At 40.6% G+C, this 242,364-nt stretch overlaps 3 protein-coding genes across 12 annotated transcripts; all 3 read left to right on the forward strand.

Annotated features, from left to right (window-relative positions):
- The first annotated feature begins 108,665 nt into the window (after positions 1-108,665).
- On the forward strand, positions 108,666-205,204 carry PHLDB2 (pleckstrin homology like domain family B member 2). Of its 8 annotated transcripts, XM_087818153.1 has the most exons (21): positions 119,145-119,297; positions 126,727-128,075; positions 145,337-145,720; positions 150,505-150,648; positions 151,886-152,023; positions 162,929-163,057; positions 168,319-168,474; positions 169,380-169,490; positions 172,189-172,278; positions 175,757-175,900; positions 176,521-176,703; positions 178,472-178,612; positions 179,775-179,874; positions 180,870-180,974; positions 183,651-183,671; positions 187,281-187,488; positions 195,959-196,049; positions 196,951-197,097; positions 198,876-199,095; positions 202,732-202,817; positions 203,396-205,204. In XM_087818153.1, exons 2-21 carry the CDS (start codon positions 126,741-126,743, stop codon positions 203,534-203,536), a joined length of 4,074 nt encoding a protein of 1,357 aa, XP_087674279.1. In that variant the 5' UTR covers positions 119,145-119,297; positions 126,727-126,740; the 3' UTR covers positions 203,537-205,204. The 8 variants fall into 8 exon arrangements, with proteins under 8 accessions (XP_087674275.1, XP_087674279.1, XP_016055681.1 ...); XM_087818149.1 differs by lacking the exons at positions 119,145-119,297; positions 180,870-180,974; positions 183,651-183,671 and adding an exon at positions 108,666-108,707; XM_016200195.2 differs by lacking the exons at positions 180,870-180,974; positions 183,651-183,671.
- Positions 205,205-208,630: 3,426 nt separating this feature from the next.
- ABHD10 (abhydrolase domain containing 10, depalmitoylase) lies at positions 208,631-222,329 on the forward strand. Of its 3 annotated transcripts, XM_087818155.1 has the most exons (6): positions 208,691-208,772; positions 210,679-210,794; positions 211,035-211,218; positions 216,323-216,434; positions 216,817-216,954; positions 220,274-222,329. In XM_087818155.1, exons 2-6 carry the CDS (start codon positions 210,713-210,715, stop codon positions 220,616-220,618), a joined length of 861 nt encoding a protein of 286 aa, XP_087674281.1. In that variant the 5' UTR covers positions 208,691-208,772; positions 210,679-210,712; the 3' UTR covers positions 220,619-222,329. The 3 variants fall into 3 exon arrangements, 2 of the variants coding, with proteins under 2 accessions (XP_087674280.1, XP_087674281.1); XM_087818154.1 differs by lacking the exon at positions 210,679-210,794 and having other exon boundaries at positions 208,631-208,772; XR_015714665.1 differs by lacking the exons at positions 208,691-208,772; positions 210,679-210,794; positions 211,035-211,218; positions 216,323-216,434 and having other exon boundaries at positions 216,446-216,954; positions 219,281-220,364.
- A 5,954-nt stretch (positions 222,330-228,283) lies between these two features.
- On the forward strand, positions 228,284-241,923 carry TAGLN3 (transgelin 3). Its single transcript, XM_016200205.2, has 4 exons — positions 228,284-228,686; positions 229,754-229,928; positions 239,383-239,485; positions 241,711-241,923. The coding sequence occupies exons 1-4, from the start codon at positions 228,477-228,479 to the stop codon at positions 241,850-241,852; spliced, it is 630 nt and encodes a 209-aa protein (XP_016055691.1). The 5' UTR covers positions 228,284-228,476; the 3' UTR covers positions 241,853-241,923.
- Positions 241,924-242,364: the final 441 nt, after the last annotated feature.

The raw sequence follows: 242,364 nt of genomic DNA on the forward strand, positions 1-242,364 counted from the left end.
CACATTTCATGTGTGTTTTTTCCCCCCTAGGAAATAATTGTTCAAATATCTCCCTCTCCTTCTTTCTTGTAACCTGGATTATACTGCTGAATTCAAACTAACACATTGTAAAGCCAGATTACCTCATTTTAACTGAAAAATTTCAATCGATATGCTGATATGATGTCTCTTCTTGTATTTGACTTGAACTACCTAAGTAAGCGTAAACCCAATAATAAATACAAAACTTGACAGGCCCTTCTCCTTTGTATGCACATTGTATTGTTGGCCGTATACATACTCAAGAGTAACTATTAGTCTTAGTAGTGGGGTTGGGGACTTTGCAGCCAACCCCTCCAAAAAGCACCCAGCACAAGCTCTTCGACATGGTTGATTGTGTTTCATTGGTGAATGATTTAGCAAAAATTAGTTACAGCAATATGAGATAAAGCAGATAAATTCAGATGGTGAAAGAGAAAATTGCGTAATCACTGGACCAAACATGCATTGCTCAGGGAGTGGGATTCATGCCACTGGTGGTCCACACAATGTCGTGGGGTAAAAGACGGACACATCCTTGTGTAGCATTAATAGCATTAGTCACCCATTCTGATTATCTGAAAGGCATGTCCTAGCTTAGTGATGAAACCCCTCTAGCCCTTGTTTATATGGCAAATACAAAAAAGACAATAGTATCCAGCTAACATTTATTATCATTTTGTTTGTATTGTGTTTATTTTGTGGTTATGTTCCCTTTGTAGAAGGGATCCTGGGTTTGTCAATGGTGATATAAAATTGCCTTTCAAAGTAAACTTAAGTTTTTTAAAGAGTCTACTCTGCAGAGGCAATGGAAGTGGCCTACGTGTATGATCCTTTCCAGACTGAAAAAAAAAATGGAGTTGATTCTACTGCACACTTTTGCCAAGAATTGGTTTTGTCTGTGCTCTTTTGGATATCCTTAACTAAATAAATGAACTGCTATTCAAGATAGAAAATCACCCACTTTTTCATAAGGGAACTTTCTTCATGTTTTCTGTAGAGGCCCACGCTCAGATCATCCTCTCTCCATGGTGTCCTGTGCTGCAGTTAAAACAGGGGAGTGGGGAAAAAGTGGAGTTGCTCAGTCTCACAGAATGTTTTCGGGATTCCTATGGAATGCAGAAAGCAAACCCTATTTCTTCAACTTGGAAAGTGATTCCTTTTCTGTGAATCCCTGAGGTGAAGATGCCTGAATATCCTGGATTTTTGTTTTTGTTTTTACCAAAGGAATTCTTCTTGCTCAGCAGTATGTCTCTTTGTTTACACCTCTGCAAATCTACTCACTATGACCAGAGGAGTGTTATTATTTTAAGACTTGAAACCTTCCCTTCTCAGAAAGGATGGGAGGTTGCAAGGGAGGGACAGTGGCCAAAGCCCATGTGCCTTACCCTCACCCAGGATGGCCTGGACAGGCGCCAGTAAAACAATCGTGCTGGTCAGACCAGGGTGTTTGCACAGCTGGGCAGTGTTTTGGGAGAGCATGAGTGGGGAGGGAGGACACAAGTGTCAGCCTCTGTCCAGTAGCATCATGCAATTGAGAGAAGCCTTAAGCAAACAGATGGCTTTAATCTAAGGTTCCTAGTATCTAAAGAATAGGGTTCATTCTGTGGAGAGAAGCTCTAAGAAGCAGAGCTCTTGTTGCGAAAAGAGGCCACTGAAAGCGGTTCTTTGTTTAACCTGAGAACTTCTCTGCTTTTTGACCTAAAAACTTTCCAGCCCTGATCCTCACTGGGTATTTGCCCAATTCAGGCTCAGGGAGTCTCATCTCTAGGCCTCCATGAATTATAAGGGTGTCTGGAAGAAGATGTTGGATTGCCTTTTGCAAAAGCTTCTCTCACCAACAAACTTGTGGGTGTAGAACTAATTTGCCCCAACATCAGAAGGGTTGGTGGTCCATATCAGGGGCGCCAGAATGCCCTGAAATGATATACAAAATTTTAGATATGTGTGGGCTTTTTTCTGGTAGAGGATCCATAACTTTCACCAGATTCTCAAATCTGTGATCTTAAGAAGCTGAAAACCACTGTCTTTCAAGTACTTGTGAGATGATCATTCAAACATTGGCCCATGAGCAATGGTGGCTAATTTAGACTAGCACTAGGAAGACATGGTCCTTCCTGTTAAAAACAAAAACTAAATTAAGACATGTATTTACTGACTATAGATGCTCTATTTTTAGAGGCAAGGTTGGATAGAATAAGATAAAAAGGAACTGACTAAGCCAAATCTAAAGGATCCTAAGAGATCATGAGAAGGGCTCTAGCAAGAGAAGGTGGTGACAGAGCCAGACACAGAGGGACGGCTGGACCCTACTCACAGATTGCAAAGGGAGCCTTCTCACAGAAGGGCAACTAGGAGAGTGAAGGGTCCAGAAGTTACATCACATGAGAAACTGGGGATGTTGAGTTTGCTAAAGATTGAGAGAAAAGTGACAGGAATATCTTCAGATATTTTCAAATTGTTACATGACTGAGATTTTAGAATCTTACAATTTCAGATGTGGAAGAGACCAAAGAACATTTGTCCGGGCACTAGTCAGAGAAAACTGAGAGCCAGACTGACTGGCCTAACACAGAGCTGGGACTAGAATCTGGACTCTGAGTCCCTTCCCGGTGTCTTCTCCCATCACTTCCAGCTGCCTCCCTGAGTGCCTGGTATGCAGGGAAGAGCTAGAACCCACGAGTTGCCATTACAAAAAGGGAGAGCGTGGCTTAATAAAGAGCATTCTTACATGGAATGGATGCCAAGTGAGAGAGTGAGCTCACCATCACAAAGAGTATTTCTGAAAGTGTGTGTACTAGTTTGTTGTTGCTGATATAACAAATTATCACCAATATTGTGGCTCACAATAACACAAATGTATTACCTTTCAAGTCTGGAGTCAGAAATCTAAACTAGGCTGGCAGAGCTGTTTCCTTCTGGAGGCTCTAGAGGAAAATCCATTTCCTTGCCCTTTCAGCTTCTAGAAGCCACCTTCTTTGGCTCGCGGTCCCTTCCTCCATTGTCAAAGCCAGCAGAGTAGCATCTTCAATCTCCCTCTGACTCTGCTTCTCTCATCACATCTTCTTTGATTCTGACCTCTGAAGAGGACTTTTAGGATACACTGGGCCCACCTGATAATCCAGGACAGTCTCCCATCTCAAAATCCTTAATTACATCTACAAAGTCCCTTTTACCACATTAGGTGACATATTCTTATGTTCTGGGGATTGGGACGTGGAGATCTTTGGGAACTTTTGCTCAGCCTACCACAGAGTGAATCATGGGAAGTGCTTTGACAGTGGCACTGATTTTCAAGCTGACTTGAGTTCAGATCCTGGCTCCAGCACCTATTCGTTTCATGACCATTATCCCTTTGAGCCTCTGTTCTTTCATCCATTAAATGGGAATAAAATCTCAAGGTTTTAATGAAGGTTTGGTAATCCATAGAAAATGCCTAACATATATAGTACACTCTCAATAAACAGCAGCCATATTTGTTCAAGGAACTTACAGATGATTCTCACCAGACAGAAATTCAACAAAAGAAAACTCCATTATTAAGTGTAAGATTTGATAAAGTGACCTCCAGATTCCCTTCTGAGATTGCTAAAATTAAAAGGAGTGAAATAAGAGGTATTTTCTTCCTGTATATATTCGTCTACCTCACAGATCCAATTGCAAGGAAACTGCTTTTCTGGATAGTCAGTAGCTAACAGACCCTGCTTTTTGCCTCCCACAGTTCTGCTGTCTATTTTTGTCACCAAGATCTCTGGTCAGGTTTGAGCAGGACTAAGAGCCTGGCCTGGTGTGTAATGATTGGCCAGACCAGGCAGCTGAGACCGGCGCAGGCTCCCTCCTTCACATCTGTCAACATACCTGGCTGCAAGCAAGTTACTGCCGGTGACCACTGTCTGCGGGAGCCAGAGAGAGCGGGAAAGGAAAGGGAAAATCTGGGGGAAAAGTAGAAGCCTGGTGCAGATGCCTTTCCCCATCCTCTGAAACTCATCAACAGGGATTGGAACAGTCACTGCTAAGTCAAGAAGGAAGCTGAGGAAAGATTCTACTTGAATTCAGCAATCAAGGTAGGTGATCTGTCTGGTCACGAACCCTCCTCTCAAGATCACAGAACAAGCATTTGGCCCAGCCTTGTAGCCAGAGCCTCTGAGGATGGTCTGCTGAGGGAGATCTGGCAGATGTGGGCATGTGTCTGGAGAATTCAATTGTCTGTCCAACCACATGTCCTGGAAGTGGGCTGTATTTTTCTTCCATCTTCTCTCTCCTTTGGAAATTGTTGTTGTTCCTCTACAAAATTGCTGTTCAAAAGTTTGGAGTTTTTTATCTTTCATTATAAAAAAGTCATATTTGTGATTTATTGAAATTCTATCATTCGGGTTCCGCAAACGTGGCCGTGTTCCAGAACTTTGCTCGTATGGATTCTTTCCAGTTTCGAGATACACCCGAGAGGACAGTTCACACATAATTCTGAGGAACACGCTGTTCCTGCACAGGGCTGTGAGCCTTAGACGATAGGATCTCCCAGGAAGGCATGTGCATGTTCTGCTTTGGAACCTAGTGAGTTAAAAGTCTTGAAACTGCTGGAGCAGAATCAAGCCTGTTTACCCAAGCTTATCAGCCCGGGCAGCCAGGTCAATCATTTACTGACGCAGGGCTGTTCCCTACCTTTGGTGGAGGGCCACTGAAGCCCTTGCCTGACTGAGTCTGTAGCAGAGACACCCTTCTCTGACGCTACAGCCCACATTCTCTTCTGACCAGAGTACGGTTTTATCTGAGGAGTAGTAAATGCCACAGGGTCCTTCCCATCTCTACAATAAACAAACGTGAGCAAGCCTCCTGCACAAACCAGATGCCTAATATCGCCTCGGGCATAAGCGTTCGTGGCTCTCGAGGTGCTTCCTCTACCACTGGAGGTCTATAGGGAGTAAATAGATTGTAGGATAAGTTATTAAGTGATTTTTGAAGACGAAAAGGATTATTAAGTAATCATCAAAAAACATGAACTTTCCCCTTCAAGTCTACACATTATGGAAAACATGTTATTTTTAATGAATGTGATCCCCTCTTCTTTAAGTCTGAATGTCACTCCTCTAGAAATGCCATCAGATTGTCACCATGCTCACTTGTCAGGTCTCTGCAATGGTTGCTGGCTCTCTTTATTTTTCTGAACTCCCTTTAGAGAAGGCGTTGGCCATCTATTAGGCGAGGTAATGTTTGACACTATTTGCCAATCATTTATGAAACTAAAGTGAACCCCCTCCGGCGAGGTTTGCGGCTGGAATGTTTATGGGGCGCAGGCAGTTAACTCGAGGCTGGCGCTGAGGCCACTGCAGAGTGTGGCACAGGCACGAACCCCGTGCGGGACCTGGAGCGAGCGTGTGGCTAACCCCCAGGAATGCGGTGGAGAATCATGGAAAACTGGTAGATTTCTGTGACGATATTAAGTCCTGTCTGGCCAGTTTCCGGAGAATGCTTGTAGATAACGTGAGTGATGGAGGTGGTTTTGCAGAGGGGGCAGGATGTCGGGGCATTCAGATAACTGGGCCAGAGTTTCCCACCACGTCGCAGGCTGCCTTAGGGACAGGCACGCAGGTCTTACCTGTTCTTTCTGCGCAGCATCTGGCTCAAGGCCAAAACTCCGGTGGGCCCTGAGAATATATCCAGTTTTCCTTCCCATTTTATGCAAATTAGGCATTAAGCGGGGGGAGATTATTTTTTGGTTTGGCTAGACTACATAGATATTATTATTCCTTTTACATGTTAGGAAGTTAGAAACTGGAAGTTAATTCATTTGCCCAGGTTTGCAGTCAGTCAGAGGCTGAGCCAGGGTTCTACTCAGCTCTGCCTCGCTCTCCACCCTCTGCTTCTCCCACGCGGTCACCGGGTTAAGCACATGCAGGGGCGTACATCGGGGTGGGGTTGGCTGAGGGGAGCAAGGCTGACTAACGAAGTCAGAGGCTCTCCACCGGTCCTTGGATGTGCGGTACCCAGGCCGGTTGGGTGCCACTGGAACCAAAAGGCCAGCACCGGACTGGACTTGACCTTCTTTGAGAGGAAGTAAGAGGAGGAACAGGTGGGGAACAAAGGGAAATATTCCTAGTGGTGGCAGTCACTGGAGTCTTCCTGAGTAATTAGGAATATTTTCTAAGTAAGCCCAGGCAGTTCTCAGGCTAGATCTCTGCCTCTTTATATCCCAGAGATGCAAATTCATGAGCCCAACTGAAGTACATCTGAACTAGTTCCAGGGAAAGAAATGACACCATCCCAATCTATCTGGGAACTCAAGAATGTAATTGCTATGTCCTTTCACCTCAGCTAATATCCACTCCGCTAAATCCAAGGGATTTGGGCAGAAGGAGACTTAAAGCAAGAGAAACCATCAACATTCTCTCATATCACAGCTTACAATACCTGAGACCCAAAGAGATCCATGTTAGCTTAGAGTCCAAAAGGCTTCTTAGCGTCATCTAGGAGGTGAATGGGTAATGTGCAGAAACAAGACTTCCTCTGCCCCCGACCCCGTTTCTCTTTTGCTCTGATGGATCCTAAAAATCCCATTAACTGTCTGGCAGAAATTTCAAAGCAACCAAATTCCTGAGCATTTACAAAACCAAGATAAAGAAATGCCATCGGGAAATGTGGTTGGCTATAAACATTTTTGAACAAAGGGTTTCTTTTCTTCCACCGACGTGCCTCATGCATACCTAACAGTGTGACAGCCACGGCATTATAAATAGGATTGCATCACCAAGGCCACCGAGCCCCCTTTTCTAATATCGCTGACCCTGCCTGAACTCGACCCACATGCTGTCCTTTCTGTTGACTAAAACATTAGGATAAAGAGGAAAAAAATGAAGCTGAAATACAAGGACTCATAACATTTTACCTTTATCCAGGTCTTATTATGACCAGGAAATGAACTACTGCCTTTTTACCTCCATTTTTTTCCATTTAATTCTTAGAACAGTTTATGCAACTTTCCCAAATCAGGAGCTAGTAAGACGAGGTAAAGTTTGACTTGGAGTCTGTTGGACTCCAAAGCCCACATCCTTTAGCAATCTGTTCTGGGAAAAATTACCAGCCAACAGTATCTATACTGTTTGTGTTCTAAATGTAAGAGTAACGAGTCCTTTCTAAACTATTTGCTTGGATCCTCAAAGTATACATTTATTGCCTCCTCTGAAGGTGTTCTTGATCCTGTACAGGCATAAAGCTCGACATCACAGTAATGTTTGTCTCGTCCAGGAAAGGAACCACAAAGCACACCTACACACATGCACACACATGCACACGCACGCACGCATGCACGTGCATGCACACACACATGCACACACACATGCACACACACTAACAGTTTCCCACAGGTCGGCACTTTGATCCCTTTCTGAGGCTGTGAGGGAAAATCGGTGTTCCTATCTCCTGGTTTACAAACACTGTTTTGTTTATTTGATTTTAATGTAACATAAAAACAAACATCTTATATATTATACTGGGATTTTTAAAAAGTTTATTTTTGCTGTCAAAGTTCTGTCTTTGAGAAAGCTAAATATGTCAAAACTTTCCCACATGGTTTCATTTAATCTTTATAACAGCCTTGTAAGGGGAGTGTGATTTTCAGACGGTGCCTTTTCAGATAAGAAACTTAAGACTCAATAAAGGTGAGTGCCCTTCTCAGCAACGCTCGGCTAACAAGTTCCTAGGTCTTGGGACTCCAAATTCTTGGCGCTTTTTTCTAACACACAAGCAGTTCTCTGGATTCCTGAGACTGGCAAATGGTGGGGATGGGGCACACAGCGATTTTCAGGAATTAAAAATGCCAAATGTCTACACAGTCTGTTCTCAGGCTACAGAGACCCACTCAAATATTTATTACTTTGCTTTGGGCTAAGATTCTTTAAGGTCAGTGTGGGTAATGTTGTTACTCTGTTTTCACTGAGTAATGAACATGAAGACACTAATTGCTACTTAAAATCTGCTTAAAAGGCAAAAATTACCCTAGCCGGTTTTGTTGGGTGGTTAGAGCATCAGCCCCCTGACTGAGGGGTCCTGGGTTTGATTCTGGCCAAGGGCACGCACCTCAGTTGCAAGCTTGTTCCCCAGCCCTGGTGGGGGCACATGCAGGAGACAATCCATCGATGTTTCTCTCTCCCTCACTCCCTTCTACTCTCTCTGAAAAGCAACGAAAAAATATCCTTGAGTGAGGTTTAAAAATATATACATATTTTTAAAAGGCAACAATCATGAAAACCATGTGCCCATGAGCTAAGTAAGATATCAAAGAATTCTTGCTGGGAGAAAGGTAAGACACCACTGTTCTCTAATATGCTGCATGCCTGTGGGGCCGGATACGTGGGTGGGAGTTCCCGAGACCCGTGGAGTCTCCTGATAGACCCAAACTCTCTCGGTTAACTCCAAATATAACTAGATAGATGCCTTGTGGGTCAAGCAGTTGCCAAGTGGTAGGGAAGGTAAGCAAATCCTCCTACAGTGTGGGAATCCATCAAGAGTGTATTCCCAATCCCTGTAGAAACCAACTAAAGTGACAGGAGGAAATCGTGTGCCCTGTGAATTCCATTTCCGTCCACAATGCTCTGAACAGTCACAGAGCCCTGCATCAGCTGTGCATCTAGAGGGCACTAGGTGTTGTCTTATTTCTGATGCTTCCCTGGGAACCTCTCCTGGCTGCCTGAATCTCCATCCTAGGTGACATGCCTGTGTCTGCCTCCTTATTTTGGGGTTAGTATACACCATCATCGCACATTTTGTCCCCATTTCTGTGACTCAGAGGCACTACCGATCTTGGTACAGGAGAACCTATAAGCTGTGGGCAATGAGAAACAGAGAGAAAGAAGCTTGTGCCCCTGTCCCACACCACAGTGAAAATTGTTCCCCTCCTCTCTACAGTTCCAAGGTCAAGTTTCCCTTGGGAGCAGTTAAGGAACTGAAGGACACAGAAAGCTGGCAATTCACCGTGCCTTGGAGGGGTTCCCAGAAGCAAAATGAAAATGAGATTGGTTTTACATAAGACCTCTCAATTTGGAGGACAGGGTTCAAAGAGTCTGAATTTGCAGTTTCACTGTGCACTTAGGTAACCCCCACAAAGCTTAGTAATTTTTTAAATAAAATCAAAACAATATCAAAAATACTTCCTGCAGAGGACTCTAGACAACTCTTTTTTTGTCATTGCCGGACTGACGTTTTCAAGGTTCATTTCTGTAAGAGAAGCCTTGTATAGTGCATGCTGCTAGAGCTCTCCTGTATTTCTGTGTGATGCTGGCTTTCATCCATGCAGCCTGCTTTGTGGTTATCTCATTTGATTTCACAAGGTAAGAGCCTAGAAACTTGTAGGTAGCACTTGAGCAGGTTGCAAGAGGAGAGCAAACCCAGAGGCCAACCAGCGATGTTGCAGTGAAGGAGCAGGTGGCAGGCTTCTCCATGACCTCAGGAAAACCAGTACCTTAAGCTGATTCTACCAATGCTGAGATGTACCTTGAAGTTCAAATATATGTACTTCACAAAACTTATCTCTGCTTCCCAGATAATAATCTTGAATAGAGGCAAGAACCAATGGTAGACTTCCCCAAACCTGACTATTCTCTACCAAAATTCATCTTATTTTGTTTCTCTTTAAAAATGGAAATGCGCCTGATAAGAAGTGTTGTTATAGAATGTAGTTGTGCTGGTAACTTGCAGCCAACGAATAGAACATAAAGCACAGCCCCAAGTAGCCATCCTAGTCCTGACTCCGCCATTGTCTTACTCTGTGAATTGGTGCAATTTTTAAAATTCTTGGTGGTGACTCAATTTCAAGAAAGAATGCATCCTCATTGTGAACGACCACAAACATTTAAACATTTATTGACGGCCATCCTCAGTTCTGCAGTAGTCACCTACTTTTTCCCAGAAACTCTTTAGACACCGTTTTTTGAAACAGGGTTAAATAATCTTGAAGGTTTTAAGCTTACCAAGTAAACTAAGCCACAGTCTCCTTAGAGTCCCCTGTGTGTGTGTGTGTGTGTGTACTTTTAATTATTTATGCAATATTCTGAAAATTAAGCGTTCTCAGTAAATAGTTCACTGGTGTAATAAATTGGTTTTTTACTGTAAATTTAGCGAGAAAGTGATTTTAAAAATTGTCAGGGATGACTAAAGAAAGAACTAGCAGCCTTAGCTTGTGGTGCAGAAGGAGTGGTGCGTGCGGGTCACTTGTTCTGCCATCGGGAACAGGGTGGCACAGCGCATGGGCCACAGCCTCGTTTGATTCTGCTACGGCTACATGCTGACCGCGTAACACTGAGCAAGTCCCTTCAGCTCTCTTGGCCTTGATTTTCTCATTTTCAAAATGTAGAGAAGGTGACTTCATTGTTTTTAAGTCCTACTCTGGTATTAATATTCTATCTACTGTGAAAAACTAGAAAAGTTAAGATCAGAAATTTCTTTTAAAAATTAAACACAGAAATGGTTTTTATCGTTGGAGCCATCACCCCTGTCTCTTAGGTGTATTACCTTGGGGGCATAGAAAACTGCTCAAGAGCTCCCAGGAACGGCGCCTGCGGTGGCTATAAACTGGAGATGCCGGGCATCAGGCTTTTCTGGAGAAGGAGCCGGCTCGGCGGGAAGCACGCAGGGGACCCAGCTTGCTCCTCTGCTGCAGCCCTGGCCCCACAGACACTCGGCTCTGCCACACCCGCGTTTCGCCCCGAGCGCCGGCGAGCAGGCCGTCGCGACTCCTCTCCTCCCTTGTTAACAAACAGAGTCCTTGGAGGTGACGTGACTCGCCCAAGGTTACAGAAACAGGGCAGTGAGTCAGGTGGAGCAGTGTGTTTGGAGGGGGGAGGAGAGGGCCGGTTAGGGGACATCAGCAGGAGATGGGAGCGCGAGGGACAGATCCGCACTTGCCTGAAGCTCGCGCAGCAGCGGGCGAGGGTGTAGAGGAGCCCTAATGTGCTGTGGATCCCCAGAGCCCCCGTGCTCCTGCTGCTCCCCAAGCCCCTCAGCTGCCCCGCCCGGGGTTACTCACCCAGGCTGTTGCTAACTGGGTGCCTGTGCTCATGTCCCTTCTTGTCAGCCTCATGAAAGGCTATTTGTAACGAAGAGAAGGCACAAGAAAGAATGCGTCAGGGATCTCCCCTGGGGCCCTAGGCTGAAAGACAGCTGCCCTTGACTCCCCTGGCTTCCCTCTTATGCTCTGCAGAAATGAATGGTCATTAGGATGACTGACAGAATTATGACGTTCCATTCCAAGCAGTGATTTTTTTTTCACCTCTGGGGTTATGTCACCCCTTTCTGCTCTACTTCTCCCATAAAAAGGAAAGAACAGTGCTCCCTCCCTGTGTGTGGAAGAAAGCAGCCCAGGGCAATCCTGTTCAAAGGAAACTGCTAATTGCACCAAGCACCAAGGCTTGGCTGGAAGTTCTAGTACGAAGTGTAGCATCATGGCCCACACTGGTTTCCTTTATCACCCAGCCACACTCCCACTCCCAGGAGCTCTAGGGCCCTGAGGAACGACTCTCGCAAGTAACTGCAAAGACCCTCTGGTCCAACAAGAAAAACACTGAAAGAGGCTGGGCAGGCACGGTCTTAGGTCTTAGGTCTCAGTACCATTCAGAGATGCATCAGCTTGCTGCCCATTTTTGTCCCTTTTTAAAGATGACAGAAAGACAATATTAATTTTATCACCAAGGGGTATCTGGTCATTTTCCGGGTAACAGGAATGTCATGCATTCTTTAAGAGGAGGGCAGTTTCCTGGCAGGGTCCTTATGTGACTTTCTGTTGTACTAAACAAAAATTTTGCTGAGATTTTGCACTTCTCGGTTTTGACTCTTCTTCATATCTAATCGATGTCTTATTAGGTAGTCTCTTGAGGAGAGGGATGGGCAACTCGATAAATAATGCTTAGTTGATACTGTCCGTAATTATATTGGCTACACTCACTTTCTAGAAGCCACAAAACAAACAGCCACCAAAAGTCCCCCTTGGGTTGCCCATCATATATATTTAATTAGGGTGGGATGGGAAGAGAAGATATTTATGTTTCAACCATGTAGTACCTTTGAATGAGGCCAGAGAACCAAAGTGTCCCATGATTCTGACAATCATTATCAATGTCAAACTGAACTCAAATACAGACCTCAATGTACTCCCACAAAGTTTGAAAAAATAAAAGTAAGGTGCTGAAATGTGGCACAATCACATACATATTCTAATGCTCATGACCAGATGACCAAGCACCAGTTGGCACCTTCAAGGCTTCTTTATGGGGTCAGTGAGCACACTATTGTTTCTTGAATTAAACTGAATTTCTAATATTAGACTGGATTCTCTAATTTGCCAGTTTTCTAGCAGGAAAAAGAGCATTTCAGAGCATGAGGCAATATGGAACTCTGTTTTTCTACTTCTGTAAAGCCATCTGGCCACATATACACCTACCCACAGTCCATTAATAGTCAATGGAGTTGGAGCCCATACATGCCCAAAGTCTGCCAGACAGTGTAGAGGCTCTTCAGAAGATGCAGGACCGTCCCTGACAATCTCATTTTTCACTGCCCACTAAGCCAAAGGCAGCATTTTGAACAGAGGCACTTTCATGACGTGAATCTTTAGGCATTTGGGGCATCAAGTGTTTTGCTGTAATTGCAGTGGAACTAAAATAATTTACGTGTGTGTGTGTGTGTGTGTGTGCAATGCATGGAAATAATTTTGTCTCAACTATTTCTGGGTGTGAGTTAGACAAAATCTGGACATTTGCTTGATTTCTGGAATTAGTTTAGCAAATATCTGTTTAATTATGGACCTTAAAGACTTCTATTGTTAGTATACCCCTTTCTCTAAAATTGCTACAACACATTTTGATCATTTTTAGAAAAGGCAAACTATAAGAACCTTTGGCATGTAAAAAATTCTTTTGATATATCTAAATAAATCACATTGTCAGTTAATTATACTGATTTTTCAGATGTCTTCAAGTAACTCTTGGCATGCTAAATTTTACATCCCATTACCATCTTATTTTACATAATCTTGTATGTAAGATTAACCAATGATATTCTAGTAAACTGCTCAATGGATACAGTGGCCTGGGCATTATGTGATTACATTGTGATTTTTATCTCACTCTGCAAACATACTTTTTTCTCCTATTCTGCAGACACCCCCTCTGACCATGTATGGTTATGCTTAATCTTTGGCTGTTCTCCTAGGGGGATTATCTGAGAGTCGCCACTTTCCTCTTTGAACCACTATCTGATATGCCTCCAACTGGGATAGTACTATTTTTCACAAGCATTCATATCAGAAGCTATTAATTCCCACTTGCTCCAAGCCAAGGTCACAACAGCATGTTGGAGTGAAATATTTTCCATTGTTCTAACAGAGAGCCAATAAAAAGACATTTATAGAGTGCTTAATATATGCTTGACACTGTGCTAAGTACTACAAAGAGGAGCAACTCACAGTTCTGCCCAGAGGAAGACCAACATCCCTTGGAGCAGATGGACCAGAAAGGGAGCCAAGGCAGCACTGCGTGAAGCTGTAAGGTCAACAGCGACGGACACAACACAGAGAAGTTTCAGATGGATGCTCAGGAAGACTTTCAGAGACCTTAAGGTCCAAGTGGTGTTTTAAAGAAAAGGAAATTATGATTTGCATCCTTCCTTTTTCAAGAAGTCAGACCATCCTAAGGAGGTGAAAGCACCAGAGTAGACACAGTAGTGGCGGGCATGGCTGAGGACAATCTGACTGTCTGAAGGCAGGTAACAGAAGGGGCCAGAGAGATCCTGCTAATTAAAAGGTAGAAACAGAAAGAATGAGGAATTTAGCCTGAATCAGAGCCTGTGCCTAATTCACAGCTCTTGAACCTGGAGCCTTAATTCAGAGCCATTCTCTGCAGTCCAGGCCTCACATGTTCTCCCAAACCCCGGTGACATTTGCCTGGTGGACAGTCTGATAAATAGAAATAAGTACAAATCTGATGGCTGGTCAGTTGTGAATTATATTTATCCTGGGAACAACTTTGAACAGATATGAAGAACAAAGAAGAAAACACTGGAGAAATGGCGCTAAGGTCTTCTGATGTCAGCAGCTGATACCAATAAGGAAGCTCAGGGTTAAAGAATGGAGCTGACCTACCCAGCACTCATCCAACAGCCTCCATTAACATCCAAATCCAATCCCATCTTTAATGCCACACATTTTAAGCGGGATACAAGCCAGAAGGGCAAGCTTAGTAGCTTTCAACCTAGCATGGTTGGAAATCCTTCTTAAATTGGCTTAGGTAAATGTTCAGTGCGTAAGTGTGAAACTTTCACCATCTTAAACAATTCCCTTGTTCCCTGAAGTTGGGCCAAAAGATTGTTGAAATCCTAACGGACCCAGCTTTCATATTGGGTTGATTTTTTCATTCACTGAAAGAAAAAAATATATGTGAAAGTGAACTGGGATAGATTTGACTACATAAACACTTAAAACTTATTTTACAAGTATTATAACAAAGGTAAAAATAGAAATAGTGACCTGGGAAAGTATATTTGCAACACAAATAGCATGCAAAATATTATTAGCCCTGAGGAGTATTAACAAATATATACTAGCAAAAGGCAAGCTCCTGGGAGAAAGCTGGGCAGAAAATGAACTGAAAATTCACAAAAGAAGAGAGTTAAATGACCTGCAATCAAATGAAGAGCTGATTTGCCACAGTAAAAATAAAAGCAGATTTAAACTGTGAGATAACACTTCATTTTTTAATTTTTCAATTAGTTTACATTCAATATTGTTTTGTACCAGTTTCAGGTGTATAGCATAGTGGTAAGACAATCATATACTTTACAAAGTGCTCCCCTGGTATTTCCAGTGCCCACTGAAATGTTAAGGTGGGTGGAGCATGGGCAGGACAAATGGCCATCTCAGAAGGTGAATAAAGAAAAATTGGATTTATTTAAGGAAAGGGGATAGGGGATGGGGAAATCCAAAGGGAAGGGCCACACAACACTGGGTCAAAGGGATTGGGTCCATGATGGCAGCAAAAAAATATACTTAGGATGATGAAACGAGGAAGGTGCATAGAAGAAGTAACAGGAGAGCATAGGCTGGGCTGCTTTGGCTCACTGAGGAGTCAGGGAGAAGGGGCCTTGGAGACAGGTTCAGGGGGTAAGACTGGGACCAGCTGCAACTGCCCATTGCCCCCCTGATTGCAAGTCTCCTGGGATCCCCTCAAAGAGAAGAAGGGGAAAGGAGATGATGCTGGCACTCTGTGCCCCTGGGTCCTTTGTCTTGAGCATATTTATCTCTTTCTTGCAGGTGGGAATCTTGGGAAAGGTCTCAGAGGAGGATCTCAATAGAATAGTCACCAGCTTTCCGGGTGTGCTCTTTCAGGGTGGTGGTTTCCACTAATTGGTCAGTGCCAGGGCAGGGGGTCATTAGTCAGTGTAGCTGGTCCTGAGGCAGCCACAGTGCCACTTGTCTGTTTTTGCTGCATTTCTGTGCCTGGAGCTGAAATACAACTGAGGCCTAGATGTTATCTTTAGGGAGGAAATGCTCAGGGGATCTAAACTGCATGACCAGTGATATGCTGGGGGAGGATATGCTGGGGACAAGTTTCTTATTTTCCCAGTTTTGCCCCTTACTAGGCATCCAGGACTTTCTGCCCTGGTGAGTTTCTGTACCTGAGTTTCTGTACCTAGGTTTCTATACCTGGCCCATGGTCCATGCTCTGCTCATGTCTGTCTAACACCCACCTGGGGCCATACATAGTTATTACAATTTTATTGATTATATTCCATATGTTGCACTCTACATCCCCATCACTATTTTGTAACTACCAATTTGCACTTTTTAATTACTTCACCTTTTTTTACCCAGCTCCTCAAACCCCCACCTCTCTGGCAACCATCAGTCTGATCTCTGTATCTATGACTTTGCTTCTATTTTGTGTGTTTGTTTGTTTTGCTCTTTAGATTCCATGAACTCATATGGTATTTGCCTTTCTCTGTCAGACTTATTTCACTTTATATAATACCCTCTAGGTCCAGCCATGCTGTCGCAGACAGTAAGATTTCACTCTTTTATACAGCCGCATAATATTATACTGTATATATCTACCACCTCTTCTTTATCCACATGTTGATGGGCACTTGGGTTGCTTCCATTTCTTGGCTGTTGTACATAATGCTGCAATGAATGAATGTAGGGGTACATATTTTCTTTTGAAATAGTGTTTTGGGTTTCTTCAAATATAGACCCAAAAATGGAGTCACTGAGTCATAAGGCAGTTCCATTTGTAATGTTTTGAGGAACCTCCATACAGTTTTCCATAGTGTCTGCACCAATCTGCATGCCCACCAACAGTGCATGAGCATTCCCTTTTCTCCACATCCTTGCCAACACTTGTAGTTTATTTATTTATTTATTGACAATAGTCATTTTGACTAGTAAATTAAAAAGAATAGCAACTAGGTATTCGTATGACATTTTAGAATGCTGAAGATTATAAGTTTCAGAGAGAAAAAAAGGGACCTAGAAAGAATACAAATTAAACTGGCTTCTGACTTCTCATAGACATCACTGTAGGATGTTAGAAGATATTGGGGAAATGCCTTCAAAGATCTGAGAAACGTGACTTCAATGTAGAATTCTATACCCAGCCAAACTGTAAAGCAAGGGTTAGAGCAAAACAGACATTTTCTGGTAGGTAAGAACGCCAAATTTTTAACTTCTATGTATAATTTTTTAAACAATAATATCTTAGTTTAGTTCATAAACTTTCTGCAGAATGTAAGATGATGATATATAATTATTTTAATACTATCAGTTTTATTTCCATAAGTATTAAAAGATATGTAGCATAGCAAGATTTTCACATATATTAGCAACATTCACATATATTATTTAGAACGAAGGCATTGGAGGTATTTAGGTATAAAAAAGAAATGTGACAGATGTGTGGGAATATAGCAAGATTGTGAAGATAGTACATGAATGACTGAAGTCTGGGAAACACTCTGCTGAAGTAAATGATTTAATGTATTTACATTTCAAAAGAGATTTTAAAGGATACTGCAGGTCCAAAAATGAAACTCCTCAACCTCAACAATGCCAGGACAGAGGAGCCCAGGGGCTGTTACTTGGTGACCCACCCCTGAAGATAGTGGAGTTTTCTTTGCTAAGACTCCATATTCATCACACCCACCCCCAGCAGAAGCCTCTGGCTGTTTTGGCTTCGCAGGAAAGAGAATGTGCGGACTCCTAGAGCTGAATATCCTCATTTGCCTGCAAGTTCCATTTCACATTATAAAGTAATACATTTAGCAATCTGACTCTACACCAATATCTTTATTTTTACTTCCTCCTATTTTCCTTTTTATTTTTTCATTTTGTTGGATTGTGTCTTCCCGTGTAATCTCAAATCTTATTCGGAGTGAAGAGGAGTTTACCTAAATAATTTTAGTGGCACTTAACTCAATTTCTTGTGAGATGCGCAGCCCCCAGAGCCTGATCACCTGTGGGCACATGGACACACTGGAGTTTCTGGGCCTAAAGATCTCAAATTAAACACTTGGTGGTGTACTCAGTCAGGGTTTATGGTTCCACAAACAAACACTACTAACTCAGTGAAGCTTTTAGCAAAAAGGGAATTTATTGGAAAGCTGAAAAGGCTGGAGAGAAACACTTCTAAATAAATTTGGACAAGGCCAAGGAGTCTCTCCTGTTACATTCTATTGGGACATAAGTTTCAGATTACCTTGAGCCCTTTTTATTTAAAAAAAAAATCCATTTTGAGGATAAGTTCAAAGAGACTGAATGTTCTAATGTAATTAACCACCAACAACATAAGATGCCTATTTCATGAATTCTAGATAGAGATTTTAAACTATGATAATGCAAAACCACTGAACTGCTTAACTCAAGAATCAAATAAATGTCTCTGGTTTTAAAAAATCTGTGGGAAAACAAAGACATCAGTATGAAAAATGATGTAGGTACATATTTTTAAAAATTAATCTTAACTGTTGGTTTATGTTCTTTGCACTAAATTATATTCATAAGCAAGATTATTGTTTGATTGGCTCTGACTTTACACTGCCCTATTATAATAACATTCCCATGTTTGTTTTAGTCTCCTTTACATTTACAGCGTCCTGGAGGGTGGTGGTGTTAAATTTAATTTGTCAACCTACGTTTAATTTTACAAGAATCCAGATCAAACTGCTGTGTAAACAAGAACTGCCTCGCAGAGGCTTTTTGGTGATTAGGCTGGAGAAGTCACAGCTGAATTAGAAAATATGCTGCCAGGGGTATTTTTTTTCTTTTTTCCTTCTATAATTTTAATGACTCAAATGAAAGAGCTGTTTTTCTTTAACAATAGTATCCTTGTTATAAGTACTTTAAAGAGCTGCTCCACTACATTGAAACAATCTAATTAAACCATGAATATAGTAAATATACCCACAGTTGCTAAATCCAAAGAATTCACTTCCATCTCATGGTAGAAATTAAAGGTGATTTTTTCAGTGTGTATCTTGATTTCCAGTTTTGGGAACTCTTGTGCATTAGACGTTTCTTTGCAGGGAAACATCATCAATCTGTGAGACTTATTCCAATGGGATAGTATTTTCCTCAACAAAGGCTGTTATTGAAACTGCATATTATCAAGGCAGCTGTTCGATTAAGTTTTTATAAAGGATTAGGGGGCTATTTGAGTACCTAACAGCTGCACCAGCTACGATAAAACTAAGGTTCCCAAATCGTGAGCCTCTTGGAATAGGGGATGAAATGATAGATTATCTGTCCAGGCAGAAAGATATTAATATTTAAAGGGAAAATTAAATTAGAAACAAAACCTCATTCATTTGAGTGAAAAGCATTGTGTGAACACAAATGAAGAATTTAAAAAACCTATAAAACTCTGCCCCTCCTCTCAAGGACTTCTACCATAGCCTCAGTAGGCATGATGAAAAATTTCAAAACATTAAATAAAATTAAAGATTTAAATAAAAGTCTGAGGCATTGAAGAAATGCTTCCGACTAGTGCATGAGTAACTGCTGAACAATGCAGACAGCTACTATGGAAGTCCAGGAGTCAGGAACACTTCAGGGCCAGAGGTTAAAGAGGAGAATTTATATAATTTATCAGTTCAGACCTCTGAGAAAAGTCATCAGGACTGTCTGAAGTGTACTGGAAGTGACCTGGGAGGTCATCTCCTATTCCAATGTTTCCTAAATTCATCTGTTGAAAAGAATCATAAAAGGGACCCCTAAAAAATAAAATTCCTGGTCCCTTCTCAGCTCTATTGAATCATACATGCCAGGGAATATATGGTCCCTCTTTGACTTATATTTAAATAACTTTCAACTGGCATAGAGGGCCCAAGAAATTACACATTTTTTAAAAATCCCAGGTGATTATTTTCAACCAGGAAGTTTAAGAAAACGTGTTGTAAGTCAACCTTATGATTTCAGAAAATAAAATATTAAACAAGTACCAAATGTTAAAAAAATAGAAGAAAACAATTGGAGACAAAGATGTGTGTGTGAGTGTGTGTGTGTGTGTATGAGAGAGAGAGAGAGACAGAGACAGAGACAGAGACAGAGACAGAGAGACAGAGACAGAGAGAGGAGAGAGGAGAGAGGAGAGAGAGAGGTAGAGAGATAAATAGCAATCACCTGAGGGCAAAGCAAGGAGAGATACTTGTGCAACGTCCTGGGCCAAAGAGCTATGGCCCAGTGCCCTTCACATAACAGACCCTCAAGAAATACCTCGGGCTGACTGAATTCGAAATGAAGCAAAGCACAAAATGAGCTGTAACCCTCAAGCATTTGATGACCTATTTATTACCATCTTATGTGCAATTCATTTTGTAAAGCCTCTAGTTAGAGACACAGACCATGAATCTTAAAGAGTCTCCTGTGGATTGTGTAGCAAGACTGAGTCAAAACACTCAGTGCCTGAGAAAAGGTTAAACACCAACGAGATGAAGAGATTTTGCTGCAATGAGGTAGGACGTTGAAATTTAAGAAAAGGGGACTCTAAGCTGCTTCTCAGAGATCATATCCAGATGCTTATTAGATTGCGGTAGATTTTGCTAAAGCATGTGATAAAATGAATAGTTCACAAAATAATTTTAAACTGACTTGGAGGACCTTGAAGAAAATTACTTAAAACTAGCCCAAGCCCTTGGCAAACCACAGAAACATCAACTGCCATATGGAGGGTACTCTCACTGAGGCAGGGCGGAGCCGCACCGGCCCCCACCACTCACGCTCAGGATCTCTGCATCCCTCCAGTCAGTGGGAGTTTCGAAATGTGTGTGTGTGTGTGTGTGTGCTTGTGTGTGCATTTTTTATGAAAGAGATGCTATACTCGTATCCTAATGCAATCTAAAATTCTACCACGCTCTTCTCTCACAAACAGACTCTCCACTTTTTTAATATTGAATTTGCGGAGCACTTTAATAATAAATTAATTTACAAAACAGGTAGAAATAATGTTTTAACATTAATAGTTTATTTCTTGACTTTTTGAGTCTATTTTAAATACGAGAATCAGAGTTTACTAGAAACATTGAAGCTGTCATTAAATTCTTTTCTAACAAAGTATTTTAAATGAATTTTTTCTGTGGGCATTGTTTGAAGAATCCATGCCTTGACATTTTTTGTAAGATTGAATCCATGGGAGAGGTGAGATAACAACCATAATGAAACCATGAAAGTGGTTTTATAATCTACTAGACATGGAACAGAAAGAGGCAACAAGCTGTATTTTGCTAATGAGTCCTATCGATGTGGAGTGCAGGCCATCTTTAGCCTGTGAGCATCACTCAGGATGCCAGAAATAAGTGTATTGTTCACTGTGAAATTTAAGGAAAGAAAGAAAAAAAGCACACGCTGCTTTCCAGAGCTGATTAAAGTAAAAATGTAATTTTACATATGTATCTTTCTCAATAAAATATATGTGCTACATATATTAGAGCTCTAATATAGGCAGTGGGGAATATTTGCTTTAGCATATAAATTAACTGTTTGCACCAACTGAGTTTAAGATAGCTCAAAAAACAAAGTAGTAACAACCACCGAATGCCAGCATTGGACATTATCCAGATCAGTCTTTATAGCAACCCTACGAGTTGATGATTTTTATCCCCAATTTGTAGGTGAGAAAACAGGTCTCAGAGAGTTTAAGTAACTTGTCCAAGGACACACAGCTAGTAAGAGATAAAATCAGATTTTGGACTCAGGTTTGTCTCCAAAATTTCTATGCAAATTTTATGTTGAGATAAAATATTTATTTATGGTTCAGAATAGCAACAATTTGTAAGGCAAGGGTCTTTGGGGCAGAGAACTTGGTGTGTCTGTCCAATAGGGAAGGCCGTGTGAAATCCCAGCTTCGTCATTCTTCCTTACAGGATTTAGGCTGTTCCTGCAAAGCATCTCAGGAAAGACATTGCTGAGCAGAGCCTCCCCTTGCACTAGGTCGGTGTTGAATCCCCGCAGCACATCTTGCCTCCATTTCCAGGCTGCTCACCCATGCTCGTGACTGATATTCTTTCAGTCTGTCTGCAGTGACTTAGAGTAAGACCAGATAGCAACATGAAGTGCTGAGCAAAACTCTCCTGAAACTCAAATACAGTTCCCAGCAACAGAAACCATGCTCACATTTTTAAAAATTCTTATTTTACTTTATTTGGAGATGTAAGATGCACTCCAGAGGCCCCTCGGACCAGAACTTAACGTTAATGAGTCTTTGTTGAGATCAAAGAAAACGTCCTTCTATCCCAAGGATGCTAAATGCGGCCCACATCAATAACCAGAGTTCCCATTTTCTGGCAAAGTTGAATAAAATTTCCTACTATTTTTTAATTAGGAAAAGCAGCATCTCAGAAGACAGGAAAGGCTTTTATAACAAACCAGCAAACCTGGAGTAAATTTTATTGAAAGTTATGTCTGCACGGTTATTAAAAGGCAGGTTTGTGTTGGACCGGGAGCCCACTGTGCACCAGTCTCTGGAGAAGGAACGAGAGGCTGGAAAGCGTTTCCATTTTCCCGCAGAGAGACACGTGGGACCAGTGAGCCTGAGAAGCAGACAGAGCTTGAGTTAGAGCTGACCTTAGAAACCTGGAGCAATGATCGCTCCCATTTTCAGCTTTAGTTGCTTGGCACCCTCTGTCATGGGTTTTAGGGGGTTGGGGAGGAAGGAGACAGGGTGCCCTTGGCTCATGCAGAACTCTGTTCAGAACCTTTGCATCTGAGCCCATTTGGAGAGCTAACCCCAATTCTGCAATTGTTCAATTCAACCTAGAACCACAGCTTTATTAAACCTTATTTTTCTCATCTGGCATGAAGAGTAACTTGAAGCTAGACATCCAGACTGGGAAATGAGCCTATGGTTCCAAAACCAGAAGTGGACTCTGCGCGCACACGGGAATGGGTAAAGCCCCAAGTCTCCTCGTGCAAGTTGGTTCAGGAAGGAGCGACACTGCTGGTGAAATTTATCACGCCCGATGGGTCCCGAGCAAATCCTTCATCCTAAAAAGGACAGAAACCCAGAAGGAACGACTGGGGGAAGTGAGTCACTAGCAGCTGTTTAGAATCATAGCCCTCAATTCCTGATTTAACTCTCTCCTAAATCTACCCCAGAGGCCCATGGTTCTCAAACTTGAGCCACATCAGAATCAGCTCCAGGGCTGCTTTAAAATAGGGATGACTGTACCCCCCCCCCCCCCAGAGTTTCTGATTCAGTAGATCTGAGTGAAGCCAGAGAATTTGCATCTCTCCCAAGTGCCCTGGTAATGCTGAGGCTGCTGGTCAGGGATACTGAACTATAGGAACCACTGCTCTACGTAATACCAGTTTCAGAATTGAGCCTGAGGGACCAAAACCAGTTTATTTGCCTTGCCCAACATTTCTTTAAAATAGATGCTTCTGTGCTAACTGGAAAGGGGCACTGCTAAAAGATAGAATGAAGGGCCAAAGAAACACATTGTCAAATAACTGATGTCCCCTATCCTGCCCATCAGATTCAGCCCAGGACCGGAGCAGTGTGAGCCAAGGATGGTTCATCTTGGGGAGGCAGGGTAAGGTATCAGTTCACGGGTGCCAGACCAGGCTTAAATATGAGACCAGAGCCTACCACTTAAGGTTATAAACTTGTGCCAGTCCTTTAGCTTTCCTAAACTGCAGTTTCACCACATACAAAATCAGAGAAAAAATACCACTGATCTCATCCAGTTGTTGTGAGGATTACATGAGGTAATGTTTAGAAAGCTTTAGGACAGTGCCTCGTAGATGGTAAGGCTTTAATAAATGCTAGCTATAAGTAGTGCTTAATAGCCACCTAGCATTAGCATACCATTTTACATAGTCATCTGTATAAGGTTTTTACTACTCTCAGCAAATGCTGAGGTGTTTGTGTCATCACCAGATATTGGAAACTGAGGCCCTAAGAAGTTAAGGTTCTTGCCCCAGGGCATCCGAGGAGCTCTCTGAAGTTCCGCCCTGAGATGCTGCTATTATCATCATAGTAATCCCAGACGTCTGAGTGATCCGATCCAGACCTCTGGACAACCCTCCCCGGGAACCTGGCTGCACTCCTCAGGATTAAAAGAGGAGGTATTAGTTCTCCAGGCCCTCCTGGAGTCTCTCGGCCTTTTTTGGCTCACAGACTGCTGTATGTATTTTGTGTCTGAAATGGAAAATTTCTGTAACGAAATACCCAGCTCTGATCCCCACAGGCTCTCAAGTCTCTCTCTCTTTTTTTCTTTTTTGGTTTGGGTTAAAATATGACTTCATGTGCAAAATGAAGCCTCATTTCCCAGTGCTCTCAGCAAATTTATAAACATTACAGATTCAAAACCCTTGGGTTCCCAAGAATTCCAAAGAATCAATTTCATTTTTCTGGAAAAGGAGAGCAATGACCAAGAAGTGAGAAGAGAAATGGAAAAATTAAAACGACCTGCCTGTTCGATGCAGGATGTACATCGACTTCTGAGCTCCTCCCGCAGCACCGTGTGCCTCCCAGTGCTCCCACAGGCACCCCTGAGGAAAGGCGGGAAAGCACAGTGCCCCAGCTTCATGACCCTGCCTGTGACTGGGTGTTTGGCCAGACAGGCAATGGACACCAAGGACTTAAAGGTTGGGCTCATCGACTCACCGGGATTCTTCCCTGCAGCGTGGACATTTCACAAGCTGTGTTAAATGTGGGCCTGGACCAGTCTGATCTGTACAATGGGTTTTCATTGAGTGACTTATCTCTCCAGCAGCCTACTTTAGTCTCGAGGTGCCCTGCACAAGCTCTGGAGCCCAATTGTCTAGCGTTGATTCCCAGTTCCACCCCTTCCTATCTAGCTGGGTGACTTAGGGCCAGTTTTCCAATCTAACCATGCCTTAGTCTCATCCAGAAATGGGGCTCGACTCTTTGGTGAGAGATTTTACAAGGAATAAATTATTGAATACATTAGAAAGTGTTTTGGACAGTTCTTGGCTATTTTCATTGTTATTACTTCTACCCTAGGGCAGGTAAAGGAGCAGATAAGGCTATATTTGCTCAAGAAAACATATTGCCACAATAGAAAGGAAGCAGTTTGGTGTTCTGGCCAAGTCACAACCTTGGAATCAGACAGATCTGAGTTTGACCCTTGACAATGCTACTTAAATCCTGTGACCCTGGGCCAGGTATGAGCCTCTTGAAATCCACTTTTCTGTTAATAGAGATAACACCTACCTCATAGGATTCCTGGGAGGACCCAATGAAGTCATGTTTGGGAAGCAGTTGGCCCTTGATGGCAGCCAAGGAATGATGGTTATTATATAGTAAAGTGATCACATGAACAAAAACGCCCGTTAACTCCTGAAAGCGCAAAACACACACACACACACACACACACACACACACACACACACACGCTCACGCTCACGTTTTCAAAGAGTGAAGGGTAAAGCGGCATAGTCTTCTGTACCTTTTTCAGTCTTGCATGGTTAACTTGGTTTGCTGCCTGGATTTATAAAGTACTCAACCCGCTATCCCCACCCGAGCCTCACTTCTTTATCAATCACATTTTCTGCCCCAGATGTGCATGCTGATATGGCGTGTTGCCAGGTTTCGCAAGGAAACTCTGGTGAAGGTCCTCCCTAGACCTTCAGATTTCAGCCTCCAGATGCTGCGATTCGGTGGGAGGAAGGGAAGGCGGCCGCGCCGCTCAGTTTCAGGGCGCCGTTTCTGCCCGATTGCTTCAACGCTGCTCCTCGGGGCCTTCAGCAGGCCGGTGCGGCTGCGAACAGTGGCTCCGATGCCAACGCGCGGGACGAGGCCACTCACTCAGGCTCGGACTCTAACCCCCTCCTTCTGCATGAGTCACACTGTCCTCCAAGCCTTAATTCGTGCTTGCTGAGTGAGAAAGTGCTAATTCCCCCATGATATGATCATGAAGAAAAATTTCAGAGTCACCAAGCCTGAGTGTTGGGAGGCCCGCACAGGTCACAGGGCGACTCTCTCCAGTGCCCTATGAGGAGCACGTCGGAGCAGTTCCAATGTGTCTTTTGTCAATAGAAAAAAACAGCCTTGGGCAAGGGCTTCCAAGGAGTGTGAGAGTTCACCAACCTGTCCTTCCAGAAGGAGGGCGAAGAGAGCAGGCAGGAGGGAGGCACCCTTTCCTCCCAGCTCACCCCAACAGCACCCATGTTCTAAGGGCCTTCGTGTGACTAATGGGTTTCCTGATGAGGTGGGAGAAGGGATGATGCTGGCACTCAAGGCGCAGTGACGAAAAATGGAAAAGCCCAAACCCCAGTGGAGGAAGATGATGGAAAGTAATGACTCCAGGAACCATAACCCGCTGGCTGTTCTTTGGCTTTTATATTTTCCCTTACCCCCACACCACTCTCCTTCCACAAGTCAAAGGGCACTTAGAGCTGAAAGCCATCCACAAAATTATGTCGTCCCAAGGCCCCCAGTTTTCGGGTGAGGAAATGGGTCCCAGATCTTTGGCAGTACCAAGCACCCAGGAAAGAGAATCGATCCAGAAATCACTTATGCTTTCAACTGCCTTTAAAAAGAGAGAGAAGTGTATTCGGATCAGAGTAAGTGGTATTTTTAACTCCGTTATGTAGATAAAGAAAGTAATGTTCAACGTAAATGGCAGTTCATCTTCCTCCTGGTTCTTACACTACTCTGCTGGGTTGGAAAATCTATGGAGGGGTCAGGGTTTGAGCTGAAGGCCAGAGCCAGCTTATATGAAGCAGCTCCCTGAGAACTGAAGCTAAAAGGAGGGCGAAAAGACATGGTCCCGCCCTGGCTGGTTGCTCAGTGGTTAGAGCGTCCGGATTTGATTCGGGCCAAGGGCACGTACCTCGGCTGCAGGCTGGATCCCCGGCCCCACGTGCAGGCGGCAACCAATTGATGTGAGCACATCAGTGTTTCTCTCTCTCTCCCTTCCACTCTCTCTGAAAAGCAAAGGGAAAAATATCCTCCCTTAAAAAAAAAAAGACTTGGTCATATTCTTTGAATCTTGAGGAAGATAAAAAGCCAATCACCAGTCAGTCACGTAAATCCTCTAACATTTCCTTGTTGGCATTTTTTTCTCTGCAAACACACGCACTTGAGAGCACACATACACACACATTGCAAATGGGGAGAACAAAACAGGCTTTTTAAACTTTTTTATTACTTTTCAATTAGCCGTTTGTATAACTTACAACGTGATCTCCCAATAAGCCTAGTACCCCCGACACCATATGTAGTTATTAGAATATTATTGACTGTGCTTCCTATGCTGTAGTTCACACCCCCGTGAGTATTTTGTAACTACCAATTTGTACTTCTTAATCCCTTCACTTTTCTCACCTAGTCCCCCAAACCCTCCCATCTGGCAACCATCAGTTTGTTCTCTGTATCTATGAGTTTGTTTTGTTAATTTTGTTTCTGAGATTTCACAAATAAGTGAAATCATATGGTATCTGTTTTCCTCTGACTGCCTTACTTCACTTAGCATAATCCCCTGTAGTGCCATCCATGTTGTTGCAAATGGTAAGATGTCATTCTTTTTTATGGCTGAGTAATATTCCATTGTATATATGTATTACCGCTTTTTTGTCCACTTGTCTGTTGATAGGCACTTGGGCTGTTTCCATATCTTGGCTATTGTAAATAACGTTGCAGTAAATGCAGTAGTGAGTATATCTTTTCAAATTAGTGTTTTGGACTTCTTTGGATTAATACCCAGAAGGGGGATTGCTGAGTCATGCGATAGTTCTATTTTTAATTTTTTGAGGAACCTCCATACTGTTTCCACAGAAACTGCACCAATTTGCAATCCCACAAAGTTACCTTTTCTCCACATCCTTACCAACACTTGTTTGTTGATTTTTTTTAATGCTAGCCATTCTGACAGGTGTGAGGTGATATCTCATTGTGGTTTTAATTTGCATTTTCTAATGAATAGTGACATTGAGCGTGTCTATTGGCCATCTGGATCTTTTTGAAGAAATGTTTATTCAGGTCCTCTGCTCATTTTTAAATCAGATTGTCTTTTTGGTGTTAAATTGCATCAGTTCCTTATATATTTTGAATGTTAACCCCATATTGGATGAATCATTGGTGAATATCTTCTATTCAGTAAGTGTATTTTCATTTTGTGGATGGTTTCCTTTACTGTGCAAATACTTTTTAGTTTGATGCAGACCCAATTTGTCTATTTTGTTTTGCTTGCCAAGGAGAAATATCCAAAAATATATTAGTAAGAGCAATGTCAGAGCCTTTACTGCCTGTTTTTTTCTAGGAATTTTATGGTTTCAGGCCTTACATTTAAGCCTTTGATCAATTTTGAGTTTATTCTTGTATATGATATAAGACATTGGTCTAGTGTTATTTTTTGCATATATCTGTCCAGTTTCCCAACACCATTTGTTGAATAGACTATCATGACCCCATTGTATGTTTTTGCCTCCTTTGTCATAGATTAATTGACTATGTAGGCATGGGCTGATTTCTGGTCGCTCTATTCTATGTGTCTGTATTTACGTCAGTACCCTGCTGTTTTGATTACTATAGCCTTGTAATATAGTTTGATATTAGGTAACTTGATATGTCCAACTTTGTTCTTTCTCAAGGTTACTTTGACTATTTAGGGTCTTTTATGGTTCCGTATAAATTTTTGAATTATTTCTCCTAGTTATTTGAAAAATGCCATTGGTATTTTGATAGGGGTTGCATGGACTCTATAGATTGCTTTGAGTAGTATGGGCATTTTAACATTTTAACAATGTTAATTCTTCCAACCCATGAGCAAAATATATGCTTCCATTTATTAGGATCTCTTCAATTTCTTTCTTCAATGTCTAATGATTTTCTAAGAACAGGTATTTTACCTCCTTGGTTAAATTTATTCCTAGGTAATTTTTGAGGGAATTGTGAATGGGATTGGTTTCTTTGTTTCCCTTTATGATATAGTTCATCATTGGTGTATAAAAATGCAAGCGATTTCTGAATATTAATTTTTTCATCCTGCTACTTTACTGAATTTATCACTTCTAATAGATTTTTGGCAGACTCTAGGGTTCTCTTTACATAGTATCCTGTCATCTGCAAATAATGACAGTTTTACTTCTTCCTTTCCAATTGGGATGTCTTTTCTTTCTTCTTCTTGTCAGATTGGTATTAGCTAGGTTATTGGAGACTCAGCTATGGTGCCAGCCTGCACCCGCTCTCTCGGAGAGGGTAAGGAGGGCCCAACAAAGAAATGAGATGACAGAGAGAGCTGCTCCTCCAGCCCTTGCCCTGGAGCCAGAAGCTTTGCTTCCTTTCTGTATGTCCCTAGCACCTCTTGAGCGGCCGCCTCAGCACTGGAGCTCAAAGCAAGGGCATCTCTCCGCAAGTAAGTCTGCTCTGGCCCTTTAAGAGGAAAATCTGGGACCCCAGCAGTCTTCCCTCTCACCTGGACAGAATCCCTGCTGATTTTCACAGCAGGGAGTTGTGGACTTTCCTCTTCCTGGCAGTGGTAGTGGGAGCCTGCCCCTCAGGGAGGACCTCCACAGCTGAGATATCCCTCCCAGTTCCTGCCCATCACAGGTGAGTGGGGGACTGGCCCATTTTGTGTCTCCACTCGCTCCTACCAGTCTCCATGTGGCTTCTTCTTTATATATGTGGTTATAAGAGTTCTGGTCAGCTAGTTTGCAAGTGATTCTCAAATGTGGTTGTTCTATAATTTAGTTGTAATTTTGATCACCAGGTTTTCTGTTTAATACCTGTGTCATCTTTCTCAATATCACATGTTCTTCTTCTGTAAATTAGGGATCATTATAATGTCTTTCACATAGTAGTGTTGTAGAGATCCAACAGAATAATGAAATATAATTGCTCTATAAACCACACAGAAGTGATTCTTCAATAATTTGGTTCAAGAACCTTCTTAACAATTTGGTGAATGCTAAGGCCCTCCTTGAATTCCCCACATGTAGATACAAAGTTTTCCACATCATTTCTGAGGGTTCAATACTTTCTGAAGACCTCAACTTAACACCTGCTCTAAAAGTACTTTCCAAATGTGGAATATTCCAGCCTGGACAAATGCAGAATTTTCCCAACTTGGCATAAACTAAGATGAGGCATTACTTTATTTAATAAACCCTTACTGGGCCCTTACTAGGTACTGGGAGCTACAGGGGCACAGATATCCTTACAGTTTTAAAGCAAAGGGTTCCTTCACATGGATTCTCTCGACTAAGAAGGTCACCTCACTATGGCATCTGGCCTCAAAGCTTCCTGTCTGGTTACTCTGATCAGATAGAGGGCAGTGTGGTCACTTCTGATTTGTGACAGGAAATGTGTACAAAAAGTGAAGGGACTTTTTTTCAGGTCTATAAAGGTATTCTTTCCCCCAGCGCTTGATACACTGAAGGATTTGGGTGCAGACAAAAGAGGGAAGCTGCACTCAGCTTTGGGTGAAGCACAGCCCCTCACAGGCCTGGGGGTCTCCCGGTAAGAACCCCTCCTGCCAGTGAAAGGGCATTTGTCATTCTTCCACATTCCACTAAGAAGATCCTGAAAATTTTTGCTACCAAACTAGGGAATCAAATATTTCCGGTAACATAAATCAGAATTGGGGGAAAAAACATTGTTACTATAAGCAGAGGTTTTTTGTGTATGTGTGTGTTTTAAATCCCTAACTCCACTATTTAAATCTCTATGCCACTTCCTAGTTTGAGAAAACATTAAAAAACACATATTTTCTTTATCTGAAAAGGAGGCTAATGATCATGACGTACGCATTTAGTTGCTGTGAGATTAAATAAAATATTATGTAAAAGTACTCAGAACTGTCCCTGCATTTAGTGAAAGCTCAACAAATGGCAACAACTACGATTATCATCGATCCCATTCTCAGTAGCTACATTCTTATTTTCTGTAAACAGCACGCTGAGGTCATGGTGCCTTGGTAGAGGAAGAAAATGTAAGAGGACAGTTGTTGAGAGCTGTGGTGCTAAAAACATGACCTAAAGGGAACCCTTTCCTCTCTTAGACCAAGCCCTAGCCCATGAATGAAAACAATGGAAGTGGTCGGCCACAAGAATTCAAGGACCGTTGGAGAGCTCTGGAGAGCTGTAGGTCCGCCCACCAGCCAGCCAGCCAGTCCCTCACCCACACCCTCTGATTTGGCCACAGATAAATGAATCACTGCCATGGCAATGTGAATAATGGGCCCGTGCTGAATAAAAGTCCATACAGCTGCCAGGGATTTAAATGTCTTTCTACATACTCTCATCACCCAAAACCATCTGCATTCCTAGAGTTTGCTCTGCCTTGCCAGCTTATTTTGCGTTGTCTAGCTGGGCCTACGTGCAGAGGTCTTCCGAGAAAATATTTAGATTCATGTGTGGAATGCTTTAACGTGCATACCATCACAAAAACTCCCACTCTCATTTTTTCCTAAGGAAGAGATTCGCAAATGCCCAAGGAGCCCTCTGGCCACAGATAAGAAATTTCTTGAATCTTCAAATGTGAGCCAATGAAAACAATACCTTCAGTGAACTTCTGCCTCCCTTTCACCTCTGACCCTTGGTCAGACACTTGACTGTGAGTATTGCCAGATGGAAATTGTTAGTGAATATCTACATTTAACAGGACTTTTATTTATGACCTAAGAGCAGCAATCATTAGTTATCCTGCTGGCTTAAGTTGTGTTTAATACATACATAAGTGACCTCAGTCTTGTGTATAAAACCCTATTTGGATGAGGCTTGGACTAGAGAAGAGAGAAAAATGTGTCCTTTTACCAGGAACCAGGTGCCCAGGCTGAAAGGAGGGTGGGGAAGCCAGTCCAGATTATTAGGGCCTAGTGGCCCAGGGGAAGCCCAATGCCCAGGTAAACATGTTCACTTAGGGCTACACCCTTGCTCAGCAACGCTATCAGACACCACCCTTTCCCCATATTTTGACATTCTGGAGATTATAAAGACAGGCTATTTTATTTCACACATCTCTGCCAACCAGCATTCATCATTTGCCTTTCCCCAGTGTAAACATTTTGTGGCTCTAGATCAAGTTTTTGTTGGAGCCTCATAACTATATTCACAAATAATGGAGAGTAAGACTCAGGTGCTGGGAGCATGCTTAAGAGTGTTCATTCGACCTCGAGGGAGAGGGATGTTAGAGAACTGGGTTTCCTCATCTCCAGGTTTTCCTGTGTTTCGTTCTATCCTTACACTGTAAGATCTTTAGCTTCTCTGTTCAGTAAGTGTTTGGGCAGATGGATACAAATTGATGAAATACATATGGTTTAGATAGAGATGAAGAACCCTGCTGGGTTGGGTATATTTGACTAGTGATTGCCACAAGTGTCTGAGCAGTTTAGAAGATAAAGATAATTTAACCCATAGAATCTGTTGTTGAATTTTAGTTACCGTATATTTTAGCTTTTTATATAATTTCACAAAATTTACTTTACTTTCCAGTATTTCTATAAAGTATTTTAGAGAAAGGAGCAGAATCCTCAATTCATAAATGGAAAACTGAGGTAATGAGAAAGACAGGCCAGAGCCACACAGCTGAAAACCATTGGCGGCATCCAGAGGCCTGTGTTTTCCTCAATAGAAGGTGCTTCCTCTGGGAAAAGTTCTCATTACATCATCAGTGTATTTTTCCAGATACCAGGCTCCCCTGGGGTATAGAAACTGTCTGGGAAACATTTATCATCCCTAAGCAAGTATTTAGATCTTTGTTTGCTCATTACTTTTTCTCCTTTGTGTGTGTGTGTGTGTGTGTGTATATATATACAGGATGGGGCAAATGTAGTTTTATAGTTGTTCATATGGAATACAATAAATAATAAATAATTATACAAGAATAAACTCTGTTCCCCATACTCACAACTGTAAACCTACTTTTGCCCCACCCTGTACGCCTGTGTACCCTTTTCCTGAGAGATTACCAATTCACAGAAGGCTTCGTAAATTTAGTCTGGCATTTAATTCCTTTGATACTATTTTTAATGCAAATGTTAAGTGGTGTCCTCTGAGGATCCATGACTTTTACAATATTTATTTATTCCAGAACAACAATTCTTTAGGCCCTGGCATGTGAGCACACACACACACATACGTGCACACACACTCACACACACACACACACACATACCAGGTTAGAAGAATACAGAAACACAGTTGAGAAAATTCTTGACAGTATATAAAACACTTTAATTTATGTTATTACAGGAATACTACGAGAGGGCTCATATTACTATACCCATTTCACAAATGGAAAAACGTATTCAGAGATATGAAGTGATTTCCCAATATTGCATGGTTCTTACATCACAAAAATGGAATGAGAAACTGAAAGTAAGAATCTGACTCTCAACCCAGGAACTTGCCAGTATATGCTCTACGGCTCCTCTTGGAAGGGAGCAAAGGGAGGCAATGATAAGAATCCTAGTCCTTTAAATAAAAGTCAGTTTTTCCCTATTAGGTTTTTATTAATTTCTGCATTTTGACAGAAAACCCTTTGAATTTAGTATAGAATCCCCCCACCCATCCTTCTATTAAAATAGAAGGCTAGCATCATTGTGAGAATTTATTACTTCTCTCTTACTGGAACGGTGAACCTCTACACATTCACGTTACCAAGAACAAGGAATGTAGTTAAAATGGCTCAAAACCTATTAGTATTATTATTATTGAAAAGGATACCCTGTGCAGAGAAAAATATTTTCCAAAATGATATCAAAAAAGTTGTTTTACAGACTGTATGTTCAAAAGGATTTAATTTCATATTTCTAGGGTTTTTAATAAATTATTTTTATACTTTTTATAGAAAGAGACAAATTTAAAAATATTTACAACAGGGAACAGGAAGGAGTGAGAAGGAAGGAAAGTAAACCCAGGAAAAGGCGAAGCACATAAGTGACTAAGGCGTCAGGTTTTTGTGACAGTGGGTTGACCCCCAAAGCTAGGGAGAGCTTTTAAAAGCTCTGTCCACTGTCTGATCTCTGGACTCAGAAATGCCTCAATCCACCCTGGGCTAGGTAGACACAGGGAATGACATGCTTCTTACAAAGCAGTTTGTGTCAGGGGCCTAGCGAAGTGTAAACTCTCTTTTTTATTTGCCTTAGAATTTTTGTTAGTTCAAATTCATAGGTATAAGTAACCACAAGAGGACATCCCCCAGAGCTCATCTGTTCGCTTTGCATGTCCCCATACCTCAAGGAAGGACAAGATTTTGTAAAGAAAACGCCTCCCACAGTGCCTCCCCGTGTGCCTTCTTCAGAATGAACAAAAAAACCAAACAGGAAGAAACTCAGAGATCCAAAGAACAAACTGATGGTTGCCAGGCGGTGGGAGGGGAGGGGGGGAGAGGAAATGGGTGAAAAAGGTGAAGGAGATTAAGAAGTACAACTTCCAGTTATAAATTAGTCATGAGGATGTAATGCAATAATACTGTAATAACTATGTGTGTGACAGATGGCTACATGGTCATCATTTCTTAAGGTATATAAATGTCAAGTCACTATGTTGAACACCTGAAATTAACATAATATTGCATGTCAACTATAAATAAAGAAAACCAAAAACAACAAAAAGCAATGAAGACTCTCAGGCCTGCACACCTGAGGAAGGATGGGACAACTTAGTCTGGATTTTCTGCACAGAGAGAGGAGAACTTGGTTGAGGCCAGAAGCCCTCCTCTGTGCACTCCCAGCACACCTTTCCTGGGTATAAGCATAGAAACAAACAACCCCAGTAAACAGCTAGCTAGCTACATTTTTGCTATCAGGATTGAATTTGTAAAGGTCTGAGAGGAGTCTTTGGTGAAGGAGACAAGCAGGAAATTCAATTTGAATGACAGCGTTACTCAAAGTGTAGTCTGAGAACCACTTTTAGCAGAACCACCTGAAAAAGCTTGTTAATAAAAATTAACGTGGTTTCACAGGCTCTGCTCCAAACCAACATCATCAGAAACTGGGGACTCGGGAATCTCATTTTCATCAAGTTTCCCAGATACCTTCAATGAGCATGAAGGTATGAGAGTCTCTGCGTGACCCAAATGTATGTAGGACAACCAAGGCTTATGTGAACATGGATCCCAACGTGTACTTGAGGGTTTCTTGAGGACAGATAAATTCAGCTTCCACACCTTTGTGATCTCTCCAGAACATCACATATCATCCATGCCACTGGATTATTGTGATCGACTGACCTGAATTTCTCTTGCGGGTAGAGACAATGGCTTATTATCTTTATGTCTTTGTTAATCCCTTGCCTGGCAGAGTGCCTGCTTAATAAACCTTTGCTGATTAAATAAATAAACATAGCTGCTTTACCATCAGGAACTTAACAAAGAGTTTATGCTTGTTCTCAGTTAACTCCTGAGACTTACTGTAACACAGGTCATAATTACGACACTGGCTGGAGCTTTACCTTTATTCTAGTATCCCCCAAACAGTAGAGTTTCGTCATGAATGCTGCTTCAACTTGTTGAAGCTCTCTCTTCTTACTCCTCATTGGAAAAGCTGTGCTGACTGCAGGGAGCAAGGAGGCAAACTGGCCTAATCAGAGAGAAGTTGTAAATGGTGTTTAATTGATAGTAAATTCAGTACTAAGGTGACCTCTCCATTTAGCCAAAGTCTAGGAACACTTATCAGTGGCGAGGGTTCAGCCCTTCACATATTTTTCCTCTGTGTGCACAGGATCTACAGGCTCCGCAGAGAAGAGAAAGCCAGGGCCTGGGAGAGAGCCGTCGTTGTTTTTTGATGTTGTTTTTGTTTTTCTTTATTTATAGTTGACATGCAATATTATGTTAATTTCAGGTGTTCAACATAGTGATTTGACATTTATATACCTTGCAAAATGATAACCATGTAACCATCTGTCATGCACATAGTTATTACAATACTATTGCATTACATCCTCATGACTAATTTATAACTGGAAGTTGTACTTCTTAATCCCCTTCATATTTTTCACCCATTTCCTCCCCCCCTCCCCCCCCCCCCACCGTCTGGCAACCATCAGTTTGTTTTTTTGGATCTATGAGTTTCTTCCTGTTTTGTTTTATTTGTTCATTTTTTTAGATACCACATATAAGCGAAATCACACAGTGTTTGTCTTTCTCTGCCTGACTTATTTCACTTAGCATAGTACCCATTAGGTCCATCTGTGTTGTCTCAAGTGGCAGGATTTCGTTTTTTATGGCTGAGTAATATTCCATTGTGTGTGTGTGTATGTATGAGATACGTATCACAGCTTCGTTATCCAGTCATCCATCAGGGGCTACCTGGGCTGCTTCCTTGGTGGCTGCCCTCCCTGCGGAGCCTCATGAGGCCCTCAGGTTAGGTCTGTGAGAGGCCATGAGAGGCCTCTGGGTGATGTACTGCAGGAATGCATTTCAGAGCCAGTGTTTCGCAGAACTTTCCCTTAGGCTGCAGTGTTACCCTTTGACCAGTGACCTTTCGGGTATGTTTTAGTGATTTAGAAATTAATAAGGTCAGAAGGAAACAAACAGATTTGGTCCTGAATCCTGGTACCTATGAACAATCCATCTCTAGGAAATCAATGGCGATTGGACAGGAAGATGCTAGGGATGAAAGTGCTGAGTGTCTTGGCCCATCTGGTTCAAGATGTGTGGACTGAGGAAGTGCTAGGGCCAGAAATGTGAGAAGAAATGCAGGGCCCTGGGAAAGGGCACTGCCATCAAAGCTTGGACTGCTTTTCACTTTTTTTTTTTTTCTGTTTTTGTCTTTTTAAAAAAAGCTGCAATAAAGCTGACTTGAAATCATTTCAGTCATGTGTATACCCTAACTCTGGCACATTCTTTGTCATGTTAATTTCTTTTTATTTCAAAGAACAATGTCAATTTACTAGGTCCAAACTTCATGGTGTTTTTAATTTAAACAGAGGGGTTTGCCAAACCTAGCCCAAAGAGAAATATTTTTATTATCCAGCTCTTTTATCAATTCCACAGCTTGGGTGTGGTTCACTCCTCAGTCCAATATCCCTCTGTGCTGCTGAGAAACCAAACACAGTGGCCATGAAATGTGAAAATACTCTGGATGCACTGGCATCCACCTGCATCTGAAGCGAGAGACGTGCCATAGGGAATGAGTTGCAACGGGAACCAAACTAAAATTTATATCACAACACTACTAACACTCCCCAAAACTATTATTATTATTATCATCATCATTTATAAATGAAACAGAAGAGCAGACAGATCAAAGGGAGATGACTTGGCCTATCATTTTGCCAGATGCATGGTGGGTCCACACCCTTAGAAAACAACCCTCAAGAATCCAGTTCTAATCTATTCAGTCGAGATCATTTCTCTCTATAGATTAAAAAGTTGAGTAACCAGGGAAGAAAATAACATGGAAGGGCATGTAGATGATAGTTTAGAAAGACTATTGAGTCAAGGAGTAGGAGTGAGAAGATGCAGAGTACAGGTGCTGAAAGTGTGATGTAAATTTGATATAGCCCAAAGCACTCTGGAAGCAGAAAAGGTGTTATAAAGGGGGCTTGGAAGCTCTTAAAATGATAGCTAATCAAGATTTTTTGCAGCGTCTCCCAGACCGTCTCCTAATTATACTTTTTTTTTTAATGTTATGCAATTTATGTTCATGGACTCCAATTTATTTTGAAAGCTAAATATAAAGAAAAGTAGAGTAGAATGACTAAAAATATATAATTATAGAACTGTATATAATAAAATTTTGGCTTGATATTTGACCCAGAGAATAATTATTTGATATATGTTTCCTCTAGTAAACAAATTAGCAAAACTCTCATATTTTTCTACAATTGCATATTTAGGAACCCATTTATATCTTATTGCTAAATTAATGAGATCCAAGAATTTTCATTGAGTTAATGGAAATGGGCCCTCATTTCTCAAATAAGGTGTTTAAGTATGCCTCATTGCTTTGTTATAAAATTAGCCCTGAAGATGTCTCAGAGGAGTAAGTACAAGCTTTGGAACATATTCAGCTCTTTTTCAGAGATATTAAGCTCCTGCACAGCAATGCCAAAGGCAGGAGACCCTTAAAAATAGTGTAAGAACACAGAGCAAGCTTCTGGGCAGATGCTTATGAATAACTAAAATGAAAAACACTGATAACTGCTATTTGAGGAGGCACTTTTGAAGACGAGGCCTTATTTAAATGTGGACTGGGTTATGACTTGTATAATTGGAGTATAAATGGATCTGGGCAAGAATCCCATTTATTATATGAACTTCCCTGTATTTTATTCTAAGCCTCTTTGTCATTTAAGTGGGACTAGCAAAACCTTTCTTTAGTATGGTACATAGGACAACATTTCAATTTATGGAAAGTCCTTTTCCATTCGTATTTCCAAAGAATTTATGATTTATGGACTTCGATATTTATTTTGTAAACCAAATATTAATTTACTATCTGAGCTCACATTCCTACAATTATGCCTCACCCTTCAAGTTAATCTTTTTGGGATGTCCCATCAGCATCCTGGAAAGTCCAGCTTCCTGAGGGTAAATCTTTCCTTGCCAAAATACTGAATCAACTGTACCCTGTCTTAGGAAACTGGAAAATGTGAAGGAAGGGAAAGGGGTTAGTAATGATTTATACACCTGGACATAGAGCTCAAGGACGTGGGCCAGCATAAGAGTACAAAGTAGTCACAGTTCACCCTTGATGTTGCATATAACCTTCCCCTTCTCTTAGTCGTGGGAAATTTAATAATATGCATGTCCTTGAGATTTGGCAATTGGCCCTGGAGCCAATCAATGGTAATTATTATGCTTGTTCCATTCTAATCTTTCTCAGGTAGAGAACACAGAAATGCATCCTCCCCAAAGTTCCTTAGGCTGAAGGCATTCACGTATATTGCTAAGAAAATAGAAGGTAGATTCTGGCCTTAAAGAGCTTATGGCCAACTTACAAAAATTTGGAAAGTGTGTAGAGTTTAGGAACCAAAAGAAAAACTGCCACTAAACAGCACAGAAAAGAGGAGACAGGAAGGTAAGCCAAGAGGCAGTCACATGCAGTGACACAGGAAGCCAAACAGAAGGGCTTTGAAGGGAAGGCAGGATCATTTGCCACAGGAAGTTCTGGGAAAATGCACTCTCTCCAAAGATAGTGGTTCTTGCCGGTGAACAGTGCCTGCCTCCACTATTCAGCGGCAATACGGCATTAATGATTACAGTCGAGCCGTTAACGTTTCCTAAATGAGGAGTTACGCTTTCTCTTCTTTCTCTTGCCTTCCCTTCTCCTTTCTTCCCCTCACTCTTTGTCTCTTCCTTTTTTCCTTCCTTCCTTCCTTCCTTCCTTCCTTCCTTCCTTCCTTCCTTCCTTCCTTCCTTCCTTCCTTCCTTCCTTCCTTCTTTCCCTCCCTCCCTTCCTTTCCTCTCTCCCTCCCTTCTTTTCTTCCTCCCTCCCTTCCTCCCTTCCTTTTCTCCCTTCCTCCCTTCCTCCTTTTCTCCCTCCCTTCCTCCTTTTCTCCCTCCCTCCCTTCCTTCCTTCCTTCCTTCCTTCCTTCCTTCCTTCCTTCCTTCCTTCCTTCCTTCCTTCCTTCCTTCCTTCCTTCCTTTTTAAAACAATCCAAAACATGCAAAATATAACCTGAAGCTGATTTCCAGCTCTAAAATTCAGGTTCAGAATTTATGGTATTTCTTTTCTCTGGTTTTCTGACAAGGGGACACTTAGTGTGGTATCATAAATCAGACCAGTCCCCTCTCAGATGTGGATACTTAGAAGAACAAAAAAGGCCAAAGGCACTTCGGTGCCAGATCACTAGAAGCAGCCCTTTCATTCTCTGTTCATCTTTATGTGATTTCCCTCAATTACGTGCCACATTTTTCTCTTCAAAAGGATGCTGGTTTGTCATAACCCTCATATGCATCATATTCTCAACGTGCTGTTTGATGCCATCTGTTTAACACCATGGAAAAGAATTAGCAGTTCTATCATATCAGCTGAATTCATCTGATCGCCCTCCAAAGACATATACGGCGCTATCGTACTGGGCAGAAATCATGGCTGCTAAATACTCCAACTAGTTTCAGACTTGAAACACGTGTTTTACACCAGTATCAATGTTGCATGTTCTTCTACCTCATCGCCCTCCTTTTTTCTGGTAAATGGACTGGCTTCTGGCAAATGCAGACCACTTGACAAGCCCTAGAAAAATGTTTTTTATAAGCAGAAGAGTCAGCAGAATCCTGGGGAGAGCTCTGGACTTGCATGCCCTTACACAGCCATTCGACTTCCTGAGGGAGTCATATAACCTCTCATTTTGAAAATAGGTATATTGTTATGGGTTGAATTATGCTCTCCCTCCCAAATTCATATGTTGAAGTCCCAACACACAATACCTCTGAACATGACCTTATTTTAAGGTAGGATCTTAACAAAGGTAACCAAGTTAAATGGGGTCAGCATGACTGACATCGTTACCGAGTGGGGAGATTTACACACAGACATGCATGCAGAGAAAACAACATGTGAGCATGAAGATAGCCATCTACAAGCCAAGGAGCTTGGATCAGATCCTTCCCTCACAGCCCTAAGAAAAAAAACAACTTTTCCAATACCTTGATTTTATACTTATAGCCTCCAGAACTGTGAGAGAATAAATTTCTGTTGTTTGAGCCACCCACTTTGTGCTACTTTGTTATGGGAGCTCTAGTGAGACAATAGATCTACTATGGACCCACCTCACTGGGATGTATTAAAGAATACATAAAATATGTTCTGTCCAACCCAGCTTTAGGGCTAAGACTGCCCTTCCTAGAACACTTCATGTGACTACAGTCTTAGTGAAATTGGAAGACAACTCATGCTCTCAGGTGAAATGTGATTCAACTCTCATAGTACTTATGGCCTTAGCGTACTTTGTACAAAACATCTCTACTTATTTGCTAGGGCTCAGGACAGGCCACTTTAGTCCTAAGAAATCCAAGATCGGTTCTGAATCTGTAAAGAAGACATGGCGGTGCGTGTAGACACACCTAGGCAGAACTGGAACTGAGGGGTCTATGAAGATCATGTTTTCTCTCTAGTTCTTTCTGTCTTCTGAGTCATTATCCTCTACCTACAACTTTCTTTTGCTCACACTGAGTTCCTTACTTTAGCTTTAAATTGTCCATTAGGCCACTCATGCAGTCGCTCTGGCTACTTTCACAAGACTGGATCTCAAACTTTAGCAGCATCAGAATCGCCTGAAGGGCCTGTAAAACTCAGACGGCTGATCCCTACTCCCAGAGTTTCTAACTCAGTAGGTCTAGGCGAGTAGTAACAAGTTTCCAGGTGATGCTGATGCTACTCACCTGGAGACCACACTTTGAGAACCACTGTTGTATAATATGACATTCCTGCTTCAGTTTTTGCTGATTACTGATCTACAGTCTTTCAGATTCCCAAAACCTATATTCTTAAAAGGGTTTTCTCTGACCCACAGCCTCTTTTTGCCTTAGCTATTAAGTCCCTGACAGCAGCCCAATTAGCTGTGGCTAATGAAGGATTGGGTTATTTAGCCCATATTTAGCCACTTATCACCTGATGCCTTCTGTAGATTTTATAGGTGGAGCCATGAGTCAAGGGCTCTAAGGTGTCTAGGTTACAAAATGTGGGCCAAAGGTTTATTTTTAAATCAGATATCTGTTGCAGCAAGTTCAGCTTTTATGATTCAAGTTGACATCCTTGTGGCCCAGTGAGAGAATAAGATCACAATTAAAGAAAAGTTTAATTGATAACAATTTTTTCAAAATACAGCTTCTTTACTTACTTCTGAAGGACTGGGAAAGGGGTTGACTGACCATGAAGATCAGGTCTTTAAAATTTCCTTCTCTTTCCACCTGATTTCCTCATGCCCAAACCGATTTTGACACTTGCAAAAAACTTCTTTTCCCACAGCTCTAGCCCACATGCCTCTCATCCTCTATTTTTCCCTCTTTTCTCCAAATTTTGTAACAGATTCTGTATCAATGGGCCCTCCTTAGGCAGGGTAACCAGAACAGTTTGGAATACTCATGTTGTACCTCAGTACTGAGCTTAATTTGGAGGGTTTGTCAGGATCTCCCCGATTACAATGGCCTCATCCCGAGAGCCCATTCTTCTGGGATTCTTTGCTTCTCTTTTGTAAGTATTTTATCAAATAACAACCAACTGTATCTTTTGTGTGCATTCACAAAAAAACTGGGTTCAGATGGATGGCAGAAATGATCATTAGTTATCCAAACATGGTTCAATTCTAACGCTAGAATTTTCTTCAGCCTTCTGCTATGCAGATGCATTCCTTTCCCCCCACACTCTCAACTCTCAAATTCTTAAGCACAAAAGTGGGTTTTTTTAATCTAGAAAAGAATCCAGAGAACTATGCAAATTGTTTTCAAGCAGTTTAAATACTCCCCTTAGTGCAAATGAAATATAGCCCTTGGTATTTGGAGTATGAAATAGCAGCTGTAGACGGAGGCAGCACTGCTTCTAGCACCAGCGTACCCCAGTCAACCCACCTATTTTGAATTTATCAAGCGAGGAAAGAATGACTTAGTCTTTCCCTCAGGCAAAGACTCTGTTTACTCATATAGTATCTCAGGAATGGGACAGGATCCAAAGATGAGAGGCAAGATATGGCGAGAGGATGTGAAGGAGAGAGAAAAACTGTAAAGCCAACTGTTACTATTTGCATACAAGTGACAATAATTATAGAATGTAAAAATAGGCAATGACTGCCCTTGCATTCATAGCAAGTGTCCAGATTTCTACTGAAAATGACTTTTGGTAAATATGGAACCTTCTATTCCAAGTTAAATGGTCAGTCTTGGAAAGGACATTAGGTTCCCAACAACTAGGTCAAACCCTGAGCTGGTCTCATAGCTCATGTTCCCCAGTTGAAACATGTAAAGTGAGAGTGGGGAAAAAGCAGAGGTTCTCCGTGCCTGACAAGCTCCCAGAAATGTTGACTGATCTTTGAGCTCAAGTTTAAGCTTTTATAGTTCATTGATTTTAAATTTTTGCCCCTGTTATTATTCTTCAATCTGGAATGCTCTCCACCCTCTTCTTCACTGTGGCAAATCCTCACTTATCTTTTTCATTCCAGTTTAGATGTCATTCATGCCAGGCAGCCTGCCCTGACCGTCCCTCCTCCTCTAAAGTAGGCGAACTCCTGCTAGAGCTCCTGTAGCACCAAGTACTGATCCCAGCAGACTATTTATGACTCTTCAGTTCTCGCTTAGTAATTGTCTGTCTTTCTGACCAATGACCCTGTAAAGACAATGACCCTCTCTACTTTCTGCACTATTTTGAGCAAGCCCTTAGCCCGTAGGAGGTGCTCTGGAGAACTTTATTTTTGTTCTCAGCCTATTCAGAAAGAGACATTTTGAATATTTCTACACAGAGTATCTCTTTTTTAGGGTTATCTATGTACATGTGCATTTCATCGTATAGTTTAAATCAGTCTTTACATACTAACCTTATGTCACATTATTTCGTCTTATTTCCAGTTTGGTTCTGTTTCTCTTCTTAGTCATCTGTTTGCCCTTCCTCTGTCCCCAGTGGCTATTCCAAAACAGCACTTTCTAAAATCCCAAAGCTCTCTGCGCTTCATAATTTGGAGACTCCTTACTTTACATGTTTATTTCTAGAAACTGTGCTTGCGGAAGTTCTGAGGTCCATGGCTTCAGCCTCAAGGTCATGAGAAAATCCTTGCTGCTCAGGAGGAGGTTCTAGAAGCTCTCTGATGAGTCTGCGCAAACCTTCTACTGGGTGATAGGAGAAGAGTCAGCTCTTGCTTACCTTTGCTTCGAATACTTCTCTCTGAAATGTCTGCCTCAACAGGCAGCTACATCTAAAAGATCTACTTTTCTTCGGGATTTATGACTGTTTTTCTTAGTAGTGACAAGTTCTCTAAACGAATAGACTAGAACAAGCATTGCTAAGAAAGGAACTAAAGCGGGAGCAAGGTTAGGAGATAACCAAGTATCTCCTTTAAGTGTATTCAAGTCTCCAGGCCCAGATTTTCCAGATCAATCTGGGAACCTCCAAAGAGGAACATGTTTGAGAAAAATATGAGTGGCTATAAATGTACCTGCACTCCAGAGACATAAAGGTGTCCTTCTGCTTTTGAGATTAATAAATTTGCTGTTGCTCCTTAGCAAGATTCTAGGATTAAACATTAGATAGCCAATTTGTGGGCAGTTGGGTCAGAATACCTTGCCTGCACCTCAAAGGAGCTTTGTTAAAATAAAGCTTGTCAAACTTAAAACATTATTATATCAGGTGAAAACCAAAAAGGAATTCAATTTTGATTTCAATGAGTTTCTTGACAAAGTCTGTTGTAATAGCATTAAGAACTAGGTGGTAAACAGGATGATATGAAGACAGTGGGGGTGGATTCTGAGTCATTTAAACAAACATGTTAAAGGGAATTGTTTAGTGGATTGATGTTCTTTGGAAGGACTAAGTCTCTGCATATCATAGTGGTCACCCTTCCTGCTATCATGTTGATGATGATTTAGGTGACATTTTTCAAAACTGCAAAAAGCACCAAACTGGGAGGAAGAATATATATGCTAATAAAATCAAGATCAAGATTGAGAAATACTTTAACAGGCAATAAATATAATAGCCAACATTCCACAAACTTATTAAGGACACATGTCTTAACAGTAATTTTTATTAATCAAGTATTCTATATGTTGATTTAGAAAAAGCAGAAAATACAAACAAACAAATAGGAGAAACAAACTGTCAATGAGGTAATCATTAGGACTGTCCACAGAAACAGCGATCTTCCTTCCACGCTCATTGCAAGACTGCACTTTCTTACTCCCTTTGGAGTGAGATATGGCCTTGTGATTTTTCTTTTAACAACAAAATAACAGAAGTGTCATACAGTCTGTGCAAGTTGTCCCATCCTTTATTAGTGCCTCAGTGATGATAGAAGCTTCTGGAGGCTCTATCTATCAGTGCCTCTGAGTGGACATGAGGAGCAGGCCCCCTTTCTCCTAACCTGCGCTGGCATGTAGCAGAAGCAAGACCTAATCCTTTGATGTATCGAGTCACTGAGATTTGTAGATTATTAGTTACTGCAGCTACTATGACTAATGAAACTAGTACTCCTGAACACAAGGATAAGAAGAAATGCGTTTGTGTGGCACTAATTCCCCGATCTTTAGTACGTATATATCATATGCATATAAATTATAAAAATGTCACCACTCTATTTTGTAACATATGGTTCACTTAACTATATTGTGAAGTAAATATATTATTACATCAATTTTATAAATTCATAATAATAATAGTTCATCATTAGTACATTGCATTTATTACTCAACCAGTCCCTTATTGTTGGGACTTTAATGTTCCTATTATAATTAATGCTATGATGACAATTTTTGCACACATCTTTAATAATTTACTTAGGATAAATTTAGAAAAGTGGTATTATAGAAAGAAGGATTATTGCTTTCTTGGGATTTTTTAATATATATTTCCAAATTATTCTAAAATAAGTAATAAAAAAATATATAATCCCATAAGCTGTATGTGAGAAATCCTATTTTGCAGGATGCTTTTTCACACAATATATTAGCTATATTCATTTTTACCAATCTAATTTTGCCACCAGCTTTGAAAATTTGTTTGTTTGAACATTTCATCACATATTTGTGGGCTATTTTACTTCTTTGTCACTCAAATATTCATGGCTCTTTTTCTTTTTTCTATTTTATTTCATTCACAAGGGCTCTTGAAATGTTGCGGCTATTAGCACATATTTTGCAAACATGTTTCTCAGTTTTCTATTTTTAAATATTATTATTTTTAATATTATGACTTTTTTCCCATACTGAAGTTTTAAATTTCAGTTAACAAAATGTATCAGTCTCTCCTATGTGACTTACATTTTTGGAAGTCATGCTTAGAACATCTTCTCAAATCTCCAAATAAAATATATTATTTTCCCCTAGTACTCAGTTTTTACATATATATTTTAATTCACCTGGAATTTATTTATGAATATGGAATGTAACAGGAATCTTTTCTTTCTCCTCAAAATAGACCTAGAGATTTTAACCGGCCTAAAATACAAGAAGCAGCTGTGATGCAGACAAACATATTAATGCAATTTTAAACTTCTTTAACAAAATCTAAGACACGTGAAAAAGGAAGTAAATTCTATTGCATTCTCTATTCATTAGGTCGCATCTAAAATATTTGGTTTTGTGCTTACATCTAAATTGGGATATTGGCAAACTGAAGGATAGTCAGAGAAGGGCAACCAGGATGGTGGTGGTTCTGACAACCCTACCTTTTGAAGAACAATTCTTGGCTTAGAGAAGAGATGAACTCTGCCATGATGAAGTACTAGATTAATTCTGTGTAGTTCTGGATGTCAGCATTTGGTGCATTAAAATGCACAGTAGTGCTTATTTCACTTAAATAAAGGGAAGAAGTTTGTGCCAACTAGAACTGTTTAGAAATTAGGTATTGACATTCCCACTACTGGAGTTCAAACAATGACTAAACGTCATTCTGTCAGGAAGTTTGTAGAGATCCTTGTCTGGGTTGGAATGTTGGACCAGTGACCTCTAAGGCCCCTTCCAAAGTCTAAGATTTTACTCTTCTGGACTAGGTTAAACCTGCCTGAAAAAAGTGGCCTAATAAGTAACTCCTGTTTCTTCCAAAAATTTAGGTCTGAGGTCTGAAAATGACTTCAATTAAGAGGATAAGACAGAGCACCAGGCAGGAGCACTGACTTAGGGCTTTGGTTCACTAGCCCAGGCCGTACTACCTAGTAATAAGCAGTAGACCCTTAGGTAAATCAGTTATCTTGCTTGGGCTATAGTTTGTCATTTGATAATGAGAGAAGTGAACTAAAATATCATTATTATAAATGATCTAAGGATCCCACCAAAGTCTAAGATACTATTGTTCTATGTTTAATAAATAGGTGGAATGAACTACATAAGCAGATTTCCAAATAAAAACCCCTTTCCTAATAAGGGGTTACATAATAGGTCATTTTCTTCAGGCAGATCAAACATAGTCTAGAATTGTAAAATCTTCTAAAACACCTCAATGCTTTATCTTATTGAAGCTTCTAGAAGCAAATCCAAAGGTAAAATCCAAGGTTTATACATTCATTATTCACCACCACCACCCCAAAAAAAGAAAAATTAAGAACCTATTTTGTACCAAGCACTATGCTTGGCACCAGAAGTTCTAAGATGATTAAAATAAAATCTGTGCTCTCAAAGATCTCACAGTTTAGTAGTGATGACAGCCTCGTAGACTAACAATTACAATATAACTTGATAATTGTGTTGAGTATCTGTACTTGCTGGAGGTTCGGAGATGTGCATCTTCTATCCAAGTCTCTAAACAGTAGGTCAGATGATATCTAAAGACTCTGCCAGCTCTTCATCTTGCACATGCTTCTAAACCGAGGAGACTAGCCCACCAAACCCACTTCACCAGGGTTAACCAGTACTTGTATAAAGACAAATGCCGAGCAGTGCCCTCAAGGCTTAAGTCAGAGACTCAATCACAGCTGCGTGTTTAAGATTAAAGACACCCCTGTAGTCCCAATCAAGCAAACCACAAATAACCTCCACAAATCCCTCCTGACAATTACCTTCTGTGGACATTTTCCATGGTGCTGACTCATCTAAGATTTCCTAGTATATGGTATAAATAAAACCAGGGGAGACAGCCTTCTCATACTTTAGTAGCCTGCTCAATAGAGGCACATTTTGTTTTAGGGAAGGGTCCAATGACACATCTGTACTACTGACAACTGACTGTGTTTTAGTGTGTGATTGTAATGGTGTACTGATTCAAGTGATGGCTGGAAAGTGATTTATCTAATATCTAAAGTTGGCCTTTGCAGTGTTAGTTGTATGATCTGCCTCTCTGAGCCTTTAAACTATTGGAGCAGACTTGTCACGTTATATTTTGTATAGCACTAAGCCCTCAGATTCTCACATTATGAAACTCCAGTTTTTGTTTCATTAGGAATAGCCTGGCAGTACCCGATCAAGGGTAGGGGGAAAGAAAATACATTAGCTGAAAGAACAGAACATTTCCACAGGACCCTGGCACATGTGATTGTTTCTCCTACACTAGATTTCAAATAAAAACACATCCCCAAGTATGCATCGACCCAAGGCAGGAAAACATGTCCTAGAATAATGGTCTCAGAATCACCTAGAGGTCCTGTTAAAATATGGAGTGCTGACCCACACCTCAAACTTTCTGATTCATGTAGCTCTGGGGTGGTACCCAAGAATTTTTTTTAGCAAGTTCCCAGGTGATGCTGTTGCTGCTGGTATTTGGGACCAATTTTTGAGAACCACTGCCCTGGAAGATAGTTGATACTTGACAAATGCCTTCCCATCTAAAAGAACTTGCCAAGCCAAGTCAGGCTTCTGTACCTACTGAGGGTCTCCCTAGAGAGTTCTCTCAGAAATGGAATAAAGAAAAAATTGGACACAAATATCATTAAGAATTCACCTGAGACCAGAAGCAATAGTATCAATAGAACAATGACATTCAATGTATGGTGTAACCAAACAGGACCCACAGTAGGCGGGACCGATGGCCTCATGGGAACCAGCATGGGAAGGATGATGGTATCATACTTCCGACTATGATTGTTTCTCCCATTCCTCAGGAATATCCTAGTTCTTCTGTTTTCTTGGTATTGATAACCTCTAGTGGAACTGAGCTCCTTGGCCTTTAGGTGCTCCATATAGACTCTGAGAAAATCCAGCTTACAATTCTTATCCTCATGACTTCAAGTGACTCAAGGTGAATGTGTTCTCTATTTACGCAGTTCAATAATTCACCATTTGGAAGTAGTCATTGTATTCTCTATAGTGTGCTATTCTATTAGAATTTCTTTAGAGAGTAGTTAATTTAAAATCAAATGGTCCTCGTAAGTGAAACATCCTTCTTCCTCTTTGGATACTTTTCCGCACTTGGGTTTCCAAGGCTGGAAATGAAGGCTCTTTCCATTGTGTCACCCACAGACTTTTTTTAACTGACTTTTCCTGATGTATAACTGTGGCTGAGCACCTGCTACAGATTAGAGCCCGTTCAAGCTGGAATTGTAGTGCTCGATTTGCTTCTATCCATTTCCAAAGCCATGGCTGGTGGCCCCCGCTGACGCTAAGCTTTCTCTCCCTTGTTCTCTGGGGCTCTGCTTCTGACCCTGCCATTTCCCTTCTGGTCCACCTCATGTCAAAGAAAACATAGGCCCCCATGGGAGAAGGGAGACATTCCACAGCCACAGCCAAAAAGAAAGGACCACCCCAGGGTAGAGCTGCTGGCAGCCCACCCAGGTTATTCTGGGATGGATCCAACCCTACTGCATATTTCTCTAAAATAAAATGGCAAGTTGAAGACACACCAAATACTTTTTTCTACAGTTTTTAAACAAACATAGACTTTGTAGCCACCACCCCCCGCCAAATAAACCTTTGAGAATAAAGCAGTAAATTTTTCAGTAAACATATTAGAAATAGGTGGTAAAGAATCTTTTAATCTGGCAAAGACTGGAATAAGAACATGAATGGGAAAGGGGCCAAGACTCCTGATCAAAAATAGGGTTCTCACTTTCGTCAGTAGGATCACCTTATGCACTCTGACCTGAAAAGGTCACAAGGTTCTAGGAAGAGAATTGATGGGATATTTTAGCCATAAATATGGTTAAAGAATAAGGGAAAGGGACCTAAGCAAAGGCACTAACAGATAAAAAGAATCATTATGCTTTTTTCTGTTTAAAGTCATTTCAAGGTTGTAATTCAGATAGGTGTTATTTTGTGTCATAAATTCCAGGGGAGCAGGGGTAGATAGGCATGTTCACCCTCCTCTGACAGAAAACTAACACTGACATAGTGAGAGACTCAGTACAGGTCAGAAGTACACCTGGAAGTCATGGGCATTGGTCCAGCTCTTTGTCAAGACCTTCATCCTTAAAGGTAGACAAGTCCAGGAAGAGAACAAATACGCCAATATTATGTTAAATGACATTAATCTGACATTCCCTAAAGGAAAAGGCCACTCTGAAACATTTCCTTAACTCTTCTTTTGTCTGCTTTTCCAATCTATCTACCTTTTATTCTTTCTCTCTGAAAAAAAGACTGAAGTGAGTGGGAAAATTGGAATGGATAAACCTACCACATAGGGATGCTTTAAAGATTAAAAGGCTAATTTATAGGAAAGCACCCAGAAGACACATAGAAGATGCTCAATAAAGGAATAACTCTTTCTTCCCTTCTTGGCAGAGGGAAAGCATTGTGGGACTGTGGGCAGAGACGTGTCATTTCGAGAGATACATTAGGTTCTTTCTCGTGTTGGAGTCAAACTGGTAAGAAAGGAACTCTAAGGTTCGCACATCAAATCCCTTTGTGACTCTTTCAGACTGAGCTTTATTCTTCTTAATCATCACTTCAGGTTTTGGAAGAAAGCACTGGACAAAGTGTTGTTCCTTACAACCAAAGAGGGTTCTGCTAAGCGACAAATTATGCATGTAGTTCAAGGTTCTATCAGATTCCTGGCATCAGATTAGGAGTTCCTTTGAAAAAAGATTGCTGTCTTCAACAGAACTTCTTAGAACTTTTCTTAGAAGGTGTAATAATGTACTTTCTATGGGAACTACGTAGTCATTTTGTAAACCAACAATTAAGGAAACACCATTCATATTTGGTGACACATTTAGCATATATCTTTCTGTCTGGATGATATTAGAGGCTATAAGAACAAAATAGTTTGCTACAAGCACATATAATTATATTCTCCATTTTTAAAAAAAGAGAAAGAATTAAATGTTCTGCCATATACATATGGGAAGCCAGGTACTATAGTGAATGAAACTATACTTTGGGCTCAGACGGTCCTGAGTTCTTTAAGAAGATTCTGGACTTGGGAAAGTTATTTAACTTTTCTGAGATGTAGTTTTTCTCATCTGCAAAATGGTAATTATAATAACTTATCTTGTAGGGTTGTTAATAAGTACATGAGATGTGTATTATGCACTTAGTCCCTACAGAGTCTGACCCTAGAGGGAATGGATCAGTAAATGGTGGATAATATAGTGGTAATGACTACTAACTGTGCCAAGGGTGGTCAACTACATTACTGGGGCTATGTGCCTTGAGCATCTTATTTTGTTTACCCTTATTTTCAACCAACTGAACAATGCAAGACTGAGTTCCTAAAAAATGCTGGAAGCAGTGACCATATTGTAAAGTCCATGATCTGGCCAATCAGAGTCTATCCAGACGAAGCCACCTCGGAACTTTGGAATGGAGTTCCATCACTGGAATAGCTGCTTAGAGTGTTTCCACGAGTCTGAGGAGCTTAATGGGGTGGGGGGTGGGGTAGCCGGTCAGGCGGCTTCAAACTGCCCTAGATCTTACCATCACCTCAGAGGTGTTTCAGCTCAATCAGCGACCAGGAGGTGGGAGCCTACCCTCCTAATGTTTGTTCCTACACAGAAATAGGCCAGACCCTCACTTTTCATGATTCTGAAGACCTCGCAGCATAGCCCTGAATATCCAGCTTCCCTTATCAGAAATAAAGGCCATTCTCCATTCAGAGACTGGCCGAGAGAGACTCCTGCTATTGTCGTAATATGGGGACTAGTTCTTTTGCCCTTTGACTCTGAGGCTCCAAATGCCTCCTTTTTGTCCACTAAAGCAAATTTACTCACACTATGTCTCTCCTCTGATAAGAAACCAAGCTCCAAAGTCCCCAACTTTAGTATTTATCTTCCAGAAGTTTCCAATCCGTATAATTACTAGTCTCTTCACACTCTCTTCACAGCACTTAAGGCATTAGGACCCTCTCAGTAGGTTGCTAAGTGATTGCAATTAAGAAGCCGGCCTATGGCAGTGAACTCACTTATGTTTGTGGCCACCTACGTAGTGTTTTGACAAGGGAGATAATCTTTCATGAATACAGTGGACATTTTGTTTGGTGAGTGGAGCATAGTGTAAGGAAAGCTGCTATCCAGGACACAATGAACATAAAATGACAACAATAACAGAACAGCTTCCAGCCCAAATGTATAGTCTCATTTGCATTTCATTGGGTTTGCTTCTTTTCACTTGTAAAAAAAATGCATAATTATTGTAGGGAAGCAAAATATAGGAAAGCAAATTAAAAATTAAATGTTTCCCATAAATCCACCATTATCTACTAATAATGCTGTAAAATGCATCCTCCTGGTCTCTTTTTAATGTGAATATTTATTTTTTAAAACAGTGTCATAATGAGCATACTGATTGGTAATCTGCTTTTCCCTCGATATATTATGAACATTTTCCATAAGGATTCCTCTGTAATAACATTTTAAATATCTGCCTAATGAGCCATTTTATGAATGTACCACCATCATGTAACGAAGCCTAAACTGTCAATACATATTTGGATAGTTCCTAGATTTGTAGTATTATAAAAATTCTTTGATGAATAACATGGTAGATAAATGTTTACTTAGCCAGTATCATTCCCATACAATAAATTCCTAGATGTTGACGTGAAGACAGTTGCTCTGAACATTCATATACAGGACTCCTGCTGAGTAGATGCAATGGTTTGTCTCCTGTGAGTGACTTTCTGGGTTTTGGATAAATGACCATATGACTTATTTTTCCCAAGTCAGTCCTGACCCAGGAACTCACCCTATTAGTGCACCACATATGTGTGTGTGTGTATATATAAGCAAAAATAAAAGTTTAGAAATACAAATGCTACAAAAATCTATATAAAATCGAAATCATGGGGTGATAAATATGAGAGCCTGGTTGCCTCAGATAGGAGGGGATCAAAGGATGAAATAACGACATTGTGGTTAGATGTCGGTTATCATTAAGATCTGAACATTTTTCTTAGGTGGTGCATTCTAAGGATTTATCACAAATGAATAAGCAAGCAAGCAAACAAACAAATAAAGAACACCATGTGTATGTAATGCACACATTAAGGTTATTTATAGATATCACCACATCTAACCTCAAGAAAGACCGAACAATTTATATGAGCACCTATTTCACTACATCCTGAATTATTCTGTAAAGTGACTGGATTGGATTTACCTGGGCCATGATATTCAAAACGAAACTGGAACCTCTGTCCCTGGTTCATGAATGGCAAGGCCATTCTCATCTTTGCAGAGGATCTGCCTGTTTGGGCCTGGTGCTGGAAGATGGGATGTGGTGCAGAGCTGCATGGCATTTGGCGGCGGGTGCAACCATGTGGAATTCCTCTATTACCATTGCTTTTCATGCCTCCCAGATGTGAAGAGAACCACATGCTCTCCAGCTGTTTCCATGTTTACGCCAGCCTCAGCCTTTTCAGTAACATTTTCTCAAAATTTATTTGCCAATGGTATTCTAAAAACCACCTGCTATCCACCACTAGTAACAACTAATATCTGCTTTTCGTTTAAGGTGCCATAAATATCAGGCAGGCATATAAATAAGAATAGCTCCTCGACCCTCCCACATCTTCAGGTCTTGGGAAATCCCACTCTTCCCCACCCACACTGCCTCCTCCACTCTTGAAGCCCCTCCCCATCTTGTCTGGATGATCCTTTAGCGTGCCTCAGTTTTCCCTGCTTTCATAAATAAAGACCTGTTTTCTTGAGGGGAAATGAAAAAAATACCTCTTCATCTTTCCAGAGTCTTCTAAAGCAGTAGACAAAGTAAACAAATATCTGTTTTAAATTCCAGAGGTGTTAAGACGTGGTTCTGGTGATTCTACCTTCAAAATATGTTAAAAATCTATCCACTTCTCTCCAGCTCCTTTGCTGCCACATAATTCAATCTACCGTCATCCTTATGTGGACTATTATCATATAGCAAATCTAAACAAATCTCCCCAAATCCACAGTTGCTCACTTCTATTGGATTCTCCACAGAGCAGTCAGCGGGAGATTTTAAATACACAAATCTGATTGGGTTACATCTCTAATCAGTGAGATATATGCCAGTAAGAAAAATCAGGCAATCAAATTAAAAATCCTTATCAAGGTCCACAAGGCCTACAAACCTCCCAGCCTTATTCTCTGCTGCTCTTCCCCACGCTGACACCACCAGTTTTGTTTGTTTGTTTGTTTTTAAACTCTCCCTAGCTTTTCGCTTCCTAAAGGCTTAGTTTATTCCTCTGCCTAAAATCTTTTCCCAGCTCCTCCTGCTCATGCCCCATGTCTTAGCTAGACGCTGCTTCCTCAGAGTTGTCTTTTACCGATTCCAGAATCTAAATGTGGCCCTGTTTTTGTTTCCCTTTATACCCTTTATTGCCCTTCTTGGCACTATCACAAGTGTATTATCTAAGTGTTGGTATGATTATTTCTTCAATATTTGTTTCCCCTATGGACCACACATCACCGGTGCCTAACAGATAGTAGACACTCAGAAATTAATGAATAAAAGAGAAAGATATGGAACCTTGAATGGCTTAAGTTTTATTGAGGCAGATACACACACACACACACACACACACACACACAGTAGTCATGTGGATTATTGAATAGCCCCTCTCTTTCCTAATTCTCTGCTCAGACACTGTTAAAGAGGCCCAGCCGTTGCCACAGCATTTCTGTTTCATATTATTGTTGACTGCCGTACTTGAAAACAATTCAATCCATGTGTAAGGATTCCGTGAGACAGTTTGTCTTGAGACAAAGGCAAACATGTCTTGGTTCTATATTTGCTACATCTCTGCTTTTTTATATCCATTTGATATGTAGCTTTTTTTTTTTATGCTTAAGAGACCTCTATAAATCCGGCAAATATATTCATAAACTAAAGTAATAGGAATATTCGTCAAGAATAAATATATACTGCGCTGGCTGGTTTGGCTCAGTGATTAGAGCCTCAGCCTGTGAATTAATGGGTCCTGGGTTCGATTCTAGCCAAGGGCACGTACCTCAGTTGCAGGTTCAATCCCCAGCCCTGATCAGGGCCTGTGTGGGAGGAAATCAATCACTGTGTCTCTCTCACATTGATGTTTCTCTCTCTCTTTCCCTTCCACTCTCTCTGAAAAGCAATGGAAAAAATATCCTTGGGTGCAGATTTTACAAAAAAGAAAGAGAAGATAAAATATATACTTACTTCCAAGAATAAACTGAAAAATATTTGTTCTTTTATTTCACGAATTTTAAAAAGAATCAACCTCCTGAGTCACATCTCATAATCTTTCCTCTTTCACCATGTCACCTGTAACACCTCTCTACTCTCACGGTGACCTTGAGTCATACCATTTTAGACCTGAAATGACATTCAAGGTCCTTTTAGCTTTATATACCACAGAACCAAGGCTCAGCAAGATGAAGTGACTTGCCCAAGGCCATTCGGCTGTGATTACACAATTATAGAGGAATGGAAAACAAAGTAACAAGGTGACCTTTTAAAAGCATGGTTCCAATAATTGGCTGCCAACTTTTCTATTCAGAAAAAAGAAGGAACAGTCTAAGTGTGAGAGCATTCTGATATTTTAAAGGATTTTTTTCTAAAGTTAATTGTTATCAAGATGAAGAAACCAAGAAAATGAGGTCTAAAAACATTTAAAAATCAAATCATTCTGTGCAGGAAAATCTTCTCATGCTCTAGGCTTATTGGCATTTACTTTTTGTATTGCTTTCTAAGTAAGAGCAGGTGAATATTACCTGGACCACAACTCTGCAAAAAATTATTAAAATATTTCTTTAAGATATTATATTCTCTTTAATCTGAATATATGACATTTTTGATGTCCCAATATAAATAATCAATTACAAAAAAAAAATTACTCAATTACTTTTTTGCAAAGGAGAGTTTCCTGGGCCCCATTAGACCAGGAAGGTGAGCTAGAGTGGAGTCAGGCCTGAAGGAACTCACAGTCTTTTAGGGTGGCAGATAGCTCACATACCAAAAACTTACCCCAACATCAATAATGGTGTCAGCACAATTTTAAAAAGAACTTGTGTAAATATGAGTAATAGTACTCTCTGATTTTAGCTCTGGAAAAAGGCACTAGAAAAGAAAATCCTACTTCAGTTCTCCACATTGGTGAAGCAGAAAGTTTTCATTGGTCTTTAAAAGTATAGACCAATTCCTTAGAAAACAGAATTTTGTGGAAGCTAGCAAATACTTTGAAAAATAATGTCATACCAATTGTAAATCTTTCTAAAAACAGCTGGGAACAAGAATAAACAAACACATCTAAAGGTGTCTCTGTCACTGAGCAATAAATTCATTTTTTCCTTTATACCAAATCGTAGAGACTTCACGCCTTTTCACAGGTAGGAATTTATCCTGTGGCTAGAGTCTTATGTGAAGATCTTTACTGTGATTTTATATAACTTTTAAAAATTGAAAACAACATAAATGTTCATCAAAAAAGGTTGATTTCATTAACAGTGTTCAACCTGTGTGGTAGAATATTATACAGTCCTGAAAAAGAATAAGAGGCATCTACAGGTGCCAATATGGGAGAAGGTCTAAGAAATATTACTAAATTAAAAGGTTAAAAAAAACTATGTGTAAATAGAATCCTATTTTTACAAAAAGAAGACTATAAATATACTATTCAGAAAGCATTTCCAGAAGGATACTCAAGAAACTCTTATTGGGGCATATCTTCGGGAAATGGTAGTGTGGCTTGGGGTGAAGAAAACTTTTACTTTTTAATTATATACCCTTCTGTACCTTTTGATTATTTTTCATTATGAGTAGGTATTGTTTTTTGTTTATTAGATTTCTATACTATTATACGCATATCATTTTAAAGCTATAGTGCTTTTAAGTTGAAGTTACTTGGGAAAATGTCCTAACTTCCTTTCTCATTGTATGTCTTCAGTTTCTATATCCCACTGACTCAGTTGTGTGCTATGCATTTGCCTTAGATTGTCCCATCTTTAACAACATCAAGCACTGACAAATCTGAATTTTCATTTCTGCTGCTGAACTTTAATCCTGCTTATTTGAAGAAACATTTTTTTCTCAGTTTCTTCACAGAAATCTGTTAAAATAGTGCACTTAAAAGTTCCTGCTAAATTAAACTAGCATTTTGTAAGATTCAAAGTAACTGATTTTAAGGAGCATAAAATGCAGTAGGAGAGACAGAAACTAGTTTTACTCTACATAACTCAGTTAAAAAAAAAAAAAAGCTTTTATGACACAAAGAGGACATGCTGGCACAGAAGAAAGGTTACTAAGTGAGGCTGGATCAAGAAAGGATGAAGGTTTCCGGGAAAACATAACAATTAAGATGCATCTTTAAAAAGAAGAAATAATTAGTACAACAATATTACCTTCACAAGAACATTTTACATGACCTAGAATTAGAGAATTTTAGACTTGCAAGTGACCTTAAAAAATACGAAGTCTAATCCTCCCATTTTTAATTGTTTTTTAGAGAGAGGAAGAAAGAGAGTGAGAGATAGAGAAACATCAGGGGGGGAGAGAAACATCCATCAGCTGCCTCCTGTATGAGGCCCTACCAGGGGTCCAACCTGCACAACCTGGGCATGTGCCCTGACTGGAAATCGAACCCACCACTCTTTGGTACATGGGACAGTGCTCCAACCAAATGAACCACATTGACCAGGGCTAATCCTCCCATTTTAAAAATAAAGAAATGTTATTTTTTAAAACAACAGGGGCTGTGAGGTCAAATTACGTGGCAGGTAAAGAGTAGACACTCAACAAATGTTTGTTCTCTGCAAGAACCAGCTACATAATTTGCAAGGCCCCTTGTTCACAAGTTATTAAGAATTTCAAGACAGCTACAGCAAAGCATTAAACCATGCAAGGGCTTCCTGAGCATGGGACCCTGTGCAACTACTACACAGTTCTCAGGCCCATGAAGCCGGCCTTCCTCCTGCCTCCTACCTAAGTTCTAGAGGTCCCTAGAGGCAAGATCTAAACAAGAACCCAGGTCTCCTCAGGCACTGTTTCATTCCTGCGCTATTCAGATTTAGAAGTAACAACCAACAATAACTGGCAATGCCAAAACCATGTATAGAAGCTAACCTTTATAAATTTTTTCTGCACACAATTGTACAATTGTGTTAAGAAACATGTACAAAATCGCATTGTGCCAGCTGCTCAAATAGCTAAATAACTCAGGCCTTTAGGCAAAGGGTGGGTCATGAATTCTGCCTTTCTGTTTTTCATTTTTGCATATTATGAAAAACAGATGAATTTATCATGCCATTTTTAAAAAATGATTACAATTTTAAAAGCTCTATAGACTACAGAAAAGCATGCTTCAAACAAAGCTGGTGGTATACACAACTCTTCTTTTATCTATGCAAAGACTTTGCAAAATTTAAAAAGTCATAAATAATCTATTAAGCTAATTTTTTAACTGAGGAATTTAGAAAGTCTCATAATTATTTGTATATATTAATTAATAATGTGTGCCTTCATTTATTCATGTAATAAATATTAATTAATGTGTCCCAAGAGCCAAGGAACATCATAATAGATGTTCACTGAAAAATGAGTGATGATGGATAGGTGAATGGATGGATGGATGGATGGATGGATGGATGGATGGATGGATGGATGGATGGATGACTAAATATAGAACCACAACTGAAATATTATTTGGCCATTAAAAGTAATGAAATTTTGCCCGGCCTGCATACCTTAGCTGTTAATCATTGACCTATGGTCCAGGAGATCTCGGTTCAATTCTGGGTCAGGGCACATGCCCGGGTTGTGGGCTCAATGCCCAGCAGGGGGCGTGCAGGAGGCAGTTGATCAATGACTCTCTCTCATCATTGCTGTTTCTATTTCTCTCTCCCTCTCCCTTCCTCTCTCTGAAATCAATAAAATATATGTAAAAAAAGTAATGAAATTTTGCTACATATTACAATATGGGTGACCTTGAAAACATTATGCTAAGTGATAGAAGCCAGAAACAAAAAACCACATGCTGTATGGTTCCATTGATATGAAGTGTCCAGAACAGGCAAGTCTGCAGAGGCAAAAATAAATTAGTGGTTGCCAAGGCTTGGGAGGGGGGAGGAATGGGGAGTGACTTCTAGTGGGTATGAGTGTTTTGGTTTTATTTGGATGATTAAAAGGTTCTGGAATTTGAAAGTGTTGATGGTTGTGCGACTTGTGAAACCATTGAATTGTATATTCTGAGAAGGGTGAATATTACAGTATGTGAATCACGCCTCAATTTAAAAACTTTTTAAAATAAATAAACCTAGTTTGAGAGCTTTAGGTAACTTGCAGAAGATCAAATGTCTAAGAAGTGGAATTTTGAGCCTAACACCAAGAGCTTTTTCCAACCTCTCAAACTACTGCCCAGAAATTTGCAGAGCACCACTAGCTCTCTCTAAGGCTCCACAGTGCTCTCTGCTTACACACAGGAAACCACCTGGGCTGAGATGTTAACCCAGCAGTTACAGCCTCTGACTCCTGAGACTCTGGCCTACAAGAAGTGTGGTATAAAACGGGAGAGACCGAGGGCAGAGCACCTCCCAAGAGGTTCCTCACTTTCCCTTTGTCCTACACACCACCCTTATACCTAAGGTCTTGCTTGAGAATCCAAAGTGACTAGCAATATCCCCATTGAGCCTCTGCTGTGATACATGGAACCTTAGAATATTTATTTCCTGTTTTCTCTGTCTAATTTATTCCCAGGCTAGCATAGAGCAAGATGACCCATAACCTCTTGTGAAATGCTTGGTAATTGTCCTTCAGGATAGATTTTAGACCTATTAATTTGGTTAAAAACAAAATAACAACAGTCATGACTTGTCCTTACTTATGGGTGATATGTGAGCATTTCCTAAGTTTTCTTTCCTTTTGCGCATGCGTTGATTTGCCACAGCAGAGTGAGGCAAGCGTCATGCATTACATCTCTTTGACAAAACAGAAAATGAACATGACCCTAAAACCTCCCTCTTCTAACTTCAAGTTTAGTGTCTTCTCTTCTTCCCTACCAAGGGGTGAGCAGCCTTTCTGGAACTTAATTTTAATTTTTATTTTTTGCCCAGAGATTGGGATGAAGTATAAGGGAGGTGGGTGATGGGGACATGTGTCTTTTGTCTTCCAAGGAGAAGTTAAAGGTTAAGGTCCTACTCCCAAAGGTAGATAACCAATCACAGTTAAAATGGCAACTGTCCCTGGCAAAGGAAAGGAAAGGCAGAACCAGAAAATAAAGCAGATACGCAATACTAGCTAGCACCAAAGAGATTGAAGATTTAACTCTAAATGTGTGTAAGAGATTGTACACAAAAAGTTTTACACCAATCTCTAGGGCCAAAGCCAAAAAGCAGAAATGTTGTCTACATGTTCTTTTTTGTCTTTAATTGTGAAGTCAGCAGTCAATCCTTGAAGCACGGGTTGCTTGGGAGTGAAATATGGGAGACCACAGGGAACAAAAGGTCCACCTTTTGCTGTGAAGCACAGTAAATAGGCAACTAGCCAAAACTGTGATTCTTCAACTTTTGGTCGGGATCAGGGTGCCTCTCCCTCACCGACCAATATGGAATGGAATGCAAGCTTGTGACTAATGGATCCTCTGCAAGCCTGAGATTGGTGTTCTTTTAGCTAAACCACTTACTTTGTTGTTAGCTCCAGCCTGTTGAGCCTCCCTGAGGACCTCCCCCACCCCACTGCACCCCCACCCCAACTCCTGGGATATCTCAGTGACAGCCCCACCCCCACTGGCTAGTGGTGCCTGGAATTTGAACTGTGAGAACACAGCAATTCCTGACTCAGGCGAATGAATCACTTTCCAGTGAACTCAGGATAACTGAATGGGACACCGGCCCACCAACCAAGAACCAGTGGCTATCACATGAGGTGGAGGAACTCGTGGGCTTTGAAATCAAACAAACCTGGACTCTTATCTCAGTTCTACCTCGTATTCTTTGTGGGCCTTGAAAGTGTTCATCCCATTGAGCCTGTTTCCTCATTCATAAAAATGGAGATGTCAATAACTTTCTTCGCAATGTTGTTTTAAAAGAAAATGAGATGAAGAATGAAAATTTTCAATTTACAAGTATTTCTTAACAAATTTTATTTTCTTCTTTCCTTTCCCAAAGCTAATGACTTTAGGCCCAGTAGTATCTTGAGAGCAAGGAGATTCTGAGGAGTCAAACCCAGACCAAATGCATGGAGTGATTAGAAGATATTTCACTTATTTAGTCACCAGAAAATACACATGACCTTTCTTGTCCTCTGTCTATTCCAGTATTTCAAAACCTTTTGCCCAGTATTACACCCCTAAAGAGCCATTGTAACATTTTTCTATGGCCCTCATCCCCAGGAAATTTGATGCCGCAGATATACTATTATACGTGATTATACTGTATGTGTATCTGTGCTTTATACATTAAAAAAACCCCACGATTTTGTTGCCCCCTCCCCCAAAAACCAACTTTCATTGCTTTGGGGCGATCTTGCCTCCATTGAGAATGCATGGCCTAGACTGTAGGTGTTAGAAGAATTTATGAGGAGTTATGTTTTAAAGACTGTAGAGGAAGACGTTATTGGCTTCTATTTCAGAACATTCTTTCCATCATCATCTCATTACTATTAGAGGTAGATGAGAGTTAGCCGAGTTTTAACTATTATTTTTTTCTAAGGTCCAAGTCAACATATCAGAAATAAAGGAAGAAGCTTGGAGTGCAAGAAATTAAATGACTCTAGGTCCCAACTATCTGATGTGTCTTTCCCAACTCAGGACATTATGATATATCATCGGAGGCAGCAATACACAAATAATGGGGCTAAACCTACAGAAAGTAGTCCCATGTCAATTGACTAATTGGTTTCTATAAAAATGTCCATATTTTGCTCAATTAAACTTAAAATTGTAGCTAGTGTCTCTTTTATCTTAGTGCATATAACTGAAATTCTTATGAGAGAATTTTGCTACTTTGCAGTATTTGTTTGAATTTTTCAATAACTCTGACGGCAATCAGTAGGACTTCACTTTCACAATGAGTTTCCAAAAAGTTAGCAATATTTCTTATTATTTTTGAGAAAAACCTCAAAATTTTATAGTAACAAATTTCATTTAGAAAAATATTTTGTCGATAGAAGTAATAAAACAGTCAACTTTGGATCAGATCAAAGGTAATAATATAAAAATAAAAATAGAATAATACTAAGTAATAATACTACATGTTGGGGAGGAAGTGGAGTGACCGAAACTCTCATGTACCGCTAATGGAAACTATGCATCCACGTTGGAAAAGTTTGGCATCTTCTTAGCAAGTTAAATATACACTTACCATGTTATCCAGCAAATCCACTCCTAAGTGTAGGTATTTGCCCAAGAGAAATCAAAACATAAGCGCACAGAGTATTTGTACACAAATGTATATAGCAGCTTTTTAAATTTATTTATAATAGCCAAGAACAAATTGTGATATATCTATACAATGTAATTCTACTCAGTAAAAAAAAGAACCAGTTACTGATAAATACAGCATAGATGAATCTCAGAAGTAATATGCTTGGTGAAAGAAGCCAGGCACAAAGAATACATGCTGCCTGATTCCATTTTTATGGAACTCGGGTAAAGAGAAATGTAATCTATGGTGACAGAAAGCAGGTCTGCAATGCCTGGGACCAGAGATGGGAGGCAGGGGGTTGACTGAGGAGGACACAGGGAAGTTTTGGGGTGGGGAAAATGTTCTATATCTTATTTGTAGTGATGGTTACATAGATATATACATTGTCAATAGTTACCAACTTAAAATGCATGCATAAAAAAGCAGGTCAAAATGTTGTTAAAGATGCAGCAATAAAAGTTACTTATTATGAAAATGCCACAGATAGCCTTTATAGAGTCAACATATGAGTCATCACGTAGTACAAGTCCCAGTGCCATTTCTTACAGCTTTATTGCTGTGTAGTTTACACATCATAAAATTCTCCCATTGTAAGTGTGCAGTTAGATGACTTTTAGAAACTATATAGTTATGTAGCCGTCACCACAATTTAATTAAGAACACTCCCATCACCCCCAAAAGTTCCCGCCTGCCTCTTGCCCAGTCAATCTCCTCTCCAAACCTCAGCCTTAGGCAACCACCAAACTACTCTCTGTCTCTATACCTTTGCCTTTTCTAGAAATTTTATATAAATGGAATTTTATGTAGTACAAAATGTTTTCTACAACTGCCTTTCTTTACATGTTCTTTCATGTTTTTTGTTTTTTGTGTTTGTTTGTTTTTTCTTAAAATGAAGAAATTCAAATGCAGTTGGGTGTGGGGCTTGTCTGAGATCACAGGTTAGTGGTAGATCCAGAACAAGTACACAAGAGCCAATGCTCAGTCCAGGACCTCCCCACACGCATGCTATTGTCAGGATGCAGTACACCAGGACAGGAAAATATGTGGTTCGGGGCATCACATCTGCTGTCATCTCCAGCTGTCATCTCTAGGTAACCACATCAACTTCCTTGAGGCTGAATTTCCCCTTATATAAAATGAGGATAACAGTATCTAATGCATAGCTCTGTTGTGAGGAATAAATGAAGTGTACAAAATGCATAAGACAGGGATAGGCAAACATTAGGAATTTAATAAATGGCAGTTATTATTGACTGGAAAATCACTTAATGCACATTCCCTCTGGAGACAAAGGACATAGGGAGGGAGAGCAATGCATGTTGGTAATTGAAGACTAGAGTTTAAACATTGACCTATTTAGATTTTTTAAAAATAAAAAAGACAGTGCCAGCAAAATTGGAAATCATTTGCTAAATGTAGTGACTGAAACATTGCTTTATTTCCTTGGTTGGAAGAACATTTAGACATAATTTTTTTTGCTTGATTTTATGCCTAACTCAGTAGTCCTCAGTCTCGGCTGCACACCTGAGGAGTGTTAAAAATTACCAATACCCGGGCCTCAACCCAGACACTGATTTCATTGGTCTGGGCATCGGGGATTGCAAAGTTTCCCCTGGTAATATTCATGTGTAGCCATTGTGAAAAACTTGTGGCCAAACTAAGAACCTGATTTATTTCCTGGGCTTTAGAGAATGGGTCCAAATTGTCTTGAGAGCATACTGCTTCTGACACCTTAGGAAGCGGCGCACTGCAGAGCCCACCTGTCTCCACCCCGATGTTTCATCCACAGATGATCTTTTCTCAGTTTTCTTAATAGTGTTGGGTGTCTATGCAATCAGGCGTGAGGGCTTTGTATGAATAATGTTACCTATTTTTGCTCAGAAAGAATAGGCTGCCCTCCACCTGCACGTCCTACGCGGCCACTTGTCACTCCTCAGTCACAACTGTGTGTCTAAACCATACTCTTAAGCAATGAGTCCATTTCACATGAGTAACAATTTCAAGGAGACAAATAGAATCTGCACGGACTGTTGCTCTAATTTAAAAGCTCTCAAAGACCCAGGAGGCCTGCAAGTATTCTCCCTCTCTGGTCTTCAAAGATTTAATTCATAAAATTAATGGAGTGCATTTTATGAAGTCTATGGTATTTTCCAGTTACAAGGATTCCATGATTGTAATTCTCATGACCAATATAATTATGAGAAAATTCTTTATTAAGGTCCCATTTACGACTCTATTACCAGTACTCAGCAACTCCAAAACTGAGGGTTTAGAACTCTGTTAAAACCATTGGCACATACACATAAGTGATATATTTGATCTTTGAGCAGTATATTTAAATTACATTTCCCAAGAAAGCCAATGGCTCAGTCGCTCAGTCTATAATTTCCAGAAGGAACTAACAGCTGTCAATGAGGAAAAACTGCATTAATAAATTATAATCCTTTACGGATAAGGCAATGACAGAATCCTAATTGATGTACTAACCGGTCGACTATGGTATCTGTAAGTTGTGGCATGACATTCCTGGTGAAATGGTCAGGAGCCTCTGTATGAGGCTGTGGCTTCCTGGGAAAATCACTAATAAATCCACAGAAACCAGAGGTGCCAGAAGAAAGCTCCTGCTATGGAATTGAAGGAGAGTTTGTTTAGAGAAAGGAAAACAACTCTAAATAGTAAAATAAATATTGTCCTCTGCCGTTGGGTGACCTTATGCTCAACCTCTTCCCTGTGAGAATGCCATCTCCCAGCCTGTGGTTTTGTGGCATGTCAGTAATTCCTGAGAGCCGATCCTTAGTCTGGCAGCGGGCCACTTGCTAGTCACACAAGCCTGATATCTTCCTCGTTTCCACAAAAACCTAAAGACTCACCGGCTCCCTCTTTTCTTAAGATAAATTCTCTTTTTCTTTGAAATGCCAATTTATAACTATATATCAGGCCTTTGTGGCTAATACATTGATTGTTAATAAAAAGTTCCCCTTTATTGTTTCTCAAGCACAGCCTGGCAGGTCTACCAGTTATACACAAGCTCTTCTTTCTGGTGATGCAAAGGTTGGAAGAAAGGCTTTTTGAGAGAGAATATAAAAGGTAGAACTCACAGCATCATGTCATTGCTGGCAGTCCCAAGGAAACCTCAGTGGAGTGTCACTGTCATGTGGAATTGTCTGAGACACTGGAGGCTAACAGGCCAAATGAAAGATTCCTCAAACAGAGGCCATGCACACCAACCAGAGTGACCGAGATGGGAAATATGTGTTCCAGGGAGGCATCTATCTGGGGCCAGACTGTGTGTTTTCATGTACATTTCTGAAACCAAGCTATCTCTTCCTGACTCCCTTAGTCTGCTGAGTCTGCCATAACAAAACACAACAGAAGTTCACTTCTCACAGTTCTGGACGCTGAGAAGTTTGATGTCAGAGTGTCATTATGATCAGTTTCTGGTAAGAGCCCTCTTCCTGTGCACATGGAGTGGGGGTGGGGTGGGGGAAGACAGGGCTGGGGCCTGTGCTAGTTTCCCTCCTCTTCTTATAAAACCACCAATCGGATTAGGACTCTACCAATATGACCTCATTTAACCCTAATTGCCTCTGAAAGCCCTGTCTCCCAATGCAGTTACACTGAAGGATACAGCTTCAGCGTATGGATTTGGGGGAACATAATTCAGTCCATAACAATGGCCCAGCAGCCCACACAAAAAATCCCCAAATGCAGAAGTCAGTTTTACTCTTTAAAACAACATTTTACAAATGCCTTGTTTTTTGGTATTTTTTTTTAATCCTTGCCCAATGATATGTTTTTTCATTGATTTTAGAGAGAGAGGAAGAGGGAGCGAGACACAATGTGAGAAACATGGATCAGCTGTCTCCCGTGAGCGCCCCAATGGGGTATGGAACCCTCAACCCAGGCATGTGCCCTGACTGGGAATCGAACCACAACCCCTTGGTTCAAGGGACAGTGCTCCAGCCAACTGAGCCACCCGGCCAGGACACAAATGCCTTGTTTTTGACAACAGGATCCTTTGTCCAAAATAAATTTTACAAAGATATCCAGTATATAGTATAAAAATAAATGAGAGACTGAATAAAGAAACTGCAAGGTGAGGTTGGAAAATGTGTTAGTCTGTGTATAGCTGTGGACTGTTGTTTCTAACCAGCTCTGTGAGCAAACAGCAGATTTCCAGGGGCTGCCATCCTGGGCAAACGGCTCAAGTACATGCTTCGTGAAATCTTCAGAGGAAAAATCTTTGCTATCACACAGGAGAATTTGTAAGAGCAGCTGTACCTTGTGGTTGCCATGGAACAGAGTGGAGCCAAACATGATCCTGGCTGCATGAAGAGACTCAACCGAAGGGTGTCTCATCCTGACGCATCAGGGTATTTCTCAGGGCAATTTAAGCAACTGGTCTTGCGAGTTAAAAACCGCTTGAAAGAATGTACACCCTTTAGAATATTACTGATAAAATCAAAGTATCTGGAAAACTGGAAGCTTTTCAAACAGGATTTAATCACCACATAGAAGAGCACATGTCTTTTCATTAAAGCACAAAGAAAATGTATTGGACTGGGGTCAGGGCAATTCTGGTTGCATCTATATTTTGCCACCAGTTTGCCTTGCCGGAAAAGTGGCCCAGTTTCCTCAACAGTGAATGAAAAGGTGAATTAGGCCAGTAAGTCTCAAAATTTTACCCTGTGTGAGAATTAGCTGGGCAGCTTATTTAATGTAGGTTCTCTGACCTGTAGCTCTCCCAGATTCTGATGAAGTTGTTCTGTGGCAAGACCCAGGAATTCTCTATAAATACTGACAACCTGCTGGTGTTTACAGGCAATAAAGAGAATACAGCCCCTTCCCCCCCCACACACACACACTTTAATAATCATTGATTATTTTTAAAGCCCTTCTGCCTTTAGGATTTTATGTCTATGTTTCTCAGGTTCATCCAAGTAAAGTGCAATATTAAGCTTATTCCTGACCTTCTACCTGCAACAGAATTATTAAAAACAAGCATCTTTTGCTCACTCTCAGCACACTGGGCCACGCCACCGATCAGGCCCCGGAGAGAGGAAATCAGGGCGCCTGCATAGCCTTCGTCTACGCAGCCTGATGATTTTCCAGTCCTGTTTGCATGTTCAAAATGGTGCCCCCAAATGAGAGACCTGAAACACTCCTTTAACACTGTCTTCTCTTCCTCCTCACACTGCCACCAACTATGTGTGACCCTGCAAGTTCCCTGACCCTGAATTCCAAGACTCAGATAAGAAACTAGGGCTCCCAGCCCTGGCCAGGTGGCTCAGCTGATGGGAGCATCACCCCGGACACCAAGAATGTTGTGGGCTTGCTCCCTGGTTAGGGTGCCTGCGGGAGGCAACCGATCAATGCCCCCTCCGCCATCTCTCTCCTTCTCTCTTCTAAAAATTAATAAAAGCATAGCTTTAGGTGAGAATTAAGAAAAAACACACACACAGAAAACCTAGGGCCTTCATGCTGTCCATTACATCCAGTTCCATTTCCAAGATCACTTACGTGTTTCAGGCCAGATAGATGCTGTTGCTTTTTAACACCGTATCCTCATGGAGGATGCCCCTGTCCTCATTTAGAACCTCATCTGTATGTTCAGGCCAATTTTTGGTGACCACTATTTGTTTTCACTTGATATGAATGGAACTTAAGACAGTCTAAGAAGGGGGGAGACGCTGTACATGGAATGTGTCTTTATGAAAAGTTACAGTGAACACAAAAGCTGGTACTTTGTAAGAACACGCTCTAGAAGGGGAACGCAGAAGCACAGCATACACACATGGTGTCTGAGTTGTTTAATGAAGTCCAGATTTATTTAGTGATCCAGTGGAAAGACCAGGGAACTGATTAAATTTTTATAATCCAAGGTATAGTGATGTAGCCGCTCAGCTTTGGAAGGAACCAATAAAAGAGGGAAGAATTGATGGCCTCATTAGGACAGTCTCAGTTGGCTGCTTCAACTCTCTGAGGTCATCTTCAGGCTTAGGGTAGGACTTCACTTACTATGTGGGTCATCCTAGGGCAGTCATTTGCTGCCTAGTTTCATCCCACTGTTCCAAGCAACTTCCTGGAGATAAGTCCCTGGGGGAAGGATTAGATTGGAGTGCCATCAAATACCACTTGCCTTTGAGTTTCTGGAGAGAAAGTTAATGAATGTATTTAAAGTTAGACACATTAATTTTTTACATAGTGTGTTTAGTTTTTAATTTTGTTCTAAAAGCTTAAAGAGAATGAGAACGGTTGGGCAACCTTCACAGCCATAGTACAGGGGGAAAGTAATGTGACCCTAAAAAGTATATGGGGGTGGGGAGAGACATTACAAAGACTGGCAGGATGCTTCTCCAATAGCCTTATCACATTGCTTTGTGAGGCTTATTTACATAACTATTACTCATGAGACTGTAAAAACTTCTCTAAAGGAGAGGCCTAGGCTTCAGTCATCTTAAATCTAGCAGAATGCTTTAGTTTATAATGGTAGTTTGTAGCAGATTTGAGTGCAAGAACGTGTGCTGAATGGAGACCTTACATTTAAGTATAAAAATAAGTGTACAGTACTTTCTCTGGTGTTTTGGTGTCTCAGAAATTTTTGAAAAGAGGGAAAGGAAGTGGCATATTCAATATATTTGGGTTTCCTGTCATTTTTGTCTTTAGTTTATCTTTCACAAATGTAAAATAATTAAGTGAGAGGGGAAAAATTATGGTTTAAGGCTCAAGCAAACTTATCAGGCTTTGTGTTTCTATGATTTTTCTTCTGCCAGAATATAAATGTTGTGATTGAAAGTCCAAAACACAGTATGGTAAACAAAACTGAAAATTCTGCAAAGATGTGGAAAGAACAGCTAAAGAAAAGAAAAGTGAAAGAGTCCCAGAAATTGCTAATAACGATAAACCAACTGGAAAAACTGTAAAGCATATTTGAGGCCCCAACCTGGTTTGGACTTTCTTTTTTTTACCATCAACTTCTCAACTGAAAAAAGAAGTAATGTATTCTGGAACCTATGATTCATTATGTGTGATATTTAAGCCACTTAATTAGCATGAATATATAATTTATATCCAAACTGGGGCACTGTTGGAAGTAAAAGGGGCACTAAACCAGGTCTTACTCAGACATCCCAATACATATGTCTGCTCCACTCTCCACCACTTAAGAGACTTCTTTTTATTCTGTGTATATATTTTTAAATGTTCCATTTTTTTTCAAAGGGAGATATTAATTAGACTTCCACAGTGTGCCAGCCTGAAGTGAACATAATTGCTTCAAACACACCCAGTCACCCAATTGCAGCCCAGCTATGGGGACATAGCCCAGACCAAGGCTGATATGGGGTCACAAAGGACAAAGGATGCTGCACAAAATAATATCTCATCACAGCAAGGAGAAAGTTGTATTTAGATGCTGAATTATCTTTATTACCTCTCTAACAGTTATTAATCTCTCATTGTAACACATAACAGACCCCAGCTCACAGTCAGGTTTAAATGTAACTGAAATTAATGGCATTGCTTTATTTTCATTGTATTTATTTTAGATAATCTATTTGTTGTAAGTGATACTAGTTTTTCATTTATAATAATGTTATTTTCTTGCCCTGACCAGTGTTGCTCAGTGGTTAGAGGGTCGGCCCTTACATCAAAGGGTCTTGGGTTCAATTTAGGGTCAAGGGCACGTTATGGGTTCAATCCCGGCTCAGGTCAGGACATGTGCTGGAGGCAACCAATCGATGTGTCTCTCTCACATTGATGTTTCTTTCTCCCTTTCTCTCTCTGCCTCTCTCCCTCTCTCACTCCCTTCCACTCTAAAAACAATGGAAAAAATATCCTTATAACAAAGAATCAATTAAAGATGTTATAGATGATACGTTAACATGAACAAAAGAAATCATTAAAAAAATCTTCAAGACAAAAACAATAGCCAAAATGATATAAGAATAGGGGGCTCTGACCCAACATATGTCTGTTCCTTACCCAAGAAATCTGGGAGGCCAGTGTGGTACAAGATGTCACCCATATATAAGGTGGTTTTGTTTTTGGTTTTTTTCCGAAAGCCAAAAACTTAAGTTAGGAAGGGATAGTTTCACAATTCCTAAATGAAAAAAGAAGAGCCTGGGGACTTGTTAAAGCAGGGAACACTGTCTGAATAAACTAAGAAAAGGAGACCAGGAGAAAATTTGGTAAAGAATAAGCAGAGGCCTGGCCAGCATGGCTCAGCGGTTGAGCATTGACCTAGGATCCAGGAGATGGTTTGATTCCCGGTCAGGGCACATTCCCAGGTTGTGGGCTCCATCCCCAGCAGCGGGTGTGCCGGAGGCAGCTGGTCAATGATTCTCATCATCGATGTTTCTATCTCTCCCTCTCCCTGAAATCAATAAAGATGTATTTAATAAATAAATAAATAAAAAATAAATAATATAAAACAACTTATTTAAAAAAAAAAAAAAAGAGTAAGCAGAGGTTTAAAACCAAGGGAGACTGACTGCCTTGTTTTAGGCATATATAGTTAGACCAAATAAGGAGAGAAAGGGAAAGAAAAAGCATAAATAGAAGTACTCCAAAGTTTACGATTAGAAATGAACCACCCCTCAGAAGGAGATGCTTAAGAGATGAGAATGGATGGCTTGGGAAATGAAATCTGCCATGGTGTACCCGCTATGAAATCCCATAGCATACCTGCTATGAAGGTTGACTGGGGGAAAGTGGGATCAAAGTCTTTCCCACTCACCTTTCTACCCAGATGTTCCCCACCCAACTCGCAACTACAGTTACCTAGTATCCTACCCTTATCAATAAACATTAACTCTTTTATTCCAAACATCAATCTAAACTATGTTTCCCATCAGATCTCAGCAGAATGTACCCTGAACATTTTTTGAGTTCTAAAAGCCTTACAGATTGGTATACATTGGTACACAAGTCCCTAGAGACACTTCTGTTTGGCCTTATTTCTTCTCACAGGAGTAGGAGAGCACTTTGGAAAGCTGCTTAAAAGGCAAGGCCATATTTGTGTAGGAGTCCACCTCTCAGTTCCTGTTCCTTTCTTCCCCTGAGGCAACCCCTTGTCCTACACTCAGAATACCAGCTCCACCTCCTCCATCTGACTCCCTCCTCCACCAAGTGCCAAATTGGAACTTACTTTTCCCTTCTCCTGGGTTTTTCAGCAGGTCATTCTTCTGCCTTTTACATCAGGATAATTAGATGCCTCTCTCTAGACTTCCAAATCAGACTCTGCGGGAGTGAAGCTGGGAATCCACATTTTCACCAGCTCCTTAAATGATTCTTAGGCACACAACGGCATGAGAATCCTGGCCTTAAACCAAGGGCAGCATTTACGTGAGCAGAGACAAGTGCCCGGGGCTTTTAGCGTAGGCCTTTTCTTTCACCACCTTTCAAGCCCCATTCAAGTGCATGTGCTTCTTTTCCCATTTCTATTTATTTTAGAGTAGTGATATGGGAAACATATTCTAACTGGATCAGCTTTAAGCCTGCTTTATACTTTGAAGAACCTAGTGTGGAAATTGGTATGTAGCCAAGTGTAACAGCAAAAATTTGTGATGAGTTTATAGCTTAAGTAACTAATATTCCAAGTTAATAGGTAATAAGCTCACATCAATGATTCCCAAAAGGTAAGGTACTCACTCTTGACAGTGGGAGAGGTGATTTTAAAAAGCACATCCATGTGGAATGAAATAATAATAAGTCACAAAATGAGGTTCTTTTCAATCCTCTTTCCATCTGTCTCATTACTTCAAGAAGTAAGAGTCACAGAATGGCGCTATGTGTCTTCTACCACCTCACTAACACTCCCAAATCTGCCTTTTTTTAGTGTTTTTTTTTTCCATTTTATTTTTCAATTACAGTTTACATTCAATACTATTCTGTATTAGTTTAAGGTGTACAGCATAGTGTTTAGACAAGCATATATTTTTCAAAGTGGTCACCAATATTTCAAGTGTCCACCTGGCACCACACGTAGTTACCACAATATTGCTGACTATATTCCCTGTGCTGCACTTCACGTCCCCATGACTACTGTGTAACTGCCAATCTGTACTTCTCAATCCCTTCACCTCTTTCACCCAGCCCCCCAAGCTCCCTCCCCTCTGACAGCTGTCAGTCTGTTCTCTGTATCTATGAGTCTGTTTTTATTTTGTTTGTTTTGCTCTATAGATTCCACATATAAGTGAAATCATATGGAATTTGTCTTTCTCTGACTTACTTATTTTACTTAGCATAACTCCCTCTAGGTTCATCCATTCTGTCACAAAGGGTAAGATTTCATGCCTTTTTAATGCCGAGTAATATTTCATTGTGTAAATGTACCACAGCCTTTTTGTTTTTTAAATAAAGAGAGAGTAAGTTTCAGGCTACGACTTTCTCAAGCAACAATATATAACTAGAATGGAATTAAATAGTGTGCTTTTCTGTGTATTTATTGTTATTGTTTCCTTCTATTTATTTTATAGTAGTGATATAAAATTTCTTTTATTAATTTATATTAATCAGTGAGATTATTTAAAGAAAAATAAATGGTCCAGGTAATAAAGGGTATGGAAAAAGTCATGAAGAGTGCAAATGAATGACTAAAGTTTGGAAAAAAATATCTAGTAGATTAAAAACTACAAGCCAGTCAAAACAGTCCTCAAAATAAGGTTAGAAAACAGATATTTGTATTGTACCCCATGCTGTTTAGTTTTACACATTGATATTGTGTGCTATTTTATGCATAAGAGGAACAGCTCATTTAACATTTCTTGGATGCGAGATATGAACAAGGTTCCATACCAGCCATCTTATGGGTATCAGGGGCGAGGAAGCAGAAAATCTCATCCTGTTTCTACAGATCATACGCAAAATTGCAAAACCCAAGCATGGATTATTTGTTGATGGCATGGCTAGTTTTATTGCTTATTAGTTTGGGTCAACTATGTATATAATACCTACTCACACAAGTATATATAAACTAAGTACAGTGCCCAAAACATAGAAAGCACTTAATACAGGCTTAGTATTCCATTGTTATTTAAAATTAGCACAGCTGCTGCTTTTATCATTTCTTAGTAATAAAGTGAATCACTACAAGTTTCCTCTCTGAGAATGCCACATTTAAACCTTTTACAATTCCCAGCTTTTAATTCTTTACTCTTTAAATTAAGCTGAAGAGCAATTTGAATCCCTACCAAAATTATTTTTCCACATTTTCTAGCATTTATATTGTATCTTCTCAAACTCTTATCTCATACTCAAGGATATTTAGGGCCATGGTTCTCTAGATGGATGGAGCCCACAATGTGAAAATGGGCTCAGAATGTCTGGACTGCTAGGGACTATGGCTTCTCAGATCTTACAGACACGCTAATAATAACACTGCTTAGCTGACTGAGTTTAAAAACTGATTCAGAATGAGTAGAAAGGATAGTGAATTTTGTCCACTTTATTAATAATGTATCCCTTGGGAAAGAAGATAGGTTGGTAATAAGTTATTTAAGTTAATAACTACAAGACAAACTAAATTTTATAGACTATTAGGCCTCTGTTTCTTCTTAGATGAGTTTTGGTGCCTTATTTTTATTCAGTAATGTTGGTCTCATTTTTTTATATACACTAATGCTCATTTCTAAGATTGATTTCTAATGTAAAAGCCTTTGACAGGAAGTTGTGGTATCTGTTAAATATAAGCTGACTCATAGTAATGGATTTTGGGAAGTCAGTCTCACTTGAAAAGAAATTTAAAAAACAACAACTATGTATGTGTGTTTGATTCAGTAAACTATCAGAGGGAAATGCAGTGGCCTTGCAAATGGAGATAAGGCGGCCCTTGTTTGAGACCAGGAGAGCGAAATCCTCTTGGAAGTGACATGTGGAATGAATGATACAACTGCTCCTTAAACTCAGTTCAAATACGTTCACAAAATATGGTCACATGGTCAGTTTTTTCCTTCTGTTACTCACTTTACCTTCTCCCCAACATGGACTATTAGTACTGAGCCCAGCTTCTCCCACTGGGATCTACTCTCAAGTCTCCTACTTGATGAATCCCATTATCCAAGAACTCGAGGAACTGACATTATCCCAGGTGGACTAGTCCTGCTTCCACTCTCTAAGAGTGTGATTGGATCATGACGGCCCTGTGTTCTCAACATCGCGTACTGTCACTGTGGAAGATGGGTCCTGCAAAGCCTGACATCTCTTTGCAGTAACTCATTTTCTAGCTCAGTCCTTGCTTGAGTGGTACAGCTACAGTGGTATCCAATATAAGGCTCCAAAGTTCTAGCTCTCTCGTGTCATTTTTCCACAAGACTGGCTGACTCCTGAGGAAATTCTGACGTCAGCTACATGCTGTGCCACAATCATCCGTATACATCTTGAACTCTGGTCACTATGCCTGATGTTTCTTTTGCTCAAAGCTAGTTTTATTTCACAGATCCTGTTGCTTTTCCCTTCTAATGTTCAGATCTATCCTAGTGGACATAAATTTTCTTAACTTTAGAAATGTAAGATTCTAACTAATTTTTCTGTATGAGAATCTGTAAAAAACCAAGGTAGATAATCCATCTGAATTCAATGCCAGTTGGTCTCTTTCACGTCTAATATCTGCAGTGGAAAGCCTGTCTGCATCTTTCATGCATGGCATAGCCAGAAGTACCCCATTGCAGTGACTGCTTCCCACCTGGGGGACGCTGGGTAGAAAAAAGTTTCATTTTAGATTCTAGTTTGTGTGTTCTCTTTTAGAGAATTTATATAACAGGGAATTTTGAAAAGCTGCCTAAAATGTCCAAAAAAACAAAGCAAGTGTCCTAGAAATATAATTAGTACATTCTCTATGGATATACTATACTTCCTCTCGTGAAACAAACCCACTATTTTCTCAACCCTGATGCTGTTTATTGTTTAGAGGATAGATACCATATCATGGCTCATTCTGATTTTTTTGTCTGTGTACCCCAAAGATAAACAAACCTCAATGAGTTCTGAAAATGCATTTTTCAAGATGCATCCACATTTATCAAATAAATTATTGAGCTGGAAACCCAGCAAAGTTGGTGAGGGCTGTCAGTTCTCATTTAACAACCGCATCTGGCATGGAATAAAATGTCTCTTAGGCATTAGTGGTCCTGAAAATTTGAAGGAAACTAGTGTCCAAGTAGAAATTCTAACCAAAAGGAAACTTGGACTAGGGTCAAACCATTCTTGCCCTAGTGGCTTGAGGTTGTTACTTTGTTTTTCTTGAGCTCTCTCGAGAGTCTGACCATATTCTGCCTGTAGCTACTACATGTGGAATCATAGAGTTGGCAGGGAACTCAGCAGTCAGTTAGTCTAAACCTTTACTCAAGTCACAAATTCCTTCAATGTTATAATTGACACAGATGGTCAAGAGTGAAAATGCCCTATTTCTAAATATTTAAAAATGAAAAACAAAGCTAAAAAAATGGTACGTAAAGATGTTCTGTCTTTCAACCTTGATAAAAATATCTAAAATATCTTTATAAATATCTGAAAAGCAAGGTTCGATTTAGAATTCTCAGACCCCTTAGATTTCCATTCTAGAACATAGCAATGCAGGGAAAGCTAGCCCTGGCCCAGTCTGAGGCCCTTCTCTTTTCAATCCCAGATCCACTTAACACTGTGTTGTGCCTCACACTAACCCACACCTATAAATTAATCCACATTATCCACAAACAGTTGCCCCATGGCCACCTCTCAGACTTGGATGTATGTGTCTCTAAGAGAACAGACCTTACAGGCCATGAACAAAGAATTTGGGCATGGAGTTCCAAGATCTGCAGTGTCCACTTTGTTGTCAAGAAGGGGAAGGCAGAAGAAGGCTAGTAAACCCAAAACGGAAAGGCTAGTAAATCCCAAAGGGGCATGACCAGAATGGGGCTCTTCAAAGTAATGGACCCAGGACAGGAGTCTTTTTGCTCAAGTACAAGAATGGCACTATAGTGTACCAGCACCATGAGTTGCTCAAAATATTAGCTCACTTTAGGATTAAGATAGTAACATAACATTAGAATAAATTCCAGAGTCAGGCAAGATTCTGTCTTCAGACCTCAGCAGCCAAAATGTGCTGGTTGGGAGAATACATTTCTGGAACCAAAGTTAGTTCCAAGATAGTCTCTGAAGTTTTCCTTCCCTAGAGATTTCAGGGAAAGTTTCCTTTTAGGTCTTACATGTTCCCTTTTTAGGGTCCAAATGATTCTGAGTTTCCAGTGTGAGTCTGAGCTGAGTGGGTCTGCCTTCAGCAAGTCGTTCATGATAAGATCCAAAGAAACAAATATCTTACCACCTTGATGGATTTCACATGCCTTTTCTGGGCCAGACTCAGTTCTTCTATAACCTAAGACACTAAGCCAGGGAGCCCAAGAACTTGGATTTTTCATGGCTCCAAGGGGAGAATGTAAAAGCTCTATATTAGAGGTCTCTAGAGAAATAGAACAGGCCCTCTCAGGAAACATGTACTATGAAGAGTCCCAGAGGGAGCAGTGTCACAGGCCCAGAAAGGGGCCCCTTGGACAAGAAGTAAAGTTGAGCACCTCTGTGACCAACGGCCACAACACCAGCTTTATGGGCACAAGACAACAAAGGAGCAGTCAATGGCTTTAGGGGAGCAGTGGCCAGGTCTCCAGCGTGGAGCCCGCTGGTGGGTTTTTGGGAAGGGGTTCAACCTAAATATATATGATTTATTAAACATGTATATATAATTTATTTCATCACTGCATAAATAAATATATGTGATTTACTTTAAAGAATTGGCTCACATGATTACAGAAGCTGGCAAGTTCAAAATCTGCAGGGTAGGCCAGCAAGCTGAAGACCTAGGGAAGAATTGATGTTGCAGCTCTAGTTCAAAGGCAGTCTGCTGGCAAAATTCCCTCTTCTTGGGGGGAGGCTTGCCTTTTTTCTCTTAAGGCCTCCAACTGATTGGAGGAGGCCCTTGCAAATTATGAAGGGTAAGCTGTTTTACTCAAAGTTTCTTTCTTTTAAACATTACTCTCTTCTAAAAAATACCTTCACATAGATATCCAGACTAATGTTTGACCAAATATTTGGATACTGTGGTTTAAAGTTGACACAAAATTAACCATCAGAGGCTCCATGACAGCGAATTCGTCCTTAAGTACAACAACAATAATGATACTAAAAATAAGACCTTGTTTGCCAAGTGTTTTCACATTTTTAAAAAATATGTGGGGGGGTTTTGTTGTTTTTTTGTTTGTTTGTTTGTTTGTTTGTTTAAATATATCTTTTATTGATTTCAGAGAGAGGAAGGAAGAGGGAGAGAGAGAGAGAGAAACATCAATGATGAGAGAGTCATTGATCGGCTGCCTCCTGCACCCCCAACTGGGGATCGAGCCCACAATCCAGTCATATGCCCTGACCCGGAATGGAACCGCGATCTCCTGGATCCTAGGTCAATGCTCAATCGCTGAGCCACACCTGGCTGGGCATATGTTTTTATTTATTTTAGAGAGAAAAGAAGGGAGAGAGAGGAGAGAGTAAGAGAGAGAGAGAAACATCGATGTGAGAGAGAAACATCAGTGGGCTGCCTCCTGCACGCCCCTCACTGGTGATCCAAGCCTGTGACCTCTTGGTGCATGGGACAACACTCAACCAACTGAGCCACACCAGCCAGGGCAATAAGGAACAAGTCCTCAGTCTGCAGCTTAGGAAACAGGCCTTCAGCACTGACTACCACATTTTTTAAAGTTGTATTTAAACATGTCCATCTTACTACTCTACCTAGGAAAACATCAGTAACCAGAGGGTAGAGGTGGGGCAATAAGCTGTCTAATGGTTAGAAACTCTAGATTTTATTTTTATTCCAGACTGCCGGCAGGCAAAAATGTCGGTATTGAGAAGACATTACTTAAATGGGATAACAGCTTTACTGAGCATGACCAGGTTTCCACAAGGAGAGTTTGAATTTCAGTTGTCAGGAAATCCTGTATGTGGCAATTTTTGATGATACATAAAATAAGAGCAGGCCAGGTTACTTATGACTGTACTGATTACCTTTCCAGTCTACTTCTTGAAGCCAGAACCTTAGGTAGTAAAGGTTAGGTATCAGTTTCTCTTATGGTGTTTTCCTCTATTTCTTTTTTACTTTGCATCAGAGAGAAGAGGAAAAAAATGGGGGGAGAGAGAAGGGAGTAGAGATTTTGTTCAATCCAGTAGCCTTACCTGTCTCTTTCTGTGGCTTGGATTATTCACAAAAATGCTCAGTCTTTCAGAGCCCCATTTCGTCCCCTATTAATCTTTAGGATGGCATCTGAGTGTAGATGTGTAATTGAGAGTAGGGATGGCTCTAGGATCTATACTGTGCTGCCTGGATCCTTGCTGGTCCCTTCTGTGGAGAGGCTGCTCCCCGCTGTTCCCTGGACTGATGATTCTGTTGACATCTGCTGCTGAAGGCCGCAGATGGTGTGATTTGAAATTTATGGTCTGTTCTCTCAGCTCATCTGGGCCCAGGAATTTCTCCTGATGACTCAATCCTTCCACAGTCCCCAGTGGTGCTGTGCATCCCACCTGAGGTCTGACTGTTCCACCCTAGTGATTACCAGGTCAGGTGTTTGGTTCTGCAACCCCCAGCTCCAGAGCCACTTGACCCTTACTCGGTGACCTTCAGCAAACTTTCACCACCCCTCCCGGGCAAGTGGGAATTTTTGAGTTTGTCTATGCCACTTGGAAACGAAAGCTAAATTCCAGATCTGTCTCTATCTAATCCACATGACTTTTACATTCATGTGACCACCTGCTAAGGGTTGAATTGTAGCCTTACAAAATACATTTGAATTCCTAACCCCCAGGACCTCAGAATGTGAACTTGTTTGGAAATAGGGGCATTGCAGATGTAATTAGTTAAATTAGGATGAGGTCATACAGGACTAGAGTAGGCCCTTAATACAATGTGACTGTTGTCCTTATAAGACAAAAAGAGACACACAGACACATGAAGGGAGAGTGTCATGTGATGACAGAAGCAGAGGTTGAAGTGCTGTAACTGCTAGACAAAGACCTCCAAGGACCAACAGCAAGCCCGCAGAAGCTGGACGTGACAAGAGAGGATTCCCATCTGCCTGCAGGTCTCAGAGGAGCATGGCCCTGCTGACACCTTGACTTTGAGTTTCTGGCCTCCAGATTGACACAATAAGCTTCTGTTGTTTTAAGACACCCAGTTTATAACACTTTGGTATAGGTGCCCCAGAAACTGATATACCAACCCAGGTCCTATGAGGGGACCTCTTTCCAGCATCCTAAACAGGAAGGAGGGCAGCCCCTGTGGGTTCTCCTCGGTCTACTTGCCCCAACCCTCCCTCCACCCCTTGCAGCCCACAGAGGTCAGGGCACAAGGCTGGCTGCCTACTTTCCATATATGTTTGTCTCCCTCTTCTCCCAGCAATCCAGCAAGACCTAAAGGGTCAAGCGTTCCTAGCTTCATTTTCCTATCTGGCTCAGACAACCCTTTTCTAAAACTATGATCAAATCCACCCAGACTTACCTCTTGGTGTATTAAAGAATCAAAAAAAAGGAAAGAAAGAAGAAAAAGAAAAGAAAAGAAAAGAAAAGAAAAGAAAAGAAAAGAAAAGAAAAGAAAAGAAAAGAAAAGAAAAGAAAAGAAAAGAAAAGAAAAGAAAAGAAAAGAAAAGAGAAGAAAAGAGAAGAAAAGAGAAGAAAAGAGAAGAAAAGAAGAAAAGAAAAAAGAAAAGAAAAGAAAAGAAAAGAAAAGAAAAGAAAAGAAAAGAAAAGAAAAGAAGGAAGGAAGGAAGGAAGGAAGGAAGGAAGGAAGGAAGGAAGGAAGGAAGGAAGGAAGGAAGGAAGGAAGGAAGGAAGGAAGGAAGGAAGGAAGGAAGGAAGGAAGGAAGGAAGAAAAAAAGAAAGAAAGAAAGAAAGAAAGAAAGAAAGAAAGAAAGAAAGAAAGAAAGAAAGAAAGAAAGAAAGAAAGAAAGAAAGAAAGAAAGAAGGAGGAAGGAGGAAGGGAGGGAGGGAGGGAGGGAGGGAGGAGGGAGGGAGGGAGGGAGGGGGAGGGAGGGGGAGAGAGAAGGAGAAAGAAAGAAAGAAAGAGAAAGAAAGAAAGAAAGAAAGAAAGAAAGAAAGAAAGAAAGAAAGAAAGAAAGAAAGGAAGGAAGGAAGGAAGGAAGGAAGGAAGGAAGGAAGGAAGGAAGGAAGGAAGGAAGGAAGGAAGGAAGGAAGAAAGAAAGAAAGAAAGAAAGAAAGAAAGAAAGAAAGAAAGAAAGAAAGAAAGAAAGAAAGAAAGAAAAAGAAACTTAAGAATACTTTTTTCCTTTAAACAATCTGGCTTTTGGGTCTCTTGCTTTGCTGCAGACTCAAGTATCTCATTTGGGAGGCCAGAAGCTGGCTATTGAGGGTCTCATCTTGACAATTCTAAGTCTCATGCACATAGAAGGAACATCATATGCAGCTGTGATGCAAAAAGCTTGGACACAAAGGATACTTGAGAGCAGAGTGGTCAGGCACAGAACCGTTGCTCTATTTCTTCCCCATTTGCAGACAACTTGTAACCATGCTCTCCCCTCTCCTTGAGAAGTAAAGAAATCCTTAGCTATACCCTCTCATTCTCCAACCCATTTACTGGTCTGCATGTTTCCCTCTGGCCCTTGGAATCAGCGTCAGTACTTTTCCTTATAAGTAGAACTTTTATCAGACTCATTTGGTAGCTTCCAGTGCACGATCTTGCTGTGTGTTGACGGTCATGAAGGTTTTTGTGCTTACAGCATAGCCATGTTCCCCCCAGGAACTCTGGAATGGACATTACTGTCCTTTCACTGTCCTTTCTTCCCTTCCAACAGATCTGCTAGATTGTTTAGGTATCCACCCTTTTCTGACACAGCCCATGTCCCTCAGTAGCCTGATAGTCAAAGGGTGATCCCATAACTTTTTCCCGTGATTGGTTCTGGAATGGGCATGGACCCAAATGAGACTGACAGGGCTCAAAGAGCTTCTGCTAGATATTTTCAGGGAAAAAGCTTTCTTGTTCTTAGGGGATGCAAGTCTCCTTTACCCTGGAAGTAGAAGAAAAAAGTAAGCAGCCCTGATTGCAGCTGGCAGCTATCTTGCAATTATGAGGAAAAGTGTCCTTAGGATGAAGTTTGTGTTCAGCAGAGCTCAGAGATGAAACGCATCTGGATCCATGAACTGAGGCCCAGTGAGTCCCTGACGTCCATTATTGACTCAGACACTTCAATGTAGTTTAAACTGATTTAATGGACTTGTAATTGAGAGTATCCTAACAGATACAAATTTTATTGGCCTAAGTATGTACAATGCTGAAAAAAAAGCTGCAGATCAGTTTAGCATTTTTAGTCACAGATGCATAAAAAATTCATTCTGCCTGAGTGTTCTTGAAACCATGTAAGATTTCTTCCTTGTATTTTCTGCTTCTAGACCTTTTATCTTTTTGTACTATCTCTTGATAGCCTATCTACTCGTACTAAGAACATTAGAAATTTAATGTAAATTCAAAGAATGGCTATTCCTTGATATACTTCCAAGAAGAAGTTTAAGAGAAGTTGGGACCCCAAGTTTCACCACATTGCATGTGGTATAGAAGCAATTGTAGGGGGTTTGGAAAATGCTAAGCAATCATCTGATTTTACTCAATCAGGCCACGTTACTTACGTTGACAGCAATTATGTCTCCATATATTACAACATTCGCATAATGTCTGCTCCCTTGAATTGTGTTTATAGCTGTCGGCATGACATAATCTGAAAAATGAATTTGTTCATTATTCTATCATCCTACACTTTTAAAAAAGCCCCAAATAGTTACTGAATGTTTTAAATCATCCTAGGAAAGAATTACCTGTAGATCCAGCATAAATATTTTGATTAATAGAATTTATCCATACATGAATTATCTTTGTTTTGACTTATCAGGGCCCAGACACTGAAATTATTCTGAACCAAGGTGTCCCATGAGCCAGACAGGGTCACCTGTCACCTGTGTGGCCTCCAGTCTTTCCAACCTTACCTTGCTCTGCTTTCAGGAATATGTGACTAACTTCTGGCCATAGGTTCTTTGACTTGGTCTTAGCTGCCCATAGACTGGGAGTCTGTCTCCAGTGTCCTCCAGATCGCCGGGGCCCTGACTCCAAGCCTGGAAATAATATCAAACACTTTTGCCATTTTTAGTTTTCCTTTGTCTAAGCACTAGGGAATCTTGGAAGCTAAAACAAGAATTGAACCCTACAATTACTCTCAAATAAGTAGAGTCAGGACATAAGAAGGCCTGAGAACAGTAGAACAAAGGGAAAATCCTTAAAGCTCAGCAGCCATGCCGTAATGTTGTTCCATAGCCTAGGAAGGAATGCAGGAACACTGCCATCGCACATTCCTTTGGCAGTTCTGCCCAGGGAGGTGTGGGCCTGTGGTGAGGGGGTGCGAGTGTGCAGGAAGTGGAGATCAGATGGACCAGAACCATCTGGGAGAGATGGCCTGTCCCTGAGAGTAAAGCAGGGGTACAGAGCTGTAATTTCTCATGTTAGCACTGATTCTAGCCAGGACATGCTGTGTGGTTTGGAATCACCCTTCATCATTAATTCCTTTACTTGAACAAGCCCTGTTCTATGCACTGAGAATGACAAGTTATTCATTATGGCACTTTGGGGTTTCTATTTGAAAGTGGAGGTTTGGAATGAGTAATGCTAATACAAATGTTGAAGCACTCCCAATCCTGGGTAAATGGAAATCTATCTTATTTATCTAAAATAATGCTCAGTCAATGTAAAACCACACAGTCACCCTTACTTTATTAATGTGGATGGGTAAGGGAATAATTAGAAAATTTACAAAGAATAAAACTAACAAATTTAAGGTAATACAATGATTTAAATTAATTAATTAAATTCAATGATGCCTGGGACTGTACAATGCACTTTCTTTGCTTCCTGTCACTGGCATTATTTGTTCTCACAGCCCATACCGAGGGCCCCTCTACGAGGGAACTGAGCTAAGCTCTTGGTGATACAGCAAACCTAAACAAGTTATCGGTCATCACCTTCCACAGTCTTAGAAGGAATGGTGCATGACACACACTGGTGCTTAGTCAGTGTTTGTGGAGTGTTGAATAAATATTCCACAGCAAAAGAAAACTACAAATCACTTCTCTTGTTATATTCCAATTATACTTTACATAATAGTTACCTAATTATTTAAAGTTTGCATTAAAATTCATTCCGTATGTATCTGTTCGATGGCAAGGTGAAGACATTAGACTATTAAAATTTGGACAGGAAGGCACTGAACTGATCATCTATACACAAATAATGAGCAATAACATTTTGGGATTTTAAAATGTGTCTCAAACTATTCTCATGAGCATCTGATTCTATTAAATGAGAGCAAGCAACTCTGTTTCAAATTAATTTAATGTTGACCTAAGGATCCTGTTAACACTCTAGTGAGAGACATTATGTAAGAAGGTGCTATGAAGCTTTTTACAAAGCACAGAGTTAGTTATCAGAATAGAAGCTGAAGTCAGACAGGCTGGAGCTTAAGGTCTAGGCCTGCTGCTTGCTGGCTCTATACCCTAGGCAAGTTGCCTGACCCCCACGAGCCTCGCCTTTCTCATACATGCAATGGAAAGGAACACTGCCACCTCCCTCGGGCACACAACCTTTTCAGCCCCGCGGCAGTTCAGAGGGAACTCTGTAAACGTTGTCCTCATCTTCTTTTTCCGTCTTTATTCTCATCGCCACAGTTGGTAATCTCTCCTTTACTGCATTCTACTAAATGTCAGGATTACCAGGAAGGAAAAAATAAGCAGAGAGGCTGCGAAAGCACATTTTTATAATCGGCCACCTAGAACTATTAGCAGAATGGCCTCCTCAGTCCTGTCCTCTCCAGCTTGATTCTCCAAGCTCTCAAAGTGACCGGGTAGGACAGAAAGCTGACCACACCTTTCCTCTAGTCGCTTACGAAGTTGCCTGCTGCCTACGAGGCCGAGCGTGGGCCTTCCGTCTGGCTTTTAGGCAGGGTCTTTCAGAACTGAGCCCCTGCGCCTCCAGCCTCAGCCCGATTAGGGACGCCGGCCTAGATCAGGTAGAGTAGGTGGGCCTGGCTACCTCCTGGCCAAATCCTACTAGGTCATACATAACTCAGTTAAGAAAACACCAAAAAACTCAACAACTCGGCTCAGACTCTGGTACCTCCTGGGAAGCTATGTGCTTACTAACTTGTCAAATTGCTTTATAAACACACTGCACTGTGAACTTTTTACGGGCAGGGCACCAGCACTTTCCATAGTGCTTGGCATATTTGGGGGGCTCAACAACTATTTCCAAATGAATTGCTAAACGAATGCTAAGATTATCAGATTTAATTACATAGAGATGCCGGAGCCCAGTTCTCTTACAGGGCTTGATGCAGACCAAAAAAATAACTTTCTTTTCCCAATCATGCTTGTAAACAATGAAAAGATTGCTATGGAAGTTTGTCAGGAGGAGGTAAAAATGCCATCCTCACTACTGATAAAGCTACTAAAGTACAACATGGCTTAGGTGATTGACAACAATGGACTTCCTAAACCTGAACTTCAGAATTAGGCAGACTTACCCAACAGTCACTGCACAGCTCCCCACAAGGGGACTTGCTTCTGCACAACCTAGAGTGTGAAGGAGCAGACCAAGTGTGTAGTTCCTGAGGTCAGCTGGCTCCCAGTTTATTCCCGAATGCACCAATGGGACAGATCTCCCTTCTCCTCTGGGGCAAAGTGACTCAAGTAACTTGCACAGGTAAGCATGGAGCCAGGGGAAGTTACTTTGCTCCCTTCCCCCAGTGTCCTCATGTGTGCTGACTGATTTAGATGCTGATATTTACCACAAGTGACAGGAAAAATGCATCACAAAGATACCCCCAAATTATATATCCATCAGCGGATTACCCTTTGACTTCCTCTCCTTAATTCCTCCTTTTCAGTTGATCCATGAACACAGATTAAATGACATACTTCAATAAACCTATCAAGACTTTAAAATTATTTTGGCTTCTAAAAGACTGTATCTCCCTTTCTATTCAATTGATTCAATGAACCTAGCCAATATTTTTTAGGACCCTGCCAAGTGCCCAACACCATGGTATATAGAGATGAATATATCCTAGTGATCCTCGGGAGCTTACAACCCAGTCAGCATCTCCTGGATTTTTTTTTTTTTTTTAGATAGAGAAATGGGAACAAGCTCACTTGCGAGATCAAAAAAAATAGAGACAAATATTTACAATGTTTTTCTAATTTTCAAATGTTTTTCTGAGTAGTTAAGTGACAGTTCACCCAAAATTTAAGACATTTCTTTTCTCCTATCATCAGCATTAATCAGAGCCAAGATGTTTATTAATGACAAATGTCATGGAAATCTCTAGAGAACCATTTATCTTTCTCATCTCACCCATATTGCCCCATCTCACAAAGGTCTGCAATTGGTAAAGAGAGGAACTGGGTGGAAGGACTTGGATGGATTGTTCAAATCTCTCACCACACTGAGAAGGAACTCAGACCAGCAGGTGGGTTATTTCACCTCGCTGTATGAAGGCATCATACTTACTCCTGTCCTATCCCGGATTCCTGGATAGTTCATCATTCTTTTGTAAAAAAGAAAGAAGAAAAAAGAAAAAAAAAATCATGGCATCTTATATTTCTAAGAATCCTATTTGATTATTTAGCTAGATTCTATAAGACTACCCACATTATTTCATTAGATCTTAAACTCACACTACTTTGTTTTATTTCTCCCTCATTTTGCCTTACATCTTCTCTTTATAAAACTGATAGAATTATTCTAAAGAAACAGATTAGGTAGAAATTCTAAATCCTAAGAGATTTAGATTCAGTGTCTACTCCCAACTTCAACTTTTTAACCAAATCATTATGAGAAAAATTTGTAATTTTGTTTCCCCTCCCCAGCAATGCTAAATCATGTACTAAATGATGTACCAGTTACTAAAATTCAGAGCAGGCCTCCCCGTTCTCAGCATTGTTCCTGATTGACAGAAAAGCAGCTTCTCTTCTTCCTCCCACTTCCATATTTCTAATAGACTAATAGCAAAAGCATGAAATAACTATTTTCACTTTGGAATAGTTTGGCAGCATGTACTACATGAAGACAAGCCGGGAAACTGAGGCTGGTATATCTATTGGGGGGGAAAAGGAGGCCGAGTGGAACCCATCTAAACTTCTTTACTGGAAATGCAAGATTTCTTTTATTAACTTATGAGATAGTATATGGATTCGTAGCAGTGATAAAAATGAATATATATAACTTCTTGTGTATGTATAAACAGTTTGTTTCTAAATATCATGAATAAGGAAAATGGCAAAAAGAGGCAACACAGAGTCTAAGAATATCATTGTGGATCTTAAGCAACTAACTATACTTCCACCCTTTTTCTTAGATTTGTAAAGAAAAGGGAAAAGAAAAATAAGGCATCATGACATGATTTTTTTGTTGTCCCTATGTGTTCAGATCTATAGGAGATAGGATAAATAAAAGGAAGCTAAAGACAGAATTACAAATACTGTGGGGGCCTCTGCAAACCACTTTTCATATGCATTTTTTAACATTTCAGATGTATTATTTAATATTTTTCCAATGCAATGTGCATTAAATATTAAACAGATTTTAAAAGAGACTTTTCATGGATTATAAAATTCATTACTGGGCTTGGAGATAATATTTACTTAATAAAATACACAGTGTTGCTTTTGCCCAAAGCATTTTGAAGCCAGGAAGGGAAAAGGGATCCTCCCAGGAGCGGTGATAAGTGCATTTCTAGGGTCAATAAGCTAGAAGGGTCCCTTTTGCAAAAATTTTCTTAGAGCCATCAATTTAAATACATCTGGAGGAGCAATCAGTAATCCCATAATAACACCCTGGCTCTATAACATGTCACTGTAATATGCCCCATGTGTTCATTTTTATAGCATGTTTACTCTGTGTTTAATATGTCCCAATAGTCAGTATTGTTCAAGGCTAAATATGAATAAATGATGACTGTTTCATAGGAGAGTATGCGAACAGGAATATCTATCTCTATTTGCCCATCTATCTAGATAGACATACAGATGACACAGATGAATATAGATATAAATATAGATGTAGATATAGATATAGCCCAGGTTAAAAATGTAAATAAGCTTGAGGCAAGGATAGATAAATTTATGAAGACTGGTTTCACCGATAATATGTTGCACTATTACCAACAGTTGCGTAGATTGGAAGGCCCAGAATTAATAAATAGGGAACCACATAGATGGCATGAACTGTTGTGTAAGGTAAACAGGCTGTGTCAGGGAGAGTTATTTCCTCCAATCCTGGGACCAGGCAGAAGTAGAAAAGATCTGTGGTGCTGCTTTGCAGGAGGTTGGCCCAGGAGTCTCGCCTTTGACCCTGCAGCGTTAGCTGCAGGCTTTATACCCAGATGGGCCATATCTCCTCTGAGCCTACCAAACCAGAACCTAGACCTTCCCAGACACATACTCTACCGCTGCCAACAGCTACCACAGTGCCAGCCACAACTCAGCGCTTTACACCAAATACACACTAATCTACATCGAAGCATCATGCTTTCCCTGAATCCCATGGTCTTTTCGGATTTTACTGTTTCTGTTAATGGTACTGTTTGCTTGTAATGGTATGAAATTTGAAATTTTAAAATGTTTTTATTAAGAAAAGAAACAAACACCAAAAGGTCAAGTTATACAAATTATTAAACATAAATATTTCAAGGCCATTCCATCTCCACATCCTCCCATTCCCAGTCATCAAAGGAAAACAGCATTAAATTTAGTATCTTTCCTTTCTGGCACTTAAGCTTTTCTTCTGCTTTTAACAAAAATAAGATGACATTATATATATTGGTTTACGACTTACTCTTTTCACTTAAAACTTATTCAGTTCAGTGTATCTACATTAATCTCATTCTTATATTACTCTACTGTACAGAACTACCATCGTTTACTTAACCATTACCTTACTGATGGTTATTTCGTGTTTTCAACATGGCCTTATCACAAACAAGGCTGCACATCTAACTTTTGGATCATTTCTTTATAAAACAGATTTTTTTTAGAAGTGAGATTGCTGGATTCTAGGGTATCCCAATATTTTGACAGCATTTATTAAACATCATTTACTCTGAACAATCTTTGGACTTCTCTTTTTATTTTTAATAACCTTCTCCTTTGTAGACTCCAACTGAAAAATCTATGAAAAATGTCTTCCTATCATTTCATCCTGACCTGGCATCCTCCTGACTACATTTTTTAGATACTATTTAGACCCTAATATGTTTGGACACTGACTTTAGCTTCCTAATGGTTTTTTAATATCTCGTCTCTCGTTCTACAAATCACCACTTTAGTCTTCTCAGCATTTACCTTGCACATATCACATCTGTAACCTTCCATGTATCCCCACTGCTTAGAAAATAAGCCATAGCCATGCATTCAAGACATGGTAGAGTCAGGGGTCAGTCCTTTTCATTTCATTCTTATTTCTCCTGTTCAAAAATCTGAGAGAGGGAGGGCTGGGAAAGATCTGTAATGAGCCACACACTCAGGTGTTTTCATAGGCCATAAATATTTTAATTCTCACATCAGTTTCAGAAGAGGAGACACTGATGAACTGGGGAGGCAATTTATTCCCTACCATAAAACTGTAGTATCTAGAGTTGTGGTTTGAAATTTACTATGTATGACAGCAAAATGTATGTACTTACTATCACACCACATGTCCATTCAATTAAATTTTATTCAACATATATTTCAAGCAAGATACTTTATTACATGCTATGGAGAGTTTGAAATTTTAAAAGAATGGCACATAATTGAGCTTTAATCATGGTGCCTGTCTTCCTGGCAGCAATTTCTTATAGGAAGCACGCTTTGTACCATGTGACCTTGCCCCTGGGTACAGCTGGTTAAAACAAAGGTAGGCACCTGCCTGGTTATCTATTGCTACCTAAGAAGCTAGGCCAACACTCAGTGGCTTAAAACAATGAAAACACGTTGCTCACAAATCTGTACTTTAGGTAAGGCTCAGAGGGAACACCTTGTCTCCGCTCCCCTCAGCATCAGTTAGTGTGGCTGAAGGCCAGGACTGGGAATCATCCGAAATCTTGCTCACTCACTAGTCTGGAGGTTGGTGCTGGCTGTCGGCTGAGTCCTCCGTGGAGACTGTCTCCAGGAATATCTCCCTGGAATACCACAAAAGGCCAGGTGAACTTGGCCTTGGAAAGCACATAGGATCACTTCCACTGTAGTCACAGGCCCACCCAGTCCAAGGAGAGGAAACATAGACTCCATCTCATGACAAAGGACCGCCCTTGTCACATTGCAAGGGGAGCGGGGGGGGGGGGGGGGGGGGCGCTGCCTTCCTTAGAGCGCAACCTGCCTACAGATGTGCCAGTGACCTGGCGTAGAAAGATACCCCAGGGCAGGCTCATTGCCTTTCAAGTGAATATAACTTAAAAACTTAGAGAATAAAATTGCTGCTGAGGATAATCTGAAGGACATGGTGGAGAAGGACCAGGAGGGCATGATGAAGCCCGTGCTCGCTGAAGTTATGAGGCTGTAGAAACCCACGTTCTGATCCTTTTCATCTATAACCTTAACGGAGAACAGTGTCAAGGACACAGTGGGTGCTCATACATGTCGTATAAGGAACTACATGAACATCTGGGATGTGAAAACACAAAATGAGAGGCAAGTCTCAAGAGGGAAAGGTGAGTATAGAACATACATTTTCTATCAGAAGTATGTTGTGTTTGAGGTTCCTGTGGTAGGTCTTCATTGATACGTCTAACAGGCAGCTGGTGAGTGGATCTGTAGCTCAGAAGAGAGGCCCAGAGTTAGGGAAAGGGCTTAGGGAGCCGGGCAAGGTGAAGCTTTGGCTGGGTAAGAATGCCGAGGGGGAGCACGTGGAAAAGACCAAAGAAGCCCAAGCAAGATGATGAATGTTAATGCTATAGGCCAGCGATTTTCAAACTTTTTCATCTCATGGCACACATAACTAATTAAAAATTCCATGGCATACCAAAAAATATATTTTTTGCTGATCTGACAAAATAGGTATAATTCTGATTGATTTACAAAAAAATAATAATAGTAATAACCTACCTTTTTTGCTCCAAAGTGACTTTTTAAATAATCAAGTGCCCATACTCGTACATAAGGATTTCTGGTAGCAAGAATTAACCAATCAGACGCAACCCTATTATGCCGGCATGACCAAGAAGAGACAACTGTATTATATATGACCTATATATTTATGGTTCGAGACAGGGACATTCACACAGGACAGCTAATGTTGTGTTAGATGTTGTTGTTTTTTTATTTGACAATCTAAGGGAAAAGAGGTTAGTACCCCTGACTAAACAGTAAGGTGTGGCATGTTTTAAAAATTCTTGCAGCACACCAGTTGAAAATCGCTGCTGTAGGCTCTGAGTCTGAATACCTGGATTTAATATCAGTAATAAGTGTGTGTTTTCTTAGACTTATCTGCTTGATCTCTGTTCCTCAGTGTCCCATTATAACATTGCTATAATAATAAAACCTATTTAGATGACTGTGGATTAAATGCCTTCAAAGTACTTAGAAGAGAGCCTGGCCCATAGTAAACAACCAGTGCACGCAAATTATCATATCTATTGTCAGATTTTTTTAACATCTAAAGTTTAGGAATAAGCAGAGGGAGAGGGAACAAATAATATTGGGCATGAAGGCCTTATGAAACCTTGTGCAATTGTCCTGATGAATAGCTGTGCTTACATTCATTACTGAGTTGCCAAACATCAAAGAGCTGCCGACTCTGTTAATGAAGAGGAGGTGACAGGCAAAGTCCTGTACTCTATACCAATGCTTCACAAAGTCTGTGCTTTTGGGTGCACAATAATAATGTGTGTTTTGTGGAAAAAAAAAAAAAATATGTTCTATACCCAAATAATTTTGAGAAATGCTGGATTAGACAGAATTAAGTAGATGTTTCCTTAAAAACTATGCTAATATAAACAACAGCTTGCAAAGAAGGGGACATAGAAAGCATCATTTCTCAAACTCTTTTAAGTTTCTTTTTAGGGATCATTCTGCTAAACACAATTTCTCAGTGTTAGTCAAGGAAGAATCTCTTTGGAAACTTCTTAAAAATATATGTTACTGGATCCACCTCTACAGATTCTGATTAAAAAGTCTGAAGTGAGGTTAAGGAATCTGTATTTTTAAAAAGCTCCCTCCTGTCCCTTATCTCCAGGTGACCCAGGAGCAGAGTTTGACCCTTCCCATCCTCCCTCTTTCTCTCTTTCCAACCTTCTTTGAGAAAAATGGCTCCACAAAGAAAGGGAGCAAAAAAAGGTGGCGGGGGAAGGCAAGATGATTATTCTGCCACCAAAGAAATGGCTAGAAAATAGAACATCAACATTCATAAACACTTTTCCACTGAGTCAGCTTCAAGAAACACAGATCCCTGCCACTCAAGATGATCTAGAATTTGCTGTTAAAAAACTGGGACGTCTCAATGTGATCATTTAAACTGGTTCAAGAAAGCTTTCTGGACTCTGGGAATAAGGAATTCCAGTAATGTATCAGAAAATATAATGAGGACAAATATTTCTCACCAAACAAGCACAGCACCAGTTATCTATGTGTGTACCTGTTATGATTTTAAAACCCTTAGGATCGTCGACGTGGATGAAAGCTAATGATCTGATTACCATAAAATATAGTGAAGGACAAGTAGTTGTAGACTCTACCTATAAAGAAATTTGAACTACTGCTCCATGGAATTAGTGGTACTCTTACAGATTGCCAAGAATTTCCAAAAGAACTTTGAGGCAGAGTCAAATGAGAGTTTTTATTTAACTTACTTAGAACTTACATCTACCACAATGGGAATAGCTGTGCTCTCTGTGTGCCCATTTAAAATGTAACTTAAGAACTGGCCTCTTAACCAGGAGCTACTTAGAAACAATCAGACCTGATAATACACTGTTCTAACAGATGTGCTGTTAAATCTAACATAAGAGAGTCTGTCTTAAAACCATCTTGGATATGAGGCCATTTTTTCTTGTGAACATTCTGTCTAGGAAGAATTCAGTAAAGAATGAATGGCTTAACATATTTCTATTTTTACTGGTTGCTTTAAAACTTTTATGGTAAAAATAAAATAAGATAAAAGCATGACATCACTTCCAAGTTTCTCTCTACACACTCACGCAAGTATTCATTGTAGATGCCTGACAGGATGGGTTTTGGTTGAGGCCAACCTCTGCCTTTTCCATCATCCCTGGTACAGAGCGGGTGGGAGTGAGGACAGATTAGTCTTTGAGGCACCACCCACACTGCACTCTCCCAGGCTGGAAAAAGACCAGAGAGACGTGACCGCTAACCGCAACGCATGGTCCTAGCTTAGATCCTATACAAAATGTTATGGGACAATTGATGAAACTTGAATGCAGATAGTGAATTCAATGTAGTAAGTGTCAGTGATAATTTCCTGATTTGGGTCCTTATATTTTGATTATCTAGAGATTGTTCTTGTTTGAAGGGTTATACACTAACCTCTTCAGGGATGCTGGGCACCATGTTCAAAACTTGCTCTCAAATGGTTCCAGAAAAAATGTCCTTTGTGCTGTTCATGCAGCTTTTCTGAAGTTTGAAATTATCTTAAAATTAACATTATCTTTAGCACTTAAAAGTGAATATTTATTTTATTGTTTGGTTTTTTTGGGGTTCTCTAGGTAAACTATCATGTCACCTAAAAATAGTTTTACTTCTTTGCCAATTTCCATGTCTCTTACTGTTTTCTCTTTTTAAATGGCACTGGCTAACGCCACTAGAACAAGGTTCAAAAGTAGCAGAGGGAGTGAGCCTTCTTGACTCTTTTTAATCTTAGTAGAAATGCCTCTAGCATTTGCCCATTAAGCACAATGCTGGTTTGGGGACTGAGGTATTCTATCCTGTTTAAGAAATATGCATCAATTCCTATTTTCTTGAGTGTTTTTATTAAGACACTTTAGTCAAAAGCTTTTTTTTTTTTTCATGTAGGGGATAATCATGCTATTATTACTCTTATATCTACAAATATGGTGTTTCTATTAATAAATTCTCTAATACTGAACCATCTTTGCATTCCAGAAATTAATCCCACTTGCTCATGGTACATTTTCTTAATATGGTGTTGGGTTCTAGTATTTTTGCATTGATATTGGATGATGGCTGATAATCTATTTACATGTTAGAATCACATTCCCCTATACCGTTTTTATTTTATTTTACTTTTTAAATTTATTTTATTGTTGAAAGTATCCTGTGTACTTGTTTTTAGAAAATCAACCTCCAAAAGGAACGTGGTGATAACAAAAAGGTCATGGGAAGCAGTGCAATGGGGAGATGGAGAGAACTGACTTTAGAATCACAGAGACCTTGTGGAGATTCTTGGCCCCTCCCTTACTGGCTGGGCTACCTCAGTGATGTTATTCTTCCTTTTTTTTTTTTTTTAATCCCCACTGAGGACATTTTTTTCATTGCTTTTTAGAGAGAGAGAGAAACATCAATGTGTTGGTTGCCTCCCACACTTGCCCCAACTGGGTTGGAGATTGAGCCTGCAACCGAGGTACGTGTCCTTGGCTGGAATCAAATCCAGAACCCTTCAGTCTGGAGGCTGATGCTCTAACCACTGAGCAAACCGGCTAGGGCTATTCTTCCTCTTCTATCCTCTATTTTTAGATCTTCCAGAGAAGAGAACCAACCACAATATGTTGTGTAAGGATTAAATGTTAACATTCCTATAAAGACTTCAGTACAATATCTGGCACAACATAAGCACAATGTACAATGTCTGGCACATAAACATTGGGATATTTTATTATAAAGAAGTATGTTTCTTCTGCTGCTTTCACTTTATTTTTTGTAAATGTAAACAGATATAGTTTCCTCAAGAGGCACTTAGTGTCTTGGCTTAAATGGTCCCACACAGGCCTGTTTAGTGAGCCAGGTTCGTATTTTGTCTCTCCTTTTATGGTTAATCCCATTCTAGACTAGAGGTTTCAACGCAAAGAGTAAGCTCTTGATGGGTGCCAAGTGGGGACAGGAGAGAGGACTTTGAAGAGAATGGAAGCGGAAGATACATTTTCTTGATCCTTACTAAGAGTCAGGGACTCATTGAAGTATATCTGCAGTTAATAGAACCATCTTGAAAGGGGGTCGATATGAGCATTGTTTTCTATTTAAAAGTTGAGATTAGCTATTGTTCTTTTATTCTCAGCCCCTAACATCTTCAAATAGAGGAGAATGGAAAGATGCATTGTCTCTGGTTGAGGTCTGGGCTACTTTATCTCTTAGTCAGTGTTCTGAACTTCGGGAAATCACTATGAACTCGACAGTAGTGCTGCTCGGACTCCTGAGTGTGGAGGAGGTAAGGAGAGTGCTCATTTATTGATGAGTTTATTCTACAATTCATTACTGTTGATGCATTTATTCTACAGATCTTAGTAGGACTGCAGAGGTGAAAATGCCATTTACCACTCCAAGATTCGTAGATACACTCCTGTTGCCGGAGTGCCAGGGGAAAAGAGTTGGCTTAAAGATGTTGGCATTTGTGCTGAACCTAGAAAGTTGGAGCTAAAAAGAAAAGCAAAATTCATGGAAGACAGTACAGTGCAGGAGTTAAGAAACAGGCTCCAGACTGACACAGATCTAGATCTATACTTTATCTGTTTCTTTCTTGTTGTTGAATTTGGACAAATTCTTTATGTTTTGCGAACTTTGGTTGCATTGTCTGTGAAATGAAGGAAGAGTATGTAATATATATGGGGTTTTGGTGAAGGTTGTAGGAGAAAAATACCTACTACACATGGGTTTGTGGTTTGAAGATTATACAACAAAATACACGTAAAACATTTAGCATGGTGCTTGGTATGTGGATCCTCAAAGATAATGGATATTATTATTATTATTATCTGGTCTTCAACAGTGTTCTTTAGTTCTTGCCTCTGTCAATGATCTTTACCTCAGTCCTCAAGCTTCTTTTTTTTAAAACAGCTTACTGAGATATAATTCCAATACCATACAATTCATCCACTTAAAACATAGAGCTCAATGGTTACTATAGTCACTGAATTCTCCACAATCTAATTTTAGAACATTTTTATCAACTCTAAAAAGAAACCCTATACCCATCAGCAGTCACTCCCTATTCCTCCTCCACCAGTGCCTCACAACAAGCTCTAAGCAGCTGCCAACCTACTTTCTGTTTCTATATACTTGCTTATTCTAGGTATTTCATATTTCATATAAATGGACTGATGCAATATGTGAGTATTTGTGATTGGCTTATTTCGCCTAGCACAATGTTTTCAAGGTTCATCTATGCGGAAGAATGTGTTAGTACTTCCTTTCTTTTTATGGCCTAATAATATTCCATTGTATAAATATACCACATTTTATTTATCCCTTTTAGAACATCTGAGCTGTTTTCACTTTAGGGCTATTCTGAATAGTGATAATAAGAACATCTGTATTAAAGTTATGTGTGAATATATGTTTTCACTATTTTGGATATACACCTACTAGTGGAATTGCTGCGTTTCATGGCAGCTCTATGTTTAACCTTTTGAGAAACATTCAGATTGTCTTCCAAAGTATCATTTTACATTTCCACAAGCACCATATGAGTACCTCTCTATTATTACCTTTCTTTTTCATTATAACAATCCCAGTGGGTATAAAGTGGTATCACGTTGTGATATTGATGTGCTTTTCCCTAATGGCTAATGGCATTTTCATCTGTTTCTTGACCATTTGTATATCTTTTCTGAGAAATGTCTATTCAGATCCTATGAGCATTGTGGTTTCTTTCATGTTTCAAAAGTTGCCTTTTTTAATTATATTTTTCAATTAGAGTATTTCAGGTATACAACATAGTAGCCAGACAATCATATACTTTACAAAGTGATTCCCCTGATACTTAAGGTTCCCACCTGGCACCATACATAGTTATTGCAATATTATTGACTGTATTCCCTATTCTGTGCTTTTCCATCCCCCTGACTATTTCATAACTGCCAATTTGTACTTCTTAATCCCTTCACCTTTTTCACCCAGCCTCCCAACATCCCTCCCCTCTGGAAACCATCAGTCTGATCTCTGTATTTATGAGGCCATCATGATCATGGTGTATGATCTTTTTAATGTGTTGCTGAATTCTGTTTGCTAATATTTGGTGAGGATTTTTGCATCTATACTCATCTGGAATATTGGTCTATAACTGCCTTTCTTTGTTGTGTCTTTATCTTGTTTTAGAATCAGGATAAGTTTGGCCTCGTAAAATGAGCTTGAGAGTGTTCTCTTGAATTTCTTGTAATAGTGTGAAGAGAATATGTGATAATTCTTCTTTGAATTCTTGGTAAAATTCACCTGTGAAGCCATCCACTCCAGGACTTTTATTGTGGGGAGGTTTTTTTATTACTGTTTCGATTTTGTTGGTTGTAACTGATCTGTTCAGATTTTCTGTATAATCTCTCCTACATTGTCCAGTTTGATGGCGTATAATTGTTTGTAGCATTTTATTATAATCCTTTGTATTTCTGTAGTGTCAGTTGTTGTTTCTCTTTCATTTCTAATTTTATTTACTTGGGTCCTCTCTTATTTTTTCTTGATGAGTCTGATTAAAAGTTTATCAGTCTTACTTACCTTTTCAAAGAACCAGCTCTTGTATGTCTTTAGACTCTATTTTATTTATTTCCTTTCTGTTCTTTTTTTCCTTCTTTCTGTTCACTTTGTGCTTTGCTTGTTGTTTTTATTCTAGTTCCTTTAGGTATAAGGTAAGATTGTTAATTTGAGGTTTTTCTTGCCTCTTCAAACAGGGCTGTATTGCTGTGAATTTCCCTCTTAGGACTGCTTTTGCTGTGTAAATATGAATAATAAAATGGCAATAACTATGTACCTATCAGTAATCACTTTAAATGTAAATGGGTTAAAAGTTCCAATCAAAAACATAGGAGGTAGCTGGATGGATAAGAAAACAAGACCCACATTTATGCTGTTGACAAGAAAGATAGATAAATTCCTATAAGCATACGGTCTTCCAAGACTGAATCAAGAATATTTATAGACCCCCTAACTGGTCTTTGTGTCTCTAGTTCTGCCACCATTAAAATCTATCTTCCTTAATACATCAAGAGCAATTTAAAAATTGAATAAGGAATGGGAGGTGTTACTTTACAAGGTAGTACACATCCTGGTTATGTGACTTTTGATAACTTGTTCTTTTCTCCTGGGTCTAAGGTTTATCTGTAAAACGGGAATGATAGTACTTATTCTTACAGTTAATGCATAGCAGGAACACAGCAAATAGGAGCCCTTAGAAGATAGTGAGGCCACATATACCTCCTTGGCATCCCTGAGTCTACAGAAAAAACAACAATGCTGGACATGGGAGAGCTGTGAGACGCCTGATTTAAAGTCAAGAGCTCCTTGGAGCACTCTCAAGAACAAAGATATTGGCTTCCTTTTCTAAAATATGAAATTTTGTAAAAATTGAAAGAAATAATAAACGCAAAGTACCTAATAGGATAGCTGGTAAATAACAAGCATGGGATGAAAAAATAGGAAATAAGCAACAACAAACCCTAAGTAGAAACAATTATGCTGAGAAACTGGGTCTTACTGCTTAAGCATTGCTCACTGCTTGTTTGCTGGCATGTTTTGTGTGTGTTTTTAATCTGTAATTATTCTCTCCAAAAGTGTGCTTTCACTGATGATGTGTTTTCACTGGTGGTGATGATGTTTAAGTTTTGTCCCTCTAAAGGCTAGTAAGCAGTGGGATTATAGGATGATCAAGAATGTCTGTTTTTCAAATTCAAATCAATTAGTGTTCCCCAGATGTTAACTCTATTGACTGTCTGTCAGTTTTTAGAAGTCACTGAGCTTTCGGCTTCCCAATCACGGTACTTTTCTTTTCTTGCTGTGCACAGGCTGGCATCCATCCAGTTTCTCCTTTGAGATTCAGCAGCAGATTCTGATGGAGGGTAATACCCAGAAAGAGGAACCCCAGGAGAACGGACCTAGTGATGCACAACACTTAGGTGAGGACTCTCTGGGTGTGCACGTCATGCTCAGAGATTTTCAGTAAATACTTCTGAGTGCCTATTCTCTACCGTACATGTGGAATGGCTGAGCATTGTTTAGCATCAACTCAGGAGTCCAGCCAGCAGCAGGAAGAGAGCCGAAGGCTGGCAACCCTTTCCTAGAACTTCGGTCATGGGCTTATCTACCTCACTGAAAACATGCTGAGCTTGGACCAGACGCTGAACGGCAGGCAGGCCAAAGCAGCTGGCATGGCGAGGTCTTTTCCAGTGACTTGACTCATCAGTCATTCAAAAATCAAAGCTCATACAAAAAGGGGGGTGTGGGACAAATAGGGAAAGTCATCACGGTTTTAGGCTCTCTAGAAGAGAAGCTGATCCTGCTGTCTCCTTTCAGGGGGGACAAGGCTGCACCCCAATCACTTCCAATTCACAGGGCTTTTGGTGCTGGTTGAGTCTTTCTAATATGTTTCCAGCATTCAAAACTGAATAAATAGGTTCATAAAATTTATATTTTCCTCATTATTTTTTATTATGCCTCAGATGATCAAGTAACCAGGGATAGGGGAGGAGGTGCTCCGGGATATGCAGGGAACCTGGTGTCAGGTAACCTCATTAGTATTTCCTTGAAACCAGCTCGTCTCTGCACTGCAAAGTCCTCTTTAATAAAGGATAGTGATTTCAAACTAGATTAAAATTTTCATTTAATTATTGTGCTAAGTCCTAGACACAGAAGTTAAAATAGAAATCTCCTGCATTAGTATTAATAAGGGTTCTCCAGAGAAACAGAATCAATAGAATATACCCCCCCCACACACACACACACAGGCTGGGGCAAACGTAGGTTTACAGTTGTTCTTATGGAAAACAATACAATAATTAATAAACAATAATACAAGAATAAACTTTGTTTCATGTACTCACAACTGTAAACCTACATTTGCCCCACCTTGGAGAGAGTGAGAGGGAGAGATTGATTGATTCTAAAGCATTGAACCATTGCCTCACCTGGTTGTAGGAGCTGGGAAGTCAGAAGTCTGTAGGGCAGGTCCACAGGCTGGAAACTCAGGTCAGAGTCAATGCTGGGGCCTTGAACATGGGTTCTCCCAGGAAGCAGCCTGGAAATTGAAGCAGCATTTCTCCACTGCAGTCTCAAGGGGAATTCCTTCTTTGTGAAGCCTCAGTCTTTGCTCTTAAAGCCAAACTATTGGATGAGGACCACTCACATGATAGAAGGTAATTTGCCTTTCTCAAAACCTACCAATTTAAAGGTTAATCACATCTAAAAAATATTTCACAGCAACATCTAGACTGGTGTTTGACCAAACAACTGGGCACCATAGCCTAGCCAAGTTGACACCAAATTAACCATCACAGCCCTCTTACCTTAGGGAGTTTATGTCTTGAACAGAGATGGAAGATAAAACAGAAAAAAATGCAATCCAATAACACAAAGTACACTGGTACCTAACCAAGACTGGGGATGGAGTTGGCAAAAGCTTTCTGGAGGGCATGATTCCTGGACTGTTGCTGGTTATGAGGGAAGAGGTGAACGAACATGATACGTGGGAATAACTGCAAGAAGTGTATCGTGATTGACACTTGCCCTTCTTGCAGGAAGAGGAAAGAGGGAACCGTAAGCCATTAGGTGGAAACATAACCTGGAGAAACCAAATGACTTATTTTTTTTGTTTTATTTGTTAATGCTAAACTGAGGATTCTGGATTTATCTTATCTTAAATGCATGGAGGAGTCACTGAAGAATTCTTAAGATTGACACGATAAGATTAAATTTTCAGTATTCAAGACCAATTCATGTATTGAACAAATATTTTATAATGTCTGTCATGTATGAAGTACTGTGGGAAGCTCTGGGGATATAATGGTCCCTGACCTCACAAAACGTAAAATTTAGTGTGGAAATGAGAAAAAAAAGGGGGGGGGGGAATATAATAATTACAAATTTTAATTAGTGCTATTGAGACATAGACTTAATTTAGAAGTTTTATAATTCCAGTGTCTGCTTACTGCTGTCCCACCAGCTATCACAACCCTGCCATAAGCGCAAGCTTCAAATACTGAGTAATCTCAGCAACTCCCCTCTGGGCCAAACACACAGTCTTGGATTTGGTACGCCCTGACTCTCTGTTTTGAAAATGTGAATCTTAGCTTTCCCTTAAGGCCCTTCCATCTTCCATTGCCTTGGGTGAGCCTTGCCTACCACACACCCAACATTCCTCTAGCCCCAGGCCTAGTGAAACTTTATCTCTCCCAACACCTGGACTTGTTCTTGGCCCTCCCTAGGACTAGGAGTTAAAAATACCACCAGGTGACAAATGAAGGTAAAGGGGATGGAGAGAAGAGTACTTTTGACAGTTATTTAAGAAGTAAAAATGATACGGTTTGGTGATGGATTAGTAGTAGAGGTTGAGAAAAAATAAGAGACTGAGTATATTTTCCAAATTGGAGAGGGGGTACAATTAAATATAAGGGAGTGACCTTTATTTTGTTATAGAATACAACAAAAAAGGAGAGGTAAAAGGTGCCATCGGGGGAAGGTGATGATGACTTGGGTGTGTTCGGTCTGCAGCGCCCAGGAGACACCCCTGTGAAGGTGCACAGTATGTAATTACCACCTTCTCCCTTCTGCTCCCCTCAGCCTTCTTTCCTTGTTATACTGAGGATGGTGGCAATCAGGATGAAAGACATAGGATTGATATTTTCCATAGGATCAAAACACTCAACTATTTACAAAGTCATAAGGAATTTAACACGAGATGCTAATAGCCCATGAGAGAGAAAACTTTCTTTGGAGGACAAATTACCAGCGAATTATCCATTAGGGGTAATGTTGCCCTCCACCCATTTGGATCCTTCAAAATTGCCTGTGTAAGAAATTTCCCACCTGCATGGTCACTTTGATAAACTTCAGAAGCCAGAAAGGATGAGGGACAAGGCTAGCTTGCTCAACAGGAAAATCAGCAGTCACATCAGCGCTTGTCCCCATTGCATTGTCTATCAGCGCTCAACGGGCGGGAGGAATGAAAGGCAGTGAGGTGACCCCCCCCAGCACTCCAGTTGTGGGGGGTCCTCAGAAGTCACTTGAGCATTTTGGAAAGGAAACAGAGGGAGAGCCACAGAAAGCTCTGCTAGTAAGCATGGGGGAGGGGGAGAGAAACACACCCTTTAACCACATCCATACTGTATTTGCCTTCTTGTCTAGCCAGTTCATTCAATGTATGTAATTTCCCCCTTGTGCGTTGTTGGGTTGCTAAGCCTTTTGTAACACTAACTTTAATATTAACATTAAAGGTATGGTATATCCACCTACCATGTTGAAGTTCTTATGAGAATCTTATAATTATAATACAAATACCTTGGGCAGCAACCTGTTGAAATGGACAACAGAAGGACCTTTTAAATAGATTTTTCTTTTCATTCCTGTTGGAGAAACACAGTAAATGAATTTCAGTCATCTTCTTTAGGCATATTCGTAACACACGGACACCTCCTGGTTTCTGAGAATAGCCAAAAATTCCAGTGAGTCTAAAAGAACTGTACTAGTTATAAACACCACCCTGTATCTCAGAAACAAGTGCTTCAAACAATCATTTAGAACTTGGTGAGCTCTGATAAATCTCTAGTCAGAGTTGGGTGCTATATAATAATGTTTTTATTAGCTCTCTTAACAACTCCCCTGAGAGAAACAATGCAGTTAATATCCCCATAATGTAAAGCATCAAAGGGGTCAAGCAAGTAGCTCCAAGCCTCTGGTAACACAGCTAGTACACTGGAATTTTAAGCCACTGAATTTCTAGAGCAACACTTGACCCAACAGCCAAAAGGTACCTGTTTCATGCTTATTCCTGTGAGAACCTTAAGATCTGTAACTACAGAGTCATCATAAAGTGAAAAAAAGAAAGGCAGTCAAGAGTGGGCAGAGAGATTAAGGATCTTAACTGGGCCCTTACGAATATTCAGTTGAGCACCTTGACTTGGATGGGTACCTATGTTTAACATATTAGAAAACAGAATCCTTGCTGGTTTTTTTTGAGTCCTTAAATTCTGTGGCTGAAGCTCAGCTTTTTCTTTCTAGCCCTGTATAATCAGTTTCCACTTCCTACACAGCCACTGGCTCTTCCTGTATTAGTCAGGCAAGGGGGAGCCAGTGCAAGTGTAGAGCAAGGAAATGACCTAATTAAAATGGTATTAGACATGAAATCTTAAATTCAAAGCCCCTCCCCCCAAATCTGGCCCCGCCTCCCTGGGCCTTATCTCCCATGCCTCCCCTCCCCCCCAAGCACTGTGGACTCAGGCAGTCTGCGTTAGTCACCACTTCCCTGACCTGCCTTGGCTTTACTGTGGCCCTGCCTTGTTCATGTTATCTCCTCCACCTAGAGGTCCTGTCTTTCAATATGAAAGTCACATACGTTTCCCTGATAAACTTATTGAGCAAAGATGACCCTTTTTAACAGTATTTTTATATTACATTTTATATCACATTACAGTTATATGCTAGGCAGTAAATTCCTTACTTGAGACACGTAACAAATGTCTTATTTTATCTCCATCTCCCACCCATCGAGGCACACTGTGTGGAACAGAGTAGATGCTTAGTAAATTTGCCTTTGTGTTGAACATTCCTCATGTTCTGAATCCTGCTCCCTGCTCTGAGTTGTCTGAAGTCTCTAGTGCAGTGAGGTCTGCTTATATCTGACACATCCAGTAGAACCCTTATCCCTGCCCAACGTGGCTCAAAAAATATACATATATTATATTAAAGGAGAATTTGAAATCAAGTATAAGATAACTGGAGGGATGGTGAAAGTCAGATGAAAGAAAAATAATGAAAAGCAGCAGAGAAGAGAGGCTGAGTTTCTTACAATATCAAGGAGTACTACTGATAGAGTACTGTTTCTGTGATGAGCAGATAAGCTACAAAGAAAACTCCTTGTTTTAGGTCTGCTATGCAAGAAAAGTAGACCAATTCAGGGTCCTCAAGTGATTAGAAAAGTGGGCCAGATAAACACAGCTGTGATAGGTTAATCTAAAGAACACACACACACACACACACACACACACACACACACACACACGAGAATCCTTTCCCTGCCTGATTCCAATACATACTAACAGAAAAGATTGGGGGCAGGGCAAAAAGGTACATTTTGATGCACAAATTAATCAGATGTTCCAAATGTATTTAGATTATTCTCATGATTAGAGAACCAATCTTTTAACATTTTTTAACATAAATCAGCATATAAGGATAAATTTTCACTTTAATTTTGGTTAATTTTCTGGTGTTAATTTGAAGAGTTATTAATACTTCATATGTATTTATATGTGTTATTTATACTTCATATTTTTTAAATACATATTTAAGAACACAGAGTAAAATCCAAATATCTAGTAAGGTTATTGGAATAAAAATGTATAGAAGACATAAACAAAAAAAGGAGTAGAAAGCAAAATCTTTATTACCATAGTACAATAATTTAACAGTTAATATGACGCCGAGCTTCCTGGCAACCAGGATACAATAGGAAACATTCATTTCCATAGTTCTCCTTAACAATGGTTGCAAATTTAGTGTAAATAGCTGAAGATACCTTTTCTAATTAATGAAAGTACACTGAGTTTGTAAGAGAGAAAATTTATCTTAACATTAAACTCTAAAAAGAGTTTATGATGAGGAACTCAACTTATATAGGGCAGTATAACACAATGGTTGATGTCATTGAGAAAAGTTCCACAGGAAAAGGGCAAGTGTGGTCGGAAACTACTCTTTTGGTGAGGACATAATGCCTAGTGAAATAAGCCAGATACAGAATAACAACAATAACAACTACATGATCTCACTTATATGTGGAATCTAAAAAAATCAAATACATGGGAGAAGAGTGTAGAAAGTTGGTTAGCAGATGCAGGGGGGTGGGGGAAATGGGGAGATGTTGGTCAAAAGCTAGAGTTGTAGTTAGGTACAATAAATAAGTCTAGATATCTAATGTACAGCATGGTGACTATAGTTAATAATACTGTATTGAATTTAGAAGTTGGATAAGAGAGTAGATTTCAGGAGTTCTCATCACACACACACAAAGGTAATAATGTGAGAAGATATATTAATTAGTTTGACTGTAGTAATCATTTCACTGTATGCATGTCCATCATCAAATCATCATGTTTTGCATCTTAAATATATGCCATCTTGCCCCAGCTGGGGTGGCTCAGTTGGTTGGGAGTTGTCCAGCGCACCAGGAGATTGCAGGTTTGATTCCAGGTCAGGGCACATGCTTGGGTTGTGGCTTGATCCCCAGTACGGGTCATGCCGGAGGCAGCTGATCAATGTTTCTCTCTCATTGATGTTTCCACCTCCTCTCCCTCTCCCTTCCTCTCTCTGAAATCAATAAAATATATATATACCACATTTATTTTTTTAATTAAAAAAAAAACTACACTTGGAGAGCTCCCAGTATGTTATCTTGCCCTTATACAAAGAGTGGTGCCTATATTATCAAAGTCATTCATAAAAATATGAGTTTGATGTTATTAGTCTCAATTGTCAGAATAGAACTTTATTCTCAGTGAAGGTAAGTAAAATTCAAATTACTTGGCTAGTAAAGGGGTTGAGTAAGGGTTTAAATTCAGGTCCCCTTGACTCCAATATTATGATCTTTTCACTGCACTCTGTAAATGAAAACATCTTGATTCTCTGCTAGGCTATCACTGCAAACACAGGAAAAAATGTACAGAGTTAGGAGTTAATCAAGTCCAACCAGTCTTTACTAATGAAAGGGTACAATAGCAAAATTAATTCTAAATGTAATAATTCATATATCACTGTGTGCAGCACTTCACCTTTCCCCAACTGAGAGGGTGAAAGACACAGAAAAGTAAGACCAGGTACTGCAAACATTACAGATCTTAGAGAAAGGAACAGGGAAGCACCTTCTGCTGTGTAGTTTACTACACAACATCCCTTAGTGGGCAAGAGGAAATGGCAGACAGAGAGAGGTGTGGCCCTGGTCTGTGATTAAATAAGGGACTTTGTTTTAAAGAACCCAGGAAATGGAGAATGTAGAAGGAAAGAGCTCATTTCTTTTTTCTTTCTATTTTTTAAAATGTCACAACTAAAACCTGGCTGGCGTGGCTCAGTTGGTTGGGCGCCGTGCATGCACCAAAAGGTTGCCGGTTGGATTCCAAGTCAGGTCACACGCCCAGGTTGAGGGCACTATGGTGGGGAGCATGCTGGAGGCAGCCGATAAATGTTGCACATAAATGTTGTGCTCTCACATCAGTGTTTCTCTCTCTCTAAAATTTAAAAAAAGTCACAACAAAAAGGAAGTCTGGTAATAATGATTTTTATAATAACAATAGGTGTTACATTTTTAAGTGCCTTCTATATATTTTAAGATGTTGGGGTCTGCACTTCACATTTAACTTTTTCATCTTGTTGATTTCATCTGTCTTCACATCACTGTGGCATTATGAAAGCTATTGAAGGCCATACTAACTCATCAGGAGTGAGATGGTTCACTGGATTTAGTCACTGTAAAGTGTTACATTAAATCAATACTTTCTGAGCCCTTTCCATAGATCTATCAAGTCTTGGAGTATGGTTTACACAAATATGAGAAAATGATCCGTCTAGCTTTCAAGGAGCTTGGCTATAGTAAAAGAGACAGAAATGTCAACAGATTTTTTTTTTTAAGGCAGTAAGAGGAGGCCCATGAAGATCATTTTTTGCCTAGTGATTAAGAATTATTTATTATACAGAAATGTCCCCTGGTATCATTCCTTCTTAAAGAAGAGGTGGAAGAGAGCATTTAAGAGCATGCATTCTGGAATCATGCTGCCTGTATTCAAATTCTGCCTCTACCACTTTATTAACTGAGTAATCATTGACTTTTCTGTGCCTCATTTTTACTTAGAAAATGGGAATAATAACAGTATTTTCCTCGGGTTGCTATAAGGATTAAACTAATTAATACAGGAATATATTTGGGAAAGTGCCTGGAGCTAAGTGGGTGAAGTGAGGGAAACCGGAGCTGAGGTCAGATAATGACAGATCATGTATTGTCCTTCTGAGCCATTCTATGGACTTTGGCTTTTGCTCTGATTGAGATGGGGACCATTGTAAGGTTTTGAGCAGGGGAGTAATGAGATGCCTTAAATGTTTTAAAAGGATCTATCTGGCTGCTGTATGGAGAACAGCCCACATGGGGGGCAAAAGTATGAACAGAGCAAGGGTAATGAAAGTCAAGATGTGGTGATAGATTAAACCTGGGTGGTAATAACAGTGGAGGTGGTAAGTAGTTGAATTTTGAATTTATAGTATTTTAAAAGTAGAGCCAAAAGGATTTTCTGATGGATTGGGTTTGAAATGTAAGAGAAATAAAAAAGTCAAGGATGACACCAAGGTTTTAGGCCTGATAAGAGAGAGGCTTCAGTTATGATGGGGTCTTTAGGGGATAGAAGGAGAACTTCCAGGGTATCAGTGTTGAAAAAGTTAAGTGCGAGAAGCCTAGTAGACATCCAAGACGGAAGCTGCCTGGAGCCTACAGGCCAGGGGAGATGACGAGGCTGGAGGTAAAATTGAGAGTCGTCATCACATAGATGGTATTTAGTGCCATGAGACAGGATGAGATCACTAAGGGAGTGAGTGTAGGTAGGAGACACAGAGGCACAAAGCCTGAACTTTGGGCATTCCCACTTCTCAGTCTGGGAGAAGAGAGGGGACCAGCAAAGGAGTCAGTAAGGTAGGACAAAAACCACAAAGATATGGTGTCATGGAGGTAAAACAAAATCGTTTTTAGGAGAAGAAAGTGTTAATTGCTACTCATGGTTCAAGCGAGATGAGTACTGAGAAGCCTTCAGATTGAGTAGTTTGATCTTCAGAAGATGAATTCTAGGGACACAGTAGAAGCACAAGCCTGACTGGAATAAATGGAAAGAGAGAGCTCAGAGAGAGCTTTTCTTAAATCTTTAAAGGAGTTTTGCTGTGGATGAGCAGGAAAAAGGGGGGTAGGGGTGGTGGACAAGTGCCTGCAGGGGGAAGTGGAATCGAGAGAGTTTTTTGTTTTTAAGATGGGGAAAATAACGATTTTATGATGATGGTGATGATTGATGATGTGAGTGAGAAGAGAGAACTGCTGGAGCACTTAAGTGCTGGAATAATCTTTGTACATTTCTGTGGGCCAGAGGAGGGGAGGAGTCCTTTAAAACACCAAGCTGTCTATAGGTGAACCTCTCCCCAAAATTAGAAGTCAGACTTTTCCTTGCACAAATGAAAAGTGCGTTAAATAAGCTATTTGTTGAGTGCCTAGGAGTGGCACTCAGGGTGTGAGGTTTATCCAGAAGCTCATTGACCACCTCGCAGCATCAGGATCATTATTACTGCATATAGATGAAGAAATTGTTGTGGGAACTAAAACAACCTGCCCAGAGCCCTGCTGATCTTAAACTAGTGTGAACTTCATTGTGTTTTTTTGTTTTTAAATCCTGACCCGAGGATGTGTTTATTGATTTTAGAGAGGAAGGGAAGGAGGGAAGGAGGGAGGGAGAGGGGAGGGGGGAGGGGGAGAGGGGTTGCCTCCCTCACCCGCCTCTACCTGGTGACCTAACCTGGAACCCAGGTATGTTCCCTGACCCGGATCCAACCAAACCTGCAACCTTTTGGTGACCAGGACATGCTCTAACTAACCGAGCCTCCCAGGGCATTGTGCTCCTTCTTGCTGTTGCGAGTTCCTCGAGGACCGACGGATGGCCTTTATCTTTGTAAACCTGGAGGCTGGCGCAGAGCTTGGCAGAGATTCACATGCCCGCGGACCACGGTCTGGGGGTCACCCTGGGTCCAGTCGGTTGCCTTCCTCAGAAGCACCCACTGAAGGGCATTCACATCAACGTTGTTTTTATTGGTTACAGCAACTCAGAAAAAGATGTTAGAAAAGACAGAAACTTTCAAGAGAAGTCACTGGAAGGACAGTCGCATAAGTTTTAAAATCCCCAGCCCTTAGCTAAGGCGGCTCCCCGGAGCTTTGGCCAAGGTGTTTCTCTGACGCACCAGGTGCCTGTCCGCGGGCGAGCTGTCGGGGGTGTGGCCGCCTGGAGTTTCCCAGTGGAAAGCTCACCGTGGGGCGAGGAAAGAATCACCCGGGGATGTGCGCCCTCCCGCCCGTCTTCCAGCTCGCTTAAAACAAGGAAAGAGGCCGGCCACCAAAGTCTCCACGCGCGGCTGTACGCGCGTCCGTGGAGCCTGTCGACGGGGCGCACAGCGGGCCCCGCCAGCAGCCGTGGAGCCGCAACTGCGAACCGCCCGGGAGCGTCCTTGCTCCAAGTCCCGCGGTGGGTGCCGCAGCGGTGGTTACCAAGAGGCCGGCGGCCAGGGACAAAAAGGCGCGGAGCCCACCACCGCGCCGGAGGGGGGCCGCGCCGAGCGGCCGGGGCACCGAGCGCGCCCTCGCGCCCCAGACGCCGGCGCCCCGCGGCGCTCACGCACCCGGTGAGCCGCGGGCGGCGGGCGGCCTCGGGGAAGGGGCAGCCCCGCCTCCGTGCGTCCCCGCCGCGGCCCCGGGGCTCTGCCTCCCCCGCCGCGGAATTGGTCGCCGCCGGTTGCGCGGCCACGGGCTGGGGGAGGAGAGGAGGCAGTGGCGGCCCGCGCCGGGGAGGGGCGCGCTGACTGCGATCCGCAAATTCGGAGTGGCGGGGCGGGAGCCCGGGCCGCGGGGCGCGGGGAGGGAGGCAGGCAGGGCGGGGGCTGCGGCCCGGCGAGCCGGTGGCGGGGCCGGTGGCGACAGGCGGCTCGGAGCAAAGATGAGGCGGTGAGTGGGCGCCGGGGACACAGTTTCTTTGCTTCTCTTGCAGGCTGTAGGGACAAAAGCCCAGGGTGGGGGTTAGCGGAGCCCGGGCTGCGTTGCTTTGGGGGGCCCCCGAACCCCGGGGGAAGAGTGGACCTCCGGTTGCGAGCGTCCTGGGAAGGGACTGTCGGGGTAGAGGAGACGCTCACGGAGCGATTGTAGGGAACGGGCAGGCTTGGGGGGGGACCCGAAGCAACTTTTGCCGAGAACTCGGGGATACCCAAGGAGAGGGGGATCGGGGTCTTCGGGATACAGTTGCTTTGTCGTCGTGGACCGAGGGGCAGGTCCGCGGCTGGGTGGCGGGGCGCGCGACTCGCTGAAGACGCCCCCTCCCCGATGTCTGGCTGGCGGCGCTCCTGGTTCCACTTAGTTCCAAGAGTGGGGCTCACGGGGTTGGACCGCCCAGCGCCTCAGATTCTGATTTGGCCTTGGATTCCCCCGAAAGTCTATGGGACGGCGGTCTCCGCACCCCTAAAGATAGAGGCCGGACGGGATGGGGGCCTTTTGAACCCGTTTCCCCCGCGCCCGGCGCGGCCGAGGCGCAGCCTCAGGGTTGGCTGGTGCGTTTAGTAACTTCGCGCAGCAGTCATCGCTTGTTAAAGCTCCCGGGACCTGGCTAACGCCCGCCACCGCCAGGAAATTAAAAGGCTGACAGGCTGTGCCTTCCTGGGTTGGGGTTTCCCGTTTGAAGGGGTTTCGGAAATCGAACCTAACTTCCCGCGCCTGCCCCCGCGTGTAAAGGGAGAACCGTGCCCGCAGCCTTTCGGCGGCTAGACGCCGGGGCTGCAGCCCCTCGGGGCTGGCCCTGCCCGCACCCCTAGGAGTCCTGCCCCCGCAGCTGGGAGCGAGCTCCCCGGAGCTCTGGAGTGCACAGCTCGGCACAGCCAGGCACAGCCGGGTGGCTCTCGCAGACGAGGCGGAAAAACGTGCAGTCCTTTTAATATAACTATTTGTCAACTCCATTTCCCTTCGTTGTGTGAGGGGGTGAGTTATAGATACTTGTTTTCAAGTATTGGGTTTGTGACTTTGAGCTTCCTAGTTTGGCTTAATTTAGGCGCTTGAGATATGTCTCTGAGATTCAAACATTATCTGAATTCAGCTGGGAGGGGTTTAAAGGAAGTTCACAGTTTCAGAGGGTTAGACTTTTGCCCCGAGAGCCCTTGAATTCTTGGTTCCCCGTAGGATAGCAACAGAGTGGTTGAATTTGGGATAAATAAACCTTTAGAGTTGCCCACTATTTTGACAGAATGGCTACCTCCCTGATACTATTGCCCTCAATTGTGTAAACATTTGTTTGAATAAAGAGCTAAGGTCCTTTGAAAAGTAACAGTTGTGTCTGTTCGTGATTCTCTTTTAATATCTTGGGCTTAGTTATTTAAAAAGTTTTTGGGTGCGTTTTTTTTTTTCCCTTACCTATTTAATGTGGAAATTTAAACATGTACTTAAACTGTAAAGTCCGCAAAATGTTTATAACTGGCATTTCCTTTAAAAGCAAGGGGGAGTTGAGTTTTTGCTCTTGGTTAACTAGTGTGGCCTTCACCTCCTGAGACCCAGAGGTTTGCAAATCCCAGCCTTTCTCACAAATGGAAAAATGAGATGTTTGGTTAAGAGTAGCCATCATTTCAGTCAGTTTGCAGGCTTCAATCTGTTTCATGCTCTTTTGGGCTGAGGACTGACTATAGGGGGTGTCTCTTGGATCCCTGTTTGAAGTGGGGGAGGAAAAGATACTCCCAGAAAGTGGGCTAAGAGCTTGCTAACTCCTGTCTTAAAGAACGTCTACCAAAGCTGGAACTCTTTGGCAATCTTTACAGATTTTATTTGCCGGCTTTTGCACAAGAGAGACGGAAAAAAGCCAAGTAATTAAACCAACCACTGGTTTCTCGTTATTTTCTTCAAAACCCTATTTTGAGGTCTGTAAGCAAGGGTTGATTCTAGAGTGCACTAGAGAAGTTACTGTGATTCCTTTGAAATACTTTTAAAGAGCAGTTGAGATTGTGACTTAATTCTCAATCCTTTGCAGAGAGGCTGTGCTCTGAGTGATTGGGGAAGACTGCGGTTTTGTATGTCTTCCAAGAGCAATGCATGATCTTTATAAATCTGATGACTCTCTGTTAGGGCTTGGTGTACTTATTAACTGTGTAAATGTTACCCATATGAAACAAACAAACAAACAAACATGCAAACTATTAAGTGATGTGGCTTATTTTAAAGCCCTGGTATACTTTACAGCAGTGGTCCTCAATGAGGAGGGGGAGGGATTTTGCCCCTCAGAGGATATTGGCTAATGTCTGGAGACATTCTTGGTTCTCCCCACTCAAAATAGAGAACAACCCCAACTGACAACTAGGGCTGGCATCTAGTGGGACAAGGCCTCAGATGCTGTGTAATATCCTACTAGGTATAGGACACACAAAGAATTATCCAGCCTCCAACTCTTCACCGGAGTATTGCCTCGTGGGAGTTTGTTAACAAGATTAGGGATCTTAATCTAATTTGGGTCCTCAAGAAACCAGTAGTGTTCATGCTCAACAAAGAGACCATGTCATAGAAGCCAGTTTGTCTGCAACAGGTTCTTTTGCCCTTGGCATTAAGAGGCTTAGCATGCATACCACAGATTTGAAGGAACTTCTTGTGTTCACTGAGGACTTTGAGTTTACTTAAAATCACAGAATTTCGGGATGTTAGCATGCAAGGTCCTATACAGGTGTAATAAATGAGTTGCTCAGAGTTTAATGACTCATAAATTCTCGAGTTAGTGGCAGATGGAGTTCTAGGTCTAGCCCAGGATTAGAGAATTTAGATTAGAGAACTTGCCTGATATTCAGGCAAATGCAGTTTTTTTAAAAAAGTGGACCTGGCCATTTGTGAGAGTTCAGAGGTATCATTCTCCGTAAGGAAATAAACTCTTTGATGGGGGAGAGTGGCATCAGTTGTTGTGATGGTGCAGCATATGCCTGGGTGTGTCGGCCCCAGGAAGGGGATAATTCCATTGTGTGACCTGTGACACTCCATGTCTGATGGCTGCACCATCCTTCCCATGGCAAAGGGGGCAACAGATGGCTCCACAGACATGGCAGATGCTGCTTTTGAATCCAGGTACAAAGCAGGACATTGGAGATTTTGTGCGCCTCCCTGCCTTGTGGGTTAAGAGCAGGATGCATGAATGGATCAGGTTGTCTTGGACTGAAGGGAAAATGAGGCAGGCCTCCTGAGTTCAGAGTTTAAAAAGACACCTGGCGTGGGTACTTGAAATATCGGGGTGGGGGAGCACTTTGTAAACTATATGATTGTCTAACCACTATGCTATACACCTGAAACTAGTACAAAATAATATTGAATGTAAATGATAAAAGAAAAATAAAATGAAATAAACATTTTCCTTTGGGGAAAAAGACACCTGGCATATAAGGAAATGAGTGTGCATTGGTAATTGTAGGGGAATTCATAAGTTGGTGAGTGGATATCTAAGATAAATGTGCTTGCATAGAACTTGGGTCAGGAATCTAAAGACAGTTCAAGCTTAGCTATTCTTTGAGCAAGTAGGACAAAATAATTCTGGGGTAAAAGGAACCTCGAAAATCCTCTTAAATGAGTTCTTTGCCTACAATCCACCAACTTGGATGTATAGTGCAGAACCTGCAAGCCTGCTCTTCTGACTCCTGTTCCACTGCATTTTTTCTTACACCCAACAATCTCCACTTTTCCATCTGTTTGCCTTATGGGGGAGAAATGATAGTAATACAAAGTTTTTGTTAATTTCCTAAGAGAGTTCAAAAAGTATGGTATCTGTGCATGGCTCTGTTTATAGAAAGGAGTTATCTCAATGAGTTTTTGATTACCAAAACAGTTGTGCACATATGGCTTGATCACTTATGAACATATGTACTCTCACATTTACATTAGTAGGATCAATCACTGGGCCTGTGATTATGGATTCTAGTTCTATGTGCTAAGTGGTCCTGCCACAGTAGTTAGAATCCTCAAATCTGGGAGACTCTGGCAATATAGAAGAATTTTTTAGTATGCCTTTCTTGGGAGAGAGGTCAGAGCTCTGAACTGTACTGAGGTGGGTTCTTATCATTTTGACAACTAGCCAATGGGTGCACCTCAAAGCCAAGTTCATAGTAGTATATTTAGAAATGATTATCACGTGATGACTCTTTAAAGGAGTCTGTTCCCTTTGGATGCTGCAATAAAAGGGGTAGCAGCCATTTCATAATCACCTTTCATCTAGTCTTGTCACCTTTTTTTTTTTTCTTCAATTGATAGAAGACATGAGTTGATTAAAAAAAACAACTGTTGGCTGAAAATGTTTATTGGCACTTGATTAATGGGACTCTTATCTTTCCAAAGTGAACAAAACCAAAAAGGGTAGCTCAGGTTTTCAAGTCTCTTCAAAATAAATAGTAAGGCAGAGCTTGTCTTTGTCACACAGGAATTCAAATCTTCTAAGGGGTTAATATGCACACAGTTGTTTTCATGATATTTAGGGATGTTTCTTAGATGTTGAAAAGCAGCTTTGGACTGTATCTGCTTTAAAGGCAAGATTGTTATATATGGCAGCTAGTGGTCAATAAGAGAAACCCAAGTATATAAGTCATTTTATTGAGGTGCAGTAGGAAAGCTAGGGGTTGGAGAAGCTTGCTATACAGAGAAACAGATAAATAACCTAGAGAGTAACAGGCTAAGTTATATGGGGAAGTTTTTACAAGAGATGGTGTTTTGTTTAGTGTGTGTAGGTTGATTTATCAGATGAACTACTTTTCCTTACTTTACAAATTAAGTGGAAGAAAAAGTTTGCTCATGCCAATATGTAATATTGTTAACCTCAACCAGCAGGGTCGGCCTTTTCTAAGACTTAAAATCTGGAGTTCACTAGAAATCGAAGTTTATCATCTTAGAATATTTTGGCGGCACATTGCATGTGGCTTCTCTAGATGGCAGTATGCTTATGGAATTAGCACCTGGACTAGCAAAAAAGCTAAAGGTTACAGATTTTCCCCAGATTTGTTTCTTGACCACTTTATTGCTAAAACAAGGGCATGTAACAGTGAAGGGCAGCCAGTTCCTGCATTTTTTATTTATTTATTGTTTTGACCAGTTCAGACCCAGCCTGAATAGTGCTTCACAGCAAGCAGTTATTCAGAGGGGACTAGAAACTGATGTCTGGCTGCCACACTGCTTACGTCATTGCAGAAGTAGGTTTCAAAACAGCTTAAGATTTATTAAGGAAATTGCAAGCCATGGGGATCCAGACAAAATATTTCTTATACATCCTGCTGAATGAAATACCCGTATTGTATTGCATTATCATGGCTCTGACCAGGCCCTTTCCCTCCTCTGATATGCTGAGGAATTCACCATGCCCTTGAAATGTCATGGGCAGCGGTGCTGGTGAAATCTTTTTCCCAATTAGGCAGCTGCCACCTTATCTCTAAAACATGTTTCTGTGCTGTGGTCATTTCCATTTCCCACATTGTACAACTGGCACTCCTTGTTATTTAACCAGTATCTATGGGAGTCTAGAAAGTTGGAGCAGAAAAAACATCTAGTTCTCTCTTTGTGGAAACCTTTGCTAAAACAAGATGAAGACAGGTGAAGCGACTCGCTCCAGCATTGACTTCTCTTGGTTATTTTGGCAGAACTAGGACCAGGACGGGTCTTCTGACTCATGTTCCCGGCAGCCTGTCCCGTGTTCTTTGTACTAAAATGTCCTTTACAATAAAAATAACATCCTAATGTAACCATTTCCTTTATTAGGTCTTTGGGCCAGATTTAAAAGACAGCATTGATTACATTTAATTTAATCAGTTTTTTATTGATCTCTGATGGTTCAAACCCTTTCCCTTTTTCTTCCAAGCAAAATAAATGGTTAAAAGGTAGGTTGTAGGAAAGAGAAAAATTAAGTGTCTTATAACACCCACCTTGTATAATCAACAATTAAGTAATGGAGCGATGGTATCATTATTGTTTTGTTCTGTTTATAGTGTTTTTGAAACCCATTCACTCAAGTTTTGAGTTAAAGGAAAAAACATGACCGTGGAGGATGCAGCCAAATTGTGTTTGTTTCATCTCTCCTGAGCCTACTCATGCCTTGACTATTTCCAGTTTACAAATATTGGGTAAGGGAATGGGGAAGTAGCGTGTTTGGGTTTGGGGAATGTTACTTTAATAGAAGATGACTCTTAAGAGAGTGTATATGATCAGTAGTGTGAAATGGGGACAGGATGGTGGAAAGATCAGAGTGTGCTCCTGAAGACTCAGCTTTCGATTCAAGCCAGTAGCCATGGTCTCAGGGTCAGGAGAGAGCATCTTTATCCTCATGATATCCCAGGATCAATGTTTTTCTTTCTTGAAGTTGACTTTGAGCTTGAAGGATGCTTTTTCCTGGAGTACCCCTCTGTTTTGGAAGTGCATCTGAAGAACAGGGCACACAGGTGTCAAGATCCCCACGGTAGTGATCCTGGAGCTCGACACTTCTCTGGCTTCATTGTCACTGTGGTGATCATTTAATAGAGGGGATTCTTCAAGGCCTATAGTCGGAGTCACCTTAACCCAGGGGTGAATCACACCAATGGTCAGGAATAAGAAATACCTAGAAATGTTTTGATTTATTTGGGAACATTTTAGAAATCTTTATCTTGAGCTGTAACTGTCTTAGGATTCTATAAGGAACCCAGAAAATAAAGGTTCTTTAATTTTCTGCCTAAAGAACTCTCCCACTTTGAGGGAAGCACTAACATAATTTAAGAATCTACAAAATATGTCAGTCTCTGTCTTAACATAAATATGTAAAAAGTAAGTGTATATTTTAACATTTTTGGAGGCCGAAATTCTTCATGATATGGTAGATTTGGCAGTTTTTGTGAATACTTTTACATGTTAAGTTTCTGAAGAGATGGTTTTTATTTGGGCACACATGAGTGGTGAAATTTAGTTACCCACCTAGCTTTTTCTTTCAAGTATCCTAAATATAATGGCCTGACACTTGTAATCTGGACAATGCATTTCCTTCCAAATTTCTCCCAGATCCTTTAAAAATATCAATTTTTTAGGAGCTTAATTCAATATAATAGAGGGTTAGTGTTTCACACTTAAAAAATAAATCAGCAAGGAGCCACTGATATGACTCTATCCTCTATAAAGTGAGCTATTATAATTTTTAAGTCAGTATCTTTTCGTATTTATTTTGATTTTCAGAATGCATACATCTTTTAAATGTTTTATTATGGGTGACTTTCATCATACACCAAAGTTAAAAGAATAATACAGTGAAATCCCATGTACCCATTATTCAGCTTCAACAATTATCTACATAGGCTAATCTTATTTCATCAGTATACCTTACTTCCCCCCCAAAACATAGATTGTTATAAAGAAAATTCTAAACATTGTAGTACTTCATTTATAAATAATTTACAGTGTAACTCTAAGAGATTTAGAAAAAATAAAACTATATCGTCACAACTAAAAATACAGTAATCATAGCATCATCTATTTTCTAGTCAGTGTTCAGATTCTGATTGTCTCATACTTTTAATAGTTGGATTGTTCAAAACAGAATCCAAACAAGGTCTGCACATTGCATTTAACTGGTACATCTTCAGAGTCTTTTTTAATCTAGAACAGTTCCCTCTTTTTCTTGCCATTTGCTGGTTGAAGACATTGTTGTTTGTTTGTTTTTCCTGTAGACTTTCTTATATCCCTGCTGTTGTTTGACACATTTCTCTGTCCCTTGTATTTTGTGCAATAGGAGACAGCATGCTTTTAATTTGAGAACATTCCTACCACGTCATTGTGTTGAATCTAATTTGTAACATATATGTGAACACTTGCTGAATTAATAGTGTCTCTTCTTTAAGTATTGCTAACCCTGCTTTAATGATGGTATAAACACCAATGTGACTCCAATCGATAAAAGTCTCATCTTGACTATTTAGGTAAAAGTCAGGAATTTTGCAAGTGGGAAGGGAATTTGAATGACCCAGATGTTTTCTGAGGTCGCTTCTGCTTTCTGTCTTCCCTGCCCTGCCTTCCTCACTGGCTGAAGAGAGTTATCGCAGGAAACATGCAGCCAAATTCCTTGGATAGTCTAAAGTTCACACAGACAATCTGTGTTCCAGGGACTAGCACACATTTCTTTTAAATCCCTATAATTGATGTTTTACCCTCTTCACTAAGAGTCCTCTATGAGTCTTAAGAATTCCTGATATAAAACAATCTAGACTAATTTACAAGTAGCCTCTGATCACTGGAGATAGCCATCCTCGTTCAATGCGCTGTACACCTGAAACTAATATAAAATAGTGTTGAATGTCAGCTGTCATTGAAAAGTAAAATTTTTTTTTAAAGGTAACAAAATATAAAAATTAAGTTTCAAGGAAGCTTAATTCATTTTTTAAAATAAATTATAAAACTGGAAAAAAAGATGCTCGTTCCTCGTTTGAAGCATTGCGGTCCATTGTGATTACTTTTAGGAACCTTTGACTACCATCTGGAGTGCTTTTTTTTTTGGTCTTTTACAAAGCTTAGACTTCAATACAGCTAGAGATGAAAGAAGGGAACGGTAGCGTGGGGTTAGGCTCCTTTATTGTGATAGGAACAAGCTGAAACTTTTCTTCTTACTCGCTGCTCCCATCTGCATTAAAAGTTCTCGTTACTCCCCATCCCTCCCCGCTCCCTTCTGTGCTCCTTTCCTTTCTGTAGCATCATCTGATACTTTTTTTTCTTTCCTTAAGGGTTTCCCTTACCTCTTCTTTTACATGTTTTCAGAATGTAATAAAGTAGAAGTTCAAAAGCAAAACCAAAAGGAAACAAAGAAACCTGTGTAATCAGTGTCCTGAGACGACATATCAAGGTGAGAGTGGCCCTCAGCTTTCTCCCGGCCCTGCTGTGCGTCACCTGCACACACCCGGCAGATTCTGAGGATGCCCCAAACTGCCTGGGTCCTGAAGAGCCGCCCCCCCCGGCAGCCACACAAAGCCTTTGTGCATCTTGGCCTGCTGTGGGCATGTGGGCATGTGGGCAGCGTGTGTCTGTCTCTCTGTGTCTGTCTGTGAGCATGTGTGTGGGTGTCTACACACTGTAAGATTTACAGCCCCCTGTTGTAATAGGCTCAATCTGCAAGAATAAAACAGCCATTATTTTGCTATTAAAAATACGTACATTTATTTCTGTGGAACTGCTTTTTGGGGAACTTTTTGAGAGACGAAAATATCTTTCTTGGAGATTGTCAACTTATCTATGAGTCTCTAGTGGATAATAATTATTTTATTCAAACAAGCAGATCTTTAAATGACAAAGAACATGGTACAAAGGAGGAGAGGTGGAACCCATTTGCTGCTATGTTTATTTGCAAAAAGAATGAGAAGAGTATTATGTCCACTAACAGAACTTTTTTTCCCTCTGCACTGGGATATAAAATCTTTTTTTTTTTTTAACTATTATTAACCCTTATTAGATCTTTCTACAATACTACTACAGTATTTTCATAATGAACTCAACTTTTAAAAAAAAAATTCTTCATTACATCTTTATTGTTGAAAGTATTACAGAGTCCTTTCTTCCCCCGTTGACCCCTCCACCCCGCATCCGCCCCACCCCGGGCCCTCCCCACACTGCGGACTGTGCCCCTGGGTTATGCATATGTGCGTGTAAGTTCTTCCATTAATCTCCAGGGTGGAGAACGCATTAAGGGAACAGAGTTTAGGAATCTGGAAGAGGGAGTGGAGGGGAAGCTCTGTGGAGATGGAGGCTGGGAAGGGAAGGCCCAGGCTTGGGGGTGCTTGCAGAAGCTGTGTGGGAGGTGAGATTTGGAGGAGAAGGGATCTGGAAATCCTCGCCCCCAGGAGGTGTTTGCCAGTGGGTGTGGGGCTCTGTGGAGCGGGGAGGCTTGTTTGCAGAGGTGCAGGATGCTGAGGAGGCTTTTGTGGAGAAAGGAAATATTTGTGAAAAAGGAAAGTATGTTTGCAAAGGGAGAGTTGAGCAGACTAGGGGTTTACTAAGATGGGCTGCTGTTTGGATAATGGAGGAGGGGGCGATAGGCTGCCTTCGGATTTCTGAAGCGAGAATCTCTCCAGGGAAGGAAGCGGTTGGTCCTGAGGCTTCTCATTGGCCCTGTTCTTCATCCTGTTTTCAGGTTGGGATTAATGGGAAAAGAGGGAGCTTTTTGTGTTCATTGTCCTCCATGCTTAAGCTTGAAGTTTGAGCCTGAAACAGGTTTCTCAGTGTTTCCCTTTTAGTCCTAGAAAAGCTTCCCCTCGGGCCCCATCTGCTGCCATTGGTCTCCACAGAAATGCCCGCCAGCGTTTATGTAAAGAACAGCGCTGCTTCGGAGGGACTGTTCTAAGCTGGTGTCTGAATTCAATTACATGTCATCAGTACATGCTTTATTTATAACAGAGCCTAGCGTAAACATCAGTGCTGAAAGAGACCAGCCTGTGGACCACCAGTGTTCTGGGAGAGCTGTGCACCCCAGGCAGCAGCCCCTGTGTGCGACACGCACACCCCCAGAGCCAGCACAGTCAGCTCTAAGGGCCGACCCGTAGGACACAGGTAGGAGGCAAGCTCTGCTATAAAGTGACATTTTTAACCTATCACTTCCTGATTTTTTTTTAGATTATTTTATCCCTGAATTTGCTTCTGTCATCTGCATATCCCTGCCTTTCCTCAGCAATATAAAATGATTTCCACCCTTCTACCGCTTGTTATTGCAGTCTTTCTTTCATTAATGCCTGCTGTATTAGGTGATCTAGGACGTGTGTGTACATTGCAACATACAATGACAAGCAATGTGTTGTATAATTCAAGACTCTCCAAACTCTCTTTGTATAAATTACCTGGAAAACTGCATAGGCCAGGCTTGAAGTCTCTCTCCTCCAACACAACACTACACAACACAACACAACACAACACAACACAACACAGCAAACACTTCATTTTAATTTTTTTTTTTTATCTTTGCCCCTGGGCGTGTTTTCATATCTTTTTTTATCTTTGCCCCTGGGCGTGTTTTCATATCTTTGAAACCTGGATCACCCAGGCCCCAGCATTCCCAGCGCTGTACCTGCACTGTTGGTGACTTGTAGTTTGAATGGGATCCGCTTCACTGCGTTGTTATTTGGTATAAACGGGGCTGAAAACTATATATTTTTAAAAGAATGCCAGGACTGCATCAAAGAGTAAAGAATCTAGCAAGATACTTTTAAATATGATCCTTGAGATTAGTTTATGAAGTGACTTTCTTCCCCAGGGAAAAAGTCCTGGGACTTTCTGTGGTATCTTCCTGAGGTCTCTTCCTGACTCCTGGCGCTTTCTAGCTGACCATGAGATGATGATAGATTTCAGGTGATAGAATAACAAGAACTCTGGGGGGATTAAATTTACGATTGGAAAGTAAGTCCAAAGGTTTCAACACTTCAACTTCTTTCCTGTTTAGACTTCCCAGTGTTGTCTTTTCTCTCACGTGGGCACCAGATGCCTTCTCTGGGCCATTCTGTGGCTATGCCTGCACTCTATGCAGCCATGAAAGCCCATGGGACTGTTTTGCTTCCACAGTAACATAATGCAGTGATTTTATAATTTCCCTGGGACTTTTTTGTTTACATTAAATGTACAGGGAATCCAAAATAAACACACCCGTATAGAAACTGTGGAGTCTTCCTCGCCTCCTCTCTTACACATGTTAACACAGACCTCTCCGGCACCAGCCCCTCCTGTTTGTTACTTGGGCAACACGTCTTGCAGCGTTCTTCTCACCCCCCTAACATCCCAGCTTCTCCTTTCTTCTCCTAAACTCAGCTGCAGCCTCCGATGCATTCTGTCTGCAGAGCTCCCTTTTTGCTGGGGTGGGAGTTAAACCCAGCCTCTTCCGTTTTGTATCATCTGCCCTCCTGCGGCCCCTCCCCTCCCCTCGCCCACACCTTCATCTTCATTCTAGGAAGGTTATGTGGTCGTCCACGTAAGACTGTCCAAACCTCTAAAGGACTTTTATAAAAATTTACTTGAGCCAAACAGAGGATTCACCTGGAAGCAAGGCCTCAACAGATGGGGGGTGGGGTGGGGGGGATGCTTCCTAGAATGGCAGTTTGCAGCTTCTTTTATGCATTTGGAGTAAGGGGGGGGCATAGGGAGCGTTATGTGAAGGTGGGAGAAAGCAAGATGGGGATTGGATTACAGAAGAGTTAGGATTATATGCTCTCTTGAGGGTAGATTTGCTGCTGAGGCTTGGAAAAGAGGCGTTTCGAAGGTTTATTAACCTAGATGCATAGAAACATTGGACAGGCCTTGCTTACGGCAAAGATAAACCTTTTACTAAAGAGGTTATTCGCCTGGAGCTTGACTACCCACCATGACCTGCCCATTAGGGAATTTATGATCAGATCACCCAGGGAGGTGACTGTCCATAAAACCCCTTTTTTGCCCACACTGTTCTACATTCTCCTATACTTTTCCCACTTCTAGATGCCCACTCAAGTGATCTCACCGGCAATGAAAAGAATACTCCAGAAGTAGGGAAGGAAAGAGGTAGCAACAGTCATTCTTGTCACTCCTGGAGTCAGAAATGCCACCTGTGTGGCAGATTCTCCACCTTTTGAGTTGAGTTGATTTGTGGGATTAAGAGATAGCAAGCTGAGAAAAGTATACATATGTACTCGGCTATGGCAGGTAGACTAAGTTTTAGGAAAATGAATGAATGCCAGATTTGTCTTTGATGATAAACCTTCAAATGGACAAGTTTTCACACATTCCTAACAGCCAATAAGGTTGAACTGAAACCTGGGATGTCAAACATGAATATCCCTTTAAATAGTCTCTGGAATGTCCTTCCATCCAAATCATCTGTAACTTTCTTCTACAAATATGTGTGGTGGAGAAATGGTGCATGGCTGTTTCTCAGATGTGGTTTATTATTTGCAAATGCTCTGCTTGTCTCTCCCTAGGTCTGTAAAGCAGACCTTCCAGCCAGTATTATTTCAGATATTTTGGTATTATGTTTTGTTTGCCCAACCAAACAACTTCAGTAATTAAGTAACTTTTAGTTTCTAAAAGTGTATGCGAGGTGGAGAGAGGAACCAGAGTTGCCACCCTGCAGGGTAGTAAGAAACCTGTAGTGGTTTCATACTCTACAATTTTATTGGCCCAAAATAAAGAGGAAACAGTTTGGTAGTATTTCATTTGGGTGATTAAGTAGCATTTGCAGCTGCAGACAGGTTGAAATATATTAATATGTTTTGTCATCTAAAATGACATCAAAGTTGGCCAGAATGGCCCATTGGTTGAGTGTTGTCCTGTGCATCAAAAGGTTGCTGGTTCAGTCACTGATTGGGGCACATACAGAAGGCAACCGATCAACGTTTCTCTCTCTCCCTCTCTTTCTCTCTCTATCTCTATTTCTATCTCTGTCTCTATATCTCTTTCTCTACCTCTGTCTCTATCCTTTCCTCTCTCTAAGCATGTCCCCAGGTGAGGGTTAAAAAAAAAATGACATCAACATTTTATGTTTCTGAGTCAAAAATAAAACTTAAGTATCCTTTTTGACATGAGGTGTTAAACCCTTCAACTCTACTGTTAGAGTAAATATTTAAAATGCAAAGTTTGGACTTCGTGCTTAGCTTTGAATTCTATTTAATAACATCTGCTCTGCCTTACTTTCTGGATTGCTGTTTCTGCACATTGTGGAAATACCTTTTCTATCTAACTTAGTTCTGTTTCCCATTTTACATACATTGTTGTAAAACCAAAGTCTTCCCCACTAACTGGCTTCAATTATTTTCTTGTTTATTCTAACACCTTACTTACGTATTTCATTTTGTATCATTGTCTAAAACATCCTAAATGGTTGGAGGATGTTGTCTAATTTAAATTCCTCTTAGGGCAGGCATGTGCCTTGGATCCTGGACAGTTTATCTTACACAGTGGTGGAGATGTGAAAGGATTAACTATCAGAGGTAGATACATGGTTATTAAATACTGTTTATCCCAAGAGTGTTACATCCTAGATTTTTAAAGACCATGATATAGAAGATAACTGTTGCTGTTTTCCTGCACAATTTTTGTCTGTCAGAGACGGTGTTTGCTGGATGTACCAGTAGTCTGCCTCAGATGGGCTTGGGATTTAGTTTATGCCCTTAAAATCACATTTTAGGCATGGATGTAGCTTTATGCTATTCATTGGATATAATAGCCTTTCCTTCAATAGACTCAACTTCTTTGTCATTTATTTCTACCGTAACTTCCCCAGACTACCACTGTCACTGGGTTAGCCTCCCTCCGTGCCCCTTTACCAATCTGTCAGTCGGTCCTTTATTGAGGTACGTGTCATCCTGTTACAGCATTTGTTCATATGTGTGTCTTTCCCTTTGGACTGTAAGCTCTGTAAGGCAGGAAAGGATGTCTTTGACCACACACTTGCCAGTTCCTAGCTCAAAGCCTGGTTTATGGTAGGCACTTAATTGAGATTAACGCCTTCCTGGTAACAACTCCCAAATCTCTGCGGCTTAAACTGCTCTAGGGTTGGCAAGGGCCCTGATCCATGGTGCCCTCATTGAAGGGTGTAGGCCAGCGGAGCCTTCACAGACTCATATCTGATGGCTCAGAGCAAGGGGCATTGTCCCGGGGATGATGCAGAGCAGCATTGCTATGTTTGTGGGAGGAGGAGAACGGGAATATTAGTGGGCAACGCTAAGGCCTGCTAAGCCAGTGTCTGGGATGTCGTAGGCACTTAATACCTACTTAATGAAGTACCTCAAAATGCCTATTGAGATTTAAATTTTTTTTCTATACAATAAGTAGAACTGCTTGAAACCCTGAAATATCCTAGTTACTACTTTAAAAAAATATATGAGACTCGGCCGGGCGTAGCTTAGCGGTTGAGCGTCAACCTAGGATCCAGGCGATCAGGGTTCGATTCCCCGTCAGGGCACATGCCCGGGTTGCGGGCTGCAGCCGATCAATGACTCTCTCATCATTGATGTTTCTATCTCTCTCTCTCCCTCTCCTTTCCTCTCTCTGAAATCAATAAAGATATATTTAAAATACATATATATATATATGAGGATACTAATATTATTGTCAACTACGATCAGCAAACATCTGGAGACTTTTTTTAATAACTACTCTGTTCGCTTTATTCATGTTACGGAAGGTGTTATATTTGATTTTGTAGGTTTTCAGATGCATAAATGGGTAAATTTACATAATTAACATTTTTACCTGAGTCATTTAGGAGAGTTCAGAAAAAATGTGGAAGTCTTCGAATATTTGCATATTAAGTTAGTCTAATCAAAAAGTTCTTTAAAATAAACTATTTTGGGGGAGAGCTAATATCTGGCTCAAAAATTGGTCAGGAACTTAGGAAAAATGAGTCTAATTAACTTGATGTGTCGCGCTCTAGATTGTATTATAGTATTTTACAATAAGTGGGAGTTTTTCTTATTGTTAATGTAACCCAGATACATTGTTTAAAATGTGGAAAAATACAAACTACTATGAGGAAAGTGAATTAAAAGTCACCCCCCAGATAAAACCACTGCTAACTTTTCAGCGCGATTCCAGCCCGTGGTTATTCTTGTTGCAGGAGAAGAGGCACAGAGACAAGGCAATGGAAGGTATTGGCTTGTATGTAAGAGGGAGATAGCAGTGGAAATGGTAAGAAGAGATCAGATGAGAATATGTTTTAAGGACAGTGTGGTAGGATTAGTTGATGGATAAAATGAGAAAGAAGATGATAGAAAAGTGATAGAGGAAAGGGAGATAGTGAAGGAGGGAGTCTGCTCGCCCCTTATAATAAATAATGCTGTACTATCCTCAGTATCCACCTATTTTGTTTCCTCCATTGAAAAATATTTAACTTGAGGGAACTGGCCGAGGTTTCCTGGAATTTCAGTATGGCAAGCCAAGCAGAGATGAAGCTAGTTGGTAACAGGAGGGACCAAGCCTGAAGGCCGTCTTGGTTTCAGTCCTCTAAGGGGGCATGGTGGGGTACGTCTCAGACCAGGCTGCTGTTGCTTTCAAGGCCAGAATGGTGGTAGTAGACAGTTGCTGAGAGGGACATTTGTCTTGGGGGCAGAGATAGCACTGTTCCTGAGAAATAACATACCTGGCAAGAGCCAAATGGCAGGGCCAGATTCCAATTGGGAGGCAATTCTACAGGAGAATTCCAATTTTTTAATTTTTTTTTTTTTTTGAGGACACTTCAAAAGATAATCATGCTTTTATCCATCAGGACAGGGCTTTGGGTTGGAAGATAAGGCAGAGCTTGTTGGGGGAAGCTGCAGCTTTATGGGGTCATGGGTACTAAGCCCCCCACTAGGATTTAAGCAGCCCGACTGTTTCTTGGCTCTACTCCGTGGACAAGAAGCAGTGCCTTATTAGGCTGCCTGAATTTGCCCAGGACGTCTGTGAGGCCGAGCAGGCAAGGCGAAGTTCCTTCAGTCTGTGGCTGGGAGGGAGGAGCCGGAAAGGCTAGGGTGAAATTTAAAACTTGGGTTCACTGAGTGTCTCACCTATGGGACAGTGGGAGAAGGAGAGGTCGGAGATAAGACAGAAATAAGAGACATAACCTTTCTTAATCCCTCTTCCTTAATCTTGTGGCCTAATTATGAAAACATACACACTATGAAATTGATTACTGACCATAAGCGACAGTGTTTAGATAGAGACCAGATATGTAATACCTAGCGTCTGAGGTGCCTGAGGACTTGGAGGACCATCTTGGTTGGCAGTGCACGAGTTCAGCGAGAATGTCTGTTTCCACTTTGACGATGATCTAAAGATAATCTTTTTATCAGTTAGATGTTTAAGCCTTCTCATTTGCAGTGATAATTTGCAATGAAAACATAGTTTCAGCCCGGCCAGACTTGGCTCAGTGGTTGAGTGTCAACCTAGGATCCAGGCGATTGGGGTTCGATTCCCGGTCAGGGCACATGCCTGGGTTGCGGGCTCAATCAATGACTCGCTCATCATTGATGTTTCTATCTCTCTCTCTCCCTCTCCTTTCCTCTTTCTGAAATCAATAAAGATATATTTTTTTTAAAAAAAAACAACATTGTTTCATAGACTAAAACTTTAGTTTCTTAAGTTAATATTATTCAAGCTAGATTCCAAAAATATCTGTATGGGTGCATACATTTTTTTTAAAAATTGTAATCATGGAAGATAGAATCCTAATCTGAGTCTTGAGGAATGAGTGGGCTCAAGTAGGTGCTAAAAAGGGAGAAAGGGTGTTTCTGAGAGAGGAGGGAGTTTGAGATCAAGGATGCACATGGTTCCTTTGGGGTACCCGGGAACTTGAAGGATATGTGTTTCAGGTTTTTAAATACTCTGTCCACCCTGTCCCTGATACCGGGGTAATTTGGGGAACACTCTTTTCTCTCTTTCCTCTATCGCTTCTCTTTTTCTGATGGGTACAGGAGCTGTATTAAGTCTTTTTGTTGAGCAGGTTTGTTGAAACCCCTCTTAAAGAACCGTCTTCTAACCTCGATGTTTTTGATCAGTGTCTAACATAAAATCTTCTTTCTCTGACACAGTGTGAATTATGTTTCCTCAGGACTTTACTTCTGAGCAGTTAATGATTCTAGCAGAAACATGTAAAGGAAGGCCCACCGCATCAGCCCTTGGGGTGTTTGCTAGGTGCTCAGGAAGCAGGTGGTCTGCCCAGGACTAGAACCCTAAAGGGAAATGGGCTTTTTTTATGTAACAGCCTAATCCTTCACCTGTACCTAGGGATTTGTTCTTCTCAAATATCACTGGTGGCCTCTTGAGTTACTTTTTTCTTTTGAACAAAAACCATCCCAGATCAGTGGTCTTTGTTAACCTTCACTTTGCAGTACATGTTTGTTAGGTTTATTACTAAAACAGAGATTGTGTCTGTTAATTACATTAGGTCAGGCTGCACGGCTCTTTGTTCAAATGTGGGCCGACAAGGGCTTGGTCTTTTTAAACTTTCTTCAAGTAAAACTTTCCCTTTCTTTTTCCTTTGCAGATTCCAGCAACATTATGGCCGAGCATAGCCACGTGCAGCAACAGCTGGATTTACAGAATGGCAGTCTAGAGGCAAGATTTGCGGCGAATCCCCTCGAGAACGATTCCAAAAACATGATGGAGAACCTGAGCCCAAAGAAATACGCTTCCAGCCTGAGATTTAAAGCCAACGGAGACTATTCTGGCTCCTACTTGACCCTCTCACAACCTGTGCCTGCGAAGAGAAGCCCTTCCCCTTTGGGAACCAGCGTCCGAAGTAGTCCCTCCTTGGCCAAAATCCAGGGAAGCAAGCCATTCTCTTGCGATGGAACCGACAAGAGCATTTCCATGAAGCCCCCCGCCCCCTTACGCAGCACTTCCCCCTCCCTCGGTGGGTATTCCCGTGGAAGGGCCGACTTTGATCATTTCACTGGCCGGGACGGTGAACGGTCCCTGAGGCTCTCGGAGAAGCCTCCCTATTCCAAACACAGCTCGAGGAATAAATCCCACGACAACTTCTACTTTCTTGGAGGGCTGGAGAGCCGAAAGACGTCTGGCTCCCTGCTGGCCATGTGGAACGGGAGCTCCCTGAGCGACACCGGCCCCTCTCCGGCCAGCAGATCAGGGGCGGCCAGCATGCCTTCGAGCCCAAAGCAAGCCAGAAAAATGAGCATCCAGGACAGCCTGATGCTGCAGCCCAGGCTGGCGAGACCCAAGGAGGCGGCGTCGGAAAACATCAGCTTAAGAACTAGGAAGTATTCGGGCAGCAGCCTGAGTCACATGGGAGCCTACAGCCGCTCGCTGCCCAGGTTGCACCGGGCCACGGAGAACCAGCTCACGCCCCTCAGCTTGCCTCCGAGAAACTCTCTGGGCAACTCCAAGCGAAGCAAACTGGGGGGAAAGGATCTACCTCATAGCATCATAGACAACGACAATTACCTGAATTTTTCCTCTTTGAGCTCAGGCGCTTTACCCTGTAAAACCTCTGTGTCCGAGGGCACCCCTTATGTCAGTTCCACCCTCAGTGTCCCCGGCAGTCCTCGCGTGGCTCGGAAGATGCTCCTGGCCTCCACCTCCTCCTGTACCTCCGATGACTTTGATAAGGCGTCCTACTCGGGGACCGGCTCGGCTCACTCCTTTCCTCCCCTGGAGCCAGACAGAGCGTTTGCGGCCAGGAGGAAGTTCTCGTGTGGATCTGTGGAGTTGGATGATGCCGATTTGGAGAGCCTCAGACAGGCCTCAGGGACCCCCCAGCCCGTCCACCGGGAGCGGAAAAGCAGCATCAGTTCCATCTCAGGACGCGACGACCTGATGGATTACCACCGGCGGCAGAGGGAGGAGCGGCTCAGGGAGCAGGAGATGGAGCGATTGGTAATCACCTGGCTTGACCTCACTGTCCCATTGAACAGCTTCTTGGAGACCAACTCCAAGGATTTCTCTGGGCGCGTAGAATTTCCATGGGCACCAGCCACTGATGCCCCTTCCTAGAATTTCTCCTGATCTCTCTCCTCTTCCCAGCTCACTGGTGCTAGTCACCTGTGGGTATTTAGAAGGCCCACATGTGCCGAATGTTACGTTAAGTTGCTCTGCAGAGTTCTCACAGGTATATATTCTTGAGAAACCTAACAAAGGTAGTTGTGAATTTTACTGAATTCCTTATGTCTTACCAACTTTTTCTTTAAGACTGTGAGGAAACGCCAATTTGTATTATGTGTGTCATCAAATTTGCATGTATCATAGAAATAATCAGTGAAACTATAATGTATCAGGGTTTAGGCAGGATTGTGGAAAATCGGAAGGTTGCCTAAATGGTGCTCGACCGTTGCTCCGCACTGTGCACCCACACGCAACCTCACAGTCCCTTCAGCCGTGTCTCTTAGCGCATGCCGTGACTCCCAGCTACGCATACGCAAAAATGTTTTGACTTGTCTTTCTCTATTTAAAATGGATTTATGCTTATTTTGGAAAATATTCCTTGAGAATTCCATAATGAATGAGAGCAAACTATTGCATTTTTCTATTCTCTCTTCTTTTAAGCATAAGGGTTTTTTTGTTTGTTTTGGTTTTGGTTATAGGCTGAATGGCTGTCACAGATTATGTTGATTCGTTAATGATGAATTACGTGTTTCTTTCATGGGGGAAACAGCAGGATGGTAAAGCTGGTTTACAAAAGTATAGGAGTATCAAAAGTATTTTAGTTACTAAAAGAAAGCATGCTGGAATAAGATTTATGAATCACACACCGAACTAGTTAATGCCCTATAGGACAATACTATTGTAACCTTTGTACTGATTATAATGGACAGAAATCATTGACATCTATACAGGACAAAATTTGTTGGACATTTTAGCAAAAAAATAACTTAATTACTCATCAATTTGATAAGTTAATGTCTATTCCTACAGAGTTTCCAAATATCCTACTATGGACTAGTAAGAACATAAATGTGTGTAGCGTTAAAGAGTTCGATGTTCCGTGGGTGGATCTGTTAGATGATGCTCCAGTATGACAGTTTCCTTTGTTATAATAATCTCCAGAGGTTTTTCATGGTCACAAAAGCATTGTATTTAGGCTTGATTCATTGGCATAAGTCAAGAAGAAGTTTTAAGTAACATATAAAAGCCTTATTGCATATGGATGGCAAACTTAGCACTATACTAGCTGAACAATCATTATTAATGGAGTAGGAGAATTAACGTCTATCTGATCATTTATTAAGGAATCTAGGAGAGCAGTTCAGTGGTTTCCATCCCTCCAAAGGTCTTCCTCAAATGCTCTTGTTTACTCTTTTTGTTCCACAGATAGGAAACCAAACTTAAAATTCATTTCCACTGGTTTTCCTCTTCAGCATTTACAAGTGTTGGTGAGTTTCTCTTTTCTCTAGTGTCCCCACATCTGCTAAGGCTCCTGGCAATTCCAGAAGTGACCTTCCTTTTGGCCTGTAAAGTTGATGCCTTGTAAGCTACCAATAGGTCCGAGTTCAACTTCTTGGAAGAGCTTTGTGGGTATTGGCTCCAAATGTTAAAATAACTCTTTTTCCTTAATAATGGATTTGTCATATCTGTTGAAATGAGGCTTATTTTTAAATCTGACACTCTAGGTTTGGGCTCTGTTGCATAGTTTATTTTTGATTACTTCCCAGTAAAACTGAGGACAGATTCTTATTGAGCTTCTGAAAGGAATGTTACTGCCATTAAAAAGTAAAGTGTCTTAGAAAAAATATTTCTTTCTGATTTCTGAGAGAACAAGCAGAACAAGCTACCATTAAAAGAATGTTTCATTTAATTTGCAAAATCATAGTCAACTAAATTGAAGGTTAGAGATACATCAAGTTAAAAGCTAAAGGGTTTTTCTATCAAAAAATAGAACATAATACCAATAATCTTCCAAAACATATTTACATTTAGAAATTAGATTTACTATACCAATTCCATCAGTTTTATGTAATCAATTCTTATTCCTCTCCATCTTGGGTTGTTAATTTAATTACACAAAGTCATCTATTTCTGGACTAAAAAAGTCCTGAAAATCTGATGTAGCTGCCTAGTACTGTCTCATACTTGTCTACATAATATCAGCTCAGAAGCCTCTACCCATAAGTCTATTTTTTGAACTCTCAAGGGTGAAGAGTATCTGGTAAAGTTCTTTCCATGAGGCTCTGAGACTCTTTGGTAAAAGCACATTCTAGTCTAGAACGTAAGCAGAGTCTTTAGGTAAGCGTGAGAGAAAAGCAGAGACTACTGGTGAGGTTAAGAGCAAGTGATCATGGTTAATCTATGGATAACTTAACAAACAGTATCAACTAGGAGAGTTAAAATTTTCTGTCAGGGTCTTACTTAGTCAGTGTTTCCTCTGAGGGCAAGAATGTATCACAGAGAATGAGGACTTTGACATATATCCAGGGTCTTTCTGTAAGTATGCATCTCTGAGCTTTATTTATATTATAATATTTTACCTGTTCAAAATTAGCCTGGGAAAGGCTGAGCTTCTCATTTGACTTGACAAATCTTCCTGTGCAATTCTTGATGGTGTTGACCTATTTATAATTAAGGGGCATAGCAAACAAACTTAATTATTTCTAGTATTTGGTTTTTTTTTTGTAAGATTAAGGAATGAATCTTGTGATTGTCCAGGAGTCTTCTGGGAAAATTTAAAAATAGTTCAGGTATAAAAGATATCTTGGAAAAAACGTTTTTCTAAATTTAGGGTCTGATCTTGGGAAGGCAAAATCAAATATTAACCAGAGATTTTATCACTTGAGTAATATAGGATTGTCTATGCCTGTGAACAATGACTGTTTGCAGTTTGGTTACCTAATAATTAAGTGACAATAGGTTATTTTATAATAAACAAGAAATCTTAAGTCACTTAGAAATGAGAAAGTTTTTTTTCATTTTAAATATGCAAGAATATATCCCAGTTAGCACAAGGCACACAAAGTTACTCCTGCGAGATACTGAAATTCTTCTTTCTGGGCAGATTACATAGAAAAATAAACTTAAACTGCCTTTTGTAAGCATAGGCTGATTTCTCCAAGATCAGTGTGTCATTTCAGTAGAGATAACTGCATTTTAGTTTTACATTAATAGGGCACTTGTCGTGCGTTACATTTTTTTAAAAAATTGCTTCATAAATAAACCTATCAAAGTTTTATAAACTTTGCCAAAATTTTAACATTTTATTATGTCATTATAGACTTAATTCTTTGCACATATTATAAACCAAGTCAAATAAAGCTCCATTTCTGCAAACCTAGAATTTTTAACTTTTCATCAACTTTTGTTCTTCACGGTTTTCTTTCACATTTTGGAACAACCAGACACTTTAAGACAAAGGTACTTAACTTAAAGATGTTGGAAATTATGTTTAAGCTGACACATCACAGAACATGATTGATATAAAAGGTTGGTTACCATTATAATTTTGTTCAGGTGAGCAAAAATTTTATACTTTCCATAATCGTAAGCATCATATGGAAGTAATCTTAGCTTATCTCTGAAGTAAACTAATATGACATTTAAGAAGTTCAGATAAACTAATCCCTTTATGATAAACCCAATCAACTTATTTTAAAATGAAATTACTTTTATTATACTATACACTGATAAAATAAGGCAAAGACATAGAGCTATTTTTAAAATAAGATTATCAAATCAGTCTGACTTGTATAAGCATTCACTTTAATCATGTAAACTTGTTTTCTAAGGGAAAAAATGCTTATGAAGTCAACAGTTTTGATGAGAAAGGCCTTTTTCTAAAAGAGGAACACATTAAAATTATTTGAATTTTATTTTCTAGAATTTGGGAAATGTTAGATTTCTTTAAGAGCTATTAGTCTCTATAAACTAATCAGAAGCAGAAATCCTTTATTTTAATTTATTATTATTCTTCTCAGGAGGTAGGAAAATATTTCACCCCCACACAGTGATTTTCACCCCATCAGGTATAGAGACACAGACATTAAAAACAGCAAAAGTTCAATGGCCTCAGCTACAGATCAAAAGTAAACACTGGAACAAGACTGGTGGCTTCTCCACTGGGCACAAAATTATCCTGATTTGAACTCACAGATAGGAAAACAACAAACAAATTAGAGCCAACAACAAACAAATGTCCAGTCATCCTTCACCTGAGCAAGACTAGATTCCAGTTCTGCCAGACAGATCACCAAGTGGTCAGACCATAAAACCAGAGCCCCAGTCATTGCTGCCACCAACGGGGATAATAACTGTCGGTTGTGTGCGAACCCAAACCCCGATCAGACTTGGCTGAGAATCAGAAACAAAAACAAAAGCACAGGATAGGAAAACAAAACCTTCAGAGAATATCGAGTCAGTGAAGGTCAAGTTCTACTGCCATTTGGGATTTGCTGCAGGAGCCAAGAAAAGCTGTGCCTGGGCTTCCAGCCCATGAGGTAAGCTTCGTGAGCGATGCAGTCCACTTGGACAGTTCACTGGGACCTCCAAATTGTCAAAGCATAATTTAAAAAAAAATAAACACAAATACAGAATGAGTAGATGCAAAGATTTATTGAACTCATTAATGAGGAAACCAAGCAGCATACAGCCGGTTCACGAAGCATGATTTCAGTATTTTTTGGCTTAACTTTGATTATAGCAGTGTTTCATCTGTTTTTCTTTTTTCTTTACTTGTCCAATCTTTATTTGAAAACTCAAAGTAATTATATTGAGTTTTAAAGATTGAACCCTAATTATGAACCTCCAAGGACCTATTAATGAAGCATAATAATTTTCTTGGAGCCTACATTAAATAGCTTCCAACTGCTGTGCTATGTGAAATGTTTAGTTTTTTACAATTTTTCTTCCTCCTTTCTTGCTCTCAGCTGCCAAACCTTGCTTTTATTGTGCCAGCCTTTTCTTTCTTTTTTATGATTTTAGAAATCAGATATCAAGCCTTGTTTTAAAATATTCCAAACTAAGAGTTACTAGGTGTAAGTGAGGTCTTGATTGGGCCCTGTGTGCATGAAGTTCTTAGGCCTCATGATGTCCTTTAGGAATGGTCAGTGGTCGTTCAAACTAACTAGTTCTGAGCTGCTTAACAAATAGGCGTAGTGGATGAAGGATCTCTAGTGGGCTGGGATGCTGATCCTTGGACAAACAGTTGTTCCAGAGGCTAGAGAAATTATTATAAAGTAGACAGGATATTCTTTTATTCATCTCATTTGATACAGAGGTAGTGATAGCCGTCTTGTACTTACGGTCTGGGGCGGTTGAAGTCATTTTTAAAAGAAGTAGAGAAAATAATCTTAAAGAAAACTCTACTGATTTTAAGAGTATTCAGTCGGTACCATTACCAAAAGCATCTGTGTGCTATTGTGGAGAACCGATGTACTCCCGCAAATTGCTTTGTAGCAATCCAATATTTTCTGTCCGGTTGACGACCGCCATCTGTGGTGCCCTGACAAACAGCATTGTCGCCACTTAGAACTAGGTAAGACCAAACTTGGCGTTCATGTCTCAGACATGCTGTAATATGATGCCAGCTCTCACCAGGCATCACGCAATAAGGCTGCCTAACTTTTTACATGCTCTGCCCTAATGAAGATAAAGGTTGGCCTTCTTTCAAAGCGCATGTTAATATCTCCATGGTGGTTCTTATTTGAACAGGTGAAAAGTCTGAGACAATGATTCCCCATTGTTTCGAAGGTGTTTTGCAATAGCTCCTTTGAAAGGAGTTTATAACTAAAGAATTTTAAGTTGCAAGAGGTTGGGACTGTGTCTGTCCTACTCACCACTGTACACCCACCCCCTGGCCAGATGACCAGAGTAAAGGGAAGCATTGCATAGGTGACTTTGAGAAGAGTAAATGAATGTTTTTCATACCCATTCATGACTTTCGCTGTGGCTTTCCTTTTTCTGTACTGTAGGCTCCCAAACATTTCAACCTTAAATTTATGCGCTTAGTTCCAGGTAACACTAAAGCTCTATACAGAAGTATGCAACTATCTCAGCATAAATGCATACATTTTGCTTCCAGAAACAAGAAATTCCCTTCCAATTTTCAATGAAAAATGAAAAGGTGAAAATGAGTTATTTTAATTTTATAGCGTTCTTTGTAAGAATTGGTGCTCTCCAGGATCATACAAAAACCAAGGCTGTGTACTGCTGAGTAGGTCATAGATCTCTAATGTTTCTAAAATTATATATAACTGAGCATATTTAAGGAGTTATGCAATTTAATAACATAAATGTATGTGTTGTCTTATCTTATGGTGATAAGACACAAATAGTGTTTTAAAGACCAGAGAGTAAACAGGTTATAAAATTCGGTTTTATAATTTGGAAAATTTGTTTAGAAACCCAAGAAGAGTGAGGATTGTCTGGTGAAAATTACTCTACCTATAGCTGTGTGTTGCTTCTCTCCCTGCTTCTCGCTGCGTCTATTTCAGTGGCTCCTGATCCCAAAAGAAAAAATTGGGGCATTCAGACCTTTATTGTAAATTTGACAGCATTTCTTGGTTGTGTGCAGAATGGACAATGTTAAGAGAATGACTATCGGTGCCTCAGCCATAGTATTAATCTTTTTTTTTTTTTTTTTTAAATATGTGTTTGGAATGTGAAGGCAAGCTCAAGTCTTGAAAACTCTTTTGTCTTCTAGTCTGACTTGAAAGGCATCTCCTTCCTGATGTCGCCTTCCTCTTGCTACATCCTGACTATAGTTTTAATTTTTAAAAAATATTTGCGCTAGTGGGAAGTGAGCCAGTTCAACTGCAAATGGGGTGAGAGGTTGGTTTTTCTAACCAAATAAACTTGATGGCTCGGACTTTTTAAAGGGATATTAAGAAATTATAAATGTCTTCCTATAGTCTGAGTCAGAATGACCATCATTACATTAATTGGCTTAATCTTCAGATTCAGCATAGCCTGCCTTGTTTCTGTGGAGCCTTGTTACTTAGCTCTGCTGTTTAAAGCAGCCAGTCAATTCTTTGCCATTATGGCTTATTTGGATGGCTTATAGAGTCTAGCTCTATACAATGTGAGCCATAAATGTGAACCACATATTTTAAAATTTTCTTATGTCAAGAAAAATGAAAAAAAGTGAAATTAGTTATAATATATTGGACAGCACGGGATTAAATTGGTGATGCTATTTACTGCCTAAATAAGTTATCCATTCTCTAAACCGACTTCTTCCATTTCTAACAAAATACAAGTAAATCTATAACTAGTGGGTAATATAAAAAAGACTGATATCTCTGGTCAGATCACCTTGAGTCACTGGAGAATAATAGGCTTTTTCTTTTAAATAGCAAATTGCTGGCATACATCTAGATATTCAGTAAATATTAAATAATTAATCATTAGCAAATTAGGATTGTCAGCTGTCCCCAGTTAACCTAGAATAAAAACAGTTACCACATTTTTTTTTTTTTTTTCAATTGGAGGGCTAAGAGGGGGATGGAAAAAGAAAAAGTAGTGTTTAGCAATAACCTAGTCACTCCACATTGGGGGAACACGGAGCTAAAGTCTCAGTGTACTCCAGTGTTAAAATAGTCGGTGACAGTTACTGTTAAAAGCAGGTTCTTCTCTGCTTGAAAGCAAATCCTAAATCCTGGTTACAGTGGCAGTGCAAGCTGTTGCCTCTTGATGGTGCCACACATTTAAAAATCTCTGCTCAGAACTGAGAGGCCTGCACTGTGCATCCTACTTAGCATAGTTTAGAGTTCTCAGGCTAAATGCTGAAATATAAAAGCTCATTTGGACTAAAAGGAGGCCCTGTATGCCACCATGTTGGTTATGGAAAAAGTCTCATTTTTTTAAAAATGATAAATCAATATACACGAGGACTTGTTATTAAATAAGAAATAAACCTCATAAATAAAATTCATAGAAAGCATACAAACTAGATGAAAATTCAAAATATAGTGTATCTATACCAACAGGTACATACATAGAGTGGGGTGATGAGGGAAGATTGTTGATACTTTATAGGAAAAGTGATCCTCATATTTGTTGTCAAATTACTTAGGATCTCAGTTAAAACCCATTTATGATCTACCTTTTAAAAATTTCTCATCAAAGAGTAAGTTTATGACTTGTGCTGGCTAATTATTACAAGAGGGTTTTTTTCCCCCCAATTCTAGAAATTTATGGGAAAATTTGCTATGAAGGGTATTTTTAAGGTTTGAGGTTTGTTTTTTGGTTTTTTTTTTAAGTCCAAAACAAGTATTATAATACAAACACCTTCATCACTTTTTCAACGGAAGAATTTTGATTCAGCCATCTCAAAGTGCAGATTAAGACCTACTAGAAGGCAGTTTTTAAAGAAAGTTAATTTTTTATTTTGAGGAACTTGTAGATTCATGTGCAATTATAAGAAATAATTTGGAGATCCTGTGCACCTCATTCCCAGTTTCCTCCAGTGGTAACATATTGAAAACAATATTACGGTATCACAGCCAGGGTATTGAACTTGATACAGTCAAGATACAGAACATTCTACCACCACAGGGGCCTGTCCTATTGCCCTTTGATAGCCATGCCCACTTTCCTCCTACCCTCTTCTCCTTAAACGATGGTAACCACTCATCTGTTCTTCATTTCAGGACTAGTACATACATAGATACAAGCTTACGCTGTGTAGCCTTTTGAGTTCTACTTTTTTCACTCTGCATAATTCTCTGCAGACTGAGCCAAGGTGTTACATGCCGTTGCCTCTCTTCAGCTCCAAATCTGAGATGTCCGGGGCATCAGCGCAACGGAAATCCCAGGGAACTCATTTCTGTGTTTTTCTTCGGGTCCTAGTGCCTAGCTGATCTGCTGCCTTTTCTCCATGTTTCAGAGTCTTCTTATATTTGTCTTACATACTATAAAACGTCCAGGGTTCTTTGTTGTACTGAGTGCTTCTTCCCAGAAGCAGAAGTCAGTGAGATGATTAGTGTTTCAAAGTTCAAAACATCCAAGAATTTTGTCAGGTGAAGCCTAAGTGATCGCATGGGGCAAACCTTTCCATCGAGGCATGTTCTGTTGAAGAATTTTGGTTTGGAAAAATGGATGTTTCTCACTCAAAATTGCTAAAACCATATCTGAGTTCTGGGATTGTAATTTAGATTTCAAGAAAAGACAGTTTTGAAAAAATGCTAAGTAGAATGAAAAGGAACCAGATTCTCAGACATTTAGTATTTTTCATTTTGATTATAGAATAACAGCTGGAATTTTGAAAGTCTGTCTTTCCATCACATCACAAAGTTGTCCCGGGAGAAAGGAAAATGTAGTTAACTTTCCTAACATCTCAAATATAGAAAGAAGACATGCCATTGCTTCTTCTGAGTTTCTGTACATAAAACTGTAGAATGCTTTTTAAATTTTAACACATAATATTACCGATGTGGTAATCTCTCTTAAATAGGTGCATCACAATACTTTCAGTAGACATGTGATAGTCCACACTCTTTGTTTTTACATATAGACTTTCCTACTTTTTTACTTTACCAACTTCTTTATCTGAGCTGAGGCAATGATGTTATGAAGTCATTCATAATGAGCATTTTCTTTCAAATAATATATTTTAAGAATAGTTCACCTAAACTCAAATATTTTATAACAGTAAAACTTTTCATAAACCTCAAGTCTACCAGTTGATTTTAAATAATTTTTATTTTTCAAATACAGTTGACACACAATATTATATTAGTTTCAAGTGTTCAACCCAGTGATTAGATACTTGTATATCTTACAGAGTGATCACCCTGATAAATCTAGTACCCATCTGACACCCTACATAGTTATTACAATATTATTGACTATATGACCTATGCTGAACCTTACATCCCATGACTGTTCTGTAACTACCATGCCAGTTGATCTTAAACAGCAAAATGATACAAACAGGCATCATGAAAAGGAATAAGAGATCCTAGGTGGAAAAAGCAAGTTCAGAACACATTCCTGAGTTAAAAAGTAATAGGATTAATTAAATCAAGTGATAATATTTTAGGAAACATTTGAAGGAAATGAAAATAAAAGTAAACATTACATCATGTGTATGTATTACATATAACCTATTTGATTATATGTTATAACATATTACATGTTAAAATATTAAAGCTATTAATAATTAAATGCATTTAGTAAATGTATTAATAATTAAATATATACTTATTTTATATTCGTATATGTTTTGAAGTACTGGGTCTTTCTGAAATAGAGACACAGCTAGAAATAGTGGGAAATAAAAGGGCTTAAGGGAGATGTTGACACACTGGTGAGTAATAATATATATTTTTTAAATGATCAGGAGTGTGAGGAATTGAGTTATGAAGTGAGATTGAAAGAACTGAATATCTTTGTCTGAGTCTGTGCAAAGACAGGATAGGATGAGGTCCTCAGGTATTTGAATGATACCCCCATAGGGCAGGGACACTGATGATCTCTGGTGTTTAAGGTGGAGCCAGGGGCAGTGTAAAGTAAAAACCCAGGTTTTATGTCAAGGGTGAAGTGTGTTGCATTGGATAAGAGAATGGATTTTTTGGAGGGTATTTATTTCTAGAAGCTACTCCGTAGGACTTAATGTGTTATAGGGAACATACAGGGTGAGGCCAAAGTAGGTTTACAGTTGCGAGTACACGAAACACAGAGTTTATTCTTGTGTTATTTAATTATTGTATCTTCCATACAAACAGCTGTAAACTTACTTTTGCCCCACCCTGATGTTGCTCTGTATTGGTGGGGATAGAGGGACCAAATGGCAGAGAGAGCCTGGAAAGATTCTGTCCCCTCTGGGCTGCTGTGGTGACAGAGCAGGGCTCCATTGCCAGGGGCTCAAGCATCTGATTCACCATGTAGGAGGAATTTGAGGCAGTGAAGGATTTTCCTCTCCTTCCAGAATGGCAGAGGAAGCCCATAGATGTATGCATTTTTTCAGGGAAACATTTTGCTGCATAATATTTTTCCTGCATCTCCTTGCCCTGAAAACAGTTGGGTTGGGTTTTTAGGCTTGCCTGTGAACCAATATTAGAGATGGTTCCCCAGGACCCATAAGACAATGGCCTGTTTCACTTCAAATTTTTGTTAGAAACCATCTCTAATTGTGGTTAACAAACACTGAGCACCTGCGATGTGACAGGCACTGGTCTTAGACTTTTTAGTCAAAAGTATATAAAACATTCTTATACATACTCCCTTATTGAATTCTCTCCAGAAGCCTAGGGTAGGTGCTGATCTTATCATCTCTGTTTTACAGACCAGATAATAGAGAGGTTGAACTTGATCAAAACTTCTGTGTTACAGGTCTTAAAAGTGCCAGAACTTCAAATCCAAATCCATGTCCTTTCCGTGTAATCAAACTTAGACAGTTAGAGATTCATCCCTGAATGTCCGGTGGTTCTGTCGGGGAGAGAGGTCAGTTTACTCCACAGTCATTAAAATTTAAGATTACAGAGAGAGGCAGGATGGCCTTGATCTCCTTAGGCAGTGTGTTTGTGTATTTGAATGCACTGAGTATATTTTAGAAGCCGGTACTGAAAAATCACTGAGTGGTAAATGTTGTCCTAGTTATTTGCATATGTCTTACTCTCTTCAATACACAGTTATCCATTACTATGGATGGAGACTAGGTGTATATGATGCAATATCCTAGTGGTAATTAACAAGTGCTTATCAATCAATTAGTAGCTGTCACATTATTAGTAATTCTCCAAATAATTTGCAGTCACACAAAGCTATTACTCTTTCATTTATCAATTGGGCCTCTTTCCAGCTCAACCTTTCTGATGAGGCACACATGCACATCTGTTTAAACTAAGGGTGCAGAATAAAGGGTTTTCCTAACCACAAGCCTGAATGTGGCCTTCTCAGACAGACTATAAAATAAAATATTTTTAGCTATATATTAAACTGACTTCCATGAAGATAATTTGTAAAATTAAACGATAAGAATTCCTTACTTATATATACACAATTTCTTAATCAGATCATTTGTTCTAAACTGATAAAAACAATCCTAAGGTAACATTTGGGTAAATGTGAAGGCCAGTTAAAGGGCACTGTCTCTACACATGACCACCTTCACTGGACACCAATTGCAAGTTCAGGGAGTTCCCAAAACACCTCCTTCAGGTTTAATAATTTGCTAGAAAGACTTACAGAATCCACTGAAAGCTGCTATAGTCACAATTATAGTTTATTACAGGGAAAGGCTACAGATAAAGATCAGCAAAGGAAAAAACCCATAAGGCAGAGTCAGGAGGTTCCAAATGTGAAGCTCCCACTTGCCCCTCCCTGTGGAGTGAGGGTGCATTACTCTGCCCACACTGGTGTGTGACGATACACCGGAGTATTGCCAGACAAGGAAGCTTACTTGAGCTTCAGTGTCCAGAGTTTTTATTGGCATTTCACCATGTAGGCATGATTGATGGATTGCCCAAGGGGTTAGTCTCTGTCTAAAGGCTGACTGATACCACTGGACCCAAACCCTCCACACTAGATCTCATGGTTGGTCTTTCTGGAACCCCCACTCTAACATTATCAGGTGCAGCTAACTTTGCCCTAAACAAAAACCCTCCTATTGGGTATGAATGACATAGATTACCTTCCAGAAGCCAACAGCAAAGGCCAGATCTCTCTTTGGGCAAATCCAGATACCTTATTACATAGTAAGTAACTGAGTTTCCTTTAGGAGAATCTCCAAGTCCCTCATCTCTAAGTTTTGGGGCCAGTTACCTGCCTGAAATTAAGCAAGGCTTATCAGGTATAATGGACTTCCGGGGGAGGAAGGGGCGCAGGGAGAAAAGAAAGCTTATCTCAGAGGCTTAAGACAAAGGAGGTATATTTCTCCTTCCCACTCCATGACCAGCATGGGTTGAATGAAGCCTCTGCTCTACATTTCCTCACTCAGAGTTCAGGCTGATGGAGCCAGCACCCTCTGTCACTCTGCCATGACAAGCAAGGCATGTAATAAATCATGCACTGACTGTTCAGGCAGAAGTGACACACATTGCTCCTCATATTTCATTGGCCAATGAAAGTTTGACAGTCATGCCTAACGTGCCAGTAGGGAAGAGAAAAACCGTTTTGCTGTGTTCAAAAAGAGAAATGATCTTAGGAGTCCCATTCACTGTCCCAAGGGATTTAGCTCTAAAAACAAGTAGACTCACATAAAAGACATATAGCCATTGCTACTGTTTTTCCTCCCGATTGTCCCACCTAATGAAGACATGAGAGTTTGTTCATGGAATCCTAGAAATAATGCTGTCAGCCTGGCTCTTCTCATTTTGCCATCCACTTTCAGATCAGGGTCTTTGGCTCTTGCTGGTGCACCTTATGAATTTATTCCAAAAGTTTGTGTGGGGCTATTGGGATCTCTTGAGTCCTTATACAAAGAGGAAGAAAGCTGGCCCATTTCTCGGTACATACCTCATCCCTCTTCCTATGAAGAGCCCCACCTCTCTAGCCACATAGTAGTTGCTGATCGCTGAGCGTGTTGTGATATTCCACGACTCTAAGCCTTTGATGATATGGTTGCTTTACAGAAATGCCCTGCCCACCCTACTGTTCACCAGGCCGCACAGACTCATTTATTCTTGAGGACTCAACTCAAATTTGTTTTTCTGTAATTTTTGTGTATTTCTTCTCTCTCTGTGAATCCATACATTTTCTACAAACCTCTGTTGTCACTTTTCTTCGATTACCCATTTGCGCTTTCTCTTAAAGTTTTGAAGGTAGAAATGCTGTCTTTTTCATATTTGTATTGCCAGCATATTACTGGACACTGAATGACTTAAAATATCTGTTGAATTGAAGATTAGGGAGATACTGAATCTCTAGGGTTAACAGTAGAGAGAAGTGAAGTCCTACTTATCAGTTGCAACAGGTCTTCAAGTAAAAACAATTTCCTTTCAACTAAATTATATCTTACCATTAGAGACTGACCCTCTGTTTTATGTAATAAATGACTCAATATATTTAATTATAACAGAAGGATCTTTAAGGAGATTTCACCTGTGCTTAAGTCTCGGCAATCAGTTTTCTGCATAATTTATTTCTGCATTATGTTTACAGTCCTGTGGCCTAGACTGGGTGCAGTTGATTACGGAGAAACTGGATGGTTTGAGGAGATGGGTGAGAGCTATGAACCAAGGGCTGTGAACTGTGGCGGGGCAGACACATCCCTCTGGAAAGGAAATAACACTGAGGTCATGAAACATACACTCAGTCTGCAACTTTTTTTTTTTTTTAAACCCGAGGGAAAGAATTGTACAGCACTTTCTTCAGGTACATTTTCTTAGGACCTTGTGTCCCCTTCCAGGCTTTCTTTGAGCTATATGGTACATGGAGGTAGTGGAAAGGGGAAATGGAGAGTGAGAAAAACTGAAAATCTACTTGAAATAATTTGATTCTAGGTAATTCCTAAGCCCCTAGCGGCAGCGTTTTGGCCCATGTGGATGTGTCGGCTCTGTAGCATGGGCCTTTCAGAATGCGCAGGAGAATGCCGGTTTGGGAAGGTGGTAGGAGGTACAGCTCTCAAAGAGGGCCTCCTTCCAACTCAGCATATCGCCCGGTGAAGCGCCTAAGAAAATCGAGTTTCAGGGAATTTGCCAACCCGTTTGCACCTGACGTTCCGGCATAATTGTGCCCTGTGTGATCCTCGGAGTGCCCTGGCCTGGAGCGGTTGCCCTGGTCTAGGTCACGCAGAGCAGAGAACCTCGGTGTGCTGAACGGGAGGAACGAAGCTCCGGGCGAAGAGAGCTCACGGGAGCAGTGTCTGAGGGCAGATTCTGTCCAGGGTTTTCCTTAAAAGGCTCCCGTAGTGCTTTCTGAAATGCCTGGCGGGCTTTCTTCCGACGGCTTTTCATCATCGGTTTATTTTTCTTCGGCGCTGCTTTTATGGGGCCAGTGTGTCTCAGCACGGCCTGGATTTCCTCTAGACCTGTGGGCAGCAGTGGTGTGTGTGTGTGCGTGTGTGTGTGTGTGTGTGTGCGTGTGTGTGTGTGTGTGTGTTTCAAGCCCGGACAGACTGGCTTGTGAATGGGGTGATAAGAATAGAGAGAAGCACATACCAGGAGACCAAACTTCCTGTGCACGAGCCTTTGAATGCTGGCTTTCACTCTCTGAAATAGCATTCATCTTCAGGCTGGGCTCATTTATTAAGCAACAGCGCTGGCAGCAGGAGAAACTATTTTGGGAAGGAGACGTGGGAGGAATTTTGCTGTGTATGACAGGCTGGGCAGAAGTACCTTTCATGCTTTTGAAGGCCGCGCTTCCTTAGAGCCCCGGTAAATGGAAATTGACAACTTTCAGAAAATCCCAAATGTTATGAATGCCCAGGCTAATGTGTACACACTGTGATCTAGAAAGACCAGTAAAGGCTAAGTTTAGATGCTTCAACTTAATGTACTTAAAGGGTAGAAAGAACACTTTTCTTTGGAGATTAGCCCCTAATGCAGATGCTGTTGAGAAGAGGTAAAATACAGCATCTTGTTCCTGTCCCCTTCCTCACACATGCGCTTACGGTTGTTTTTGCGCATTCCCATGTAAACTTTTCTGAGTTGTTGGAGAAGTTTAAAATAAGACAATGAATGCTGAGTTCACTCCCCTGCAGTCCCTCCCCGTAAAGCTGAGGTGGGTAGGGCTTGGCAGCTGGTGGCAGCTGTGGAGATAAATAAGCGCCAGGGCTCCTGGATGGACAGGGTGCAGAAGCTCCTGGATGAGGCTGGGTGGCTCCGAGTGCCTGCCTTGGGAAGAGGCCATGAGGACGGAGCTGCAGCTGGAGTCCAGAAGTTCAGACAGTGAAAGGGAGGTGGGGGCTTATAGCAGCCAGTTTAATAGTCCTTTCGATCAAGCTCTATTGCATTTGGGGGGGGGGAGTCTTTAGAGAACAGATAAAACTTGAATGACTTTTATCTCGTCATTTAATGAATGTATTTAATGGAACCCAGGGAATTATGTTGGTCTGTATTTTACACTCCCTTGACTGATAAAAGCAAATTCTGCCTTCAGAATTTTGTCTTTACAGATTTGCTGTAATTAGAAATTGAAAACAGCAGCCCAGTACTGTTTCAAAGTTTTCTGTTTTGTTACTGACATCCAGTTTGGAAAAATGCTTTTCTCTAGAAGGCTTTTGAATTCTCTTTTCAGTGTGGTAGATGTAATCAAAGCAGATATTTTTTGTTCTTTTATTTTTTTTCTTTCCACTTAAGCATTAGAATTAAGGTGAAGATGTTGAGTTTCCCCAGCCGAAACAGTGCTGTCTAGGCTTATGAGAAGCATTTTGTAAATTATACCCTGTTGTTCACAGATACATAGTAAATTTAAAGTCAAGCATCATATCTATCTACTTGCTTTGCATGGGGAGTAAGGGGAGTGTCAGTTAGTGGTACCATTATAGACATCAATGGCCTATATACTGATTTTTTTAAAAACAAATGAACTATCATCTTATTTTCCAGATAAATGAATCAAAGATTTAATGATCTCAAAATTTGAAATAGATTGATGTCTTCCTATCTGGACATGACGTAAAATATTCTCCATTTTCATGCAACATTCCTACTTTTTATTATTTAAGTTACTCATGTGAGAAATTGTTGGAAAATACCTTCACATGGTGATGAGACATGAAAAAGAGTTTTGAAAATTTTGAATCAAGAAAAAAAAATGAAGACCTAGTTATGGCTTTTAAATTTAAAAATTCTTAAAGTTGCATTTTTCTTTTTGTGTGTCTAACAGTATAGTAACATTTCTATTGGAAGTTAAGACTTGATTTTAAGGGCACATATTAAATTTATAGTGATGAAAGAGCTAGATATTGTTGAAGGTAGATAGGTACAGGGAGGAAAGGGGTGAAGATTTTTTAAAAGTAGAGATAAAAAAAAGCTTTTAAGTCTTTGGAGAATTGATAAATCAAGAAAAGGCTTACTGAGTGCTGCTATGAGCTAGGACCAGCCCTGGGATACACAGGTAAAGGGGACAGCCTGGAACAATGTTTGGGAGGAAAAGCAGACATCGTTAACCCTGGTGGCCATCAGAGATGATGGAAAGCCATCCGCAGCCAAGTGTCTGTGGTTCATGTGTGGGATGAAGTCACTGGCGGTCACGGCTTCTTTGATCTTTCTATCTGGAGCTTTCTCCTTTCTCATAGACTCACTGACCTTCCCCTCCCCTCTGTGTTTTAGGAGAGACAACGTCTGGAGACGATTCTCAGCCTTTGTGCTGAATACACAAAGCCTGACAGCCGCGTGTCCACTGGCACCACCGTGGCAGATGTGCAGAAAATCAACAAGGAGCTCGAGAAGCTGCAAGTCTCTGATGAGGAGTCTGTGTTTGAAGAAGCCCTGGTGAACCCCGATGTCAGATACAGGTGCCACCAGAAAGGCTCTGGCCATGATGTGGACTTGGCGGTCTTTGGGAGCCTCAGTCAGAACAGTGCCAGCTTCCTTTCCCCCAGGAGCGCCGTGAACGAGGACCTGCTCAGGGACCGCACCAGGACTCCCCCAACGGCCCCCTCTGCCTATCTGAAAGCTTCCAGCGAGTCCACTTACCTAAGTATCCTGCCAAAGGTAAAGAAACAGAGCACAGAGGCTGGGATGGAGGGCCTAGGGCTGGGCATCTGCGTTGGCCGAGACCAGAGGCTCTATCATGCTTGTTTTCTAAATGTTTTCAGTGAGGCTTCAATTTAAGAGGTAATTAGCAAGGTGTAACAAATTAGCGTTTATTATAAAGCAGCAGATTTGCCCTGAAAAAAATACAGCAGTTCAGAGGAGTAGAAAGGAAAGCTTCTCTTCATTCTCCAGTTGTACACCTGAATAACTTAAGATAAACACAAAGTGTTTTACATGTCTTCTTAAATATTTCTGTGCATACACGGCCATATATTATAGGTACAGGTACACACACATAGTGTTCTGCATTTTTCCCCTTTCCCAAATGTCTTGAGCATCTTTGCTTATTAGTATTCACAGCTTTCCCTCATTCATTTCAATGGCTGACTAGTGTGCTAGGTTTGGAAATACTATTTAAGTTGTTTCCAGTTTGGGGCTGATAAAATCTACATGCAGCAAATATTGTAAGATATGTACTTTGCAGAGTTGTTATCTGTAAGGTCACTTACTAAAAGTGGAATTGCTATGTCAATGAGTTTGTATATTATTCATGTTAATCAGTATATCCAAATGATACTCTCAAAAGAGTTACACTTTCATTAGCAGTTTATGACAACACCTTATTCTCCATACACTTGCTGAGGCTACGTATATCCACATTTCTCAATGTGCTAGGTTAATAAGTGCTTTAATTAACTTGTCCTTAATATGCATAAAAGTGGGCATCTTTTTATAATATTAGTTATCAATTTGTATTTCGAACCACTTATTTATGTTCCTCACCCATTTTTTTTAAATGTCTTGTTTTTACAGAGTAGGGACTATTTGTGGTAATGAAATTCGTCCTTTCTCATGAGTGGTAACTTTGACTTTTGACTTTCTTTGTGACATTTTTTGGGACGTATAAAAGTTTAAGATTTATTTTTCATTATAATTATTATTTAGTCTTCTGGTTGCTGATTTAAAAATGTCTTCCAAATTTGAGAATTTTTAAAATGGAGTTCAAGGAAAATCTTTTGGTGTTATTTTTTTTTACACAGGGTAAGAATATTTTTTTCTATAAAATTAAAAAAAAATTATCCTAACCCATTTTTCAGAAAGGATTTAAGAGCACTTAAAATAAAAGATATTAAAAGATAAATATTTTATTAAGATAAAATTAGAACACCAAGATAATAAATAACAGGGAAAAGCAGGTACTGGAAAAGCAAGCACCATAATCACAAGAATTTATTTAAGCACAAGCAGGACTAAGTAAGTAAATTTGACCATTAAGTTCAGCTCTGAGATTCTTGGTAGTCCTGGCCAAAGAATCAAACATAAAAAGATAAGTTAATTGTAGTTTTGTTATGAGAGGACACGTATTGATTCTTTAAGAGAAAGACATTATTTATCATGGCACTTAATTCTGGAGGTAATTTATCACATGCAGTACTATTCAGGGGAGTTTGGGTATTTGTTTTTATTTTTGTTTATTTAGCTGCAACAAGATTTTTCTTGTTAAAAAAGTTGAATGTTCCTAGCCAGAAGTCTTACCTACCTTGAGTTCTCCTGCTGAATACACCAAGACCATCAAGACTCTGGACTGTTCAATCCCTTCTTTCTTCTGATGTCCACATTTACCTTTCTAATTCTCAGTGGAGAGGAACTCTGAATAGGAGGCCTGTCTCTACTGCCAAAAAGATGCAACTGGTAGAAGCTAGGATCTGGGAGGAAAATCTAGAGTTGTTGGTGTTCAGGCAAAGTAAATGATCCGTCATTTGATAACCTGACCTGTTGTCACCAGACATTGTGTTTTCTCAGAAGTCCTTTGCTCCCTTTTCATCTTAAATCCTTTCACATTTCTTCCCTCCTGGAGATCTGCTAGATTTTGTTTTGATGGTAAGCTGTGGGCTCTCTCTAAGGACTGTCTCTTTTGGGATAGGTTTCCTCCTGAAGAGTGCTGTGACAAGCAAGCTGTTGGTATGGTCATGAGCACATCAGGACAGATGTTTTTCATTGCTCAAATGTGCTTTTGTGGAATAGGAGGCCCTGGAGCTTAGAGCAGCATCTCTGCATGAGAGAAAGAAGGCCGCTCCTCCCTGAGGGACAGGAAATGGCAGGGGCTGCTCTGGTTTTCACACAGCAGCTTAGACAGAGGGCCAGCGAGAGGGCAACGGGTTCCAGGGAATGCTCTGTTCATTTATTACTTTTTGAAGACAGATATGTGTGACCTCAAGATGGGAGATAGGAGATTCTTTTTAAAAAGTCCTGGCCATTTGTTTTGGGTGTGCTTCCTCTTAGAGTAATCTGCTCACTGAATTATTAACAAAATACAGCCTTTGTTATTAATCAATCTAAGAATCAGTGAAGAGAGGAATGTGAAAACCACTCTAAGCTGATTTAGTAAAACAAAGATTTTAATGATATTTAGGAAACTTGAGATGTATCATTCTGGAACTTGCTTTACTGAACATTTAAAGATACAGATGACCTTGGAAATATTCTAATTTTAGTTCGCTTTTGTCAGCCTATCTGCCAAAGTTAAGAGTAGCTCACTCTTCTCCTTTTTTCTTGCCATTTTATTGAGATATAATTGACATACCACACCATATAAGTTTAAGGCGTACAGTATAATGACTTGACTTACATGTATTTACAAAACGATTACCATGGTAAATTATGTTAACACTCATCACCTCATATAGTTACCAAAAAATGGTTTTTTTACTTTGCAATGAGAATTTTCACTCTTCTCTTTTCGAGCCACCATTGTGTCTGCGGCGGAAAGCCCTCACACTTCTCACACTTGCAGCCTCCTCTGGTTGCAAGAGGTTTCTAAGAAGAGATCTTCGAAAAACGGAGACAGATGCAAAGTGTCTGTTCCTGTTCTCTTCCCTTTCTCTGTGCCTATCAAGTTACCGAAAGGTGGCATATTTGAGGACACACATACATGTGTAATGGACATATTAAATCAGGTCACTCTCAGTGGAATCCTATCCATTACAAAAAAAAAAAAAAATCCCGGATAGATTAAAATTAGAGCTTTCTGTTTCACCATAAAACTAAAGATATTTAGTGGCTACCACACCCATGGCTCTCTATTGATTTTCTTTTTTGGGATATAAATGATATTATAACATCCTCACCCCACTCTATCGCAAACCATAGTTTTAGAATGCCTTTTGAAAATTTTGCTTTTTATAATAGTAAAAAAACAGTCATTTCTTAGATGGTATTTATTGCTATAAACAGTCTCTCCAGTTGTTTGTTATTAAATATACCTATTGTGATAAATTTTCTTGAAACTTTGAGTTATACAGATATTTATAATTGCCACTATCACCTATCTTTATAGTTTTGCAGATTGTTCAGTTTTGTTTTCGCTTAATGCTTTGCTTCCACCAGTGAGAGATATTTTTAAACCATGTTGGAAGTTGAAATCTGATACAAAATGTTGACCCAACAGGATACCAGCCTTCTTGAGGCTTTCCTGCTAGGATTACTCGTGAGTGATTTCGGAATGCCATGCACTGTTACAGGCATTCCTCAAGCCCTAAAACAGGCACCTAAGTATTAGGACAATGAGATTCATTGTCTGTCATAAAAAGGTCACCGTTGTTTTATTAGTCAATCAGATAGAGATTTCAGGTGGCCGTTGAAAAGCTAAATATCAAAGCTTGGAAGGGCTGCATACCCTTGTTCTGGTAAAGCCGAGATACTTGTGACTTCTCAATCATTTAGTCTCTTTAAGGAACAGCAAATTAGGGTAAAGAATAAAGAAAATAAAGGTTAAAGAACACAACACGATGCTTATCTTCTTAAAGTTATTTTCAGGATTGTTAAATAAATTAAATGAACTTAGTGAGGTACAGTAAGTTTTAATAGTTTCTTTGGTTAATTTGAATATTCCTTTTAATGATTAGTGGATAATCTTTAATAATTTACTTACCTGGGCTGTTGCTTTTAATTTCTGGTTGTGAAATTATAGAATCATTGACTTATTGATGCAAGAAATTACTTTGTTTTTAAAGAGTGATAAAACTTAAATATGCCAGCATTCTGTCACTAAAGGCTACTCACCCAGGTAGTATCTTAAACTTATATAGGAAGAAGGTCCTACAGGATGAAGGTTGTACTCACACAAAAAGCAAAACATGAATTAACTTAATATTAAGTGTCTAGTTTTAAATCATTTTGGGAGAGGGGGGTGGTCACAGAAGTCATTAAGCCTGTTTTGAAAGAAAATAAATAAACATAAAAGCCTATTTGCAGATAACCTTAGCAGTGGGACCCAATGGTATGGTAGAGATTCCAGAGTCTATTGTAGGTGTCCTCACTTGGAGGTGGGAGAGATAAGGAATTTGTAATGAAATACAGCAGGATGCCCAAGAGATCTCTGAAGAAGGGGTCACAGTCTTGTCTGGGTTCTAGGTCTCTGCTGTGCCCAACTGTTTATATAACCTTGGAGAAGTCACTACAATCTATATGGACCACAGTTTCCTTATCTGTATAACCTCTTAGTTGTTTCAGCTTTAAAAAGATACAAACTTAAAAATTTAAGTTGTGTTCTATGAGCTAACCCAAGAACCCAACTGCTGAGTATCTGTGGGAAAATGCAGAGTGCCTACTAAACTGTCACAAAGCTGCTGTTAGAATCCAAATAGGTACAGAGACAGAAACATTAGACCCGGGGCTTGTTTATAAATTGGGCAATTCTGGAATTAAAGTGTGAATATTTTTTCTGTGCTGATTAATTGCAGACCCCAGAGGGTATAAATGAGGAACAGAGGATTCAGGAGTTGGCTGCAATGGAAGAGACCCGGATAGCAATTCTGAACAACCTCGAGGAACTTGAACAAAAAATCAAAGATATAAATGACCAGATGGATGAATCTTCCAGAGAGGTATAAACTACGAGTTTATTTTTCACCCTGTCCATTTTCCTTTTTTTTTAACTTAAAATGATTGCTGCCCATTAGGGCACAGGCATTGGAAACAGAATATATAGAAGTCAACATGAACAAACATTTGTTCAACAGGTGTATATATATATAGGATAAAAATGCATTTTTTTTACATTTCTTTTTTCCTTTTTTTAATAAGAAGAGATAAACATTCAGCCATTTTTCATGTACTTGATGTATAACTGATTTTGTCTTAACTAGTAAAGCAGGTTCTCAAGTAAGGTTTTGTTCAACTTTATTTCATTCTAACATTGATGAGACACTATAGGAACTTAACTCTTGTTTCTGTCACTAGCCTATGGTAAAATTTACCATTATACATCATTTCACCACAATTCCAAGAACCTCTCAATGATGTTAAGTGAGGACTTACTGTATATGCTTTCTAACTTGCTATAAGATCTGTGAGCTGAGGTACCATGAATTTAGATGTTCAAATTCAAATCCAACAAATATTTTCTGAGCATGCTGACTGTGAGTTGGATATCATATTGTTACTACTGGGAGATTTACATGTCAATTGAACATAAACCCAGCTTTCTAGAGGTTTTCAAACCAAGGGGGAGACAGACACAGACAGACTATAATTCTGGGTTTAGAATTATAACCATTAACTGAAAAGAGGGCAGTTTTTATATTACCTTTATGGAGTGAGAAAGAGCAACTAATTCTGCCTAGGCAGAATCTGCGTGTCTGTACTCACAGATGATGCAGACAGCCCCATAAGTGGAAGGGGACTGCTCACCTGTCAGCTGTGCACAAACCCTGGAAGCCCCTCCTGCTGGCATTGCCAAGGAATGCAGTGCATGCATGCTGGCTGAGTGTAATTTTTGCTTCCATGCTCTAAGGACAAGCATCTTAGGGTTGCTCCCAAGATGGTTCATGGTTGAGCCTGAATCTAAGCAGATAAGCAAAGTATCCTTGAGAAATAAGCAGAAAAGGGTCATCATTGAAAAATTAAATAACTAGTTTTTGTATATTCTAGGCTCTCCAGCTTTCTTCTGCAGGACTCCTGAGACTCTCATGGGCTCTCTGAAATGTTCTGTAGTCCCCACAATCTGGCTGATACAGTAGTTACTTTTTGGAATTTCTAGCTGTTAAAAATGTGCCTCTAAAGTGGGCAGCTGAGAATTTCCCTGAAGGTGAAACACCTCTGGGCTTTGTTCTGTGTCCGCAGTTGGATATGGAATGTGCTCTTTTGGATGGAGAGCAGAAATCCGAAACAACTGAACTGCTTAAAGAGAAGGAGATTCTGGATCATATAAACCGGAAGATAGCAGAACTGGAAAAGAACATTGTTGGTGAAAAGACCAAGGTAAAAGAAAATTCTATTTGAACGCAATTTTCATGTGCAAAACAGTGGTCCCATTTGGTTGAATCTAAATGTTGTATGAATTACCATGGATTTCTGTGTCCTGTTCCTAGAGACAGTGGCACTAGAGAAAAGTCTTAAGATGAGGTAAGTTGTCACCAACTGAGAACTGTCAGGCATTGAGTAGGTAACTGGTGCTGAGAAAGTAGAGCCTGTATAATTTCAAGCTTATATTCATTGCAGCTTTTCCTGCTTGAGATGAGTGAATTGGTTTTTTCCATCAGCCTTTCTGCTCTTCTGATTCCACTGTGTTATTTTTGAAGAATTATTTTAGTATACTGAACTTCTTTACCACTGGTGCCCTAGAGAAATGGCTTAAGCATATTCAAATATGGTTGCCTCGCTTCTTTTCATTTTCTGTTCATTAAAAAGATGAGTGGGAGCCATTCATCTCCTTTGTCCTGCCTTGCCATGGTCTTCAATGCAAGCGCACTGCTCTCTGGAAAACACATTACAGTTTTCAGGAGATCCGCACACTCTGCCCAGGGAAACCGGCCTGTGAAACACAGTTGACACTTATCTTGGAGAAGGTCTTGCTTGTACATTTCAGGCCTCGACCTGAAAGTTAGCTGACATCTACTGGGGAAAGTATGAAAAGTTCCTTGTAGTTTTTAGAGTCAGGGTGGTAGTTGTATTTTCTCTTTGTCTGTTTATTGGTTTATTTTTACTGGGAAATATTTTACTTGCTCTTCTCTCACATTCTGAATTAGTTACAGCTGACCTAAGCCTAAACCAAAAATTAAAATTCCAGTTTGGGAAAGAAAAAGCAAAACGAGCTTTAACACATTGTTTCTTGCTCTCCATGTTCCCCACTAAGCTGAGAAAAAGAAAAAATGTTCAGTTTGACTAAGTTCTCCTGGTAATATGCAGAAAGGATTTTTGCTGAATGTGGCTTCCTTTTTATAGGTTCTTCTTCATTTGAGACCTATAAATAAGGGCATTTGATCTTGGTGCCAGAAAATGAGCTCCAAAAGATATTGTCAGAAATTGAAGTCAGATTAAAAGCTACACATCAATATCTTGGCTTCCTGCTTGTCAAGATTAAACTGCACAGCTTTTTCATATTAAATTTTATGTGGTGTTTCGTCTAGCCCCAGACTTTGAAATAATAAAGAACCCATTTGGGTAATAGGTATATTTTTCTTTCAAAGCTCAAAGCCAAGTCAAAGGGTTGATTGTCTAGTTGTGCAGTGTGGGAGGATCATGCTTTTCAAAGATTCTGCACCGAGACAATAAGAAACTTGCATTGGAGGCATCAGATGTCTTTGTTTTGGGACTTACTCGTATTTTATTGTTTGTATCATTTTGGAAAACTTGTGGGACATTAGAATGGGTATCATGAAGCCAGGGAACCTTTCTGCCTTCCCCTTCCACATATTTATCTTTGCGTAGCTGGCACGTGGCATGGCGCCTGCAAGTTCTATTTGTCTCTCTATCGTTAGCATCAGATTCTACACAAAAGTGAAATAAGTTGAGTCAATGGTGAATCTCACTTCCCAGGGGAAGCTGCGTTATGTTGTCCGGATCTAAGGTCACGTGGAGCTCCCGGAGCGTGGGCAGGGACAAGCAAGGGGGTCACCTCCATCCTTCCCATTATGGTTTTGCTGGCTTGAGAGAAGCTATGCATGGAAGAGGGGACAGCGGGGGCCTGAAGTATAGGATCAGCTCGTGCAGCTGTTTGGGGATTAGTCGGTCTTGGAAGGTGGCATTATTGTCTGTCATCACATGGTGTGAAAAATGGCAGAAACTGGCTCCAGAGGAGGTTGAGGGAAGGGAAAATCGACAGGGCTGGATGACGTTACTGCTCATTCTTGACAACCAAACTCAAATGCAGACTCAGTCTTGCTTGGCAGCGTTACTGTGTTTCTCAGATAAACTATTCTGCCATTTTATGGCATGACGATTTTATACCTTTGCTTTGTTCAAACCTTTGGTCCCCTTTCCTCCCACTGGCTGTGAGATGATCTCACTGCCCACTTCACTGAGAAATCAGAAGCATCCCATCTCTTCACAGCTAAGGAAGGTTTTTCCTTCCTCTCAAAGCCCTGAGCCTGTGGATGTGCTGTGGGCCTCACGCCAGTCACCATCTCAGCGTCTTCAGTCCTGTAGCCCTCTGCCCTCATTTCTTTCTCTTCACTGGACCTTTACTGTCAGCATGCCAACGTTATTATTTTTAAAAATTATTACTGAAAAACAAACATTCTACCAACTACTACCTTATTTCGCTTCTCTTCACCATAGCCAAACTTTTCAGTTTTCCTCACTCTCTGTGTGTCCTCAGTTCCCACTTAACCATTCCTCTCATTCCCGGTGGCCGAGGCTCCCACTGCCCCGTCAGATTTGCTCCTGTTAAGACTGTTGAAGACCTAGGCCCTGCCCAGTCCACTGGATGCTTTTCAGTCCTCTTGCGATTAGACTCCTGAGGAGCATTCAAGACAGGGGACACCTTTTTCTTGGCACTTCCACTCTCCCCCACCCTTGGCCTCCACATACCACATTCTTCTTGTTTTCCTTTCTTTCTCTTACTTATCTTTCTGGCTTTTCCATCTCAATTCTAGTTGCTTATTCCTCTGTCTCTATCCAACCAGTTACTAAGAGTATTTGTCTCTGATCTGAAATCTCTTTTCTTGTATCCTCACATTCTTTTATAGCCGTTGCTTCCAATAACCTGTATGCGCTGGTGACTGTCTCATGTTTGTCTTTAGCCTACCACCCTTTTCTGAACTTCTGACTCATATCCTGTGGCTGATCTGACATCTCCACTCAGATATTTCACAGGTATTGCCAACTGAACACCCCGTAACTGAACCCTTGACCTTCTCCTTCCCCTTGCCCTCCACATCCTCCTGCTTTCCAATCCGATTCTTCCTCCAGGTGTCCCAGTCCAGGAAATGGCATCTGTGCCCACCCGATGTTCATACTGAAACCCAGAAGTGGATCTTGACACTTCTCCATCACTCCCACATCCAATTAATTATGAAAACATCTCTCAGTTACTTCAGCTTCTCTGCATCTCCGCTGACAGTATTTTCTTCTGAATCTTCAAAATCTCTTCTTTAGTCCCATTTCCATGTGCTTTCCTTCAACCCATTCCTTTCACAGCAGCCAGAGCAATTTTTTAAAAATATATAAATTAGATCATATCACTCTGGTTTTAGTTCCACTGTATTTTATATAAATCAAAATTCCTTACTTGTCACGTGCCTTTCACTACTCTCCCCTTCTTCACACCACTTTCATGGTGGTCTCCTTTGTATTTGTTTAAAGATCTGTTCCCTTGCCGCACCCCCACAAAAGATCCCTTATGGATGGGTTTGCCCCGCCTGGAATGCCTTTCCTCAGATTCCATGCCTGTTGCTTCCATCTTTCAGGGCTTAGATCCAGTGTTAGTTTTTCCGAAAAGCCCTTCAAGACCTCTCCAGTTCAGATAATGTTCCCCCTGCTGTTCTCTTAGTCTTTTTATGAGCCACATAGGATCATTTACATTTGTTCTGGGCTTGTTAGATATGTATTTTCCTCTCTAGCCTGTGAAATAGAGAAAGGCAGTGTTTTCAACTGTTTACTGAGCTCATAGTAGGTGCCAGCATACCACCCTGTATTCTCTGAGAATTGTGCATGGATCTCCTAACAACGAGCCTAGGCTGGGCCTTCCCAGAAGCACTGAGCCAAACACCTGCCCAGTAGCAAAGCTGCCAAGTGTCGGGACAGCTGGGATGGTCCCCCCAACTGCACATGCCAGCGGGCTTGTAATCACGCTGCCAGTCGAGCCAGAGCGTAAGACAGAAGGAGGAAGTGGCCTTTGCTCTTTTGGATTCTCGTTTCCTTTTCCATCCACCTGTTGTGCGGTCAGATATAACCTGTGGAATGAGAAAACCAAAACCTGAAAAGATATCCCTGTTGGGCAAGCTCCGATTCAGGTGTCGATAGCACATCCTGTAAGCCTGGCTCTAGTTTTTTGGAGGCAGGTCCTGGAGACATAGGAAGATTTAATAACACCTCAGAGCTCCAGTCCTCGCGTGAAATTATTGATGTTGTTTCCTTGGCTCTCAAGGCCAGCGTTTAGTATTATTTCTTTTAACTGATTTGGGAACTATTATTCTATTTTATATATTTAGTATAAATTAATATAATAGATGATTATTGTTTAATGTTACCATATGAAATAAAAACTGTAGATGTAATTATATATATAAAACATAAAATATAGACAATGTATTCAATTATATATTCATTGACCATATTCGCAGGGGCTCCCTGGGCTGACCTTTCACTGCCCTTCTGGGTACCACTGTCAAGAGCACCAGTAATCTTGTTTCCACGTCACTCTGAGCTAATGCCACCTGCCTGTTGTCTTCTCAGACAGCAGTCCCATCACAGATAGCGTCTCTAAGAATATGGATAAAACTTGAACAGATGCAAGTATCTGACTCGAACATCAACCCAGAGGGGATGCTTATTAGATGAAGGCGTAAGCAAAGAGGCCAGCATGTTTTCTTGTGGCGAGTGAAAGGAGGGAGGATTGTTAAAGTGTGCTCTAGTAAACTGCTTTGGTTTGCCATGGAGCTCAGTTTGGGCAAAGGCCTGATGTGGAATCGGCTTCCCCTCCTTCCACTTCCTTTGTCCAAGACAAAGTCTGATTTTGGGTAGCTGCTGAGAAGGTTCAGATCCTCACTCAGGTAGATTATGATATTTTGCATCCATTCTGACCTGCACATTTTACAGCTAAATACTCTTCAAGGGGTGAACTGAAGCTTAAATGGCTCTATGCCACACAACATGTGCCTGAGTGAAATCTTAAATTATTGGACTAGTTTTCCTACAATAAGCATGTCTCATTGTATTTTAAATGGTTATATTTTATTCCCCGTTATTATTTTGCCAAAGTACCTGTTACTTCCTCCTCATCCTTCCTGCAAAGCCAGGGGAAAGCCGTGAGCCAGGCCCCGAATTCCTCGGGCAAGTGTTAATGCCTCTTGAGTGCAGAGCCTTCGCCAAGTCACAGTCCATGTTCAGAGGGACCCAGCCCTTCCCATGCCTCTTTCTTACATTTCAAAGTTAGCTCCCTGGTTAGAGGAAGTGGAAATATATCATAGGATTTGGGGATTAAATCAACAGGATTCCAGATTAGGGTATTTTTTTTCTGTGGTTGTTTGATTACATTAATTCTTAGTGTTTTGGTTTTCCAACTTTTTCTACACTAAACATCTATTAATTATGTAATTAAAATGTCAAAGCCAAAGGGAAAAAAAATCCTAAAGAGAAATGTAGGGATATGCCTCCTTAGAGGCAGACAGAGAATGGCTCTCGACAGTCACCACTTGTTGACACAGGTTTGTATCTTTTCTCTGCAATTCCAAAATCTGAAAAGTTTTGTGGAGAAAAAAAGCACCAAAATTTAGTTGGTTTCAAAACCTGACTTTGAAGTAGCTGTGGAAATAGCAACGTGTTTGAGTAAAGGGTATTACCCCAACCTCACTGGAAATGCCATATAATATATGCTATATGAACTGTGTAACCCCTCTAAAATTAAGACTATTCTGAAACCTGGGCCACATGTGGCCTTAAGAATTTCAGATAAGTGATTTCGGGCTTAAAACAGTTGCCTAATCCATGAACCAAGGAGGATGCCTGCCTGGTAGACAACCCCACAGCATTTAGGAACTAGAAAGAAAGGGATTCTCAGGGTGTATGGAAAGGATTTTGGATGAATCGCCCTTAAAAATGATAGCTTACGGACTATGAATTTTAACCCATTGTTGCATCAATTCAAAGCCTAACCCAGTGTTTCATGAAACATGGCCCAATCACCTAGAGTGTTCTGGATTCTATGCTAAACAGTTTGGAAGTTATGAAGATGGATCTTAATTTTCAGGAAAACCTTATCAGTTAAATTTGAATTTCTGATAAACAGAAAATATTTTTTTTCTTTTTGGCTAGAACCACCATCTTCTAGTAATTCGCCAAAATGACTAACACAAAGGGAAAGAGGGGAGACACCCACTATATGTTCTCTGGGCCTTTTAGAAAACATGGAGTTGCTCCTTTGGCCACATATATGCGAACCTATAAGAAAGGTGATGTTGTGGACATCAAGGGAAGGGCACTGCTCAAGAAGGAATGCCCCACAGATGTTCCCATGGCAAAACTGGAGGAGTGTGCAGTGTCCCCCAGCGTGCGGTGGGCATCCTTGTAAACAAACAGGTTAAGGGGAAGAGTCTTGCCAAGAGAATTAATGTACATATTGAGCATATGACTTGCTCTAAGGGCCGAGATGGCTTCCTGACACGTGTGAAGGACAATGGTGAGAAAAGGCAGGAGGCCAAAGAGAAAGGTACCTGGGTTCCGCTGAGGCGCCAGCCTGCGCCTCCCAGAGAAGCGCTGAGAGAACCAGCGGAGAGGAGCCTGAGCTGCGGGGGCCGTTCCCTGGGAATTCACGGCATGTTAAGTGTGAAAAAATAAAAGACCTCTGTATTGATAAAAAATAATAATAATACTTATTATTTTTGATATAATTATGTCTCATGCATTATTTGGGACATACAGTAAAAGGTAATTTGTTTTTCACCTGAAATTCAAATTTAACTGGGTGTCCTCTATTTTATCTAGCAGCCATGTGAGCTAATAACACAAGCATCTTTTCAGGGTAACCTTGAATCATCTGCTTAACAAGTATTGCACACTTAGATATGGTAAGATGATTTTCTTCACTGGTATTCAAGAATTTCTGTGTGGCATTGGAATTCAGACAGAACCAGCAAGTTAAATTTCAGTTCAAGAATATAACTTAAGCTCTAGTTGGTTTTGCTCAGTGGTTAGAGTGCCAGCCCAGGGTCCAGTTCGGGCCAAGAGCATGTACCTCAGTTGCATACTTGATCCCCAGCCGTGGTCTGGGCCCATGCAGGAGGCAACCAATTGATGTGTCTCTCTCATATCAATGTTTCTCTCTCTCTCTCTCCCTTCCACTTTCTCTGAAAAGCAATGGAAAAAATATCCTTGCATGAGGATTAAAAAAAAAAATACAACTTAAAAGAGAGAAAACTTACATTACTGTCTTTTAACCACAAACCTTGCAAAATAAGTGGCCCTGTGACAAGCCTTGGCTTTGTATGTTCATTCAAGATTATTGGCAGCTCTTATGTACAAATTCAGATTATTTAGGGTAAATTTATAACTACTCCTGACCATTTCCGTGCTAGAAGAGAATCATTTTGCATCTGAACTTGAAATGCATCGTTTCTCTCTGAATGTATATTGGGTATTGAAATCTCTCGCAGTTCAGTTTTCATTTAGTTTACTTGAGGTATTTAATCTGAATGTAAAAATTTGGGACAAAAACAACTGGGATGTTACTTGTGAAAGAGGCCTTTTATACTATGAAACAAAGGTGCTAAGGCCAAAAGTTTTAAGGACAGTTTCTGGTGGATCCTGTGGTAGAATCTGGTGTCTTCACTAAAAAAAAATCAAATTGTAATTAATTGCCTTTGCCTCTCACAATATCCTCAGTGACTAAATCAGTGCTTCTCAGCTTGGCTGCATATTAGACAAGCTGGAGAGGTTCTGTTGTTGTTGTGTTTGGTTTTATTTGCTTGTTTTTATCCACCCCGAGGACATGCTTAGAGAAAAGAAGGAAGAGAGAGCGAGGAGCATCGATGTGAGAGAGAAACATTGATTGGTTGCCTTCCTTGCATGCCCTGGCAGGGTGTCAAACCCACAGCCCAGGTATGTGCCCCGACTGGGGATTGAACGGGCGGCCTTTCGGAGCACAGGACTCAGCCAACCGAGCCACACTGGCAGGCTGGAGAGATTTTTTTAAATGCTCATTCCTTAGAGTTTCTGCCCGTGAATAATTTACTTTTGGCTGTATATACACCTTAGGAACATCCGTCTTAAGTATACGAAGCAGGCAGAATCTGGCAAGGAGTTTGTGCTGAGGACAAGTCAGTGCGAGAACAGTGCTGACCGAAGCGGCCGTGTCTCTAGGGAAGCCGTGTCCGCTTCTCTTTATAAATGTCTCCTTGCACACCTAGGTTCTCCCGGCATGTTCCCAATTCCTTGAAACCTTGTTTTGTCAACGAAGTTAAAGTTGTTAAAATATTAGAAATTTATCTTAATTCATTTATTTCCTGAAAATAGATTTATGAATCTTTAAAAAAAAAAAAAGTTAAACTCTTTCCCAACTTGGTGTTTGGAAAATATTGCTGTGCCCACAGTCGTTAGAATAGGTGAGTTTACCATTTTAAATCTGGGGGAAGAGAGTCACACCCAGTTTTCATATTTTACATGTAAAAAGTAGGAATCCCTGAACCCTGGAATGTCACCTCATTTGTCCGTCTATTTTACCTTCTCTGTAGAAGGTGATACTCAGCTCTAATTAACTACTTGCCTTGAGCTAATTTTCCTTTGAAAACTTCCTGGGCAGTAAATAGAAGAGAGGAATATTAATTTCTTTCTGGCTCAGAGTTGGTCTACTTCTGGCTCTGGCAGGAGTGATGTCACCTCTGCGGTCCTCAGTGATTTATGGCCAGGCCCACCTGCCACTAGACCTTCTTTCATCCTTCCACTTTACTTCCTTTGCCCTAGCGTTGGCCCCACTGGGCTTTTGCTCTGAGACCTAGGCAGTGGTCACAGCCTTACTGGAAAATCGCAGAGAAGCTGCAGAAGGTCCTGATGGTGCCTGCTTGCATAATTCTTCTAACCACCCCCTTGTATGGAATTGCTAAACGTTTTGAGCACCTCAGGAGGAAGGCACTATGTAAACATAAGGTATTTTTTATTGGTTGTTTATTTGTGATTATTTACAGTTTTAAAAAATGAGAGCGTCGGAACAATAGTTTATTTCTTCGGATTGAGACCTGTGTTTGAGTCCAGCGCCTTTTTATATTATATTATACAATAGTATCAGTGTTTTCTATTAAATATAACTTTAAATTTTAAGGCTTTGAAATATGAAATTTAATTGGAATGAATAGTTTTCTTATTTCTTTTACTTTCTGTTTGGAACTAGATTTGCTGCAAAATCCGGTGATACAGTATCTAGAAATAGAACTTGTTTTGGATAAAATTCTTTTGCTTTGTAAACATGGCCATCTTTGATTCACACACAGAAGAAATACATTCTCGTAGCCAAAAGAATATGGGTGTTCTGTATCGCTGGCTTTATTAAGGGAAAAAATAATTAATTCTAAAAGTGAAGACTAAATCTAACTGGTACTACTAGTATTTTCTGGTTTCCTATGAATTAACACTTGAGAATCCTTTTTCCTGTAAACAACGCCATTGCTTTCTCCAATTCCTGCACAATAGATGTGCCCAATGAGCAGACTTGCCATGAAAGACAAGGACACTGTCTTCACAGTCTGCTAAGGTTGAAGTTGTAGAATCATATTTAGGTTGATATATGAAGTAGAATTCTCAGTTTTATGACTTCCGGGTTTATTCATTTTGAGAAAAGAGTGCAGTTCTAAATCAAAATATACATTTCTAAAATGCCCTTGACATTTTAAAATTTAAGCCACAAATGGAGACTCGAATGAACTGGTATAAGTATTGATGTCAATATAGTTTTAGACTTAAACCATAACATCTTTTATAAAGAATCTAAATATATGTTTACACAGGAAATCATGGCCATTTGGATGAAGAAGTTCTAGTAAGTATAATTTTATAGGACTATTTCAGAGCTTCATCTTTAAAAAAGAAATCCTTCTGTAATATACTTAGAAGCCAGTTTTATTTGTAGCGATTCACATAGAATGAACAAAGGGAAATAAGGTCATGGTATTTTGCTTACTGAGGGTGAAACTGTGGTTATGCTTGAGAAAGTGCTTCTGTTTAGTCCAAGAGTGTTACACAAGGAGAGAATCAGGTCTACAATTTGCTTCAAGGGTTCAGAGTATCATAAAGGGAACGCAAGTTGGGAAGACCGGCGCTACAGAGATTGAAGCTTTGTCTGTTTACGAGGTGGCATCGTAAGGCCTCGTAATCACTGTGTTACAGGATTTGCCTTTTGGGGTCACTTTGGAGTGTGTGACTGAGCAGAGATTTAGTGTGATCTCCTTTCTCTTCTCTGGCTCCTGGGTATTGTCCTCTCCTCTTTTTTCACAGTCCAGGTTTCACTTATTTTTCTATGTCAGTCATTGTAGAGAAGTTCTTATCTCCACAGTGAATGTCGCATGTTCAGCATCTCTGAGCTGCCTGATAGACCTTCTTCTCGCTGCGTGGTCAGCCTTGCATTTTTACTGGCCCTCTCAGCCTCTGGATCACATGCTGTCCTTGGAGTCAGATTCTCTAATTGCTTAAGCTCTGGGGTTTACCAGATAGCTAGATACGTTTAAGATGACCTGGGTATCACCCAGAGGGTCTAATGTACCTCTGACATGGGAACAAAATTTTAACAGTTTCCAAAGTGTGCTTAAGAAATGCTTTGAGCAAACTGGACTACTACAGTGCTTGAAGGAAATGCCTGCTTTTCATTGTCTGGCTCTCTGCCAGGTGACTCTGCAAGGCTGTCTTATGAATTCGGTTGACATTGCTTTTGTTCTTTGTTGACCATTAACCAACATTACCATTGCTTCCTGGCCTTTGTAACATGGTGGCAGGAAGGAAGGAAGGATGGGGGTCATTGCCAGTACTCAAGGAGGTAGATTGTGTTTTGAGAATACAGAAATGGGGTCCCTTGTGTCTACTTCCACTTACACCCCCTTATCGTAGTCACTAACCTATGTTTCTATGTTCATAGGGTATCTAGAGTTTGTGTATACTTGTCGTGTTATCCTTGGAAAATGTTCACTAACGCCTTGGGTGTGAAGGTAATTGCTATTCTTCTATTTTCTGATTTCTGAACTTCAGGAGAAGGTAAAGCTTGATGCTGAAAGGGAAAAACTAGAGAGGCTTCAGGAGCTTTACTCCGAGCAGAAGACCCAGCTGGACACTTGTCCTGAGTCCATGCGGGAACAGTTACAGCAGCAACTGAAGAGGGTCAGTAGCAAACAGGAATGTGCCAGTTGTTTTTTGTTTTGGTTTGGTTTATTTTTTTGTTTGTTTTTATTTTTTTATAGAGGTTTGTTTTTCATTAAATTTCACTTACTGACTTCCTTCTCCACATACTATAAATTTGCATAAGTTCCGGTCATTCGATACTTTTTAAATAGAAATATGCATGCTGACAGTATATATTATTTCATGCTAATCAGTTAAAAAATTCCTTCTTAGACTCCTTCACCCAACTGAGAATGTAAATACATTTCTGGAGTCATTCTTTGTAACCAGAGAGCAATTCCTGACATGTAACCATCACCAAGATTTTGTAGCATTTAGATCAACTGACATCTTCTCCCCATTCTGTGCTGTATCATGAATACTGTTTGCCCTTGAATTTTTTTTATCTTTTTTAGCTTGATTCTATACTCTTGTCCAAAAATTATTCTATTCTCTGATTTGCCCCCCACCACCGCTTATCGTATTGTTTTTCTTTTTCTTTCTACTTCTTCGTGACATTGAACTCACAAGCACGATCACAGCAGTGAAATGCCCAGACCCAAGGTGCAGGGCAATACTAATGCCCTCAACAGCTTCTATATGCATTTCATGACTTTTAAAAACTTAGTGCAGCATAGACCTTGTAGTTGAACTTTACCAGATTATTCACTGATCCTTGATGGTGGCAGTGCTGAGCACGACCACGTTCTGAAAACAGGGTCTCCTATGGGGATGGTTTCACAGTCACTGGCATGGCCACTCCTTAGTTCATAGACAATAGGGCTGTTCCTCTAAACAGCCACCCAGATAAAGTGTGACCCATTCATTAGAGTCTTGGATTTTTAAAGGAATCATGTAATCGTAATTAGCCCTGCGTGGCTAACAATTTATGATCCCAAGTGAGTAGAAAAGAAGTTTCGTTTCATTCATATCATTATGTCTGTACCTTCTTGGGAATGGGCAAGTTGAAAAATAAGTTAAGCTATCCCACCCTTAAAAATGTTTAAGATGATCTTTAATACAAAAATATCTGATCTAGGTTTTGAAAAATTAGTTTAAACTTTTCAATATATTGCAGAGGTTGAAAGCATCTTAATAAAGATTACTGAATGCAGACAAGTTGAACTGCAGCATAACAGTTTTAATATTTGTTATTTCTTTCAATGTTGGACCAAAGAAAGTTCCAACATTGTTTCTTCCTCTTCATTTTATTGCGTACAGCTAAATTTTCTGTAAGAAGATAAAACTTCTTAATGTCACCGTTCTCTGGAAATCTTGTGCTAAAATGATTAGAAAAAGACAGTATTTCTAAAACTATTTTAGTTTGTCATTTGTGTCTATGCCAGTTCACTAAAGAGATCAGGAAACTGATTTTTATAGTTGTTTAATATTTTTTAACTCTACTTATGACTAAAGATTTTACACAGTCATAATGCAATTTCAGCAGCATAGTTGTATAGTTTGTTCTTTGCTTCCTCTAGTTATGCAGTTATTGTTTGTATTTTTTATAAACATCGCTTCAAATAAAAATTGGTAATTCTATTAATAACCTGAACTCAGGTTGATACAATTGCTGTTTGCTCCATCTAGCTTCTATAGAGGAGCTCATAAATTTGTACATGTTCTAAAGATTTTGACTTCAGAAGAGGAAAGGAAATGATGCAGACAGCCTATTTCACTAATTGAAGGCAAAGATTCCTTCCTCTCCCTCTCTGAGCAGAGTGTAATATTCCTATCATAAAACCCCTTTTTGTAGGAGAGAAACTGGCTTGTGGTAGCTTCGGTTCACTTGATAGTAAGAGGTCTACTAATTCTGATTTTCAGGAATAAAGACCAGAGTAACTCTTCACCAGTCCCTTGGCTCAATCAGTAAAAAGTTCACTTATTTCACAAGAAGTCCATTCATACTAGGAACTTCGCTGTGTTATCACAGTTCACGTCCCTTCGGACCTCAAACACTTCAGAATGCCACTTCACAAAGTTTCCCTGAGGCATTTTAACTAGATTCAATGAAGCTGACTTTATTACAACAAGATTCTTTAGGCAGCAAGTTATGCAAACTTTAAAAATAAAGGAATATTTAAAAATAAAGAAACATCGTTTTCTTGACCTGTTTGTTGTCTCAAATACTTAAGCTGAAACTGTAGAATGAGTTTGTGTATACAAGACTGCACTTACGACTGGGCTTTTTACCTCTAAATCATTGCTTGAAGAGTCAGATTAGTTTTCATCTGATGTTTCATGGCCTGCGGTAGTATGTAGTTGATACGGGCTCACCAATCGAATTGTTCCCTGGGGTAGGAGGAGTGTGGAAAAGAAAGCTGAAGTTAAATTTGCCAGGATACGTTCCACTATTAAATGCAAGCAACACCTGGCTAGGACATTTGTTGTGCTTTTGATGTTTACTCAGCTGCCTGGTTGATTTTAGTCCCTTGATTTAAAAAAAAAAAAAAAAATTTATTCAGTGATATCTTCAATTAGGAGACCCTTTTTTGTCAGTAACTCTACAATCAGTTTATAATCTAATCTTGCACAAGTCATTCCACCTCGATGGGCCTCCATATTCTCCTATATAAAATGAGGAGGTTGTGCTAGATGTACCATCCAAATTCCAAAAGCGTGCAGTGAAAGTGTTTGACCACAGCACATAAGATGCGAGAATGTGAACAAACCCTGGGCGCCATTTAAATTTGCTTTTGGACTTGGCTTTGAGCTGTCAGGAGATCATTACTTTAATCTCTCCTGGCATTACCACATCTGCTCTCTTCCTCCTCTGCAAGGCAAAGAAAACATAAAAATCTACGTGTAAACTATGCATCCAAATTCTCAAGAAAGTTATTGGAAAGAAAAGAAGGAATTGCATTGAATTTTCTTTAGTGAGCCTTCCCCACCTGGCCTTGAAGCGTGCCGGCCGGTAGAGCTTTGTAATGTTCTTTCAGCAGTGAGGTGGAGCTCGCATTCTAATTCAATTTATCACACGCTTGGCATTGAGCTTCCTGCGTATATTTTTCTGTGCTCAGTGCAACAACTCCTGCCTCCAAATTCCAGCCCCTGAATTCTTATTATCTAATAGCTTTTAAAGGTTTTTCCCCCTCCCAAGTTGTTTTTCTTTCACAGTCTAAGTTTATATACACGCATTTTAATAGTTTAGATAACTTGATCAGATGATTACACCCGTGGAATCTGAGTGCTGAGTTTAGCTCTGGTTTTCAAGTTTCCTTCCTAGTGTACTATTATTGTCATGCAGTGGTTTAAATATTTACTACAAATAAATTAGTGACTCTGTGACCTTCGTGCGGTTAAAATAACATGTTGCATGTTAACCAGATGTGGAGTGAGGGACCCACTAGCATACTGTATATATTGTAGCCATATATCTACTTTGAGTGTAGATTATTTATAAACTGAAAAAACAGTTTATTAAATTTTTATCTCAGTAACTTTTAGACACAAACCAAGCTTAATGGAAAGACCTTAAAAATGAGTGCGCATGCCTGTATGAATAAATATATCAGCTAATGTATTGCTGCAAGACTAAGTATTTTGTTTCAAGATGTAATACTTGAGTTCTCTCTTAATTCCTTCAGTAGTGACTAGATTTGGTCTGAATTCATTAATTTCTTTAGAAATTATAAGCATGAAATGTCTGAGAAACTTGAAATGTCAGCTAATAACTTGAAACCAAAACCACATTTTGTCCGGCCAATTAAAATGTAAAGAAGTTTTAAATGATAAATTTTTCAAATTGTTTTTCCTGCTCTTAAGCTTTGAGAATACGCTGTCTGTGTTGACATAATAACCTTGTTGCTCTAGTGTTGGTTTTAATTACATGGTTACATGGTAGTTAATATCTCTATGAATCATTCCCAGAATAAAATTCATTCCATAAAATAGAAATGTATTTCATTAAATTAAATTAAAGATTTCATTTATCATCATTTACATAAAAACCAGGAGGTGCATGGAGTTAAATACTGATAAAGACCTAATTTATCATATATTTATTTTTCCAACTCTTTTTGATGTTTTGATTGGGGGGAAAATGTCCTGGCTCTTTTGCCTTTGTAGAGCTGTGAGCCATCTAGTTCAGCTGCCTCTTCTTTTTGGCCATAGATTATTTATAAATTATATATTTTTAAAAATCTATATATACTACATTTATAGTTCTGTCACAGTCTCCAAAAGTAAAGGGGTGAGTATTTTTTTAAAAAGTAGATTGGAGAATAATTTATACAACACAAACCAATTTTTGCAGAGATACAAATTCATTCTTGTCCTCAGGCATCTCCTAAGTTGGAGAATGTCTGTTCTAGATCATCTGATTTTTATGATTTCTGATCTTTCTTAAATGTCCTTAAGATTTTCCAGAGTCCTAGAATGTAATCTTTGAGTCACTCTTTGTGTCTGATGAGAGCTGTAGTTCCATTCTTTCCACTACAAAGGTTTGTAAACAATTTTAAGGGATTCACAGAAACCCAGTTTAAGAACCCCAATCTCCAAATATGTTTGATGATATTCCCCTTCAATAAAATTGTGTGAGCATGCATGCCTGTATATATTATATAGATCATACATATACTTATGTGTCCTCAAAAATATATATTTATTTTAAATAATGTACATATACTATTCTACCAGTATGTACATTAAAGAACATTTATTGAGAAATTATAAAAGGAAAGGAAAAAGTAAGATTAAATATAAAGAAGCTCTAATATTTCCTCTTCACATCTTAGTGAATTGTGTTGTGTGTCTTCCTCTTAGAGACCTCTGGTCTGTTATATATGCTAACTTTTTTTTTATAGTCAACAACTTTGAAATCTTGAATTCAATCTCTATACTATACTTTCATTTAATTTGAAAACTTGTGGAAAAATAGGAATTTTCTCAAGAGACTATGTCACACCTTTGGTCCACAGATAATGTTTAAGTTATTTACTGAATTATTTGTATACTTTGTGATCCATTTTAAAACCACCTAGCAGATCTGAAGCAAGAATTTCTACACCCACAAAGCAGTCTAAAATCAGTGGTGAAGTAAAAGTGTCCCCCATCCCCTCCCCCAAGTCCCTTCCAATTCCAACAATAGTCTCTGCACTGGGGGCTCATTTCCAAAAGAGAGGATTGCCATATTCTAACCCCGTTCAGTGTTGTAATTGGAAAGATATTTTGGACTGTTTGCTTTTAATATTTTTTTCCTTCACATTTAAAAGGCTGCAGCCATTCTGGTATGTCTTGTTTTCATTCGCTTTTCTCCAAAGGATGCCGACCGGCTGGATGTGGAGAGCAAACACTTTGAAGACCTAGAATTCCAGCAGCTCGAGCACGAGAGCCGTCTAGATGAGGAGAAGGAGAACCTCACCCAGCAGCTCTTGCGCGAAGTGGCTGAATATCAACGCAACATTGTCACCAGAAAGGTACTTCCGTCAGGTGTCATTCAATGCAAAAATCATAATACACCCCTCACTGTGTTAGCTATAATCACTAACATAGCTATAGCGTATGTCCATCTACCTGTCTACGTATCACCTTTGGCAGATTATGGAGCCTGCCATCTATATGCCAAATGGTGCTTTCAACTAGCAAACGTACATGGTCCAGTCATTGTTACTTGATGCTTTGGATGCATTGATAAACAATATCTAATTTTTTCTCTATGTGAAAACCAAGGCAGAGAAAATCTGAAATTTAGATATTTGTTTGAAATTTCTTCCCTTTGCAATCATAGTAACTAGATTCAGAATAATTGTATGAACAAAGTCTGTTGGGAAACTCTCTGTCCATTGCTCGTCAGTTCCCAAAGCTGGCTGATGGCTTGTCACCATTAGAAATAGCCCGATAATGCCATGCTGATAATACCTCGCTGACTGCACCCATCCCTGAGCCCCCAGATGTCCAGCCCAGTATTCAGCTGTTTCAGAATTTGGAATCACACCCCAGTGCTCTGGACTAAACCCCAAAAAACTGAAGGAAGGGAAAATGGAGAAGGTGACTTCTTAAGCTCTCAGTTTAAATAAGAAACTCCATTGTTTTTCCACGAGGCGTCTCCCAAGATGATGCCAAAAATTCATTTATAGTCTAAAACAGGATTTCCTGTTGCCTTCTGGGTTCCTCAAATAGATCTTAAATCACTTGAACTTAGGTAAGGAAAAGCCACGAGCTTGGCATGTCAAAGAAACTGCCCCTGGGTGATCATCACTGCCAGCCGTCAATGAAAATGTTATTCCAGCTGTAAACACCTTTTCTCTCGTTTCCAGGACAGACTGGCAAACCTTTGCATGTCTAATGTGCATCTTTTTGTGATCATCTTTATTCCCTCTAGGAAAAAATTTCCGCGTTGAAAAAGCAAGCCTCTCACATTGTCCAGCAGGCCCAGAGAGAACAAGACCACTTTGTGAAAGAAAAGAATAACTTAATAATGATGCTGCAGAGAGTGAGTATTTCCCTTCCAGCACTGTCTGCAGTAAAACACAGGCTCCAATTTGGGGAAAGTCCTTTCCTTCGAACCAAGTGCCTTTTAATAGTGAGCAGTGGATTGTAATTTAAGGAAGACTTTTTAATACATAATTCTATTCAATCCTCCACATTAATAAGCTGATGTTTTGAGAATGACTGCAATTCAGAGTAAAGCAAGGATATTTTCTTCATGTTTCTTCCACAGTGTGAAAATCCCAACTATGGAAAATCTGTCTGTTTTCTGATTTTTTGTTTTTGTAAAAAAAAATCATATTTTTCTTCAAACAGGTTAAAACATGTTCTGCTTTTTATTTTTTTATTTTTTTAAGGCTGTCAAACATATTGGCTCTGCTGCTCTGGAGTTTCAAACTCCAATTCTTTCTGTGGGGGTGTTCCTGGCGAATGCCACCTTGCATTTAGCTGAGCTGAATTGGCTAGGGTAGACACCCCCATGTGGACGGCAAGATCACTCTCACCAAAGGGACCGCGTCCACATCCCAGCCCCTCAAGTGACTACACGGAAAGGGATTCCTCTGCCCAGACTTCAGCCTGACTTCCTGATATGGCCAGAGTCTAATTTCAGGAATAAGTCAACAGAAGTTAAAGCTGATGGCGCTAGTCTCCCTCCTGAGCCTGGCGTGCCGGCCAGTACCGAGGAATGTCACTCTTGGGATCATAAAAATATGAGAGGGACCGAGAATGGTGTGCAGGAGAACAGTCAAATCCAGCATCATGCATTAAAGTATGAGGCTGCACCATGGCCCCACCTAGAAGAAATGTAGCTGGGGTATCCCCATTTTAGCTATTTTCAGTTCGAGAAGAGACAGAAAAATTGGTCTCTTGTATAGAATCATGGGTTCACCCGAGGTGCCTCTGTGGCCCACGCCGACCCCCGGCAGCTCCTCTGCTCTCGCTTCCTCAGCACCCACCGACCCCTGAGCGGAGCTGCGTTTCCCACCCCTGTGCCCTGCTCTGGGGTGAACCCTACGTTCGCACCATGAGCGGCCCCGCCACCGTTTTACCCTTTCGCACAGTAGTCAAAAGGCACAGATTAAATCATATAGTTTAATATGTAGTATTTAAGTGGTTTCTGAAATTTTAGCACAAAAAAAAGGGAGAAGTTTTTTAAAATGGGTAAGCACCCTCGGAGAAATACCATTTTGTTATTAAAAATATATGAAATATAATTCTATTGTAAAAATTGAGGTCCACAAATATTAAGATTTTTATTTTCCCAAATTGGTCTATAGATACATCTCAATCCCAGTAAAAACCCCAACAGACATTTTGTAGAGATTGATAGGTTGATGCTAGAATTTAGTCAATCCTCATTATTTGTAGGTTCTGTATTTGTGAATTTGCCTCCTCGCAAAAATTGATTTGTAACCTCCAAATTAATAGTTGTTGTGTAGTCATTCGTGGACATGCACAGAGCAGTGAAAACTCTGAGTCACTGGACATGCACACTCCATGCTGAGGTTAAACAAGACGACCCTCCGCCTTCTTGCTCAGTTTTTATACTATAAGCGAGTGTCCTTTTTGTGGACTATTTAGTACCACATTTTCCCATTTTTGTGCTCTTTGTTGGTGATTTTGCCATGTGAAGTGGTTCACAAGCACAGTGCTAAAATACTATCCAATGATCCTAGTACAGAAGGCGGCGATGTGCCTCATGGCAGAAATGCTTGCATTAGATAAGTCTCATTCAGGCATCAATTGTAGTGCTGTTGGCTGTGAGTTCAATGTTATTGAATCATCATTATATATTAAATAAGGTCTTTTTATACAGAAACACACATAAAATAAAAGTTTTGTATTGATCAATACGTTGCTGAAAATATTGTGACCAGAGGCTCACAGGAACCCAGCCTGATCATTCCCCTAGGAATGAGAGTGTTCACTAATTCAGCGTTCACTAATTTACTGTTCATGACAACGTAATAGAACATCAGCTATGCAAAAATGAGAATTACCTGTAAATACAGATGCAAAGGGCGTAGTATAGCCAAAACAGCTTTGAGCAAGAACAAAGTTGGAGAATTTATACCATTTGACTTCAAGGTTTACTCTAAAGCTGTAATATTTAAGACTACTTGTGTGTGTGGTGCTGGCATACAAATAAGACATACACTGTATAGATCAGTGGAAACAAACAGAGTCCAGAATTAGACCTATATATATGATGTCTGTTCATTTTTGACGAAGGCTTGAAGACAATCTAGTAGAGAAAGGAAAGTCTTTCCAACAAATGGTGCTGGGTCAACTGGGTCAACAAGGAGAAAATGAACCTCTCCACCCACCCTCACACTACGCATATAAATCAATTTGAGACTGATCATAGACCTAAACTTAAAAATTGAAGTGATGAAGTTTCCAGAAGAAATTATAGGAGTACAAGTGCCCCTTCATAGCCTTGGGATAAAGAGGGAAAAAAAGACTTAAAGAGGAAATGACAAAGAACTTGTATCCAGAATATATTAAAAACTCCTATGACTCAATAACATATAAACCACACAGTAAATAATATTTTTTAAAAAGCAGGCAAAGACTTGAATAAAAACATTTCACAAAAGATATATGAAGAGTTATTAAGTCATATGAAAAAATATTCAACATCATTAGTCACCAGGGAAATGCAAGGTCGACTAAACTTAATAGATTTTGTGTTCCTTCAGGAAAAGGAAAATCTTTGTAATTTGGAAAAGAAATACTCCAGCCTCTCTGGGGGGAAAGGGTTTCCTGTCAATCCAAATACTCTAAAAGAGGTAAGTTATGATTTTACATGTTCACTCATACCACCTTAGGCATCAAGAGATGTACCTCAGTTTTATGTGATTAGCTGAGTAGGAAAAACATGAGCTTAAATGATTTAGGAAAACACTCCATGTGTTGAAAGCTTTCCTGCCATCCATTATGTATTCTTTGAGAGTTTAAGGGTTTATTTTTGTGTCTTATGCAAATTCCCTCTGTGTGCGTGCGTGTGTGTGTGTGTGTGTGTGTGTGTGTGTGTATGTGCTCATACTTTACTTGACAGTGGCATTGTGGATTAACTTGGAGTTTCAAAAAATTTAAGATCCATACCAAAACTAGCCTTAAATTCTCTTCTTTCCTTCCTGTAATTTCCTGTCTCAGTTTCTCCTCTGTTTTACTTTCTCTTTCTTCTAAGTCCTCTAAAACATGAAAATGCCTTTTACATTCGAGAAAATAGTCTGCTTTCTTTCTTTTCTCTATCTCTTTTTTGCTCCCAGTGTCATTTCTGCTGTTTTCCATCTATATTGAAAAATGCTATTTACATTAAGCTGTACACACTCTTTATCCCAAACATCCATCTTCCCTGAGTCCCTGTTACCCTCTTTCCCAAATATCTTTTTATAGAGCTACACAGCTACAACGGTGACTATTTTAACTCTCATTTGGAAAAGTGTAAGCTTGACTAGGAAAGAAAATTTTTTTATGTTTTTCTTCCCCAAAAAGCAAAAGAAAAAACTTGCTTCTGGATAAAAATTTGCATAACAGCCCCTCTCTTTATAAATTGCTTTTAAAAAGACATTAGAGTTAAGAATTCCTACACAGAGTCCAGCCGGGCCTGGCTCAGCGGTTGAGCGTCGACCTAGGATCCAGGCGATCGGGGTTCGATTCCCGGTCAGGGCACATGCCCGGGTTGCGGGCTCGATCAATGACTCTCTCATCATTGATGTTTCTATCTCTCTCCTCCTCTCCTTTCCTCTCCCTGAAATCAATAAAGATATATATTTTTTTAATTAAAAAAAAAAAAGAATTCCTACACAGAAAGTGTTTTGTGTGTGTGTGTATCGGTATGTGAAATAAATGTTCATCATATAACAGGTGTGCTTAATGTGTACCTCAGGCATATTTGTGAACTATTTCTACAAATGCTTTATTTGATCATTCAGTTTCATAGCTTCTCTGCCATTATTCAGAACATGGAGCTGGCAGATTCAGGGGACAAAGGGTGGTTGTGAATGTAGTGTAGCTGGATAAGATGATGTCAGCGAGGTGGGCCGGGGCCAGGTCTTGTGAGCCATGTTAACGAAACATGGTTTATTTTACATGGATGGGAAGCCATTGAGTGCTTTTAAGCTGGGAGGTGACATTATTTGATGTCCATTCATTAAAGATCACCCTGGGCTGCTCTACTGGATTGTGAGGAGGAAGGGGAGATGCCAGGAAACCAGGGTGCAATAGTGCAGGCTAGAGATGCTGGTGGCTTGGATTCAAGTAGTGGCACAGAAATGGAGAGAATTAGCTGGCTGCAGATATATGTTAGAACCAGAGTTGACTGTTCCTGTTGATAGACTGAATGTGGGGATGAAGTTAATTAAGGAAGGTGTCAGGAGTAATGTCATTATTCCAGTTTGAATAATGAAGTGGACATGGGCAGGGAGCACCTTTTCCTGAGACAGAGAGGACTGGGGTAAGAATGAGCTTAAGAGGGAAGACGAGTGGTTTGATTCTGGGCGCACTGAATTTGAAGGCTTGTGGCATCCTAACGAGTTAAGTAGGCTCCAAGGTTTCTTTATCTCTTAGTAGAAGAATAAAATCTTTCCTTTTCTATTAATGAGTTGTTCTTTTTCTCTGCAGACTTCCTGGTGTCAAAAGGCCATTTGGCTTTTAGATTATTTTTACATGTCTGTAACTCATGTTTATTGAGTAGCTTTCATGGGCCAAACCAACTTGACTCACAAGATGTATTGATTTTCTTTCTTCCTTTCTTTCTTTCTGACTCTCTTGCCCTCTCTCTCTTTCTCTTCTCTCATTCTCGAGGACTAATGAATTTATATCTAACCCTTAAACAAGTCCTACTTTTGACAAGCATCATACATTTTTTAATTACCTAATTAGGTTTTATGGTCTATGACTCACATAAGGAATCAAACCTTGGTTTTGAAACATTCTACTATCAACTGAGTGAAAGAAAAACTCAGAGTTGTTACTCTTCATTCTGATTCACTGTCAAAGATAAAATGAAATTTGACAACCCAGTTATCCACTTCCTTTCAATTTAATCCTATAAAACTTTATGTAGTATCCATTGCCTCTATCTGAAGTGCGAGACTAATTCAGCAGCCTTTTGATAACTCTGATTTACGAACAGTCAATCCCAGCTTTCTCTACTTTGTCATAATTAAAAATTCTCAGTAAAAACCTTGTTTTCTCACCTGGAATTTTTGCTTCATCAGCATAAGGATACTTTGCCTTTCTTGGAGCCATTTTTTTAAAAGATTGGTGGGCTAACACAACAACCTAAGTGTTAAATTTAACACTATTTTACCTTTGAAAAAGATGCTATTTTATACTCTATTCTTTTTTCGTACTACTTTGTTGGTGTGGTGAAAATCATGATTGGTCTGTACAATTACTTTCCATGAAAATTTACAAGTGCCTTTTCCTCAAATATAAATGCAGGAGTTTGAAGGTGATAGACTTTGATTTATGCTGAAGCCAGAACTGAATCATTGAATTTAAAGTAACTGGAAATTCTGTGTCCTGGGGATAGAGTTGGGAGTTGGGGAAGCTGCCTTGAACTGAAACACCCTCAAGTTGCAACTCCACCTTAAAGGGTGTGTGTGTGTGTGCGCGCGTGTGTATGTGTGTGTGTGCACGTGTACACATTTGTCTTGCTAGGAAAAGCTCACTAGAGGACAAGTGTAATTTTTATTCTCATTTAGTCGAGATGCCTAAAAGCTGGATTCCATTACAAATAATTACTGTTTTATAAATGTCTTAGAGCAAAAACCAGTAGCCCTCAGCCCACTTTCACTCACACTTTTGTTTGTCAGGAAACAGAAGCGGAGCAAAAAAATCTAAAAATAAAGATTTGTGGAAAAGGCTCTTGAAATAGAGAGTGAGTGATTACAGTGTCAATTTTATATCTCAGATTTGTGCGTGTGTGATTATTTTAAATGTTGTGTAGTGACAACCTCATTCAGGCAACAGAATGAATGCTGATACCACTGGGTATTTCAAAATCTAAGATGTTGGGTTATTTATAATATAGTCATCTTGATTTCACCAGAAAAAAAATTATTTTTAATGTTTGGAATATCATTTTTCATGATTAAGCGCTGTAATTCCATTTTAATTGCTGATGAAACATTTGATAATACCACAGATACCTGGCTGTGCCGCTCTAAGCTAACTCCATTGTATTAGAGCATTAATACTCTCGCATGCCTCAGCTTTTGCTTTCTTTGTGTTTAATTTCTAAATTCCTCCTTTTAGGGCTATATCAGTGTAAATGAAATTAATGAGCCATGTGGCAATTCCACGAATCTATCCCCTTCCACTCAGTTCCCTGCTGATGCTGACGCTGTTGCCACTGGGCCTACCACAGCTGTCCTGGTGAGCCAGCCACAAAATAAAGAGGTGTGTTGGCATGACATTTCATTCATTCACTGCTTTCCTCGTGTCAGAAATTAACCCTGGTTAACTGAAAATGAGGGCATTTGTCACAAATATATGTCTGGTTGACCAGAGGGTCAAAGTGATATTGAGTTTGAAAACATACCCATTTGGGGGCACTGGTCTAATGATTATAATACTAGAAACCGTGAACTATATGGGACAGAGTGGACTACCAGAAGAAAGTTTTAAAAAAAGCAAAAAACTATATCTGAGTATTCTAACCTGATCAAGTTTTCTTAAAAATCAAAAGTCTTTCTAAAATTGTTGGCTTGAATCACCTTTCCAGTTTGATTTTGTTTTCTATTATGTTTTGCAGTATGGACTTTTTAAATGTTATGCCTTCTTAAAACATCTGGAAAGGGGCAAATAATAGTCAGTGAAAACACCTTCTACTGATCTAAATTGGTTGCAGGTTGGTGTTTTAACAAGAAGCTAAATGGAAAGATACAGCCCCTCATTTGTGACTTCTTGATTAAAATAGAAGAACATAGAACAATCAGATTATTGATTTCATTTCTTTGTCATTATTCTTTCATTTTACATGGACACATATATACTTTTTTTTTTCTTCTCCTCTAAAGCAAAGATCACCTGTCTGTCCTGGATTTATGTTTCCTTCTACTCTTTCTCATCCTGTCACTCAACCTCCATCAGCCCCCTGGCCTGAAGTCATGGCTCCGTCTGTCGGTCCCTTCCCTTTAAATGACACACCTCCTCCACTACCAGCTAAGAAACACAGAAGGCAGCAGCCGCAGGAGCAGCAGGTAATTAGGAACCGGTGTTCAGAGTTTGAGAATCTTCAGCTTTTGCAAGGAAACTTTTTTAAAAGACAAGGTGTAGACTCCTTTGCCGATTTTCTTTTTAAAGGACATTTAGTATGTCCTGAGGGTGTTGGGAGTGTTGTAAAGTTTGAGACCTTGACTTTCCTCTCCTAACTTTTGATATGTTTGAGCTAGTTTTATATGCTCATGCTTCAGTTTCCACTCAACCAAAATATTGCAACTCCTCTCAGGTATTTTTCAAAATAATAATAATTTCCATAAAATCCCTGGTACAGAAAGTTGCTGTGTCAACACCCATGTTTTTACACATTATTGAAACCATAATAATAGACATCATGCCCTTGCTATGTGTCAAAATTTGCTAAACATTTTACAAATATATATCTCATTTCTTCTCTTTAATGATCCCATGAAATAAGAATTAACTGCATATGGACATTTAGGGAACTGAGGCTTAGTGTAGTAAATACCTTGTCCAAGGTCACCCCACAAATAGTGCTTTTGGTCCATAGAACAATAGTTTACATTGACCAGACTTTTTAAAAAAATTATTATTCTTAATGTTGCCCTCCTTTAACTATATTCAGTGCATATTTGTGCTTGTATTTTTTTAAAAATCTGATTTTTGAGCTTCTTTTCAACTATAATCAAATTCCTGTGTGAATTTGGCAGCAGGAGATCCTAAGGAGTTACTAGGAGACACTAGATCCCCAAAGTAGGCGATCAAGCCCTACTGTGCTATGCCCAGCCCTTACATTTCTTGAAGGTACCTTTACTATCTGTTACCTTTTGTTAAAGGACTATATATCCCCACTACTGTTAAGTTAATAAATTCTAGCTAATATAAGTAGATAATGGTAATGTTAAAATGCCTATATTTTTCATGATTGACCCGTGTGAAGAAGAAGAATAAATTTGGTAACTCAAACTCACATTAATTTTTCCATATTTCAAAAGTCCCAGCTTAGTATAAAAATGATCAAACCTAGAGAAACTTTAATTAGGAAATAACTTTACTATTGAAGACATTTTTTTTTGAGAAGCCAAGAAAAATTTGGATAAATTTCAAGTTGGCAAAATTTTGCCTTAGGAATCTGAAAATAAAAAGAAATAGTCAACAGGAGGATTTTTTTTTTATGTGAGGGATTATTATAGGGGCTTCTTGGCCAAGATCTTTTCTAAATAAAAGAGTAACCTAGAAGGATGCCTTATATGGAAACGTTATGTCGATTTGGAGTGTGTTTCTGTGATTGAAATATTTTTCCAGCTTTAAAACAGCTCCCCTGATGACTCCCTCTTTCTCTTCGTCTTCCTCTCCCCCCTTTTCTTGTCCTCCTCACACTGGGATCTGTGCCACCACACAGAACTGTCCAGACAGACAAAGGGAGAAACTGCTTACTTGCTCTGTCCACTGGCTGTTCCGCCATCCACATGGCGACCATCATAATCGTTTGTAAGTTGTCCTGAGGCCCCAGGGCAGCAGGCACTAACTACGAAAGTGAAAGGTGGATTTTTTTTTTTCCTTTTGTTTCTAGGTTCAGTAAAAAATTCTTCCTAGTGCCTGTGTATCTTACCAAATGCTAGCCGGCCCAAGTCAGTTAGTGAACACAAGTATAAGTTGAATTGAAAAAAAAAAAAAAATTCTGTTAAAATTCCCAAACGTCTTGGTGAATGCATACTTCTTAATTTCTTCAGTGACCTGTTTCAATTAGTCAAGTTTTGCTATTCTGCTTTACATTTGCATTTAAAGCACTTTAGAAGTCTGGAAGAAAGGAAAAAACAGCATAAAGAAGGCCTCTATCTGAGTGACACTTTGCCTCGAAAGAAAAGTACTCCTTCCATATCCCCACATTTCAGCAGTGCTACTATGGGGAGAAGCACCGCCCCGAAGGTAGGACATGGGGAGAACCGCGGGCTTCACCTTCAGCGACTCCTTGTCCTTATGTTTACGGGTCCGCAAAGTCCTTAAAGAAAATGCTAAATAAACAAGCCATTAAGTTTGCTTGTCGGGCAAACGTTATAACTAAATTGCATTTTCTATCTTATTCAGAGGACATTTGGAATTGTACGCTCTGGGACCAAAGAACCTGGTCCAGGGTATTTTCTACCACCACGAGTGGTAGGTGGCATTCATGTGGCAGACTCCCGTGGCTGCATCCCACATCTGGAAATTGGAACAGATAAGCTCTGGATTACAGGAGTAATAGCACCAGATATTTATTGAGCCATTTCTGAATCTGACACTGAACTAAGTGCTTTATGTGGATGGTCTCATTTTAAAATCCAGCAACACTATTCAGTAGAGGTACTAACTGTTATCCCCGTTGTACATGTGGAAAAACTGAGGTGTAAAGAAGCTAAGTGACTAGCCCAAGAGCCCTCAGCTGGTCAGCCATGAAGCTGGAATATGAGCCTATGTGGTCCAACACCTAACCCTCATTCATGTTCTGCTGACATGCCCGAGGGGTCATTGCAGGAAGAGGAAAGGCAAGTGACAAGGAGGCTCTGAGTGGGACAGGCTTTGGGGCCCTTCCTTTGACCTTAGAGTCATGTTGTTTTAATCTATTTCACAAACTGGTGTTCCAAGTATATTTTACATAAAGGGTTTTGCTATTAAAGACCGTGCTAGAACCACTGGGGGAGCTGATAGGGTCCTCCAGCTTCCAGCCCACTAGATGGCTGGGGGTCGATGGGAACAGGGTGGGTCTGCTCTGTCCTGTGCATGCCGAGCACGCCTTCCTGCCCTGCCTCTGCCCTCTGCTCCTTATGCATGCGGAACTGTGAGCTGCCCTCCAAGGTGGTTTTGGAGAACAAATACCCACCAATTTTGGAATTGCTGCCACTGGAGGAGCTGCTGTGATGTGGAGACTTCCGTGGTGCTCCTTGGGGTAGACAGCGACTGGTCTTTACCACTGAGCGTCCAGAAACGGGACGGGAGACCTTCCTGTCCTGCCCTCTGTGCTTGGATAGGAGCTGTGAAACAGGGATGTGGCCATGTCCTGGAGGACCACTAGCTGCAGTTTGCCTGAAGTGTTTTCTCCTGGTTCTCACAGGCTCACTTGCCCCTGGGACAGAGCAACAGCTGTGGCAGTGTGCTTCCTCACTCGCTGGCGACCATGACCAAAGACTCAGAATCTCGGAGGATGCTCAGAGGTAGGAGCTTTAACATCAAATGGGATGTCTTTTGTTAAGCATTAGGATTCTTCAGCAAGGGAGAGACAGCAAGGTTGAGGATCATTAGAAAGGGCATCAAGCAAAGTCCTCAATTTTGTTCTTAATGTGTCCCTTTTGGGGGAAGGGATATATATATATATATATATATATATATATATATATATAATATATAGTTATATATTATATATATATAGTTATAATTATATTTATAGATACAGTTATACTTGTACTAAGGCAACTCTTTCTATACACACATATATGACTGGTATGTTTCAAATATTGTACTTCATAAACTTAATAGTATTTTCAAACCAGAAAGGCCCCTAAAGAATTATTAACCTTTGCATTTGATAGTTATAAAGGAAAAAGAGACCACTGAGATCTTAAGTCACTCGTCTGGCTTGTGACTGGGCCACTGTGTTGAGCCATGTGCTAAAGATACATTGAGCTGACACAGTAAATAGAGCACTAGTGGCCCAGGACAGAATTCCCTTAGGCCTTTTAATGTGGTTTGAGCCTTTATGCTATGTGGTCGTTAGGTTTCAGGTAGACTTTGATTCTCAGCATATTTTATTTCTTTGTAAAAGTGCATTGCATCTATAACAGGTTTCTCAAATAGTCTTCATGGGGCTAGAAGAAATTACTGCTATGCAGTTCCAGCCGTGAGGATCTTGTTGAAAAGATTAGATTTATTGTGTAAACACTGCTATTTAGGTCAATAACTTATATGGGCCCTCGATTTTGAACAAGCATGGTGCTAGAGACCAAGAGTACAAATGAATAACATGATCCTTGCCCTTGAAATGCTTATAGTCTTGTGAGGGAGAAAGACACACAACAGATAATTTCAATAAAATGTGGTAAATATATGGAGCTATGCCAGGGTGTAAATGCGGAGGCTGATAGGGCGGTGGGTACGCGGCCCCTACGAGTATCCATGCACCAGTGGGATTGAAACCCTTCCCTCCCAGCAGGCTGGGATTCCATTCTGACTGCTCAGCCTCTCGGCCAGTGGTATCAGGGGATAATCACCGGTTTTCTATCAGAAAAAAAAAAAGGAAAAAAATATATAAATTTTGGTATGTATATATATGTATGTATATGTGGTGTGTATATGTATGTGTATAACTTTTGTATATATACATATATATCACTCGAATGAGGTTTTTGAATCATTACTAGAAGTGATTTAAGAGTTAATAGAGGCTGTAGTAGTCATAAGAGAGGTTTATAATGTAGGATAGGCTTATGTTACATTTAAATCAGTTACAGTTAAATCAAGTACATTTGATTAAACTTCTCTTTTCTTTTTTAACTTTATTTATTGATTTTTAGAATGAGAGACACGTTGATCTGTTGTTTCACTTAGTTGTGCATTCATTGGTTGCTTCTTGTATGTGCCCTAACTGGGAATCGAACCTGCAACCTCGGCATATCGAACGACGCTCTAACCAACTGAGCTACCCAGCCGGAGTCTTTTATTTTCTTTACCATAATTTTTTAATAAGCTAAAAATAACTCTTATGATTTATAAATAATAAACATAAATGAGTATATTTTGGCTCACATTTATCACTGTTCATTTATGGGTCAAGTCTATTTTTTATTGAAGCATTTTTCTGTAGTATTTTTAGACTCCTTTTTAAATGTACTTTTCCTCACTGGCTGAAGACATCAAAGCTTGGATTGGCCCCAAAACCATACTTGATGTTAAAAATATTTTCTTAAAAAAGAAAGTAAGAAAAATTAGACCTTTGTACTAAATGGATAGATTTGTAAAAATAAGGGCTGCAAACATTATTGTGTAAGACGACCCTTGTGAGAATAAGGTGAACCTGAAGGGATGTTTCATCTCATATTTTCTAACCTCTGTTTTCCCCTCAAATAATGGGAATCCCCGTGCTCCATTCATATGGGAAAACTGAACTGATTCTCTTAGGTCGCATTAGGGACGTGCTCTCTGTAAAATCTATTGTCTTTGATCTTGTTGCTCTGGTTCCTCACTGGTAGGTCTTTTGTACCTGAGAAGACTGCAGCTTCAGTCTTCCTTCAGTCTACTGCAGCTCTAAAGTGGTGTTCGTTCCTTAAAGAGTTTCTGTGGTGCCGATGAGACAGCGTCTAAGGAAATAGAGACCCGCGTGTGTGTGGATCCCCTGGATGTGATGTGTCTTGCGAGGCCAACCTGCCTCCCTTGGTTCCCCCACCAGAGGAGGAGGGGCCGGGGACCACAGTTCTTAGAGTCACTGCAGACCGTAAAATTGACAGGGTTTTCTACTGAGCCCCTACTGGTGGCCCACAGTGACCGGGAGGGTTGCATCATAATTTCATTTAGAACAGTTTCACTAGCACTTGTCGGCCTCATTAAAAGAGCAAACACAAGTAAAATTTCATGGTTTTGGAAAAAAAAAAATAGATCTAACACACATTTTCATTAAATCGAATTTAATAGATCTTACCATTTTTCTTGACTTACACAATTAACTTAAATGGACTATTTTTTCTGCTGCTTGTTCTTAATGGATACGTCAAGGACCGTGGTGTAAGTATAAGCCTTCCTTTGATCAGCATTGTTTTAACAGAACCGACAGTGTGAATCATGCAGACAAAGGTCCCTGAGAGCAGAGTTGAAGGCACACGGCCCAGGAGCTCAGCTCTTAAAGTTGTAATGCTTCTTGGCTTTTGTACAACTTGCGAACTATGGCTTTGTAAGCTTTAGAATGAATGAAATCTTTGTCCTTTTGTCTTCTGTTTAACGCAGGAAAGTCCAAGAAAGGTATGACAACCTCCTTTTGTGTTGTTTCTGTTTCCAACAAATAGTGAAAGGTCGTTGTGAAGTCATCTTTAAGAAGTGATCAGATTTAAAACTGTACAATGGCAGATTTTTAGTCTAATGATTATTCCTCTTACCCAGTGGGGGAAATTGTGCACATGTGCTGGGTGCAGCTGCCGTTCATTCACAGGCAGCTGCATGACCCTCTTTGTTTGGTTTGGTTTTTATGACAAGGTCAGACCACGCAGGAAACATGAGTGCTTGGGAAGCATTGTTTTGTAAGACTCGGGATCCAGATAAAGAAAAGAGCGGGCCTTGTGTGCATAGGCTAAGTGTAAAACAGGTCACTCCTTTCTAAAGGCAGGGTACAAATAAAGCAGGCTACATGGGAGGGTGGAAAGACGTAAAGGGCTCCTAGTTAATCATCCCATTTAAGACTATTTCATATGAAAGGGACGGTGGCCTGAATCAATAAGATGCAGTTACTGTGGCTAGCTGGTAGCGATGTAGGGTGTTAGAGGACTGAGTTATACGATGTGATGGACGCTGCTTCAAATAATCGAATGGCATTTTACAAACCTCGGCTCTTAAAAACGATTCGTTACTGTCTGCATGGGAAAAAAGAACTGTTTTATAGATATAATCTTGTCTTATTCTCCCTGTTTTCCGGTTGACCAATGTGTGTGAAAGACTTTTTTCCCCTGAACAGATGTTTTTTGACTGTATGCATGTATCATAAGTTCATTAATGGGTTTTTTGACTTCTTGAGTTCTTATAGCTCAGGCTTAATCTAACCATGTGAACATGTTGCCTCGTCAGCCTGGGTGGTCACTAACACCGTCAATGACTGCATGTTGGAAGTGTTGTGTCTGTTTCTTGTCCTCTGTTCATCCTTTCTGATCTTGTATCTTTTTCCCCTTCTCTGTCACTCTCCTCACTCCTGCCTTGTCCTGTGCCTTCGTCTTCCGGCTGTGGACTCTGTTAGGAAGAGTGAATTTCGCAGCAGGTGAGCTATGAAAGGCCGAATTGCCCGAAATACAGGTCCCTTTTACCTTCTTAAACATAGGTTATAATTTCAAGACATTTCGTTTTCTGTATTAAGGCCTAGATAGTCATTTAAAGTACATACCACACATTTGGAAAATAATTGACAAGACTATATCTCACAGTGGTCAACTCACACAGAACTTCTCAGGTCCAGTTAGCCAGAATTCACAGAGACTGGCGTTGAAAATAATAATAATAAATGGACCTTGCACCTGTAAAATATTGCCTCTTCTTGGGTAGTGGAGAGAGTTTAGCTTGTTTGGGGTCCTTGTATGTGCTATGCTTAGTGACTCAGCTATTATCAAGTCTCACTTTATAATAGCTCTTTCTGTCTGGATAGGGAGGATTTGAAGCATTTACAAGGCCCTTTTTACTTTTTAGTTGCTGTACACTGCTGAACGTTATTCTTGCAGCACAACTTAAAAACCAAGCAAGCAGTCCCAGGGGTTAGGAAAGCCTCATTTTTTCCCAGTCCATTTACTTTGTCCCACCCTGAACAGTAAATGCATTCCACTTCTTTATTTAGCCACTAATTCGGTTGCCATTTATAGGTGAGAAAATGAATTCATTGGGTGACTCCTTACTTCATGACATCCAAACGCTAATTGATGGGGATTCTACAATGCACAGCACATAGGTGTGCCCTCCCTGCTAAAGCACACCTGTTCCTGCTGCTTCGCTGCTCCAGCACTTCTCCTTGGGCCTCCTAGCAGGGTGACCTCCCTCTCCTGCTCTCCTATGGTGTTTTCTCTATCAGAAGTGCCTATTCCTTTGGATGGCCAGACCTGAGCTTGAATCCCCAGACCCGCTCTTTGGAATCACACTGGTACAATTCCAGGGTCACAAAGGGAGCTCCATGCCCATATTTGTAATAGCAGGGGCAATTTGGTGTTTTTGGAATTGTTCAGGAGGAAGGAGTCTAAGTCAGGCAACAGTGGAGTTCATTGTGATCAGTAAGGCATTGCCAGTTGGGAGAAATTTAGAAGCTCTATCAAAGAGAGCATTTCTGTTCACATTGGATCCGCAGGAAACAAAAAACCTGCATTGTGAAAGATATGCTCCTTAGCAGCAGGCTTTTTCATTTAAGTTGCCACGAAAATGTAAGGCTTATTTTACCACCAGAATGATGGAAGATTCTCTGAGACATAGAGCCAAACCTCAACAAATAGTGAGGTGATCTGGGGAATTTATGTGCACAATCCTTAGCACAGTATACCTTGTCACACAGCCTTCCCTCGTGCCCACGTCTGAAAATTTTGTGTCATTTTAATTTACTGTCTGCCTCATCTGAAGGTGGTAAGTTCATTTTCTTATTCTGCAATACTTTTGGGGGGGGAAAAGAAATCTTGGAAGATCTGAGGAGCAGGGCATGGGTTGTTTTAAGAAGAAATATACTCACCTTCCTTTCTGCTTTTCTGAGGAAGTATTAGTTGCATCGTAGGGATTGACTTTTCCTCATTATGAAAAACCGGAGGCAAAGTGGAAGTTGTGGCCCAGCACATGTCATTGCCCAGGAGATAATTATTGTATGTTTTCAAATTACATGGTTGTCTTTTAGGGATTTGTTTTTTCAGAGTAAAACAAGAAAATGTCATCCATGTAGTTGGCGTCAATGTGGAAGTTTTCTTTGCCAACAAACCTCTTTGGAAAGCATAAGGCAAGATACATGTATGACCTTTTCAAATAATTGCTGGTGGGTGTTTTTGGTCACCCTCCTTTTCATAATGAGTAATTGGAAACACTTTAAAAGGAGCAATTAGTAATTCTAAAAGTTCAGATATCAAAGGTAAATATTTGAGTAATGAATTATTTTGCCTTTCTTTTTTTAAAAAAAAAAAAAAAGGCACATGCTCCACGCTCATGACTGTACTGGCTTCATTTAATGCTTTATGCGTTAATTACTATAATTAACGATAGTCTGCCTAAAATCTCATGGTGTGCATTTATATTTTGCATCTTCCCTTAGCTAAGTGATATGTAGCTTTTACATATATATGTGTGTGTTGGTATTTATAATTTAAAATTATAATTTATATTAAGGGGATTTGTCTTCCCAGAAGATGTCTTAATCTGAACTGACATATTTTCACTTAGATAGCTAAAACTGCTCCAAATGCTAATGTTGAAAACTCCTCATATACCTAAAATCACTCTACAGTAAGCTTTGGTGTGTGACGCTTTGCATCATGGATGTGGCTTCTGGTTTTAAATGGAAATGTTTAATCAATAGCGGAAGAAGCTGTTTGGAATCACTTGTATTCTCTCACCCTCTTGCCTGTTTCTCAGACCTTTCATTACCAATTAAAAGCCTTATTGAAAAATAGGCAAAGCACAAGAAAAGAGACAAAATTCAAATGGTCCAATTGTAAACTCTTAGTAGATCTGATAGTCAGTTTACTCAGGGAGAAAGATAGCAAACTACAGTACTGGCTAGAGCAACATCTTTTTAATGAACAGAAGAATTTGTTTATCAGTATGACCCTTACTTCCTCAGTGTATGGTGCATAGAGAATTGAGAGGAAAGACTAACTCGATTTATGGTGCTCAGCTACCAGAGAGAAAGCTATAGCAATAACACAAAGTAAAGCCAATGACCTAATGTGCAGCTAACCAGGTACCAGGGTAAGCAGAACACCTCTCAGTAATGACACCTTTGCTGCTATCGATGTAGCTCCTACATTGTCATGTGGTTGATATCACCAACTGGTGGAAGGCTGATGGTTCAGGTGGAAAAAGAAGACAGCTATGTACAGCAGGTCCTCTAATAATGTCGTTTTGTTATAATGTTGATGAGATGCCGTAGAAACTTAACTCTTGTTTATACCATTTAGCCTGTTTTGATGAAATTGGTTTTCTTATGGTCTTTTCACCACAGTTCCAAGAACTTATTGATGATGTTAGGACTTACTATATAGAGAGAGTAATTAGGAGGAGTACAACCATTGAAAGGATTGTTGACGCTGAATGTTTTAAATAAGTAATTGGCAGACAAGGGAAATTGAAAAGAAAAAAGTGAGAAAAATGTACAATTTGTCTCTTAACCAGATTAAAAGTGTTAGTGTTGGTGCATGAATGACAGGTTTCTCAAATCCTATGCCGAGATGATTGACCTGCTCTTTTATGACCAGATCCAGTATCCCTTAAATATGAATATCATTGAAGAGGTGACTGCCTTAAGGCCCTGCTGTTGCTTATCACTAGGAGTCTTTTTGCTTTGATTTGAACCAGCTATTTTGAGAGTATTCAGGGCCTTAAATTGTGTTTCTGTTTTGGTTTTCTTGTGTTTTGTGTGTGCTGATATATTATTCTCAGTTGTGCAGAGATGTGGGAATGGCATAAGAAAGTGTCAAGTGATCCACTGACAAAAAAAGATCACTCACAAGACCACTTCTTTGAAACTCTTGCTTGCACTGAGCATGATGCTGTTTCTTTGATCTTCTTGGCTTCAAAATAAATTAGACCAAGGGCCAAGTTTCATAGGCAGATGTTTTGGGTTGCTAGTTTGAGTCTTATAAGATCTAAGACTGAAAAATGAGACACAGTAACATATTTATGGCTCTTTCCTTAGGGTATAATCACCAACAGATGAGTGAAGGACAAAGGCAGAAATCTTCTGAATTTTACAACCGCACAGCATCTGAATCAAATGTCTACTTGAACAGTTTCCACTACCCAGATCACGGCTACAAGGACCAGGCCTTTGATACTTTGAGCCTAGACAGCTCTGATAGCATGGAGACCAGCATCTCTGCTTGCTCACCTGACAATATTTCTAGGTAAGATTTATTTGTAGGTAAAGTTTATGGTTTGGAGATGTACCTGCTGGTTTCAAAAAGTAAAGACTTCAATTTGGGGCAATGTATGTATTTGTACAAGCCCAAATTTATGAAACATAAAGTCTACAATGCAGAAAACGGTTGGGTGTCATGGTGATCTTTGAAAGTAATTTCTTTGTATCCTGTGTGACTTAGCCAGTCAGACATCATATAATTCATCTTTCTTCATTATTTACATTTAAGCTCACAGGTATACTGTGCTTCAGAGTTGTTTGGCTTCTGTTGGTTGACTCCAAGCTTCATGAGGAATGAAGCTTTTGATTAAAGAAAGAAATAATTTTCAACAACAGAATAAGAACTTTGAAGGATTTCTTACACTTGTGTTTTATTAAAAGGGAGTCTGTAGCTGTTCTGCATATTAAAATTGTTGTAAGGATTTAACTATTCACGTTTGTGTTCATACATTGAGGCAAGCAAAGGTGTTTTCATGGAATGATGACTAAAGCTGCTTTTAAAACATAGATCTAGCCCAGCCGGGCGTGGCTCAGCGGTTAAGCGTCGACCTAGGATCCAGGTGGTCAGGGTTCGATTCCCGGTCAGGGCACATGCCCGGGTTGCGGGCTGCAGCCGATCAATGACTCTCTCATCATTGATGTTTCTGTCTCTCTCTCTCCCTCTCCTCTCCTCTCTCTGAAATCAATAAAGATATATTTTAAAAAAATAAAATAAAACATAGATCTAGTCATGGTACCCCTTCTCTTCAAAAGCTTTGATGAGGCCCTACCACCTTTTGAATAAAGTTAGACCCCAGATCGTGGCATCCTAGCTTCATTCTCCCCTCCTGATACATCTCACAGAGCTTCCTATTAATTGACAGGGCAATGAATTCTCAGATCTCTGTGCCTTTGACCATATTGCTCCCTGCCCTGGAATCATGTAATTTGTTCATTCATTCATTTATAGGCCCCTTCATTCCACAAGCAATGTGTGGGTTGCTGTGCAGTCAGCAGTGGGCTGGAGCTGGCCTCTCCTGGCTGGCAGGTGCCTAAAGTGCACATCTCCTCCTGACTGTGATCAGTGATGTCATGTGGGTAGTTTGAGATTGGCCATGGTGGGAGGATACATTCCACATAAATCGACTATAGCTACACATCAGGGTTTTTGTTTTCCTCCAGAGAGCTGGTTTACCAGCACACCACTGTCTATAGTCAGCTCATGCGATCCTTTGTTTTACTCACTCAGCCTGTACTTACTGAGCACTGATCTTGTCTGGGATTGTAAATTATCTATTCACCCCATCACCCCACTCCCCTCTGAGCCTAGAGAAATTCTCCTCATCCTTGAAGCTCAAACTTAAGTTGGAAACTCATGAAAATTTTTTCCTTCGGGGCTTTTTCTTCTGTGTTTCCATTGCACTAGATACTTTTTTCCTGTTATACCACTCGTCCCATTGCAGTATAAATTTTTCTCTTCAATAATTAATTGGTGAATTTCTCGGTATTAAGGAAGATGCCTAATCATCTTTCAGTTTCCACACACAGTAGAGATATTGGCATATAGTAGGTATTCGATAAGTGTTGGCTAAATAAATACCCCAGGATGTAGTAAAATGGATATATTTTTAATTTTTATATTTTTCTGTGTTTGATCTATTTAATTGGCTGAGAACCATTAAACCAAAAAAGAAAAAAAAAAAAAAGCAATATTCAATAAATGTTAATCGAGCACTTGTGTGTCTCAAAGGGAAATGTTTAGTTGGATAATTGCCGTCAAACAAACTTCCCTATATTGGAAGGGAGCCCCAGCTGGGAACAGGAATACTTGTTCCTTAAAGCAGCTCTCACACTTCTCTCAGCCCTGATTTGCTAGCCTGTGAAATGGCGGGATTGTTTCTTGAATACAAAGAGTGATGGCTTTTTAAATATTTTGATGGAAAATTTCCATCATCTAGATATAATTTCTTTTTTTACAAAGGTTTCAATAATTTACTACCTGCCCACCCCCCAAAAAAATAAGTGACTGAGGCAGAGAAAAAGTAATATTAGCAAGTTAAACTTAGCTTTTGGGTTAGTGTTTCATAAATGAAAAGAATATGAGAGACCCAAATGTAAACAGACATTATAGCCAGGAAATTTGGGGTGTGGAGGAAAAGAAGAAAAAGGCAGATACTATGTTCTGTGGTAAATAGAGTACAGTGTATTTGATTCTGGCATTAATGGGTGAAATAGTAATATTACTGGATATATCCTATCAGAAAAGGAAAGGTGTTCCTGGGAAAAACACAAAAGCAACCGTAATAATTGCATTATTGCTTGTCACATGGAAATGACCTAAATTTAAGGAGGGAATTATGTAATAATAATAAGGAATAGAGATTATATATATATATGTATATATATATTTAAATACATCTTTATTGATTTCAGAGAGAGAAACGGAGAGAGAGAAACATCAATGATGAGAGAGTCATTGATCGGCTGCCTCCTGCCCGCCCCCTGCTGGGGATCGAGCGCGCAACCCGGGCCTGGGCCCTGACTGGGAATCGAACCCCGATCGCGGGGATCCTAGGTCGATGCTCCCCCGCTGAGCCACGCGCGGCCAGCAGAGATTATACTTTCGCTGTCATTATTATCTCATGTTAGAAGGGTTCATTTTTCACTTTATTATTCAGTATGAGAAGGTGCAGCATCTCACTTTAAATAAATGCGATACGAGCGTTTCGGGGAAGACGCCTGAGCGTGGAGCGGCCCGCGCCCCTCTCCCCGAGGCGCTCGGTGGCGCCCGCGCCCTGGCAGGGAGCCCACGTTGTCAGGACAAATCCTGGAGCTTTGACAAGTCCTTCATAAATGACTATTGTCCAGTGTAACCCATCAATTCGATGTGGAATTTTTGAAGAAGGAGACACAAACCTCAGAGGGCCTGCCCACCGTGCTTTGGCGCTTTGTGCTCAGTCGCTATTTCCAAAACACCAGACTACCCTCCTCTCTTTCTAATAATTGTGCACATGTTATGACGACACTATTCCAATGATGAACTCTTGACGGCTCCCCCCTGTTTCTTTTCCATTTCGAGGCGCCTTTCATAAGGAAACACTCTGTTTTCCTATCTTGATGGTTTTTCTCCCTCTGGGTTGTGCTCCCGCCTCTTTTTTCCCTCCAAAATGAGCAGTAAATACGCATCCTTCCAAGTCCTCGCTCCCCACCCAGTCTCCCCTGTTCAATGGTAAACAGCAGCCTGCAGCAGGGAGCCCAGGGAATCACCAGAAACCGGGCCCCTGCCACTGTGTCTGCCGAGCATTCGAAGTTCGGATCCGAACACGTAAACACAGCGACCAGCAAAACCTGAATTTATTTTTATTTGCACATTCAGTTGCTTTTTCTGAGAATGGTTTCCAGGGGTAGAAAATGAGGAGGTTTCCACTGAACATGCCACATTCGGAAAACAGCACTGCTGCAGAGTGTTCCATAGTCACTTCACACAGAGCTGACCTGGTGGTGCTAGCAATTGCGGATAACCAATCACTAACAGCAATTGCGGATAACCAATCACTAACCAATCGCTACAGTCATAAATTACTAACAGCATGTACTTAATTTTGCTGCCAGATCCTCGGAAGGTCAAAGTAGAAGATGCCTATAAAAGGTCTAGTAGAAAAGGGGGAGAGAGAAAAACAAGCTCCTCTGTGCCACCATCTACCTTGAAAAAAATTCATGCTACCCTAAAATAAACTTACACCCATTGTTATGAAGGAAAATAAATGAAGACAGGCAGAAAGAGAAATAAAGGACTAAAATTTTTCTCTTTTCAATATTTTTTAAATTATGTATTAAAATACCCTGAAATTATATGTATTTTAAAGAGGTAATGGCATGCTAAAATTCTAGTGACATAAACATATTCTTGTGGTTTATGATGTCCCAAAAAGCCATTTGTAGAATTATAGAATTCCTCAGACTTGTGGGTACATTTGCCCTTCAGTTTTTGTTGAGACATCATTTTTGTGTCTATCAGAAAGTTACTTGAGTCAGACGGTGTTTTTGCTTTTTCAGCATTATTACACTATAAATAAACATAGAGCGAAGAAAACAAGTCTCGGGTCTTAGAAAACAATAACTAAGAGTTGATTCTGCATAAAACCTCTATTCTGCTAGAATTACTGAGTTGGCTTATAGAATGTAGGGTTCTAAATACCACCTGCAATGATACATTATTAATACTATTGCCATTATTAACTTACTAAGGCCTGACTGTGTGCTCATATTTTTAGAAAATGTTGAGAAAGTTGATCGCTCATGACAGCTTGCATACCAGCAGTGTGTGTGTGGAGGGAGAAATAACACTGGGAACAGCATTGAAAGCAATCCATTGCTGAACTTGGTTTTAAAAGATATTTGAACCAGAATTTTAGGTGCTTCTGATCCCTTCATTTTAGGCGAAGGTTTATATTTTGCTTTCTACCCTGGATAGTGTTAACCAAAGAAAAGGTTCAGGCTGCAATAAAGAACAAAAAGTATTTATTTGAACAAAAATGTTTACAACCCAGGAGGCCTAGATTCAGACAACCACCTCAGTTGTGCTGTAAGAGAACAAGGAAAGGGAGGGTTTTATACAGGTGAAAATGTACAAATATGGTTCCCATTGTAGTCCCCCCTGCAAATGAAGGGATCTGGAATATAGGGGTTGGATAGCTCCAATTTGCAAGTGAGGGAGTCAAAATTATGAGGAGGGAGTAAAAGTCCATAAATGCTCATACAGCAGTTGTTCCAGGATGTTTATGGCTCAGCCTTTAGCTGAGCTTGGCAACAAGTTAACAACTTAATAGCAGCTCTGAGAACTGAGGCAGGAGACCTGCACAGGCCCCACTTCCTCAGTGGCTTCCTGACTCTTTTTTTAAGTGACTCTCTTATCAAATGGTGGCAACATAATATCATAGAGCGGAAAAAGTTTTGCTGAATAAAAGTGGTTTAAATGTCAAGGAAATATTAAAACTCAACAATAGCAAAAGTGTGGCTATGGAGAACAAGTAAGTGTCTATGGATAAAAATTAATTTACATTTTTAAATAAGATAACTAAGTACCTTTTAAAGTGTATATGGTATGGTTTAAAAAAAAAAAAATAGTTGACTTTAGGTGCCTAAAATCAATGAAGACATGAAGTGATCAGTGTTAGCATGTACTTTCTATCAAGTATTTTCAAAAAATTCAGTTCATTTGGTGCAAAAATGAAGACATTTATGAGAACATTGCCAAATAAATAGAATGTATACAATTGGCAGATAATTAATTAGAAATATTATAAAATAGAGAACACCCTAAAAAATTCTAAAAAAATGAACAGAAATATTTAGAGTTGGATAAATGTTTGAAAACTTACCCCCAGGAGGATCCCAAATTGCAAATATATAAAAAACCATGGACTGAAATAATTTGTTTCTAACCAAGTTATTTGCAACCAATTCATCTGGGTAGGTTTCATGGGGCTTCAGGGTCACACTTGGGCCAGTGAATGGAAGCTGTAGGAAGATAGACTTTGATTCACCATAGGAATCAAGATTCTAACAATGCTGTCCAAACAAGGAAGAAGTGGACACAGTGAGTTTTCTGTAACAATGTTCAGGGCACAAGCTAGATGAAAAATGGAATTTGTAGAAAAAACTAAGGGAAAAATGGGGGTTAGACTATGTGTGTGGGGTTTTGTTTTGTTTTAATTGGTCAGTTAAGACCTGAGACTTAGTGAAACATAGATTATTTATTTCCAAATTAATTGTAGACATAAGATATCCATATCTGATGTCACAGACAACACTATAGAATAGCGATTTTCTTTTTTAATTTTTTAAAAAAATATATCTTTATTGATTTCAGAGAGAGGAAGGGAGAGAGAGAGAAAGAAACATCAATGATGAGAGAGTCATTGATCGGCTGCCTCCTGCACGCCCCTGACTGGGGATCGAGCCCGCAGCCCGGGCATGTGTTCTGACCGGGAATCGAACCCCGATCGCCTGGATCCTAGGTCGACGCTCAACCACTGAGCCACACCCGGCTGGGCTAGAATAGCGATTTTCAACCTGTGTGCTGTAGCAGGCACACTGGTGTGCCGCAAGAAATTTTAAAACATTCAATACCTGACTATTTAGCTAGGGGTACTGACTGACCTCTTTTCCCTTAGATTGCCAAATAAAAAATGACAACAGCCAGCACAATAGTCATCCAATGTGAATGAATAAAAATTATACCCATTTTTTGGTCAGATTGGCAAAAAATATATTATTTGGTGTGCTCCAGAATTTTAGTAATTAGTTTATGTGTGCCATGAAATGAAAAGGTTGAAAATCACTGCTGTAGAATGTAAACATAATTTCGTGCTATGATATCGCCTGCATGGCTTTCTCAGTTGAGTTGATAAAGCTTGTCCCTTTTGCTGTTTATGAAGTTGGGTATTTTCAATAAAGGGGAACACAAATTTCTGCACAAAAATTAAGATTTTTTTTTTTTTTTAATTCTTGCTGGCTGAAGAGAACAGAACTTACCCATTTGTACCTGCCCCAACAGCTCATGGAAATAATGAAAAGTATTCGCCATATTCTTTTTCTCAGGAGAAAATACCTGGCTAAAACTTGGCGGAAAGAAGTGCAGCCTAATTGTTAAGCTTCTAAGGATTCAGCATTCCTAAGGCTATCTCTCTCCTCGATAGATGCATTTTCTAATGAGGCTGGCAGCACTGATTGCTTTTTTTTTTTAAGACTTCAAATTGTTTTAGATGCATAGCAAAATTGAGAGGAAGGTACAAATTTCCCACATACCCCCTGCCCCCCTAATGCACAGTCCCCCATTATCAACATCCCCACCAGAGCGATACATTTGTTAACAATGAACCTACATTGGCACATCATGATCACCCAGAGCCCATAGTTTTCATTAAGGTTCACTCTTGATGATGTACAGTCTGTGGATTTAAGTATCCATTATTATAATATCATACAAAGTATTTTCACTGCCTTAAAAATCCTCTGTGCCCACTGTCAACCACTGATCTTTTCACTGTCCCCATAGCTTTACCTTTTCCAGACTGTAATATAGTTGGAGTAATACAGTATTTAGTTGTTCTAGATTAGCTTCTTTCCATTAGTAATATGTTTTTAAGGTTCCTCCATGTCCTTCCGTGGCTCAATAGCTCATTTCTTTTTAGTACTGAATAATATTCCATTGTCTGGATAAACCACACTTTATTTATTCGTTTATCTACTGAAGGACATCTTGGTTGCTTCCAAATTTTTGGCAAATATGAATAAAGCTGCTAAAAACATCTGTGTTCACAGTACTGATTTTAAGATAAACCACATGTCCTGTGTTACTGCGGTCATTTATCTTTTCAAAACAGCCTAGGTGTGAGATGATCCAAAATATGATTTTGGAAAACCATATTAACAATTATCTTATGCATGTTATTTGAATTCATTTTTATGTGAATATCTTACAAACACAAAATCCTACTGTGTGCCAGGCCCTACGCTATGGGAGATAGAGGCACAAAGCCTCTCTGTCCTCAGAAGAGTCTGGAAAAGAAGACAAATATTGTAAATGATTAAGCGTGTGTACATGCATAAGAAACAACTTTGGTTCTCCATGGCTGGGACATCAGAGCAAATATGTTTTGACCTCAGCTATGGTCTCTCTTTTCCAAAAATGAAATAAAATGCAAGCTAGTGAAAAATAGAAATTTTTGTTTAGTGATAAGCATTTCCAAGTTCTTCTCCTTCTCACTTAGTTACCCCTAACTGTTCTTACAGCATTCACTTCCTCCGGGTTTTTTTCCTTTACTTATTTGTGTGATGTCTTTCCCAAGGTGCATTTCTTTTGAAGCTTTTGGATCCCTTTATGCAGCTTGTTCATTGGTATGGCGGGTGGGTATTATTGACAAAACTGGCCACCACCCTCCCATTGCACCTATAAGAAGACAAGTCATTTTTTAATTGGCATCATCATTTAAGAAATAAAATGTCCACAAATGTGAAAGCACAACAAAAAAGCAACTAATGAGACATATTCTCAAGCCAAATAAAGTGACTTAACACCGTGTCATCTATCTGGGTGGAACTTTAGTGAGAGTCCTGTTGGTCTCTCATTTCTAAATAATTCAGCTTATGGGAAGGCCTCCCACAGGCCATAATTTTTAGACTTTGCAGGAAGCATTTTAAGAACACCCTTTGTAAAGTTTGGTTTTGGTTTGTTTGTTTATGAGTAAACACTTTACTTCGGCGTTAATTTGCTTGCCTGTATTTTGTCTCCTACACTGAGGTCAGTATCACCTACAATTTTCACCCACAATTTGCCTCTTCAGACCAATGGTTCTCTTTGTCCTTTACACTGTATTGGATTTTTTCATACACCTTCATGAGCCTGCGTGTGTGTGTCTGAGGAGATCTCAACCTGAAACAATATTCTCAAAAGGCTTCTGTGTTTCATGCAGCGCCAGCACTTCAAATATTGCCAGAATAGAAGAAATGGAGAGACTGTTGAAGCAGGCTCATGCAGAGAAGACGCGGCTGCTGGAGTCCAGGGTAGGTTTAAGCTCATGATGCCAGAGGTCAGTGATGTGGGGGTTCAGGGTGCTCTGCACTTGACACCAAGAAGCTGTCCCGGGGCCTCACTCAGCAGTGTGGCCTCATTTTCTTATCAGGAAACTAAGGGTGTTCGATGATTTCTAAGGATCTTTCTAGCACTACAATTTTTCATAGTTGCAAACAGATACAGTGTTGAGATAGACCCAAATGACTGCTTTGTATTATGTTTTCCCTTTGATAGCCACTTTGTTTGGCTGCCAAAGTAAGAGGAGGAATGCCGTGTCTTTAAGCATTCTCCATTCCTTGCCAGCTTGCATTAACTACACTATTGTAACATTTAAAATCCCTCATTATTGTGACTGTATTTCAAGCCAGAATCTGAGCTTCCTTAGGAATCCCCCAGAATGCCTTTGCATCCTGCCCTAGGGGCACCTCCTTTCCTCTTCTGACTTCCCCCTGTGCTTCCTCTGGGACCTTCGGCCAGGAAGCCTCAGAGCAACAACAGGAATTGGAAAGACCCATGCATGACCTTCAGTTAGGAGGCAGCAATTGAAAGAAAGGCTAAATCTCATGACTCGGTGTCGACTGACAATTTATGAGGCTTTTTATTAAAAATGGGAGAGTTGTGGTCATCAACATGAAATGACTGAATGTAATCATGAGCTGGATTTTCGCTTCTATCCAATTGTTAATTAAAGTTAGTTGTTGCCTTTCTGCATAGGATGATTTTGAAAGCTATGTGAGAAGTGGTTTATGGGTGTTTTCGTCCAGGTTATAGATCGTAAGGGACAAGATTATAACCCAAAATTTCTAGTAAAAATTTCCTTTATGACATTATTTGGAATCATTCATGTATAACCAGTATGTCTTAAAATTTATTCTGCCGGATGACATTTAGGAACGGGAAATGGAAGCCAAAAAACGAGCTCTGGAAGAAGAGAAACGACGCCGAGAACTCCTGGAAAAGCGATTGCAGGAAGAAACTAGCCAGAGGCAGAAGTTAATTGAAAAGGAAGTGAAAATAAGGGAGAAACAAAGGGCACAGGTTGGTGGGTCCGTCTGGATAGATAAGAGTATGTTGCCCCCTAGTGGCTGTTTGTAGAGGGTAGTAATGCAGCGTCGGGAGGCCTTCCAGGAACCAGCTGTTGACATGTAATGGCTAAGGGAAAGATGTGAGTTAGCAGTTAAAAAAAAATGTTGATTTTGAAACTTAGTGAGGACCTACTAATCAAAAGACACTTTTCTGCTCATGCAGGGAACATTTGATGGGAAAGATACTTTTTCATCTACCCATTTTTTGGACTATATTTTAAAGTAGAATATAATTTTTTTAGCATCTTTGAAAAATTGCAGCTGGATTTGCTGCTGAAAACAAATACAGCACCCTAACTAAAATCTTTGGTTGAAGAAGAAAAGGGGGCCTGTTAAGCCATCTTTAGGAAGCAAACACTAGAGAAAAGGGTAATTTTACCAGCCCTGTTTCTTGGCGGTGGTGTTAGTGTGTTGTTTGTTTGTTCGTTTTTTCTTACCACTGTATTATCACACGTGTCACCTTTGCTACACCAGCCCACACATATGTGCACAAAATTACTGAACTGTAGCAAAACTTGGGAAAGCCACCCATTCTGTTTAACTTCCTATCTTGGCCATCACAGAGTTTGAACTTCTGGTCTTGTCACTTGCGCTGCTTACATAATGTATGTTTTCTGAGAAACTCTAACACAATTTTGTTAAGCCCATGTAATATAAAGTTCAAATCAGTTTTACCAAAGTTTACTAGACTTAAAGGTAAAAAAATATCCTTTCCCTTATTCTTTGTAGTTGCTGGCAGTTGACCATACAGCATTGAGAGACTTTCTTTAAGGCTTTGATGTATCATAAGTGTGTGACATCTGTCTACACAGTACCCCAGAATCAAAGGCAAAATATTGAAGAACTACCAAGTAAAACGTGTTCATTTTATCTTATTATGCCATCCCTCTGCCAAATTTTGATTCACCGTGAAGGTATCTGAAGCCAAACCAAAAATCACAATTCTATTTTAATCCTAATTACATGTTTTGCCTCCAAGTATATGATGAGATCATTTTCTCCAGGGTAAAGGAGTGGGGTAATTTAACAGAATAAAAGAAAGCATTATTTTAGAAATATTACCCATGGTGATCTGTGCTTCTTAGATTAGATCAACCTCTACTCCAGCCATAGTAAAATAAAAGACAACTATGTCTGTCTCTTCAGTGCCTGGTCCTGGACAGCATTTTGACTCCACTTCTTACCTTATTTTAGCTTCACTTTGCAAAACATACATCTCTGCCTTCAATTTCTATTAGAGAGTGTATGGAAACCGAGGTGTACAGCTTTGGGATCTTGTGGAGTTTGTACTTACTAAAGAATGTTCCATCGATCATGTCTGAGATTATTTAAGAACTATTGTGAGGTTGTGGTTGGGGAGAATTCCTGGGAACTTTACAGTGGAGGAGTCCTCATCTGTAGGAAGCTGTCCAGGCAACTTCATACTTCATTTCCCTGTGTTTTGAAGTGCTAAGTACCTTTTTGAAAGCTAAGATAAATGACATTTTTCCATTTCAAGACGTAGAATCTATTGGCCTGGGTTTATCCACTCTCTCACCCCCCATATTGTAGCATCCTTCTTAAAATGCTACCCACTTTTCAGACCTCATATGATGAATTTATCTTAAGTGCTCATAATCACATGGGCATTTTCATTTTTTAGGCTTTTCATTTTTTTCTGCTTCTGCACATCTGTGACCTAAAACGAAACAAATAATTAGTTACAGATGCAATGGGTGTGCCCTTTTCCAGGCTCGTCCTTTGACACGCTACCTGCCCGTCCGGAAGGAAGATTTTGATTTGCGGAGCCACGTGGAGACTGCTGGCCACAATATCGATACCTGTTATCACGTATCCATCACAGAGAAGACCTGTCGGGGATTCCTCATCAAAATGGGCGGAAAAATTAAAACTTGGAAAAAACGTTGGTTTGTTTTTGATCGGAACAAGCGCACATTCTCTTATTATGCAGGTGGGTGATGAAAAAAATCTAAGTGATATATTCAAATTAGGAACCCTCTGTTAAAGAGCAAAGACAGTAAGATTCATTATAAATAGCGAGATTGGTAAGTAATAGAAATAACAGCAATATTAACTTTGTAAGTGTATATTATTTTATGTTCAGATTTTATGGTCCACATTATATGACTCTCCTCTTAGATATAATAGAAATTATGTTATCTAAAAAGTGTGCATTAGTCTATTCTAGTTCTGAAATAAACTCAAGTCCAAATAAATATTATATAAAATCTATTTTTGAGACCAAACTATTATCTTTTTAAACCACAGGGCCAGAAAAAAATTTTCTATTTATTTATTTATGGTCATATGGCCTATTTAAGTCACTCACAATTAGACAGCCGTAGCTGACAGTCATTCAGCTATAGTTTATACACTGGAATGGTCTTTAAAGCACAGAGAGTAAAGCTTATCAGTGAACTAGTGAATAAATAAGTATTTATTAAGTGACTGAAATATTTTTGGCTGCTTTAAATGATGGATTATGAAGAACATACCCTACGTAATCCTCCATAAATACAGGAATATTGGTGTGACTGGCTTACTTATCAAGCCTCTCGTTTACTCTTGATTGCATGTGAAACATATCTGTTATTACCACAATAAAGCTCTGGCCTCTTTTCAGCTGCTGAAGAGGGTGGTACCATCCCAGAGGTCACAAAGAGACTCTGCTTTGGGGTGACTGCCTCAGCATTTATAAGCATTGTCAGGAATTGTTAAAAAGAGTTTCTATGTGATAAGTAAAACATAACAGTCCAACCATTTAATCTATAGTGTGAGGTCAGGATATGTTTTGAAGAGAGGTGTGAGAAACCAAGAAGCGTGTGAGAGACATGAAACACTGGCTATGGAGCTCCAGAATTGGGGTGAGGAGAGCGTGGGGGTACATGCTTTTTATTGGGAGTTCTTTGGGTGGGGTTCTAGTTACTGTGGTTGCTAAGTGGCCTGAGCAAATTGCCTAACCCTTACAGGCCCCATACTTTGTCTCTCTGCGGCTTTCTAAACTGGAGTTTTATAGGAATTCAGAGACATTCTGCAGTTAGTACGATAGAAAAGATGCCTGTTTAATAAGAAATGCTAATTTAGTGTCTGCAAAATGCATTTAAAAAAATACTTTGCCTTATGATAGTCTCCACAGACAACCTCATCCAGAATTTTCCAAAAGTAAAATTTTGAAATAACTTCAAACAAACAGCTTCATTCTTCTCCTCTCTGGGATCCTTATTTCATTTTGTCTGTCAGCCAGGTGGGTGGTTCAGTGCCCCTTTCTTCTGACCCATGGAAGTGAGTTTTTTCAAATTTAAACTTCTTAGTGACTGGTTTTCAATTTTTTATAAATACCAAAACCTTTTTGGTATATGAAAGATTACTCAGAATCCTAGTGCATAAAACAGACAAAATCATATTTAATTCAACTTTTTAATATTTATATGACTGGTGAGACCTAGTTTGGCAAATGCTACCCAGTTGGCTCTGTTTACAGCCATCATCAGCTGTGTCAGCTCCTTCCACCTTCACCCCAACTCGTTCCTAAAACACCACCAAGTTCAAGAATAGATCAGTCCACACGAAGTCATAGAGATTGCAGTTCAGGCTGGACTTGGTCCGTGTTCGCCATGCCCTTCAGCCTGTCAGTGAGGTAGATGACCGTGGTATGTGTGAAGGAGCTGCAAAGGGAGTGCTGAAAGCTAAATTCTTACGTCTCTCTGTTGACCTTGAACCCTGGGCTCTGAACTTGGCTTCCACATATTAACTGGGTAACTTTGGAAGAGTCTCTAAAAAACTGAGACACAGAAAATATGCCTGTCAATTGATAGGATAATGCTACTGAAACAAAATGAATAGCATGATCTCATCAACTTACAATGGGATTGTTGATTCTCTTAGTTCAAAGTGTCCTTGTGAGGCCTATATTTTTCCGAGTTCTTTCTCGTATATGAAGTGCCTAACAAACAGAAGTTTCATTCCCCAGTTTTCTGCCTGCTTGAAACACTGACAGACAATAGTGTGGTGAAGACCTTGGGTGGGGTGGGAACTGGGTAAAGGGGGGCAATGGGGGGAAAACGGGGGGCATCCGTAATAATCTCAACAATAAAGATTAACTCATTAATTAAATTTTTAAAAATTTACTTTTATCTCCCAATTTTATCCTGCATCTGTTTTCAGAAAATAAATATTATTGTATTCCCATGAATAATGCAGACTCTTTCCAGCAAAGTTTGAGAGATGCCCTGGTTTAAATGCAATTGAACAGCTAATTTTCTATTGAACTTACTAGTTTTGGGGGGTTTTTTGTTTTTTTTTTCCAAACTCAGTGTTTATTGTTGTTGGAAAAAAGGGACATTCACGAGTAAAAAAAATATTAAAATTCACCAAAATCTCTATAAAGAAATTGCCTCTTTACCATCACAAATGTTCTGACCTTTTCCCACTGAAACACCTGAAGTTTCCTTTTAGGTTTTCTCCATTTATATATACATGGCAGTATGTTACATGTGTTCTTTCTTCTTTAATACAGTTGGGACCCAATTATTCACTCTCTTCATAACTTTTTTCACAATATTTCAAGATTTTTCTCTACTGGGCACATACTGGCCTACCTTCATCTTTTCAGTGGCTGTTAGATTCCATTTTATGGCTGGTCTATTATTGAATCAGTTCCCAGTTGAAATTCAAGCAGATCTTTGGCAGGCTTCTGCTTTAACAAATACAAATCCGGGTGCATGTGCATGAGGAGCTTTTATACAATAAAGTTTTAGAAGGAAAACTGCTGAGTAAGAGAATTTTTTGCATTTTTAATTGTTTGTTTTATCAAATTGCCTTCCAAAAAAGGCTTTTTTAATTTGCACTTCCACCAACAGGGTATTTTAGAGTCTCTTTCTCTGTACCCTCATCTACGCTGTAAGAAAATTTTAATATGCTCATGTTTTATGATTCTTGATGACACTAAATTTTAAAATATTTCAAGAACTTATTAGATCACAGTGTGATGTTTATTTGTTTGGTTGTTGGGGTTTTTTTTAAATGTTTTGTTTGATTTTATGGCAAATCTGATGAAATCTTAGAAACAGTTTGGAAAATGCTGCATTGAAAGGACATTAAATTGTTGATGTGAAGCTCTGCTGGGAACAGGAAAATAAATTAAGCATGCTGGACAAGAAACAATAGAAAAATATGAGTCGAAAAACACGATTGTTACAAATTTCATTACAACAGCTCTTCGTATTGATATTTCCGTTCCAATGTCTTAGAGAATGTGGAGAAAGAATTTGTATCTATATCCGTGGTGTTTATTCTTTGTGTGTTAAGCCAACAGTCAGAAGTTCTGGGTTATGGTTTGACTGCTAATTTGCTGGAGAGCCTTGGTCAAAGTCACTTAGACCCTTTGGTTTAGACTGATAATTTCATCTTTTTGTCGTTCTTTCTTTTTTCAATATAAAGCCAGGCTAATGCACTAACCTAAAATATCTAAATTAAACTTAGATAATTTTAATACTAAATATTTTTATGATGATTATAATGAATTACCATTTCTCCTGTCCATTGGTGGTGATAAAATATTTATTTTAACACTCATCTGTCGTTGCAGATAAGCATGAAACTAAATTAAAAGGAGTAATATACTTTCAAGCCATTGAAGAAGTATACTATGATCACCTCAAGAATGCTAATAAGGTAAACTTTGATTTTTCAGTGCATAATTAAGTTGGGAAAATATATGTTGTTGGTTTTTTTTTGAAGCTATTTAGATTTGTTGTTCTGACATTAACAGATAGATATAACTGGAATGGTGCTGGAAAAGTAAACACAGAAGTAATTAGTATAATTTATCATTTATTTTTTTTTAGAAAAGTCAAGGTGAAGTGAGGAAATGTTCTAGACATATTGGTTTGGGAGAAACCTTGTCAAGTCACTCTTTGCTAGGGTTCTAAGATCTCCCTGGTTATGAGGGAGGATCTTAGTAGGGCTAAGAATAACAGTTATTATTTATTGAGTACCCACAATCACCTAGGCACACTCCTAGAGCTTTACAAAGGAGCTGCTAAGAGGATTGGTGAACTCTCTGAAACTTCTTGTGCAGAAAAGCCAGAAAGAGTCAGTCTTGAGAAAGGTGTTGGTTATACTAGAGCAAAAGTAATGCCTATGTCGACTTGCATAAATTGGAACTTTCAAAGAGGAAGAAGCCCTCGTGTTATTTCATGCTAAAATTTCAAGATGTTTGTGTTAAATTTTTTTCCCTTTTTGATTTTTAGAGTCCTAATCCATTACTCACCTTTAGTGTCAAGACACATGACAGAATCTACTATATGGTGGCCCCATCACCGGAAGCCATGCGGATCTGGATGGACGTTATAGTTACTGGGGCAGAAGGTTACACTCACTTCATGTTGTAGTGAACTGGAGCAACAGTCCACTTCAGGGCAGACTGCAATAATCTTACAAGAATGAAGCCATATTCTCTCCCAGATGTAAAGACCCAACTGTGTATACTCAGAACTCCATTCGTAGTAAGAGGAAGTCATTTGTAAATGAGAAAGAAGAAGTTTTAATCCAAAGCTTGATCAGAAATGGCAAAAGAATGCAAGCACCTATGAGAAAGGAAACACTATTTTTGGTAAATAGCATTACTTATAGGAGCATTTCTAATAAACTATTTTTTATCAATTGTTGATTTTGGTGAACTAAACAGTTTACAAAATGTACATACTTGGAAATATGAAATTATTTTAGCACCCACCCAAATCATTGGCATTGACATGATTGTAATCAACTGGCTTTTTAAAAATAGGAGCATTTTGCTGAAGGGTGGTATAAATATAAGCAAACAGGGCCTTGGAGCAGAATATATTACGGGAGGAACTCTTGCCCTGATTTTTAAGTACTTCACCAAAACCAAAGACTTGATGTAACTTCTTTTTAATAGTAGTAGTTTCAGGTGATGAACTGCATTTAGCATTACTCTACACTTTAAAGTGATATTCTGATGCCATCAAGTGCCCAGGAAGTTGACTTTGAAGAGTCGCCACCAGCGTAAGCTACTGTACGTGTATAGCAAACCACTTTTTGTAAAAGAAGAACCAAAAGTTGTGTATTTTAGAAAGAAGCAGTCTTAGACAGACATTCTGTCACATTGGGCAATTTAAAAATAAAGAGAATATTTGGTGTTAGGAGCTTGTTTCCCTGAAGATTTCTCCATTCCCAGTGCTGAAAATAAGGGTAACCAGTAGCCAATTTCCTTAGACTGTCTGATTTTCCTTCGTTGTGGAGCACACCTGTTAATTGCAGCCTCACATGACATAACTATGAAACTAGAGCTGTTTTTTTTACCAAAGAACAGACCGATTGAAATACTTACAGAAGTGCTATAGTTTTATGAAAATTCAAATGAAGTTCAATTATGTCCCCTGTAATGTACTATTTTATTATGTATCTCTTTACAGTTAGCCTTTTTTCAGAGTTAAATTAATTTTTGTTGAATTAAATGACTTCAGGCAAGTCTCTTTCATAACAGTTTTTTAAGTGCCATTTATCGTGGTTTGTTACGTTGTGTGTTTGTAAGTATGAATGTACTCTTTCCTAAAACTTGGCAAATGAATAGAAGTAGAAAATCATGACATTATTTACTAGTACAAGGTGAAATGATTAGATTAGAAATGTCTATAAAATGTTTGTCAGGCCTGGCTGGGTACAATTTTTTACGTTTGCAGTGTGCTTTGTGTACATGTATACATATTGCCAATAATAAGATTTTGCAACTGGATGACACATGATTTTACTTGAACAGTGAAGGACAAAACCACGATTGCAGAAGGCATTTTTATTATCTGTGTTTGTTTGTTTTTCAGAGATCACCCCTAAATCCTGTAATGATCTAAAAGAGTGAAATGCAATTGCTAAAGTTTTCTTAGTTGATGTAAAGATATAACTTTTCTGTACTGTACTTTCTTCATAGGATTGTAAAGATATTCTAATCAACTTTGTATTTTGCATGATGTAGTAAACCTTTTAAATATGTGTGTTAAAAAATGTTGAGTTTGGATTAAAATGTTGACCAGATTTCACATTCGAAAATTAACTAATCTCTCATTAGGACATTACCTGTTGGTAACATGGCAAGGGTGGCGGAGTGCATTAATCAGCCAGAATCCATTGTAGAATCTACATAAAGGGTGTTGTGCGCTAACAATATGATTTGTGGATTAAAAACACATAACTAGAAGTATCTCTGGTCACATTCCTGTTGCTAACAAAATGAGATAACCCTTGAAAACTCTGATATCTTACTTTTTGCACAGATGCACTTGGTACTGAGGGTTATAAGGACTGTGTTTCCTTCTATCTAATAAGGAATAAATCATACAGGTGTGAAGTAAAGCTCTAGGGCCCTATTCTGTGGGGACCTCTTTGTCTCCCTGAACTAAGGCAGCAGATTTCAGAGAGAGAAACTGCCTTCAACAATATGTCCTTTCACCCCTGTTAATGAAGGCAACATTTATAGTAGGGTAATGGGAACAAATTTTCCTACTTCAAGCCCATCACTGTCAGTAAAGTATCTTCTCTTGAAAATAGCCACAATTTTTCCTGATTTGTTAAACTGATAGGGGTGGATAGAGGAAATAATCAGTGGGTGTCCCTGCTTTTATGTGCAGTGTTTTTCCCACTATGACGATAAGTCAGATTCTTTTTTATTTTGCTACACATAAAATGCAAGAAGACCTACAAAAATAAAGGGAGAGAATAGGGACAGGAATGATTGAGAATATTTGCAATTACCCAAAAACCTTGAGGTTAAGTGTTTATTGTTAGGATATAAGAGATGGTAAAGTGACATGCGTTGGGCATCACATATCAACTTAGTCCCTTTGGAGTCTACAACAGGCCTAGTGGAGAACTGGTGAAATACCTTAGCAACATTCAAAGTATGTCCTGAAATCAAGCTGCTGTCCTTGCTGTTTCTGGCCGTACACCTCAGAAGAAAGACATCTATTCGGTTTTTATTTACCTCACTTTTCAGTATGTCCCAATAGGACAGATTCTCAAGACTACAAAAATAGGCTGATTCACTTTAACCTTTGCCTTTAACTCTAGCACCAATCATTGCTCCAATATTTATGACCAACGCAGTCAAGTAGCTCTACGCTAAGTATTATACCAACCACTGTAGCTTTTAAGTAGTAAAACTCTAAATAAGGCCTAGCTTGTTGATGTTTGAGACCCTCCAGAATTACATGGAAGAGTGTCGGAGTGGGAATCCAGAAACCCTTGTTCTACAGTTTATTTAACCACTTTTCTATTATTGGCCATTCCATTTTTTCTTTTGTTTACTTCTTAAAAGTGGTGCTGCAGTAATAATATGCATCCTTGTATGTTACTATTTTCTATAGAATAGTCACAAAATGGGGCCACTGGATCAAGGGTGTTGAAAATGATGCATGTTTTAAATTGTAAAGATGTGGTCAGCTTAGTTGACAAGAGTTTAGCAATTAACATTCCCAGTTTGCATGCCAGTTTCCCAGGATTCTTGACAGTAGTTGCCGTTTTTAATTTTTGCCAATCTGATAGGTAGGGAATGTTATCTCTTTAATTCACATTTTTCAGATAGTGAGGTTGAACATCAGGTTTACACATATGGACTGTCTATTCCTAGCCATTGGCTAATTTTATTGGAATTATTTTATCATTTGTAGAAGCAGACTAAATAGAAGTATGAATGTTCTGTTGTGCTGTAAAATGAATTTTTCTAGACTCTCATTTGACTAGAGGTACCTTTTGCCATTCAAAATGTTTTAATCTGTGTATAGTCAGACACTTTTATTCTTTATGATTTGGGGATTTCGAGTCTTAAGATAAAGTCCCTTCTATCCCCAGACTATAAAATATTCTCCTAAATGTATTTTATCTTCTAAAGTTTATTCTTCCACTGATATATTTTTTGATCCCCACCCAAAGATATGCTTTTATTGATTTTAGAGAGAGGAAGGAGAGAGAAACATCATGTGAGAAACATCCATTTGCTGTCTCCAGTATTCGCCTGGAGCAGGGATGGAACCCGCAACCTAGGTGTGTGCCCTGAGGGGGGATCAACTGCAACCTTGGGTGTGCTCCACCACGCTCCAACCAACAAGCCACCTGGCCAGGGTGAGATGTTTTTATCTACTGGAATTTATTTTTGCATATAACTTGAGGCAGAGGTCAGAATAATTCAGTAGTCAGGCAGAGGAAGAGCTAGACCAAAAACGAATGTAAAAGGGGTGAAGGCGCTATGACTGTTCCGTTCCATTCCAGGTATTTATAGAAGTAGGTTTAAGGCCAGACCTTGGGAGCCTTTCCCGCGCAAGTTAAAACTGAGGGGGTTGGAGGTGGAGGATGTGCAGGGGATAAATGGTGATGGAAAAAATAAAATGAAATAAAATGTGGATGCATACTTTAAATAGGGGCACATCTAAACCGGACACGCTCAAGGCGGGCCTGCGTGGCAGCCTTGCAAACTAAGAGATCTAAAATAACCACAAAGGGTGGTCTGAAATGAAAACTTTTAAAACATAAGCAACTTATGGGTGGTAGCCACGTCCTGAAAGGCAGTATTTTTCCCTAACAAAGGTTAATTTTCACCTTAACTAAGCCTGTTGGTTGTCTTTTGCATCGGAGATACCCTACCTAACACGTGCCTTTGCAAAATATACTATTACGGGACCCTCAATGCACCAGGGCAGAGACCAGGAATCCTGTCATTGATACCTTGTTAAATGTTGACTGTTAACAACCCTGTACCCACCTGTGTAAAAGAAGTGTGTGTCTATCATTTTACTTTTTATCCAGTCCCAGAGGTTTCCCCGCTTTGCCTTCTCCCACCTCCCTAATCTATCCCCAGTGGATTTCCTGAAACCCACTTAGGTCCCCCCCTTTGACTGCCAGCTATAAAGCAAGGTGCATCATCTCAGCGAGCGGAGGCTTTGGCTCCCCAGCAACTGTCGGCAGTTTGGCTCACACAAACTCACAAAAATTCTTCACAGGTTTGGCTTATTTCTTACATTAACAAAAGAAAAAGATATAATGCAAAAAAACAAACAAAAAACTCAGGGTGAGAGCGACTTGTAATGCACCAAGTTTAGCATTTTTTGCTTCCGCTCCCTGGTGTCCTCGGGTTGATGAGATGGTTTCCAATCCAGGAATCCTGGATACGGTTTCTCTCAGCGCTCCCAGCCTTGCAATAGGTACCGGTCCACGGAATAAACAGTCTCCCGAAAGCCTGCTGGAGCTTTCCAAACCGTAACAGCCGAAACTCCCTCGGAGAAGAACCACCAGCCGCAAAGCCAAAAGGCTGCCAGGAGCCAGACGCTGTGCGCACGCGCGCTTCCGAGTGCCGCAGGTCCTCCCGGCGCGCTTTAGCCAAACCCGGCTGCCCGCCACGGCGCCTGCGCAGCCCCGTCCCCGCACTCAGCCGGCTCCTCCGGAGGTCAGCGCGGGGCGCGGGGGCCGCTGGGAAGATGGCTGGCGTGGGCAGGGCGGCCGCGGCTGCCCGGGAGCCTTGTCGGAGGTGGGGCTGCGCGGCCGGCTCCTGCGGCTTCCACCGCGGCCTCAGCGCGTCACTTGCACGGAAGCCCCAGAGGGCGCCGCGGTGGCTCCCAGGTTGGTGTCCGAGAGGCGGGAGCAGGACGCGTTAATTCCGAACATGCCGGGTTTCGTCCGTTCCTGTCTAGGGCGTTTGGGGCGCCCCATTCAAAACTGTCCTTCCCCATTCTCAGCACCCCAGTTCTAGGCGCTTCCGACCGCTCTGGCGACGGCCGTGAGGAGAGCTGCGCCGCGGCGCCGGGGTGGCTTGGACAGCCGGCCCTTGCGGGCGTCACGCTCGTTACTTTGGGGATCCTGCGCTCGGCGCAAACGGGAAAGAGTGACTCGTGCGGTTCCTGTGGCTGAGGAGCTGCGCTTTCTTTTTCCGGCGGGTTGGGGGCGTGGGCGGGGGAGGGGTTACAGGCCGGGTCTCCGCGCGGAGGTGCTGAGCCCCGCCCCCTTTGGTTTGCGATTTACACCTTGAGTGTAGGAAGCGTATTAAGATCAAGCCTAATTTCCAGTTTTGTCTTCTGGGTGCTCCGGCTCAGGGAAAACCATAATCATTACGTGACCAAGGAAACTGGAATTTAAACCAGAAATCAGAGCCCTTGAATATTTTCTTTACCTTGTGTTTGGTTCCTCCCCGTCCCACTCCATTCCCGGCCCCACCCTCCCCTATACTATGGAGTCTTTCTGAATTATGCCTTTTTAGTTTTGGGTTCTGTGGCGTCCACACCTTGGCCGCTCGGATGCATGATGGCTTGGAATGAGAGCTGTCATTGCAGATACTCTTCGTTTTGAGTTTAAATTTTTAAATGTTTATCATCAGTTTAACTTACATTTAATTGTGCACAATGAGAAGATGTTTCTCTAGCAAAGTAGAGTATGTCATTTTATTAACCACTAAATCTCATTAAAGACTGTAACACTCTTTCATCTATTTAGCAACCAGTCATTGAGCTCTTAGGCACCAAGCTTTGAGCTAATCCTTATTGTGCAAACATCATTTATGGATATAATGCTAACTTGTCCACTTATAACTTACCAAGGTTAAATAAATTATTGTCTCACGGAGACATTCCTGTGTTGGGAAGTAATATTAAGAGGACAGGAAGGATTTTTGAGTGCTGAGCTAAGGAAATGGGAAATAAACATTTTGCTTATACAGTCTGCCAGCCAACATAACTGGCTCCTGTTAGCCCAGTTTTTCACTAAAAGTTTTAAATTTGGAATATTTCACTACACATTAAAACTTTGAAACAAGCTTACGTGTAAAAGAAATAGCTTTAAGGTCTCCAATTTAATGTTTTTCAATCAATTTCTTAAATCCAGAATGAGGTAAACTTTATCAGCACACTTGGAAGAGACAGAAGTTTTTGTTAGCCACAATAAAGTGGAGGAAGTTTTCATGTAATATAAAATAAGATTTTCTCCGTCAAGAAAAACACTGTAAGGAAATACACAAACCTACTTTCTTTGGAGGGAGGAGGTGGGCTTATAAATGAATTTTTTAAAAATATCTTTCTACTTTTTTTTAAGAGCAAGTATTGATTTTATAGTGGGGAAAGAACTTTAAAAACAACGAAGTGGAGTAACCTTGTAAGGTCTACCAGTTGTGCCGTTGTACTTAAATTGCATTAAGATCTGTGTGTACCAGTCACAGAAAGCCTAACCAACAATAAAACACAGTGATCCTGAGTCCTATGAGAAATCTTTCCCCCCAAATGATACTATTGTGATTGGCTATTACCATGGCCCATGATTTAGGGGTGGAGAGGGAGTCAGTAATAAAAGGGGCAAAGCACCTCCCCCTTTGAAACTGTTTCCCCCAAGGGCATACCAAACTCTGTTCTCCCTCTCCCCACCAGAAAGGAGAGGATGTGAAACTCCTCAAACATTAAAAAAATTAAAAAGAAGACAGAAAAGTTCACGAGAGGGCTAAAATTCGTGTAAGTAAATCTGAATGTTGATTGATGTTGTTTAGGACATGATAGAGCAGGAACAGGAAAACATTTTTGATGATTCTCTGTCTTGTTGCCTTGAAATTTCCACCTCATCACGTATTTTGGAAGAAGCAAGGTTGGATCTTGCTCAAAGAAGGTACTGATTTTGAAATGATTTTAAAAGATATGTACACACTTGTGACTAACACTTCAGTGTTTTTGTTTTTTCTATCAAGTGGAAATTGTATTTGACATCAGTTTGACAGGTTAAGAAAGTTAAGATTGAAAATATATGTGTGTGTGTGTGTATATATATATATATATATATATATATATATATGGTTTTCTAAAAACTGTATTTGCAAACTATGGTTTATGTTTTGTGTACTTTGTTTAGCTTGCAGACAAAAGACATCAGTCTCTTTCCTTAGTCGACCAGACCTTCCAAAACTGGCTTATACGAAACTAAAAGGCAAAAGTCCAGGAATTATCTTCATCCCTGGTTATATTTCTAATATGAATGGTACAAAAGCATTGGCGATTGAGGAGTTTTGCAAATCTCTAGGTCACGCCTATATAAGGTAGGAACAACACATTTCAGAGAAAATATTACTACCATTTAGCATGGCAGCGGAGAATTACTTCTGCTCTAACCAATTAAAGCAAATACCAGCATTTTTATAGGTTAATTTGTTTAATGGTTGTAAACTTTCTTCTTGTGATTTAGGGTGCTTGTAAATGCAACCTTTAAAAGACCTTTTTTAAAAGTCTTTGAGCCACACTCGTGCTGGCAGGAGAGGAAACTAGTGGTAAACTAAGCTCTTTAGATACAGTAATATAACAGCAAACCAATGTACTAGTTGGCTTTCTTGTAATCTCTTGTAATTTTATTGTGGTTTTCTGTCAAGGACGTAAGGACTTTTATTTGACCACTGTTTATTACCTTACTTTTTAAAATAGGTATTTAAAAATAATATATATATATATATTTAAAAGTACAGTAAGTCCTCACTTAACATCATTGATAAGTTCTGCAACTTTAAATGAAATGACATAATCAAACCAATTTTACCATAGACTAATTGATATAAACAAGAGTTAAATTCCTATGACATATCATCTACATTATAATGAAACAACCTTAAACAAAGCATTGGAAGACCTCCTGTATTGTAAAATTAGTATTGTATAATTCACATTTCCTCTGTGTTTTCTCTTTCTCCTCACTCCCGTAATCTGAATATGTATAAGCATAAGTGGAGATACGTGGTGTTTAACTAAAACTTGATTTCACAATTTGTAATATTTTATGCTGATAATTATTTTAGTAAGATAACATGTTTATGTTGTTGTTATTAGGTTTGTTTACCTATAACAATCATTTATTTAGTGCCTAATTTGCCAGAAGAGATAGTATGGTTTAATAGAAAGAGCACTGGCCTGGAATTCAAGAAACATGGGTTCTAGAATCAATTCTAGCAATAACTGTGACAAGATGAGCCAGTTAATAAACACTGGACCTAAAACACCCTAAAAAAAGGAGGAGGTTGGATTAAGGTAATTTCTGAATTCTTTTCCAGCACTAACAGCCTAGAAAAGAGTAGTTCCACTAACATTTGCTCAATAGATCTAGAAAATATGGCTTTTAGAAATAAAATAATGAAAGTTAAAAACTTTTAAACTTTATCTGTTTAATATATTAGCAGAAATTGTCAGTTATATGGATTTAGTCTTATTTCTTTTGTTAAATTAACTCAGTGGTTTTCCTTTTCATGCTCAGACCTCTTAAAAAAATCTGTTGTGACTTAACTGTTATTCTGAAGACTGGTGTATGCTTTATAGCACTGTACTGGGTGCTGTGAAATATAAAACACGGTTATTGCCCTTAAAGGACCTTTTATTGGGGTTGGGAAACAGGATCATCTATATTGATGAGAAATTTGGCAGAAATACCCATCAGAATGTGATAGTGTCAAAAGAGCAGTACTCTTTATTGTACCAGGTGAGAGAAAGAAAACTGGAGAAAGTCTTTATAAAGAAACACTGAAGAATAGTTAGGTTTGGGGTAAGAAGGAAGAGCTCTCTAGGAAGGAGATTAGCCTCAGCAAAACATCATGAACACGTCATTCTCCCATCATTCTCCCTTTTTTGTCCCTAACAGATTTTGAATCAACAAATCACATTTTTACCAGTTCTTGAGTTAAAATTGAGGTTGTGAGAACTACATATAGTTCCTATCTCCCTATAAGACATATGTGGATTTTCTGCATTTTAGATACATGTGAAATACATTTTAAAAGTATATTAATCATGATAAAAGTATAATGTTTATCGACTATTAAGTGGTAGGGTATTAAATGTAGCCTATGAATATCTTTATAAACCTTTATAAAGCATAGCCCTTCACTACAAATTTTTAGGTTGATCAAGTTTGTTTTTATTTGCTTTTATCAAAACTCCATTACAGTCTGATCACTATTAAATACTGATTGCACTTAGCTTGTTATAAGAAATTTTATCTTCTATTTATACTTCAGTTTCTCAGTTTACTTTTGTTGTGGTTTTTGGCTATAAAATTTAGATCTTGAGTGAGGAAATGGTTAGTTTTGTATATTATACAACAAGTAGTACATATGGCTGTGTGAAATTGTTTTCTTTTTTTTTAATCCTCACTTGAGGATATTTTGTCCATTGCTTTTCAGAGAGGGTGGAAGGAAAAGAGAGAGAGAAACATCGATGTGAGAGAGAGACAGTGATTGGTTGCCTCCCACAGGCGTCCCAACCCAGGCTGGGGATTGAGCCTGCAACCAAAGTACGTGCCCTTGGTTACAATTGAACCTGGGACCCTTCACTCCTTGGGCCGAAACTCTTAACTACTGAGCTAACCCGGCTAGGGCTGAAAATGTTTTCCTAATGTCCTTTCACCATGCCTAAAATAAAATGGAGTCAGAGCTAAGGACTATTAAGATGTTTTAGGGCTGGTATTCTATCATTGTTATTTCTAATAGAATATTTAATTCTAGATTTGGGAATATGTCCTAGAGGATTGAGGCTGCTAGGATAGACTTTTGTTACCGTGTTTGAAAGTCCTAAAACTGCTGAATGTATTTGAATTATCTTTAACTTTTGTTAGGGTTCTTACTTGTAACCTATTAGTATCACTAAATGGTTTTAATTTCCTTTATGAAGGGTCTTTAAGCATGTTCTGCATCTTTACCATATATTTGGAAGGGGAACCATAAAAGATGCAGCAAGGAGAAGTGTCTGATTGCCTATCTAGAAGGGGAAAAGAAAGACTAATTGGTGCCTTTCTCTCCTCTTTTCCCTGGTCTGTCCCCTCCGTACCCTGGACTGAGGGGAAATAATAACTGTGATTTAGACTTCAGTAGCTGCCTCGTTACCCTATTTCCCAAGGATCCAAAATCATTTCACCATATATCTAAAGAAAATTTTAATTTCTTCTTTCTCCATCACTTATAAATCCCTTATCTGTAAGAAAATACACTATATATTACATATATACTCTTAGATGTATAATAAACATACTAGGATTTATTAGTTTTTATCAGATTTTAAGAATAAGAAAAACATGAAAGCTTTGAATTTGAATAAAGTAATTATTTTTACTTTTACCTTCCATTTGTATTCACTTAGAATATATTATAATACTCGGTGTGTGAGGTTTACGTACATGGCCACATGGGGAAAGCAAAGACAGAAATAAGATAATGTTTTATTCATCCAAGATCCTACAGTCTCAGAGGAATGATGAAACACATACGTACACAAACTGTCTTATAAAGCAGGATATAATAATTTGATTGTGACTGATAAAAATGAACTCTATAGAAGTTTCATTAGTTAGAGATTTTTTTTTTCCAATTTGTCTGGGAATCCTTTCCAGCAAAAGAGATTCACTTGTACTAACTTCTGAGAGAGGATATTAGTAATAAGGGTGGTGGGAGAAGGTATTTTGGGTGAAGGAAATAGTATGAGGCATGAAATAGAGACAGAAAACATAGAGCTTATTTTAGAAACAGCAAGTTGATCGATTTGGCTAAAGCAGTAGTTTCCTTTGGTGAAATGATAGAGGTCAATCTCAGGTGGCCAGAATATAATGGTCTTAAAAAAACAGGCCAAAGCACTAAATTTTTATGTTGTTTGTCACAGAGAGCTATTGAAGTTAATGCCATATCAATATAATCTTAGAAAAAGCCGGACAGTTATAAAGTGGATCCATCTGAAGAGAGAATAGAGTAATAGAGGCACAGTTAGGAGGCTACTTTGATAGGCTGACTTTAAGGTGACAAAGACCTGCACCAAACTGCAAAGAAAAGAATGAATGTGAGAAAAAAATGTGAGTAAATGAGAATGCTACAGGGCAGGCAGTGTCCTATACCCTGGAAAAACAAACTTGAGTAAGACAGTCTGCCCTTAACTGACATTCTATTCAAAGAGACAGATATTCAAAACTTGATTACAACACACAGTATGAAAAGTGTTAAGTACACATAAAAGAAAGTGATTGACTGGTACTAAACAGGGCATATATGTCAGAGAAAGTTCCTCAGAGGAGGTAACATGACTAGGAATTTGGGTGGGGAAGGAAGGTCTAGACATTGGGACACCATGCAAAGGCTCAGAGTTATGAATGGGCTTATCTGGGACTTGGGAGTACTTCAGTATGACTAGGGTTTTTATCTACAGGAGTGGTATGATGCTTCATGATTTATTGAATTGAGACCTTGAGAGGTGAAATTCACAGATCAGGCCGACTTTGAGCCAGGAGAACTAGGAAGTTGGAAGGAGAAGGAGACTAAGTGGATGGGCTGGTGATGAGTTTGATTCTCAACCTTCCACTGATTCAGAAAGTATGTACTAAGTAAGCACCATGTGCAAGGTACTGGCCTAGGCACTGGGAAAGCAGTGGTACATAAAACAAAGCCTTTGCCCATATGGAGCTTCCATTCTAATGTGGGAGACAGGTCACAGAAAATAATCAAATGTCATATGTAATGTTAAATGGCAGTATTTGCTATGAAGAAAATAAAGCAGGGTGAGGAAACAGAGTGATGGAAGAAGCACCATTTAAGACTGAATGGTCAGAGGAGACGTCTCTGGGGGTATAAATTTGGGCCAAAGACCTGAATCAAGTGAGGGAACAGTCTAAGTGGGTATCTGGAGGTAGAGTATTCCATGTGGAGAGAAAAGCTGATGTAAAACTCCTGGGGCAGGAATACAGGTGGTGGTTTCCATTAACTTCAAGAAGGAAAGTGAGAAAATGGTTGGGAGGGGAGAGCAGTGAGGAATGAGATCAGAGAAGAGTCGGGGCCAGAGTGTGGTGAGGACCTTGGGTTTTATTTTTAAATTATAGAAAACGTTTGGGGGATTTGTGCAAGACAAGATTTTTGTTTTAAAAGGATTGCTGACTACAATGTGGGGAATAGTCTGTGAGGGCCAAGAGAGGATAGTGATGTGGACCAGGCTACCAGCAGTGGAGGACGTCACAAAGCGAGTGGCTCTAGGGAGTATTTGACAGTTAAGCCAATTGGATTTTCTGAAACATATATCATTTTAATATATTTTAGGCAGTGTATAATGATGAATATGCTATATTCCTTAAAAGCAGAGAAACAATTATATAGATAGATATCTAGATATAGATATGTATTTTCTCTTTTCCAGGTTTGATTACTCAGGAGTTGGAAATTCAGATGGTAATTTACAAGAATGTACAGTGGGAAAATGGAGAAAAGATGTTCTTTCTATAATTGATGACTTGGCTGAAGGGCCACAGGTGACTGTTTTTGTTAAATATGATGTAATCGTTGATGATAACCTCATGATATTTGAGCTGTTTCTTTGATATGAACATTTATTTAAATGTTAACCAGTTTTGATATTTGATTTAAAATTCTCTCATTTTTACTTTCTCATAAAATGTAAGTACCATTTTACTTATTTTTACAAATTTTATATTAATTTTATAATTCTCCATTATAAACCTAATACTTTAACAAAAAGTAATCATAATTTTAATTCTACTTTGTATCAAATATTAGAAGTCCGGGGGCCAAAGGATATGAAATGAAAGTACATACATTCTATTATTAAATTACTCCCCATTTAGAAATGGAAAAGAAATTACTCTTTAAAACTATACATACTTTTATTTATAGATATTAGTTGGATCTAGCCTCGGTGGATGGCTTATGTTTCATGCTGCGATTGCACGGCCACAAAAGGTTGTGGCTCTTATTGGTATAGCTACAGCTGTAGATGGCCTCGTGATAAAATTTAATGAGCTTCCTGTTGAGGTAAGTCACAGGCAACCTCACTGTATACCTCTTATCATTCTTCTGCTTCCTTTTCTTTTGAATATTTGTTCATGTGTCATCTTTCCTTTGACTTACTATATTGGCCCATCTTTTGTCTTAGCTACTTCTTTAAATACCATCTCTTTATTTTCTTTACTATTTGGTCTCTTGTTTAAGGTTTCCTTTTCTTCAGTCCCTTCAACTCATTCTGGCAAATATTTGAGCCATATTAATGAAATAACACTTTAAATTTCTTTTTTTAGCAGCATTTTCTTTATTAATTACATTAACTATTTGGATTATACATCATGATCTGTTCTTGTCATATTTTGTGACTTATGGGAAATAGTACCTATTCTTATGACCATATTAAACTTGACTAATCAATTATGAAACTTTTTTTAGCCTGAAAGCAGCCTCCAAGCACACACTGTCAGTCCATTAGAATGAACACACAGGAGATGAGATTTGCCATTTCTGGCTTAGACACTTAGTTGACATTCTTTATTTTACTCCTAATTCTCACCTTAAAAGAAAAAAAATGCTTTTCATTATTAGCATGTTCCTCAGTAAGTTATGGTAGAATGAGGTTTCTGAAATAACTGGGAAGGTAATTACTGTATTATACTTTATTTTTAGACATATGTTCAAGCACGTCAGTTGTCTGCATGAATAAAGAAATAGTAGGTAATAGTTGTATATTTTTGTGTATGCTCTTTATTTATTTATTGCAATCTGTTGATTTTTCCTTGGGCATCTTTTTTCAGGGATCTAAATTTTTATCTGTGGGACTAAGATCCTGGTAGGCCTGCGGCCCAGAAAATTAAAGAAAGGAAAAAACAGTCTAGAGCAGGGGCTCAGAAGATATAGTCTGCGGGCTAGCAGCAGCAGCAGCACCACCTGAGAACTTGTTAGAAAGGCATATTCTTATGGTTCTTGTCCATTTTCCTTTACTTATTTCACTTACCATGATACTCTCAAGATCCTTCCATGTTGTTGCAAATGGCAGTATTTCATCTTTTCTTATGGCTGAGTAGCATTCCATTGCATGTATGTACCACATCTTCTTTATCTAGTCACACATCACATCGAAGGACACTTAGGTTGTTCCCATGTCTTGGCCACAGTGAGTAATGCAGTGAACAGCAAACATAGGGATACTGTGTGATTTCCCTCATATATGGGTTATAAAACAGAAAGTAACAAATAAACTCATAGACACAGACAACATTATGGTGGTTACCAGAGGAAAAGGGAGAGGGGGGGTTCAGAGGCTAGAGGGGGCAAATATACGGTGACGGAAAGGAGACTAGACTTTGGGTGGGGAGCATATATGCAATATACAGGTGGTGTATTATAGAATTGTACACTTGAAACCTATAATGTACTAACCAATTTCACTGTATTAAATTTAATTCAATTAAAAAAATCAAAAAGCATATTCTTGACCTTCACCAGTGACCTACTAAATCAGAAACTGGGAATGTGCCCAATAAGCTGTTTTAAAGCCCTTCTGGTAGAGTTTAAGAACCACTGCTCTAGAAAGTGAAGTTTGTTCTTAGCTTATGTTGCTCTTCCCAGTTCCTTAAGAAATAGCATTGTCTGCACAGTCAGGTTCTTTATGATTTCCTCTCAGGGCTAAAATTGTGAGGCTGTTTTTTCTTGCACTTACCTCCTATTTCTGAATTTTCTTCACTTTCTTGGTTGTTTGTCATACATAGTTGCTCAGTATCCTCATGCTGCTAAAATTTCCTACCATTGCATCTTTCTGCATCTAAACCCTGGACCTGTTAACTCCATCCTCTAACTTGCTAATATAGCACTTCTCGTGGTAAATTATTTCAAGAACATGGCAGACTGGAAAGGAGTTGATTTAACAGGTTGATTTTTTGGGGAAGGGGGGTTATTGGCAAATGACAAGATCTACATTCACATGTACATACATACGTACATATCTATCTGTACGTGTGTGTTCACATCACTCAAAGGGAGGATCTGGTATATGTAGCTACCCCGAGTGAGCAGGTCTATATTCTGCAAATCAAAGCATTTCTTTGCTAATCCTAAATCAGACCAGGAAACAGTTAACAGAAACATGTTAGTCCTTGTTAACGTAAAAACAGGAGTAAGAAAAGAGCAGGACACTAGGGCCACTATGTTTTCTTTTCCACACAAACAACTAGCCTTAACAGTGTCCAGGGAGCAGAAGAGGAGATTTTTACTATCTTTTCTAGTCCTGGGATATTAAGACCCAGCATTTTTCATTGTGTAGGAACTTGGCTTATCTCTTAACTGACTAATCATTGTCTCCTTCTTTGGACACTAGAGGGCATCAGACAGGATGTACAGCTGTTTGGAATCCAAGCTTCTCAACCACGTTGCCCTGATACAGTTTCTTCTTGGTATAGAACTTACACATATTGTACATTTTCTTTGGTTAATACTGTTTTTGCTATTTCTGAACTTCTCTTTTTGAGGATTTGGGGCATATAACATTCTGTAAAGTTTGTTCTTCAAATGAACAACATTCATTTCTGTGTCAGATAACAGCTATTTGGGCAAGGATGCTTTAAATGCAGCTATTATTGTGTCTCAATAATTAGCATAGTTTTCACTTCATCTAATAACCAGTGAAACTAAGTTCTAATTACTGGAAATAATTATAAATTTAGGAGTAATTCTGAGTAGTTTGAAGATAACTGAGTATCAATTTTGCTTTAAATACTTGGTTCACACGTGTTTTTTTAATGCAGAAAACCCCATGATATTAATATAGATTCATACATTTTATATTTTTTTAGTTTCATTAATTTCAAATCATTTGAGACAGATATTTAGAAGTATAGCTTTCAGTTATACAGCTTTTTCACTGAAATCAATTTCAACCATTCAGTTTCACTGAATCAAATTTTTTTTTAATGTATGCATGTAATTTCTTTTTCTTTTTTTAATATATCTTTATTGATTTCAGAGAGAGGAAGGGAGAGGGAGAGAGAGAGATAGAAACATCAATGATGAGAGAGTTATTGATCAGCCGCCCCCGCACGCCCCCGACTGGGGATCGAGCCCGCAACCCGGGCATGTGCTCTGACCAGGAATCGAACCTCAATCTCCTGGATCATAGGTCGATGCTCAACTGCTGAGCCACACCCAGCTGGACTGAATCAAATTTTTTGGAATTAAAAAACACATTAAAATGCCTAAAAATATATATATATTATGTTGTACACCTTTTACTGTTTAAATTCTTAGATTGTTTAATACTATTGCATGTGTTAATGTTTAATAAGTATTTTATTTTCCTAATTTTTTTCAATAGATAAAAAAGGAAATAGAGATGAAAGGTGTGTGGAGCTTGCCATCAAAATACAGTGAAGAAGGATTTTATCACATTCAGTATAGTGTCATTAAAGAAGCTGAAAACCACTGCTTATTACATAGCCCTATTCCTGTGACATGCCCTATAAGATTGCTCCATGGCATGAAGGATGACATTGTGCCTTGGCATAGGTCCATACAGGTTGCTGACCTAGTGGTCAGCACAGATGTAGATGTCATCCTTCGAAAACATAGTGATCACCGAATGAAAGAGAAAGCAGACATTCAACTTCTTGTTTACACTATTGATGACTTAATTGATAAGCTTTCAGGTGTCGTTACCTAGAATCCCATTTTTAGTTGGTGTGTAAACTAATGGATCCAGAAGATAGGGAGAGGGATAACAAATGGAAGACCCTGATACTTAGGTTTTTTCCTCTTACCACTATTTTGTAGATATCGCATGAGGTTTTATTCAATGATGTCTTTGCACTTAAGTGATACAAATTGTGAAGAAAGTACAGTTGTCCCTCTGTATCCTCTAGGGATTGGTTCCAGGACAACCCCCACCCCTCAGATACCAGAATCTGAGGATGCTCAAGCCCATTATAGAAAAATGGCATAGTATTTGCATATAACCTTAGCACATCCTTCTGTTTACTTTAAATCAGCTCTAGATTATTTATAATACCTAATACAATGCAAATGCAATGTAAATAGTTGTCATACTGTATTGTTTAGGGATCAACTTTCTGGAGTTTTGTTTTTTTTTTAAGTATTTTTGACCCATGGTTGGTTGAATCTGCAGGATATGGAACCTGCAGATACAGAGGGCCAACTGTACCAGCTGCTAGAAAATTGGAAAATTTTCTTCCTTCAGTCCCTGATTTCTTTCTTCATTAATATATTTCCTATTTTTTTATTCAAGAGATGTTTAACTTCTAATGCATTTGTTAACTGCCAGCTTTTAATTGTATTTTCATCCCCTTAGAATTATTAATAAAGCTTAAAATGTTTGTATTTTGTTTGGTATTGTATATGGAGATTTGTAAAATTCTGATTTTAAAGTGCAGTTCACAAAATATAGGAAAATAAATCTGAAATTATTAGAGAAATGTCTGGAGCATAATAAAGTTCAAAAAATAAAGATACTACGTTATATATTTTGCCTGTTATATTTGAGCTTAAAATAAAGGTTATCTTTTTTAAAGGCTCAAAAGTACAATGATGTAAAGAGGATATGTAGTTTCTAAATTTTGGCTTATTTGTAATTTGGGGGACATTTTAAACAATAATGTATTTCATATTCTAAAGAGGGAATTAATCTTTATATAGTATTGCTTACCTGCAGAAACATTTCTTTTTTATTAATATGTGCCTTAAGTTTAAATAGCCAAGTGATTGCCATCTAAATTAGAAGACTTTCAGAAGTGCAGATATAGTAAGAAAATATGAAATATTAGTACAAAGGTTTTGTTTCTTTTTTTAAATAACTGCAGTAGTCTTGATATTATTGAGTTGGTGTTTGTAGCTTTTAAGTTTGGTTGGACATTATTCAGCTTGCTTGGATTATGTCGGTCAAAGTAAAACTTAAAGTTGACAGCATGAAGAATGTTGGGATAAAATTCTTGTGCCATAAAGAGTTAACATAGCAGTCTGACAATTTATCCTCAGAGACCTGCTTACAAGATTGGCCCTTGGCTGGCATCTGGGAACTTGAATTAAGGAGCGTTCCCAGTACTGATAAGTGGCTCACTGTGCATAAACTGTGCTAACAATGTGGTTTGTGCTGAAACCTGCTTTCCTTCTGGGAGTATGGTTTTGGTAGGTGCCAGGCAGAGACTACCTAAGTGATCAGTTCCCGATAAACACTCTGGGCACTGGGTCTGACAAGCTTCCCGGTGGACATTTCCCGTGTGCATAACACGACTGGAAGAGTGGAGTCTTCGACACTTGTACCTGGTTTTTCCAGATTTCATCCCAGGTTCCTTTTCCCTTTGCGGATTGTGCTTTGTATCCTTTCACTGTAATAAATTGTAACTGTGAGTAGAACTGCATGCCAAGCCCTGTGAGTCCTAACAAATCAAACCTGGGGATGATATTGGAGACACCAAAGAGATATGAAACAGGTTAATGTCCTACAAGACAATAAAACTACAATCTGTGAGTTAACTTTTTAAAAAATATATATATTGATTTCAGAGAGAGGAAGGGAGAGGGGGAGAGAGAGAAACATCAATGATGAGTCATTGATCGGCTGCCTCCTGCACCCCCTGACTGGGAATCGAGCCCACAACCCGGGCATGTGCCCTGACCGGGAACTGAACCTTGACCTCTTGGATCCTAGGTTGGTGTTCCACTGCTGAGCTGCACCTGGCCAGACTATCTTTTATATCAAACAAAGATCATTTACAAATAAAAAATATATGAATCGTGTGCCACAGTGTCTGGTGCTAGAGAGAGTTGGTAGTGGATAGCAGGGTAGCCATCCCAGTCACTGCTAGGCAGAATTACAAAGATGAAGAAAGTGCCTGGCCCATGAGAGTTCTAGGGTTAAATATAACTGCACTAAAATGTAGTAAATATAATTACAGATTCATAGTATATCTGTATAGGAAATAAAGCATAGTGGTTATGGACAGAGACTATAGAGCTTGGGTTTACATCCTGGCTCACCATTTACTAGCCCTGTGACAGCAATATACTTACCCTCCCTGAGGTTTCCTCATCTGTAAACCTAGATAATAAAGTGTCAGAATCAAGTAAGTACAGCACAAATAGAACAGTGACACATAGGAGTCCGTACCTCTTTGCCTTTATTAGGCAGAGCACAGTCCAGTGAGAAACCGATGAACACAGTCCTTGAGGGTTTAGGAAGAAAAGTGGAGGCAAAGACATAGGTTTTCTCAAGCTGCCCTGCATTGGGCTTTCTTAACCTCACAATTCCAAACTGGTGGTTAGTTGTGTGATATCCTTTCAAGTGTTCAATGACTAGAGAGAGGGGGAGGGGAAAACCTTCACTGTCTAAAGACAGAAAAAGTTTAAAATTTAGTCTAGCTTTGCAGAGGGTCACATCACAAATTCCAGAAAAGTTTGAATCAGTGGGATTTAGTGTACTCTAGTACGTCATTAATTACTTCAGTGTTCTCAAGTTTTCCCCAAAGCACTCCCCGCCCCCCCCCCCCCCCAGAAGCACTCTAATGACGTATATACAGTGGCATGGGAAATGCTCAAACAACCAGCAGCCCCTGAGTGCCTTATCCTCTGGAACTCCTGCATTATTTAAAAAGGGACCTGACCCCTCTAAACAATCTCAGCATGTGCAGTGGGACGGAAGGCTAAGCGAGGCCACATAATATACTGCATTTGCTTTTGCTGCATCTGCTGAGCTTGGAGGCATTTCCAGGCAAATCTAAACAGCATGCTGTCCTCTGAGGAACCAGAGGAGGTAAAGGGCTTCGGGCAAGGCTAGGCTTTATAAAGGATGGAGACAGGGCAAGGAGAATGTTACCACCACATAACTGTTTCCAGGGCAGCGCCCACAAAAAATATGTGAAATATTCTTTTAAATTTGGGATTGTTTACAAAAGAAAAAAACCTGAAGAACTTTTATTTTCTGGAGGAAGATGGGTGGAATTTAGATATACCTTTTTATTTTATTTTATTTTATTTTTTTTTTTTATTTTATTTTTTGTTGAAAGTATTACGAATGTCTCCCTTCCCCCCACCCCCATTGATCACCTCCACCCTGCTCCCACCCCCTCCCCAGGCCTTCACCACACATACACCTTTTTAAGATCCCCTTTACACGCAAATCTAAAATTTTTGGTTTAGAACATAATCTATGCATAACTTGGTTTGATTAAAAAATGTGATGATTTGCTCTGTTGAGAGAATATACCTAGAAAAAGGCACATTTTTTTAACCAAATGTGTCTTCAGAGGAAATGATCCTTTCCCATTTGGGCTCTCTCTTTTCTGGAGCTTCCAGGATTTTGCTGACATATAAAAGGAACTCAAAGGTCAGCTCAGTGAAACCTTTCCTGAAGCACCCTCATCTCTCTGTTTCCAAGAAGTTTGTCGCTGGAACCTCTGTGCTCTCTTATGAAAAGCAAGCCCTCTGCTCATGCCTTTTCAATAGAACTTGCTCCTTGGAGATTCTCAGCTTATATGCTGGCCTCCCTCTCTCAAAGGACCGTTGAGGTCAGAGGTGTGTCCCTTGTTTATCCCCACTGCCTCTGACCACGCTACACCAACCCATTTGCTGGCTGCTCCTCCTTACCCGCCTCATAATGTTAATATTCCCTTTTCTTTCTGACCTTGGTACTTACTTATTTACCTTGAGCAACCATACCAATGTTCCGTGTTTTAAGTGCTACCTGCGTGCACGTGATTCAAGTACATTCTTCCCTTCGAGACTTTCCTCTTGAGCTCCAAATACATAAACCCGCTGCCTAATGAACGGGGATGAACCGTGGGCCTCCCAAAGGCGGTAAGTGCAAACCCTATTACCCTTCCCCCTTTAGCTCCCTCCTCCCCACCAGTCCCCTTACAACAACTGGCAGCACCATTACCCCTGTATACAGGTCAGACTTGTCAGTCACCTGCCCCTCTCCCTTTCCTTCATCCAAGTCAGAACTGATGGTTCTCTTTCCCTATGGAAAAACACAAATTCTTTTGCATGATACATTAAGTCTGGGTTTTCAAGGGGTCAGAGAAGCGGGGAAAGCCCTGGTTCCTAGAGTTTACCGACATCCATTCAGAAAGAGTCTTGTCTGGACTGGTTTCATGCTACCACTGTGATGTCACCCAGTACGAGGAAGATGGGAAGAAGTGGCCAGTACCACGTTGTTACGTAGAATATACACTATGCTGATGAAAAAGGGGCCACATACTAAAACCTGACAAGCTCGGGGAGGCCGGCATGAGGGGCCTTACAAACTCAGAGACGGGGTGTTCTGAATATAAAAATTCCTAACTATAAGTGGGTCATGGAGCAGGAGGAGTAGTCATGTCCTGGGCTGTAGCTTCCTTGACAAAGGTCAATCTTTACCTCTGAAATTGTCTATTGTCTTTGTGCATCTAAGATAACATACCTTTGAAAGAGCAGAGGAATATGCTTTCCAGACCCAAATTTCCCTGCTTTGCTTTCCCCACGTTCCTCATCTACCACCATGGATTTCATGTAAACCTCCCTGTTTCCTCCTTCAATTCTAATGTATAAAATAAGCTGCAAAATTGCCATTGTTCAGAGAGTTTTCTCAATCCGTTGAGATTTTTCTTCTTGGTCATCGCTGTCTGTTTGGCTCAAATAAACTCTTTTATAAGACTTTCTCTTAGGCTGGACATTCTTTCATGGACAGCTATATAGAGACAATAAACATAAATACCCTAAAAAACATAGGTAATATTAAAATGTAGCAAAATAAATTAGAAAGTGATATGTGTTGAGTCTTTGACTTTGGCTTGTAACATAATTTAAGTGTAAGTTTACATAATTTAATTGCTTATAATGGCTGAATTTAACAACTGGTCCTCAAAATTCCTAAAAATCTAACCATAAGCACTTGCAATCACACTACTTTATGATCTGGAGCCTGCCTGACATTCCAGCCTAATTTTTCTTACTATGTGTCTCTTCCCTATAACCTATGTTTTGTGATATTAGAACATTTTTACCTTCTTACATAAGTTGCCTTTGCACTGATGTTTTCTATCCCCCCTGCCTCACCCACCCACCTGGCAAATACCTTGCCCCATTCACCTGGCAAACACATACTCATCTTTTAAGACTTAAAGTTATCTCATGTATAAACCTTCTCCCTAACCCCGTACCCCCTTCCTCTAGGTATAATTGTACCTTTGTACGATTTTTAGCATGATACCTGGCTGGCATTTATTGTTTACAAGTTTAACTTTGCTACTAAACCATGTTGCCATGTCTCATTCATTTTTTAAAATCTCAGATATACTGGCCCTTAAAAATGTTGTTGAGAAATTAACTATAATACTAGTAGGCACTCAGTTAATATAGGGTTGGGCCAATTTCCACTGTCACTCCTCCAGGGAATCAAGCTTTTTTCCTTTAATAACTTCCTGTGGATTTCTGGACACGTCTAACCTATACCTTGCTGGCAAAGACTGCCCTCCTCCCCCACTTTGCTGCCATATTCCAGAATATTGAGCTCAAGCATTCACTGAAAACACCCAGTTATTTTGTTACAATGGAAAAAAATCTTTGGGTACAAAAGATCTGCAAAGTATAGTCTGAAAAAATATAAAAGGGGCCAATGCACCTCTTTCAGAATTGTTTCTGTCTTTATTAATAAACCAACATCTTTCTTAGAGCAATTCCAGACGCAGAGAAAGTGTCATGCCTTCTGTCTGGGCCTCCCTTTCCTTAGTCTCAGGTTGGAATTGACCACATTGCTGCCACCCATGATGCAACTCAGTGATGTTCAAGATTCTGCTGACAGTTTTCCTGCCCTTTCCCTGAGCCCCAAGTCTCCGGAAAGAGTTCTGTTGTCTTTAGAGCTTCTTCAACTGGAGGCTACACGCAGCATCAAGACCTGCATTAGTCAGCCCTTCTCGTGCTGTTTGCTAAACTGACTGCTCTCCTCAAAGCTCCTGATTCTCCCACAACCCTTAGTTTTTCAGAATTCTCTCTCCTAGGCCTTCAACTACTGGCCACTAAGTCTTTTCTCAGGCACACCAACCACATATGTACTAAGTAATTAAATTTTCACTAGTCCAGACCCCAGCTGGCAGTAGATTTTTCTCAATACGTGTTTTATTTGAGGAGTCATTTCCTGCATAGCTTCTAATCAATTTCCCACAGAAACAAAGATCTCCATCCCATGTACTAGAATTGCTTTATCTAATGTGCCTGAGTCAGTTGATCGATCCTTCCAGAGGCAAGAATTATACTTTATTCCTCCTGAGCACAGTACTTGACACAGGTAAGTGCTCAAAAACTATTTGTTGAATGAACCGGAGAACTCAGAGACTTACACAAAACCAGTAAAACTCTATCTTTACTCCCAGTTTAGGAAGATAAACAGCTACACCTTTTAACAGTTATAAAAACTTCAGGCCAACTTAAGTCTGATGATTTCCCCAGAGGTCTTGTTTGCTAATATCAAATACTCAGTTACCACCAATAGCATATCAGTTATCCTTTACTGTTCCTTAACTAAAATAAACAAAATCTTTACCCTCTCTCCAAATCTTCTATTCCAAGAGTTCTTAGCATAATGAGCTCTTTTCAGTTTATAAAACATCCTCTTACGGTCTTTCTGTTAAAAACAGCTTCAAAAAGCTACATTCCTTGAATAAGTCAGACTGAGGCACAACAGTTTCCCACCAGGGTGGAAGTTTCTGGATGAAATCTGGCTGGCAGCAGAATAAGCGAATGGTTGCAGCTCTCAGCCCCTCCGGTCCTGCCAGACAACTGTTCCCTCGGCGCTGGGGGAAGCGGCCTGGCAGCTCCGGACAGATGGACAGCTGAGCGAGGACCCTCCCGCAGGCCCCATCCCCTGCGCAGCTGTGCGCTGGCCCCGGGTCCCACCCGCTGCCCCCCCCCCCCCCCCCCAGGAGGGGAAGGAATCCTGCAGCTGCGAAAGGCTCCCAGCGGGAGGAGGCGGCGGGCTCGACCGCACAGGAGCGGGCTGGCTTTTTGGAGGGCTCTTAGCAACGGCCCCGGGGTGACCCTCCTCAGCCTGGAAAAAAATCGAATCAGTGCCCCATTCTTTCCAACGCCATGCAGCATCGGCAGCCCCACGTCCAGGCGGCCTTCCTCTCCGCCTGTTCATCACCTGCCCTTCCCCACCTCAGGGTTCCTGCCTTTGCAAAGTGCTGCTAGTGGGGCTAAGAAACGGCCACCCAGCCCCCCCCCGCTGCCTGGGGGTTCCGCCTCGATTGTGATTGTGAGTCCCTGTGCACCATCTCATCGGGTGGATAGGCGGGACCGGGAGGCGGGTTCCAGCCCCCCACCCCCACCCCCACCCCGGACCCACAGGGGCTTTATTGTAGAGTCACTGGCGTGTGGCTGCGCTTTTCTGGCTTGTTTGTAGGTGAAACCCCAGTGGCTTCATTGGCTCCCTGATTTAAACCACGCCCGGCTTTCTGGCCGCTTCGCAGGCGCGGGGCCGGCGGCCCAGCCACATCCAGCCCCGCGCGCCCCGAGCTCGCGCCGCTATTGTGTGGATGCCGCGCGCCCGCGCCGCGCTCGCAGAGATGGCGAACCGCGGCCCCAGCTACGGCCTGAGCCGAGAGGTGCAGGAGAAGATCGAGCAGAAGTATGACGCCGACCTGGAGAACAAGCTGGTGGACTGGATCATCCTGCAGTGCGCCGAGGACATAGAGCACCCGCCCCCCGGCAGGGCCCACTTTCAGCAATGGTTAATGGACGGGACGGTAAGGACGGCGAGCGCGCTGGGCAGGGAAACCCTCCAGGGTCTTCTCTGGCCAGGTGAGGCTGCGGGAGGAGCTGCTGTGGCCAGCTCTGCGTCCCCTGGGGGGGGGACGGAGATGCGCTTATTTCTCCGGGGTTGGAAGGTCCGGGCGCCCCGCACAATTCCCCAGCTAGCGCAGCTTCCTTCTGAGTCGTTGGCAAAGCCCAAGCCCTTTTGCTCTTCCAGCGAGACTAGAGATAAGTGTTTCCTTGAGATCGCTCCAGCTTTTTTGGTGCATCAGCTCATCTGGAGCCATTCCCTCCCCGGGGGAATGGATTGGTTACATAGTAAAACAAAGGAGAGGGGGGGAGACTAACTACCTGCCTTCCTAGAGCCATGCTCCCTGGGGGTGCTCAGTGTCTGCCTGGTGAATGGAGGGGTTCTCAGGAAACTGAAGGGAATCCTTATTAGACAACTGCTTTTCTGATCAGATGCTCCTGTGTTTTGGGAAATGCAGGACCTCAGGCTCTGCTGATTCAAACAAGCGGATCTTTTTCCTGCAGGGTGTGATTGTTGTTACATAACTGCTATCCCATGCCTCCCCGTTGGGTTGCCCAGCACTGGGGTTATAGGTGTCTGGGACCAGTGTACCCAGTTCATTCCGTTGGTGTACACATCATTAGCACACACGGGATGAGTTACTGAAGGCTGAGTCGGGTCTGCCCTTTGATAGAAGAAATAATCTTAGATTCTATCATTTGACCACCCTGGGCACCACCACTAGCGCATCCCTGCGTTGAAGTCTGGAATCATGGCCTCATCCCTGCCCACCGTTCCCTCTCTGTAAACACTTATCCTCACCCAGAAAAAGGAAGGGAGAAGCAAGGACGGAAGGCGATCCCCGGGCTACTGGACCCGCCGAGGTCTTTGGGGTTTGGCATGGGAGCCTAGCCACCCAGCCGAGAGCCCATGCCTTCCTGGGCTCAAGACTTGCCTGTCAGCTGTGTCCGATGGGGGTTAGGGTTTACTTTGCATTAGTGACGAAATATGAAGGGAAAATGGATGCTGTTCCTCCCTTTCCACCTTCAGGTTCTGTGCAAGCTGATAAACAGTTTATACCCACCTGGACAAGAGCCCATTGCCAAGATCTCAGAGTCCAAGATGGCTTTTAAGCAGATGGAGCAGATCTCCCAGTTCCTAAAAGCTGCAGAGATCTACGGTGTCAGGACCACTGACATTTTTCAGACAGTGGATTTATGGGAAGGTAAACTGCCCTGTGCCTTCGGGGATTGTTCTCCCCTCTCCCTCCCTTTGCCCACCTCTTTGTGAAACCCGCTCACAATGTTCTTCCCTGTGCCTGTGTGTGTGGGGGGGGGTACCAGCTGTCACTCGGGGGTGTCATTAGCTTCCCCTTTATGGTGTTCTATTGAAAGGGGTATCGTCCTCTAAGGGAATGTTCCCCAGGACACAACAGGGACCTCAGCAAACTAAGGAGTAAACAGAGAGGAAGCTAAAATGGTTACATGGATGCCTTTCATTCCTGCTATCCCTCCCACATCGTAATTTTTGTGAACAAATGGTAGCTACTGAAGAGTGTGTTGTGTGTGTGTGTGTGTGTTTCTGACTCACCAGCAGCGGGGCTCATAGACAAAGCCACCTGGTACAATTTTGTCATTCAATCTGAAAAATAAATAGCACCTCAACCATTTATTAAACGATTATCTGGAAGCTTGGTGACTATACCTTCCACATATGTATTCTCTCAGAGAGTGTGACAATGATTTCTTCTTTCACATTTGCGAATTGACTTGAGTAAGAGACCTTAAGAAGCATAAAAATCAAATCACATTTCTGGACATATTTAACAATCCACCATTATTGGAGGGAAATGATGTGAATGGAGACACTGCCAGAGAATTGAGGACCTCTGGTCATAGTGCTGAATGTCCCCCTGAGCACAAATGTAGGTGCCCATCCATGCAGCTGTTCTCACTAGGCCTGCCTGGGAGATGCAGACCAGCCCCAGCAGGATGTCCAGGTTGATTCTGCTCTCTCCTGCTCATTGTCACTGGCTGTCATCTGTGGCCCAACCAATAGGATGCTCGGAGCAGTGACCCAAATGGTTCTGCTGACAGTGAGAGTAGGGTAACTTTCCTGTGATCAATAGACAATGAGATTTTAAGGGACATTCAGATGATGGCTGAAATGGATTTCTAGCAGAGGACCATTCTATTAACAATTTATAAAGATACAATTGACTCCTTACTCCTTACCCCACCCCACCCCCCTCTGTATCAGGCAGAGAGCAGGCATTTCCTGTTTCCCTCAGAGGTGAGTAGTTAAAACCCTACAATGCCCATCAATTTTCCTTGTGTTTGCCATTACTTAGAAACTCGGGTACCCAGACCTTCGGCCAGGCCGTTGACTTCATGGGCACTTGCCTCCAAATCCCCATGGAATGTCACAGTGGAGACTTTCTTTTTAGATCAAAACTATGAAGAGTGTCCTCAGCTCATAAAGATAGCTAGTGCTTATTGATATTTTCCCATTCACTAGTCATGGTTCAAACGCTTCACTACACATTGCCAGTCAATTCTCCTACAGTTCTACGAAGCAAAGGTTATTAATTTGCCCATTTCATAGATGACAGACCTGGAGCTTGCCCGTGATTTACATGTGTACATCATTTGGCTGGCTAGGAATTAGCAGGACTCAAACTCAGCCTCTTTGATGCCGAAGAATAAAGCCTTATCTGCTCTGCCAAGCCACGCGCTGGCCGGGAGGCTTTGCCTTCGCCTATGCTTTGAGTGTGCTGTTGAGTCATAACGGTGACGGATGAAGCCGTAGAGGAGCAGGATGAGTCAGGGCTGTGTGGGACAAAAGGCCGGAGCCTTGCACTAGCTGGGGGGTTTGCGTACATGGAAGGGGCCTCAAGAGGCACCCCGAGCGCAGGAAGTGTAGGAGGATGACAAACCTGGGAGGTGTGTGGCAGGTGTGCATCTCCAGGGTGCTTTTCTGTCTTTCCATTACTGAGGATGCTTTGCTCACCTTTTCCCTTTTCCAAAGACTATACAGATGAACTTTATACCCAAGAGGTGCTGACAGTGAAGGGGGAGGGATATAAGGAGCAGTGGTCCTTGAAAAACAGAGCAGGTAGAGTCTACACCACCTGCCCAGCCCTCTTAGGGAAGAGAGAGGTTGAGAGGCATGAGATAGTGTAGTGGACAAATGGACTCCAGGACAAGTTAATGCTCCTACAAAAAGTAAACAAGGCAGGCACTGAGGGGTCTTGCCCCCAGGGCAGAAGGATGGGGCTTTAAAGGAAATAAGGGAGGAAACTCACTCCAAGGGTGCTGTAGTAGGAAGGGATAGCTGGCCGTAGGAAAGCAGATGCTTAGGAGTGTTCAGATAGCCTCTAGAGGCCCGGGCGTGGTGGCCCTCTCCATGGAGGGGCAACTGACAGCTGAATTTCAGGGAGATTCATTCTGTGTTAGAGGGAATATTTGACATTCCCCAGGATCACTGTCTGAAGCTGGTCACTATGCAGTGGAGCAAGTGGTGGGAAGATGGGTTCCTTTGAGCAGAGAAAGGGGGAAGGGTGATGGCTGTAGCAGGCCCGGTAGTGAGACCCACAGTACTTTACATGGACTAAGCAACTGAGGCTGGGTCCTTTCTGTTAGAGCTGGTTGTCACGCATGAGCTTGGGCATGACTGTGCTGGCATCGGTGGGATGCTGCGAGGCACGGTTAGTGTGTCTATGTGTGTGTGAGCGTGTTCATGTTTGTATACAGAGCTATCGGACTAGCCATTTGCTTAGCTTAGTGCCACATACTCCCTACTGCTCTGCACCTTGACTGTGGTTTTCAGTTTATTGACATTCATTCCCGATTCTGTGCATGTGGCTGTGGCTCCTGCAGGGCCAGCCTTCCTTGCCTGAGTACTTCTCTTCCTCCTCTGCAGGCATTTTATGCTCCACACCTCTCAGCCCCCCAGCCCCCTGCCCGGCCTCTTTCCAAGTAGGACTGTGCTTGCTCACGGCTGCCCAGTGACTCTGTGCCGCTGTTAGGTCACGGACATATAAAGCTGCAGGAGCCCAGGCTTGCCAAATGCCTTCTCATTTAGTTAGGCTTTAGTTATCCAGACAGGCTCCAGATATACCCACTATCCTGAAAACCCTTTTAGATACAACTTAAAATGTTTGGAATGGAATGGGGGCAACCAGAATGAAAGGTTTGGAGCTTTAAAAAGGAACCCAGGGCTGACTGGTCCAGAAAACAACGCAACCATAGGGATACATACTATAGACAAGACTACTGGAGTTACCCGGGGAGGAAGCTGGTGATGCAGAAGGAATGAGGGCCCTTAGAGCTATGGGAGGGAACTGGCCAAGTCTCTCTTGGAGAGAAGGTGAATGCCTGGCTGCTGACTTTCAGATTTTCCCTGGGGCACTGGAAAGGGCAGGGGTAGGGCAGGGACAGGGCTGTCTCAGCTGTTGGTGACTCAGAGGAGAGCAAACTGGAGGTTAGATTTTAGATTTCAGCATCTTCAGAGGGAAAGGGGGAAGGAGAGAAAGGGAGGAGCTAGAAAAGGTGTGTGTGTTGGGGTGTGTGTGTGTAAGAGAGAACACGTGAGAGCTAGTGAGTATGCTGGTCAGACAGACCCACAGAACATCTGCCCTGGAAGGTAGTCAAGTGCAGACTCTTGAGTCAGAAATTAGACTGTGTGGTTTAAAGCTCTGTTCCACGATGTGTCAATGAACTTTTCTGAGCTTCTATTTCCTCGGCTGTAAATGGGACTAATTGTATCTATTTCACAGGGTTGATAGGGGAAGTGAGATAAAGCACAAAAAGTGCTTAGCATAATGCATGGCAATAATAGAGCATAATAAATGTAAAAATTACTACTGTCATTGGCCTGGCATTTTTTTAAGACTCATACAAAACGAGAGCACAGGAACAAGGCTGGAAAGGCACAATTCTGTCTTGTAACAAATGGATTTCATTAATGGCTTCACACAGAAGCTGGTGGGGCTGCTGGGATGACCTTTGCCCTCACCTCCTCTGCAATTCCCCAGTAGGGAGGGGCGAGCTTTGCAGGTCACCTTACTGATTTTTTTTCTGCCTCCTGGTCAATACCCTCTTGATGTCTTTCCCCAATTCTAGACCCAGAAGGTCCCAGTACAGTGGAAAGAGCCTGAGTTTGGGAGTCAGGTGGATGGGTTGAAACTCTTCTTTAGCTACATCCTGGTTCTGTGACCTTGTTTGAGCTGCTTATCTCTCAGAGCCTCAGCTTCCTTCCCTGTAAACAGATCTAGCGTCTCCTTCAAGGGGTTCTTGAAGGATTAAGTACTATGTAAAATGCCTAATAGACATCTAATAAATGCTGGCTTCCTTCCCCTACACTCGGTCCATCAGCAACTAACCTTTCAGGTTTCTTTGCATAACTATGTGGTGAGCATTACACATGTAGACTTCTAGAAGGCCAGAGCAGGCAAGGCTCAAAGATCAGTCAAACCTGATTCCTATTCTCCGTGATTATACTGACGACGATCCTGGACACATGCTTTTGTCACGCCTCCCTGCTCCCCTCCCGGGTGACTGGGAGTGAGGGAGGAGGTGTGGTTTTACATCCAGGGGTGGAGTGCCTGGAAGGTCCAAATATATTCTCTGAGGAGGTGTCGCTGCATGTGTCATTCCTCAACAGCAGAGCACAGAGACACTTCACCCAGTTTGAGAGATATTCTGGGATTTCATGACATACCAGTAGTGCCTTGGGACATCACAGATGCCTCCTGTGTGAAGCCTCCTTTTCTATCAGAACAGATTTCACAGCATTTATTCAAAGTGCTGCTCATGATTGTGTTTGGCTGGTTTTCCCCCCAGCAGGGGTTCTCAGACTCGTGTGCATCAGAATTACCTGGTTAAAACACAGATTGCTGGACCCACCCCCAGAGGTATTAAGTGTGGGGTAGGGCCTAGGAATTTGTTTTTCTTACTAATTCATAGGTGATGCTGCTTCTGCTGGTCTGGGGACCCCGCTTTGAGAACCACTGCCTTAGAGAGTTTCTCCAGGGAGACGAGCAACAAAAATGCATAAAACCCACAGTGCAAGTCCAGTCTCCCCTCTGGCATTTCTCCATTGACTACAGCAATATTTCCTCTACCCTGAATGGAGAGTTGGGGCTATGCCTAAGTTATTACTCAGGGATATAAGATATGGTTCCTTCATCCACGGATTGCTTTCTCTGTAAGTCTCAGAAAGATGAACAAAGCCAGTAATCCAAGAGTAGCAAGGATGAGTCAAAATTAATATGATATAGAAGAAGCTCTGAAGCAGAGTTTTGACCACAAGACTGATTTTTAGTATGGAAAGTACAATGTCCAGCCTTACTTTCCCCACCAATATGATGTCTCTCTCGCCATTTTTCTTTCTTTTCACTGTTCTGTTCCTTTTTTCTTTTCAGAGACATGCAGAAGCTGTCCTGAAAGTAATAGAAAAAAATTTAAGAGAACAAAATTTTTGTTCTAGTATTTTTAGGGTAATAGCCCTCAAACTCTATAGGCATTAAGAATCCCTGGAGCCCAGCCGGGCGTGCTCAGCAGTTACACATCAACCTAGGATCCAGCTGATTGGGGTTTGATTCCCGGTCAGGGCACATGCCTGGGTTGTGGACTCGATCCCCAGTTGGGGGCCTGCAGGAGGCAGCTGATCACTGATGACTCTCTCAGCATTGATGTTTCTCTCTCTCTCCTTCTCCCTTCCTCTCTCTGAAATCAACAAAGATATATTAAAAAAAAAAAAAGAATCCCTGGAGATGACCATTCAGTCATTTGGAGTAGAAGAAAGAACACACTTGGAGAAACAATGCTTTGTGATAATGCAGAAAACAGGGAGCACTCTATTGTCAAGTAGAAGTGTCAGTTGCTATCTGAGACTATGAAAAGATTTTCGGGTGAGACAGGGAAGCTACTGGGCCATCATCTGTTTTTTACAACTACAAGTTTTTATTAGCTTCACTGGTGGTAGGAGGCTAGAAGATTCCAGGTAGCCTGATTAAAACTCTGGAGCTGTTAGTATACATTTGGTCTCTCTGCTTTCATGTGTCACTACTGTTCTTATGGCCAGCAGTCTCATTTTTGGATCACCACTAGGACTCAGTCCCATTTCTGCTCTTGAGCATCTAGAAAATTCCCAGCACCTAGTTGGTACTTCTTTAGGACTATATATTGTTTTTCCTCGGGAGAATAGTCTTCAGCAGTGATTTTCAAGCTGTCTTGCCAAAGTATCTAGGGTAGCTTTCAGGGAGCAGAGAGATTCCAGGCTGCCAGGCCTCTGAGCTGGTTCATAGCTTGGAGCAGAGCCCTTCTAATTACTGATTTTACTACCTGACTTTGTGGAAGATATCTCTGAAGGAAGGAGTTATTGCTTAACAAATATTATTTACTATTTATCACATGCCAGACATTTTGATCTTTTAAGAAACTGAAAACCAAAGAATTGGAGCAGCGCTTGCCTATCCAGTCTGGCTGCATCAGAATCATCTCAGGAGATGATCCCAGAATCTGAGTTTTTAAGATTTGCAGGTAATTCTGATATTCAGTCTAGTTTGGGAGTCACCAGGTGAAACCCATGTTTCTCAAACTTGCCTGATGGAGCTTATTAAAAATATAAACTCCCAGGCCTGCTGATTCAGTCTTTCCAGGGATTGACCTCAAATATCGTATTTTTAAAGAGATCCCCTGCACATCCCATAATCATCCAAGGAGCTCAGAAAGCCTGCCCTGAAGCAGGTTTTGTTCTAGGCAGATGGTATACTTGGTGGTGACACCAGCAGTTTAGCTTTTGTTGCTTTCTCCTGGCACACTTCGCAGATTTTGCTTCAGCTTACTGCACCTTAGACATTTAAATTTTTGAGCCCCAGTTACAGGAATCAGCCTCCACTGATGGCTCCTTTCCACCCAGCGCAATTGATCTGGGCATCGGAACTGATAAAAGAAGTGAGGCTGGGCAGAGGCCCTCATGCCATTTTGTCAGCTCAAGAATGCTGGAATTCTTCACAGGAGCATCCACTAGAAAACTAACCAGACATGACAAGAAAACAAGCTAGACATGAACTAGTTATAGATACAAATTTCTGTTCATTATGTTCTTTAGAATCTTGACAATAACTAACTTGATTTGCACACGAATGGGCGACTCTAGGCCCCAACTGCTTTTTCTTGCTTTAATCTTATTTGAGTTGAGAACTGGAGAAATCATTTCAGACAAAAACACTCAAAGACTCGCCGCCGTTGGTTGGTGCCCTTGATCTTGTAGAGCCCAAGAACTGCGCCCAGCTTTCTCCTCCCAGTGCCTTCCACCTGGCCTGGTCCTGAAGCCGCCACTGCCAGCCCTTCAGATCGTCCTTGTCACTGAGGCAGGTGCCTCCGCCAGCCTGAATTGGGGACCCAAGTAGGGTGGCCTAGTGGACAGTTTGTGGGCTTTATTTTCAGACACCAGAGCTAGAGCCAGGCCCTGGTTTACTTGTTGGGTGTCTCTGGGCATGTTAATTTCCCTGAATTCGTTTTTCTATCCACACATTGGGAGAAATAACATCAATTCTATGGGGTCGATGTCACATATAGTGAAGCATCTGGCCTATAATTTATATCAAATCTCTTGCCCTGGGAACTCTCGAAAGGAAAACCCTTCCATGTCGTTCCTGTCTAACGCCTCCTTCCCTAGCTTCGTTTGCCCCAATCATGTGTTTCCTTTTCTCCTCTGTGGGATGAGGGTGGGGTGGTATTTAGTTCTAGGTTCCAGGATATCTTCCTGTTGCCCCCAACTTAGTTCCCTCCACCCTTTCTGGGTTCCTGTAGTATATACACTAGCCAGCTATCTGGGAGGGAGGCTGGGTCTACGGTTAACAGAACTTCCCTCTGCACCCACGGTTCCAGGGCAGTGTCTGAGGCTGAGGTGCTGGCTGCCAGGCGCCACGAATTCCCAGAACCTGGACATACCAGACCTGCTCTTTCCAACCATCAGACACGTTCCCAGTGTGCTCTTGGTACAGTGGAGATGAGTGATACGCCCTAACCTCCCTAAGCCTCCCCGTGCTTAATCACTTCTCTAGGTTCTCCTTAATGACACACTTCTTAAGAGCAAACCCTCTCCCTATTTCTTCCCAGTGATCCTTCAGAATATCATTGCTATAATTCTATTTTTTAAGTATCAAGTGCCCTGTTTTTCAGTGACGAGAGAAATGCTTTTCATCAGTAGAAGAGAAGAATCATTTTAATAACCACCTCTGTTTCCTGTCTTAATTCTCAGTATTCCTTGTGTCTTTTTCTTCCATCTGCTGCCCAGATTCTCCATTCTCCACCCTCCACCCCCCGGCTGTCCCTTGAGTCTGGAGGACTCTCCATTGAGAGCATTTTATCCCTGTGTCCATTAACTGGTCCCGCAGGGCCTCGGGATCCAGGAAATCGTCCATGGTTAATGGGACAGAGGAGAGAGGCGAGGGAAGAAGGATCTGCTGTCTCTCTCGTCTTTGAATAAATGGACATCCTGAACTGGACTTCCTCTGTGGGCCTTAATTGCTTATTTTATTAGAGTTACACTCCATTTTCACTTTCCGTCTGCCTTTCCCCCAGAATCCTGTGTTTCCCAGTGACTGAGCTGCAGCAGCTGGGCTGGAGAGGCCACAGATGGTTCACTCAGGCTGCAGAGATCCTGCTCCCCACCCGGCTAAATGCTGCCTTCTTTTCTAACCCTGTGCCTTTAGATTTTGCACTTGGCTTGCATGGACCTTGGATCTGGCTCTGAATTGCAGGGCTAACCACACAGCAGCATCTTTCTCAGTTCAGGACATGTCAGTCAACTGGAAGGGAGAAAAGATGGGAGGAGCAGGCTGCCCCGGACGGTCCAGATGCCCTCTCCGTGGGTTAAGGGTCCCTGGGCTCCTCAGCTAACAGTGCTTCCCCTCACATAGGTACACCTCTCTCTCCACCCCTTTCTCTCTCTTTCTCTCTTTCTCTCCCTTTCGTTCACGCACGCACACCCACCAGTTATTTATTGTCTCCATAACTCCTTCCAGCAGCACAAAATAAAGGGCCTGTCATTTGTGTCACGTTGAGTGCTTCTGTGTTGAATTGTTTTCCTTCATTTGCCAGGCCTCCAGCCCAAACAGCCATGTGATCAGTTTGATGCACATGGGTGATTTTAGATCCTTTTAACCCAGATAAAGTGAAAGAGAGAAGCCACCTGGGGTTCGGTGCAGTTAATCCATCCAAGCAGTTTCTTTCCAGTCTCCTTTTCTCTTTCCCGTCCTGAGGAAAGTCCTCTTCTGCAGTCGACCACTCCAGTCTGCCCTCAGACCTCTCACCAGAGCCTGCCGCACCCACCGAGGCCAGGGCCTCTGCTCAGGGCAGGGCCCCCCGAGATCTGAGCTGCTAAGTGTTTGGAGTGTTTGATTCAGACAGCAACTCTGAATGGATTAGAAACTGGCATCTCTGGTATGCACCACATAGAAATGAATGAGCCAGATGATATTTTGTTCCTTTCTGAGCGGTTTGGCTATAGTTGTTCGGGCCACTTCGAGAAGTATTTGACATCTCTGTCCCCTGAATGTGATCGCCTGCAGCCTCCTACCAGAACTTCCTTCCTGAAGGTCTAGCCCATCCTTCCAAGTTCCTTGGCTCTGACACATGCTTGGCTTGAATCTCTTCATTGGTTTCCAGGGAAGGACATGGCAGCTGTGCAGAGGACCCTGATGGCTCTAGGCAGCGTTGCAGTCACCAAGGATGATGGCTGCTACAGGGGAGAGCCATCCTGGTTTCACAGGTAAAATCCCTTCTCCACCTTGCTGGAGCAGAGGCTGATTTTAACAAAAGGGAGCTGCTGAAGCCTTGTAGCTCCCAGAGGCTATTTCAACACAAAACATCTAAGGACAAGTACTTCTGGCTCCACCACTGAGTCCCCCAGAGCAAGGGAAGACCGATGCTGATGTTCAGGTCAGCATCCACCCAGGGCAGAAATGGTCGGGCCTTTCCTACCATTGTTTCCATCTCTGCCCGGGTTCTGTTTCTCCTGAGACTGAGCAGGACTGAATTGCTTTTCTCAGAGGTGGCCTGATGTCTGAACTTGGTTTTATTATGACCCCAGTAGCCCTGAATCAATCTAATTATCTATTTATCTAGCTATCCACATAATGAAGGGAAAATACGTCCTATTGCCTAGGACAGTGGTTAATGCCTGCTGTCTTGGTATATTTATTAATAGCACTTTCTTTCACTCTCAGAAGTAGCCTGGTCTGGATAACAAATTATATGGTCATGTCAGTAAAGGTCCTTTTCCTAAGGAGATTTGTTTTGTTGTTTTTTCAGGGGGTCGGGGGTAGCAAGGGAGCTGAAACTCAACCCAATAACTCAGTGGGAGATGAAGAGAAAATAATTTGTTGTACCAGATAACTGACTCTTCATTTCCCTAACCCCCTTTTCTTCTTGACAGTTATGAAAAGGTGTAAGTCTGTGTCATTTTAAAAGAACCTGGCTTGAAAATCTAGATATTGGCCAGCTGAAATCCTGGTTTTAGTTCCAGCTTCATTAATGACCTGCCATGGTCTCTATGGCCCCCAAACCAAAATTACTTACTATCTGAAGTTTGCTGACTTCTAGTCTAGAGTAAGAAATTTCTCCTTTATAACTCCTGGGTCCTTCAGCTCTAAAATGGAACATGAACCCTTGGCCTTTGCAGGAAAAGGGTGGAACGGGATTAATGACATGCTTTGTAAGAAGAGCTGGCTTTAATTTTCATAAGTGTTTGAAGTAACTGTGAGAGAGAGGGTGACAGGAAAACTGAGTGTGAAATCCTCAGAGAGGTAGCTACTGATCTTTGCTGGAAATTCTAGAAAACCATCTGGGCTTCTAAGGAGAAAGAGATCCTGCATCATGGCAGGGCTTGCCTGTGGCGGGGGTCATTGCTTAGGGTAGAACCATTGCTCAGAGTGGGGCCATAGCTCAGGGTAGACTCACAGCTCAGAGTAGGGCCATAGCTCAGGGTAGACTCACAGCTCAGAGTAGGGCCATAGCTCAGGGTAGACTCACAGCTCAGAGTAGGGTCATAGCTCAGGGTAGACTCACAGCTCAGAGTGGGGCCATAGCTCAGGGTAGACTCACAGCTCAGAGTGGGGCCATAGCTCAGGGTAGACTCACAGCTCAGAGTAGGGCCATAGCTCAGGGTAGACTCACAGCTCAGAGTGGGGCCATAGCTCAGGGTAGACTCACAGCTCAGAGTGGGGCCATAGCTCAGGGTAGACTCACAGCTCAGAGTGGGGCCATAGCTCAGGGTAGACTCACAGCTCAGAGTGGGGCCATAGCTCAGGGTAGACTCACAGCTCAGAGTGGGGCCATAGCTCAGGGTAGACTCACAGCTCAGAGTGGGGCCATAGCTCAGGGTAGACTCACAGCTCAGAGTGGGGCCATAGCTCAGGGTAGACTCACAGCTCAGAGTGGGGCCATAGCTCAGGGTAGACTCACAGCTCAGAGTGGGGCCATAGCTCAGGGTAGACTCACAGCTCAGAGTGGGGCCATAGCTCAGGGTAGACTCACAGCTCAGAGTGGGGCCATAGCTCAGGGTAGACTCACAGCTCAGAGTGGGGCCATAGCTCAGGGTAGACTCACAGCTCAGAGTGGGGCCATAGCTCAGGGTAGACTCACAGCTCAGAGTGGGGCCATAGCTCAGGGTAGACTCACAGCTCAGAGTAGGGCCATAGCTCAGGGTAGACTCACAGCTCAGAGTGGGGCCATAGCTCAGGGTAGACTCACAGCTCAGAGTGGGGCCATAGCTCAGGGTAGACTCACAGCTCAGAGTGGGGCCATAGCTCAGGGTAGACTCACAGCTCAGAGTGGGGCCATAGCTCAGGGAGGGACCGTAGTTTCGGCCGACTGTAGCCTAGGATAGGGCCCGCTCTTCTATCTGGTGACTCCCACTAAGGCCTGACTGCCCATCTTGGGAAGGATTTGAAAACTGTCAGAATGACATTATTCCATCTCACTCCTTCTGCCCAGGAAAGCCCAGCAGAACCGGAGGGGATTTTCAGAGGAGCAGCTCCGCCAGGGACAGAACGTGATAGGTCTGCAGATGGGCAGCAACAAGGGCGCCTCCCAGGCGGGCATGACGGGGTACGGGATGCCCAGGCAGATCATGTGAGGCGCCGCACCCACCCCAGGTAGAGAGGACGAACGCTCCACACCGCGGTCTCTACGACAAAGAAATAGTTAGTCACCTTCCGACCTTTCTCGAAGCCTCCCGTCCCGGTTTGCAAGTGCTGCCTTTCCGCTGAGACTCCGCGTTGCCTCCTGCCGCCACCCCCTGTTCATTTCGAGAACTATGCAAAGACCCCGCGCCCCGCCCTCCGCTCCTTTGCCCTCAAGTCTCCGTCTGTCTGATTATTTATTTATTTATTTGCCCCAGATTCCCCCCCTCAACTTATAGAACACGCCAAATAAACAAACCAGTCTTGTGTCCTGAAGTGTCAGCTTCATTCGCCGTCCTAGGGGCTTCGCAGGCAGGGCTGATTTCTGTTTCATTGGAGCGGCCAGCAGGATGGAATTAAGCCGTAGCTGCGGCTGTGGACAGAGGTCGTTGGCTTCGAGGACGCCCTTGCAAGGCTGTGATGTTTACCTCTGCAGTTGTGGTCGAAAGTTCAGAAATGGTTTCGC

Source organism: Miniopterus natalensis, chromosome 6 (assembly GCF_054644295.1).
Source record: "Miniopterus natalensis isolate mMinNat1 chromosome 6, mMinNat1.hap1, whole genome shotgun sequence".
Classification (NCBI taxonomy): domain Eukaryota; kingdom Metazoa; phylum Chordata; class Mammalia; order Chiroptera; family Miniopteridae; genus Miniopterus; species Miniopterus natalensis.

Coding starts and splice junctions, on each gene's coding strand:
- PHLDB2 (XM_087818153.1), top strand. CDS start 126,741: ATGGCCGAGCATAGCCACGTGCAGCAACAGCTGGATTTACAGAATGGC. Junction 163,058..168,318: donor TACAGCAGCAACTGAAGAGG/GTCAGTAGCAAA, acceptor TTTTCTCCAAAG/GATGCCGACCGGCTGGATGT. Junction 180,975..183,650: donor AAAAAAATATATAAATTTTG/GTATGTATATAT, acceptor GGACTCTGTTAG/GAAGAGTGAATTTCGCAGCA.
- ABHD10 (XM_087818154.1), top strand. CDS start 208,631: ATGGCTGGCGTGGGCAGGGCGGCCGCGGCTGCCCGGGAGCCTTGTCGG. Junction 208,773..211,034: donor GGCGCCGCGGTGGCTCCCAG/GTTGGTGTCCGA, acceptor TACTTTGTTTAG/CTTGCAGACAAAAGACATCA. Junction 211,219..216,322: donor CTAGGTCACGCCTATATAAG/GTAGGAACAACA, acceptor TCTCTTTTCCAG/GTTTGATTACTCAGGAGTTG.
- TAGLN3 (XM_016200205.2), top strand. CDS start 228,477: ATGCCGCGCGCCCGCGCCGCGCTCGCAGAGATGGCGAACCGCGGCCCC. Junction 228,687..229,753: donor AATGGTTAATGGACGGGACG/GTAAGGACGGCG, acceptor TTCCACCTTCAG/GTTCTGTGCAAGCTGATAAA. Junction 229,929..239,382: donor GACAGTGGATTTATGGGAAG/GTAAACTGCCCT, acceptor ATTGGTTTCCAG/GGAAGGACATGGCAGCTGTG.